The following is a 288,358-nucleotide window of genomic DNA, read 5'->3' as shown; positions in this document are numbered from 1 at the left end:
CTAATCATCCCAAATAATAGGTTTTCTCACCATCATTGATCTGGATCATAATACTCATATCACGTAATCCTTGCATTTAAATAGGATAAGCTCAGTAGAACACCCATATTTCAAACTATTCATGACCTAACTTTTCTTTTGCAATTATAATTGGGTTTCAATAGAAAAAAAAAATAGAAATAGGAAAAAAAAAGTTGTATATATATAATTGGACCCGGGATAAATATACTTTAACTGAACAGGCTATCTTTTATTCTGTTAGCTGCTATTCTTTCTATTTTCTGTGTTAAGCTATGACTTGATTCATTTTTTGTTTTAGAGACTCAAAATGTTTATCTTAAAATAGGAATAACAGTATCTGATATATAATTTTATATATAGCTACTGACTTTTTTCTTTGACTTTTACACTAAGCACTGACATTTCAGTTTTGACAGTTTATTTATCACATAATTAGGGCAAGTTTCCCATTAAGATAAAATGAACAGAAAAATATTACCAGAATATATCACATATTTTAATTGTAGGAGTGTTTTCCTGAAATGAAAACATGTTGAATTTAACTAAAATAATATTTATGAATAATTAATATGGATCTTAGAATTATCACCAATAGTTGAAAGCATTCTTTGGTTCCTAAGTAATAATGATATTGCAAACCATGCATCCAAAATGTTACTCAGTGAATTTTAGTTAAAATATTTTTTCTTAGCAATAAATATAAAATACTAATTAAACTGGGCAAAATATAGAAATAAAGTATATGATGGTTATTAGAGGTGGGGGGTGGGGGAAAATGGCTGAAATAGGTGATGGGGATTAAAGAGTACACTCATCATGATAAATAAAAATAAATAAAATAAAATAAAATAAAACAAATAAGGTATAAACTCCCACTTAATTTGTTTATATATACATATATATGTCTGTGGGTTTCATGGATGATAACTTTGACATGATAAAAATCAGCCCTAAAATTATAGCATTTCCAGCATATGTAATATATATATATACATATATAAAAAATATATATAATATGTAATATATATATGTAATATATATACACATATATATGTAATATATATATATACACACATATATAAATATATATATATATATATATATATATATATATATATATATATATATATAAAATTCCAAAAACTCCTTCCTCAAATTTTATGATTCTAACTAAATCTTCCCTGGGGAATGCTTGCATCTCTGACTCAGGTTGACACATTTTAAAGATGAATCAAGTTAGCTTTAATTATACATTTGTCAATAAAAAATGCATAGCAATAGCCAAAAAATACCATGAAGACTGCATAATATACCAAGGTCCTTGTGGATTTCACATACCTTACAACCTTTTTAGTCTTCTCCAAACCTAACCCTTTAACCATGGTTACCACTATATCCCTTTTCCAAGCAAGTACTGTGTAAATGAAACCTAGCATTGCCCAAGACACAGCTGTCATTTTTTGGTGTATGAAGGGATGCAGGAAAACTAGAGTTGCTAGGGGCCCATGTAAGGTAGCTATCTCTCTTTGTCCAAAACAAAATGGCATAGCATGTGATGGGACTTTCGTAATAAAACTGATAAGAGTTCTAGGCAAATGGAGAAAGTGGGAAAATCGGTCTTCCTAAAAGTCTTGGCATATGAATTAACCACTGATATAACTTGCCTACATATGTTTTTCGTCAGTTTGTTAGAATAATAGCTCTCTCCAAAGATATTCATCTTCTAATCTCCAGAACATGTGAATGTGTAACTTTAAAAGGAAAAACGGATTTTGCAGATGAGATTAAGTTGATGATATTGAGATGCAGAGATTATCTAGGCGGGTACAATGTAATCACAAGACTCCTAAAAAAGAGACAAAAAAGTGAGAGCTAGAGAAGTCAATGTGACTATGGAAGCAGAGAGAGATTTTGAAGACACACTGCTGGTGGTTTAAAAGGTGGAGAAAGGAGAATGACAAAGAACCTGGGAAAAAAAGAAAATAGATTGTCCTGTAGAGACTCTAGAAGGTACTAGGTCCACTGACACGATACCCTTAGCCCCATGAGACTGATTTTGGGCTTCTGACCTCCAAAATTATGAGATAATAAATTTGTGGGTTTTTTTTATTTTTTTTAACGTTTATTTATTTTTGAGACAGAGAGAGACAGAGCATGAACAGGGGAGGGGCAGAGAGAGAGGGAGACACAGAATCTGAAACAGGCTGCAGGCTCTGAGCGGTCAGCACAGAGCCCAACGCGGGGCTCGAACTCACGGACCGTGAGATCATGATCTGAGCCGAAGTCGGATGCTTAACCAACCACGCCACCCAGGCGCCCCAAATTTGTGTTGTTTTAAGCCACTAAATGGGTGGTAATTTGTTGCAGCTGCAATAGGAAACAAATAAATTCCTGAGGTTCGTGCTTATTTTTGGATGGTTTTTATGTGTTTGTTTTATCACTGTTTTCATCTTTCATCCATTTTATTAAAAACATATATTTGTTATCAATTTTTAACATCTTAACTTTGTGCCAGGAATTGAGCTTTTTTCTGTGCTTAATTTTAGCATTCTTCCTTTCAGTCAAGAATCTTATGTGTAAATGCGCATTTCCTCTCTTTTTCTCTTTCTTTTTTTTTAATTTATATAAATTACTAACAATATCAATTCAATATCTATTAATCATTTATTAATTAGAAAACACTATAAATATGGTCATGCACTGATATACACATGGTTTCGACCAGAATCCCTTCATGATTAATAAGAGTTATCTGTGGAATTTCTGACCATGGTGAAAAAAGTAATTTGTGGATACAGAGCATGATGATGTTTTCTTGGCTCAAATGTAATTTCCAACTTTTTTCCTAATTCCTATTATGTTCTGACTTTTTATCTAACCTGTCAGAGACACAGGAAATACTGCTTAGACACAATAACACATAGCACCTTGTGGTAAAAGAATTGTATTTAAATTCTTGTTCTAACATTATAGCTTAGGCAATTTACTTAATGCATCTAATCACTATTTTTCCTATATATCTAAATGTAGATCTGTCTATAGGTAATTAGACATTTAAAAAGAATATTTTTCATTCGAATACTATAAAATACTTTTTGGGATGTTTCTATAAATAAATCATTTACAAGTTATACTGGTCTATTAAGCAATAAATTGCTGTTTTGAGAATGCAAAATAATGAAAAATAATACTGTAACACTTAATGAGTCATTAGAACTGAAAACAAATAATAGTACTAATGTTTTTAATAGTTCTGCTAAAGTGCTACTAACAGATGAACATAGGGGAAGGGAAGGAAAATTAAAATAAAGACAGGGAGGCAAACCATAACAGACTCTTAAATACAAAGAACAAACGGAGGGTTGCTGGAGGGGTTGTTGGCTGGGGGAATGGGACAAATGGATGATGAACATTCAGGCCGGCACTTGTTGGGATGAGCCCTGGGTGTTACATGTAAGTGATGAATCACTAAATTCTACTTCTGAAATCATTGGTACACTATATGATAATGACCTTGGATTTAAAAAAAATGCTAAATTAGGGGCACCTGGGTGACTCAGTTCATTAAGCATCTGACTTTGGCCAGGTCATGATTTTGTAATCTGTGGGTTTGAGCCCCCTGTTGGGCTCTGTGCTGACAGCTCAGAGCTTGGAGCCTGCTTCAGATTCTGTGTCGTCCTCTCTCTCTCTGCTCCTCCCCTGCTCATGCTCTGTCCATCTCTCTCTCTCTCAAAAATAAACATTAATTTAAAAAAAATAAAATGAAATAAAAAATTTTAAAAAGGATAAATTAAAGGAAATGTAAACCAAAAACAAGACAAAACAAAACATTGTAATAGTGTTTTATGGTGACAGACAGTGACTACACTTATGGTGGTGAGCATAGTGTAATATAAAGAATTTATGAATCCCTACATTGTACACCTGAAACTAATGTAACATTGGATGTCAACTATATATCAATAAAGAAAAGAAGATAGGAATTTTATAGAATTTTGGAGAAAAAAAATAAAGTGGTATTAAAGTTAAGTGCACACATTAATATTAGCATTTTTAAAGATATTATCTAATAAGATGATGATAGGTCACCAGCGAGAGATTCTTTCTAAATCATCTTTATTATATTAAGAAAACCCTTTCACACTGAAATTTGGAGCTGTTGCCTAATAGATGTCGAAGTATAGGATGATTTGTGTGTGATATTTGAAGGTTGACTGGAATCTCTCCAGAGTACAAAAGATGGTAAGGTTAGTTAGGAAGTCCATTCTCCAGCACTTTCCCAAAGGTATTCATTATATAAAACTGAAGGGTTTTTGTTTGTGTCACCGTAATAATTCCAAACCACCTTGAAGATAAATGCCCTTCAATGACTGAGAAGTCTTTCAATACTAATATCAAGAAATCATGTGTTGACAACAAGTGTATTATCATGTGGTAAAGCCTTAAATAATTTCATGTTTTCTCAAATTCTAGTCAAAGAATCAAAGAAGTTTTTTTTTTTTCCTCTCCTTCCTTTATACAAAATGGTTGAAACAGCTGGCTACCCATAGTTTAGTGAGTCATTTGATTTTGTGATTTGTTCTAAACACAGCAGGGTTCTCTAAAAAATTAAGACAAAGAAAACTAAATTCAAGCTTATGGTGAAATGAAGCTGTGATGCTATGAATATCATTCTTTTGGAAATCTTGGAAAGCTACTTAAGAAATCAACTCCAGTTAGGAAATGCATTAACACTAGGATGAATAAGACAATTTTCTTTGGTTTCATGGAATTACTAAGAGGGAGTTTTAGCTTATTTTCTTCAGTGGTGACAAAAATATACCAAAATATCTGTGCGTATAAACTATATTAACATACAGAGTCACAGCATTTTATAACAGGTAGAAAGTTGGTCCTAGAAAAATAGAGATATTTAAGATTGCTTTAAACAAACTTAAAGATCGCTTTAAGTTTTATTAATGATCAACATATAAAAGAAGTGATATTAGAATGGATAAAACAGTGTCATCCAAACCAGATTTAATGTGTTCTCGTATTTAAATCTTCACCATGACTCTCTATGATTGTTTGCCTATATATTAACTGTGTTCTTAGCATTCATATAAAACTCACTCCTAAATAACTGTGAGAAATGTCCCTTGTGTTTTAACTCAAATGACAGGGGTAGGGCCATAAATGCACAACCCCAAATTATCATGATAAGTGATTATTTTAAGGCCTTTAATCCATTAAGGTCGTTTGGCTGAAATATACTATGCTTCATTAAAAAGTTGTATTTGCCAAGAAATCTAAAAGTAATGGATTCCAGGGTTATCTTAATTACTTAATAATGGTGACATCTTTCAGAGCCACCTTCTGTATTGTTTTCTGACCCTTCTTTTTGATGATGAGAGTGACTTTCAGCCGCTAGTACTCCCAAAATAATGCCCTATAGCAGGAGGAGTATACCTAGTGTCTTTATTTCTTTCATCTCTTAGTTTATCAGAACTTGCAGAAGCTCCCAGCATATTTCATTTAGATTCAATAAGCAAGAATCAGCCTTGATGTCTGACACTAAATTACAATAGAAGAGAGGAATTTAGTCACTGGCCTTCTCTAGCTGCAGAGGAATGGGCTAGGCACTGCTACAAGGAAGACTCAGTTGGGAATTGTTGACGTTTAGGTAACTGGAGGAGTCTGCCATTGACTTGACAGTGAGTCACAGAGAATGAGGCCACTAGAGAAAGACAAGTGGTTAATTTTCATGAGGTTATTAACTAGCAAATGACGTTCATGGTAAACAAAACAATGTAAGCATATTATAAACACACAAGGAATAAACAAAGACAAAGGGAGAGATTACAAAGGGTTGTTAAGTTTTTCTTGCATGGAATCATAAGAAAATGGGCAGTCGTACAAGGTGGACATGATTCTGGCTGTGAGCTTTACAGATGTCTGCGTTATTACCTTTTAGTCACACTGAATAATGATGAATACTTGCAGTCAATTTCCCGGAACCTTGAAGGTGTGATGTATGTGATATATATGATATATGGGTTAAGGTCAAATTTTATTTCATAAATCAAGAGAATGTACCTTTCAGTGACACTAAAGGTTAAAGATTAGGTGCTCTGTCTTTTAGATTATCGGGTCATAACTGTATATTTAGAAAAATATCCCCATATTTTATTCAAAATAATATTTGTTTCTCTTCAAATCTCTTGTTTAAGCGTGCAGAATATATGTTTGTATAATAATCAATATCCAGTATATGCATCAACTTAGATTTTTGAAATTTGAAATTTCTTATTATAAGTCATATTTGGCCTTATGGGTTTCTAATTGTGCACTGTGGACCAGAACCAGCTAGATTTCACAGTACTCCTTTGTTTTATTTGCAAGTATAATTACGACTTGTGAATTTCTCCCGGTTAATTATCTCCAATGTAGAGGTCAGGGTGAGAGCTAGGTTAATAATACCCTATTTTGAAAAGAAATGATCTACATCTTAAAATGCAATATGAGTGCAGATATTAACCCTTTGCAAATATGGAAGGTGAGAAATTAAAAGATGAAACAGTTTGCCTACTGTCATATCACTAGGTCACTACTGAATCATAGCTCAGCTCTTTCCTCAGTGATCATTTTATTGCTTTCATCTCTGTCACCTTTCATCCCAGTGGTATTCTGCCTACACACAGGATTCTTAATCTCAGAAATGAATTCAAGCTGAGATGTTTACAGGTGACAATGGCTTTTGAAAACATCAATATTTTATCAGCAGCTTTCAGTTGTCTATAATGTAGCAACATGACAAAGCCCATGGAAGAGATACATTTTTAAAAATGTGACTCCATTATTGGCATTTACAGAAGAGCAGCATGAACCCCAAATCTGATTCGTGCATCTAGGCAATTCAATGCTGCAGGATTTCACAATGCTACTCTTTACACTTTATATATAGGATCAATTTATATGTCTTATATATATATATATATATAGGGGCACCTGGGTGGCTCAGTCGATTTAGCGTCTGACTCTTGATTTCGACTCAGGTCATGATCTCATGATTCTTCAGTTCAAACCCCACATCAGGCTCTGTGCTGGCATCTCAAAGCCTGGAGCCTACTTTGGATTCTGTGTCTCCCTCTTTCTATGCTCCTACCCTGCTCACACACACACACACTCTCTCTCTGTCTCAAAAATAAATTAACATTAAAAAATTAAAAATTAAACAATGCATGTATTGATTAGTTGACCAGTTATTAATGGTCTTTTTTTAAATATGAAATTTATTGTCAAATTGGTTTCCATACAGCACCCAGTGTTCATCCCAACAGGTGCCCTCCTCAATGCCCATCACCCACTTTCACCTTCCCCTTACCCCCATCAACCCTCAGTTTGTTCTCAGTTTTTAAGAGTCTTTTATGGTTTGCCTCCTTCCCACTCTGTAACTTTTTCCCCCTTCCCCTCCCTGCTGGTCTTCTGTTGAGTTTCTCAGGATCCACATATGAGTGAAAACATATGGTATCAGTCTTTCTTTGCCTGACTTATTTCACTTAACATAACACTCTCCAGTTCCATCCACATTGCTACAAAAGGCCAGATTTCATTCTTTCTCATTGCCAAGTAGTATTCCATTGTATATATAAACCACAACTTCTTTATCCATTCATCAGTTGATGGACATTTAGGCTCTTTCCATAATTTGGCTATTGTTGAAAGTGCTGCTATAAACATTGGGGTACAAGTGCCCCTATTCATCAGCACTCCTATATCCCTTGGGTAAATTCCTAGCAGTACTATTGCTGGGTCATAGGGTAGGTCTATTTTTAATTTTTTGATGAACCTCACACTGTTTTCCAGAGCGGCTGCACTAGTTTGCATTCCCACTAACAGTGCTAGAGGGTTCCCATTTCTCCACACCCTCTCCAGCATCTATAGTCTCCTGATTTGGTCATTTTAGCCACTCTGACCAACGTGAGGTGGTATCTCAGTGTGGTTTTGATTTGTATTTCCCTGATGAGAAGTGACGTTGAGCATCTTTTCATGTGCCTGTTGGCCATCTGGATGTCTTCTTTAGGGAAGTGTCTATTCATGTCTTCTGCCCATTTCTTCACTGGATTATTTGTTTTTTGGGTGTGGAGTTTGGTGAGTTCTTCATAGATTTTGGATACTAGCCCTTTGTCTGATATGTCATTTGCAAATATCTTTTCCCATTCCATTGGTTGCCTTTTAGTTTTGTTAATTGATTCCTTTGCAGTGCAGAGCTTTTTATCTTGATGAGGTCCCAATAGTTCATTTTTGCTTTTAATTCCCTTGCCTTTGGAGATGTGTCAAGTAAGAAATTGCTAAGGCTGAAGTCAGAGAGGTCTTTTCCTGCTTTCTCCTCTAGGGTTTTGATGGTTTCCTGTCTCACATTCAGGTCCTTCATCAATTTTGAGTTTATCTTTGTAAATGGTGTAAGAAAGTGGTCTAGTTTCATTCTTCTGCATGTTGCTGTACAGTTCTCCCAGCATCATTTGTTAAAGAGACTATCTTTTTTTTTTTCCGTTGGATATTCTTTCCTGCTTTGTCAAAGATTTGTTGGCCATATAATCGTGGGTCCAATTCTGGATCTCTATTCTATTCCATTGGTCTATGTGTCTGTTTTCGTGCCAATACCATGCTGTCTTCATGAATACAGCTTTGTAGTAAGGGCTAAAGTCTGGGACTGTGATGCCTCCCGCTTTGGCTTTCTTCTTCAATATTACTTTGACTATTCGGGGCCTTTTGTGGTTCCATACAAATTTGAGGATGCTTCTTCTAGCTTTGAGAAGAATGCTGGTGCAATTTTGATTGGGATTGCATTGAATGTGTAGATAGCTTTGGGTAGTATTGACATTTTAACAGTATTTATTCTTCCAATCCATGAGCACGGAATGCTTTTCCATTTCTTTGTATCTTCTTCAATTTCCTTCATAAGCTTTCTATAGTTTTCAGCATACAGATCCTTTACATCTTTGGTTAGGTTTATTCCTAGGTATTTTATAATTCTTGGTGCTTTTGTGAATTGGATCAGTTTCTTTTTCTTTCTGTTACTTCATTATTAGTGTATAAGAATGCAACTGATTTCTGTACATTGATTTTGTATCCTGCGACTTTGTTGAAATCAGTTATCAGTTCTAGCAGACTGTTGGTGGAGTCTGTCATCTGTGAAAAGTGAAAGCATGACTTCATCTTTGCCAATTTTGATTCCTTTGATTTCCTTTTGTTGTCTGCTTACTGATGCTAGAACTTCCAACACCATGTTAAACAACAGCGGTGAGAATGGACATCCCTGTTGTGTTCCTGATCTCAGAGGGAAAGCTCTCAGTTTTTCCCCATTGAGGATGACATTAGCTGTCGGCTTTTTATAAATGACTTTTATGATGTATAAGTATGTTCCTTCTATCCCGAATTTCTCAAGGTTTTTATTAAGAAAGGATGCTGAATTTTGTCAAATGCTTTTTCTGCATCGATTGACAGGATCATATGGTCCTTATATTTTCTTTTATTAATGTGATGTATCACATTGATTGATTTGCGAATGTTGAACCAGCCCTGTAGCCCAGGAATTAATCCCACTTGATCATGGTGAATAATTCTGTTGAATTATTGCTGTGAAATAATGCTGTTGAATTCGACTTGCTAGTATCTTGTTGAGAATTTTTGTATCCATATTCATCAGGGATATTGGCCTGTAGTTCTATTTTTTTACTGGGTCTCTGTCTGATTTCAGAATCAAAGTAATGCTGGCTTCATAGAATGAGTCTGGAAGTTTTTCTTCCCTTTCTATTTTTTGGAACATATTGAGAAGGATAGGTATTATCTCTGCTTTAAGTGTCTAGTAGAATTCCCCAGGGAAGCCATCTGGTCCTGGACTCTTATTCGTTGGGAGATTTTTGATAACTGATTCAATTTCTTTGCTTGTTATGGGTCTGTTCAAGTTTTCTATTTCTTCCTGTTTGAGTTTTGGAAGCGTGTGGGTGCTTAGGAATTTGTCCACTTCTTCCAGGTTGTCCAGTTTGTTGGCATATGGTTTTTCATAGTATTCCCTGATAATTGCTTGTATTTCTGAGGGATTGGTTGTAGTAATTCCATTTTCATTCACGATTTTATATACTTGGGTCATCTCCCTTTTCTTTTTGAGAAACCTGGCTAAAGGTTTGCCAATCTTGTTTTTTTTTTTTTTTTTTTTTTTTTTTTTTTCAAAAAACCAACTCTTGGTTTCATTGATCTGCTCTACAGCCTTTTTAACTTCTATATTGTTTATTTCTGCTCTGATCTTTATTATTTCTCTTCTTCTGCTGGGTTTAGGCTGCCTTTGCTGTTCTGCTTCTAGTTCCTTTAGGTGTGCTGTTAGATTTTGTATTTGGGATTTTGCTTGTTTCTTGAGATAGGCCTGGATTGCAATGTATTTTCCTCTCAGGACTGCCTTTGCTGCATCCAAAGCATTTGGATTGTTGTCTTCTCATTTTCATTTGTTTCCATATATTTCTTAATTTCTTCTCTAATTGCCTGGTTGACCCATTCATTCTTTAGTAGGGTGTTCTTTAACCTCCATGCTTTTGGAGGTTTTCCAGACTTTTTCCTGTGGTTGATTTCAAGCTTCATAGCATTGTGATCTGAATGTATGCATGGTATGATTTCAATTCTTGTATACTTATGAAGGGCTGTTTTGTGACGCAGTATGTGATCTATCTTGGAGAATGTTCCATGTGCACTCGAGAAGAAAGTATATTCTGTTGCTTTGGGATGCAGAGTTCTAAATATATCTGTCAAGTCCATCTGATCCAATGTATCATTCAGGGCCCTTGTTTCTTTATTGACCGTGTGTCTAGATGATCTGTAAGTGGGGTGTTAAAGTCCCCTGCAATTACCACATTCTTATCAATAAGGTTATGTTTGTGATTATTTTATATATTTGGGGGCTCCCGTATTCGGTGCGTAGACATTTATAATTGTTAGCTCTTCCTGATGGATAGACCCTGTAATTATTATATAATGCCCTTCTTCATCTCTTGTTGCAGCCTTTAATTTAAAAGTCTAGTTGGTCTGATATAAGTATAGCTACTTACTCCAGCTTTCTTTTGACTTCCAGTAGCATGATAGATAGTTCTCCATCCCCTCACTTTCAATCTGACAGTGTCCTCAGGTCTAAAACAAGTCTCTTGTAGACAGCAAATAGATGGGTCTTGTTTTTTTTTTTTTTTTTTTTTTTTTTTATCCATTCTGATACCCTATGTCTTTTGGTTGGAGCGTTTAGTCCATTTACAGTCAGTGTTATTACTGAGAGATACGTGTTTAGAGTCATTGTGAAATCCGTAGGTTTCATGCTTATAATGCTGTGTCTGGTACTTTGTGGTCCTTGCAACATTTCACTCAATGAGTCCCCCTTAGGATCTCTTGTAGGACTGGTTTAGTGGTGATGAATTCCTTAAGTTTTTATTTGTTTGGGAAGACCTTTTTCTCTCCTTCTATTCTGAATGACAGACTTGCTGGATAAAGGATTATTGGCTGCATATTTTTCTGTTCATCACACTAAACATTTCCTGCCATTCCTTTCTGGCCTGCCAAGTTTCAGTAGATAGGTGCTACTATCCTTATATGTCTACCTTTGTATGTTAGGGCCTGTTTATCCCTAGCTGCTTTCAGAATTCTCTCTTTATCCTTGTATTTTGCCAGTTTCACTATGATATGCCGTGCAGAAGATCGATTCAAGTTATGTCTGAAGGGAGTTCTCTGTTCCTCTTGGATTTCAACGCATGTTTCCTTCCCTAGATCAGGGAAGTTCTCAGCTATGATTTGTTCAAGTGCACATTCAGCCCCTTTCTCTATCTCTATCTCTCTTGGAATTCCTATCATATGGATATTGTTCCGTTTGATTGCATCACTTAGTTCTCAAATTCTCCCTCATACTCCTGGATTTTTTATCTGTCTTTTTCTCAGCTTCCTCTTTTTCCATAATTTTATCTTCTAATTCACCTATTCTCTCCTCTGCCTCTTCAATCCGTCCTGTAGCCGCCTCCATTTTATTTTGCACCTCATTTATAGCATTTTTAAATTTATCACGACTATTGTTTAGTCCCTTGGTTTCTGTAGCAATAGATTCTCTGCTGTCCTCTATGCTTTTTTCAAGCCAGTAATTAATTTTATGACTATTATTCTAAATTCTTGTTCCATTATATTGCTTAAATCGGTTTTGATCAATTCATTAGCTGTCGCTACTTCCTGGAATTTCTTTTGAGGAGAATTCTTCTGATTCATCATTTTGGCTAGTTTTCTGTCCCTTATACATTTTAAAAGCTTGTGTGCTCTGCACCTGTGGGCACTGCTATATTAAACACTGTCCAGGATCTGGCCCTTCAGGAGGTGTTTTTTCGGGGATTGTTACTTGCTGTCTGTTGTTGTGAGTTTGGTTATTTTATTACCCTACTCATAGTAATAGTTTGGACCCTCCACTAAATGTGCTTTGATTTGTTCCTTGGAGTAGCCCTTTAAACGAAAACAGACATACAGGAGACAAAAACACGCAAACACAAAAATACCACAAACAAACAAATAAACAAAAACCTAAAGACTAAAAATAAAAAACCCCAAAACCACCATAAAGAAGAGAGTGGAGGCGGTGCTGATGGAAGAGCACATACAAAGCAAGAAATGACAGGGCGGGGAGAAGAAAAAATAAACATTGACTAAGCAGAGAGACTAATAGGCTTAATCCAGAGAGGGAGAAAGGAAAATGAAGAAGGAGGCAGGGAAAACAAAATGAAGATAAAGTTACCTAGACAGAGAAACTATATGGCTTGATTATTCCAGAGGAAGAGAAAGGACTGTAAAGAAGGAGGTGTAGAATGTGTATCAAGACAATGGATTAAATATGTCTGTTTAGACAGACCAATACCTAGAGTAACCAGCCTAGGGGAGGAAAGAGATAAGGAGGAGAAATGGGGGGGGGGGGGGATGAAGAGAATGTATCTCTTGAGTTGAATTGACCTAGAGTTAATCCAGGCAATGCTGCATCCCTTGTAGGTAGTAGCTGTCCGCTGGGTCTGTGCTGCTCCAGTGCATATGCGATTACCCAGTGCAAGCGGATGTGATTCGGCATAATCTGAACCCACCTCCACTATGGGTCCCGGGAGTGATCCCTGGCCTTGGTGGTGGCGGTGGGGGAGGGGGGGGGATGGTGATCCCCCAGTCTTTTCTCCACAGAGCCAGACCAGGTGGACTCTGTTTGAGTCTTCCTCACTGTACCCTGGGCACAGACGGGGTGGTCCTTCTCTCTCCGCCAACTCCCCTGACCCTGCACGTGGCTGGGATTCAAAGTCCTGCTCTGTGAGCTTTGGCCCTGGGGAAGCGCCTCTCAGTGTGCTGATATGTGGTCCCTGCCGGCTTTGTCTGTGTCGCCGCACTTCAGGGAGGACCGACTTCTATTGCGAACTGAGTTGCTGCCCTCACCACGAGCCCCCAGGGTGGCAGACACAGGCAGGCTTTGTCTTTTCCCACAGCACTCCAGGGAAATGGCCGCCTTATCCTCCTGTAGACTGTGCCCTTGGCCCAGTCACTGCACCCCGGGGGTGGCGGACACAGGCAGGTTCTGTACTATCGCACAGCCCTCCAGGGAGGGAACCACTTTCTCCAGCTGTGGACTGAGCCCCTGACCTACACCTGCGCCCAGGCCTGGATCCCCCCCTCCCCAGATACACGAACAGGGAGCTGGCCCCAGTCCGAAGAAAGCCCCACAGTTAGAGATTGGATCCCTCTCAGTTTCAGTCCGAGTCTCAGTCTTTCTCCTGTCCAGATACATTCCTGCACTTCCCTAGCCACTATTTCTCTTCCCTTTGTCTCTCCGCAGAAGGGGGTCCCTCCCCTCCATGCCCACGGGGCCTTTTTTTTTTTTTTATCTCCCCCTGTTCGCAATTACCCACCTATCTTTTTTTCCAGCTTTTCCATTTTATTCCTAGTAGATTCAGTCTCTTTTCCTCCCAGGCTCTGGCGTTCAAAGTCCTTTGGCTTTTACACTTATTTGTTTGAGAGATGAGGGACATATGGATTCCCCCTACTTCTCCGCCGTGTTGACTGGAAAGCCTTATATTTTTATATTTGTGTTAGTTTATTCAGTCAGATTTCTATACAGAAGTGTTTTCAACAAGTTTATGGACTGTTAAGTTAAAGGTAACGTCACATCTGTTCAAATCAGTGGTAAATACAAGTCACAGGCATGATAATTTTAACATTATTCACAAAAACTTAAGAATCAAAGATAGTTTCTTGCTTGCAGAGTCACCTGTAAATTTTCAAGTATATTTTAGTTAAATAAGAGAAAAATGATGAGATGTCATATTTAAGCAACTTGCCAAATACTCATGTATTATGTATAGTGAGGTGCCATAGTAAATGGAAACCTACAAATGGAGTATATAGATACTTCTATTCATATGGTTTATTGTCGTGTTCTGAATTACTAAACTTTTGGATTGTACCCTACTGTCCTATGTGTTACATAGGACATATAAATAAATACTATGTTATCTTTTATGTTTCAAATATAAGTAAATATAATCATATTAAATATTAAATCATATGGTAAATATATATCATAAGTAAATATAATCATATTAAATCAATTAAAATGGGTCATTAAAACCAATATAAATAATTTTCATAATATTATATTAAAAAACATACCATATAAAGCTTCGTATTTCCACATTGGTGTTTACCCATAATAAATAAAAGGTTTTGAAAGTGCTTTGTAGCTTGTTTTCTTATGATGCTCCAGTTTATAAAATGAACTCAGTTTTTAAATAACATTAGGATGTATGGAAAATAAGACACCATTAAAGGATAGTGTATTTAAATAATTAATAAATATATGTTTGCTTATCTTTGTTTTTGTTTTTTGTTGTTTTGTTTTGTTTTTTTGTTTTTTTTTATTTTTTTTTCAACGTTTATTTATTTTTGGGACAGAGAGAGACAGAGCATGAACGGGGGAGGGGCAGAGAGAGAGGGAGACACAGAATCTGAAACAGGCTCCAGGCTCTGAGCCATCAGCCCAGAGCCTGACGCGGGGCTCGAACTCACAGACCGCAAGATCGTGACCTGGCTGAAGTCGGACGCTTAACCGACTGCGCCACCCAGGCGCCCCGTTTTGTTTTGTTTTTACACAAATAAATTTAAGATTCTTAATACCTGAGTTTTAAAAGGCAGAGTGTTTCCCTGGAGACTGGCTTTTAAGTGGCTTCCCAAAGATGTGCATTGAAATGTTCCAAAGGGAGTGTTTTCCCAGTAGGGAAAGGGTTGGGATGCTAGAGGGGTTACTCTTCATAAAATTGACTTTGATTCACAAAATACCAAGTAGCCCCTGTCCACAGAGGTTCAGTTCTGAGTAGAGAAATCACATTTACTAGAATAGAGAATGCTTCCATTCCCACTGACAAAATGTTCTCAGTTGCCCAATTCTCTCTCTCTCTCTCTCTCTCTCTCTCTCCCTCCCTCCCTCCCTCCCTTTAATGTTGTGGGGGTTTTTGTGTAGTTGATGCACAATGCCACAGTAGTTTCAGGTGTACAACATAGTGATTCAGCAAGTTTATATGTGAAGCTATGCTGGCCACAAGTGTAGCAACCACCTGTCCCCTTATTATGCTGTTACAACATCATTGACTATTTTTTACCCTCTGCTTTGTCCTGACCAACCGTTTGCCAGTCTTCTCTCCTCCCTAAGGGTCCCTGATTTCTAACTGCTCCCAAGTTTGAGCAAGAGCTAAAAAAGTGGAACATGTCCTCTTATCCGCTTATCCCAGGAATCCACTGATTGTAGCAAGAAACACCTCCTGTCAGACTGTAATGATCATTTTCCCTTAGTTGTCCGACTTTCTCTTAGAAGATTTTGCTGATATTTGTTACCTGTCCCACCACATAAAGAAAAGCCTTTTTCCTTTTGATTTTGAGACACTTGGTAGGTTTCTAAGATTGAGGCATTCCCCTTTATAATAAACTTTGTTCTGAGTAAAGGATTTCCCCATCTAGGTCTAGATTTGTATTTGTTTCACAGCACCCCGTGGCTAGAGTTAGGATGAAAAGACAGGGGCAGAATGATGCCAGCTGTTTGTTCTGACAAGAAATTAAAACAGATTTCCACTGATGTGGCTCTTTCTGCTTTTATCATCCTTATCCATGATACTTTTTTTTTTTTTTTTTTTTTTTTTAATGATTGGGCTGGTAGAGCTGGGATGGGTGGGAGATTGCTTGGATTCCTCCACATGTTAACAGTCAGAATGAAGACCCATTAAACAGTGAAAAGTTGTAGAAACGTCTCAGCCAAAACTGTGATGTCCTTTTACTGTGGTCTACCTTATCATGGATTGGGAGGGACATAAGCCATCTCTGTCTGTCTGTTGATCTCCATAAACAGAGGTATTTAAGAGTTACAAAAAAACCTACTACAACAAAATAATTTGTATCAAACCTGAATTTATTAATTTGGCAGGAAAGAGATTCCCATCACTCTGGAGAGAGTTCAGTGGTTCACTCCGATAGTGTGATTCCTAGATATAAGGCCAAAATGAACAAAGTTACTTTAAATTATGACAGGCTTCTGAAGACACTTTTTTAATCTTTATTTTTGAAAAAGAGAGAGACAGAGGGTGAGTGGGGAAGGGACAGAGAGAGAAGGAGACACAGAATCCGAAGCAGGCTCCAACTCTGAACTGTCAGCACAGAGCCCGACATGGGGCTCAAACTCACAAGCTGCAAGATCATGACCTGAGCTGAAGTCTGATACCTGACCTACTGAGCCACCCAGACACCCCAACATTTTTGATTGGTTACTAAATGAAATCTAAAAATCTCTCTTTTGACTGATCATTTTTCATCTTGACATTATTTGGGTAGATATTAAAACTGGGGCTCAATTTTTAATAGATTCTGGAATGGTTTAAAGCTCAAGCAGACTATGAACTTGTGAAAACTTAGAGAATTCCTTTACAGAGGCCAATGATATGCTTCTGAGATATTTTTTTATTTTATTTTAGAAAAAATTTTTTTACGTTTATTTATTTTTGAGACAGAGAGAGACAGAGCATGAACAGGGGAGGGGCAGAGAGAGAGGGAGACACAGAATCTGAAACAGGCTCCAGGCTCTGAGCTGTCAGCACAGAGCCCGACGCACGGACCGTGGGATCATGACCTGAGCCAAAGTCGAACGCTTAACCGATCAAGCCACCCAGGCGCCCCCTGAGATATTAATCTTTAACACAGTAGGTGAAACGCGTAATGCTATCAGATATGTGTTAAATAATGGTAAAATGTGTATTCGGGAAGTATTATGTTCCTAAAGTTCACACATATCAGAATCCTATTATTGACATTTCCCACTCCCATGAAAAATTACAGGGAAATGTGTATTTAGGATAAAGTAGGCAGATTTTTAATAGAAGTCTAACAACCTGGGATTAAGGTTTTTAGTTTTTTTCCAGTCCTTAAATTCAAACCCTAGTCTAAACATATGATTAGTTTGCCAAGGCTACCATAACAAAGTGTCACTAACTGGTTGGTTTAAATAACAGAGATGCACTGTGTTAAGATTCCAGAGGCTCGAAATACAAAATCAAAGCATTGGTAGTGTTCCTTTCTTCTGAGGGCTGTTAAGTTATTTGGGAGATATAATTAAAAACAAAATTATATCCTATCCCAGAGACCTTCCATAAAAGTAGCAGAGAAAGAAAATAATGTTATTAGGTTCCTGGGTGGCTCAGGTGGTTAAACTTCTGACTTCGTCTCAGGGCATGATCTTGCAGTTTGGGAGTTCAAGCCCCACGTTGGGCTCTGTGCTCACAGCACCAGACTGCTTAGGGTTTTCTGCCTCTCTCTCTCTCTCTGTCTCTCTCTCTCTCTCTCTGTCTCTGCCCCTCCCCTGATTGCACTCTCTCTCAAAAATAAGTAAGCATTAAAAGTAATTTTTTTATTGAATAAGCATGAAATCAGAATGTGATGCTCTACCAGGCAATCCACGAAGAGGTTGCAAAGATAGAAAGGAATCTCAGCCTTTTATATAGTTGAACAGTTACAACACATTGCAAACGTATTCTCAAGATGAACAGTAATTAGTTTTGAAGTAAGAGCAGTTGGCAGCACCATTTTTCACACATAGTTCATGCCAGATCCACGTTGTAAGCGGGGTGACCACCTCTGTTAGCGAATTGGCTTCACGAGAAGAAAAACTTCTTATGTCTTTATGACACAGGTGATGATTTTGGAATTTGGAATGGGTGCTCACAGTAGTTAGGCTCCTATCCATCCACAGAAATAGGGGGACCCAGGTGCTATCTCTCTTGATATTTAGATTTCAAATCTAGATTTAGATTTTGAAATCAGCATTTAGGTAAAGCTATGACTACAGTGGTAAGACAAAGAAAGCACTCAGAACAAAGGTCAGAAAAGTTGATAAATTAGAGGAAACACCAGTACTAAGTACAGTGTTGAAATATAGAAACCAGTGAATAAGAACAGAAACTAGCAAGTCAAGAACAAACCAAAAAATATTCCCAGATGTGGTTATTTTGGTCAAAGTTCAAATGAAAAGAAATGCATATGTCTGAGGTGTTTGTTTGTTTGTTTGCTTATTTATTTATTTATTTATTAAAAAGCAATTATTTGCCAACTGCTATGTTGCATGTGGGTAGATGACTAAATGTAAGGAATCTGGAGTAGAACATTAAAATATTTTATTTTAGAATGAGTTGAATGAATTAAAATCATATACTAGTTTTATGGAAAAATACTTTTGTTACCAGTTATAGAGTCTCCATTGTGTGAATGGAGGTCTCAGTCCTTGGATTCCCCACGAGAAGGTTTACATATGGACCCACGCTCAAATCAAGACAGCCAGAAGGAAAGTAGCAAGCACAAAGCAGTTTATTAAAGCGACAATACAGTGCCAAGGTGGGAGAACATCAGGTTCCAGGAGGTGCAAATGACCCTAGGTTGTTTTGGGATTGGATATTATTGGGTGTCTCTGGTCTGTGAGGAGCTGTGATGTGCTGTGAGGTGGCCTCTAATGAGGCTTTTTCGAATCATTTAGGGACTCTTCTCACAGGTTGGGAGGGGGAGTTTTTGACCCTACAAGGTTTCCACCAAAAATGTCACGGCAGCCTTTCTCCAAGGGAGGCCTGTGCCCACAATGCAAATGCATTAAAGTGAGTCTGGGGTTAAGGTGGAGCAGAGATGGGAGAGAAGAGCCAACAGTCATACCTATGGCTCTTTGGTCTGTCAGCCCCAAAGCGTTGGGAGCCACAAGGTCAGGATGTTTTGCCCCAAGGCTTCTAATGTTTAGTTTATTTATCACCATCCTTGCCTCCAGCTCATGCCTCTGTCATTCCCCTTCAAGGACTTGGAACTAGGCCTCCAGATGTTCCTTCCACTGTTCATGTCTAGCACCTACCTAACACTTTAAATCTAAATAATTAACTATAACTTTTCAATATCTCACATAAAGAATAAAATTAACAATATTAACATAATGCAATGTACTTTGGAATATGCTGTTTTATAAAAGGTATATATTATACTAAAGCAGACTGTCTGTTGCTTCAGATTCTGTATTCTGGTATACACCACAAGTATAAAATGGCACAATATATTAGAAAAACTCAAATTCAGAAAAACTTTATAAATAGTGAAGGCATGACAAGTTCCATTATTATGGTTAATTTTAATAAAATGGTGGATCAGCAGAACTCAGCAATTTGATTACATGTAGTATACAAAAATATGTTGAATACAAAAATCTGTTACCTAATTTTACTTGCTCCAAGTGTATACTTTAAAGAAAAAAAAAGTTATGTAAAGAGTAATTATTTAAAAGAGTAAGTGATATGTTGAGTAATAAATTTTAATGGGTATCCATGATTCATGACAGCCTGGCAAGAGTATGTCAGAGGACAATTTTACTAAATGATACATGCTCTGACTTTGTACAATGTGTATGTAGATGCATGCATATGTACATATGTGTACCTACATATATACACATAACATGTAATTTATTTCTGACTTGCAATATAAAATTAATTTAATTTTTTAAATAAAAATTTAATTTTTAAGAAAATCTAATACATTGAAAGATGAAATATGTTCCAGTTCTAAATAGATGAGATGGTAATTTTTGTTGGCCTTCACTTCCCTGCAGAGAATTTTCTTTTAATGGTCTCTAAGGAAAGATAATGATGCAGTATCCCTGAGTGAGTATCTCATCTTGAGAGAGTGCAAGATTATAGTTTTTAAATGATAATGAGTTTGAATTAAATTTTGGCACAGTAATGAGTTTACACCATTTCATTCTTTGTCCTTGCTTCAAACTCTGTTTTGAAAAGGAAGTATAAGACTATTAACAGCTGATACTGTCAGAGCAAATAATGGTAATATAGACATCTTTTCTGAGGGATTTTGACAGAATCTGTACCATGGAAACAATCTCTCAGCAACAAAATTGTCCAAATTGGGAAATAATCCCCAGGTCTATGGATCCTTTTTACTTATACTTTTGTGATTTTCTTTAAGCTACTTTAATTTCCCCATTAAAGAAACTCCAGGGATAAAAATCTATGACTACATTAATACTGTATTCTATTTGAATTAGAAAAATCAAACCACAGAATCATGGCTTTGAATGTTCCCTTAGAAATAATCAAGACTAGCACATCCATTTGAGACAGGGAGAGAGCAAGATCCAGAATGCCAGTGTGCATTGCCCAAGGCCAAGTAGTTAGTGCGAGGAGAGCCTCCAGGGAAATACAAATCTTCCTTTTCCTTTTCAGGGACTATTTTACTTAAGCTGTTACAAACACAAAATATAAATTGAAGTAGTTATCCATAAAATTATGAATTAATGATACTTTTACACAGTATGTATTTATTTTAATATTTTTCATTTGAATATAGTTGACAAATAAAGTTCCATTAGTTTCAGGTGTACAACATAGTGAATCAACTTCTGTATACATTATGTTATGCTCACCATAAGCGTAGCAGCTATCTGTCACCATTGAACACTATCACAATATCAGTGACTTTATTCCCTATTCTGTGCCTTTTATTCCTATGACTTACTCATTCCATAACTGGAAGCCTGTGCCTCCCATTTCCCCTCACCCATTGGCTCATCCTGTAACCCTCCTCCCCTCTAGCATGCATTTATTTTTTAAAAAAGACTTGATTCTAGAGAATAACTCCCTTGTGAAAATTTCCATTAATATTAAAATTCATGTTGATTAGAATCATGATTCTTAATTTTAAAATTCTAGTGAATAAACTTTAATATGTGTTAAATCGGGTTTGTTAAATAATACCTTTATATTTTTTTTTCTTGTAAAACAAAACAGAATAATTACATAGAAGAAATTCCTCATCTTGGGGCACCTGTGTGGCTCAGTTGGTTAAGCATCCAACTCCTGATTTCAGCTCAGGTCAGGATCCCAGGGTAGTGGGATCAAGCCCTGTGTTGGGCTCTGTGCTGAGTGGGAACCTGCTTGGGATTCTCTTTCTCCCTCTACCCCTCTCCCCAGGTCTCCCTGTATCTTTCTAAAATTAAAGAAAAAAATCCTCTTCTTATTATCAATTGAAAAAGGAACTCAATTCAAATTAGCCCAAGAAAATGAAAAACTTGACTAATAATTTATAAGCAATCATTTGAAGAATAAACGTTTTCTCTGTAGGTAGATATATCATCTACCTAAATATGTTTTTTTGTTATTTGACTTTAGTTCATTTCTTTTTCTTTTTTCTTTTCTTTTTTTTTAAATATATATAACATGCATTTTGTTATAGGAGTAACTGCCATCTGAACAAACCAAGAAACAAAGATGTTTCCAGAATCCTCTTTTAGCTTATGCATTTCTGAGTAATTGGTTCCAGAATTGCCTCTGGCACTTTACTTCTAAAAAGGAAAACCAAATTAAACCAAACCAAACAAACAAACAAACAAACAACCATGATTAAGTTAGTTTAAAACCAGAATGCTTCTAGTAAGCTTCTAATCGCTCTATCTTTGGAAAATTATTATATGATTCTCCTGAGCACTATTGTTCTATATCAGAGTGTCTGTGTATCTTATTCAGTTTTTCCCTCAACTAGTATTTAATGAGGATGTGTTCAGTTCAAAGTGAAGCACACAGGGTTCTTAACCTTGTGGAGTCTCAATCTAATGGAATAGATTGTAATCAAGCAAATAATCACAAAAATACACAAATATATGTAAACTACCATAGCTCTGGTGAAACAGTACATGTAACCTTGAATAAATATAAAATAAATAACCTTGACATGGTGTAAGAGGAGGAGTTAGTCATTTGATAGACCAGAAAAATATTTTCCAAGGATGTGATCTTTAATTTAAAAATTTTTTTAATGTTTATTTATTTTTGAGAGAGAGAGAGAGAGAGAGAGAGAGAGAGAGAGAGAGAGAGAAACAGAGTGCAAGCAACGGAGGGGCAGAGAGAGAGGGAGACACAGAATCTGAAGCAGGTTCCAGGCTCTGAGCTGTCAGTACAGAACCTGATACGAGGCTGGAACTCACAAACCCTGAGATCATGACCTGAAGTCAGATGCTTAACCGACTGAGCCACCCAGGCACCCCTGAGATCTTTAATTTGAAATTGGAGGGAAGATTATGATTTCACAAAGTGAGAGGATGTGTGAGATCCAGTTAATATTGTCCCAAGCAATTGAAGGAACAACTGACAGTGACTTTGAGCAGAAGCATGTCCCGTTTGCAGAAATGTGAGAAGGACAAAATGGCTAATATCTAAAGAGAATGGGGAGTGTATTTGAGGCAAAGCTAAAGAGGCATATAGGAGACAGATCTATGTCACATTAAATAGTTTAAGAGCAATAGAAATGCCCTGATTATTGTTTCTAATTTTTATTTTTAAGGATATGGAGCAACATAAATAAAATTTTAACTCTATGAGAATATTCCTGAGTACAGCATAAATAAAATGGTTTAAAAGTGCTAAAGGCACTTGGTGTCAAATTAAAAGGCTGTTGCTGACTCCAGGAGTTATATGGAAATATCTTGGAGTAAGAAGGGAGTTTTGCAGGTGGAAAACAAGTAGACACAGTGTTTGAACAGTGTTTAGGAGGAAAAAAATGGCCTGGAATGTGTTGATGGATTAGATAATGAAGAGTGTGGGAGAGTGTGATAGTGTGTTTTCTGACTTATATAGTTGGGTGGAATCAGTTGTCATTTACTAAGATAGTGAAGGCTAGAAGATAATCACTTTTGAGAGTAGAAAAATCATGACCTCAGTTTGGTCTTGTTGAGTTTAATTTGTCTTTGAGTCAGCCAGGGAGTGATTCAAGTAGGTATATGGGTTGTAGGTCTGGAGCTGAGAGTATTTTATGATAAAGTGTTTTGTATATGGAGGCAGATCTGGATAGAAGTAACTTTTATTTAAAAAAAAATAGTACTTTTGGCTGAAGATATAGAACAGTTATTAAAACTGTTATGTGTGTTATATGTGTTCATCCCAACTCAATTTAGTGTAATATCACATCCAAAAATCCACTCTCAAATATGACTGTTATGCAAATGAGTAAATACCGCCTCTATTGTGAAATTAATGCTGGTCTTTAAATTACTATTTAAGATCGTATTGAAATTCCAAGTAAGAATTACAATCTAATTGAAGGAAAACAAATAGTGATATCTGAATGGAATACTTTCATAATGCTTACAGATTCAAATATATGCTAAAATAAAGTTCAGCAGCCAAGACAAGGGCATCTGATTATTAGTGAAGATTTAGGCTTCAGAAGCACCGATAAACATTTTAATTACTTCAAGTGGATTGTCAGACTTTAGTGCTTGTACGCTACGTTTCTGGGACCATGTAAATAGTGTAGTTGGGAATATTCCTCAGTTATGAGGCTGTGGTAATTGTGTATAAAGCTTATAATGAGGGCTTCAAAGTGAATCTCTTAACTAAGACTTCATCATTGTATGAATTACCATTTATTCTTTCAACAAAATATTAGTAAGAAAGTATTGTGTAAAAATCACTTGGAATGCCCTAGACCATAAGCCAGGAATTCTTTGTGGTACTTAACGTCTCTCAGAGTGAGACCACTAGAAAGCTAAAGCGCCAGAGAGTATTATCAGAGGAGAAGAGTATTCAGGGTCAAGTAGTAACCCAAAGAAATTGTAGTCCATTGTACTTATAGGTGAGGGTTAGAGTCTTAAAGGGGTGAAAAGGACTAAGTGTTCCTTGCTTCAGACAGAATTAAATTTAAGTGCAGTTGATGGCAGAGTTGCACTCTCTTAGATGCCTATGTCACATCTTCTCCTCCCTCCTAAATCACTTAAGACTTCCTTTTCCTGCCTTGATCCAAGATATCTTTAGCATTTTTTCACAGAGAAATAGAAGCAATCAGAAGAGAATGCCCACATATATCTACCAGTACATTTATCAAATCTGTCTGAATCCATGTTCTTGTCTTTCTTTCCATCACAGTGGATATGCTCCTTGGGTTTCTTAGAAATACCCACTTGTGATTTTTATGTCTTACTTTCTTCACCATCACTTTAGAAATTGTTCCCTCTTTTGACTTTCTCTAACAGTATGTTTTTTTTTTCTATTAAATCATTTCATTAACATCTATCTTGGCTTATATATCTCACAATATTAAAAATTCTCTTTTGACTCTGAAGCCCTTCCAAGTAACATAAACTTTTCCATTTTTAAATCTTCTGGTTTACTTCTTTCTCCTTTGGAAACACTTACGGCATGATTCATTTCTCATGACTCCACTGACACAGCTTTTCTCAGGGTAACTAATAGACCTTGGATGCCAAGTTCAATGGACAGTTAGAAAACTTCATCTTTCTCAACTGTCAGCAGCATTTGACAAAACTAAGTGATCTTATACAATCTTTTAACTTTTTAAATGTTCTCTATATAGATCAGCTGCAATTCATATCTTCTACCAAGATCTTATTCCTAACTCCAGAAAAGTATTTGCACTTTGTTGTCTACAAGGCATTTTAAATTTAATGTGTGTTAAGTGAAACTATAATTCCCCTATCAAACCTACACTTTCTGCAGTACTCCAATTTTAATGAAGAGATACCTCGATTCTTCTACTTGCTCAAGCCAAATCTATGCAATCATCTTTGGGCTTTGCCCATAATATATCACACTCAATACACCAACAATACTATAGGTTGTTCCACTGAAATATACCTTGTCTCACCAATTCTCACCACCTCACTTCAGCCATCGTTGTCCACAATACCAAATGTGATGCCGTAAAAATATGTCTCATCATATTGCTCAAATTCTCCAGGGTTTTCCACTCCTACTCAGACTACAATCCGAATTCCATATGAATGGTCTTCCAAGATGTATGTGACCTGAACCACTTATATTTATAACCTATCTCTAACCTCATTCCTTCATTCTCATTCATATTTTCTCTCATTTTGCTTTTTGTTGTCCCAAAAATCATGCCAAGCACATTTCTGGCTTGGTGACTTAGGTTCCTTTTCGTTTGTTTTGTTTTTGGGGTTGTTTTTTTTTCTGCCTGGGAAGTATCTCCCAGAATTTTCAAGCACTTTTGTCCTTTATTTTCCTTCTAGTGTCTGCTCAAATATTATCATATCAAGGAATCTTTACCTAATACCCTTTTATAAAATACTATATAACCACTTAAGAATCTTGGTCTCGCTTAACCTGCTTTATTTTCTTCCTAGCACCTAGTCAACCCTCCTTTACACTATATTTATGTATTTCTCTTGTCTACTTTCTCCACTAGAATATAAATTATATCAGTAAGCTATGACTACAGTCAAGTTGTCTGTTTTACTTACAACTATATTAATGATGCACAAGACTGCGTTTAACAATATTAATCTCATAATAGAATTTGCTGAAAGAACAATGGACTGACAGAATAAATAAATGAAAGGAACAATGTGAAAGGCTTTAGATATTATAGAGACCCAAGTATGCCTAAAAACATGCAACTTTAACACGACTTCAATTATAGCTATAATTTTTGTATGAGAAAAATTAACATGGCTAATTATTGTTTTTTTATTTGTATCATTTTATTTTATTTCATTTTTTAGTTTTATTTTTTGAATTTACATGCCAAATTAGTCCGTATATAGTGCAACAATAATTTCAGGAATAGATTCCTTAGTGCTCCTTACCCATTTAGCCCATCCTCCCTCCCACAACCCCTCCAGTAACCCTCAGTTTGTTCTCCATATTTAAGAGTCTCTTATGTTATGTCCCCCTCCTGTTTTCATATTATTTATGCTTCCCTTCCCCTATGTTCATCTGTTCTGTGTCTTAAAGTCTTCATATGAGTGAAGTCCTATAACAGTTGTCTTTCTCTGACTAATTTTACTTAGCACAATACCCTCTAGTTCCATCCACGTAGCTGCAAATGGCAAGATTTCATTCTTTTTGATTGCTGAGTAATGCTCCACTGGAGATATATATACCACATCTTCTTTATCCATTCATCCATCGATGGACATTTGGGCTCTTTCCATACTTTGGCTATTGTTGATAGTGCTGCTTTAAATATTGGGATGCATGTGTCCCCTCAAAACATCATCCCTGTATCTCATGGATAAATGCCTAGTACTGCAATTGCTGGGTCGTAGGGTAGTTCTATTTTTAATTTTTGAGGAACCTCCATAATGTTTTCCAGAGTGGCTGCACCAGCTTGCATTCCCACCAACAACGCAAAAGAGAACCTCTTTCTCTGCATCCTCCCCAACATCTGTTGTTGCCTGAGTTGTTAACCTTAGCCATTCTGACAGGTGTAAGGTGGTATCTCATTGTGGTTTTGATTTGTATTTCCCTGGTGATGAGTAATGTTGAGCATTTTTTCATGTGTTGGTTGGCCATCTGGATGTCTTCTTTGGAGAAGTGTCTATTCATGTCATTTGCCCATTTCTTCACTGGATTATTTGTTTTTTGGGTGTTGAGTTTAGTAAATTCTTTATAGATTTTGGATACTAACCCTTTATCTGACATGTCGTTTACAAATATCTTCTCCCATTCCATCGGTTGCCTTTAGTTTTACTGTTTGTTTCCTTCGTTGTGCAGAAGCTTCTTATTTTGATGAGGTCCCAGCAGTTCATTTTTGCTTTTCTTTCCCTTGCTTCCAGAGATGTGTTGAGTAAGAAGTTGCTGCGGCCAAGATCAAAGAGGTTTTTGCCTGCTTTCTCCTCAAGGATTTTGATGGCTTCCTGTCTTACATTGAGGTCTTTCATCCATTTTGAGTTTATTTTTGTGTATGGTGTAAGAAAGTGGTCCAAGTTCATTCTTCTGCATGTCGCTGTCCAGTTTTTCCAGCACCACTTGCTGAAGAGACTGTCTTTATTCCACTGGATATTCTTTCCTTCTTTGTCAAAGATTAGTTGGCCATACATTTGTGGGTCCATTTCTGGGTTCTCTGTTCTGTTCCATTGATCTGAGTGTCTGTTCTTGTGCCGTACCATACTGTCTTGATGATTACTGCTTTGTAGTACAGCTTAAAGTCTGGGATTGTGATGTCTCCTGCTTTGCTTATCTTTTTCAAGATTGCTTTGGCTATTCAGGGTCTTTTCTGGTTCCATACAAATTTTAGGAATGTTTGTTCCAGTTCTGTGAAGAATGCTGGTGTTACTTTGATAGGGATTCGTTGAATATGTAGATTGTTTTGGGTAGTATAGACATTTTAACACTATTTGTTCTTCCTATCCAGGAGCATGGAATCTGTTTCCATTTTTTATGTGTGTCTTCTTCAATTTCTTTCATAAGCTTTCTGTAGTTTTCAGTGTATAGATTTTTCACCTCTTTGGTTAGATTTATTCCTAGCTATTTTATGGATTTTGGTGCAATTGTAATTGGATCGATTCCTTGATTTCTCTTTCTGTTGCTTCATTGTTGGTGTATGGGAATGCAACCGATTTCTCTGAACTGATTTTATATCCTGCCACTTTGCTGAATTCATGAATCAGTTCTAGCAGTTTTTTGGTGGAACCTTTTTGGGTTTTCTATGTAGAGTGTCATGTCATCTGCGAAGAGTGAAAGTCTGACCTCCTCCTGGCCGATTTGGATGCCTTTTATTTCTTTTTTGTTGTCTGATTGCTGAGGCTAAGACTTCCAATACTACGTTGAATAACAGTGGTGAGAGTGGACATCCCTGTCTTGTTCCTGACCTTAGGGGGAAAGCTCTCAGTTTTTCCTCATTGAGAATGATATTAGCTTTGGGTCTTTCATATATGGCTTTTATGATCTTGAAGTATGATCCTTCTATCACTACTTTCTTAAGGGTTTTTATTAAGAAAGGATGCTGTATTTTGTCAAATGCTTTCTCTGCATCTATTGAGAGGATCATATAGTTCTTGTTCTTTCTTTTATTGATGTGATGAATCACGTTAATTATTTTGCAGATATTGAACCAGCCTTGCATCCCAGGTATAAATCCCACATGGTCGTGGTGAATAATTTTTGTAATGTATTGTTGGATCCAGTTGGCTAATATCCTGTTGAGGATTTTTGCATCCATGTTCATTAGGGAAACTGGTCGATAGTTCTCCTTTTTAGGGGAGTCTCCGTTTGGTTTTGGAATCAGGGTAATGCTGGCTTCATAGAAAGAGTTTGGAACTTTTTCTTCCATTTCTATTTTTTGGAACAGCTTCAAGAGAATAAGTGTTAACTCTTCCTTAAGTGGTAGAATTCCCCTGGAAAGCCATCTTGCCCTGGACTCTTGTTTTTTGGCAGATTTTTTATTACTAATTCAATTTCCTTACTGGTTATGGGTCCGTTCAAATTTTCTATTTCTTCCTGTTTCAGTTTTGGTAGTGTATATGTTTCTAGGAATTTGTCCATTTCTTCCAGATTGTCCATTTTATTGGCATATATTTGCTCATAATATGCTATTATTATTGTTTTTATTTCTGTTATGTTGGTTGTGATTTTTCCTCTTTCATTCTTGATTTTACTTATTTGGGTCCTTTAATTTTTCTTCTTGATCAAACTGGCTAATGGTTTATCAATTTTGTTAATTCTTTAAAAAAACCAGCTTCTGGTTTCATTGATCTCTTCTACTGTTTTTTTTTGGGGGGGTGGGGGTTGTAGCATTAATTTCTGCTCTAATCTTTATTATTTCTTGTCTTCTGCTGGTTTTGGGTTTTATTTGCTATCCTTTTTCCAGCTCCTTAAGGCATAAGGTTAGGTTGTGTATCTGAGATCTTTCTTCCTTGTTTAGGAAGGCCTGGATTGCTATATACTTTCTTCTTATGACCGCTCTTGCTGCATACCAGAGGTTTTGGGTTGTGGTGCTATCATTTTATTGACTTCCATGTGCTTTTCAATTTCTTCTTAACTGCTTGGTTAGCCCATTCATTCTTTAGTAGGATGTTCTTCAGTCTCCAAGTATTTGTTACCTTTCCAAATATTTTCCTGTGGTTGATTTTGAATTTGATGGTATTCTGGTCTGAAAATATGCACGGTATGATATTGATCTTTTTGTACTTACTTAGGGCTGATTTGTGTCCAAGTATATGGTCTATTCTGGAGAACGTTCCATGTTCACTGGAGAAGAATGTATATTCTGCTGCTTTAGGATGAAATGTTCTGGATATATCTGTTAAGTCCAACTGGTCCAATGTGTCATTCAAAGCCATTGTTTCCTTGTTGATTTTTTGATTAGATGATCTGTCCATTGCTGTGAGTGGGGTGTTGAAGTCTCCTACTATTATGGTGTTACTATCGATGAGTTTCTTTAATGTTTGTAATCAATTGATTTATATATTTGGGTGTTACCACATTTGGTGCATAAATGTTTACAATTGTTAGGTCTTCTTGGTCTATAGACCCCTTGATTATGATATGATGCCCTTCTGCATCTCTTGATACAGTCTTTATTTTAACGTCTAGATTGTCTGATATAATATAGCTAGTCGGGCTTTCTTTTGTTGACCATTAGCATGATAGATGGTTCTCCATCCCCTTATTTTCAACCTGTATGTGTCTTTAGATCTAAAGTGGGTCTCTTGTAAACAGAGTATAGATGGGTCTTGTTTTCTTATCCATTCTGTTACCCTATGTCTTTTGATTGGAGTATTGAGTCCATTGACATTTAGAGTGAGTACTGAACGATATGAATTTATTGCCATTATGATGCTTGTAGAGTTGGAGTTTCTGGTGTTTTTTTTTTTTTTTTTTTCATCTTTTCTGCCCCTTTTCTGCCCTCATCTTGTCTTCCTTTGTAGGTTAGGGACTTTTTTTTCCCTTGCTGCTTTCATGATTCTCTCCTTGCCTGAGTATTTTGTGAATTTGACTATGCTATGCCTTGTTGATGGTCGGTTTTCTGTTGAATCTAATGGGAGTCCTCTGTGCTTCCTGGATTTTGATGTCTGTGTCTTTCCCCAGGTTAGGAAAGTTTTCCGCTATGATTTGCTCACATAACCCTTCTACCCTTATTTCTCTCTCTTCCTCCTCAGGGACCCTTATGATTCTGATGTTGTTCCTTTTTAATGAGTCACTGATTTTTTAAATCATGCTCTTTTGCCTTAATCTCCCTCTTTTTTTTCTGCTTCGTTATTCTCTATAAGTTTGTCCTCTATATCGCTGATTCTCTCTTCTGCCTCATCCATCCTTGTCGCTGCTGCATCCATCCGTGATTGCAGCTCAGTTATAACATTTTTAATTTCATTTTGGCTATTTTTTACTTCTTTTATCTCTGCAGAAAGGAATTCTAATCTATTTTTGACTCCAGCTAGTAGTCTTATTATTGTGATTCTAAATTCTGGTTCAGACATCTTGCTTGTGTCTGTGTTGGTTAAATCCTTGGCTGTTGTTTCTTCCTGCTCGTTCTTTTGGGATGAATTCCTTCGTTTTGTCATTTTGAAGGGAGAAAAGGAATTAATAAGGTAGAAAAATTAAAATTAAAAAAAATAAAATTAAAAAAATATTAAAATTAAAAATAAACACACACACACAAAAATTGAATAGAGGATGCTAGATCCTAGGTGTGTTTTGGTCTGGGTATAGAAAGTGGTTTGACAGATTAGAGAAACAAAAACAAAACAAAACAAAAAGGAGTGGGGGAGAGAAGACAAAAAAAGGAAATCGTTCTAGAATTTGAAAAAATGAATACATACACTAAAGTAGAATATAACACACAAAAGTAGAGAATATAGTAGAAAAGAATTTTAGAAAAATATTTTTAATAAAAATTAAAAAGAAATACGAATTTTTTTGTTTTCTGTATTTAAGAAAAAAGAAAAGAAACAAAAACAAGAAAAAAGATAAAAAAAGAAAAAAGAAAAGACAAAAAAAGAAATCATTTAAAAATTTGAAAAAGTGAATACACTGTAGTAGACTGAAATAAAATGATGGGAGTAAGATAGAATTTGAAAAATTTACATAAAAGCAAAAAATATAGTAATAAAAATTAAATGAAGATTTTTAAAAAGAAATTGAAAGAAATAATGAAGTTTTTCTCTTTCTGCATTTAGAAAAAGAAAAGAAATGAAAAAGAAAAAAGAAAGAAAAAAGAAATTGTTTGAAAATTTGAAAAGGTGAGTACACTGAAGTAGACCAAAATAAAATGATGGAAGTAAAGTAGAATTTGCAAAAATTTACACAAAAGCAAAAAATGTGGTAATAAAAATTAAAGACAGATATTTTTAATAAAAATTGAAAATACAAATGAGTTTTTTCTCTTTCTGTATTCAAGAAAAAGAAAAGAATTGTAAAAGAAAAAGGAAAAAGAGAGAGGGGAAAAAACATTGAATAGATGAACCTGCTAACAGATTGAAGTAGGACTGAAATTGCTTCGTTTTCCCCTAGAGGTCAGTCCATGTAGCTCTTTATAGTCCATAAATTAAGCCGGCGGTGAGGTTTGTGTTGTTGAAGAACGAAGTTGGCCCGGGTGGGCAGGGCTTGGTGTAACAGCTTCGTTCTCCACTAGATGGCGCTGCTAGCCTACTGGGGTGGATTGTTGCAGTGCTTCTTGGTGCGCATGCCTGGGAGCAGTTAAAAATGGAGCCTCCCAGCCACCCAGTCTGTTGTCCTAGATTGGCAATCACACACCGGTCCTCCGACTTCAGCTCTTGTCCACTCTCTGTGACCAGGCCCCAGGCAGTACCTCCCTCCCACGTTTTGTCTCAGATGCGGCTGTTTTCCCCGGCCCCTCACTTCGGAAGGACTGTGGCTTTACCCGCTCCGCCTCTCTGCGGGAGGGTCTCACTGAGCAATGGCTGAATGTCGGCTGCGCCCAGGTACACCTGCTAGACCCTGCTGTTACCGGTGCCCAGAGACTATGGCCAGGTGCCAGCCTGTCCCCGAAAAAGATCACGGGACAGTGTAGCCTCAGAGTTTCAGGGACCATGGAAAATCACAACACACATCTGGCACCAGGCTTCACCCTCAGCAACCTTCCCCCAGCACCAGTGAATGTGGCTGCCTTCCCGGGTCTGCTGGGACTAGGTGGCTTCAACAGTCTCTACCAAATGTCCTTCCAGCAGTGGAACCGCTTTTCCCTGTGTGGCCCGAGAACCTCCCGGACCCCACTCCGTTCCTGGGGATTCACCTTTCCCACCAGAGCACCGCCAGGTATGGAGCTGCGGAGTTGCAGCCTTTGCGCTCCCCTTGTTTACAGTCTTCACGGATTTAGACCCTCTCCTTTCTCCTTTCTCCTTTCTCCCTTTTTAGTTTAGTCCCTGCAGCTGTTTCCAATTTTCCACTTTCTCTCCAGCTGCTTTTGGTGAGGGGTGCTTTTCTCATAATCTCCCCACTGTTTCCGTCCTCTGTCTCTATGCAAAAGCACCTCCCTGCCCTCCACGGCTTCTCTCTCCCCAAGTTTACCTCTCTGTGCTGCATACCTGCTGAATTCTGTGGTTCAGGTTGTGCAGATTGTTGTGTTAATTCTCCGATCAGTTTTCTAGATGTGTAGGATGGTTTAGAGTTGGTCTGGCTCCATTTCATGGATGCGAGACACACAAAAAACTTCCATGCTGTTCTGCCATCTTGGCTCCTCCCCCTGGCTAATTATTGTTTTACCAGATAAATAATTAATTATTATTTTTCTAGGTTTATCTATAAAAACTTAGGACCCTATTTCATTTAGGGTTTCCTGATATAAACAAATAGTTTTGAGAATCTTTCATGTGTTTGGCATCACATTAAGTAATTGGTATATAAAATGAATGAAGAAAACTAAATCTCATTGACCAGGGAGAACAATCATCATGCATTTTCTATAGAGAAGAATGAGTGCTATGATTGGAGAGCATAGTGTTAAAGTATGCTTAGCAGAGGCATTTCACATGGCCTTTATTCTAGGATTTACAGACTTAACTATCAGGTAAACTAAACACATGCTTAAAACAGCACCAGCCCACCAAAGATGCCACTTACAAAAATGAATGTATTAAGTTTTTTGATCCAGGCCTTCCAGAAGTTTTAAAATTGCCTCTATTGTCTTGTTTCTCAAAGTGACACGATCACAAAGGGCTTCAGCTACATTTATCTAGGGATAAGCCTGTATCTTTAATTTTATTACCATACATTCAGTACAAATGCCTTTTATCTAATGCTTATGAGTACATTTATCTAAAAACTGGAAAGAACACTACTGAATGCTGATCAGTAGAGACATCTGCCAATGCAGATCTGAGATTATGTTGTACCATTTAAATCTACACGTGATGGGCTATAAAATGTTAAAAGTGAAAGTGTTCTGATTCCATTTCCTACTTTCCTTGACTCTAATGGTTTCTTTGATCTTGCTCAGAAGCTATAATTGGGACACTTCAGAGTGAGATAACCAGAAGTTTCATTGACAGGAGGGTAATTTTGTTTCCTGAGGGTATGATCATCCTTCTGGTATTTTGCCAAGAATCATTTTTTAAATTCAAATATGATTAAGGAATCCTTAAGAAAAAAATATATAATGTTCTTAGTGTGCAAAAGAGGTAAAATAACTATCCTTCAAATGTGAAGTTTTAAAGGAATCACAGTACATAATGGAATATCTAGTTTGCATTGATATATTATAAGAAGCGAAATTGAGGTGCAGGAAGAGAAAAGAGACACAATAAGTGACACAAGCAGAATCTTCAAAGAGGAAAATGAAAGCATTAAAGAAAAGGGGAGCAAAGGATACGGAAAGCTTATAAATTTTCGTGCTGAGTACAATGGAAGTTTAATGGAATTAATCCTTTTTACACATTGGATCATTTCAGAGAGAGGCATTGCAGAGAGCCTTTTCGGATGATCAGAAAAATGGCAAAAGAGAGTAGAGAAACAGAAGACAATTAGAATGAACATGGATCAAATAATTAGAAAGAAATTTATAAAATTCATGCCTAAATAAGTCTTACCAGCTATCTAGCTTGACACAAAATTAAATGTCTACACTTTTAACATACTGCCGTGATAACTGTGTCTTTATTGTTTTGTTTGTTTGTTGGTCTTGTGATGTGGGCTTTTAAGATCTATTGGCAACTTCCAGATATGCAATACAGTATTAACTGTAGGCACTATGCTATGTTACATCCTCATAGCTTATTTTATAACTGAAGTTTGTACTTTCTGACCACACCCTTATTTTTTATTTATACAAAATATATAATATTTAATGTAACGACTATAAATTTAATTATAAATTCTATCATAAATTAATTTCTTTGCCCCGCATTTTATATTGGGTAGATCATACAACACATTTTGGTTGGCTTAAAGTGGGGACACATGTTATATCTATGGAATTGAGTTAAACTGAGAAAATTACCTTAAATAGTCCTATTTTTCTGCTGCCCAAACCATGATGAATAACAGCTTTGTTTGGTTTTTGAAGCATTTTTTTCAACCTTGGAATTGTTGATTAGTTAGATTGATATACAATTCTCCTATTTATTCTGTAAAATGTAAGCTATTATTTCTAAATAATTGTCAGGTTGGCATCTAGAAAGACAAATGTGGAATTTTATTGTAAACTTGAATTAATAAATTATACAGTATCATTTGAGATAGCACATAGTTCTCAGAATTTAGAAGAAAATGAGAATTTCAGATTAAATTACCCAGAGAAATATTACAGATCCCCACAATCCCTTTTATGGGGATAATTGCCTTAAGTGATTATTATGCAAATTAATCTGTGGGCTTATGCAAAAAGATTGAATGTACATGTGACTATAAATGATTCCATTAAGTAGACCTATGCAGTTACTTTTAAATCCTTTGAGGAAACATTTTCTTTCAGCTGGTTGTAAAGTATTTTTTGTCTTCTTGAATGAATACGTTAAGAACCTTTACTTCAATGAATAGTCATAAAATCATGTAAGCCCCAAGGGGTTCTACCTTTGGTCTCCTTTTTCTTTTTCACTTTGAAATGTAATGGGCCAATCATTTCACCAAGGGCCTCTGATAAACTAAACACATGGGAAAATTGTGAATTTGTTCCAGTCAGATCTAGGAAAAAAATGTTCAGAAGCAAACATATATCTCCTAGATGTTGGAAAACAGGCTTGCACTTAACATAACCTCTATGTATTTTTTTCTTCTTGCCAGTATGTTCTCACATACTGAAAGTGAGTCAGTCCACAATCATCCACTTTTCCATTCAGCTTGATAGTTTTACAGCTTGAGATAATTTTTGTGTTTGATGTTTATGTGTCTAGAGAGAGAACAAATTGGACACATACAATCTAATTTTTTTAATGTTTGAGAATGTCATAATTGCTAGTTCTTGAGAAAATATGTTAAGGCTGCTTTCCCATGTGGTTTATATGAAATGCTTTCCCATGTGGTTTATATTAAATTCAATGGTATTTAAATAGATACATAGTTGACCACTGAACAACACGGGTTAGGAGTGCTGACCTCCCACATAGTTAAAAATTTCTGTATAGATTATTACTCCTCCAAAACTTAACTACTAGTAGTCTACTATTGACTGGAAACCTTACCAATAACATAAACAATCAATTAACCCACATTTTGTTATATATTTTATATACTGTATTCTTACAATAAAGTAAACCAAAGAAAAGAAAATGTTATTAAGAAAGTCATAAGGAAGAGGCAATGCATTTACCGCACTGAACTGTAAAAAATCCACCTATAAATGAATAAGTTCTTTTCAAATTCATGTTATTCAAGGATCAACTGTGGTCAAAGAAAGTTATAGTTTTAAATATTTTTGATGAATCCGTTGGTTAAACATTAGGTGACATGTTCATTCTCAGAACCAAAATCTGGACCCTATCATATGCCAACATAGTGTGAGAATCTTCATTGACTATGCAAATAATGCTTTCTATATTTAACCACAGAATTTTTTATTTAGAGTGCACCTTGCAAGTTGGATATGCCATGAGTATACTTTGATATAGTCTACAGTCAGCTATTTCAAAGCCTCTCCATTTTCTCTGAATTTCCCATTTCTAACACTCCCTTTCTAATATTCAGTAGAAAGCAGATGCCAATAAATAGAAACTTACCCAAGTTCCTATCAGAAATCCAGCAGAATTATTTATATATGCATCAATTTTTTTCATTCTTTTCCCACCTAAAGAAACACCAACCATGCTCTGAGCTCATTGACTTCCATCTTCTCAGAATTATCCACCAACTCATTTCTTTTCTATGTTTTCAGCCTCTCCAATTTTGCTCACTTTTATTCTTCTCTTCTAAGAATTTACTCTCCCCTAGGATTTTAGAACTGGAGTTCTACCAGAGGCACGATTGTATGATATCAGTCTCAAGTACAGATTGTCAAAATTCTTGCAAATTCTTTGGCATGAGTCTAGAATCCCTCAGAGATTCCAAATCAAACCTGAAGTAATAAAATCACCAAAACAAACAAAAGCAAAAAAAAACACACACACACACACACAGATATTATAGCAAGGACTTTTCTGGAGATATATTTGGAGTACTCTATTCAAGATCTTTTCAAAATCTTCCTCACAAATGAAGAAGGATGGAAAATGCTCTTTTCCAGTGCAGGTCTAGAGAGAAAAACTTCAGTGGGACCAGTGGAAGGGAGTAATAGGTATCACTAAAGTTAGGGAGCCACAGTGGTCTGGGGGAGGAGTATGCTATTATTCTGACTACCAGTTCACCCAAATCATGTCTCTTTCTTCCTGAAACTATATCTAAGTCATAGTTCCCATCTTCTCATACATGTGGCTGTGTGTTTTCCATTCTGGCCACTGCAGTGTGGAAGAGAATTAGATATAATACTTCCAAGCCTTTCATAAAAGGCCCTAATTTCTCTCCTTTTCTTTTTCTTTCTTTCTTTCTTTCTTTCTTTCTTTCTTTCTTTCTTTCTTCCTTCCTTCCTTCCTTCCTTCCTTCCTTCCTTCCTTCCTTCCTTCCTTTTTCTTTCTTTCTTTCTTTTTCTTTCTTTCTTCTTTTTCTTTCTTTCTTATATTTATTTATTTTTGAGAAAGAGAGAGCGAGCAGGGGAGGGGCAGAGAGAGAGGGATACATAGAATCCGAAGCAGGCTGCAGGCTCCAAACTGTCAGTATAGAGCCCGATGCAAGACTCGAACTCAGGAACCATGAGATCATGACCCGAGCCAAAGTCGGACACTTAACTGACTGAGCCACTCAGGCACCTGAATCTCTTCCTCTCCTTCTGTCTCTCTCGCTCTCTCTGTCTCTTTCTGCTATCTAGCGAAGACAGCAGATGCAAATGCAAATGCAAAGAATAGTGGAATTGCAAAATGGAAGGGCCCAGTTGAGTTCTTGAATGGCTGGCTGTTCAGAAAATCAACTTCAGTACAACTCCTTCAAATGATTGAATGAATATAAAATAAACTTTGTTTATACTGAATTAAGCCATTAGGATATGAAGGTTGTTTTTTTTTTCCATATTAACTTCTAGAAGGTAATTTTTGCCTAAGACATTTGGAGATAACAAGAGTTACACTGATCAGATGCTTTGAGAGAGATATAATGGAGAAACATCCTATCAAATCAAAAAGAAAACACTTGCTACCAAAGTTTCAAGTGTACTAGTGTGTTTATAGGAGATGTAGACCACGCAGAGCAGAGAAAGATATTAGCTATTTTATAACAACTGTCTTATCTCTCCTTTCCTTATTTCTTCTGTGATTCAAAGCTAGAAAGGTCAAAAATATTAGCTACCAGGTTGAGGGAGGAAATGCCCAAAGAGATAGGATGGACTAAGCTTCATAGCAAGTGATTAATCCACAAGAGTCTGGCTTGGGTGGTTGAGGGTATTTGATATCAAAAAAAGTTGAGAGTTTGATAATTTTGAGGAACTGAACATTCCAAAACCTATAACTAAATATAGATTATGTTTTTAACGCTAACCTTTGGAAAACTTCTTACCTATGCATCCATGTGCAAGATAGAAATTTAACTCTTTATTATATAAGTCTGAGTAGTATATTGGCTGTGCTTCATCTATTTATTACAGCATTTTTTCTAGTAATTTACCCTTATACATGTGTTTCCATCTTTATGTATTTCATTAGAGGTGATGGAATAGGCAAAGAGTACCATTTTAGTGGTGAAGCACATGAATCTTGCTCATATTCTAAAAGTTGATGTCAATGATATGGCCACACTAGCAGCAAGAGGCTTTAGGATTAGGTGTTTATTATGTATGACCATTGGCTAGGCCAAAGATGTTACTACTCTGAAGGAAAGCAGTAATATTAGATTAAAATTAGCAGTCTGGTCCATATTCTACTAAATTAATTATAAAGAAGCAATTGCATTTTTATTATGTCCAGTAGGTCACCTGCCTTTAATATACTAATAGATACTAAGAAACAACTTAAAAAAAAGTCAACTCAATAAATACAACAAAAGACCTTTACTAAAATTATTTCCCAAGTTTCTTGATTGAATCTTCAACCTGTGTTGTTTTTCCTTCTTCATCTTCTTTTCTTATTTAATTCACAGTGGTATGGTCCTACTGACACTATTTTACTGATATTACACTCATGAAAACAAAACAAAAATCTCTTGTTTCCACCTCGTGTTCCATCTAATCTTCTCTGTTACAGCTGTATTGAGGATAGTTGTCACTAGTGATAAAGATAAAATAAATATAAGCCATGAACTTGTTTTTGGCTAGTCACTGTGTATCTGGGCGTGTGTACACGAAGGAAAGGTTGGGAGAAAATCCAATCCATGTAGTTGTTTCCAATTTTGCTGTGACCCTAAAACTGCTCTAAAAATAGTCTTTAATAAAATAAAAAGAAAAACCAAAAACTAACAAAAATCTTTGCATGCTCAAGAAATAAAGCATATTCACACACAAAAACTTGTATGCAAATGTACATAGCAGTATTATTCATAATAGTCAACAAGTGGAAATGAATTAATTGGCAAATGGATGAACATATTTTGATATATCCAAACAATGAAATAATATTTGGCAATAAAAAGAAATGAGTGCTGATAACATGCTATAACATGGATAAACTTTGAAAACATTGTGCTAAGTGATATCAACAAGTGTTAAGAGGCCACATATTGTATGATTCCATTTATATGGAAGGTACAGAGTAGGCAGATTTATAGAGACAGAAAGTATGGTAGTGTTTGCCTAGTGTTGGGAGGAAAACATTACCTGTGTAACTTTGTGCAAGATAGAGTTTTCTTTTTTTTATCACATAAAGGTCTGAGCTAGTATACTGGCTCTGGTTCATCTATTTCTTGTATCATTGTCCCTAGTAATTTACCCTCATGCATGTATTTCCACCTTTACTACATTAGAGGCAGTGGAATAATAAAGGAATACCATTTTAGTGGTTAAACAACACATGATAGACAGGAAATAGAAGGGTAATGGCTAAGGGGAGTGGGGTTTTGAGGGAGATAATAAAAATGTCCTAAAATTTCTTGGACATGTGGTACTAGATGCAAAATGTAGTAATGGATACACAGTTTGGTGAAAATACTAAAAAACATTGAGTAATACAGTCTAAATGGGTGAATTTTATGGTTATGAAATATGTCTTTATTTCAAGATGCAAAATATCATTTAAATTTTTTTTATAGAAGTAGGGACCCACAGAGGCAAAACTTCCTGTGGCTCATGAAAACCACAATACAGCCTTGACTCTATGCTATCAGAAGCTTAGAATACATGTGCCCTACATCTGCTGTTTTTGCCCCTACTTCTATTTCTGACCTCAAAATTCAGAAGCAATGGCAAGCCAATACCAATAATGTTTGCCTTTCAGAGTCTTCAGTCCCATTTTATGTAATTTTGAAAACATACACGTAGTTCATGAGATATTTATGGTTAAAAATACCTATGGTTCTGAAAAATACAAAAGATCTGACTCTGGGTAGCAAGTACACAGCTTGAACTCAGCCCTTTTCTAGCATGGCAGATTTCCTGAATGACCTCAGTCTGGATCAAAATCAGAACAGAACTAATGTATCATTTTCGTAAATGCAGCATATATTAAAAGAGAAAAAAATGTTCTAAGAAAAATTCAGTAGAAATGCTGGTCCCTGTTCTGATATTTAAATAAAAAATACAGACTGGGAAATAGCACACTGAATAGGACACTAAAGCCTTGGCTGGATTTTCAGATAGAATTTACTAAGTATGGGACGTTTCATCTAAGTGGTATTAGGATTCCAGTTCCCCTAAGGATAACATTTGGTGAGTGTTCACAAATCTAAAATTGCTCCTATCCTAAATTTGGAGGACAGCTAATACATAAGCTAAATTCAGTTTTTTTCTTCCAAATACATGGTTTCTTTGGTAGTTAATTATATCCTTTTATGATGAGGAAGCTTAAATTAAATTATTTAATAATCATCTTTTTTTGGGGTTGTGGTAAAGTTAGGCTGTAACAGAGATACAACAATAATTTAGCTACTTAAAAGGGATAGGAATATCTTTCTCTTTGACATAGTAAATCACGGACAGTATTAGGGTTAGCTGAACAACTCTGCTCCACAGGAGCATGGCTCTGTTCTCCATGGTCTCCAGCTCCACAAATTCTGGCTGATGTCTGAAGCTTGTTTATCTTTCCATTATAGACTATTATATTTAACTTTTTAGAAACTTTTTTCATCTTTAGAGTTCATTATTTAATCCATCCTTAAGGAAGCAGATTTTAAGGTGGACTAAAGTGAGTAGTTTAGAAACTGTCAGAGCCTTCTGATAAAATACTCCTGGATTATTTTATAATAGTCACGTCTGTAGAATCTAGAGGCAGGCTACCTTAGGGATAGTTTCAGCTTTATTACTTATTAACTGTGAGAACTCATACATGAAGCATGTGATTTAATGGCGCTGTGTCTGTTTACTCATACAGAGATGTATGTTATAATAATCATACCTCAATGATATATTAAATCAATTAATAGATTTAAGGAGCCTAGAGAAGTAGCAAAGCCATAGTAAATGCTCAATAAGGAATACTGAGTACTGTCTACTAAAATATTAAGTAATTTAAAGTAAGGTAAGATATTGTTGGGTTTTGTTATTTGTTTGTTTACTGTTTTATCGCCAATGCCCAAAGGGCCTGGTAAATAGTAAGCACTGAAATGTTAGAGTTAATAAACACTGAGGCATACCACAAAATATTCTTACATCTATTTATTTGTTAATACAAAGAATCTAACACTCAAAATATGGTTTAATGTAATTGATATAGCATAACATTTGTGAACTAACATATTGGGATGCATCTGTCTAATTTGAATGCTGGATCTTCAACCCCCTAAAGGTTTGTTTAAATTCTGAGTCACATTTGCCTTCTCAATAAAATAGGATTACTAAAAGCATACCTCTCAAATGTTATTTAAGGATCAAGTAATATGGTATAACTAAAGTGCTTAAGATTATGGTTAGAAAAATTATAAATGTATGACTGGTATTATTTTTACTACTATTATTACTTCCCATTTGGATAATCATTAAAAGTGTAGGGGTTCTCTTTATGCTGTAATTACATTAACATTCACTAAGCCTACTTTATACCCTTGTTATTTTGTCTTTCATTAACTTTTAAAATGCTTGTTTTCTCAGTAGACATGTTTCATACCATTTTATATTCCATCTGCTCTCACTGGTATATGACTGCAATGAATGCCAACTGGTGATTCATCCTAGTGATTTAGGGAAAGTGTTCTTTAGGTATAAAGTCAAGCAAGCCACTTTCTCTGTGATCAATTACTCATGTCTTTCTTTCTGAAAAGAGATCTTGTTTAACAGGGCTGCCACTCAGTAACCTCTCAGAAACGTGGCTTCCTCCAGACAGCCTCTTCATTTAAATGAATTATTTTTTGCCATCATGTCACACAATAGTAGTACTTCTCTTAGGCAGGGGTTCATTGTTTCTGTAGGCACTGTTGCTAAGAAAGATCTTCACAGATTCTTTGACACTTATTGTCCTTTTGTTATTTTTCTCACTGACAAAGGACAAGAAAATGAGCTTTGACCTTATCATTATTATTCAGTGAGTCTTTGGTGGAGACAGTCCCTTTGGAAAAACTGTTGTCATCCATTTACTTTTCTTCCTACAGAATACTTTTGAATACCCTCTGACTTTTATGAGGTAAGGTTTTCCTAGTCCGCTCTCCTCTTTGAAGGCAAAGAACATTCATCCCAAATATTTTCATTTGGGTAACCAACAAATTTATGTATTACTAATTCCAGAGTCTTGGCATACGCTGTGTTAAGGATAAGTAGGATTTAGTCTCTGTATGTATGTTGCTAGTGTATTAAGAGATCAAATTTATTAAATTTTGAAAAATGAAAAGGTATACATTCGTCCAGCATATTATTTGGGTTGACTCTTGAACTTTGAATGTCCTTATTTTACTTCCAGTCACTGTATTTTCAAAGACAGTATGTTACCAAGAAATCAGAATCTTTTCTTTTAGACATAAAAAATCCTTCTTTCTCATAGTTTTTTACTGAAACAGTGCCAAGATTAATAAACTACAAAAGCCTACTAAATCATCAAAATGATCACATTTCATGAGACTTTATTAACTTTCAGACTTTAGGAATCCAGAAGCCTTTGCATATCTACAGGTTTATTAACATTAGAATGTTATTGCCATAATGCTAATAAGGTCTAATACTACCCAAAATGATCTTTTGTTTTTAGTATAGTTTGTTTATTTTTTTTTTGCTATGCGGAATAATTGTGTAATTGTAGTTTGACCTTCACAATGTTTTATAAAAATAGTCGTCTATAGATATAAGTTAGCAAACATGTTTGATTAGTCAGAATGTTATTTTAAATTATATAGGAGTTTGTAATTCTAAATATTGATGTCCCTCTCTGTTTGCCATGGGTGTGGCATTGGACAGATTTCTCTACCCACAGGGACCCTATTCCAAACTTTTTTCCTGTCACACTGCTTGTCTCCTTATTCATTTTGAACTACACGTGAAAAGTCTTCATCCTCATTCGGTCTTGATGGTTCTCTTAACTCTGTCCACTCTTTTGCGTATAATCTTTTTCTTCAGTTAAACACATTGAACACGTTGACATCTCTCTTTTTTGATTAATTAAATATAAGACGAGGACAAAAGTGTGTCATTAAATACTTCTTTGAGGTTTACAAATGGACCCATGAAATATCTCTGCCTTCCAATTACCAAACACATACTATTCACCTGATTTTATGTACCTAGAATTACAGAGAAGCAGAGGGATAGTCATGAGGTGCCAAAAGTTATAAAAGATCTTGTTGGTGGAAAACTGGCATTTGGTTTCCTTCCTCAATGTACAGGGGATGAAATTGTTCTTTCCCAATGCTTCTGTTATTTGTTGCTATATACCAAGCTACCCCAAAACTTATGGGCATAAAACAAAAACATTTCACTTAACTCATCATTCCATGCGTTGGCAATTTGGTCAAGGCTCAGGTTGGTGGTCCTCATATTGGCCTGGATATTATTTTCTGGGTTTGTTCACAGTTCTGGGGGATTAGCTGGAGTAGCTAGAGGCTCTCTTTATATGAATATTTTCTCTTATTCCCCAGGAGGGTAGCCAGGCTTGTTCATTTGAGGGCAGACTATTTCTCATGGCAAAGGCAGAACTGCAAGCTCAGAACTTGGACAAATCACTTCTGCTGTATTCTATTAGAATAAAGCAAGTAGAAATACCAACAGCCTAAATTCATGGCATGGGGAAAGAAATTATAATTCTTTTTTATTTAAGTTTGTTTTTATATATTTTGAGAGAAAGAGAGAGAGTAAGCGGTGGAGGGGCAGAGAGAAAGGGAGACAGAGGATCCAAAGCAGGCTCTGTGCCTTCAGCACAGAGCTTGATGAACTGTGAGATCATGACCAGAACCGAAATCAAGAGTTGAATGCTTAACTGTGAGAACGTAGGCATGAAGCATGCTGAAGGTGCCCTAAGAAATTGTAATTATTGATGGGAGAAGTTGTAGACAATCTTTGTCCAATTTTTTAAGGTACCATATGCAATCCTACCTCCCGGAGTCAGGTGAAGTGTTGCTCCATAAGAATCAAACAAAATTCACCTGAACATATCAGAGATATATTAACAAAAATATAATCTGGCTTCCCTTCTCTTCTTAATTAGATGCCAACTGAGTTCCTGAATAGGAAAGTTGCTTTATTGTTGTCATCAAAGCAGAACAGAGAGAACAGAACAGGATGCCTTTTTGGGAAAATGCAACATGTGTCTCATAATTTTGAATGTTGGGCAATATTCTGGAGGCTCTTTCCATTACTGTTTAGATGCTTAAAACCTTGATAATAAAATAGCCCATGATAGTGGGCTAAGAGCAGAGTATGGAATAACAGAGTACCCATGGAAAAGATGGAAGCTATTTCCAAGTTCCTCAATTCTGCATCCTTCCCTCGCATTTTCCATGACCTGCAGAAGGCAAAGAATATCTTAGAACTTCTGAAATACCATGTGAATGAGCACAGAAAGCAGAGAAAATGTGCTTATATTAAAGAGACTGATGATCCCTAGAAAAAGAGAAAACTTTGATTTGTGAGTATGAATGCAGTTGGTCAAATCAGTATATGACACTGTGCAAAAACTGACTCAGTGCCGCAACAAGGCAAATAGATAATACTTTCATAGTGAACTAGGACTAAGTAAATTAGTGATTATGGATGCTTGATGATATCAAAAGTGGAAATAGTAAAAATATATATCTATAATTTAAATAAGATAAGTAAGATAGACCAGGAAAACGTGTGTGTGCTTTCTTGTTTACTGTCTCTCTGGCTACGTTTTTTTCTCCTATCGAGATGCATTGTTAGGCTTTGTACTGATAAAGGACATTTATATAATGAAAGATAATGAATGTTGTAGGAGCACATAAGAACTTTCATATGAACATATAATTCCTTAAATCATTGTCATCTTTGTTCTCAGTGGATTAGAGCTTCAGTCATTTCTATGGTTGATTTTGTTCTACTTGGGATTTAATTTTAAATTAAATTTTAATGAGGTGTAATTTCTTTTCCTCATAAATTGAAGAAGAATAAGGATGAAGTTTCTTCTTTTTTCCTCAAAATAGAATTCTACTTAAAAAAATCTTAAAAATGCAACTACCCTTTGAGATTTATAGCATAGTTTTTAGCTTGGGGCTTTTCTTTTTGATCACTTACATTTATGCTTTTCCTCTTGGACCTTTCATAGGAATCTATAAAAAGAGCTTTTCTCTCAAAGATGAGCAGAATTTCCTCTTAATCTTAAGTTCACTTTCTTGGTCCCAATTCACAAAGGTGTTTTTGCTGCATATGTAGAAATTTACCAAAAATATATGCCTAAAATTGTTAAATACACATTAGTTTTCTTGGGAAATGTTATTTTATTTATAGGTTTCTGCTGCCTGGTAGCATGTATATTTATTCTTAAAAGGAAGATGAATATAGTATTTAGAGAATAAATAAAACATATTTTGTTAAGCTGCTGAAGATAAAAACAAATCATGTTAATTAATTTGTCATATATGATCTAACGGCAAGCAGTTTAGCTGTATTAGTTTCAACTGAATTAGATTAGATTTTTAAATAATTTTTTTAGGAATTCAGATCACTCATTTAACAGAGATTTGCATTTAAATATCTTTTAACATTGTTTCTAAATTATTTGTTATTCAGTGAGTAAAACTGATGGTTACTGCATTAAAGTTTTAATGAATAAAGGTGGGGAATATTTAATATAATTTCATGATAATAAGTATGAGAGTAGATTAATAATGAAAAAATGCAAAATACGATCTTTCATTATAGCTGGAAGGTTAAGGAATTAATTTTACAGACCATGAAATGGAAATAACTTCCCCACTATTTTATTAACTGATGCTTAGATCAGTATAATCAACTCTCCTATTCGGAGCATGTCTGTCCTCTGATCTAGTAGCACTAGATCAACATTTCCATCAGTTCATTAGGTTAACATAATTCAATAAATAAATACTCAAGTAAGAACTACATCATATTACATGATTGTTTCTTGATAAGATGCCTTATTTCGCTACGTAAATACATCAACAATTCTAAAACTGAAACAAGTGTGAATTTGTTAGCGACATTTTTTGTAAGTTAGGCAATTTATTAGCATGATGCAATCAATACAGGAAGCCACCATTCATCCAGAACATAGGGGAATATTTAGAATACTGTAAACTTCACAATTAGTTCTTTCTTATTGGGTAAGTTGTAACTCAAAGTATGATTTTTTTCTATAAAAATTAAAATCTGAGTATGTAAACACTCTCGGATGACATATATGAATGACCCTCTACACTTTCAGGAGATATTGTGATATAGATGCTATATTTTAAATATATTATAGATATAAGTATTATATGTGTCTATCTGTCTACCCAGGTTAAATGTATTTGAGTTTTATCCTTGACAATGTCTGAAGTTTTCCATCATTGAGAAGATAAAGGCTTCCAGTTATGGAATGAAAATTTCATGGGAATAAAAGGCAGAGTGTGGAGAATATAGTCAATGGTACTGTAATGCTATTGTATGGTGACAGATGGTAGCTACAATTGTGGTGAATATAGCATAACACATAGAGAAGTTGAATCACAATGTTGTACAACTGAAAATAATGTAATATTGTGTGTCAACTATATTCAAATAATCAAAATATAAAAAATTAAAAGTAAAAAAGTCATGCTTTGGGAACGGGTGGATATATATGTGGAGCAGAGTGGGGAGTCATCAAAATGACTCCCTGGCTCACCTCTGTCATTTGTTTCAAATGAATACACATGGAAAAACAAAGCCATATATTTTATTCAGTGGCCAGAGGAAAAAGTAATCAGACTAGTGTCACCATCGTCCATTCTTCTATTCTTTTATCCTAGTAAGATGTTCCTAATTTCCAAATTGGCCACTTTAGAATGAATGTGGCTAATGATAACTGTGATGTTCAATATTCCTTCTTGACTTTAGACTTAATTGCTGCCAGGCACCATTTTAATTTGCTTGCTTTGCAGATTAATTCAAAAGTGGTCTTTCAAAGGTTTAAAAGTGTGATATGGAAATGCAGGATATAAGGTCTCACTTCTGACCTCAAATCTTTGTTTTTAGTGCTGGTGCTTTCTATTGCTTCCTCTGTCCCAGTCCTATCCGAGGGAATGTGACAAGCTTCCCACTATTACCTGGCTTCAAAGTGTGAATACATATTTGGGCACCTGGGTGGCTCAGTTAGTTAACTGTCCGACTTCAGCTCAAGTCATGATCTTGCAGTCTGTGGGTTTGAGCCCTACATCAGACTCTGTGCTGACAGCTCAGAGCCTGGAACCTGCTTTGGATTCTGTATCTCTCTTTCTCTCTGCCCCTCCCTCACTCACTCTCTGTCTCTCTCTCTCAAAAGTAAATATTTAAACAAATTTAAAGAAGTATGAATACAAATTTACCTATTATTATTAGTATTAACCAAAGAATAAAAATAAACTCAAAATATTTAATTTTTAAGGAAAGTAGACATATCTAATTCTACATATACTCCATATAACTTATTATCCAATGCAATGTATTTAATATACAAGATTTTGTGGGAATTTCTCCTAATCACAGAGTGATTTCCCCATCTAAGCAGAAATAATCAATAGAAATCTCGTCCATATTGTGGCATTTTTTTTAAGTTTATTTATTTTGAGAGAGAGAGGGGGAGACAGTGCACATGAGTGGAGGAGGGGCAGAGAGAGGGAGACAGAGAATCCCAATGAGGCTCCATGCCGTCAGCAAGGAGCCCTACCCAGGCTCGGTCCCACAAACTGTGAGATTGTGAACTGAGCCCAAATCAAGATTTGGACGCTTAACTGACTGAGCCACCAAGGTGTCCCATAGATTATCAATTTTTAATACATCGTTTTATGTGCTGCAGTTTTGTTAGCTTTTGCTATTTATGATTAGATATTATATGTCTTCAGATTCTGGTATTACCCTTATCTAGAACTTGCTTGTGTAATTTCAGATCCTTTCATTTACAAGAAAAATATTTTATATCCTTTAGCTTTTCAAAACCCAAAATTGTTAGTGGACATTTTATTATTATTTTTTAAAGATTTTATTTTTAAGTAATCTCTACACTCAATGCGGGGCTTGAATTTATAATCCCGAGATCAAGAGTCACATGCTCTACTGCCTGAGCCAGCCATTTCATTATATTTTTAATCAAATTGCATATGATTGATATTTTCTGAGACAAATATATGATTAAAAGTTCCTAACTCAATGCTACTACCATGCTTTCCATTTCATAAAATGATGACCTAATATAGGATACTGGTTAAAAAGCTGAGCCTACCATATCGAGTCAGGCTGCCTAGATTTAAAGCTTTTCTTCATATTTTACTAACCTTTAACCTTAAATAAATTTTAGCTCCCTGTTATATATAAAGAGAAGGATAATACTTGTCTCAAAAGATTTTTGAGACTTACGTGAGTAATCCCTGTAAAATGCTGAGTACAGCGCCTAGCACATGGGAGCATAAATACATCGTAATGTAGCTATTCTCTTCTTCTATTTACCAACTTACTTAGTCTATCAATAACCAAGTGTGCATTACCCTATAATTGAAACCACAAATATGCTCTATACTAAATTATTGCATTTAATAAATAAATACAATGATATTTTGAGTAATTTCATGATTAAGAGGACCATTATAAAATATCTGTGAAATATTTAAGAGTATTTTAAATGTTTATAAAATCATATTTTATCTGTTTTTAACCTTATCAAACTACCATTTTTAGATGTCTAAAACTTAATTGTAATTTGTTTCTTGTGGTCTTCTGCACAGGTAGATGGACTCTCACTCAAAGTGGGATTTGAATATAGAGACCAAAGATGCCATGCACACACACCAATAAGGTATGAAAAGCTTTATTATTTATATGATTGACACCTCTTGGGAGAACACTGAAGCCTCTCAAGTAATTCCAAAATGGCTAAGTTTTTATTGTGATTAGAGGGTGGGGCTAGATGAAACTTTGCTCCTGTGGGTAGGACGTATGTGAATTGAATTTCCTGTCTGTGCCCGAAGAAGGAACACCCAGACTTTTATCAGCTTGTCTAGACTTGGGGCTCAAGGAAAAGAGGGAAGGGTAAGGCTTTAAAGCTCTCAGTAGTCAAATATCAAAAAATGGTATCTGTGTCCTCGTTACACTGTGATCTTAAATTTTAATATCAAAATTGACTGAGTTAAATTAAGTAGAAACAGCTCCTTACCGTATTTTATTCAAAGGTGACTTTGATTGATTTTTACTGGATATAATAATTCTTGTTTACCAGTTTTTAAATGATATAATTGTGAAACACATGTGAGGCCAAGAAATACTATTTTACCCTTTTTTTATACCATTTCTAAGCCTTAATCACATACCACTTTATATTTTAGTTACTCATGTTAATGTTTTGTCTATTGAATTGAATTTTGAAGTCTTATAAGAAATGGGTTCTGCGCTGTACTATTTTTGCCTTTTTTTCACCTAGATTCACATAATCCTAGCATTTAATTGGGATTTATAAAATTAATAAGGTAATCATTAACTTACATAAGATTTTATCAGTGAGTTTCTTTGTTGCTATAGCATCCTGAAAAAAGTAAATTATAATTTGAATCAATACTTTCCATTAAAAGCATTACTTTTCTCAGTATACTATTCCTGTAATTAATAGAAAAAGGCACCAATATGTTTCCTATAAAAAAAATAAATTTGAAACTAACAGACCACACAACTGAACCATTCTTACAAAGCTGGTAGTAGAGAGAGGTTATAAATGTGATATACTCTGATGAATATAACATTTGATTCAAATAAATATATAAAGATACTTACTTTATTTGGCTTTAGTTGATATTTTGTGCATATTATTCTAGATCATGTTGTACTTGATTATTAAATCAATGTGTGCATACTGAATTTCCAAGTATGTGAAGGGTTTTAAATGCATTTTTCAGGATTATATACACTGAAAAGTAGACTTGAACTGGCGTAATAAAACCAAACAGACAAGACCATATCTGAATGTTTATACATTCATTTCAAGAATATGACTACCCAGAATGTATTTCCTTGTAATGCATATATGTGAGGCTATTATATATTAGTGTAAGTAATGATCATATACTAAATTTATAATAATTAAAATCAAATAAATAAGATTTATTGATAATAGCATTCATAATTTTTTTTTTTTAGAATTCTGGTCAAGGTTGTATACTAACAATGTTACAAACTCAAATGCCTAATGCCTATGAGGAATAGGCAGATCATATAAACTAATGAAGCTGCTGTGTAAATGTCCTTGGAGAAATTTCTGGTGACCAAGGAGTTGAAATACTTCCTTCAAACTAGTGAAACTTCACGACACCAATACAGTTAGAGCAAAAAGACAAGTGATTACTAAAGCATTTCTGTTTGTGTAAAACACAATGGAACTATAATATTAGACATAAATGTGTAGTAACATCGTTTAAGAGATATGTAGACAAAATTATCCTAAACATGGTGGGGAGACGGAACAAGAAAAAAAGACTCAAAGTGTTTGACATGGGACATAGGACTCTGGACTCCAGTTCTGGAGGAGAGACTCAGGGAATGCCCAGGTAGATGGTGGGAGGAGGTACCAGGATGCATCTGGCTTAGAAGACAGTTAATCTCACTCAGTAGAGCAGTTCAGTGACTGAAGGAAAGATTTCTTCAAGGAGATGAAATTAGCTCTCCACTTTTTTTTGTGCTTCTGAATCTCGAGAGAGAAAATTTACACAACTGACAGAGTTTGGAGCTGAATTAGTAATAAGGATACATAGGAAACCAAGCAAAAAATTGCAGGGAAACCATAAGACACAGTTAATGGTTAACTTCATAGTATACATAATTTTGGTTACATTGAAATTAATTACAGTGAAAATGCAAGCATTTGTGAAAATGCAGTGAAAATGCAAAAATATTTGTGAAAGATATTTATATGTTATTGAAAAATGGCTACTATCAAAATTACATAATTATGTGTTTAGAAACAATAAGAAAATAATAGACATGAACTGGCAGTTGGTGAGATTTACTGAGTGATACATAAATATAGCAGAAAACTACCTAATTTCACTACTAGATTCCACAGGAAAATCCATAGGGAATTATGTATAGGTGAAATACCTTGGTCTTTAAATGTTGCTAATACTATGGTGATTTTTGTTGTACTTTTTAACACTATATTAGGTAATAATATTCCATCAACAACAATAACAACAATAACAAAGACTGCAGGTAAGATAAGGCCCAATGTCTGTACATTGCTAGTTTGAACATAATGACTTAAATAGCTGATTTTTTTTTATATGAACTGTTACTAAGCAATGTTTATTTATTTTAATTTTTTTAATGTTTATTTATTTTTGAAAGAGAGAGACAGGAAGAGTGGGAGAGGGGCAGAGGGAGAGAGACAGAGGGAGACACAGACTGTAAAGCAGGCTCCAAGCTCTAAGCTGTCAGGACAGAGCCCGATGCGGGGCTTGAACTCCTAATGGTGAGATCATGACCTAGGCCAAAGTTGAATGCTTAACCGACCGAGCCACCCAAGCACCCCCAAACAATTGTTTATTTTTAAAAAATAGTCACACATCATTACTGAAATTTGGAAAGTAATTAAACATATTTAAGTAAGAAAACATTTTCATAGGTTGTTCAGCTTGCCTTTATTCACAAAATATTATCCAAATGTGAGAAAAGAGGGCTAAAACCAATCCAATAATTAGGTGATTATGAAGATAATTAAAACTGCACAGAGAAGGCTGTTTCTTTGATTCTTATTTGCGTTGGCCTGTGTTTTGATTCTGGCATTTAGAATTGATGGCCTGAAATCTAGTAAAATCCCATTACCATATACTTTTAGAAGCACGGATCATTGAATACAATTTTAATTTAGGGAGGCTTTTTTAAAAACTGGAAAAAATTTAGTCATGCTTTCTGTAATTTTGAAAAGATCTTTTTAAATAGTGACCTAATCATGATCAACCAGAATTCAGCATATAGTACTTAGATTTAATACTCTAGGCTATAATCAATACTGTGTTGAAGGCATATACTTTGTTATGAATTTGAGTATAATTCTTTTTTGATTACATTTGTTTTATTCAAATGTCCTATGTGTTGATAATATTTTACCAAATTAAGAAAAGTATCGTGTCTATTGAGCATGTCACTTAACTTTTAACAAATATTTGCTGCACGTTAACAAGTTATGATTTGGGAAGAATTCTTGCTGGAAGAGGTCACTGAGAGTGTGTGACCTCAGGTTGACCCCAAAACTAGACCCTGGGCTTTCAGAAGCTCCTCACAACCCTCCCCTGTCCTTACAATGTACATTTTGCCCACCATTCTCACACTAGGAGCTGTTTCAGTGTTGCACCTTTGAGAGAGTCAGGAGCCATCTAGGCTGAGTAGGTGACTGAATCCAGTTAAATCCTTTGACAAACTTTTAAGATTCTGGCTGGCAGGTGCAGAAATGTAACTTGTCCTGTTGCTGCTCAAGACAAGCCTTGTATGCAAGTTCCTTTGCTTATTAAACCTGCCGCTGGCCAGTCTGGAGGGGCCTTCCTCATTCTTCCACCTCCCCTTGCCCTGTGTGTGGAAGGGCCAGTTTGTGAACCAACAATCATTCTAGTAGAATTTGGCAAATGAAACAATTAAGTGATAAACACATTATGCATTGTGTTCAATAGTGATATTTTCTGTGGGAAATATTTATTTTAAAATAAATTGGGAAAGGAGAAATGGGTTTTGGGGGTTGTAGTTTTCAGTGGCGTTTGAAACAGGACTGGAAAGAAGTTCTAATGGTTAACTTCATGAATATCTGGGGAAAACTAATTTCAAGGATAGTGATCAGTCAGTGCAAAGGGAAAATGCTTAGTGTTTTTAAGGAAGAACAAGGAGCCCAGAATAACTGAAGTGAAATGAGTTAAGGAATTAGAGGAGAGTAAGATCAAAGAGATAAAGGGTACTTGATAACTTCGTGAGGACTGACTTTCACTGTAAAGAACAATTGATAGGTTTTGAATAGAGAAATAAGATGTTCATGCTTACCTAATTGAACGGAGGGAAGGGAGGAAGAAGAAGGAAGGAAGGAAGGAAGGAAGGAAGGAAGGAAGGAAGGAAGGAAGGAAGGAAGGAAGGAAGGAAGGAAGAGAAAACAAGAAAAAGAAATGTACACCAGTCTGTATTCTCTCTTCAGTCTTTTCAAATAGATGGTAGGAGCCAAGGTGCGTAAGAAAGAACTCTTAGAAGTATACTGCAATAATCCAGGTGCACAAAATGCCAGGATTGTAGCCGGGGATGTGATGAAAATTTATTATATACCAGACAGATTTTGAGGGTATAGTCAATAGGATTTCCTAAAGTATAGCCTATGAAGGATTATAGAATAACAGAAGTGAAGGATGACTACAAGATTTTTGACCTGGACAGGTAGGAAGATGTTGTGGTCTTTTTTTTTTTTTTTCCATCAACTTGGGCCACTTTGAGAGTAGAACAGATTTTGGGGGCAAAAATTAGAGGTTAATATTTGGACATATCCCACTTCATTAAACTTTCATGTGGAAATTTAGAACAGTTCATTGGAAATATGTTTGGATTATAGGAATGAAGCAAAGCTAGTGGGTTGTAGACCTCCAAAGATGGAGGTCTAAGTTTGAGAATTTTCAATTTATCTCTATATTGATATATCTATATGTTCATATGGATATTGATGTAAAAATGTATAGAAACTGGGAAAGTGGATAGATCATCAAGAGCCAGAATTTAAGTTAAGAAAAGGAAAGGAAAGGAAAGGAAAGGAAAGGAAAGGAAAGGAAAGGAAAGGAAAGGAAAGAAAAGAAAAGAAAAGAAAAGAAAAGAAAAGAAAAGAAAAGAAAAGAAAAGAAAAGAAAAGAAAAGAAAAAAGAGGGCTTGGTCAGAAGAAGCCAGTCAGGGAGGCTGAGTAAAATAAAAAAATACCGAATATAATAAAGGATCCTGGCAGCCAGCTATAGTGGTTACGCCAAAGTGGAAGGAATAATCAACTGAGGTCAGTTCAACCACTGGCTATGGTAGGATTTTTTCCCCTTATTTTTTTACTGCTTTGTGTTGGTAATGCTGTTTTCTTTTCTTTACTAAATTGATTTTTTTAAGTGACTGGAATCTATTTCACGTGTCTAAGAGCAGGATTGAAGATACTACCACCCAGTCCATATCTTAAAGTGTAAATAATGTAGATAGGTTCCTCTCTCTGAAAAAAACTTCAGAGATAAATATAGACATATATTATTTTGAATTTATTGAATATATAAAACAATGATTGTTTTAATTATATTTGGAAAAAAATGTTTACTCAACTAGCTTCAATTTTATCTTAAGTTTAAACAGTCAAAGCTAACTAATTTATTTTGTTTGGAAAGTAAACACACTTTAAGAATTAATTTTCCTCAGATTTTACCAGTGTCTCAGTCCCATGAGAATCAAGTGATGGAAACTAATATTATTGAATGTATTGTGTGTATCTTAATGAAATAAAATTATCCAAATACAATAGAGTAAATATTATCTCTATTTTTTGTGTGGGTATGGGTGGGGAAGTTATATTTTTCTTTTTCTTTTTTTTTTTACTTCTCAATTAGGAATTTTTTTTTTATTTACAAAAAAGCTGATCAGTCTTCTAAATGCATTTTCCTACTACAGGAATTTCATAGATTATTAGAAAATTATGAAAAGCATTAATATTTCATGAAACTGGTAATTTCTTTCACCAAATAGGACTCCTTGATTGATAGCAAAAACAATCATATACTTATTAAGTATGAAATCTATTAGCTCTGTCCTCACAGAGACATCAGTATATCAGTCATTCTCAGATCCAGGAAAGGGAGAACTCAAACCAGTTTTATTAAAGTGCTGCAAAATGGTAATCAAATGAATATTTATTCATAATCAAGCTTACAAATTTAATGTCTTATTCTATGTGGTATTAATATGATTTCCTCATTGCAGTTGTAGGTTTACAACTTACAGGTAGCTTGGTTTGTTGTGATGCGCTTAGTATTTGAAGTGTGGTAAACCCAGGCATGCAATGTAACTACCAATTCCCCTTTTCTGACTCAACATGATTTTTTCTTCATTTCTATACAGCTGTTACACGTACAGTCATTATAGCCTCTTCTTAATTTGTTTACTTCTTGCCACTTATTCTAGTGATTATAGAATAAAGTGATAAGAAGTTTAATAGATATCTAATTCATTTTTGCCGACTGCTTTAAGCCACTCAACGTTATCCTCCTCAAATATTTGTCTGATTCATGCTGGAATAGCTCTAGCAATGGGAAAACTTAATTACTTTCTAAAGTTAAAAAAAACAAAACAAAACAAAAAAAAAACAACTTTCTAAACTAAACCTAAAACTTAAAAACTTTCTGTTTTCTGGAAAATTCCAATGATTAGAAAAATTTCAAATTTTTCTTTAGTGCAAAGTATATTTTATTTTCTCAGCATCAAATTAAATCTGTAATATGTGTCAGCTACTGGTGCTAAAGTTCTTGAATGGTCTTTGAAAATTTTATAACATAGTAACAGAATACACAAATTTGTCTATAATTGGTATTTGCTATTTAAAAAGGCTTGGTAACAGACTAGTCAGTGTTAAATTTCTAAATAAATTCCACATTAAGAATGACCCTGGGTATGATATTTACTCCTTAAAGGATGAATAATAAAAGAGAAAGCAAAAGATAATTCATGGCACAGGAAATGAATAGTATGCAATCTCCTTGTGAAGTTTCCATATTTTAGTTTAGGTTTTATTCTTCAGATTAAACCGAGGCAGGTTTTCTGCATAGCAGTCTCAGAGATTTGCTAATGATTTTTATGCACAATTCTGCCACTCTCTTCCTCTTTCTCATGTCTTAAAGAGTCCAAATTCTGTCCAAAAACAGATTTTTTTTTACAATCCCAATCATTAGTAAAACCACACATTCCCTAATTTTTTTTTAATCTTCAGCCTACATGTCACCAGTTATTTCAAGATTTCCTGAAATACAGTGACTTTGAATCTATGCAATAAAGTTTTAAATTAAAAAAAAACCCTCTAGTTTGTTGATACTCATTTTAAATGTCACCTGGCTTATATTCCATGAATTATCTGATGAGGAGAACAAAATCAGAACTATTCCTTTTCATTCTGAAAACTTCTGTTGAAGGAGAAAGAGTGATTTACATTTTTTTCCCTGATACACATAACATTTCTTACACATACTTCATATACTCTCAAATAAAATTCACTGGCTGATTCTATAGAAAAAATTATATAAAAACCATAATCATTCACAAGTATATTTATAATAGTTTATATTTCAAAGGTCTCATATCCTATTGATGGGTAGATATCAGTGGTTGAATAAGCATTTGTCCATATTCAAGTGGCAGAAACAAAAAATCATATCTTATACTAAAGCTCTTTTATAGTCTTGCTACATTCTAGTTCCAAATCACATGCAGTAACTTAGCTGTTTTTTCCCTGAGTAAATTGTGTTTTGTCTATAAAGATGTAAAAAATTTCTGTTATCAGTGAGATCAGAACTGTTTCTAGGAAGTAAATAAAATGATATTTATTTTTATAAATACTAGTTTATTTCATAAAAATACAAAAATATAAATATACATTTATAAAAATATGAATGAATTAACACAAAGACATTCTTCAACTAAATAAATATGGCAGTAATAGTCATTCCTATTTCTTTAGGGATATATTTTCATATTAATTTACAAAGCAGTTGCACAATGTTTAATAGTAAAGGTGACTATAAGTCAGTTAAGAAAACATTTATAAAGTCTTTATATTTAAGGAAAGGCACAAAAAGCCTTTTATGTAATTTGTATTGATTATTGATGTGATATACTTTCGTTCAGAGATTGCTAGGCAAAGAGAGTGAACTGGTTATTATTACTTTTTTAAAAATCTATATCATTCATAGTCATTCACAGAAACTTACTGATTAAGCAAACCCTTACTAAGACAACACCTACGTATTGTTTGTAATTTCAATTTTTAAAAAATTTCCTCCAAGGAAGAGAATGCAGGCCACTCAATCTAGTAACAAGAAGCGTACTTCCACTAACATGGATCAAGTCATACGATACTCTTAATCTCGGTCACTGTCATCACCCCCATACATATCAGCAAGCTTTTTAAAACGAGGTCCCCAGTCGCTGAGGTAATCATAATCTTGGTTACAATCGGCTGTGAGAGACTCCAAAGAACTGAGTGAATCGGCTATGGAATCATTGCCTTCGTAGGCATATGTTGCCAGTGAATCATAAGGTGGTGCACTTGGGTCTGAGTCATTTTCTTTCAATCTTCGATGGATAAAATCTTGTACATCAATATTTTCCCACAGAGGCACAGTCCTCCTTATCTGAAAAATAGTTTCAGGCATTACATCTCTTCTAAGTTTACTGTCTTCTCTTGCTTCTGGATTCCTTAAGGTGCCAATGTCAAAAGCTTGGGTATCTTCTTCCCCACCACCTTCATCATTATAGGTCACAATGTTGTCACGGACATCATCTTTTGAAATTATCAGAGGTTCCTTTTTTCTCTGCCTCTTCAGTGCAGCAAACAGCACAACTAAAACTATTAATAATAACAACAACAATAACAACAACAAAGAGAAAATAGTGAAAGTCCATGATTCAGGTTTAAATTAAATATAGCACCCTTTGGAACAACAACAACAACAAAGAGAAAATAGTGAGATTCCATGGTTCAGGTTTAAATTAAATATAGCACATTTTGGAAAGGGAAGTTTGTGTAGTATGAGAGATGCTAAGATTTGTTTGGATAAAAAGTGACTATCCTACACAAATATACAGTGCCTTGGGCCAATGACTAAATGTCCTGTATTGATAAAAGAGCAGATATTACAGTCCATTTATTTACTTTCAAGAGTCACTCTCCTGTAGAGCTCTGGCATTGAAAAATCCTTATTCAGTTATGGCTAATTCATTTAGCCAGCTGTTAATTATGTGATATCTCATTCCTTCCAACAGCAAACTTGCTTAAAAATACTAAAATTCGAAAGCTACACTCATTATTAGCTCAAGATAAATTAAGCAATAATTTAATAGTTTCTTAATGACTCAATATATGCAAAACATCACTCATATACATGCATATATACATAAAAGTGCAATATATGTGTGTATATAATATACACAAAAATATATATGTGCTACTGATCTAATCCTTCTAATAGCTCTTATCTATTTAAATTCCTTTTTGGACCTGGTTTTGAAAGCCTACCTAAAATCTGAGCCATCACTCTATAAGCTCTGATATGGAATTCAAATTCTTACTTATCTTTAACCTGTACTCATCTTACAAGATAGTTCAGATTAAAGATAGTTCAGACTAATTATCTTGTTATTGAGGATTTCCTTGACTTATAGAAGTACATTGGAACTTTCTGGCTGACCTGTTATTTGTAATGCCTTATTTGCTGTATCATTTTATTTTTTATATACTTGTGTTATCAAATTAATTGTGAACTCCCCACATGAAATATACTTTCTTATTTTTGTTATGTTACTAAAATGTAACATATGCATATATGTGACAATGAATGTATGCAAAATAAATACATTTTGCGATTTACAAATACATTTAAAAGTAAGAAAAAATACATAATTTCCAAAATATAAATTTTTCATTGAAAATGGAACAAGTTCCTAATTTTGTGTATAAGAAAAGTTAAAAATTAAATGAAGATAAACTTTCCCAGAACACACTTAGACATTGCATGAGAGAAATAAAAAACAGCTTTTCCTTAAGTTAGGCAGCTAAATGTTTTGCTAATACTATTTAGGTTTTATTAAAAAACAAGAACATGTTGGCTCAAAAATCTATCATTTCTTTTCTTGATTTTTGTATTGAAATCACACAAAGCAAACTCATTTACATTGAAACCACACTTCACCATGGCCCTTGAGTTTCTTGTAACTCCATTAAAGTCTGCCCAATGCTATTGTCATATCAGCCAAAACACTTTCCTTAGCTCCTAATAATTGGTAGAAAGAATAAAAAAAATCATTAGTAACATCTTCAGTTAACCTCCATAGAATAGGCTCCGGGTGCTGAGCTATATTCAGAATCATCTTAGAGACAATAAAACAAAAAACTATTCAAAAAAAATGAGACATATCTCTATTTCCCCTATTAAAGGATGACCATAAGTTAATTAACTCAGCATAGATCTGAAATCCACCAATCTAGTGAATCATGAAGTAGAAAAAAGTTTTTGTTTATAAATTTAATATTGAATTAATTTATAAATTCTCTACTTTCCTCAAAATTTTTATAGCTCTGACTATAAAATAAGAACAACATAGTCAAATTATATTAAGTGTTCTTAGTTAATATAATATTTATTAACTCCCACAAATGGACCTTGGAACCTGTTCTGTTTTTTCTCCTTTGTTGGGTCACAATTACCTGCTTCATTTCCCTAGACTGAGGTTATGTGAATGGAATTTAGAAAGGTAAAGATAATGAATAGAAAAATGTATGTCATTATTTTTATTAATCTATTACTGGAATTTAGTATTTCTAATATGAATATCAGAATATACAAGTACTGTAGTGATAGTAACAGTATGTATGACTATTAAACCAACAGAAATCATAGATATTTTATATTGCATTTTAGTTATGATATATCTTAAATAATCATTAGACTTGCACTAGAATAAGGCACATATGACAATAATTAAACACATTTTGCTTTTGTTTCTTATTTAATTTGGATAAACATATTTCCTTTTTTATATATCATATTATTAATTTATTATTCTAAATAGTTCCCATAGTTTGATTCCCAAGGTGTCTAAGGAACTAAAACAGTTAAAAAGTCCTGCATCAGGTTTTAATCCTCGACTTTGCCTTGTAACAAGACAAACTCTAAGAACTATATTTCTTCAAACTGTAAAGGTAGGTCTGAGATATTATTGTCCATGCTATATCACTGTCTTGCAAAGAGGCAATTCTTTTAACTATAGATATTTAGTAACTGTGTGCAAACAACAGGTGTTGGTGAAGATGTGGAGAAAAAGGAACTCTCTTGCACTGTTGGTGGTAATGCAATCTGGTGCAGCCACTCTGGAAAACAGTATGGAGGTTTCTCAAAAAGTTTAAAATAAAAGTACCCTATGATTCAGACATTGCACTACCAGATATTTACCCAAAGAATACAAATATACTAATTCATTACCTACAATAGCCAAATCATGGAAATAGCCCAAATGTACATCCACAGATGAATGGATAAATGGATAAAGAAGATAAATATATATATATATATATACATACATACATATATATATACACATATGTATGTATATATATACATATATATGTATGTGTATATATGTATGTGTATATATGTATGTATATATATGTATATATGTATGTGTATATATGTATGTATGTATATATACATACATATATACACATACATATATACATGCATACATATACATATGTATGTGTATACATATGTATATATGTGTGTGGAGAATATATATATATATACACATACATATGTATATACATATATATACACATACATATGTGTATATATATATATGTATGTGTGTATATATATATATATATATATATATATATATATATCCACACACAATGAATATTACTCAGACATAAAAAGAATGAAATCTTGCCATTTGCAACAATGTGGACAGAGCTAAAGAGTATTATGCTAAGTGAAATAAGTCAGAGAAAGACAAATACCCTATGATTTCACTCATATGTGGAATCAACATGGGAAAAAAGAGAGAGAGGCATAAAACAGACTGTTAACTATAGGGAACAACCTGAGGGTTACTGGAGGGGAACTGTGTGTGTGTGTGGGGGGGGGGGATGGGTTAAATGGGTGATGGGGATTAAGGAGTGCACTTGTGATGAGCACAGTGTGTTGTATGGAAGTGTTGATATTGTACACCTGAAATTAAAACTACAGTGTACATTAACTAAATGGAATTCAAACAAAAACTTTTTAAAAAGATGAAATCACAGAAAAAAATGTTTTAGGAACTTTGATAATGAAGCCTTCTGAATTAGAAACAATTTTAACTAAAATAATAGAAAATCCCTCCATCTTTATGCAATCGGTTGGGAAGGTGGAAAACAAGAAATGTGTGCCTTCTATATTGTATAGGGCAGGAAGGTGGCCGAGTTCTCAAAATAAAGAAACAGCCTTGTAGGATTTCTGCTTCGAAAAAACTGTTAAACAATTTAGTGTCATAAGACATAGTATGTAAGCTTATTAGGGGGCACTTTTGTTTCCTCATGTATGCATGCGTGTCTTTGTGTGTGTATTATCTTAATATAGAAATTTAAAAGTCAAATTTAAAATATGCATATTTCCATGTTGTCCTAAATTAGGAAAGTAGAGCTATGTGACCAAATAAAACAATATAATATCAGTAGCACTTAGCTGAAAGGTAAGCCAAAATTGATACTTCATGGGGATACAAAAATATTTTACAGAAGAGCTGAAATTTCTAGCAGCAGTTCTGAGATGTGGACTGGTGTTGGTGTATGTATGTTCTAAAGCACCCTGAAAAAATGTTTTTCTAAATAGTTGGATCATTTGAACTGAGACAAATGTTTTCCCCTCACTTTTATCAATCCCCCACTGAAGTCGCATAAGGATATCTGGCCAGAGGGATTTCATCCAGATTGCTTGAAAGGATTTGCGGTGAAAAGGAGCCAGCACATATGAGCATTGGAACATAAATTTGGCTGGCTCTCATGCCCTAAGCATAAGCATTTTGGATGAATATTTGATGGAAACAATTTTGGGGGGAATGTTTTACAGTGGAACAACTGTTTAATTGAATTAAATCGTTGTCCTGTTAGGGCATGCTCAAATCAAACATTTGCTATAGCAAGCATGACTTTATTTAGAAAATACTGCAGGACTACGTAGACCACAATGCCATACTGATATTTTTAAAAATGAACTTAAACCTTTAATTTGCACCTATGTTCAAATTGTATCAATAAAATGCTCATCTTATATTGACCATTTAAATGCATTTGCCAACTAGGTGTCTAATATACATAACTTGGTATTTGTTAGTTATATTATTTGTGAAGGTAGTCTTGGACTTTGAGAATAATGGTTTAGAAGGAGAATTCTTAAATAGACTAATATATTGAACGCTATTTAAAAAACTTTCTAAATGACTGAATTTATGTAAGTTACTTAGTCTTCCTTGAGAAGAACCAGAGTATCCATCTTATGGAGTTGATACAAAAAGTAAATCAGTTGTAAAAGTAAATGTCCTGAGAACAGTGACCATGATTAGCTAGTACTAAACAGTCTAATACAAAATAGATTTTAAAATGTGTGTGTATACATGTATATGGCATGAGCTGTTAGCTCTGGTTTTCATCTCTAGAAAGCTAGTCCTATCCTCAGAGACAACTAGATTTTTTTTCAAGTCGAAAGAACAATTTCAATAAAGAGTTAAAAATGTCAATCTTTCACTCTAGAGAAGTGTGCTTTTCAGTAGCCCCATCACTGATTAGTGCAGGAGAGACTTATTTAAGTCAAATGAACATTCAGAGGCAGAGCTTACCAAGGAGTATGATGATGCAGAGAAGGATGGCGATCAGAGCCCCTGTGCTGAGACCCGCCGAGAGGACCAAGGCCTCTGCATTGCAGGACTGCATGTTTCCTTGATTATCACAAGCGCACACACGGATAGTGAGTGTGCCGGTGCTGCTTTGAATTGGATAATCATTGTCAAATATTAAAATCGGTAGTAGATAGGTGCTCATTTTGTTGCGGCTATACCCATCTTTTCGAGTCATGATTCCTGCTGTATTATCTAAAAAAAAAAAAAAAAAGTGGGGGAAACAATTCAGTCCAGTCTTTAATTTTAGAACATAAGGCCTTATAATTTTACTTTTAAAAATATTCTATACCTTTATTATCTACAATGGTGAAGTTCGGATTGAGAGGAAATTCTGGCACTGGTTCAAAGAAAAATTTGTGGCCTCGGGGAGGATCATCTCTGTCCATGACACTGACAGTCTGAATCAGCTGAAACCAAGTCAATAAATGAAATAAAGCACAACAAAAAGCAACTCATGTTGTTTTTATAGGACATTTTAAATCAGTGTTTGGGTTTTAAAAATATCACTGACATTAAAGAAATAAAAAGAGCCCATTTTCAGAAATTATAGCAAAGCTTTTTATGGTTCTGTATAATATAACAATTAGTTAAGGATAAAAAAATGTCCATCAAGTATTACCGTGCAAGGTATCTCTATGAATTATTGTCCAATTCCCAGCCGCTGCAATATCCAACCTTAAAGAAAAATCCAATCACTCCAACATCTCCTCTTTTAACATTGTTAGAATGTCCCAGTGTGTTTTAATAATAATTGGTTACCAATCTGTTGCCTCCACTAAATAACGATTGTGTCAAAGGCAGAGAACATAACAGATGCACTTTTCAAAAACAAAAGTGCTTAGCACAGCCACTCTTACAGATCAAGGACACTATGAATATAGTTTTGAAACAATGAGTAATATGCCACATGATACCAGAAAGCAAAAGATTTTAAAGCTAGGGGGCACCATAACTACAATCACGTTGCACAGTTTATTCAACTTATTTGTTTTTCTTTTAGTGGTATTCACAAAGCTTAGAAAGAGATACAAATAAATGCTTTTAAGGTTTCATAAAATCAGTGTTGACTTTGAGAAATTATGACACCTCTTAGCTGTGCTTGCTGTAAGTTACACATGTGCCCTCGTGTGAAGACGAAGCTGCAAATTACAGGTCACACAAAAAATTCTATTGAACATTTTACAGTAGAAAAAGCACCAAGCTACATATCGGGTGCCTGTTTTCCTAGTCCTGGGTCTGCCATCTGTGTGGCTTGAAATCATAGCCACTTAATTACTCTTACTTTCAAATTTCTTTTCTTTTTTTTTTTTTATAATTTTTTTTCAACGTTTATTTATTTTTGGGACAGAGAGAGACAGAGCATGAACGGGGGAGGGGCAGAGAGAGAGGGAGACACAGAATCGGAAACAGGCTCCAGGCTCTGAGCCATCAGCCCAGAGCCCGACGCGGGGCTCGAACTCACGGACCGCGAGATCGTGACCTGGCTGAAGTCGGACGCTTAACCGACTGCGCCACCCAGGCGCCCCTCAAATTTCTTTTCCACAAAAACAGTTGCGCCACTCACTTAGAGGCATAGTAGTCCGACTTCTGTGATGAACAACTGTTGGAATTTAATAGTGGTTTGGCATATCCACAGTTTTTGTTACTGTGAACCTTCTGTAGCCATACTAACCTGATGACTCACTAGTGAATGTTTTTTCCTCTTTTAATACTAACTAGGATTTCATTCATTTTATTGACAGAGTGGCATGTAGCTTTATGCTTCTTTATATAATTCTTCTGTATGTGTACAATTATTAAGAGAAATTTAATGCACATTTTCTCCTTAGAAGATTGGGTCATGACATAGAAAAAAATACTTTTAAGACTTCAGCACTTTTGCTTAACCTCCTGTTCCATATTGGCAATGGTATATCCAATATTTAGCAATATTTTATTTTATTTTATTTTATTTTATTTTATTATTTTATTTTTTAACGTTTATTTATTGTTGAGAGACAGAGACAGAGCATGAGCATGGGAGGGGCAAATAGAGGAGGAAACACAGAATCCAAAGCATGCTCCAGGCTCTGAGCTGTCAGCACAGAGCCCGACGTGGGACTTGAACCCACAAACCGCGAGATCATGACCTGAGTCGAGGTTGGCGCTTAACGGACTGAGCCACCCAGGCGCCCCATGATATTTAGCAATATTTTAAATCATAAACAATGTAGGTCCTCTGGTTATACAGCAGAGTTCTTGAAGTGATTAGATCAGCCATTGTTTAAGCATATTTTAACAGAGAATACATATCCGTAGCTTAAAATACATTTTTAACCTTGTTACTTTTAACAAGCAAATTGTTATGTGTCAAGTATCGAAACAACGACAGAAATTTTAATACTAATAGTATCTATTAAAATAATTTTTAGTTCAGATCAATTATTTTTATCAAATATTAATTTGTAATACATATCAATTACTCACATGAAAAGCATATTAATAGACAAACGAGTAAAGAATATCTATACACTGTTGTCAATTGACTTCTTTCTCTGCAAGACATATGTTCAAATCCTAATTTCCAGTACCTGTGAATGTGATCTTATTTGGAAACAGGCTCTCATAGATGCAATCAAGTTAAGTTGAAACCGTGGTGGATTAGTGTGGACCCTAATCCAATGACTGGATTTTTCCCATAAGAAGAGGGAAATAGGGATACAGATAGAATGTCACGGGACAGTGTATGCAGAGATTGGGGTAATTCTTATAAACCAAGGGATGCCAATGGTTTCTGGCACTCACAGGGGCTAGGAAATGGCAAGAAAGAGTCTACTCCTAGAGTTCATAGAGAGGGGATGGCCTGCTGACACGTTGATTCCAGACTTTATTCTCCAGAACTGTGTGAGAGCACATTTCTGTTTTAAGCTTTCTAGTTTGTGGTAATTTCTCATGGCAGCCTTAGGTAACTAATACAGCTGTGAAAATGGCCACACATTTATGAAAAATGTTCAGCCCAAATAATGTTGGGAGGATCCGTGTTAAAATTATTATGAGATATTATTTTTTGGTAGACATTTTAAAATCTAGTGTTGCCCAATAAATAGGCAGTCATCCACTAGATATATGACATATTTAGGCAACTATTTGGAGGCATTGATGAACATTTACATATCAAATTTATTCCTACTTTGAAGGTTGTATCAAAGGAAAAGAATACCAGGTAGTATATAAATATAAATGTACTATAAGGCTCATTATAGTGCTGTCTGCTGAGTTAATATTTTGTTTGTAAACCAAATTTCCATTTTAAGTGGGTAGTTGAATAAACTAATGAATGTATAGCTATGCTGTAAAAATTCAGCATCGGTTTAAAAATAATCATTTGCTAAACTGAGAGTATGTCCATTACATGTTGCAAAGTGAAAAAAGAAAAACAATTTTTAATCCAGATAACTATGTAATGATGCTTTTTTGGCAAGTAAGGATAAGAATAAGAATAAGAATACCCCAATTCTATCTTTTGTGTATGCAAGTGGAATATGGTACATATCTCTGTCTTAGTCTACTTGCTTGGGCTGCCTTAAAAATTATGCAGCCTGGATGGCTTCAATGGCAGAAATTTATTTTTCTCACAGTTCTGGAGACTGGAAGTCTGAGATCAAGGTCTGTGAGAGCTTTCTTTCGGGCTTGCAGACAGCTGCCTTCTTGCTAAGTCCTTACAATGCCTTCCCTTTAAGTGTATGCATAAAAAGAGAGAGAGGGAGAGTGATCTTCCCATTGTCTCTTCCTTAAAGGACACTAATCCTTTCAGATCACAGCCCTAACCTTATGATCTCATTTAACTTTATTTGCTTCCTTAAAAGCTCTATCTCCATACTGGAGGTTAGGGTTTCAAATGAACATTTCGTTCATTGCAATCTCTATTGGAATAAAAAGAAGACTGTATTTCACTTTTATTTTCTGTGTTTAAAAAAACATGATGGAGGGGTGCCTGGGTGTCTAAGTTGGTTGGGCATCCGATTTCCACTCAGGTCATGATCTCATAGATCATGAGTTTGAGCCCCGAGTTGGGCTCTGTGCTTACAGCTCAGAGCCTGGAGCCTGCTCAGATTCTGTCTCCCTCTCTCTCTGCCCCTCCCCTGCTCACACTCTGTCTGTCTCTCTCCTTCAAAAATAAATAAATATTAAAAAAATAAGTAAAATAAAATAAAAAACATGATGAAATTATGTATGATTCTTAACACCCACCCACGTTTTCCTTAAAAAATATCTTAATAACTTGTTAAAATTTCCTTCAATGAAATTTGTGTGGTTACTATCATTTGAAAAATACTATATTAGTGTCAAAAATGAACATATTCTGCAGTTGCTTAAAGTTACTTTAAAGATATCTTATATATGAGGGAACTTTGCAAGAGGACTTTGTAACTCTTGTACAAACAATCTCTTTTTAACTCAATAAGATTAAAGTTGAAAAATCACAAAGTATAATTATCAAACCAAAATGTCTTGCCTGAGAGATTAAAAGAGGAAAATGTAATCAACAAGATAATTATTTTGATTCCCTTTATACTAACACAGAACAATTTCATGTTCATACTTAATGTATTTAGTAATGTATTTCCATTCTATTCTTTTTTTTTCAATATATGAAATTTATTGTCAAATTGGTTTCCATACAACACCCAGTGCTCATCCCAAAAGGTGCCCTCCTCAATACCCATCACCCACCCTCCCCTCCCTCCCACCCCCCATCAACCCTCAGTTTGTTCTCAGTTTTTAACAGTCTCTTATGCTTTGGCTCTCTCCCACTCTAACCTCTTTTTTTTTTTTCCTTCCCCTCCCCCATGGGTTCCTGTTAAGTTTCTCAGGATCCACATAAGAGTGAAAACATATGGTATCTGTCTTTCTCTGTATGGCTTATTTCACTTAGCATCACACTCTCCAATTCCATCCACGTTGCTACAAAGGGCCATATTTTGTTTTTTCTCATTGCCATGTAGTACTCCATTGTGTACATAAACCACAGTTTCTTTATCCATTCATCAGTTGATGAACATTTAGGCTCTTTCCATAATTTGGCTATTGTTGAGAGTGCTGCTATAAACATTGGGGTACAAGTGCCCCTATGCATCAGTACTCCTGTATCCCTTGGGTAAATTCCTAGCAGTGCTATTGCTGGGTCATAGGGTAGGTCTATTTTTAATTTTCTGAGGAACCTCCACACTGCTTTCCAGAGCGGCTGCACCAATTTGCATTCCCACCAACAGTGCAAGAGGGTTCCCGTTTCTCCACATCCTCTCCAGCATCTATAGTCTCCTGATTTGTTCATTTTGGCCACTCTGACTGGCGTGAGGTGATACCTGAGTGTGGTTTTGATTTGTATTTCCCTGATAAGGAGCGACGCTGAACATCTTTTCATGTGCCTGTTGGCCATCCGGATGTCTTCTTTAGAGAAGTGTCTATTCATGTTTTCTGCCCATTTCTTCACTGGGTTATTTGTTTTTCGGGTGTGGAGTTTGGTGAGCTTTTTATAGATTTTGGATACTAGCCCTTTGTCTGATATGTCATTTGCAAATATCCATTCTATTCTTGAATATAACTCAGTTTCAACATAATTATGAATCCAGGTAGAAACTATTTCTTATAGATAGATAGATAGATCTATATGTATAGACATTTATTATATACCAGTATATAAATTAAAGCATATATTACAACTTTTTCTATTATATCATGGGTTCCATAATAGAAACCACTTCAAAAGTTACCTTTTTAGATCACTGTGAATGTTCTGGTAAGGGGAGATAAACAGGTGACAAAGAGGAATGGCAATAATTTGCATGAAAAAAAAAAAAAAGATTTGTTCCAGTGAATGAATATAATGGTACCTGCCTTTGGAAACAGGAAAAAACAAATTTAAGTTTATAATGGTTTTATTTACCTGCCCAGGCTTTGCATTTTCACAAACAAATGTTTCATAGTACATGGCAAATTCCGGAGCATGGTCGTTTATATCTAGAATTCTGATGAAGACAGGGATGTGGCTACTTTGTTTTGAGTTATCTGCAACAAGAACATGTGTAAGACTTCAGTCTCATTTACAGAGAAGCGGTGACACCACTCTCCCCATTTGTAACTTAGCAACAGATCATTTATGTGGTATTCACTTTCTCAATTGGATTGCTGATGAATATCTCAGCTTGCTTACATGGTCCAGATGGAAAGCATGATTAAAAAGAGGAGAATATGATTGAGAATGAAGTATTATTATTTGTAAGGCATAATTTTCTTAGATTACTTATTTTTATGAGGTTAGATTACATTTCCATCCTACAGTAAGCTATAAGAGAAAATTAAATTTAAAAAGTGGATATTTGATAATCATTAAATAATATAATATCCAACACACACTCAGGCTGCTAACGATAAAATTGTTTCACTCAAGAAATAGAGTCTACTTATTGCTGTTATTTTACCACTTTGGTGTTCAGATGGATGTATTTCCCACTCACTTATTTCTGTGGCTGTAATGGTGATGTTGTGCCAAGGAGATGATTCCCGGTCCAGGGGTTTCAAAGTGAAAATAGAGCCATTTTCGGAGTGAATACTAAAAATCCGGTCCATATCAGTATGCCGATCAATGGAGTATCTGGCAGAAAAGAGATTCATGAATCTAGGCATTATATTAAGATTATTAGTTCATCTACTATTTCTTAAAAGTTATAGGCAATTCAAACAATGTTCTCATAAAGTCATGACAGTAAAATGCTAATAACTTTCTTGAATTTTTATTTAATGTAACTGTCACTTAGACGATATGATATGTTTGGCCTTTTCCATCATTACTATTCTACGATTGTGTGACTTTAGAGTTATTATTTATACTCAGGAATACTTGCAGCAGCCTTTGAGTGAGTTTTTAATTGTCACTTGATTTACTTATCCTATTATAGACCTATTGCAGTGCTTGAGACATATTAAGTAGTCATATTAAATTTGATGGAGTCAGTTGCATAGATAAATTGAAATTATGTTAAAAAGAAACATAAGAACTTGTCCACAGAGTCCTTATGGCTATAAGTGAATAGAGAAACTGTTGTAAAATACTTTGCTCTTGAATGGCTCTCTTTTAGGGAACATATCAGCTGAATCAAAGGTCATCCTCCAATCTATTCCTCTGACCTATTCCAGATAAAAATGAAATGACATATTACATAGAGTTCCATCACTCTTTCTCATCAGGGTTGGATATGGACACTCTATGATTGGCAAAATAATGCCTCCTCATGTCCCCCAAAGGATGCCTACTTCTTAATCCCTGAAACCTATGGATATGTTACTTTACATGGTAAAAGTAACTTTGTAAATGTGATTAAGGTTAAAGTCATTGAGAAGGAAGACTATTCTTAATTATCTAGATAGGCCTAAATGAATCATGGAAACCATTTAAAGTGGATGAAGAAGGCAGAGATGTGCTCTAGAGAAATGAAACAGGAGGAAAAAAAAAAGAGATTTAAAGTATGGAAAGGAATTGATCTCTTATTGCTGGCTTTGAGGATTGCAGGAAGGGGTATCATGCCAAAGGATGCAGGCCACCTCTAGAAACTCAGAATGAACCTTCAGCTGAAAGACAGCAAGAAAATAAGAATTACAGTCCTGCAACTGCAAGGAACTGAAATCTACTAATGACCTAAACGAGGAAGGAAATGATTGCTCTCCTACCGTGTCCAGACAGGAATATGGCCCTGTCCACAGTAACATCTTTAGCCCAGTGAGATTCATCCCAGATCTCGAACCCATAAAACTTTAAGATAATAAATTTAAGTTACTTTAGGCACTAAGTTTATGGTAATTTGTTATGGCAGCAATAGAAGGCTGTAATGTAATCATAAGAAAGATCTTTTAAAAGGCTAGCTTATAATAAAATACCTTAGGTCAGGCCATGTTAGGCTGTACTAACACATCTCTTTGAGATTTCTGCTGCTGAGTATCTAATTAAGCCATATAGGAAAATAAGTGTTTCTCAAACATTAACATTCATATGAATTACATTGGGATTTATTTATTTATTTATTTATTTATTTATTTATTTATTTATTTATTTTTAATTATTTAAAAAATTGGTTTTTAATGTTTATTCATTTTTAAGAGACAGAGAGTGACAGAGAATGAGTGGGGGAGGAGCAGAGAGAGAAAGGGAGACACAGGATCTGAAGCAGGCTCCAGGCTCTGAGCTGTCAGCACAGAGCCCAGTACAGGGCTCAAACCCATGAACCAGGAAATCATGACCTGAACCAAAGTCGGATGCTTAACTGGCTGAGCCACCCAGGCACCCCTACATTGGGATCTTTTTAAAAACGGATTCTGATTCAGTAGGTCAGGTGTTGGAGCTGGGATTTTGTATTTCTAACAAACATCTTAGGTCAATCCCATGTTATAAGACTTTAGACAAGACTTAATATAGTAAAGCTATATACCATGGGATAAACTGTTCAGAATAAAGATGGAAAAAGGAAGAAAATGACAGACAACAAAGAAACTAATCAACATCTGGTGTAGTTCTCATTTTTCTAAATATCTTATTAAAGTCACTTAACAAATGAACTCCTTTTTGATCTGGTGAATTTGGAAATTACGGCTCCCATTATAAATCTGTAATATATTCACTATCAAACATTGACTTTCATAAACATAAGTAATAGAAATTGAGCAGCCAGTGTTCCTTTTTTTTTTTGCTTCCAAGATTTTATTTAAATTCAAATTAGTTAGCATATAGTGTAATATTGGTTTCAGGAGTAGAATTTAGTGATTCATCAATTACATACAACATCCAGTGCTCATCTCAACAAGTGCCCTCCTTAATTCTCATTGCCCATTTAGCCCAAATCCTCCTGCCTACCTTCCCTCCAGCAGCCCCCAGTTTGTTCTCTACAGTTAAGTAGTTAAGAGTCTTTTATGGTTTACCACCCACACTGATTTTATCTTATTGTTCTAAACATTGTGAAACATTTGTAATTTAAAAAATATTTGATGAAAATACATTTAGGTTTTCTATGTTTTTTTTGTTTGTTTGCTTTGATTGTTTTAAAAAAGAGCCTGTGATTTAGTCTATGGCTATAAGACCTATATTGAACTTAAAGGATCCATTAGTAAACTCAGATTTCCAAAATAATTATAATAATTTAACATCATGGGCCTTGCCTAGTTTATTTTATGCTAAATTTTATAAAATGATTGTCTCAACTGACAGATACTATTTCAAAGTAAGTATTTGAGCATGTGGGAAAAAAATATGTATGTACTGGATTTCATCTCAAAGGTGGAATAGCTAAAAACTTTGCATGGTTGGTTTTAGATTCTTGTCTGTACCTTAGTCTCAAAATATAAAACCAGTCCGTCACCTTCTTGCCCTTTGGAAGAGTTGTGCAATGGGTAGTAGAGCTACATGGAAATGGTAGTATCTTCTCACTTTTTCAATAATCATAATGGTAATTTTTCTACATGGTGTTATGAAAATAATTTGGGAGATTTGAAAAAAACCTTATATAATATATGGTCACTGCCTAATACTAGTGATACTTTTGATGTGGGAACTCCTAAGCAGATCACTAGAACCAAGATATAAAAATCAATATATAAAATACATAATGGCGTATGCATATATCTCCTAGGAACAAAAGTTCTATCAGATTTTAACCAACAATTCAATGTCAGACAAGGATCTGAGATGACTCTTATTTTTCAAATAACTATTAATGTACTAAAATTGAGGACAATGGTCATATTAAATTTTCTCTTTTTAATCTCTATTGCTTAATACATGCCTAAAAAAAATACAGTGTTTTCTATCTCTACAGGTCAAGTCTCCTATATTTTAGTTCCTAACGTGGACTAGGATAGTCATTAGAACATTTTTTAAAATGTTGTATTTTACTTAAATAGTTACACCAAATTCTGCTCATGAATAAAACAAACCTAAAATGAACACAAAGAAAGCACAGTAAAAGAACATAACCACATCCATGTATTGAATGCAATTCAATTTATAATATTTGCCTGAATATATATGTATTTTTTCATTGTTGGAAAAGTCAATAGCAACCATTATCTGCTTATGGCTAAATAGACATTGGATTTCTTCTTACTGTTTGAACTGCAAATCAAAATTAAAAAAAAATCCTTTATGTTTATTATTACTTGCCCTAGAGATTAGCATGGGTGTTTCTATGATTGAGGAATAGCTAACAATTCTAACCTTATGTAAGTCCAGCTTTGACTCACTTGGAACTTATGTGGGACCAACATAAGTCTGGGTTTCTGACTGTTCTACACTTAGATTCAATCTTGAAAGGAACTACTTTTCAGGTTGAGACTTCATGATGGAGAACCACTTTTTTTTTTTAATTTTTTTTTTCAACGTTTATTTATTTTTGGGACAGAGAGAGACAGAGCATGAACGGGGGAGGGGAGAGAGAGAGGGAGACACAGAATCGGAAACAGGCTCCAGGCTCTGAGCCATCAGCCCAGGGCCCGACGCGGGGCTCGAACTCACAGACCGCGAGATCGTGACCTGGCTGAAGTCGGACGCTTAACCGACCGCGCCACCCAGGCCCCCCTAGAACCACTTTGACAATTTAGAAATAGCTCAGTTTAACATGAATACTGCCAACTTCCAGGTCTATATTTGCCCTAGTGCAAATGATGTCTCACAATTTGTCAAAACCCAGAAATATTTTTCTTTTATCCAGCAGCCAGTATTCTATTTTCAACACAGAATGGGGCATTTTTATTTACCTATTAATAATAAATACAGTGGATTACCACAGATGACCAGAAAGAACCTGATAAACACTTAACACAGAACAAAGCTATCTCTATGTTCTAGTAGACAGCCTATTAAAAAAACACTATTTTATTGATCTCCTTACATTTAAGTTTGAGCAATAAGTTTTGTTTTTTTTTTAAAAAGACCACTGGTATAATTTTTTAACTGAACACCTTCTGCAACAACAGGATGTGCAGAAACAGCAAATAAGTAAAAAGCACAAGAGAACTGAGGTGTGGAAGCGAACTCTGGTTTTACTTTGTTTGCTTTTAATTTTTAATGTTCTCCCATTAAGAATCTAACACATACCAGATCCCTGCATTTTCATCTAGCACAATAAAATATGTAAAGTAAATTACAAACACCAGAACAAATCAGTACTATGCAGAAATATGTCAAAGATAGTATTCCTTTTCCTTTCCTGAATTCCAGGTACATCTTTCCCTGACTAAGTCAATATAATTAGGTAATAAGTTTGTTCTTTTCTTTCAATCCACTGCTTTCCAGAAATGTGTTTTCTATCTATGACCTATGGAAGTTTCATTGTCCTTCAAAATGAGAATGTGGCTATATAATGCTTGAATGAATAGTTAAAATCTTTTTGTTGTTGTTGTTTTTTCAAATATTAGTGGCATTATTTTTATTTTTTTATTTTTATTTTTAAAATGTTTTAATGTTTTTTGGTTTTGAGAGACAGAGACAGAGCACAAGTGGGGAAGGGCAGAGAGAGAGGGAGACAAAGAATCTGAAGCAGGCTCCAGGCTCTGATCTGTCAGCACAGAGCCTGACACAGGGTTTGAACCCACCAATCATGAGATCATGACCTGCACCAAAGTCAAACACAACCAACTGAGCCACCCAGGCACCCACCATTATTTTTAAATAATCATAATTTGTAAGTAAATAATAATAATTTTCCTACTCTATAATAAAATCAGACAACTATTAAGGAAACTGTTACACACACACACACACACACACACACACACTTATTTGCCAATTTCAGCTTAGGGTGGAATCATGTACATTTTCCTGAAGCAGCACTAAAAAAGCATTTTTTTTCCTTAAGGTTGTTGTGTACATACTTCTCACTTTGCAGTAAAAAAGATTTCTTCTCAAATTTGTTGAACTTTAAATGTTGAGTATAAAATAGGTGTGAAATGAGACAACATGTTCTTTCAGAACCTGTAAAGCTATAATCAACCCTATAACTTGAGAAATCCATGATTACTAATGGGGTGAAACAGAACTGACAACAGCTGCTAATTGTAATCATAATTTCATGTTGCAAGTGGCAGATGTATTTCAGAAAATATGTTTGATGAACAGATTTACTGGTGAGTGAGAAATAGTTCCTCAGATTTCCCTGGAAAATATTTGTCCATGATGCTTATCATAGCCTATTTTCTGCTCTGGGGATCAGTCATCCTTCTAAATTCTATAAGAGCAAACAAAAGAGTCACATATTACAATGTTGTCTCCTTGTTGAATTATTGCTAGTTTTTCACACTGTAATTTGATACATAAATGTTTTCTTTGCATATATCTTTATGCAAACAGGAATCAGCCTATATGTTAACAGGCTTGGCAATATTTTAGAAATACAATTGAGGATAAATTTGTTTCTTCAATACTTTTCTTCTTTTCATAATTTCTGAGTTTTTATAGGTAAACCTCTGTACATTGTTTCTTTCTTTATACTTGAGTACTCTATAAAACAAATATTTTGGGGACAGATATAAACTTAAAATGTACCAGCCACTTTTATAAACTATGAAGCAAGGTTGCAAGTTTATCAGTCTCTGAGCTAGAAATTTTACTGCTAACATTGTATCCTGAGGAAATTCCAGATATAGAAAAGTATATATTTATATATACACTGAGCATATTATATATCTATATCTATGTCTGTTTACATCTATGTCTAATACATATATATACAGGTTGAAAGACTGTTTGCAACTAAATTTCCATCAACCATGTATCACCTACATGGTAGTGTGTTATTTATACAATAGAAGTTTATTGAGAAGTTTAATGGCATTATCAAATATTCACAATTAATAAAAATGCATACACCTCTATGTATTATAATGATCTCTACTTACTAAAATTAGTGATTGATAAATTGAAAGTTTCAATACTTGATAAAAATAGAATAAAATGCCACTGAAGTATCTATTGAGAATAGAATTATACCTGTCTTCTTTGCTGCAAAATTTCCTGTGTAAGAATGACTAAATATGTTGATCAAAAACATGTTTAAAATGATATTTTGAATGTCCCTTTGTAACAACTATAGAATAACAAGGGTTGGATTTGCCAGCTCCCCCCCCCCCCCACACACACACACAATCCACTAACACTAAATGAAATATATGAAACAATTATTTTTGAAGGATTAGACACCAGAGAACAATGACCATAATCTCAGAGAAAAGAGAAAGATATGAAATGATACATAAGACTTCCCTAGTTTGCCGCCAGGGGGAGGTTCCAGACAGTGAAACAGGAAGTGGGATCCCAGATGGAGTCTGTCAGCCCCCTCAGTTCAGGAGATAATGCTGATAGTCCATGTTGAAACCAAACTGCCTAGAATTTTAAAGATGGAGTAATTCAAGGGAGAGAGTTTCATAGAGAGGAAACTACCGAAATTTGAAGAGAACGCTACTCAACTTTTCAGCGGAGTTCTGATCAGAACTCACGTGGGAACAGATAGAGTGAAGCAACAGAGGTATTCAGTCACAAGGATAAGAAGGAATGAAACTGTGAACTAGCCTGTCACAGGGAAGGGTTCTAGTTTCCACCAGCCAAAGGAAAAAGTTCAAACTCAGGGGGCTTTGGTAGACTACTCAGAAAGGTTTTACTTGATTTTTTTTAAGTTTATTTATTTATTTTGAGAGAGAGAGAGAGAGAGAGAGAGAGAGCAAGAGGGGCAGAGAGAGAGGGAGAGAATCCCAAGCAGGCTCCACACCATCAGCGCAGAGCTGGATGCAGGGCTCAAACCCTTGAACTGTGAGACTATGACCTGGGCCGAGATCAAGAATAGACCACTTAACCGACTGAGACACCCAAGTGCCCCTGAAAGGTTTTGCTTGATTTATTGGGTAAAATTAGGTCTAGAAAAAGGGCACAAAAGCTAGGTCCAAAAAGATTAAGATGTTTCAAGTAACTTAATCACACATCTGAATGGAGCTCAAGAATATTTATGAAAATGCAAAGCTATCTAACACTAACCACAGTGAGAGCACAATGTTTGATATCCAATCAAAACTTACAGGCATGCAAAAAACAAGAAAATATGACTGAAAGAAAATATGATTGAAGAAAATCCTAGCAATTGAAAACACTGAGAAAAACACTTTCAGAGGAGAAACTATAACCTGTAAAATGAAAAATATTCTAGATGAATTAAAGCAGGTTAGATATTGGGGGAAAAAAAAAGCTTGGTAAACTTGAAGATGAAGATGAATGGGAACTATTTAAAATGACTAAGAGGGAAAAGAGAAGATTAAATAAACAGCACCAGTGCACTGTGTTACGTTTTCAAGAGACCTAGTATTATTATAATTAAATGCCCTTAAAAAGAAGAATGTAGGGCAAAAAAATATTAAAGAGATTACAGCTGAAAACTGTTCCAAATTTGAAGAAAGGCATAAAGCTACATATTCAGGAAGCTTTATAAACTTCAAATACAAAATGAATGAAGCATACTATAGACAGGAGCATCATAATCAAATTACTTAAAAGTAGTGACACAATTTAAAAGCATCCTAAGGAACAACTGACAAGTTACAAAGAGAACAATAAAGATTAGGGCAATGCAAAAGTTTTACTGTATTGGTAGAAAAAACAGCTTTGGCCTCTAAAGCTGTAACTAAATAAATAAAAATAAATAAATATAAATAAAAAATTTAGTTAGCACTAAAATGTACATATGAAAATAGGAATGGGTCTCAAATCAATGATCTCAGCTTCTGAATCAAGGAAATAGGCAAGAACAGCAAATGAAACTCAATGTAAGCTGAAGAAAGAATAATCAGAGAAAAAAAAGAGAAAACAAACAATTGAAAAAATCATTTAATCACACAGGTCAGCAAAAAGACAGAAGTAGATACAAATTAACAGTATCATGAAGGACTATTATTATTAGAGGTATCAAAAGGACAATAGGAATATTATGAACAACTTTTTTTCAACTTTGATGAAACTACCAAATTCCCTGAAAGATGAAGGAAAAGGAAAACAAAGCCAAACAGGCTCATGTAAGAGTTAAGATAAACTGAAGTCTTACAACTGGTAAGGAAATAGGATTTGTAGTTGTGACTCATAGAAAAAAGAGAATGTCATCCTTTGCTTTTAAATTGTACTAAACATTTAGGGGAAAATAATGTCATTTCTATGCAAACTCTTCCAAAAAATTAAAAGAGGATCTTATACTTATGACTGCATCCTGTGAGACAGTTTTACGATGACTCTAAATCCAAACAGATGTTACATGAAAACAAAACTGTAAAATAATGTCCCAATGAAAATAAGTGCTGGGGCGCCTGGGTGGCTTAGTCAGTCAAGCATTAATCTTGATTTTGGCTCAGGTCACGATCTGACAGTTCCTGAGATTGAGCCCTGCATCGGACTCTGATTCAGGATCTGTGCTGGAGTATGCTTAAGATTCTCTCTCCCTCTCCCTCTCCCCTTCCCCTTCTAAAAAAAAGTGCAAAATTATTTTTAAACTTTAGTGAATTGAATTCAATAATATATAATAACAATAGCATAATGTGGCTAAGTGACATTTATCCCAATAATGCAGAGCTTGTTCAATATATGAAAAATAAATCAAACATATTTCATATTGAACATATGAAAAAACGCACAACATATCGGCATAGAGATACAATTATACCCCTATTAGAATGGCTAAAGAGGCTCCCAAGTATTGGTGAGGCTATATAGAAACTGAATCCATCATAATTGCTGGTAAAAATGTAAAATTGTATAGCCACTTTAAACTGTATAGCCACTTTAAAATGTAAAATTGTATAGCCATTGTTTAACTTTAAATAATATGCTGTTTTCTTAAGTGTTAAATACATATCTGCCTGATGATCTGATCATAATTCTTCTAGGTATGTTTTCAAGAAAAGTGAAAACATATAACTATACAAATACCAATGGGCAAATATTTGTATATGTACTTATCAACTGATCAGTGAACAGATAAACAAAATGTGGTATTTCTGTACATTGGAATACTTTTCAGCAATTGGAGGGATCAACTACTGATGTACATAACAACATGGAAAAGTCTCAATATGGTTACGCTAAGTGAAACAAGTTAGACGAAAGAGAATAAACACTGTATGATTGCATTGGTATAAATTCAAGAAAACAGAATCCATTCTGACCTATATCAACACAAACCCGATCGTTGTTTGTCTGGGGATCAGGGGTGGGTTTTGGGAAGTTTGGGAGGGAGGCATTAAAAAGACATGAAGAAACTTTTTGGGTAAGATATATCTACATTATCTTGAATTTGATGATGTTTTAATGGGTGTAAGAATATACAAGAGTTTCTCAAATCATACAGATTAAAGTTGTGCAGTTTATTGTTGGTCAATAATATCTTAATACAAGTGTTCAAAAAGAAGAATGAAAAGGTTGTAATTTTCTGGGGTGTCTGGGTGGCTCAGTTGGTTAAATGTCCGACCGGCTCAGGTCATGTTCTCATGGCTTGTGGGTTCGAGCCCCGTGTCGGGCTCTTTGCTGACAGCTCAGAGCCTGGAGCCTGTTTCGGATTCTGTGTCTCCCTCTCTCTCTGCCCCTCCCCTGTTCGGAATCTCTCTCTCTCTCTCTCTCTCTCTCTCTCTCTCTCATAAATAAACATGAAAATAATTTTCTTAAAAAGGCTGTAATTTTCTAAGCTAACATGTCTGTAGCTGGAGCTGATGAAACTCCCTACTGTGGGAAATGGGGAAAATGAAGAGAAACTAGACCAAATTCTGAGGGGCAAAATACATGTTTTGCCTTTTGCATAATTTTGTCCCTGAGGGATCTACCTTGTATAACTGAAGTCAGTCAAATTAGTCTACAAATGCAGCACATTATATTAATTATCTCTAATTAGTAAACAGGTCATTAGGAAAGCAGAGTATGACTGCTAAAGAATTGGCTATGTATTCAGATCAACTGAAGTTTGAATCCTTGGTCTGCTAACTATATTACACTGTGTCCTTAACTCTTGGCATCTCTATTTATTCTTCTATAAAATTTGGGTGATAAGAGTTGTACCTGCCCAATAAAGTTGTAATGAGGCTGAGCTGAGCTAATAAATATATATCTCTTCAGACTCTCTAGTTTATACCAGGTGCTCAATAAACGGTAACCATTATTTTACAGAAGAAGGGATAGGCAACATGTTTGACAGTCTCATGTCATGAATTTAATGCCACAATCAGACACTCATCTTCAGCCACCCATTGTATTCATTCATTAATTTCACAACTATATTTACATTCCCCTTAAGAACCATATAAAACAATCACTTAAGATTCTGGCATATTTGAAATCTTTGAAATGGTCCATACTATATTCAAACTTTGGGAAAGTATTTACGCTATACTACACAATATGATACTAATTTTAATGTTTTATATTTGCGAGTATCATTACTTTCTTTACTAATTCTCTGTTATTAGAAAAGGTTGACATATTGTTTTTTCCAAAAATTTTGATGCCTAGTGACTATTTTTAAAAGATGTTTCCACATTTTCAAATTATCTCTTAATAGCATTCCTAGAACAAATTTTTCTTCTAATTTATTTGTCTAGGTCATTTATTATTTGAACTATGACTTCTCCAAGAGAGGCAATGAGATAAGAATCACTACAGCGGGGGATTAAAATCACAGACTCTTAGAGCCAGATGGCCTGATTCTCAAATCCAGCTTTGCCACTGACTAATTGTTTGGCAAGTTATTTAAATGCTGTGTCTTAATATTATCATCTGCAGTCAGGTATAATAATAGGATCTACCTTGCAAAATGATGAGTCAAATACAAGAATATATTGAGATCACTTAGAAGTTAGTTCAACTAAGAATCGTGCTATGGAAGGATTTAGTCTTATCACTGTACTTGATCATACATAATACCATGTTATTTTTTTCAAACAGCTTGTAAATGGACGATGATTATTTTTCTGCAAACTTAAATTATCACAAAATACTTACTTTATTAAATTGTTCATAGCATCTGGATCATATGCTGTAACCTGTCCAATGATGCTGCCCTCCTTTACATCTTCATCTACTTCTATCAAGTAATAAAGTTTACTAAACACAGGAGGCTCATCTATATCTTCTACAGATATTTTGACCACAGCTGTGTCTTTGAAAGGTCCCAGGTGTAGAAATCGTGGATCAGGGTGAGTGTTACTTGCATCCACTCTTAAAGTGTACAGCATTTTGCTTTCAAAATCTAAATTCTGGAGTTAAATAAGAAAAATTAGTATAATATAGCAGATATGACAAGGGAAGACAATATTAAATTTGAATATCCAGCTCTGTTACTGGTGCCAGGAATTGTGGTTAAAAAACTTCCTCAGTTATTGCTGCATAGGTATATCAAATAAACTAGTAATTTTTTGTTTTGTCTTACACTTATTCATAGGGGGTAACTGAATATAATGGTATGCACATTAAGACTGAATCCCACTTATTAATGCAATTCACATTTTGATGGTCACAGGCAAATGTATTATCTAATGGATATACAGATTATTTGCTATTGTTATTAATGTTATACAAAGTTAAAATCAGAGTAAATATAAAATAAAGTAGAGATTTAGCAAACTGCTCATATAAGTTGCCCCCTTAATTCCAACATTTCTAAAACTGATATTTTAAAAAGAAAAAGCATATTTCATTCATCTTAACACTATGGAAAGCAAGATGTGAATGGAAACAGAAAAATCAGGAAAATAGAACATGATCAATATTTAGCTGGATTATTCTAGATCCAGTGTGTTCTCCCACACTGCATTAAAAATCAAGAAATCCAAAGTAAAACACACATATTCAAGTTTCATCTACTTGAAGAGACAAATTGGAATATTTTGAAAAGTGTGTGAAATAAAGTTATGACTGCATGCCTATTTTTTCAGCCAGGGAGAGTATAAAACAAGGACTTTCGAGGCTATCTGGTCCTACCTTGAGTGTCTGCTATAAGCACAAGCAATTAAGGCTTTGTATCACTTTTTAAGTGTCAGTGGTGAAGATGCGTAACTTGAGATGAAGCCACAACTATACCCCCTTCTACGAAGACTGTAAAGATGGGAAAAATAAATCCTAGGCTTTTCTTCCCTTAACTGAAAAGCAAAAATAAACTATAAGCACTCAATGAAAAAATGAAGACAGCGTAAAGAAACCTGTTTGACAGTTATAATCCCTTCCTGTGTGTCCTTGTCAGTGATGACATCAAACATGTCTGTTCCATCTCCTTCAGCAATGCTGTATTCCATTTCAGCATTCTCCCCCACATCAGGGTCATCGGCTTTTATCCTTCCAACATAGGTTCCAAGAGGTACGGACTCGGGAGAATTAAATTGATACGTACCTGAAAATTCAATCAGAGCTGTTTTGGCATTTCATCTTCAGATAACAAAAACCTTTCTTTTCCTCTGCCTTTTTTACTTCAATAAATTAATTTTAAACTGGGAGAGTTTTTCATCATATTGAATTGTAAGCTGTCAAAAATTATAGATTTATTAAATTGGAAAAATAATTTATAAAGGCAGAGCACTCTCACTTTGTAAATGAGAAATATAAGTTCCAGGAAGATTAAGTGGATGCTCCAAGGTTATTGAGATAACAGATGGTAGGCACGATATTAGAATCCAGAACTTTTACTTAAGAGGGCAAGAAAACCAATTATTTACCGCTTATCTGGAGCTTTCAATATTGTCATTATACATTTTCACAATTTCAAATATTTCAAAAACATGCACTTATTCTTATATTCTAGGTCAGAGATAGAAAAATAAACCCATACACAGGAATTTCCTTCCTTCCTTCCTTCCTTCCTTCCTTCCTTCCTTCCTTCCTTCCTTCCTTCCTTCCTTCCTTCCTTTTTGCTTGTTAATGCCTTTAAGGGATATGAATGTTTCTGTTTCCTTCAGTTCCAGCCAATTATATTGCATTGTGGTGTCCTTGAAAGGATTTTAGTTTGTGACAATTTGTTCAAGAATCAACAGGAAAAAGTTAAAAACAAAAGTTAATGAAAGTTAGAGATGTTTTTAAACATGTAAAATGTGCTGCATTCTGTATAAGGCCAAAGGCCCTCTATATTAATTTATTTAATTCTAATATCCATCCTCATAATACCAAAGTAGGGATAGGGCTCAAGGAAACAATCCTATAAAATTGAGAAAAACAGCATGCAAAACTAAGTCTCTCTGATTCAAAGTCTTCTCTCTCTAATTTGTTTGGTGATTAAGGAGGACTTCTAAATCCAGCTGCCTGGATTTGAATTCTCATCACTGGGCAAGTTAAATTCTCTAACCCTTGATTTCTTCATCTATAAAATTGGGTGATAATGACAGCAATCATCTCATAGTTTTTTTTTTAATGAGAATTACATGAAATTATGTCTTTTATATGTTTAGCCCGGGGATAGTTCTTAAACATTTTTTGTTATTACTACTATTATTGTTCTAAACCTTTTGCTAAGATTATAATGGATCATGGAATTATAGAGTGCCAAGCCGTTTGAGAATTCATCAAGTCATACTGTTTCAGTTTATATTTAAGGAAACTGAATGCAAAGTTTAGATTTATGTTAATTAGGCTTATTGTTCATATTCTTAGCAAACTTTTTAAAATATTTATCAGATACATATGTCAACCATCCAAAGCTGAATCATCAAATAGTTTAATTTTGATTAGCTTGGAAAAATGCTCTAATGTATTAGATTCAATATCATAAATTTAAATTTGAGACCCCCTCAACTGAACATTTCCAAATAGGCCCTTCATATTTGTATTCACTGCAAAATGGAAAGGATTGGAATCTGTTTGTGTGGGAATTCATGGCATGCAAAGCATTCAGGATTTAACATACGTGCCTAAAATGGTGATGACTAAAAGGGTATTGACTGATTTGACCTTTACAAGTAGATAACAGATACTAGCAAACATGTCTCAGATGCCATCAGAAAGAAGGCATACCACAACTCAAAGGGCCATTAAGAAAAACAAGTGCTGCCATTTGAACCCATTTTGTGTTGATTGTAATACTAGTATCTGATATCTGAGACTTTAAAATATCAAGTCTGTGTTTTAGAATCAAATAAGGGAGTATAATTCTTATATACAGATAGGATAACTGTGTATAAGATAATCTCAGATAACTGAGGTCTGACGAGTGACAGACATAGGATTTGAAACCAGGCTGTCAGAACTAAGAGTCCGTGCTCTAAACCGTGAAACAGATAAGAGAAAGAGTGAGATGATCACAGCCAATATTGGGAAGTCAATTTGTGGGAAATTATCATATTTTGTCGGAGGGATAGGTTGTGGATTTGTCTTTGTTCACAACCGAATAGTGAAAACACTGGTACAAATATAAGCCTCTATTCGTAGTGTGTTGGAGAAGGCTTCCTACGCGAGAGAAATAAAACCTTCCTTACTCTGGGGAAATCGTGGAGGATTGTTGTTGACATCTGTCAGAGTGATGTTTACGGTGGTGGTTCCAGAAAGGCCTCCCATCTGGCCGCCCATGTCTTTGGCTTGTATAACCACTTGGTACTGTTCTCTGTTTTCTCTGCTCATGTCTGGTAGTGCAGTTTTTATTATGCCTTTTAGAAAAAGTAGACAAATATTTTACAATTTAATCACTGAGTTCTAAGATTAACCTATGCAAGATCTATTTTGTAGAAGTTCATCATAACAAACAACCAAAAAGCTGGTGTACCTAACTGTATGAAATCCATAACCAATTTAATGTAATGGACAGAACAGACAGAATTCTTCCACTGGCTATTGTACAGGGAATGAGCTTGGCTAAATCAATTTAATTATACTTTTTGATTTAAAAAAAATTAACTTCATTAAAAAATCTTCAGATGAATAAGCTTACTTAATTTGATGATTTTCACATTCTTTCTGTTTTGAGTATTTCCTAGGACACAAAAAGTGCTAAATTTCAAATTTTGTATTTGGTGTCATAAATTTAATCTCTGTAGATAATAGTCTAAAAGGATAACAGTTCAAATAATCTATTTAAATAATATGAAATTTGTTTTTATTTCCATGGAATAACTATGGGGAATAAGTGGAAGCATAATACTGAATCAATAGCTCTTAAAATACAGAAAAATCTATAATTGTGCATCCGGATGTATTACATAATGAGATGAGAAAGAAACCAAGTATGAAAGGCTATTACCTGATTCTGGGTCCACGGAAAAATATGGCTGTCCTTGCAGTATGCTGTAGACCACTTTTGCACTGTTTCCATAGTTGGCATCATCTGCATCTGTTGCGGTCACTTGTATGACAGACGTACCTACACGAATCCCACCCACCCAAACAAAGATACTTAAATACTTCTAACTTTGAAACAGTCTTTCCGAAAAATTATTGCTGGTGGGTCATGTGGTATGTTAGATGATGGTACATGTTCAAAGAAATGTGTTGAAATGATGCTGCCTCAAAAAAACAACAACAACAAAAAACAAAACACTTCTCTTTTTTCATTTTTTTAAAACTTTAAATACCCTGTAATTTTATTGTTTGAGCTATCTGAGAAAAAAATCAGCAACCTATTTTATCACAAAAATGAATATAATGAGACAAATGCACTGCACTTTTAGTTGACCAAAAATATTGTGAGGAACAATTTTTCACTGAATACAATGTGCATGCAATTTTCAATTAATGCATTTCTTGCTTACTGGAAATGTATATTCAAAGATAAAACCAGTATTGGTAACATCCAGGTTGCTTTTTACTCTGATAAATTAAATGTATATTATACATAGAATAAAAAATAGAGGGACTCTGTTTTCATGGGGAAAAAAATGGCATAAAATTGACCTGTAATTTTGTGTGTGTGTAAGATATAAATGATTATTAAGCGTCTGGGCCTCCCTTTAAAATATAGTTAACACAGTCATATATGATTATATCTATTGATATGCTACATATTATTTGCTGCACATAAGTAAATCAGTAGATATTTCCCCCCAAATTAAGAAAGTATAGATTTTATCACATGCAATACTATAATTTAACACTACTCTGTTTAATTTTATTTTCTGAAACTTAAACCACTGTCTTTTAACTTTATCACAATTTTTTATATTTAAAAGATAAAAAGGTTTTAAAGAGGCTAAACATAATGCAGTATATTAATGGGCTTTTCTGATATCTCACTAATCGCTATAAAGATCCAAAGCATGGTTGTAAAACTACTATTGATTAAAGCCTACCATGTATCCCTTGGGCAAAATGAGTTTGTATGACATTTTCTAGTATACTACATAGAATTTTCCTAGTTTGACTCTGATTCTACCTAGATTGTGAAATTCTTTAGGACAGGGCAAATTCCATATTGGCCATATCACTTACTTTAAAACCCCCATACGTTACACACTCAGAACTGGTCTAATTTAGTTGTAATGAATGTTTCTCAAAATTTGCATGTATATGCTTAAAAATTATTAATTGTATGTTAAGATTATACTAACAGCTCATTTCCCATCAATGTATCTGAATACTAACATAGGAATCTAGCAGCATTCGTTTTTATGTTTTGTTTTTTTTTCTAAATTAATTAGCATAGAAAACTTAAGTTCTTTCTCTTGAGGCCTCTGTTTCCTCAGCTGCAACAGAATTGATATGTTCTGCAAGAAGACACAGTACAACTCACTCGTCCATCCCAGGGGTACTCCTTTGTCATTTAAAGAACACTCACTCATGTCCTAGCCAGACCAAGGCAAAAATAATAGTTATATTATAATATAATATGTATAATACAATAGAATACAATAATGTTTATAAGTTCAACTAAAGTGTTTTTCTGACTTATATTGAATTTTTAAATATAATTTTATGTGAACATATATTAGTGAGAATAATAATTATTTTCATACTTGAGGATTATTTGAAACATGAATTATTAAGTGTAATCAGTATTCTAAATGTAAGTAGTGAATTCATCAATTTCATGACCGGTATTTTCCTAACCAGTTTCATTTTTCTTTTACTGTGGGTATAATTTCATAGTGAAAACAGGTAAAAACACTTCTCTATACCTTTTGACACTTTTAATAATGTATTTTGCTGTTAAATTTGTTTTCTATTGTTTGCTTTTTATTGTAGGTATGTGATCTTTGAACATATCCAAAAATACTTGACCTAAAAAAGAAAAAAGTAATTCAATCTAAATAATAAAAATCAATTTTGTAATGTAACTAAAATGTTAAAAACACTCATATAAACTACGATCTGTTCTTGTAGATTCATGGTAATGATTAGGAATGCTGATAAACACTGATAAACACTGACAGCTTAATACTATGATATTTATAACAGCAGAATGAAAAAAGAGAAGTACCTAATGTGTTGGACATTAGGGAATGGAGAGTTGTACTTTTTTTTTTCATAAATGCAATGACTTATTATCAGTTAGTACTATTTAGCAATAAAATTAGAAGGTGGTTTTTATGTTTTTTGTACCAATTTCGTAAATATGTGTTTATAAAGATGAATTAAAAGATTTTGATTTTTATCTCCCTCTGAATTTTCTGAAATACTTATAATTTTCATTTGCTCTCAAATAATCTAAATATTTTACTTTTATATTAAACAAAGATTAAAAAATTACAGTGAAGCTTAAATGACAAATGTATCATATGACATGACATTTGTCGTATCATGATAAATTTATTTACAGGCTTTGTCCTGTATGATGTAATCTCTCCAAAGGCAGGGGCCTGTCTGGTCTTATTCAGATTTTAACTGAAGCCCAGCATGGTTTCCAGCAGAAAGTCATAATGAGAATGTACGTTTATAGACTGTAAGGTAGACGAGGCAGAATACCCAGCCCTTAATTTGTATCATTACTTTATTCTTATGATTAGCATAAGCTATAGGCCTTGAGACATATAGAAGTGGCCCATGGTCACCTGGTAGGTGACAGAGATGGGATGCATCCTAGACAATCTGAGGAAAGAAACACCACTCTAAATTCTTTACTAAGTGGCTTGTCTGGCATTATGGCTGTGATTAGACACGTTATTGAATCCACAGGTAGTGAATGCTAAGAAAGGGCTTGGGTTAAGTCATAGAGGGTTCATTGATGAGTTATATGTGCCAACTGTGAAAACTGCAAAAGGATTTCTTGTTGAAGTGATGGTGTTGGAGAGGAACTGGGTAAGTTTTTGAGAGACCAGTATGGTGAACTACCCAGTCAATGAGAAAAAAGTTGGGCTCTGCTATAAATATTAAAATCAATACATCCCATTTTCCTTCATTATATATCCTTAAATATTGTCCAGATTATGTGTTCTGATCAGAAGATGCTAATGCATTTAAGATTTCAACAATTAATTAGAGTCTTGTAATTTTAACTAAAAAGTGATTCTGAGCAACACAATGGAATGTGGTATATGGTTTTGACAGAAGGAAGTAGGGGCAGAGAGATAGAGCAAGGAGAGGAGTTGGTGTGAGAGAAACAGGAGAGACAATTTGGACAAAAATAAATAGGAAGAAAGGGACAGTATCGAGGAGACCATTAGGGGTTATATTGGGGAGAAGGGTAGGATAATAATAAAGAAATTTCATTTTATTTTAGAAGACTTTATTTACCCCCAAAGTTAATGGTAGTAGTTTTTTAGCTCTGGTTTAAGTGAAAATCACTAATATAAGGAAGATAATATTAGAATTAAATGACTGTGCATTACTTCATTTATAGAAGCACTTTTTGTTGTCTGATTATGCATGGGCTTTAACTATTAGTTTAAGATCATCCTTTAGTTTTTCTCTGCAATTGATTATTTATATCAGTAAAAGCATAGAAATAACATCTACAAAATTATAGTGAGTTAATATTTATTTTCCCTTAAAACAGGATTACTTATGACAAAAGAACCGTATAATTTAAAAATATAAAATTTATGGACTGTATTTAGACATGTTTTATATATTAACAGGTCTAAAATCTTAATGCAAAATGCACTCACTCCCTTTCCTCTTATTTGGATTTAATTTTAATGAGGGGGCATTTGAATTAAGAGATAAAAACTTAAAAAATGTTGCTTTTGAGGAATTACTAAGAATCTAATAAAATTGGAAGTGTTCCAAACTATGTTTTGCATAATAAGCATAACTATTTTACAGTGGGGACAGATAGTAAGGCATTAAAATTATCCAGCTTTCCCTGCATTTATTAAACATTGTTTTTCTGTTTACAATAGTATAGTAATATATTATGTTTTGGGGCAAGCCAGTTTAATTCTTTTGGGCTCATTTTTACTTATTTATTAAAATAAGTGCTTAAATCAAATGTAGTGTCTTCCATGTGTGTGTATAATATGTACATTTATATTTAAAACTAGATATACATACAAAGTCTATCGTTGGGCCAAACAGGAAGCAATTAATACAGTGATGTCAATCTTAGTACTAATAATAACTATCCTCCATAAATAGGATCAAGATCTATCTGTAACTTTTAAATCCTCTTTTATTAATATGAAAAGCTGCAACCAGAGCCATACATCTCTATGCTGTTGTTGTTGTTGTTGTTTTTCTGTTTTGTTGGAATTCTAGGCACAGAGGCAATAAAATTGACAATTACCCAAATTCTCACTTAAAAAAATAATGTTTATTTATTTTTGAGAGAGAAAGAGAGACAGAGCAGGGGAGGGGTAGAGAGTGAGGGAGACACAGAATCTGAAGCAGGCTCCAGGTTGTGATCTGTCAGCACAGAGCCCGACGCAGGGCTGGAACTCACAGACTGTGAGATCATGACCTGAGCCAAAGATAGCTGCTTAACCAACTGAGCCACCCAGGTACCCCACCAAATACGCATTTTTAAGGCTGCAAAAATAAGAAATTGTGCTGCCCATAATTTAAACTTTATATAAATATAGATTGCCTTACAGGAAGGGCTTTTTGCACAAAATAATCTGTAAGCCTTCTTCCATGTATAAACTTATATATTCTGTATTTTATGGTATGGAATGAGCAAAGATTTTTAAAATAAAATATACAAATGCTTACTCTAGTCCTGATATTATTATGTATTTGATAAATATTAATGTAACCTAGATGAGATAGAATATGTTTGAATTAGATACATGATAGAATATACAGAATAAGAGATAATATTCCATTAAATAGCACAAAATAATATGGGAGAAAATGCAGGTATCTGAGTTTAAATATAAATAGTCTCTGATAAATAAGTATTCTGGTTTTTAAAATGAGTTGAGTTAATTCTTTGAAAACTTTAAAAGTTATTCAACTATAAATCAGTTATTATCAAAATGTGTCTTATTCAAATATCTGTCATCCAAATTATACTTTTTATTCCTGTATGTATATCAAATCTATTTCCAGAAGGATAAGTGACAGTTTTTGTACTATTTGTCAAAATACCTGGTAAAATAACATATATGCAGGATAAACAATAATGTGTTCTAAAGGTTAAAGGGTGTTACCAGAAAACCAAACTACTTTAGAATACTCATCAACAGGCAGTTGAAATGGAAAGTATGATTTTTAGATGTATCTTCATCTCAAATATAAGCCCATAAAGACATCATCATATGTATCTACTTTATCCCACTGGTCGACCTATATGGATCAGTCCAGTACTTCCATGGATCTATACCAAGCTAACATATTTTAAAATATTAAAGAAAACACAGCAACTCATATTTCATCCTAGGCTGTATGATTTCCTAGGACTCCTGTCTAATTTGATAACTCTCTTTCATATTATTGGAATGAATACCTAAAAGATAAGAGAACTGCCTCTTTTTTCAGATGGATGAGATTTCATTTGAAGTGAAAAGAAGTAACTTCTTTGCAAACCCCTGGTTCTTCTGTTTAGATGGCACACATAGTTAAGAAACATTTTATATCATTTCACTCAGCAAAGGTGGTTATAATTTTGTTTTCCTCATAAAAAAACTATTTTAGACTGAAACATGTACTAATTGTAATAATGTCAAAGTTAGTCACTGAACAATGATTTTGAAATAATATCCAACTACATAGTATCAAATTTTGAAAATCAGTTGTGCATATTTTGGATACTATAGCAAGTTTATATCACTTCTTTTTAAATATGTAATGACTTAATAGCTCTTATTTTATTAAGACATCTAAACATACACATACAGATAAATTACATAATAACAAATGTTTTTTAAAATTGTAGGCAGCCCTAAAAAAATGAAACAATTATTTTCAGTTTGCATGATAAACTATTATTTGGTAGTAGAACACAACTAAAATAATATTATAAGGCTTGGAATATTGTTATTAGGCTACCAGGTTATTTGATCTTAATTCAGCTGCTTAATCATTCAGAATCCTGGCTCCTAATTAACAGAATGGGGATTTAAAGTTCTATTTCCCATGCTTTCCACATGAAGTTGTTTCAATGATCAAATGAGATGATCAAAAGAAATTTGTCAAATGCAAGTATTAGTTGTTATGCAAAATAATGCAAGCAAAACTGTCCAAAACTGCTGACACTATTTGATATCCCTTTTTTATTTCAAGCAGAAATACATTCATCTTGACTGCTATTTGAATAGCAGTTGAGTAGAGGTAAAGGTGTTGGTAGAAATGCAATGGAATAACTGCTCTCATTAATCATATTGTTAGATCATATTTTTAGATATCATTTTAGGTATAAGGTACACCATAGCAGGAATCATTGAAATATATACAATTGAAAATAATTAGAAGTGAGACAGTTAAAACTAAATAGTAGTTTTCAGTTATAGTTCTCATCTTGAAAGAACCATATATGGTAACTGTATGTCCATAATTATTACCTTAGCAAACAAATAAAAATGTTAGTTTACATGGATTAACATATACCTACCGACTCCAGACATTTCAGGAACACTGGCAGTGTATAAGTCTTTTGTGAATTTTGGTTCATTGTCATTGATATCATGGATTTTAATAATAAATTCAGATTCCGGCTCCACCTGCCGCCCAGTCTTTCTGTCTATAGCCTTGGCACGAAGAATGTATAGGGATTTTTCTTCTCTGTCTAATTTCTTTGCAGCATGAATATCTCCTGTATTTTCATCTATAACGAACAGACTGCCAGCCCCATCTCCTGTTAATATGTATTTTAAATTTCCATCTCCTTTATCTTGGTCAGTGTGAAGCTTCAGAGAGGCAGAAAAGAAAAGTTCTATAAATACATGCATTGCTATTACAGAAAAAAATTAATTTTGGCACATATCAACTCTTCACATAATGTCATTAAAACAACGATCACAGTTGTTATCTTAATTTTCAGGTGAGACTACTAAACATTCCAGTTTTATCATTCTCAAAAATTTTAAATAATTACATCTATACATCATAGGGGACTAAATTTACAATGAAATAAAAATGAATAATATATCTTTTGAAACACAATGTTGAATGATTCAAAGATTTAAACTGTGACACATTAACAAGAAAAAACAAAACATCCATAAACCTAGAGCTTGCGTATAAAATAGTGACATACTCCTGGTTACATTTAATATCACTAAACTAAGAGATGATGTGAGACGTTTTGAACTTTTCATGATAAGTTTAGAATATATACCATAACTGCAAACTGATTTTACCTCTCGTCAGTAAAATATTTGTAGATTCAGAGGCTCTGTCTTCAGAGAAATCAGAGGGATGGAATTTTATTTCAAAGATTCTTCTCTATATGATTTTGGGAGAGGACACTTTCAACCAGGATATCCTTAGTTTTGTTTGTTTGTTTGTTTGTTTGGAAATTGACATGTTTTATAGACTTCTTTAAAATTCAATTGATATAAAAAACACAGGGCTTTTCCACTGGCTGTATACATATTTTTTCGTAAATTATTTTTCTTCTGGTACATAACCAACTAAAAAATAGACTTTTTAATGTAGGAGGCAGTCTACTGAGTACTTAAAACAGACAAACAGATCATGTATTCACAGAAATTTAGATTTGGAAAAAATCTTGACATTTTTTCAAACCTAACACTGTTCTGAAACTTGAGTCTTAACTAGCTTGTCCCCTAGAAGACAACTATGTTGTCTTCTATCATATATCCCAAAATTCTCATTACTTCCTGGCTCCACCTATTTCTGTGTCCCATTCTATCTTTGAATTATTTGACTTTTTAAATAGTTTTTTTATGGTAGCCAAAATAAGAAACTTGGGATGCATATTTTACTCTTCTTTACTTTTAATCTCAGTGCCAAAATAATCATATGCAGTCTTCTCTGAAACCCCTTCCCGACCCATCTATATGTCTCCATCCTCTGGCTATCACCCTGGTTTTGTCCTTCATCGTATCTTATCTGGACCACTGTAGCAATCTCCTAATTAATGTCTGCCACCCCTCGCAGTCTACTCCAAAGAGTTTTCCATTATAAAGGTGATTTTTCTTTTCTTTTTTTAAATAATTTTAAAAAATGTTTATTTATTTTTGCGAGAGAGAAAGCATGATCAGGGGAGGGGCAGAGAGAGAAGGAGACAGAGGATCCAAAGTGGGCTCTGTACTGACAGCCTGATATGGAGCTCGAACTCACTAACCTTGAGATCATGATGAGCTGAAGTTGGACACTTAACCAACTGAGCCATGCAGGTGCCCCAGGGAGGTGATTTTCAATGTCACAAATCTGGTCATGTTACCTCTTAGCTTAAAAATCTTCAACAAGGTACAGGGCAAGAGAAACATAAATCTAAAGTCTTACAAACCTGGGTTATACTCATGCAAATTTTTGTGTTCTATTGGGCAAATGTGTGTGTGTGTGTGTGTATGTGTGCATGTGTGTTTAAGCCTGTTCTATTAAAAAGACATAATATTCTTTACAAAAATAATCTTTACTTTTATTATTCTAATTTTTTGGACTCTATCGCCTTATTTATACATCTTCCATAATCTTATCCTCATCTCCAGATACATCACTGCCACCTGTACCCACTTCGTTACCATTCTGTACCAACCAATTATATTGTTTTGCCTTGTTCTATCTTCTTCATTTCTCAGAGAATACTGTTCCAGTTTTTATTCTTGATGATTGCATATTTTCCTCTTACCCTTTAACACCCTTTCTCTTCTCTGCATGGTCTCCTAATTAAACATTTATCATATCTCATTTAAAATCAGGATGACTTTTCCTACTCTCTAGATTAGAACACATATGCCAGCTCTGTAGTTACAAAGCATATTTCATTGTCCTATCGTGATATTCATCACATTTGGTGAAATTATTTATTGTGCCCACTAAACTGTAAAATTCCAAAGAGAACGATTGATATTATTCTTTTAAATTGCTAGGATTTCATTGAAGGTGACAAAAATGTGGAAGACATTCCATGCTCATGGATTGGAAGAACAAATATCATTGAAATGTCTATACTACCCAAAACAATCTACACATTTAATGCAATCTGTATCAAAATACCAATAGCATTTTTCATAGAGCTAGAAAAAACAATCTAAAAATTTGTATGGAACCACAAAACACCCTGAATAACTAAAGCAACCTTGAATAAGAAAAGCAAATCTGGAGGCATCACAATTCTGGACTTCAAGTTATATTATAAAGGTGTAGTAAAACATTATGGTACTGGCACAAAAATAGACATATAAATCAATGGAACAGAATAGAAAACCCAGAAATGAAGCCACAGCTATATGGTCAGTTAATCTTTAACAAAGCAGGAAAGAATATCCAATGGGTAAAATACAGTCTCTTCAACAAATGGTGTTGGGAAAACTGGACAGCAAAATGCAAAAGGATGAAGCTAGACAACTTTCTTACACCATACATAAAAATATTGAAAATGGATTAAGGCCCTAAATATGAGACCTGAAACCATAAAAATCCTAGAAGAGAACACAGGCAGTAACTTCTTTACATGGGCCATAGAAGTTGCTAGGATACGTCACTAGAGGCAAGGGAAACAAAAGCAAACATGAACTAGTGGAACTTTATCAAGATCAAAAGCTTCTGCACAATTAAGGAAACAATCAACAAAACTAAAAAGCAAACTACAGAATGGGAGAAAAGATATTTGCAAATGACATCTGTGATAAAGGGTTAATATGCAATATATATATAAAACTCTACACCCCCCCAAAATAATCCAATTAAAATCAGCAGAAGACACGAATAGACATCTTCCCAAAGAATACATGCAGATAACTAACAGACACATGAAAAGATGCTCAACATCACTGATCATCAGGGAAATACAAATCAAAACTACAATGAGATATCATCTCACACCTATCAGAATGGCTAAAATCAACAACACAGGAAACAACAGGTGTTGGCGAAGATGCAGAGAAAGGGGAACCCTCTTGCACTGCTGGTGGGAATGAAAACTGGTGCAGTCACTCTGGAAAACAGCATGGAGTTTCCTCAAAAAGCTAAAATAGAGTCATCCTACAATCCAGCAACTGCCTACTAGGTATTTACCCAAAGGATACAAAAATACTAATTTGAGGGAATACATGCACTCTGAAATTTAAAGCAGCATGATCAATAATAGCCAAATTATGGAAAAAGCCCAAATGTTCATGTCTATAGATGAATGGATAAAGAAGTGACATATATAATATATGTGTGTGTGTGTGTGTGTGTGACTACACAATAAAATCTTGCCATTTGCAACAATGTGGATAGAGCTAGAGAGTATTATGCTGAGCAAAATAAGTCAGTTATAGAAAGACAAATACCATATGATTTCACTCATTTGTAGAATTTAAGAAACAAAACAAAAGAACATGGGTGAGGTGTGGGGGAAAGAAAGGAAAGCCAAGGAACAGACTCTTAACTGTAAGGAGCAAAGTGATGGTTACCAGAGGGTAAGTGGGTGGGGGGGATGGATGAAATGGGTGATAGGGATTAAGGAGGGTACTGTGTTGAGAATAGGGTGTTGTATGTAAGAGTTGAATCACTAAATTCTAATCCTGAAGCTAACATTACACTGTATGTTAACTAATTGGAAATTAAATCAAAACTGGAGAAAAACAACGTCAATGGAAATTTTACATATATACATATGAATACAAAGTATTTTTAATTTTTTGTATATCATTCCTTTTTAGTTTTCCATGTATTTAACATAATTCCAATATGTCAACCTAAAAAAAATTGCCAGGTATTTTATTAGAAAAATGAGTTTATTCAGGAAGAGAAGAAGAACTCTAATTCAGGACAAGCAAACTGGGGCAAGCTATAGGCAAATCTGAGAAAAAGTGACGGTCAGCTTTTGTTAGGTTTTAGGAGGAAATTGAGGAAGATTGTTTTTTAAACAAAAGTTCATTGGAGAAGAACAAAATTTTGAGGTTGTGGCTGCTTCTCATTGGCTTCAAGTGCTGATTAGTGTATTGTTGCTGGGGCAGGGAGAGATCTTCCTTCTTTTTGCAGGTTATGTAGGCTGCAACCAGTGGTACATTGGGATATATACTTATATTTATATTCATATTCATATTCATATTCATATCCATGTTTATTTTTTTTGAAACAGAGCGAGAGCACAAACAGGGGAGAGGCAGAGAGAAGGAGAGACAGAATCCCAAGCAGCCTCTGCACCATCAGAGCAGAGCCTGATGTGGGACTTTAACTCATGAACTGTGAGATTATGACTTAAGTAGAGATCAAGAGTAAGATGCTTAACCCACTGGGCCACCCAGCTGCCCCAGGAGTTATATTTTTATATCTTACTTAGATTCAAATACCAATGGAAACCACTCACTTTTTAAACATTTCTCCTCATTTAAAGTATGTTGAAGGCTGAAAAAATATTCAGACAAACATGGTAATTATAATCACTACAATTTTCTCTGAATGATTTTATATTTGATTTTAAAAATTTCAAGAAAACTTCAGTATTAAAATTATGCTGCTTGGACTGAATATGGTGTCCAGAGAGAAATTAAAATAGTAATGGAACTACAGAATTTTCAGAATAAGTTTGTGGTCTGAAAATATTGAATTTTAATTACAAAATGAAATATTTGCAATAGAATTATATTTTAGTCATTCCTATATTGAAATCATAATTTAGATTTACATCCTATTCCTATCCGTTAGAATGTCTGCCATGATATTTTATGTGTACTCTTTATTCTCTTAATTTAAAATGCCATAAGAAAATAAAATAAACTATCATTTTAAAAGAATTATGTCACATAAAATCAAGCACACATTTTAAAGCAGTGTCTTTAATTTACAATTTCATTTTAAGAATGAAAACACAATATTTATTATCTGGTGTAATCTAACAAAAAAAACAAAAGATGCTATATTAAAATATTGGATTTTTCCATCATGTACATTATTAATTTTCAATTACACCCTTAGAGTTGATAGAAATCAATAGCAAAACCTATTATAACGTAAGTATAGTATCTTCTATATGGAATCAACACTCAGCAATTTTATAGGATCAATGAAAATAAAGTAGAAATCTTATGACTATTGCTTATCTCTTATAGAACAAAGCCCACATAAAATTCCTGAGTACCAAAATATAGTTATTTTCTTCAGATCTCAATGTACCAAGTAGTCCTCCCTCCCTGGAAATAACTTATTTGCCTCTTTTAAACTTGAATAAAACCATGATAGCACAATAAATCCTAAATAATGTTTTAAAATGCTAGCTATTATTGTCCAACAGTAGCATGTTTTGTACAAAATCAACAGTATCATAATTTTGCCAGCTACAGTTGTTTTTAGAAATTTGAAAAATTTAAATGTACATGCAAAATAAGCTAAAAATTTAAATTATATAGATGCGTATATAGATAGGAAGAAGTCTACCAAATTCTCCCTTGATCTATAAAAGCAGCAGAGTTCAAGATCAAAAAAACAAAAGACTAACTTGAAGGTAAAAACAAGAGAGTCATGACTCCTCAGTCCATCCCCAGACTTGAGCCAGTTAACAGACCCAGACCCTTTGAATGAAAGGGATGCTCAAGTCTTCTTGAGGAAGGTCCCCAGTACATGCCTGAACATTCATACTATTAGTCTTTCTCCTGGCCTTCCGCAAATGGGCCTATGCCTTTTACCAAGGTAACTGTGTGCTGGATAAAAAGGAAGTAATCAGACACCTGAGGAGTCCTGGACACAAGCTCTGAATTCTCATTGACTCCAGAAAACCAAAATCAGTGTGATCTGCCAACCAGAGTAGAGGTATGAGGAAGTCAGGTGATCAGGTGATTGATGGAGTTTTACCTGACATCTGTCTAATAGTGGGCCCAGTGGGATCCTAAATCCATTCTGTAGTAAAAGATAAATTGCTGTATCTTCCCTATCCTCCAACCAAAACAGAAGCCCAATACCTCGTGGTCTTTGGAGGTAGAGTATTTTTCATTTGGATATGTTATTTCTATCCATTTACTGAAACACCTGAAAAGCTGCTAGTTTTGAGTGGGGCCCAGCACCTGAGAAGATAGGGTGATTTGGTCTGTGTATACAAGTCAATCTCTTTCCTCAGCCAGTTTTGTCGTTTCCTAATGGGCTCATGAACAAAGCGGCCACGGTGGCAGGAGTGGAAGTTATACATGGGTTTAACAACTTGAACATCCACTGACTAAGGACCATCTGGCTACAGTTACTGTTAAATGCCCAATGTGCAAGCAGTAGAGACCAACATTGAGCCTCCAATATGGTGCCATTTCCTTGGGTGATCATCCAGCTTCCTGATAACTAGTCAATTACACGGGAATGCTTCCATCCTGAAAGGTATGATGCTATTGTTTTGTTTTGTTTTGTTTTGTTTTAAGCTTATTTATTTATTTTGAGAGATACAGAGAGCATGAGCAGGAAAGGGGCAAAGAGTGACAGGAATAGAGAGAATTCCAAGCAGGTTCTACGCTGCCAACACAGAGCCCGACATGGGGCACAAACTCACAAGACTGTGAGATCATGACCTGAGCTAAAGCCAAGAGTTGGACATATAACCTACTGAGCTACCCAGGTGTGTTGGGACAATGTTTTTGGGTTTTTTTTAATTATTATTACTATTATTATTACTACTATTATTACTCCTGGAATAGACACTTACACTGGATATGTATTTGCCTTCCCTGAACACAGTGATTCTGCCAAAATTACCATCCATAGACTTACAGCATGTCTTAATGGTATTCCATACAGTATTAGTTCTGATCAAGCAAATCACTTCACAGTGAAACAAATGCAACAATAAGTAAATACTCTTGGGATTCACTGTTCTTACCGTGGTCCATGGTCCACACCATCCTGAAGCAGCTGATTTGGCACAATGATGGAATGACCTTTAGAAGACTCTGTTACTATGACAGCTAGGTGCTGATGCCTTGCAGAGCTGGGGTGAGTTTATCTTGAAGGCTACATATGCTCTGAATCAGCATCCAACAAATGGTGTTGTTTCAGGATTCACAGGTCCAAGAATTAAGGAGTGGAAATGGGAGAGGCATCTTTCACTATTACCCCTAGTAACCCACTAGCAAAATTTTTATTCCCTGTTCCTGAGACCTTATGCTATGCTGGCCTAGAGTTCTTAGTTCTAGAGAGATGGGGAAATTTTCCCACCAGGAGACAAAAAAATAATTTCATTGAATGGTAAGCTAAGATTGTTGGACTCCTCATGCCTCTAAATCAATAGGCAAATAATAGAGTTATTGTATTGCCAAAGTGATTGGTTCTGACTATAATGGGGAAATGGAGGCAAGGAACAGTACTTGAAATACAAGAGATCCCTTAGAGTGTCTCTTAGTATTACTATGCCCTGTGATTAAGATCAATGAAAAACTACAACAACCCAGTCCATAAAAGACTACTAGTGTTCCAGACCCTTCAGGAATCAAGGTTTGAATCACCCCGCCAGAGAAAGAGCCATAACCAGATTAGGTGCTTCCTGAAGGCAAAGGGAATACAGACTGGGTAGTGGAGGAAAGCAGTTACAAATACCAGTTATTTGTTAGTTACAGAATGTATCTAGTTATAGAATGACTCATTGTCATGAGTACTTACTCCTTATTTTGTTATGAATACAGTGTGTTTTTTATAAACAAATTTCTTTGCTTTTTCCCATCTTTTTCCTTTATCATGTAACATAAGATACATGAACTTGTTATCACAGTATTTAAATACTATTAATTTTACATTATTGTATTTATGTTACAAGATACCAAGGAGAAGAATACACATCACTAAAGGACTATACCTCTTCTGGAAAGGGGTTAGTGTAATCCCAGTTGTGTGCAGAATAGTTGTATTCTGTTAGGCAGAATTATGACCTTGTTATTGTCTTTCTTTGAGATTAGCATGACTTAAGGAGATATGTGTGAGTGCCAAGTTAAGAAGAAGTGGCCTTACCATGGTTAATTTTATGTGTCAGATTGTGCCATTGGATGCCCAGATCTTTGGTTAAACATTATTCTGAGTGTATCTGAGGGTGTTTCTGGATGAGATTAATATTGGAATTGATGGGCCAGGTAAAGCAGGTTACTCTCCCCATTTTAGGTATGAATCATCCAATCCATTGAAAACCTGAGAAACAGAATTTGCTTTCTCTGCCTGACTGTGTTTGAGCTGGGACGTTGATCTTCTTCTGCCTTTAGACTCAGACCGGAACGTAACACTTTCAGGTCTTCAGACTCCCAGTGAAACTATGTCATTGATTCTCCTTAATCTCTGGCTTACCAACTGCAGATCTTGGGACTTCCCAGCCTCCATAATCATATAAACCAATTTCTTATAATATATATCTATATATATTACATAAAACATATATATATGTGTATACATATATATGTATCTGTATATGTATGCATATGTACATGTACAGATACATATATATGTATCTGTATATGTATACATATATATGTATGTGTGTGTGTGTGTATATATATATATATATATATATATATATATCCTGTAGATGACTACAATTGAAGGCAAAATTTGCAAAATCCAAGCAAATTTATTCCTAATCCATTTTCTTTTAGGAATGTAAGAGTTTTTTGATTACTTGCTTGTTTTAAATTTTGTTTAAAATGTTTATTTTTATTCATTTATTTTGCACACGCACATGCAAAAGAGAAAAAGAGGAAGGAGAGAGAGAGAGAGAGACGGGGGGGGGGAGAGAGAGAGAGAGAGAGAGAGAGAGAGAGAGAGAGAGAGAATAAGGAGAAGGGGAGAGGGAGAGAGAGAAACTCCACACCCAGCACGGAGCCTGATGCGGGGCTCGATCTCCCAACCAGGATATAATGACCTGAGCAGAGAGCAAGAGTAGGGTGCTGAACCAACTGAGCCACCAGGAGCCCCTGTTTAACATGTTTTTAATTTCAAAAGTATGGTACATCGTCCAACTCTTATTATCAACAATCTTCACATATTCCTAAAAAAATACATATGTGGAATTTTCTAACTGTTCAGTTTTTAAAGAGGAATGATATAAGAGCTATAGCTGACAGGCACTAAAAATAATGATTAATAATACTTCTGATGTCTTAATAATGTTAAAATATATGTCCAATATATTAAAAATAGTGTGTTGTGCAGCAGTCTTCAAGGCAGATTTTTCTTCTTTATTTCAGATAAATTGAATTATCTTTAAATTTACTTGTATTAAGTATTGGGTTTATAACTAATATATTAATACGCAGTTTTGGGTAAATGAAAATTAAATATAAGACCACTGATATGCGATGTAGTTATGCCATAAAGATTTCCAGTTTTGACTAAAGAAGCATTAGCTGGACAGACCCTCTCATAGTAAGCAACTAAAAATCTAGACAAACTACATGAAGTCGCTGTTTTTAGGAATTACACAACAGAAGGGAAGCAACAAAATGAGTTATAAATTCATTCTACCAGTTTGCCTGGGAAAAATTTTACGGTAGGGATGTGGAGTATGTACAGAGAGTGGCAAATCTGCCAGGCAGAGAAAAACAGAGATGGGAATTCAGGGCTGTTACTGTGGCACCGATTTGTTAGACAGGATACAAAGGGGCGAGAGCCACAGAGTGCTCCAGTCAGAGCATCTGTGTAAATATGGTAGAATCATATAGTGTACATGTCCACAGAGGCTTAGCATAGAAAATTTCTGGGGATCTAAAATTTTAATAGAGAATTTCACCGATTACAAAGAATGGGAAGAGAGGAGTTTGGGCACCGCCAGAATGGTTCAGTCTTAACTGAATGTTGTAGGTGTTAAGAATTGAGAAAAGCCATGCCTTGGGAGAAACAACTGTGTCTATGAGTGAAGAATACATCCTAAGAAAAAAAATACGGAGGGTGCCTTGATGGCTCAGTCAGTAGAGCATGTGACTCTTGATCTTGGGGTTGTAAGTTCAAACCCCACATTGGGTATAGAGCTTACTTAAAAAAATCGACAGGATTTAATAAAACTTAAAAAATGAAAATTCTTTAAAAATAGACAAACTAAAATGGACCCATTCAAACAGTTCTTAAAACAATGTTTGACAAGAAGACTGTATCATCTACAATTCCCAGAATATAATAATATAGTAGTATATATCAATTACTAAGTTCTAGGAAAATGTGTTTTTTAAATATATATTTAATATATATATATGTTAATATATATTTAATATATATGTTTACATATACATGTGTGTATATATATACATATATGTGTGTGTGTGTGTGTGTGTGTGTGTGTATATATATATATATATATATATCTCCAATGGAAACAGAAACACAGACAATCCCAATATGTGAGCTACTAACAGACATACATGTAATTGGAATAATGTTCATGCACTTACAGTTGCAAAAGGCAGAAAAGAATATGACAGAGAATATTTTTTAAGAGATAATGGTAAAAAAAATCTTAAAAGCATCCAAGGAATAAACATAAGTTTAGGTTAAAAAATATAACAAGAAAGACAGCTGATTTCATATTAGAAATAATGGAAGCCAGAACTGTTTAGTAAAAATAACCTTCAAAAATTAAGAAATAGTATTTTGAGAGAGAAAAAAAATGCTGAGCGAATTCACTGCAATAAGACTTTCACTTCAAGCAATACTAAATAGATATCTTTAGGCTGAATGGAAATAATGCTAAATTGGATCCTTGACATAAAGAAAGAAATGAGGAGACTTCATGAGAGCAAAACAGCTGGCATAAGAGATTATCTTAGAGTATTTTTAAAAGAAAAATGGCTGTTTAAATCTTGTATAACATCAACATATTATAAAATTTATATAGCATAGTAAACATAACATACATAACAATAATAGCAAAGTAAATGGAATTCTGCTTTCACCAAGTTTTAACACTATGTAGTAATGACATCATATTCCAGTTAGACTTGAATAAGTTAAGGGTGGATATAACCCTTATCCTTATATTCCTTTTATAATCCTCAGGGCAACTGCTAAATAATACAAGGAGATAAAGCTAAAATGGCAACTGTGGAAATAAAATGAAATGCTAATTCGTAGACAAAAAGAAAGTTGAGACAAAGAGAAATATTTTTCCATAAACAAAGGCAAGAAACAAGAGGTAAATGGTGAATAATTAGAGCAAATGTAAAGCAAGAAGGCCAGCAGTATATAAACACAAACATATTAGTGATTACATCAGTATCAGTGGGCTTAAAACCTCAAGTAAGAAGACTATTAGAATCCACTACAAAAAGGTACTTAAGTATATGTAGATTACAAGAGCCAAGCCTTCAACATGATAGTATAAATGAATTTAAAGTAAAAAAATAAAAATGTCATAAATACTAATTATAAGAAAGCATGTAGGGCTATATTAAAATTAAACAAAATAAACTTTAAGAAATAATACAGAAGAAACTTAGTAACACTGAAGGGGACATTATCTCAGAAAGATATGACAATCATTATTGTTCATGGAGCTAAGAATAAATTTCTAAATGAAACACTTGTCATAAAACTAAAAGAAGTAGCAGACAATCCAAATCACAGTTGGATTTTATTATGGAAATGATTAGTTTTTGTTTCTTACAAGAAACTAATACATTGAATACATATAATTGAAATAATGAGATTTTAGAACAGATGATCACAGTGAGTCATAATACTGCCCACATATCATCAAAGCAGCTATACAAGCAGCAATATACAAATGTACAATGTGCAGTAAATGTACAAATAATAGGTATGTTCTTCTAATCCTCTCCATGTATATTAATAATGTTTTTAGAATATTTTTATTTACACAAAAATTACAAAGCTATCTCTATCACTTCCCACATCCTCACACTTAGTTTCAGTTATTAACCTCATATTGTGGTATATTTGTTACAATAATGGACGAATATTGATAAATTATTATTAAAGTGTATATCTTATTCAGAGTCCCTTGCTTTTTACCGCATATCTCTTATCTGCCCCCACATTACATTTAGTCCTCATGCTCCTTAAACTCCTTTGTACTGTGACAGGTTCTCAGACTTTCTGTTTTTTATTATCTCCATAGTTCTGAGAGTGTATGTCATGTATCTAGTGATATATCCCTTTTTTGGACTTTATCTCATGTTCTTTCTCATGATTATTCTAGGATTATGTGTTTTGGGGAGAAAGACCACAGCAGTGGCCTTTTTCATCACGTTTCAAGGATATATTCTGTAATCATGATATATCACCGTTGACGCTAACTTAGTTGACTTTGTGTTTGTCCAGTGTCTGCGCTACACAGTTACGGTCTTTCTCCCTTTTCTTACTGTATTTTTTTTAAGTTTATTTATTTATTTTGAGAGAGAGAGAGAGTGCGTATGCATGAGCAGGTGAGAGGCAGGGAGACAAGGAGAGAGAGAATCCCAAACAGGCTCTGTGCTGTCAGTGCAGAGCCTGATGTGGGGCTCAAACCCACGAGCTGTGAGATCATGACTTGAATTGAAACCAAGAGTCAGATGCTTAACTGACTGAGCCACCCAGGTACCCCTTACCATATTCTTTAAAAGGAAGTCGCTACATTCTGCCAACATTTAAGGAGTAGGGAGTTACACCTCTTTGAAGGGAGACTATCTTCATATATCATTTGAAATTTCTCTACATGGGAGCCTTGTTTATTCTCTCCCCTTTACTTATTTATTGTTATTTAGTTATATCAGTTTGGACTCTTGGATTTTTTTTGCGGTGGGGGGGCTAATACCAGTGTATTTCATTGCTCCAATTTTTTCAGTTTTGCCCACTGGGAGCCCTTACAGTCGATTCTTGTGTCCTTTTGCCATATTCCTATCTTTGTAGTGTGTTTTTGTCTATGTGCATGTCCTTAATTTCTGGCAACACAAGGTACACCACAATCATCTTGTGTATTTCTTATTATATTCCTAGAATCATCCTTTTTTTTTTCAGGAAGACTCAGTTCTCTTTATTGGAGAATGACAGTAGAAATTGAGATCAGAATGCTAGATGTGTTTACTGCTACTAGGTGTTGTTGCTTTTAGAACCTTTCAGCTGACAGAACAATGAAATTTATGGCTGACTACTAGTCTGTGTATATACCTACCTAGATGACACCAGTTGTATCAATATAAAGTTCATTCTGATACCTGTGTTTGGATATTTTAACATATTAATTTGAGTAATTAGAGAAAAAAAAGACAAATAATAGTAAAGGTACAGAATATTTTGGCAGTGCTCCTAGCCAAATCAATCCCAATAATACTTCAATAGCAAACAGCCCAGCATCTTCATAACATGCATTCTTTTCACATACACATGTAAGACTCATCAGATTATGCTATGTATTAAATTGCATTGGAGATGACCAAAATATCTGGCCCATGGCCTATTGATGTAGGCTCTGTATTATGTTTGTTGTTCCCCACATATATATGTATATATGTACATATATAAAATATCATGTATAATATGTAATATATGGAGTTAATACTATCCCTATCAAAATTTCAGTGTTACTTTTTACAACAAATTGATAAGCCGAAACTAAAATTAACATGGGAATGCAAATGACCTAGAGTAGCCTGGACAATTGGAAGAAGAAAAAAGTAGAACTTATATTGTTAAAGTTCAAAACTTATTCTAGAATTACAATAATGAAGAGAGTGAAGTATTAAATAGACAAATGAGAACAAAATAGGAAATCTAGAAATAAACTCACAGATACACTTGAGTTTAGAAAAAGGTGCCAATGAAATTTTGTTGTGGAAGCATTCTCAGCAAATTCTGTAGCAACTCCATTGATATTGATATTTAAAAACAGAAGAAACTTCATTCATACCTCACATAATCCACAAAAATTAATTTGAGATATATTACAAACTTAAATATGATAGCTGGAACAAAAAGATCATCTTGGAAAAAACATGAACTTGACTTCATGATATTGAAATAGGCACATATTCCTTTTGTAAAATCAATAGGTCCAAACAATAAATGCAAATAATATTTGTATTTAATGAAAATTAAAATATACTCATCAACAGACAATGTGTTTTTGATACTCTGCTGTTAAGTACATACACATTAAGGATTGTTGTCTTTTTGGAGGAGTGGCCTTTTTATCATTATGTAATGTTTCTATTTATCTCTGATAAATGCTCTTGTTCTGATATTAGCTGTATCTGAAGTTCATCTAACTACTCCAACTTTCTTTTGATTACTGTTGCCTTAGAATATCTTTTTCCATCTCTGTACTTTTAATCTAACCCACTTTAAATATAAAGTGGTTTCATTTTAGACAACATATCGTGGAGTTTTACATCTTTTATATTTTTTATCCACTCTCTACCAGTGGTGTGTTAGACTCACATTTAAAGAGTTTGATTGGTATAACTGATTTAATATCCTCCATATTTGTAATTATTTTCTATTAATTACTGGTTCTTTATTTCTTTTTTGTTTATTTGTCTGATCTTTTTCTGCATTTTTCTGTTTTTTTGAGCATTTTATATATTCCATTTTCTCTCTACCCTTCACAAATCAATTATAAGTTTAAAAAAAAGACGTGAAGGAGCTTTAAATGCGTATTACATTTAAATGTAAGTGAAAGAAGCTAATCTGAAAAGACTGCACACTGTATAATTCTATGTGATGTTCAGGAAAGCGCAAAACTTTAGAGATAATCAAATTACTAGTGGTTGCCAGGCATTCAGGAGAGGGAGGGAGGGATGAATAGATACAACACAAGGGATTTTTGGGGCAAACTACTCTGTATGACACTATAATGGTGGATACAAGACACAATTCATTTGTCAAAACCCATAGAACTGTGCAACACAAAGAATGAGCCCTAATGTAAACTATGTATTTTAGTTTTAATGTAACAATATGGTTCACATCAGTTGTAACAAATGTACCACACTACTGCATGGTGTTAATGGAGAGGGAACTCTACTCTCTGGTCCGTTTTTCAGTAAACCCAAAACTGCTCTAAAAAATAAACTCTATTAAAAACAAAACACAAATTATAAATTTATGAAAAAAAGTCCATGTAAGATTGAGAATCAAGCCACAGACTGCAGAGAGAGAGTATAAAGTAGCAAAGGACTCATCTCTCTAAATATGAAAATACTACAAATCAATAAACAAAAGACAAATCCAGCCAATACAAAGTGGGTCAAAGGAAAACAGGCTTTTCATTAAAGTTGATACTTGACTAGTCAATAAACATAAAAATGTTCTCAACGGCATTACTCTTCATCAAAACGCTTCAGCTGTGAAAGCTCAGTGGGGAGTACTACACATATTCCAGAAAACCTGAAATTAAAAATTAAACTGAGAAAGATACGTTGTGCAAAACACTGTTCAATTTGGAAGGAAGCTTGTTTCACAGATCTGATACACTCTTTTGCATTTTCTAATAAAATCATTTAGGGGCACCTGGGTGGCTCAGTCAGTTAAGTGTCCAACTTCAGCTCAGGTCATGATCTCAGGGTTCCTGAGTTCGAGTCCCGTGTTAGGCTCTGTGCTGACAGCTCAGAACCTGGAGCCTGCTTCGGATTCTGTGTCTTCCCCTCTCTCTGCTCCTCCCCCACTCACCCTCTGTCTCTGTTTGTCTGTCTCTGTTTCTCAAAAATAAATAAATATTAAAAATTAAAAAAAATCATTTATATACTTTCCCTTAGACCAAGTGCATGTACTTCTTGTTACGTATCCATATGCCAATGCCCACTTCAAACACTTGTATAAATTTGTTGATATAGGTTTTATTTGTAATAGTCTGACACCCAATAGTAGAAACGTGAAATTATGTATATTGATAAAATTCAGTACTGCTCAGCCTTAAATAACAAAATACTGATGCATTCCACAATATGTATGAATCTCAAATACTTTCCAGTGACTACAATCATTTTAAAGAGCCATACAATTTCATTGATATAAAGTTCAAAAGCAAGCAAAACTTATTTGTAAAAATAGAAGTCAGAGTCTTGGTGTATTGATTGGGAAACTGAAAATGACACTTTCAGAAATGCTGGACAGTCTCTATACCTTGATCTGAAAAGTAGTTACTAATGTGTGTGTGTGTGTGTGTGTGTGTGTGTGTGTGTGTGTGCACCTATAAACATATATGATATCATCAAGCTCTTAAGATTAGCTTTACACTTTATTGTATATAGATTATGACTTAAAATTACTATAAAAGGGTGTTCCTTAAATAAACAAACAAAAAAAAAGCAGATGACAGCTCATAAAGGCAATGGAATGCCAAGGCAGGGCCTTAGTCAGATTTCTGGCGCTAGCTATTTGAGTTTATAAAATGAAAGCATGTGTTGGGTCTCAGTCAATCACTGATGTGCTGGGAGATCAGAAATGCCCTTGGCATCCAACAAAATATCCATTGTGTCAAGAAATTCATCCAATATCAACAGAAAAAAAAATTGCTTGAAAATGGCTGTGAGTAAAGTTCCTAAATACTAGGGCATGACATAGTTTAGATCACATGACCTCTATTTGCAGCCTGAGGAGTTACAAATATGTGTTATGGGGGCCTGCCACTGATTCTTAGTTCAGTTTTGTTAATCACATAACAAGTATAACATCAGAGGGTACATTTAAAGGATTAGAACAGCCATGTGGCTTGCATGGGTGTATTTCTTCTACTGAAGTACAAGTTTTTATACAGTTACTACTCTATAGATAGAATCAAGGAAACATTTTATAAGCATATCACAGTACTTGTTACACAGAGAGAAGTGCTCTACTCAACAGGCAATTGAAACACTTGTTATTCAAAACAGGTGACTGGCAAGGGTCTATGGGTTGTCTTAATAGTTTAAAGGAACACATTCTTGAGTATGAGAGGAGGTAAAGTGAGGTCTTCACTAGAATTGTTTATAGCCTCTAGAGAAGGAATGGACACGGAGGGGAATGCAATTACAAAACACTTCATCTTTCCATCTAAGAAAATGTTTCTTCCATTCTTCTTTATCCAGTGATGTCACACCTACTTAAAATTTTTGTCTATGTAAAGAATGCCTAAGACCTAATTTTAATGTCACTGAATTTACCAGTGCATATTTTTAAAGGTATTTTGGAGTAAGTCATAACACCAACCCCCGTGGCCTAATTAGGGCTACCTACAAATGCAATTCCATTATCAAGCAGCAGGTCTTGTCCAATATCCTCTACCTGCAAATCCCAAATATGCCTAGAGATGAGGGCAGGGGTGGATGAAAAGTGTTAGTAAAGCAGTTTTTATTACCAGCTCTGTAGGTAAATAACATTCCTGCTAAGTTTAAAAGTCAACCTTAGGTGGAAAAGTAATAAACAGAAATGGGAAGCAAACCAAATGGAAAAGGCATTCATAAGAAAAGATTAATAAACCAGGTAGGGATGCAACTGTGCCATTTCCAAGTGAGCATCTCAGGGCAAGAGAATAATACTTTTAGTTATCCCTCTCAGATCTAATGTGACCATTGGCGAGTGGAGAAAGAAACCTTAGGACTTGTTATGCACACAGAAGAAAATATTGAACTCTCGCTCATCATGCTCTCGTAAAAATATGTGTGCTGATTTGTAAGCACTGGCCCCATTGTTTTAAATGTTCTGTAGGTACAGTAGGAGTCCACCTGGAGACTCTGAGTAGGATTGAAATAACATTCCTAGAAGGTTGCCAACTTGCTGAAAACATCTTGCTTATCCAAATAGGGACGTCAGAAAATGCTCTTTTCCAGGAGATTGGCAATGGCCAGAAATTGGTCTTGAGAGAAAACAAAGCCCTAATTACATGGATTAATTTAATAATAACTTTAGCAGAGCTGTCAAGAATGGTGGAAAAGAGCTTATTCATTGCAAGGAAAGGCTACCAGACATCATGCGATGGCTTTGTGGTGTAGAAAGGCAAACAAAGGAAGTTCAACTGTGTGGGTCATCACAAAGAAGTATGGCTTTTATCATTGCTTTCTAATGGCCTGAATATCACAGATGAAAGAAGTCCTCGCTATGATACAACCCACTGGCTTTGAATAGAGGAGCAAAGTTGAGTCATCTCTACTGGGTATGGATGGACCGGGCGACACAGTTCTAACACCTGGAAGCCAGTGTCCTAAACCCTTTCCTATGGTAGCTGGGATATTTTTATGTCTACAAATCAAATATAACCCAGAATTCACAGAATAATGGTCTTTGGTCCCCATCTCAATCAGTGGAATGTATAGTATGTAGAGAAATTACTACATTAATCTCTCTGCCAAAGCTATATGATGAACATATGACTTAGAGAATTAAATTAGAGCCAGACTTGTGTAAATAATAATTCTCCAGGCAGAGAAAACATTTTATGATCTAAACTGAAGCCATCACTTAATGAAAGGACTCTGAAAACAGTTTGTCCAGAAAATGAAGTAAGGTTGGCCTTATAAAAATTACACACTCAATAAATGCTTGCATCAATGTATAAAAAGTTCAAATGACTGTCATCCCTGGGGGAATAAGAGTAATTGCGCTGACAAAAGAATATTAAAATAACTCAAAAGGGATATCATCATGTTTAACAAGCTTTGCAAGGAAATACCTATTTAAAATTGCATGAGTCAAATCCCATTCATTGTCATGGTGTTAGTGAGATTAATCTTTGTAGAAAATATAGCACAAACTATAAAACACATAATTAAAATGTGTCTTAGAAATATGACGATATTGACTGAGGACAGAGATCAGACTAGGAAGTTAGTTTACCTTCAAGGTGTTTCCTTTGCATTACTAGAGAGACCCTCCTTAGGTTGAAAGAAGGCATGTGAACATCATCTAACCTCAATGTAAACATGCTAAGTAAGAATAGATGTCCTAAAAAAAAAATAATGGTATTTGATAGGAGAAGAATTCTTCTCTTTTAGATGTGTTAGTGGACTATCTCTGGTTTAGGTTTGCCTTTGGTAATTAAATAAAAAAAAATCCATTATTAATGAGGTATGCTGTCTGGAAAATGTCACATGTGACTACTTCAGTACAAAATGGAGATGATTTGTGACCGAAATTTACCCAGTTTTCTAAAGCAGGTGATTATCCATTTCACATAGAAGCCTATTCTTTAGATATGGGCTGGAGATGCATCCTGTAGGGATCTGGTGAGCTGTACTGAACTCCTCCACCTCTCTTTCCTTTATATATATGTGTGTGTGTGTATATATATATATATATGTATATATATATATACATATACATATATATACATTAATATATATAATTATAAATAAGTAAATATAAATATATATATTCTTTTGTATATATATATTCCTTTATATATATGTGTGTATATATATATTCCTTTATATATATATATTTTTTTTTTTAAGTTTATTTATTTGTTTTGAGAGAGACAGAGAGTGTGAGCAGGGGTGGGGCAGAGGGAGAGGGGGAGAGAGAGAATCCCAAGCAGGTTCTGTGCTGTGAGCTTGGGCTCAATCTCATCAACTGTGAGACCATGACCTGAGCCAAAATCAAAAGTTGAACACTTAACCGACTGAGCCATGCAGGCACCCCTCCTTCATATATTTCTGTAGATTACACGTATCCTTCAAATACATGAAATATCAAAGGCTTGATATTGGGTAATGTGTCTGATCAATGCAAGTCTGATTTGACAATTCTTTATCATTTGTCTTATTATTAGCTCAGAAGGAAAGAACAATTGTTTATCATTTCTTAATCATAGGCATCCTACTGCTGTTCTCACAGATGTATTTTTCCTTGGACTTCAAAAGTCCTCTCAAAACTTTCATCTTCAATGCATAGTTTCAATAAAAAAATAAGAAAGCAAGCAAGAAAGAGAGAAAAAAAATTCCCAAGGAATTTTGTTGTTCTAAGACTAATTCTCATTGTATTAAACCAAAATTCTCCTTTCCCTAAAGAACACACAGTTTGAGGAGAGTACAAAGTTGAATGGTGAAAAAATTTTAAAAACAGTAAAGAAAGGGGCTCCTGGGTGGCTCCGTCAGTTAAGCGTCTGGCTTTGGCTCAGGTCATGATCTCATGGTTCTTGAGTTTGAGCCCCGCGTCGAGCCCTGTGCTGACAGCTTAGAGCCTGGAGCCTGCTTCGGATTCTGTGTGTCCCCTCTCTCTGTGCCCCTCCCCCGCTCATGCTCTGTCTCTCTCTGTCTCGCAAAAGTGAAGAAAGATTAATTTTTTTTTTAAACAGTAAAGAAAGTAATTAAGATGCATGCTATAGAATTGATCTTCTATGCAGTCTTGGCATAGAACATACTGGCTGTAGTGGAAGATCCACATTAACTTCTGTCTAACCTCAATGTTTATAGATGCTTTCATAATTTTGCAATATATTTCCTCATTTTTGTTTGAGAAGATAAAACTTCCCACTTAGTAATATATGAAACATTCTTATTTAAAAACCTAGTAAGTCAGTAACTTGATGTATAAAGATATAATTTAGGTTCAGTTATGACAGAGTGAATTTGAAATTTTAATTATTATTCTATTAAATTTTCTCTATTATACTTAAAAAATGTTATTGAAAATAAAGCTTATACACTAGTGTACTGCCAGTACACTCACAAAGCATTCTCTCCGAGACATTTCCATGGATACCACTTTAATGAATTTATTTTTACACAATAAGAGTCCTTATCCCTGTTTTCTATTTATACTTTCTTCATAAGCAGTTTAGTCAAATGACTTTACATACAAATTATATGTAATGACTCTCACAATGACATCTTCATCCGTAATTTTTCTGGTCTTTTCAAATCTAATATGTAAATGCCTGCCTTTTATACCCATCAATGTGTCAAATAAGCCATTTAAAACTTTATATGGCCAAACAAGTTTCTCTTATTTCTCTCTGAACTAGCCATTACTCATCTCTCCACCTGCTGTTCCCACCGTGGTCAATAGTGCTGCCCTTTGTACGATCGATCACACTGAAGTTGTTTTCTCTCTTTTCTTGAAACCTCTCCATCCAGTCTATCTGTAAATCCCATGGTCTCAAAACTCTTTTGTTAACATCTTAGTTCAACTTAGTGTATCTTAGCCAGCACTGTGGGCCACCTTAATTACTTCAATACCTCTTACTCCATCTCCTTGAATTTCATTTTCCATTAGAATCCATGTTCCACACAACAACCAGACTTTCTTTTCAAAAAACAATCAGTTTATATGAATCACCTGCTTAAAACACATCATCTATGTTTTTTTCATTGTCCTAAGTTACACACACACATCAAAAACCAAAACCAGGCAAATAATCAAAAACCACAAAGAAAACCAACAGATTACCGTGGCTTCCAAGAACCTACCTGACCTTGCCTCTTTCTACCTCTCCAAATTCATATAGTCATTACTTCTCTCCTCACTCACTGAATTACATCTACATTGGCTTTCTTTCTTCACCATGGATTTCCATATAACTGATCATAAACTCTTCAATTTAGAAAGACAAATTAATTACCTTGTTTAAGATCATGTTAGAATTTTATTGTGGATAAATATTTAAACAGATTTCCTGACTTATCATTGTTCATTCTTTTCTATAAATATCTAAACTCCAATTAACAACAACACTCACCACAGCTTCCTTCATTTGTGATTATCAATTATGAATATGAATTCTCTCTCTAACTGGATTTCTGAAAAATTTAGAGCATTTTTGTCTTTTTGGTAATTTTGTCTTTTGCTCAATTTTTCCCATTCTCGAAAAATTATATCTCCACTTTTTGGATCTTAAAAACTCCCTCTGTGGTGAAGATAAAAAGTTGTGACATAAGAGAGAAAAATTAATGATAATTTTTAAATTATAATAATCCTGATGAAACTTCATAAAAGTCAAATGCTGATTAAGTCATGTGTGTCCTCATAAAATTCAACCTAAATAGCAGTTTATATGGGACTGTTAGAATATTTTCATAACAAGCTGTTAAATACTCACTGTAAACTAAAACCAAACATCGCTAATCTATCATTTGTCAGCTGTTCTTTTTCTTTTTAGCTGTTGGCTCTATCTCTCTTTTCAAACATTAGCTCTCACTATCTGAAATATCTCCTCACTTCTTTGCAATGTTAACTTCTGATTGCTGTTAAAAGTTCAGGTTAGATGTTACAATATTAAGAAGCCCTTAACTTCCAAGTGCTGCTCTAACAATTTACTACAATCTTACTTATTTACTTATTTATTTACTTATTTATAAAAGTTTATTTATTTATTTTGAGAGAAAGGAAGAGTGGGGGAGGGACAGCGAAAGAGGGAGAAGAGAGAGCCCAAGCAGGTTTTGCACTGTCAGTGCAGAGCCTGACACAAGGCTTGAACTCATGAACCATGAGATGATGACCTGAGCCAAAATCAAGAGTTGGATGCTTCCCTGACTGAGAGCCACCCACACGCCTCAATTTACCATGATTTTAATGGCCTAAACTAACACAATTTATTATCTTTAGTTTTTACAGTCAGAAATATGACAGGTCTAACCAGGCTAAAATCGAGATATCACCAGGGTCACATTCCCTTCTGGAAACTCTAAGGGAAAATCTATTTCCTCATCTTTTTAAGTTTCTAGAGGCTGCCTGGTTCCATGGCTCATAAGCCCCTCCTTTATCTTTAAAGCCAGTAATAGCAGGTCAAGTGATTTTCACATGGCAGCTCTCTGAGATTTTGTGGTTGTAGCTCAGTCTCTTCTTCTCTTTTCCTCTTCTCTCTCACCCTCCCCTCTTCCCCCACAACCATCTCAGGATCAGCTGATTACCAACCTCAATGCTCTGTTGTCACATAATGTACCAATGTCACAGATTCTAGGCATTAAAAAACATACCTGTACATGAATGTTCATAACAGCACTATACACAATAGCAAAAATGTAGAATTAAAGACCCATTGATGGATGAGGGATAAAGAAAATGTGGTATATTCATACGATGGAATATTACTCAACTATAAGTTGAGTGAGTGCTTAATGGGAATGGGTTTTCTTTTTGGGGTAATGAAAATGTTTTTGATGGTTGTACATTGAAAATGTACTAAATTACACTGAATTATATACTTCAAAATGGTTAATTTTATGTTAGTAATACTTCTCTGAAAAACTTAAAAAAGGGGTGCCTGAGTGGCTCAGTCGGTTAAGCATCTGACTCTTGATTTTGGCTAAGGTCATGAGATCAAGCCCTGTGTTGGGCTTCGTGCTGAGTGGAGCCTGCTTGAAATTCTATTTTCTCCCCCTTTCTGCCCCACCCATGCTCACGCTCTCTCTCTCTCTCAAAACAAAACAAAACAATAAATTTAAAAAAAAGTAATGAAACAAGAAGTTAGCTACTCTTTGATTTTCTTTTTTTTCTGTTATCATGAACTTTTACAACACTACCTAAAGACAAGGCATCCTAAATACTTCCAGTGAAGAGATCAGTTGTTTGGGAATGTGCATTATGTAAACAGTAGAGTTGTCATCAACAGTCTTAGACACTGAAAGCTAAAGGAGTGACCATTGTTGTGAATGTGTATATTCATGTTCAAATTATTTTGAAACTGAATTCCATACTCAGTAAAATTGTTAATTAAATGTAAGGATAAAATCAATATAACTCATGCATGGACACAAAGAGCTTACCACCCATTTGCCATTCATAAAACAACTGACAAGCTTAGACATCATATTAAACTTTCAAAGAATAATATAATTAGTAATATAATTACGATACAAGAGGCTGTTTGTTGAGAATGGTATTTAGAAATTTTCTCAACATAAAAGAAGACAACCAGTGACTTCAAACACACATCTCTGTAAAGTGCTGCCAGCTCAATTAGAAAACAAACTAAAATGTAACATGGTTTTAATAATGGTAGATATGAAGAGAGAGAAGAAAATTGATATGATTTTGAACCTCTGAATATTTTGTCATTTAAATGACATTAATTTTAAATTGTGTATTATAGCTCCAATTATAAACTTGATATCACCTGGTGTATTCAGAACTTGAAAATTTAGATGAAATTGCACAAATCCCCTTTTGCTATATGCTATTATAATGCAAAGCTCTCTACATTCACTGAGCCATTATCAAGAGTATCTATATTCCCTTCCCTCTTCTCTTGCAAATTTTCCAAGTCATCCCAGGTACAATTGTTTAAGTAAAGAAAATAAGAAAAAAATTAACTCACTTAATTTCCAAACAAACTAACCAATGAACCAATCAACATACCTACTAACAATTCCATATGCAATTTTTATTTTATTTGAGGAGATTTTTATGTACTTATTTGTTTGTTTATTAAATCAAAAGCAACAAAGGCAGGCACAGCTAAGTGCAAGATCTGTACCAAGGCACACTGAAGACTAACCCTCTAACTGATTCTAACTAACATAAGACTCTAGAACCCCTCAGGTAACTTTCATTATAGATGTGGACTCAAAAGCCTAATGAGGAAGCGGAACCTTCCTCATCATGTCTTCTGAAAATGTCTCCTTATTTACAGCAACTACCCTCTTCTTTTAGTGTTTTCTGTTTATCTTTCTGTTTATCTCACCCCTAATGGGACAAGGGTTAGTATCATCTCATATGTCAAAGAGATAATAAAGGTACCTCAATGCAGAATATTTCTGGCTTTGGCATAATGATTTTTTTGATTCATATACTTAATTATTTGGGCCATATGAAAATAAAACTTTCAATATTATTAAAGCAAATAAACAGACCCAGGTTTTTGTTGTTGTTGTTTTTAATTCTCAAGCACTATATTTATCAGAAACTTGTCAGTCCCACTTTCTTTTCTTTTTAAAGTCTCTTATTACTTGATTTCAGAAAACTTATACAGCATACTAAATCATTTCATCATTGATAGTTGCTCAAAATCAGATTTATCATAACAGAGTAGAATGTATTATAAAACAAAACTAATTAAAGCTAAGAGGACAATAGATTTTATCTACTATATGACAGTCCAGGCACAGTCACTGTGACCACTACACAGAAATCTAACACTATGTGTTCACTGTGTTAAAGCCTTTTTACTATCAAATCCAAGGTTTTCTTTCTGACTTTTACTGATCCTTCACCACACAGAACAGGTAGCTTCCTGTCGCTAATAATCTCCCTGACCTCTGTCCTCTTTTGTTGGACAACCCATCCATAGACAAAAACCCCAAGCTTTCTCCTTTTATTTTTTTGTTGGTTTAGATTCTCCCCAAAGATCTCACTCTATAATCAGTTTATCACATTTTTTGTAAACAAAAATTATTTTCTTTTTTAAAAAAAAATTTATTTTAAGAGAGAGAGCAGGGAGGGGCAGAGAGAGAGAGAGAGAGAGAGAGAGAGAGAGAGAGAGAGAGAGAGAATCTCAAATCTCAAGCAAGCTCTGCACTACCAGCACAGATCCTGACGTGCGGCTGGAACTCACAAACCAGGAGATCATTACCTGAGACAAAATCAGAGTTGGACGCTTAACCGACTGAACCACCCAGGCGCCCCACCAAAATTATTTTCTTAATAAAAGGAATCTTCCTGCAGCTAAGTCAATATATTTTCCTACCCCGCCCCCAAAAAATCTCTTCTCTTTGAACAAATTAATCTGCACAGTGATATCATGACAATTTAAAAGAAAGTAAACAATCATCTGTGTTACTATTATTTGCAAAAACAATTATTTGCAATCATCTGTTACTATTATTTGCAAAAACAATTACTTTAATAGACAAAAATACTCCATGACAATTGATCAGAACTCTTTAAATCCCATTAGAATTGATCACTTTAGAACTACAGATAGTGATATAATCTTCAATCTATAGCATTTAGATTTTGTCCTTTTTCAAGAATAGTGTTTGCTTTGCTCAGAAGAAAATGTAGAACATAAAATAGTACCAAAGTAATTTACATTCCTTTGTAGTTTAGCAGTGGAACAGCTTCTGGCTCTAATCTCCTGTGAGATGCTATCTGCTGGACTTTTAAGTATGTCACTTTGGATATGTCACTTATATCTTAGACTCTCTCAAAGTATATAAAAAAATAAGGGTAAGCACAAAGACACTGAATGCCAATTCTATGTTTCCTGGTTTATGCTGACAACAACTGTGTGTTGCTGAATTTTGAGCTCAGCCAGAACATTATGAGATAAAATCAGCACTACATAAATAAATTAGATATAGAAACGTAGATCAAATAAATAATAAATAAATAGCCATTACTATTCTCCCAAAAGTTTCTAAACTAGAGAAGCCTGGGAATGTTTATTTAATTATTGTATATATTTTTCTCGAATAATGAGTGCAAATGCAAATTGAATCTTACCATGTATCCATGAACATTAGTGCAGATTGGTGATTAGGTCTTTGTCACTCTTTATAAAATGATACATTATTTCAATGGACATTGTGAAGTTACTCCCAGAGATTAGATAACTCAGTGAATGTTAAATGAATCACAAAATAAGAATAAGGAAAAATGTACCTTTAACTTGAACTTAAAGATAATTAGAAAGAAATGGCACTGATTAAAAGTTTGAAAATCTTTCTGAATAAATACTACTATGATTTTAGAAAAGAATCCATCTCACTAAATTGAAGGCTTTATACCAAATTATATTCAAGGTTCATGGAAGCACTAATATTATAGTTTTCCATTAAAAGGAAAAGAAAAAGTATGAGTGCTCACGCTAAGTGCAATCAAGAAATTGTGAATAGTACTTTCATAAACTTTATAATAGAGCTGTTGTGTTCTGCTTTATTGTTTTGTTCAAGGAAATATTCTCTTCATAAAACTTATGTTCAATATAGAACAAGCCTTTATGATGATTCATACACACACACACACACACACACACACACACACACACCTATTTTAGAACGTGGGGATTGAGAAATATTTTTTTAATTTTATATTTCACTGCAGAAAGACTAGACTAGACTTCCAAGAGCATCACAAGGAGACCGTTGTTCCTACTCCATAGGAATTTGGTCTACTGAGTTATGGCCTATCCTTTCTCAATGAATGCACAGGAATCAAAGTCATAAAATATATAAAACTATAAATGATGGTTATTTTTCTCCATTGATCTTTTTCTCTTCCCAGAAAAATGGTGTGTTGATTGAATAAAATAATTTTGCCTTCATGAATCAAATAGATTTTCTCAATACCATTATATTTAAGTCTTGTAATTATTTTGTAAAATACAAGGATACATCTTCTGATCCAGCAAAATCCAGTCTCTTATTCCCTTGCTAAAAATTTCCAGCTAATAACTAATTCTTGTTGGTCTCCCAGTGATTTTCCTGGGTCAGACAATGAAGAGATTAATCAATGTCTAGAGACTATTATAATATCCTTTACCGATGATATTCCTTTTTAACTGAACAGTTGCAAATCCATCTTAAAAAGAATGGAATCTCTTGTAATTAAAACATCCAGGATACATTGACTTTTAACTAGTTTTCCTTTTAGGTCATTAAAATAGTTTTCCTATTGCATCATTAAAATAAAATATCTCTCTTTTGCAGTTGGCGATACCCTTGTGCGCTTTATGAACAGGAAACAGTAATTGAACAACTAGAAACTGAACCCACTATTTTAGCCTAATTATGTGAACACTTCTGGGCTTGTCCCAAGAAATGTGGACTTCATAGTAATAGAATGAACTAGATTATTTGGTTCATTTTCTCTCATGTTCTATGTAGAGCTGATTCAAAAGCATTGGAACAGCAGTAACAGTAACACCAAAATTAAAGATTTTAAATTAACTCTATGACCATGTAAAATAAAGCAAAACATTTTATATTTCCATAAGCATTTAATATGTTAAATAACCATGTAAATCTTTTTGGTGGGTTTAAACCTATATACTGTACTATACTGTAATATTATAATATTATATACCATTTTTGCCAACTGAATTTAGTGCTATGTATGTTCCGATCAACCTATCTCCTCTTCAGAACTAGGGCACTTTCCCCAGGTCACTGATGAAATTCTCTTGTTACTGCAGCTCAGTGAAAGGGAACCACCTCGCCCAAGTTAAACTCCTTCCCTGAAGCTCCCCACATCCAACACTTGATGCACAGTACAAAGTCCCAGGTTCCTTGTCTCAGTGTTGGGTAGCTCTGAGAGCAATTCCAGATCTAGAACTCTTCATGGGATTGGCTTTTGCCCCATGCCCCAGTTCAACTTCTCTTTCCAGTCTTGAGTCTTTACTTCTTGTGGCTCTGGTTCAGTGTTTCCTGCTACAGCTTCATACCAAGCTCTCAGGATCTGCTGTGGTAGGAAACAATCTAATATGCGATCCGTATTCAGATGATCTTCTAAACACACATCACCTGATTTCTCCCAATTATCCACCCAAAAACAAAATATTTAATTTCTGTGAAGGTACCACTTATTTTTCCTTTTCTTTTGTCGTACAATAAATGAAAGAGCCTCTACTAACTTTCTCCACTTACTCTACTGACATTCCCAAGACAGTTCTTCACAATTTGGCTTCTACCCACAAAATTGGAATGTTCTTTTACAGTTAACAAACCCAGTATTTCTCTTAGCCCAATTACATAAATACATTACTGTGACATCATTTACCATGTAATTATTGCAAGTTATCCTTGTTTGAGCTTTGCAATGTTGAATTTTTCTAATTCTCCCAGAGCTTGTCTTTATCTGTGGTTTTCTGACTCTTTCTGGAATGACTAGCTCTTGGGCTGGAATGTATACATTCCTTAGTTTCTGTCCTGGAGTCCTCTTCTGTTGTCTTATGTTCTTTTCCCTTGTCTTCTTTCCCTGTATGTATTGCCCCAGTAATTTAATTACCGTCAGTATCAGCAAACCCCATACTTACCTGTAAGTTTCTCTAAAGGAGTAGCCTTGCTCATAAGATTCAAGACCCAGTTCTGTTCGAAATTAAAACTGTATCTATCCAAATTTAAATGTATTATAAATTCAAATCCTTAAGAAAGTTATTTAATTACTTTAATTATAAGTTTCCTCAGAAAGAGTACTTATGAATGCAATTACAGTTCTACATCTGTTCTAATGTTCATTTGTTTAGTATCAAAATATATTCCAGGCACGGTTTTAGGCGCTGTGAATACAGCAACGAACACAAGTGAAAATGCCTGCTAACTGGAGCATACATTCTGCTAGGGGGAAATAGTGAGAGGTATTCACATCCTATTTTAAGTGACATCTATATGTATAAAACTCTGTTTTGTGGCACCTGGGTGGCTCAGTTGGTTGAGCGTCAGACTTCAGCTCAGGTCATGATCTCAATGTTCCCAAATTGGAGCCCCCCATCAGGCTCTGTGCCACCAGCTCAGAGCCTGGATCCTGCTTCAGATTCTGTCTCCCTATCTCTCTCTGTCTCTCAAAAATGAATAGACATTAAAAAAAATTTTTTTAATAAAACTTTGGTTTTTATTTCTTATGGTCTTTATTTTACTTTTCATTAGATAAAATTATAGATCCAATGTGAGCCATCAGCTTATGCAATACAGTATCTGTAAGAGATAAAAATAACATTAATTTAATGGATTTACATTTTAGTAGAATGCCAGGCATTCAAACAATGGAAATACAAAATGATATTATTAGAGTATATATAGAAGTATGTTCAGGAAAGAGAAGAAACCTGGGGATATTTAAGAGAATGTTTTCTGGAATTGATGGTATAAGAGATGACTTTTGATAGATGAATAGATATATATCCCAAAGAGGTGGATGGTCTGAACACAGTAACCATTTCAGGATAGTCAGGGTTCTGACTTTTGGCAGGAGTAGTGCCTAGAATTTAGAGAGTGATGGGGCCAAGTCTGGACAGATTTTGATGTCACATGAATTAGCAGTGTTAAGTATATAAACCAAATTAAATATAAAGATCCCATCTGTCCTCCCCTCACTGACCAGAAACACAGTCTATATATATCAGATATTTAAGTATGCAACTATTAACTGATGTTTTTTTTATCCTTCTTAAACCTAAAATCTCTTCCTTTTTTGTTTTTTGCTTTTTGTTTTTTTACTAATTTATCTTAGAGAGCTTCTCATATCATTTTATATAGTTTCATGTACTCGTTTTCCACAGCGAATGAATTGTTTATTCTTATTTAAGTAATCTTAAATGAATGGATATTTAGTTTGGATCCTTTGTTGTTGTCATTGGTTATTATATCAAGTGCTATAATGAATACTCTTGTCCATATGTCTTCATATATTTCTAAGAATATACTACTGGACAAATTTCTAGTGGGGGAATTGCTGCATCAACTATTAACTATTATTTTATTTTTTTGGTAGTTTTGGATACTTATAGCTAAAAGGGACTTCAAAAATCCCTTGCCAAATATCAAGCTTTTTCACTTTTACTAGGCTCATTGAAGAAGAATTGCATTTCACTATTGTTTTGATATTATTTTTGTTTTTGTGGCTAGAGAATCTGTTCTAATGTTAATTGGCCAGAGAGGGGTTTTCAGAGTGATAATCATTTCAAAAAATAGCGTTTTCTTTTGTATGTATGTTCTGATTCCTGTTGCCACTGGATTGTGTGGTTCTTGTAAACATTCACTGTAATCTGAAATATCCTAGCGTAGAGCCTCAAACTAGCAGATGCCAGTATATAGTTGTAGAGTTTAAATAGATTGTTGGATGCTTTAAAGATTCAAAATTTCCTTTGCTTGGTATCTACACTTATCATTTCTATTAATTCTCTTTTCCTTGTTTTTTTTTTTTCTGACAGCAAGAACCCTAGACTTTTATTTTTCTTAGTCTGCTGATTTCACTGATAGATTGAAAAATAAATTACATATATACATATATATTTATACACCTTTTTCAAAGTAAGTCTGATGAGTTTCAAAATTTCTTCAAAACAAAATATAGTAGTAAATTTTGAATTCTGATAATTCAAGAGATTTCAGGTTTTTGTTTCTATGGAAATGTCACAAAACTAAATAGTCATTGTCTTTTTCTTGTTAACACATACAATTTAAATTAATGCTATTGACCTTAAATTACAGGTTTTACTAATCAATTAAACGTTTTCAAATGGCTTAGTGAAGAAATGATTATGAATCTCACTGTTTTTACAGCAAAAAATAATCTTTATCAATTTATTCATGTTTTTTTTCTAACAACTCATGTAACCTGTAATGAGAAATAAACCTCATTAAATTAATATATACATACACATGATATATATGGTCTGTATTCATGTAAAAGTTTTTCCCAATATTTCATTGCTTTGATATTTATGATCAACCTTTGTTCTTCAAGGCACATCACATTTACCAGGCTTATTAATCTAAAGTAAACATAGAAATAACTAAATCATTGCAACTCCAAAGAAGTATGATAGAATAATTGAGTACATCATGAAGTTTTTGCATTAGTAATCAGAACCTTCATTTCTCTGCCTTCACTGAATTTTCTTTCCATATATTTACATAGACTAGACCTTATTTATTTGAGAAAAACCTCATTTTGCAAATTTGACCTTGTCTTCTATACCTGTATACATGTAAGTAAGATTATTTTTTCTCATAAATGTTGCAGGTCCTACAGCGATTCAAATGTCTAGTGTGAATATAATAAATATGGTCCTGAGATTTTTACATATAATTCAAATTGAATACCAACATAAACTTTCATTTCCTTTAAATTTTCTGATCCATAGCGGGGAAAAGAATGTTAGCAGTAAAAACCTCAGAAATGCTTCCGACATAGAAGAGGCCATTCTTATCACAATTCACACATTTCAGCTACCTTTTATTCTATGAAGTTCCTTTTGACATAAATGCAAACTCTGCTTCTTTTCAGCTTTATGCAAAGCTAAAATGGGAGCCTCTATTTCTAGCCTTGACCAGAAAGTCAGAAAAGAGAATGTGTACTGTATGATTCCAGCATTATTCACCATGAAAATGGTCAAGATGAAGCACTTATTACCAGGAGTGAAATGACATGAGAGAAAATTAGGATTCACTCATTGGTCATATTATATCTCATAGAATACAAATGAAGGTTATTGCCTTGAACACATCATTTTCAAGAGGCAATTATTATACTCTGGGGAGTGCTAACTACAGCAATGTATTATCACTCCCACTATTTCATTCCAACTTTAGAGAAGTACCTGTTCAGTAGGAACAACTTTAAATGGTATTATCCATTGTGCCCTCAATGCACAAAATTTATTAAATGTAAGACCTGCAAGTCAAAAAGAAAAGAATTTAGAATGAATCATTTTCATGCAAGTGATTATTTGTACATGTTGCCAGAATCGACTACATGGCTGAAAAGCACTTGACAACAGGATTTTCCTTAGGATATTTGCTCCAGAAATTTAGTCTCTTTACAGAGAAAGCTGTTCTTATTTCTCTAACAAATGTGTGTGTGTTTGTGTGTGTGTGTGTGTGTGCGCGCGCGCGCGCATGTGTGCGTGTGCATGCAAGCACTGAGCTGGGACATTGGAATGTAAAGGGATTAAGTAATTTTTCTTTTCACAGCCTGCACAAAAATCACTCACAACATATGCAGGCACACACACCCATGCTCACCACATACACATATACATGTGTACACATGTGCACACATACACATATACAGATACAGCTGTGTGATAGGAACATACAAAGATACTATAAAACATAGTGTTACAGGACAGGGAAAATAGCAACCACTGGCTGGCAGGTAGATAAACAGCTCGTAAGAATGATATCAAATGTAGACTTTTTAAATTTGAACAGGATTTAATATGCAATGAATAAAATGGAAGGTATAAATAAACAATGGAGATTTCAGGATTAAATGGAAATTAAGTATGGGGTGATTGTGCCAAGAAGGATAGCGAATGCCCTATTCTTAAAGGTTTTAAAATAACAGTAGTCTGAACATATTTGAGCATTTTCTCTGGGCAAGAACCATTAAAGATGTTCAAAGAGGATAAGATAATTTAGAAAAAATACTCTCACAGAGTATATAAAGGCAATTTGAAAGACAAAACAAAAATCAGAGGGAATAGGACCAGTTAAAGATTTAATATAAGAAAGCTGACAAGAGACACCAAGATACTACTTGTGGCAGAAACAAGTATGTCACCACACTTATGAGTCTGGAAGGTAAATTAATGGAACCAGATCAATCACAGAAGAGGAATAAACTCATGCATTCGTTTTTCTTGAACCTATTTTGTATATTAGATACTTTTCTGTGGCCATGTCACACTAAATATTAAAAGCGTCTTTATCACAACTCACAGCATATGGTCAAACATTTTAAAATGTCTTTTGGTTTTGCATTTAGTTGCAGGTGGAGGGCAGGAAGGAACTAAGGAGTGATAATGATGAGTTTTAATTTTAGGATTGCTAACTGCAGCAAAGGAATAGTAACCTTATATTTTTACACAACTTTGAAATGATACCTGTTCATGATTTGGGCTTTAAATTTATTGTTGAATGTGTTCTATATATGACCCCTATATACTATATGGCTTCAGTTAACGGCTTAAAAATTTGGAAAACCTAAGCAACCATGGTCTGTAACCTATAAAATGTTTGCTAAGTTTCTGCATAAATATATCATTTGCTTTTGTTCTTTACCTTGCAATCACTTTTATGGCAACTATTCTTTTACTGAAGAAAGCTCCTTGAAGATTAGCAGTGCAAGCCACATTAACTATTGATATCCAGTAAAGGCTGAATTCAAATTGATCACAAGCATGAATATTATCTATCAATTTCAACTTCTTCATAACTGAAGTTTTTCAAGTGAATCTAACAAGAAGTTTCACCAATTTGAGTGTCTGTCTCTCTACTTAGGGAATGTCAATTAATGAATTATTCTTTGAATTAATTTTCTTTCTTTTTATATTGTGATCTCATTTTTAACATAATGTTATTGATGTTAAGGTCCAAAATACTGCGTTTTTATAATTTAAAATTAAAAAATCAACAAAATAATATCTAATGTTTATAGTATTTAATATGACTCAATTTTACCTAATTATCTTACCCAATATATTTTAAAACTTAATTTATTCTCTCTTCTGGTTCATTTTGTTAAAATCGTGTCTTCATGGTAAGGCCATATTTAGTGAGCAAAATGATGATTTTTATACTTTTGAAGACAAATAAGTAAATAAGCATGATATATAATTTTCCCCTTTGCAAAACTCCTCTAAAACAGTTCAGTGGGTTTGGAAAATATCTGCTTGCTTAGTTTAACTGTGCCTTGTCCTTAATGAGTGCAGTGATAACAACAATGATAATAATATCACTGTCCCATGCTTAAAAAACTGGATTAAAACCAACATTGATTTAGTGTTAATATGTTCCAGGCACTAAAGTAGAAGAAAAAAAATCTATATTTTCAAAGAATAACCAAGTCTGAAAAGATATAATGGAAGTATGTTTATAAAATACGGTAAAACATAATGGCAATGTTGGTTTTTATTTTACATAATTCTGTTATATATAAAGTAGTATGAAAGATTAGATAGTTCAAGAGATGAAGGCTAGTTAGTGACACCTGACTTCTTGCCCCCACGCTCTTACTGAGGTATTGATGGAATGAGTGGAGGTGTTGGAAATTGCCCTGGAAAGAAGGGGCACTAATCATCAACCCCACAGGGCATTCGAGATGTGGCGATGAGAAGAGCAGAGTATAACTCTAAAATAGACTTGCTGGTCCAGACAAGAAATGAATAGCAAATGTTTACAAATGGCCACTGCAGATGTTCATTGGAAGGTCTGAGTTTTTTGCCAGGAAGGAAACAGTGAAGCACCATGTTTCTTAACATGCTAGAGAACCCCCAAAGTACCAACAACTTATCCTTCAGAGTGACATATCACAGTAAGGAATCGACTCACACTATTACCTATGATAAAAAACACTCTGAAAGTTCTACCTAATATGATAAAACAAGAAACAGAAATAATAAGTATATCTTATTTTTATTAGGCACATTGGACAAATATTTAAATCTTAACAATATCACAAGCCTTAGTGGCCTATGAACCCTACATTCACATTATGAAGTGTTTCTCAAAAGCAATCTTGGTATTTAGCTGCACTGGACAAATATACCCGCTGGGAACAATTATAAAACATGATCAAAACAAATAGATATGCAGGCAGACAGACAAAACTGATGACGAATCAAAAGAGGAAGTGCTGCAAAGTATATTCCTTTGAGTTATACCTTTTGTGGCCTATGCTATTACCAGCCTTTTCCCCTGAAGGTACTTTCCAGCTAGGGAGTTAGTGACGATATGTTTAGAGCCCAAACAGAGAGAAGCAGTGTTATTTGGCTGAGAAGACAGTGGTAAGGGTTTGGGTTTGCCAGAGTGGCTAGAAATTGTACAGCACAATCTTAGGGAGGATCACAGAGAGTAGAGCCCCCCTGTCTCTGCTAACATCTCCAAATTGAGATCTAAACTTCATGTACTCGAGATCTGAAATACACAGGGATATCAATAGGATGGCATTTAATCTTTAGATTATTTTTGAGTCTTCTATCATCTAAGCATATTGTATTTTTCCAGATAAGTGCCCTTCAATGTTGCTCGCATTTATAGTTTATCCTGAATCTGTGAGAGTTTCAGTTTGTTCATACCATCACCTCCCCTTGGGATTTTCTTTTTACTTTTAGTCATTCTGTTATTTAAGTGGTTTAAATCTGCATTTCCTAAAAACTTGAACACCTTATCATATGTATCTTATTGGCCACTTGGGTATCATCTTTTGCGAAATAACTGTTCAATCATTTTGCCTGTTCATCATTTTCTTCTTCATTTAGATACTTCTGTAGGTATATGATATTTGTCATATCTATTATGACATGCACTGTATGAATTAAAATTGCTTTTATGGGGCACCTGGGTGGTTCAGTTAGTAAGCATTCGACTTTGGCTCAGGTCATGATCTCGCAGTATGTGAGTTCCAGCCCCGTGTCGGGCTCTGTGCTGACAGCTCAGAGCCTGAAGCCTCCATCAGATTCTGTCTCCCTCTCTCTCTCTCTCTCCTGCCCTTCCCCCACTCATGCTCTGTCTCTGTTTCTCAAAAATAAATGTTAAAAAAATGTTAAAAAAAATAAATGTTAAAATTGCCTTTATCAATTTGTAGACACCTTACCAATTTATACTTCAAAATGAATATTTCAGAACAAGAAAATTGTCTAATATAATCATGATAATAATTATAAAATTAAACAAATTTAATAGTATAATTATATTTAACATTACAACAAAAGTCCCTCTTCAAATATAGCAATTGTTCTAATAAAGAATTTATGATAATATGCCACAAAATCCAGGATTCAATCCAGGGTCACACATTTCCTAAAATAGATATGTCATTTTAGTCTTTTAAAACCGAAACAGTTCCTGAGACTAGTGGAATTTGAACAAGCTAATTTTTAAAAGTTTATGAAAATGCAGAAGACCTCAGAAGCCACAGTGGTTTTAAAGAAGAGGAATACAGTTGGGGAACTTAAATGGCTATATTAAAAACAAACAATAATGCTTCGACAAGAATTTGGTATAAACATAAGGACAAACAAAAAGATTAGCAAACACATGTGCACATAAACAGCCACATGAATTATGCAAAAAGTGGCCATTGGAATTCGATGCAGAAATGATCTCTAAAAAAAATTAATACTGGAAAAAATCTAGGCCTATATTCACTCCTTGATCTCTACTTTACATGTGGCCCATGATGAATTTCAGTTGGCTTATAAACCTAAACTTGGTACAGAAAACAATGAAGCATCCAGAAAAAAAGCAAAGGATATTATCCTAATGATGATAATTCAATCATAGGACACAAAAATTAATAGCCTCAAAGGAAGAGATTGGTATACTGAACCAAACTAAAAGTAAGAAACTTTCTTCATTAAAATACACTATGATGGTAATGAAGAAGTGAGCTGAAATTAGGAGAAAATAATTTCAATATCTCTCAAAAAATGACTTGTATGTATAAAAACCTTTATGACATGGCAAGGTAAAGTTACATAGCATTAGTAATATGTATGGAGTAACATATATGGAACTAAAACCATTAGTAAATACATGGCGTAAATGAACAGTCACAAATTCCTGGAGGGAGTGTAATGTTGGTACAATTTCTTTGAAAATGCTTTATGAGCATCTACTAAAGACAAATCTATGCCCACTCGATGATTCAGCAATCCTACTCTTAAAATATACCCAAAGGAAATAAATCCACATGTGACAATAAAATGTGTAAGATTCTTCATAGCACATTTTATATATAATAATGTCCAGTTAAAAGTGCATCAATAATTTATCAATAGAATAAATTGTGGCATACTTAAGCAATGGCATACTGTGTAGCCATTAAAAAAATTAATTCTACATATAATGTCATGGATGAAGTTATCCTGTATAAAATTGAAATACAGAATCCAGACATACTGTGTAATCCCATGCATATAAAATTCAACTACTTGCAAACTTATCAATAGGGATTGGGGTCAGCAAAGCGGTAACCTATGGGAGGTCATTGATTAGGAAAGGCTAAATGAGAGGGTGTCTTCTTGGATGCCAAACATTTTTTATATTGTGATCTTGGTCATATTAACATAGGCAAATAGAAATATAAAATCTCGTTGAGCTGTACAGTTAAGATGTGCATACATCAGTTTGCACATGTACATCTTAAACAAACCAAGTTGGCAACACATACCCATACAAACACAGGCATTCTTTAAAATGTTTTTCTGTTGTTTCAGAATCATTTATGTTTACAGTCACTATTTTGTGATTTGTAATGGGGTTTCTCATAATACTATTTTTATTTGACATAATGTTACACAGCAATTGAAAACTATTTCTGGAAAATTATTCTGGGACATCAAAATATGTTCACACTTTAATCTTAGGTACACAGCCCAGGTGCCTATGTGGCTCAGTTGGTTAAGCCTCCAACTTTTGATTTTGGCTCAGGTCATGATCTCACAGTTCGTGAGATTGAGTCCCACATTGGGCTCCATGCTGACAGTGTAGATCCTGCTTGGGATTCTCTCTCTCCTCTGTCTCTGCCTGCCTCTCTCTCTCTCTCTCTCTCTCTCTCTCTCTCTCTCAAAAAAAAAATATATATATATAAAATCTTAGGTACATAGGCAGAACACCATTTCTAATTTTCAAATATTTACTATATACAAATTTTATGACAAAAAAAGAATACCAAAAAAAATTATCTCATTATAATCATAATTATCAGTGAGTTTGGGGGTTATATTTTCTTCTTTGCTTTGTTCATCATTTATAAATTTTCCACTCTCAGTGTACATTTATCCTCTCCTTGCACACTTTAAGAGGAGGAGTGTTATCATTTCACAAAGGAGACCAATTTATTAATGGTCTTGTTTTAAAATTATTTACAATTTTCTAATGGCACTTTTACACTCTCATTCCAAATCGTCACATTTTATATTACTGCCTTTGACTTAGAACTTAAAGAGCATCAAAGGACACAGAGATAACGGCTAAATGATCCAAGGCAAAGAGAGTAACGTTAGCAGGCAAAAGTTGAGGGGCAAATATGTAACACCAATTTCCTGGCATCTCTAAGAGTTATTTTTAAATTTGTGTTTATGCCTCACTGACTTTCTTTCAATTCCTCTAAAGCTTCTAAGAAATGGTAAAAAATAATGTCTATGAAATTAATTCTAAATGTTATTAATTCTCATAGTCAAAGAATCACTCTAGCACTGTTGTTTTGAACTTACTGGCACTCTGAATGTCACAGTTTCAGTATATTAAAAAAATATTGAACTATGGTTGACATACAATGTCATATTAGTTTCAGGTATATGACATGGTGATTTGGCAACTCTGTACACTACTCAATAGTCACCATAAGTCAACATACAACATTATTATAATATTATTGACTGTATTCCTATGCTGTACCTTTCACCTCCATGGCTCACTTATTTCATTTTATAACTGGAAAACTGTACCTCTTAATCTCCTTCAACTATTTTGTCCATTCATTCCCATCTCCCTTCTGTATTAAGAGCCTGCTCATTTGTTTTGATTTTTTAGATTTCACATGTAGGTGAATTCATATGGTATTTGTCTTTCTCTGATTTATTTCACTTTGCATAATACCATCTAGGTCTATCCATGTTGCTGCAAATGGCGAGATTTCATTCTTTTTATGGTTGAATAATATTCCATATATGTAGACTACATCTTCTCTATCCATTCATCTATCAATGGCTACTTTTAGAACTAATAAATGAATTCAGTAAAGTTGCAGGATACAAAATTAACATACAGAAATCTGTTGCATTTAAATACACTGATAACAAAGTGTCAGAGAGAGGAATTTCAAATAATGATCCCATTTACAACTGCACCAAAAAGAATAAAATACCTAAGAATAAATTTAACCAAGGAAATGAAAAACCTGTATTCTGAAAACTAAGACACTGATGAAAGAAATTGAACATGGCACAAATACGATATACCATGCTCATGAATTAGAAGAATGAATGTTATTAAAATGTCCATACTACCCAAAGCAATCTACAGTTTCAATGCAATCCCTCTCAAAATACCAATATCATTTTTCACAAAACTAGAATAAATAATCCTAAAATTTGTGTGGAACCACCAAAGACTTCAAATAGCCAAAGCAGTCTTGAGAAAGGACAAGGCTGGAGGTATCACAATCCCAGATTTCAAGATATACTAAAAAGCTATGGTAATCACAACAGTATGGTACAGGAACAAAAGCAGACATATAGATCAGTAGAACAGGATAGACATCCCAGAAATAAATCCATGCTTAAATGGTCAACTATTCTATGACAAGAGACAAAAATAATACAATGGGAAAAAAGAAAAGTCTTTTCAATAAATGGTGTTGGGAAAACTGAAAAGCTACATGCAAAAGAATGAAACTGGGGCACTTTCTTACACCATACACAAAAATAAACTCGAATTGATTAAAGACCTAAATGTGAGACCTGAAACCATAAACAGCACGAGCCAGTAAATACTTGACCTTTGGCCTTAGCAATATATTTATGTATATTTCTCTTTAGGCAAGGGAAACAAAAGCAAAAATAAAGTATTGGGAATACACCAAAAAAATTAATAGGTAAGTACGTAAGTAAGTAAGTAACTTTTTTGACTAAAGCATTTTTTGTGTATTCCTCCCATAAGCACTAACCAGACAAGGCACTTTGTGGAATAGGGGCTAGGCAATGTCTAAGGGCATGTCTACCCTTCTCATCTCTGTCCCTATCTTTCGTCTCTTGGTCAAAGATTTTAACTTTCAATTTAATCTTCCAATTTATCACCAACAAAGCAAGTTCTTTGCTAATATTAGCCTAATAGAACTAGGAAGAAGAAAAATGAAATTTTTCTAGTACCTCAGGTTTATATAATTTGAAGATACTGAAGTTTCCTGACTTACTTTAGAGGAGTTATTATGAGAATTTATGGGAAATAGTAGTGACATAACTTTGTATTTATGATATTTTATATTTCATTGTATTCCTAATATCCATTTTATAATAAATGTTCACCATTGCTTTGTTCACATTAATTTTGAAGTTATATATATATATATGTATATATATATATATATTCATTTATATGAAAAACACTTGCTAAATTTAGCTCATTGTAAATTAGAAATTAAACTTTAAAAAAATCAATATATTTAATGACAAATTTTGGGAAAATGGAATATACTTTATGATTTTGTTGTATATTAGAAAACTGATTTCATAACATGTTTAAACAAATACTTATTTGTCTGTGGTTTGACCAAGACACTTATTTTTTCATATACACATAAAAAATGACTTCACTTACTTGAAGTGAAGATTTTTATTTTGACAGTTTAAGACATGCTTTATTGAGGTAAGCATAGAAAAGTCAATAAAACTTTTTATTCAGAGATTCGTAAAATTTAAAGCTTTTGTCAGTAACCTAGTATTTTGGGCCTTTAAAGATATTGAATGTTGCATTTTTATTGATTATTATTAAAATGAAATATACTACAGCAACTACAAAGAGTGATTTTCTAAGCAAGTAAGAACTTAAAAATGTGTTTTTAAAACATACATTAACATAATTAATGGAAATATTGTTTTTTTTCCCTAAAAGTTTATTATCATTTAATTTATTAAATATAGTAACTGAATTTCAACAGTGGTTGACAGATGAAGAAACAACACACCCAGGGGCACCTGGGTGGCTCAGTCAGTTAAGTGTCCAGCTTCGGCTCAGGTCATGATTTCGTGGTTTCTGAGTTTGAGCCCAGTGGCAGACTCTGTGCTGACAGCTCAGAGCCTGGAACCTGCGTCAGATTCTGTGTCTCCTCCTCTCTCTGCCCCTCCCCTGCTCATGCCCTGTCTCTCTCTGTTTCTCAATAATAAATACATGTTAAATGTTTTTTTTTAAGAAAAATGAAAAGAAAATAAGAGAAAAGAAAAGAAAAGAAAAGAAAAGAAAAGAAAAGAAAAGAAAAGAAAAGAAAAAAGAAACAACACACCCAGAAAAAGTGGTGGATATAAAGAACAGTGGTGGATATAAAGACTTCTGCCTTGTCACTGCCATTATTCCTGTATAGTGTTAGGACTTACTATTACCTAATGACTTAATATTATCTAATGACTTAATGTTCTCTTCAAGCAATTTGCTTCATTCAACTATCTTTCTTAACATATTGACAATACTATTCCAATTAACAATCTTAAAATAGTTATTTACATGGGGCGCCTGGGTGGCTTGGTCGGTTAAGCGTCCGACTTCGGCTCAGGTCATGATCTCGCGGTCCATGAGTTCGAGCCCCGCGTCGGGCTCTGGGCTGACAGCTCAGAGCCTGGAGCCTGTTTCAGATTCTGTGTCTCCCTCTCTCTCTGCCCCTCCCCTGTTCATGCTCTGTCTCTCTCTGTCTCAAAAATAAATAAACGTTAAAAAAAAATAAAAAAAAATAGTTATTTACAGCAGAAAATTAAAATTTATTATGTGATATTCTTAGGGCCTTTTATAAGAATGCCCAGCCCCTTCTTCAGTTCCTTCTACTGTGGAAAAGAAAAATTATTCAAGAAAAGAAAATGAAATAAAATAGTTTTTTTCCTTTTTAAAATGTTTATTTATTTTGAGTGAGAGAGAGAGAGAGAGAGAGAGAGAGAGAGAGTGAAGCAGAGGCAGAAAGAGAGAGAGAATCCTAAGCAGGCTGCATGCTATCATCACAGAACCCAATGCATACTCGATCTCACAAACCATGTTATCATGACCTAAGCCGAAATCAAAAGTTGTACACTTAACTGACTGAGCTACCCAAGTGCCCTAGAATAAAATAATTTTTAATCTATATGCTCTGAATTATATTTTCATCACTGACCTTGTCTCATAGGGCTTCATTTTGTACAAACATTCAATCATAAGACATTTATTTAAAGGAAACACAAGTTTTAAGAAGGGAATAATACATAGAAGTTGATTTTAGTCATGGAACATAACTTGTGTGGGAACAACACTCTTCTTGAAATAATTAACTGTTTACAAATTAGTTAAAAAACAACAACAAAAAAAAACTAAAAATACAAATACTTTATAAAGGTAGTAGATAAGAACCAGGACAAAAATTCAGAGGCTTACTAGCAAATAGGGAATAAAGTGATTTCCACATTAACCCCTTTTTTTCTTGCAAGTATACCACATTTCATATGTCATGAAGAAGACAAGGTTCAAGCAGAAATCAGCAGTCTTTATGATGAGGCATCAGAGGTCAGGATTCAGGGACATCATAATGGCTAAAAATTGAGAGAAGAAATCCAGGAATAGAGGAAGCCACAGAAGAGAGAGCCCTAAACCTTGAATATACATTGCATGTAACATGTAGCTGACTTCTAAACTGACCATGTACAGACTAAGAGTCCAAGGAATCCAGAGAAAAGGAACAGACTGAAGATTAATAACTAAGCAGAGAGGTTAGCCATTCCAGCTACTAGGAATGAAGAGTTTAAGATTAAAGCTCCTTGTAGGTAAATGTGTTTGGTGAACACTTTGAGATTTCCAGTAAAACAGCAGAAAAGTGATAACTTAGGAGCCAGGAAGATGTGCTAGGATTTAGGGTTATACCACAGGGCTAAGGAAATAAACAAAATAGTTTTCCTTGAAAATCCTAAAAGCCTACATACAATCAAAGTAGAATCCCATAATTTCACTTCCTTCTGGGACAAAACTCAACAATCTTCAGAGGAAGAAAACAAAATCCAGAATCTCCACAGTATGTTACCCTTAATACCCAGTATGTAATCTAAATTTTGTAGAGATTTAACAAGCAGAAAAATATAGCAAAACAGAATAGTCAATAGAAATAGATGAAAATAAGACTCAGGTGTTAAAATTTAACAGGCAAAGACTTTAAATATAGCTATCGTAAGTATATTAAAGAATGTTTATGGCATACTAAAATAATGGACATAGTATATTAGGGATTTAATAAATTATATGCAAAATCAAACAGAAAAGAAAACCTAGAACTGGAAATTATAGCTTCTGTAATAAAAATGTGCAACAGTGGTGTGGACACAGAAACAAAAGAAACAATATATTTGATGACACCAAAAATAAATGATCCATATTAAAGCACCAATATAAAAATATATTGACACAGATATAAAAATATATAACACAGTCTCAATGATGTATGGGACAATGTACAATGCTCTAATATACTTGTATTTGGAGTTCTCCTCCTCCAAAGAAGAGAGAGCAGGCCATAAAAATACAAATAAGCATACAATTTAAAAATTGGATGAAAAAGGACACACTGGTCTAAGAAGGCCAGTGAGTCCCAAACAGGTTAAACAAAACACATCTAGGTATCAAAGTACAACCCCTGTTGAAACAGACAGAGAGCTGAGGACACAGACCTTAAAAGCAACCAGAGACAAATACACATGACATACATGCATCACTACCAAAAGTAATGAAATCCACAGTGCAATGTAGCAAAAATTTTAAGTACAAAAAGAAAAAAAACAGGTAAATCTATATTTCTACATTCAATTAAAATATTTTTCTTTTTAGGGGTGCCTGGGTAGCTCAGTTGGTTAAGTGTCCTACCTTTGATTTCAGCTCAGGTCATGATCTCAAGGTTCATGGGATCAAGCCCCATGTTGGACTCCTTGCTGATAGTAAGGAGCCTGCTTGGGATTCTCTCTTCCTCTCTCTCTTCCCCTCCCCTGCTTGCCCTCTCTTTTTCTCTCTCTCTCTCAAAATAAATAAACTTAAAAAAATAAAAAGTAAAACAAGTATTTTTTTTCTTTTTCCTGTTTGTTTCACTTTTTTTTTTTAATTCTACTTATTTAACATCTAGTGTAATATTGGTTTCAGGAGAATTTAGTGACTCATCACTCACATATAATACCCAGTGCTGATCACAAGTGCCTTCCTTAATAGCTATCACCCATGTCTCCCACCTCCCCTTGAGCAACCCTCAGTTTGTTATCTATAGTTAAAAGTCTCTTATAGTTTGTTTCCCTCTCTTTTTTTCCCTTCCCCTATGTTCATATGTTTTCTTTCTTAGATTCCACATATGACTGAAATCATATGGTATTGGTCTTTCCCTGACTGACTTGTTTCACTTAGTACAATATACTCTAGATCCATCCATGTTGTTGCAAATGGCAAGATTTCATTCTTTTTGATGGCTGAATAATATTCCATTGTATATATCTACCACATCTTCTTTATCCATTCATCACTTGTGAAATAATATTTTCAGATTAAAAAAAAAACAAAAAATTTGTTTCCATCAGATACAAACTACAATTAATGTTAAGGGAAATCTTCAGGTTGAAAGAAAATGATAGTACACAGAAATTCAGATCAATATGAAAGATTAAAAAGCACTGACTGGAAATGGTAACTACATAAGTAAATATAACACAACATAATGTAACATAAGATTGTGTTTTTTAAAATTTTTAATAAATAATGGAATGCTTAAATAATAAAATATTAGCAACACAGGGTGCAATTTATAATATATACAGCGAGAAAATATCTGACAAATATAGACTAAAACCCTACAGAGGAAATAAAATCATACTGTTGTAAGATGATTGCCCTGCATGCTAAAAATATATAATATTTATTTGATTTATATTATAGTAGGTTAAGGAGACCAAATTTAGACATTTAAGAAAACACTCAGTTGACCCAAAATATGGTAGGAAAGCAAAAAACAAGGTAGAAAGAATAAATGGAACAAATGAAAACAAGAAAATGATACACTTAGATCCAATTATGTCAATGATTACATTGTTTATGAGCGGACTTAACACTAATTAAATGTTAAGGATTGTCAGATTGGATAGAAAAGCACAAACCACTTCTGAGATGTTTACGAGAGCTGTTTTTTATATTAAATTGTACAGAAGGGCTGAAAGCAAAATGATGTAAGTGATCAACCATACAAATATTATCATAAATGAATTAGTGTGGCAAAGTTTGTACCAGGCAAAGTAAACTTCAAGCAAGTAGTATTATGAAATATACAGGGTGATATTTCATAATAATAGTATCAATTAATCAGAAACCTAAGAGATAATTGGCCATGCATCCGATAATTGCATAAAAACAAATAAAGAATATTTGACAGAGGTAAAGAGAGAAATTAAAATATAGAACTTTTTAATATTCTTCTCACAGTAAGAATTGGAATAAGGAGACACAAAACTTTTAACCATAGAGAACTGAATAATACTATCATCAAGCTTATATAAGATTGCAAAATACTGTACCCAGTAGGTATGCAATAATTCCTTTTAAATATAGAAGACACATTTACGAAAATAGTTTTTAAATTGCATTTTTTAAAACCATTAATATGCAATAGCGATGTATCCTATTGTATTTGTAGAGTAAGATCAATAGAACATAAACTGTGGGGCAATGTTTTAATTTTTCAAGAAAAGCTTTTGTTATAGTAACCATTAAAGGAGCTGAAACTTTCACAAAATGGCCACATACAAATATATCCCTTCCCATTGTAGGAAAAAGAAAGGCCTTTTTCCTCTTAGATTTGCCAATACATTTATTTATTGATCTTGAACTCACTTTTGTGTTTCTGTTAGCGTATAGTTCTGAGTATGATGATTTATTGTAATAGCATGCCTAAAACATTCTGGCTGTGAAACAGGATACTTACTGAGGGAGTTCCACTAAATGTATATTCAGTGGCATATCTAGAGTGGCCTCATTTACTTTATGAAGTCAGTGCAAAAAAGGCTGAACATCTTTTAGAATATTGTCCTAATTCCTTTTCCATGAACAATACCACAATAGCTATAAGACTATTAGTATGAGTCATTAGAATTTACTGTGGACACATTACAAAAAGTTTGCACAAGCAAAGTTTGAATATTTTGTTAAAATCTGGTAAAAAAAAATAGTCAATGTTCATGGGAATAGGGAAATATGGCAGTCCTAAATTAACAAATAAACAAACATGCATACGTTATTAACTTGGAGGGTGATTCTAGTGCTAAATTAGGCTAGGTAGAATTTAGCTACTAGGAATTCAGTCTATTAGATAAGGAAAAAGTATTTTCCTTCATCTAAATTGAGACTTCTATCACGTATTTCTCCAACAGGCCAGCAATAATAGCATTTTGCTTATTATAGATAGAGACTATTTTATTTACAACAAATTATTTCTATCTATTTCTAAGATAGAGACCAGTGCATCTTATTTACTTTTAGTTTTAGGATTCAGTCTTGGTGTCCTGCATTGTAGGTGTTCAGTTTCTAAAACTAATTGAATAATAATACACAGGGTTAAGATCCACATTAACATAGTCATAACTTTACAAATAAATATTTGTAAAATAACTTTGTTATTCTTTTTATTTGTAAAATAAATTTGTAAAAAAACTTTACAAATAAACACACTAATGCCTTACGTTGGCATATTTTTGGAAGATAAGCATCATAAATTTTCTGAAATGCAACTGACTAATGCATACCCAGAGCTTTAAAATCCATTCATATCTATTACTCTTGAAATTCTACTTTCAGTAATAAAGTAATCTAGTAAGTGTAATTTAAAATACACTCAAAGTTATTAGCTACCAAATTTTCATCACAGAAATGTGTGTGTGTGTGTAATACCAGTCTAAATAGAAATTTCAGAAAATACATAAATTTAATTAAAAATTATATGTATGATATTATATGGCAAATACTGAAATTTTAACAATGTGCAGAAACACAGAATTAACTGAGAAAGACAAATTAAAATATATGTAAGTAATATGAAATCAACAGTGCTAAAATATATAACTGGAAATAAGCAGAAATATGTAAACTTTTAACCTTATCTTCATAGTGTGATTATAGTTATCTTTGAGATTTTTTACATTAACTTTTAATTTTATGGACCTAGTTTTTTGTAAGGAACACTAATAACTTTTATTAAAATAATAACACTTATTATTAAATGATGCTTGTGCTTAAATATTTTTTCACAGTCCTCCCTCTAGACCTTCCTAGAGTTTCTACTTCTTAAGTTTCTTTGTTTGTTTGTTTGTTTGTTTTTTAAACACTGATGAATATGTAAGCGTGGATGTGATCTTTTGCAAGTTTGGCAATAGAGGAAGAGACTGTTAAAATATTAGAAATATTTCACAAGCACTGAAGTTGGTGGAAGATGTCAGGGAAAATCACACATAGATTTGGTAATCGTACTAATAAACATTTCTACCATACTCTAATATTTTAAATGGCTTAACAGTTACTATATTCCAGGGGGAAAAAAGTTTAGTTAAATTTTAAATGTAAATTTTTCTAGAAGTAGTTATGTTTCCTTAATCAGTCAGAATTTGTTTCATCTTATCTTTTAATTCTTAATGCCTGTTTGAATTACCTGTATTCAGGGCAAAGAAATTGTTGGAATGCAAATGATTCTAAAGTGTGTGCTGTTTTGGCATAGAGCAAAATGAGAGGGTTGCAGCTGCAATTAGGGGCTTCAAGGATAATGGAAATACAGGAAAGGAATTGACTTTTTGCAAAATGTGCCAGGAAAAATGGGATATATTTATTTTAAACCTTCTCTGCTGTTTCTGTGTTTCAAAGTGCCAGTCTCTCAGGATCCAGAGTAATAAGTGCTTAATAAAGATAGCAACTGAATATTAATTTTGAGTAAATAAATATATTTTGTCAAACATTTTGGGGAAGAAAAAAATGAAATCAAACACAGATTGAAAGCCCAAAGGCCACAGATTCTAGATGGTAAAATATTAGACCAGAATAATTTAAATTATGCCTTGAATAAGATTTTGATAGGTGGTTAAATTTTGATGGGAAATTCTAGCCAAGAAGAATGGGGATGGGCTTTATATAAGAGGATGCCGTTGAGATAGGACTTAAAGCAAGGAGAAGAGATGAAATTATGAAAAAGCAGGTTAGATACTCCCTGTAAAAGTGCCTGTGACCATGATAAAATAGAAGTGAAGCCTATGGAAGAGGAAAAGTTTCACTTTGTCTAGAACTAAAGCCATATTGTACTGTTGTGGGAACACAGAATACGGGCTGGAATGTACAATGATATCGAATACTTTGAATCTACTTAAGTCAATTTTTCTATAGATATTTTGTCCAAGAGGTTGGTATCATTCAAGAAACAGTGTGTAATGGGTTTTTAAGAATTAAAAAAAATAATGAAGTCAAGTAAAAAGTCATTAGGTGTGCTAATGGAGTGGTTCGGGGAAGTGATAATGCAGTGCAAGCGATGAGGGGCTTGACAGTAAGAATTAAATACTAGCATTCTAGTATAAAAGCAGAGTTTTAGAGATCTCAGTGTGAAGTAAGCCATTGTAGACTGTCCAGAGAACCTAGCCTTAATGCTTAATATTTTTCTCATGTGTTTTTAGTTTTAAACAACTAACCTATAAAGAGAATTTTGGGATACAATGTGCCCATAAATCTGAAACAGCTGCTACATGTACTGCACCATAGTAAAGCTTTACAAAGATAATTTATTTAGATGCTGAAAAACACTATAATACACTATAAAAATTTATCAAACATCCTTCAGGAACTTTGAGACTTTATTTCTGTTTCTGTACACATCAAAGTGCCATTTTCTGAAAGCCTAAGAGAAAATTGCCTATCCAAGTACATTATTTTATGTATGCTTTGGGGGGATATCAATATTTAGTGCATATGTCAATATCTGTAAGTGTAAAGGAGAGTCATCCCACAGTTTCATTACTCAGTCTGATATAAACCACACTCCCATCCACTTTCCAGTTGGTACCTGTGTTTTCCACTGTTTTAGTAAGAAGTAAATCAATTGTATCCAGTTGTAACCAAGAGCTTGATAAATGTTAAAATCCCATTCCAATTTGAGATTCTGATTATACTCATGGTAATTTTGGCTATGGTATAGTAAAAGGTTTTGAATTAAAACATAAAAACATATAGAGCTAACTCGGTAAAAATATGTTGTATTTAAATGGTGACTGGTTATAGGCAGTTCCATAGCACAGTATTGATTGCTGTGAGCAAAGCAAATGCTTTGAATTAAAGTGTAATGGTCGGTTAAGCTGATATTTCAATTATTTTATAAATACCAGTGTTTTCTTTCAGAAGGAATAAACACTATACTTGTAAGTTTGGTATCTCTCCAAGTAATAAATGTGTTTCAATCAGATATTAAATATAAATTCTCAATAATAGGCATGTGATCTATTAATTATTAATTCATGACAACTAGGGATTCCTCAGCATCTCGACCTATTGTGTAAGAAAGCAAGTGCATATGAAGTTTCTGTAACAGAGTTGTAGGAGCCTTTGCTATACTTCTTGTTACATTTATTTAAATTCTTCTCTTGAGCAGTATTACTCTTTTGCTTAAGTAATTCAGCCACATGCTTCTATTCAAATTACAGGGAAGCTACATGGCGATTGTCATAACTTTGTAATCCTCTTAAGTAAGAACCAAAAATTTCCCTCATTACAGAAAACAGAATTAATATATCTCTGATAGCATCCATCAAAAATGAGCAACCAAACTTCAGACTGAATTATTGTGGAAAACGAAAATTACTCTTAATTTTATTTTTATTTTTCATTTCTTTTAAAAATTTTAAATCCAGTATAGTTAACATACAAAAACTACTCTTAATTTTAACATTCCTCACTTTTCTGTCCTGTCTTGCAAAAAATAGGAAATGACATACAGAAATACCCCCTTATTTTTCCTTTTAAAAATATCATTGTGATTCCTTTTTTTGCTCCTCCAGTCCATCCTAGCAATGAAAGCAAACCGAGCATCCCAGACTTGTGCTCCACCAATAATGAACTAGTACAAAAGCTTTCAACAGGGTTCAGCTTCCATGCTGTATATAAAACAACTCAGCATGGAATTCTGAGCCTTTGACAGTAGTAGTCTAACTTCATCCTATTAAGCTATTCTGTGTGTGTGTGTGTGTGTGTGTGTGTGTGTGCATGTGCACACAAGTGTTTCACTTGCATATCATGCCATATGCAATCCCACCTCCTTGGATTTATCCACATGCAAATTTTGTTAAATTTTTACTATCCCTTCTTGTACACAAATGCAGTCCCATCCGCAATCCTAGAAAACATCAGAATTTTAAAGTTAAAGAGATCTTAATAACAATTTAACCTAACAAGAATTTGAGGTTTGGAAAGTTTAGTTAATTTCTAAATTGTATGTGATTACTAAATTGCAAAACCAGGACTGACCCTTGTAAATTGCATGTTTATGTGCATGTACATTTTGTTACATTTTACTGCTACTATTTTCTTACTTGTTTTAAAACTTCTTCATTTAAATTCAGGATCAAACCTTGAATTTTTCATCCAAGGATTATATATCCTTCCAACTTTATACAATTTTATGTCACCTATAAATTACAATAGGTCTTAATATTGTCTGCAATGCCAAGCCTCTGGAAAACTAGGAAAAAATATGAAAATTTCTTTCCATTAGAGGCTACATATTCTTTTTGAATCATGGTACATGGTAAATATGGCAGGCCTTTACATCACATGGAGGTTGCCACGGTAGTGGATCCCAGAAGACTAGGCAAACAGAACAATGTGGTCAAAAAGACCATCTGTTTGGTGTTCATGTGTTTGACCAAGTTGAGTCCTAAGTGAAGGACTCAAGTTTGACCAAGTAAAGTCCTAGCTAGGCTCTGCATATGCAAATGAATGATAATGTTGAAAGGCAAGAGAACAGGTTAGGAGTTCACAGACCCTTAAGAAGTTAATGAAAGTAAAGAGTAGTTGGAAGCCTACTTTTATAGTGAACTCCATATATAGTGCATGGCATATCTAAGAAAAGGCCCTATTTCAAAACAGAGAAATCATTTTTTTTCGAAAAAGTAATGAGTGTTTTGTTGAAGCTTCTCTTTCATATACATATTGCTTTCCAAATATAGTATAAAAATAGTTGACATAACCTTTTGGTTTGATTATCTTCATTTGACAAAAATTGTTATTATTATAATCGGTTTTCTACCTTTGGCTCATAATAGGGTTGTCAAGGATAAATAACCAGTAAAAAATTGAACACCTTAACTTGTGTATGGCTTAAAAAAACAGGTTATTGTCCAAAGACAAGTGATCAAACATTTTATGAAAACTAATTAAATAAAACTATGCACACATTTTAGTAACTATTTTTGACAGATTACAGAACTAATTAAAAAAAAGCAGGATGGTACAAAAAGTTCTAAACCATAGTGCATATTTTAAAATGTCGGTGCAGTAATGGTGTCTGTTAATCAATGCACACATAATTTTTAGAAGGAAGCATCTTTGTTTACAGCTAAAAATAAATGCTTGTAGTGGAGTCTTGATTGCCTTACGATTGAGCATCTCTTTTTATCTGTAGCTATTCTTCTGCATCTGTGAATCTCCAAGGATGAAACCCTCTATGTAAGACCTTGTGAACTGAATGTGCCCTTTATACACTGCCTTAGAAAAAGAATCATAAGGCAATTTCAAATCCTTAGACACAAACATTTGTCAGTTGAACTTGAAATATCCTGATGTTAGTTATTAACTATAGTGTGAGAAGTGATGTTAAATGAGGGATGCTGGGGGATGCCCTATGACTAACCTGAGGAGAAATAAGAGGGAAAAAAAAAGAATCAGCAAGTGAACTATATGGGGCAAAATGAGTGTGACCTGTGGAACCAGGGGAGGAGATATCAAAAGAAGAGGAAATAATAGGCTTCTGATAAAAGAAGCTGCAGTTGAAAAAAATACACTGCCACACACACACACACACACACACACACACACACACTGAAAAATTAGAACAAGATTTTGGCAATTTCACAGAATAAATGTGTTTCTAGTTTAAAAGCAATATAGGCATGACTTTTGTGATATTAGATGCTTTTTATGTTTTTATTTTTGGCCCATTCTATCTTATCTGCCTCGTGTTGCTAGTAACTCAAAAAATACTGTGACCATCACAGTCATTTCTAGTATCATGTGCAAAGAATCAAGAAAAAAAAGTATGTGATTTATGAGCAATGTTAGTATTCATCATTGTTTATTTTGTTTTATTCTTAGAATTTGAAAGTATCTCAGCATTAGGCACATATCTGGAATAATCCAATAAACAAAGGATTTGTCTTGCATGTAGAATGGTATGAGTGAGATTGGTAGATATTAGATAAATAGAAAATTCTGGGTGTTGGAACGATCATGTCATCTATTTTGAGGAAGACAGAAAAGAGGAAGAGAAAGTTTATGAGTCTATTTTCTCAAAGTTGAATACAAGAAGGAGAGTTACGTATTCTCTATCGCGGTTTGTTCCAAACTGCTAATGAGCCACTATTGCTGTTAGGATGGTTTTAACCTTCCCGAAGGTACTGCCTTCTTTCTACTTCTGTTTTCTTTCTCCTTCTCCTTGAGCCCTTTGGTCCGGATTACAGGCGAGAAGTCGTTCAGTTTGACTGATAATTAAGAAACAGACTACCGAGAGAGAAGTATTTATACTTATTTACTTCTCATACACAGCAGACTATTCTTAATTATGATAAATTGTTTATTAGTAGTCACCAATATATTTTAGTAATTTTGGTATACTATAATTGCATTTTGTTTTGCCTCATATAGCACACTAAGTTATTCTTTATCCGATGCTTTAAATTAAATTTCAAAGAACGTTTTTAAAACATTTTAGATGCACATCCATAAATATATAAATATAAATCATATATTGATGATTAATAATGCTATGGACACTGACCTACATTTAGCTACCTGAGTAAATCACATTACCCATACTACCCTACTGAAAACATTTGCAATATTATGCCTTCTGCACACCATAATTAGTCAAATATTGTAAAATAATCATTAATAATATGGGAAGTTGCTGTAAAAAGTAAATAAATTGCCATCACTTTCAGCTTCTAGATTTATCACATAAAAATTCTTACCTTGCCAACATACTGTGTGTCTGTACCTGTGTACTCTTCCAACAAGAAGAACTGATTCCACATCCAGCCACGCTTGGTACGATGTAACATTTTACTATCATCTTTTGTCAGATCCACAACCCTTTTGCTTGGCAAATCCCTACTAGCTTTTTCTTCTAATGGAATAGCATCAACTGTATGAAACATATAGGTCCAGATGAATAGTGATAGGCAATAGTATGTCCTCATTATAAGCAGCTTCAGTAGGATATCAAATTCAATGTACTGTCCAATTCCCCTAAGGAGTAGAGAGAGAAAAATGGCTTATTAGGTTGTGTTTCATTTTCACATAACCTGTAAACTATAAAACTTTTCTAAATATTAAGATTTTATAAATAATATATATACATTATTTTTCCATGTTACATCAATGACTTATCATTAAACATATCACATCATATAGCTCACATATCATATAGCGAGGTGAGGAGACGTGTAGCACAGATAAACTAAACAGAAATTTAACAGGTGACTTTAATATCACTATACTGCAGCATATAAATGAGAACATATTTGTAATTTAAAATACCAAGTATTTGAAAAAAATTAAGCTCTACAATATACCAAAGATCATACTGAATGTTCCTGAGTCTTTAAGACTAATAAAAACTAGTGTATTTATTAATATATACATATATATGAGCTTATATACCTTTAGTAACACTGTTTTCAGTGCACAAGCTATCAACTTTTACAATCTGTTTCTTCTTCTCCTCCACCTTTTCCTTTTCCCTCTCCTCTTCCTCCTCTTCGTCTTCTTCCTCCTTGTTCTTCTGTACCATGATAAGGTATTTCCTCAAGGCAAACTAACTTGTACCAAATATACTTTGGATTATGTCCCGCAATACCTAACACCATACTATGTTGATCCTTTATAATTGATAACTGTATTTTTCCTGACAGTCAGTTGAATAACTCACTCAAATTTACTTGAGGCTGAAAAGAGCATACTCTAAATGGACACACTTTACCTGATAACTAAAAACAACAACACATATTTATTTCCTAAAATAATAGGAAAAATGAGTACACAAAACTGATGTGGTAAAATTCGACATGGGCATCTTAGCTATGAGATAACTTGATCGAGAATCTTGCAACACTGTCTCTCTGTTGATATGGTAAGTTGAATTTTCTTGAAGTGAAAAAAACACTAGTTCATTTGGTATTTCAGAATTAATTTTGTTTATTAGCAAAACAAATTGGTTTCATTTGAAAACATTCAGAAGATGTGAAATCCTAATAATGCTGCTGCTGATGGTAATGATATTGGTAAGCAATAGAAACCCATCTCAAACTAATGTAGGCAAAGGAAGAATTCACTGGAATATAAAATCAAACTAAATGGGGAAAGGAAGAAATGAAAGGAGCAAAGAAGCAATTAGGCCTTTCCTGCTCATGAAAACAGGAATTAGGGGCGTGGGTACTTTAATACTATTCTCTCTTGCTCACCCCTCTCTCCTCTCTTGCTTTCAACTAAGCCTCCTCAACCTGATGGCATATAGGAATATATAAAGTTCAGATTCAACATCTTCCAATCCAGAAAGCAACTGACAGTGTTTTCTAATTTGAGTTTGAAAAATTGTGGGAATGGACTCTAATTTACCTGGCTTAGGCCAGATGCCCAACACTGGACCATAAGTCTCTGGAGTCAGTTGTTGTTATCAAGGCATAAAGGTCAAACATGTGCCTCTGACTTGGCTTTTCCATTATTATCTGTGAGATTTGGTGATATTTACTTGGTCTCAACTACTTACTCCTAGAAAGGTAGAATAATTATTACCTGACTCACAAAACATTGTTATTAATTTCATTTTAAACCTTTAGGAATACAAAGTAATACTTATTTGTATCACAAAAATTTTATTTCTACAACAGTGTATACCCATGAGAAAACTGCATGTGAAGAATTTAAGTAATCTGGCAAATGCACAAGTAGTAAGTATTGGAACTAGATACACAGCCTTAAACAATGTTTTACAAAAGATAATATATGTAAAGAAGTTAGCATAGTGCTAGCATACAAATTGTGAACATGTTAATGCCATCATCATCATCATCATCATCATCATCCGTGGTTGCTTCCACTATAGTCATAGTCATATATCAGATAAGGAATGGTGATTGGCAGATAATGGTACGGATGCTTGCTATGGTCCACAGCTGTTGGCTCTGTCCAGCACACATGTACTCTAATTTCCATCCCTATTATTTAAAAAAAACTCCTTATTTAACAAAATACACATATATAATCACAAATCCTCACACTGCAAAATGAGAGAAATTAAAATCACATTACTTTTTGACTCTGAAATCTCAGGTACTTGTCTTTCTTAGTACTTTATGTGGCTATTTGTAATCCTGTAAACTATAGGAAATTGGTAAATTTAACCACAACAGATGTAAAACACTGAAATAAATATCAGAAAAGTACAGAGTCAAAAAGTGCAATGGAAAAGTACCATCTGGTGGCCACTAGCTCAGAACATGCCCCGCATGGTTTGAACAGTGATGGTGAGTAGGAAATGAGCAGCCGAAGGATCTCAAGAACAGCTGGTGTCTCACTTTGATAAAATACAACAAATTCCTTAGTTGACCACACTGGACACCTGTTTTCCCCCCAGTGGGAAATCTCTTTTCACCATCATTTTTACTGACCACTCTTGCAAGAGAAATTAGAGAGCATTCTTCATTTCCTGTGGTCTGTTCTAACTGTGATACCCACTTCAGATGGAAATAAGCGTTTAAGCAGAAAAGCTAAGTTGTATTTGGTGGAGCCAGAGACTTAGGCAGAGGCCAGGATCCCATAGGTCTTTATAAGCTAGAGTAAAAAAAAAAATGCATTCATTTTCAGTGCAATGGAAATCAGTTGGAAGATTTTTAACATGAAATGGTTAGAAAAGATCAATCTGGCTGCAGAGTGGAAAGTAGGTTAGAGGGTAAGCAAGAAATTTGGTTAAGGGGGAGATCAGTTAGAGTCTATCTCTCAAGTTAAGAAAAAGATGGCAGTGGCATATGGAGAAGTGGTTTCCAGTGGACACTGACACTGTGCTCAGGTTCCCTTCATTCTTTAATATGGACACACACACACACACATGCACACGCACACGCACACACACCACATGCACTAAAATTTTTTCAGGCTTTTGCCTCTAATGACCTGCACCTGCAACTCTCTTTGGAGGACTTCCTTTGGCTACTGGAACCACTCTGCTCACACGCACAGGGTGCCTAAAGTGCCTACAAGTTTACAATCATCTCCCGTGAAATCCCTGAGCCATTGTCTAACAGGTGCAAAAATGTGGAAATTCACACTTTATTTACATCCCAGAGTTCCCCTACAGACTCATGGAGACTGAAACTTTGAAATCACACCCTGTTTGGATTCTGTTTTCCCATGCTCTTTCTCACTTTCTGACCTGGAAGCAATTTGTTAACTAATCAATTGTATACTAATCCTTGGTTCAGGATCCAACTCTGGAGAAATGGACCTAAGGCATGAATACAATCCAAGTATTGACACGTCAATAAGAGTAGATGCTACCTGCTTATGCTCCAAATATTGAAGGTGAAAAAAGATACATAAAGTATAGCTTTTAGATTATTAGTTTGTGTGTTGAGTAAATTGTGCCATTTTTGTGGGGTCGCTTATAGCAGGGACACCTCTTATAAAAGATGATCTATTAGGAAAATGAAGAATCAAGTTTTTTTCTTATTTCTGGCCACTTTTATACTGGTACTATTACTAACATATTAATCATAGGAAGTGAAATGATTCGCTGTCCTACTAATTCAATCTATATATTTATGACAACTCTTTAAAATGAGTTCTTCCATAATCCCTTATATTATGATGAGGAAACTGAGGCACAGAGAGGTTAATTGGCTTGCCCAAGTTTATATAAGCAGACCCAGAAGAACTGAGAATTAAATCCAGGTACCCCCTTGCCTTGGGCTGCACTGGTCCAGAAATAGCCTCCTGACATCTGTGAGCCTGGCAACCAACATTATCTTAACGTACATTCTGTGTTCTAGACACTATTCTGAGTCTTTTTTCAAGCATCGTTTCTTTAACTCCCATCACAGAAATATTACCAGGAAGGGATGTCACATTGGACAAAGGGGCAAACTGAGGCTTTGCTTGTTTAAATAACCTGCTGTTATCACAAGGTGGTAGACACCTGTGGGAAAGGTGGAAGGCATTCAGGATTTGAATTCTGTTGGACTGATGTCAGTGCTCCTGGTATGAATTGTACTGTTGCTAGATAATGATGCTCCATGTGCGCGCACCTGGGGCCTCCTTCACCTGCTTTTGCCCTATTCAGGGTCTTTCTTTCCTCCCAGTGTGACCTGGAACGGTCTTACTTGGTTCATCCATAGCCATCTCCGTTTTATTATTTTCAGTTTTTCCATCATATTCTGCTTTCTTGAGGAGTCTTCTATAACAACTTTTTCAAAAACACCCTACCCCACTTCAGTCTTTATTGATTTCTTTCATACCATCCATTTATTTCCTATATAGTATTTACCATGATTTTAATGATCTCTTTCGTTTTAGTGGATTATGTATTTATTGATGGGTTTTTCTAGTTATGATATAACATGTATGGTGGTGAGATACTCTGTAAGTCACTGTATTCTGCATAAAATGGTTATTGATATATAGTAGGTGCTTAATACGTATTTATAAAATTAGTTGACTCACGCCTAAATAGATAATCCTCAATTTGAGTCTGGGATCACAAATGAGATTGACTTAATATTCCATTGCCTAAACAAGCTAATAGAGATAAGGAAAGAGCTCAGCTGGGAGGAAAATATGCTCTTAAAAGAACTCTGTTGGTTTTCTTCCCAACAAATGGACTACAGTCCATTTTTTCAGTAAAATAAGAACAATATGCATAAACATTTGCATAATGTGGGATTAAATATGAACTTTAGAACATGATTCATATAAATTATAGACTGTTTATTTGAACTTGAATCCCTTTCACTAAGTAGATTCTTTTCCTTATAATTCTTAGCATAATTCTTTCACATTTAGGAATAATAGTGTATGCCTCCTGTGGCCAATTTAACACCCGCACATTCCTCTGCTTTTAGACAAAAGGACACATTATAAAACGTTTTTTATTGCACTTTGTTTTAAAGTTAGCAAGCTCTTATCTCATGGGGTTTATTAAAAATTCTTCCTATCCTTTATTCATTCAATAGCAACAAGCTGATTACTAAATTTTCTATGCTTAATTATCTCTATCAGCCTTAAATGTTCTGCATTTTAATCATATTTTTTGTTGATAAATAAATACCATCAGATGCATTATAAAGTACAATATTTTAAATTTGCTTTAACTTTGATTTTGTAATCAGGGAATTCACTTGAATCTTGTTAACTTTAAAAAATGAAAATTGTTTTATTATTATTCCCTTGTTCCCATAATTATATTTCAATTGCATTTGTGAAAAAAGGCTGTTGGCTATTTGTGAATCCAAAAAAAAAAAAAAAAAAAAAACAACTGTGCATTATTGTAATTAAGTAGGATGTTCAGTATATAAAATCCACATCTAAACTAAATTATATCATTATTTCTTATCCCTATAGTGTAAACTCAGATAAAGTATTTTAATAATTCCAATCATGTCTTTCAGGTAATTTCTCAAATGAAATGTAACTATAACACAATTATATACTTATATCTTATTATACTGTTTGTAATCAACAAAGTACTTCCACATAAATTAACCATCTATCTTTTTAGAAAATTTGGATTTGGTCATATAATTTAAATTTTTTTCAGTAAGATATATGAGGATAAGAGAAATGAAGAAAGCTGTTTCTGATTACACAATTATTTTATGGTTTGGGCAAAAGTCATATACATGTTATATGATTCCTTGGCCAGTGATCTTTCCAACATAGCATTGTGTTTTATTTTACATAGATAGATAGATAGATAGATAGATAGATAGATAGAGATATATCGATGTATATATCAGTTGGAGAGACAAGTCTGACAACTCATTTAAGTGACACAAATGTAAATAACAAATTCTATGAATTTAAGTAGACATTAAAATTAGTCTTACATAATCAAGGAACTATTTAGGGCTATATGTTTTAACATGTCTATTTTTCACAGTAATTGATGATTCTTCCATTTATTACCTAAATGTCTGTGGGCATACATATGAATATATATAATTAATTATTGGGTTATCATATTTATTCAATATATATTTAAGATCTCTAAAGTCATTTATTGATTTTTTCAACAACCTCATATTCAATTATTGTCACATTACAATTTGAGATTTTACACTTACCTGAATGATGTTGTACATGATTTCAAGAAAAACAGAAATTGTTGGAAGAAATAAAAGCTGCCAGCTTTGTATAAGGATTTCTGAATAGTTAACATAAGTAAACTCTCAGCTTTAAATATTTAGTTTTAGGTCTTTAGAAAACTGGCAGGATAGACTGATATCAAAGAGAAGCTCTTGAATCAGGTTTTGCCAGTGTCCTATCAAAATAACAATGATAACAAATGTATGGCCAACTAATCTTTGACAAAGCAGGAAAGAATATCCAGTGGAATAAAGGCAGTCTCTTCAGCAAGTGGTGCTGGGAAAACTGGACAGTGACATGCAGAAGAATGAACCTGGACCACTTTCTTACACCATACACAAAAATAAACTCAAAATGGATGAAAGACCTAAATGTAAGACAGGAAGCCATCAAAATCCTAGAGGAGAAAGCAGGCAAGACCTCTTTGACCTTGGCTGCAGCAACTTCTTACTCAACACATCTCTGGAGGCAAGGGAAACAAAAGCAAAAATGAACTACTGGGACCGCATTAAAATAAAAAGCTTCTGCACAGCGAAGGAAACAATCAGCAAAACTAAAAGGCAACTGACGGAATGGGAGAAGATACTTGCAAATGACATATCAGATAAAGGGTTAGTATCTAAAATCTATAAAGGACTTATCAAACTCAACACCCAAAAAACAAATAATCCAGTGAAGAAATGAGCAAAAGACAAGAATAGACGCTTCTCCAAACAAGACATCCAGATGGCCAACCAACACATGAAAAAATGCTCAACATCACTCATCATCAGGGAAATACAAATCAAAACCACAATGAGATACCACCTCACACCTGTCAGAATGGCTAACATTAACAACTCAGGCAACAACAGATGTTGGGGAGGATGCAGAGAAAGAGGATCTCTTTTGCACTGTTGGTGGCAATGCAAACTGGTGCAGCCACTCTGGTAAACAGTATGGAGGTTCCTCGAAAAAGTAGAAATAGAGCTACCCTATGACCCAGCAATTGCACTACTAGGTATTTGTCCAAAGGATACAAGTATGCTGTTTCGAAGGGACACACACATCCCAATGTTTATAGCAGCACTATCAACAATAGCCAAAGTATGGAAAGAGTCCAAATGTCCATTGATGGATGAATGGATAAAGAAGATGTGGTGTATATATATACAATGGAGTATTACTCAGCACTCAAAAAGAATGAAATCTTGCCATTTGCAACTACGTGAATGGAACTAGAGGGTATTATGCTAAGCAAAATTAGTCATAGAAAGACAAATACCATATGACTTCACTCATTTGAGGACTTTAATATACAAAACAGATGAACATAAGGGAAGGGAAGCAAAAATGATATGAAAACAGGGAGGGGGACAAAACATAAGAAACTCTTAAATATGGAAAACAAACTGAGGTTTGCTGGAGGGGTTGTGGGAGGGGGGATGGGCTAATGGGTAAGGGGCATTAAGGAATCTACTCCTGAAATCATTGTTGCACTATATGCTAACTAAATTATGTTAAAAAATAACAATTATAACATTGTACATAATAGAATATAAAGACATATATAAAAATAAATTATATATATATATATATATATATATATATATATATATATATATATAATATAAAGAGATGTAAAGACCATATTTCCAGAATTTTAGAAAGATAATCACAGGGGCGCCTGGGTGGCGCAGTCGGTTAAGCGTCCGACTTCAGCCAGGTCACGATCTCGTGGCCCGTGAGTTCGAGCCCCGCGTCAGGCTCTGGGCTGATGGCTCGGAGCCTGGAGCCTGTTTCCGATTCTGTGTCTCCCTCTCTCTCTGCCCCTCCCCCGTTCATGCTCTGTCTCTCTCTGTCCCAAAACTAAATAAAAACGTTGAAAAAAAAATTAAAAAAAAAAAAGAAAGATAATCACAATCTATAAGGTTAGTGAGACTAGATTAGGAAAATAAATAATGGTTGATAACTCCCTGTTATATATGAAAAAGGCAATGACTTTCAATTAAAAGAATAGGCACTTTTCCCCAGTGTTGGTCCCCTGAATGGGGATCACAAGGATCAAAACTTATGTATAATCCTTTTATACCCCCCTTGAAGTTTGTTCCGATACTATTATATCTATTCGATATATAACAGGGCTGGGAGGGAAAGGAGACAATTTAGGGGGTGTTAGTTTGTATATATTTTAATTTGTAGATATGCCTTATAAGCAACTTAGTGTGAGAGATGGAACAGCTAAGTGAGAGAGGTCCATGTTCAGGACTTGTTTAAAATGTTGGCTAATGAGGTATTATTGGTGTGGGGGGCAGGTAGAATTTGATAGTGTCATAAACAAATGACATTTTCAGTCAATATGTTCTTAAAACACTAGTAACTAGATTAAACATTTCCACGTTGGTATGAGGAAATGACATAGTATACAGCATGAAATTGGGCTATACGAAGGCCCATGGGAATCCACACCATCCTATCACAGGAGCACATGCAATAACACTTTCAGCTGAGGGAAAAACACAAAACAGCACAACACAAAACAAAACAAAACAAAACAAAACAAAAAAACACCTCACCAAGCACAACAGAGAGTCTGTGAACAATGCAGCAAGTCAGATGAAGCGAGGGCTTTATGTGGGAAAGAGCAGTTCAATTTCTGTAGGAGACAGAAGAGCACTTAAGTCTCAACACATCTCACAATCTGGTGAACTTCTTAAATACATGAGAAAAGGAGGGGGAAAAAGACAGCAACAAGCTTTATAGAGAATGAGGCAGTATCATTGATAAATAAAATATTCTTCTCAAAAATAAACTTTAAAAAATAAAAAAAAGTTTAAAGAAATGAAAATATTCTTCAAAACTAGTAACAAAGTAGTGGACTTATGTAAGTATTTAAAAAGAAGCGCCAATGAATTGTGGGCATTTATTCATTCACTGTCTAAGAAAAACTGGTAAAAAATCATGCAAACACTGTTCTAGACACTGATGATACGGTAATGAATTAAAGTACCTTACCTTGTAGAAATGTTAGCAGAGGACAAATAGTCATCAACAACAAACAAATAAAGTGGCACACAATTCCAAAACTTACTATAAATTTACACTGATCAAGGCAGCATGATTTTGGCAAAAGAATAGACACATACATACAATTGAATAGAGTAGAGAATTTGATCCACAAAAATTCAGTAAACTAATATTTGATAACAAGGCAAAGGCAATTCAGGGGAGAAAAGATAGCTTTCTCAACAAACTGCATTCTAGTTAATAAAGTTGCTTCTCCTGAGGATATAGGTTAACAAGTCTCATGCTGCTACACATGTATACTGAAACTGAACAATTAAGTAAATAGATGACAGATATTGGGAGTCCGGCTTCTTACTGTTGTTATGGGAATTTGCAGATAAGCAAAAGGAGGAGAACAGTGAAATTCATGTGGTGATGGATTAGAATTGGAGGCATTAAGAAAAAGTTGTATACTTTGATATAGTTACAGATGGCTACATATTGAAATATTTATAGATGTGTGCATATGTACAATTTTGTATAGAATATTTGTTTGTTTGTTTTTCTGTCAGCCAAGATGGCCTAGCGCATTGCCACCCAGTACCAATAAACCTAGCACCCAGATCTTGGTTTCTAATACAGTTTTCCAATTAAGTGAACCAGATCTCCTTGGGGGAAATAGCTGGCTCTAGGACTAGACCAAGAAACATATAACATGAGCTGGGAGCATCTTGCAAGGTGTGGAAGTAAAGGGCTGCTTAACAAACACACAAACACCAAAAACATACCATTGACAGGGGTATTTCAAAAGCTCACAGAACAAAAAAAAAATGTCTCAATGGCCAAAACTGGATTAATTTGAGCAAGAAACTAAAATATTACATTATAATTACATGGGTAAAATAAATATCCATGCATTCAGATTGATATAAATAAATGATTCAATCAATACATGAGTGAGGAAGAGAAGACAAATCTCCCTTAATATGAGTTCCAAATATTTATATAGAAACTCTGCCCTCAAGCAGGAAGATTCTACATTCCCACTACGTAAGTGTGTGATGTACATAGTAACTTCCTTCCAAAGAGTATAGTATGAAAATTGGAAGAAACAATTGGTCTTTTTAACTTTATTAATTTATTTTGAGGGGGGAGGGGCAGAGAGAGAAGGGGAGCGAGAGTATCCCAAGCAGGCTCTGCACTGCCAGCACGGAACCTGACACAGGGCTCGAACCCATGAACCCTGAGATCATGACCTGAGCTGAAATCAAGAGTAGGACACTTAACCACCTAAGCCACCCAAGTGCCCCAGAAGAAACAAGTACTTTTATTTTATTTTATTTATTATTTATTATTTTTATGCATTTTTTTTGTGTGTAGAAACCTGAGAAACACTATCTCAGCCAGGTATCAAGGTCAATATCAACAATATAAAATCAAGCTGATGTTAAGTACCCTTGACACAATATCAGGAAAATGGCACTTTACCTCCGTGGCCTTCTCCTCCAAGCCAGACTCAGGCTAATTACAGAAGAACATTAGACAGATTCCAATAGAAGGCCTCCCAACACAATACCTGGCCAGTTCTCCCCAAAACCATCTAGGTCATCAAAAGCAAGAGAAGTCTGAGAAACTGTCTTTGCCAAGGGAAGCCTAAGAACACATGACTACTAATGAAATGTAATATCCTAGATGGAATTCTGAAACAGAAAAATTATTAGATACAAAGGAAACCTTAATAAAGTACGGACTTCAATAATAGCAATATATCAAAATAGATCCATTTATTATAAAAAGTTATATATTATACTAACATCATATGTTAATAGTAAATGGAACTAGGTAAAGCATGTATTGGAACATTATGTTCTACATTCTTTATTTTTCAGTGAATCTGAAACTATTCTAAAAATAAAGTTTAAGAAAAATAAAGTGAGTTTAACAGATAGAGGGGATAAATTATGTGTGTTGGGGAAGGTTCTGTTACTTTTGATAATATGATCAAAGAGGGGGATTCTAGATTACAGTGATATTTGAGCATAAAGCTGAAGGGACTTAGGGAGATAGTTATGAGGATTTCAATGGGAACAGTGTTCCAGAGAAAGGAACTAACAAAATGCAAACACTTAGCAGGGAAGGGGTAGGGGAAGAAAGCATGTTCATGTTAGAAGCCTTCATGTCATAGAAAGGACATAAATGTATCTACAGCTGAGTGAACAAGGGGATAATTCTAGGCTATGAGATTCAAGAGGCAACAGACTTCTAGAGTCTTACAAGCCATGATAAGGAGTCTTAACCTTCATAATATTGAAATCACAGGAGGGTTTGTGGCTGCGGAGGATTCTGACATAACTTAATGTTAAATGGGTAACTCTGGCGTATGGGAAAATAGATTTTATAAGGAAAGAAAGGAGACAGAGAAAATGGTGAGGTGATCCAAATAATCCTGATAAGTGAATGTTCTCATTGGGATGAAATGAACAGAAGTGGAGTAGGTAGGAATGAATCCAAGGCTTTGGCTTGAACATCCGATTAGAGCCGCCATTTGCCCATTAGAGGCGCTGGAGAAGTTTAGGTTGTATGAGGAATTAGGGAATCAAGGTTTTGATTTAGAACATGCTTTATTCAATATCCAAGTGGAGATAATCCACAAGCATTTGGACATTCAAGTCTGGAATTTAAGGAATTGTCAGGACTGACTGAGACTATTGAGTTTCACCAGTGCATTCCAGGGTTATTAAAGCCATAAGAGTGGTTGAAATTACACATGCAGTACAAAAATAAGAATACAGTTTCAGTCTCAATGGAAGGTAAGAAAATGCAAATTTTATAATTAAGGTTTAAGGTTACCTGGCTTAATATTTGACAATGAAAGCCAAAATTCTGAAAAAAGCAAGAATAGTCCTGAGTGCTGTTAAGGCATAGCAGGGTGGGCATAGTCCTTGGTATACAAAAAGAAGAATATTATTAATGATGAGAGTAAAATGCATAAAATTTTGTTGAAAGTAATTTGTGAATAAGGATCAAAGCCTTAGAATGGTTTACAGTGTTTAATGAATAAAATTCTAAGAAAGTTTCTTAAGAAATTAGGCATTTGAAAGAGAGGCTTGGGTATAACCATATTTATCAAAGCATTGTTTAGTATGAGATGTACTGGACCTTTTTATGTTTGCACCTTCAGACGCACTCTCAGTTTTTACTTTGCTCAGTGCAGCAGGAGATGAATTTGTAGGAACTGTGTCAGTGGGCTCACTGGTCCTTGGGTGCATTTAGCCAGTGTGAGGCATAGGCAGGAGATGATGGGTAGAAGGAGCTGGAGGTAGTCTTCTCCACACCACACCCTTAATGGGCAGTTGCTTTTCTTTACAATGAGCCACAGCTTCTTTCAGATAGCTGGTGCTCTGTTAGAATAACCGGTACTCTCTCGGAAGTAATGTCTACTCCGGCGCCTTCCTCCTGTAGATCCAGGAGGGGTAACAAGTTTATGCTGCTGTGAATTCTGCCATGCCACCATCCCTAGTTAGTGCCTTTAACACTGCCCTCACTGTCTATTACAACAGTCTCAGTCACTGAGTATGTCATCTGTTGCCTGTAAACATTCTGACAGAAACATTGGAGAAATTTGGAAATGAACTAAATGTCTATGAAAGGGGAAGGGTAAGAAAGTCATGCAACTTACATGCAATATAATGACATGATGAAGTCATCAGAACAATCTACATATTAATTCTTCTACCAAATATATACAAAATGCTTACTCTTTTTCTAGGCATTTTTCTAGGTGAAAAGAATAACAGACTCCTTGAGGAGTTTGCATTCCAGAAATATAGTCTTACATACATAAAAAAAGTTTATTTATGAAACACCCCGAAGAGATCGCTGACATTAGAAGTAATGTTTTCTTTGTTCCCTGTATCTATGAATCTGTTTCTACTGGGCTTTGGTTGTTGTTTTTTTTTTTTTGTTTCCTAGATTCCACATATAAGTGAAATCACACAGCATTTTTCATTTCTCTGTCCGACTTATGTCACTTAGTAAAAATCCCTGTGCGTCCATCACAAATGGCAAGCTTCCATTTTTTTATGGCTTAGTAATGTTCCATTATGTATGAATATACGTGTGTGTGTGCGTGTGTGTGTGTGTGTGTGTGTGTGTGTGTGATATCACATCTTGAATTTCTTCAATAATATGTCATCTATCAGGGAAATTAAAGAGAAACTTATTTTTATATCTCAAATTTTTAATTAGTGGAGAAGGTATAAGTGAATTTCCTGCCTGTGGTTTCACGTCAGCTTCCAGTGACAGAAATGAACATCAGAGTCTGTCAAATGCAAATTAATGAGTGTTTCACATGCCATCAGCCTACACTAAGTATTTCTCATTTAAGAAAGAGTGCACAGTGCTAAAAATTGTCCATATTTAACACTGTATTTGATTTGACAGAGCTTCTTTCTTGAGTTAGGTCTAGAAACCAGTAGTTCAGACAAAACTGTTGGCCTGCTTATGTCTTAGAGTGGGAGGGGTGAAAATGGGGACAAAAGGGTGTAGTGGTAGGATGTGCTTGGCAGTCTGGAGGAGAAGAAGGGAAGTTAAATAGCTGTGGAAGAGCAAATTATAACATAAATGTCCAGACATTTATAATAATTTTCACAGTGGAGACATAGGTAAGTTAATATTTTAACTATTCAATGTTTTAAAATTTTTAATTAAATATTTTAAATATTTCAAATATTCACGGGTATTATGGATTTCATTTTATTTATTATTATTATTTTTTAATGTTGAATGCTTAATGAATTTCTGTGTCCTCCCTGCACAGGAAGCAAGCCAGTCTTCTCTGTATCGTTCGAATTGTACTATCTGTACTGCCAAGGCGAGCACGAGAGAATATTTTAGATTTTAAAGAATAATTTCAGTCTTTTTGTTTCATGAAACTTTTTGTCAATCTGATTACAGGATAATGTTTTTAAATCATTAATTAAGATATGAGACATAAGTATTAAAAAGAAAATCAATCCTATTAAAATACAGCTACCAAAACATTTTAAAAACTGATTTTGGTTAAATAATATATATGCTTCTTGATTAATGCAATAAATTACAAAACCCATCAGCAGATCTATTAGTACCATGGTGTCAAAGAAAAAAATGAACATACGAAGCACTTAGTATGATATTTAATTCCTACTGAGGATAAAATCACAGATACCTCTAATACTTCTGTGTAGTAATACCCATAAACATAATTGGGAGGGATGCTACATTTCAGTTCGAGAATAGTACAAATATTTTTTTTAATTTTTTTTCAACGTTTTTATTTATTTTTGGGACAGAGAGAGACAGAGCATGAACGGGGGAGGGGCAGAGAGAGAGGGAGACACAGAATCAGAAACAGGCTCCAGGCTCCGAGCCATCAGCCCACAGCCCGAAGCGGGACTCGAACTCACGGACCGCCAGATCGTGACCTGGCTGAAGTCGGACGCTTAACCGACTGCGCCACCCAGGCGCCCCGAGAATAGTACAAATATTGATATAATATATTTTCAGTTTAAATATATAAACTCTATGTTAAGATTTCTTAGAACTACTTACAAAATTTGAAAAAAAGACTTAAATTTTGAAGAATATGTAATTTTGTAATAACATTAGGCAGAAGGCTGGAATGAACAGTAAACCTACGGGGAGGACATATGGATTAAAATTCTGAGTTTGTCACTCTCCTAATGAGTTTAGGCAAGTTTATTAACTAGGTTTTATTTTCATTATATCTGGAATGGGAATCATAAGCTTATCTTATACAGAGATAAAATGATTAAATAAAACCATGTGTATAAAAAGAATCTGAAATATAGTAGATTAATAATATATAATTATAGTCTTCCTTTCCTTCAAGCTGAAACTATTGATTAGTTCATTAAATAATTATATTCTATTAATGTGCAGTAAAGCAATATGCATTTGCCTGGGAAACTATAAATGAGATTTGAGAAGGTCATTGTAAACTATTACAGTAACCATTTTAAAGGCATAAGCACATCCATGGTTTATTCAAAGTGTTAATCTGGAGTCTGTGGTAGACACTGTGTGTTCCACACGGATACTGTTTACCAAGCCAGTCTACTTACTGGCCAGCTGTTAGGTATGGCTGCTACCTGCTTATAGCTAACTCCTTCTGAGAAATTTTCTGGACTGATGAGAACCACCAAACTAGGGACTTACTCCACTCACCACTATGATCAGTAACAATGAGGGGCAAATAGATCCTTTGCCTCAAGGTGGGTCAACTGTATTCCAGAGTCTTCTCTCTGTGGATCAGGCAAGGCTATACTCAATCTGAGAATATGTCTCTATGATCTTTCTTTTTCCTGCTTTATTCCCTTTTATTACAGTTGTCTCCTGAGAAGCACATTTTCAATCAATCACCTATATCCAAATCCAAGTCTCAGACTGGATCTAGGGAAGTCCGTAAGATTGTACATATATAGTCTGAATGAACTTCTACTCTGTTAGAAGTGAGCCATTCAGTTATTTTTCAAATATTTATTTGATGCCTACTTTTGCCAGATGCATAGCACACTTTAGATGCTTGAGATGCAAACAAAGACTTCTGCCCTTGTGTAACTTACATTCAAGCACGAAAAGATAAACACTACCCAATAAATGTAATAAATATGAAAACAGTAGAGAGAAAGTATTCAGTGCTATTGAAAAATAGTAGAGCAATATAGGGGAATCTGAATATATGGGTCTGGGGAAGGGAAGAGAAGTGAAATTCCAGGTTGGCCTCATTGGGAAGGTGTTATTTGAATAAAACTTCGAAGTAAGGGGAACTATACAAGTAGATATGCAAGGGAAATATTTTCAGCCAGAGTAAAAGCCTATAGCAATGGAGTGCCCGTCTTGTTTTAGTTGTGTCTGAGAAAGATAAGTGAAGGGGAGAGTATAGGAAGAGAGGACAGAGTGAGAGTAGGAGGGTTTTTTTTTATGCCAGAAACGAAAGTATATTAAGAGGTAGTGGCGTCAAGCCAAGTGATCAAAACTATGGGGACTGGAAATTGACCATTAGATTGAAACTATAACCTTCACTATGTAATTAATATATTGCAATGCTTTTCGAAAAAATATATATTTTCTTTTACCTGGATTATTCAAATGGCCTCTAAATATTCAAATGGTCTAATGTGTAATTCCTAGGACATGCTACAATCTTTGTTAGTGACAAATAAATTTGCAAATATCCTTTTATCTATCTTGATTTCACTTTTCTGCGAAGTTGGCCTGGGAAACTGTTCACATTTTAAGACTCATACTATTACAGGGGCGCCTGGGTGGCGCAGTCGGTTAAGCGTCCGACTTGAGCCAGGTCACGATCTCGCGGTCCGTGAGTTCGAACCCCGCATCAGGCTCTGGGCTGATGGCTCAGAGCCTGGAGGCTGTTTCCGATTCTGTGTCTCCCTCTCTCTTTGCCCCTCCCCCGTTCATGCTCTGTCTCTCTCTGTCCCAAAAATAAATAAACGTTGAAAAAAAATTTATAAAAAAAGACTCATACTATTACAGCTTATTGTTTGAAAGCATTAACCCTGGAACTTGGATGCCTGGTTTCAAATCACAGCTGTCCTAGTCCTACCAGATGCCTTTGAACTTCCTCCACTTACCTTGCTGTGCATGTTGTATTATTGTGGATTTTTAGGGTGCTTTGAGTTAAATTAGCTGATACCCTTAAAATAAATGATATATTTTCTGGATATTCAATTTTGAATGGACTATTTAATGCAATGATAACAGTATATTAAAATAATGTTTCTCACACACACAGCATGTTTATCATAGGTCAGTTAGTGAAGATGGTTCCACCTTATCTCCCCCCCCCCCTCAGGATCTCATTTTCAATTCACTTAGGCCAGAAGTTCTTTTATTTTTAACTTATTTCCAGTATAGTTAACATACAGTGTTGAATTGGTTTCAGGGGTACGTTACAGTGATTCAACAATTCTGTATATTACTTAGTGCTCATCAAGAGATGTGTACTCTTAATCCCCTTCACCTATTTTACCCATTCCCCCACCCTCCTCTCCTCTGGTAACCATCTATTTGTTCTCTATAGTTAAGAGTCTGTTTTTTGGTTTCTCTCTCTTCCCCCCCCCTTTGTTTCTTTCTTTCAATTCCACAAATGAGTGGGGCGCCTGGGTGGCTCAATAGGTCAAGTGTGTGACTTCGGCTCAGGTCATGATCTCCCAGCTTGTGAGTTCAAACCCCATATTGGGCTCTGTGCTGACAGCTCAGAGCCTGGAGACTTCTTCAGATTCTGTGTCTTCCTCTCTCTCTGCCCCTCCCCTGCTCAAATGCTGTCTCTCTCTCTCTCTGTCTCTCTAAACAATAAATAAACAATAAAAAAATTTTTTAAAAATTCACATAGGAGTGAAATCATATGGTATTTGTCTTTCTCTGACTGGTTTATTTTGCTTAGCATTATACTCTCTAGATCCATCCGGTTGTATATACATATATATGTATACATATATATACATGTATATATATGTATCTATCTATCTATCTATATATATATATATATATATATATATAATTATTACTATTATATGCCCATTCATCTGTCGATGGACATTTGGGCTGCTTCCATAATTTGGCTAATGTAAGTAAGTCTGCAGTAAACATAATGGTACACGTGTACTTTCAAATTAGTGTTTTCACACTCTTTGGATAAATACCCATTAGTGTGATTACTGGATCATATGGTAGTTCTATTTTTAATTCTTTGAGAAATCTCCATACTGTTTTCCACAGTGATTGTGCCAGTTTGCCTTCCCACACACAGCACACAAGGGTTCCTTTTTCTCTACATCCTCGCCAGCACTTGTTGTTTCCTGTTTTTTTTTTTTTATTTTAGCCATCTGACAGGTGTGAGATAGTATCTCATTGTGGTTTTGATTTGCATTTGCCTGATGATGAGTAATGTTGAGCATCTTTTCATGTGACTGCTGGTCATCTATATGTCTTCTTGGGAGAAATGGCTATTCAGGTCTTCTGCCCATTTTAATTGGATTATTTGGGGGGGTTGGTGTTGAGTTGTAAAGGCTCTTTATATTTTGGATATTAACCTTTTACAAATACGTCATTTGCAAATATCTTCTCCCATTCGGTAGGCCATCTTTTAGTTTTGCTGATGGTTCCACCTCATCTTTATCAGAATTTCAGGCTAAGGGAGACAGACATGCTTCTCTCTCTGCTTCCACCTTTACCAAGGCAAAAAAAAGTAACTTTGCAAGTGACATTCAGTCATTTAACATCTCCACACACATCAGTTTACACACTTCAATTACACTCCCTTTTCATTGACCAAATCAGGTGAATTTGTCTAACTTCAAAGGTACTGGTGAAATACCTTCCTAGCAAACACTCAGAAGTTAGAAATATCTGGTAAATAACATAGATGATTATGACAATTCAAGCCCTCATTAACCAAATATGAGGCTGATTCTTCCTCCTGGAGAAAAATGTGCAAAGATACCACTCACAAGTTCCATCCAGACTTGTCATCAAGTTCAAATCGAGGGAGTGTGGAAGAAATATAGCATGAAGTAGTTTCTATATCAAATCTACACGAGGCTTCTCATGACCAGAGATTAAAAGATAGCGTGTGACTCAGGAGCAGCATAAGTGCAACAAGTTTTCTCCAGAAAATGATGGCTGTTTTGAAATCCTGTTTGCTTGTCCTACTATTCTGACAGTAGAGTATTAAGCCATAATTAGATCTTATTCTCCAGTTTTGTCTCTTGAGAGGATCTCCCTTATCTAGTAGTCTTTGTGCCTCTTCATTTTCTGGAATTCTTTCTTATTTGTTGACTTCATGGACCACTGCTGAAGAAGGCAGAGTGAATAGTATCACTCTTTGCAAGATGAGCAAATTTCATAGTGAACTTACTGGCCATGCAAGTTGATGGCCCCAGAATCATCTTAACCTCACTCAGACCCAGAGTTTTGGATCTGGCCTGGCAAGACAGTTCTTAAAAACTAAGTCCTCTTTTTCTTTTTGGCTCCAGTTAGTTTCATGTGTCAAGTGTCACTCCATAGAAATATGTTCCATTTAAACATACTTCTTAGATTTTCTATATTTATTTATTTTCTTACCACTGCTCCACAGGTCTTGCTGTGTCTACTTCATTATAGGTTTCTTAGTCTTATTAGGTTTTACTGGACGAAACATAGTTTCAATGTCTTTAACATGAGACAATTTATCTGGTATAAGGATGTATTGAGAACCAAACACTTAACTGGGTCCTTAATTTTGCTGACATAATCTGTTCAGAAGTTTGAAAATAGCCATGATGGCCATTCTTTTGCTTTGCTTTCTGCTACAAAAGTTTCAATCATCCATTTTCAAACCAAACTATTATTTCTTTTTAACAAGGAGCATTGAAAAAGTTGGATCTTTCACTCAACTTGTTGGTCCATTTATGCTATTTGCATTTCTTCAAATTTTTTGCCATCAAACTGACAATAATGCTCTGAATTTATCTGTTTTCTAATAGCATTTTGACAATACAGGCATGGTGACAAATATGCCCTTCAATTACTCTGATTTCCCACATTTTCCCTTAGGGCTACAAGTTCACTGAGCCCGGGATCTGCGTCCCAAGTTATGACAAATATTACGCTCTTTTATGAAGTGAATTTCCACCTTTTGATCCTCTGATTAGGCTTTCTTTATGGCTGGATAGCCAGGAATTAAGTTAATGCTACAAATTTTAGGATTTCTTATTGTTTTCAGGACAGTATATCACCTCTAGTAGATATTTATGCACCTGTCATGCTATAGTAATTGAAAACTTACAAAATTGCAGTAGCTTTAGAAACAAATGCATACTCAGAGTATATGACCACTGTTCTTGTCCTGGGAGACTGTAATAAACCTTATCATCAGGAACCCAAGGCAGGAGAACTTCTATCACCGTACTCCATGACTGCCAAGAGAAGACAGAGGAAACATGGAGAATCCCATGTTGGCCCTTAGGCTTCCCATGCAGAAGAGACACATTTGCACCCACATTTCAATGGGCAAAGCAAAACATAACCATGGTTATGTCTAAATTCAGAGATAGGGGAGTAAAACAATCTTATGATGTGTTTGAAAGAGAGAAATCCAGAAATATTTGGACAAGAGTTCTGATGATTGCTTCAACAGCCTATGAAAATGCTTGTTCTGGGTTGAATTGTTTCTGCCAAAAAGGTATAGTCAACTCCTCACACATGGTACCTAAAAATGTGAACTTATTTGGAAACAGAGTCTTTGAAGATGTAATCAAGTTAAGATGAAGTCATTCTGAATTAGAGTGGACTTTAATCCAATGGGTCCTTATAAGAAGAGATACCAATATAGAGTGAAGAGGGCCATGTGAAGGAGGAGATAGAGACTGGAGTTGTGCTGCCATAAACCAAGCTATCAGAGGCTGGAAGAAATAAGGAATTATTCTCCACTAGAGTCAGTGGACAGAGTACAGACCTGCCAACACCTTTATTTAGATGTCTTGCCTCCATTGCTATAAGATAATACATCTCAATTGTTTGAACCTACCCAGTTGGTTGTATTTTGTTACAGCAGCCCTACAAAACTAACACAGTGCTAATTAGATATAAATGTTTATTATCAATTTGTAATATTTCCTTGAATTTGTCAGGTAAATTTAAAAGATTCTTTTTTCTGTTCTTTAACATCATTAAATCCATAACATTAAGGACAGAGAGTTAACATGAAGGATTTTTAAGACCATAAACTTAGAATTGTTTTGGAAGGCTGTCATGTAACTTTTGGTAAGACACTAACCTTCTCTATGTCTCAGTTACTTACTTTGTAAAGCAGTTATAATAATAATAATAATAATAATAATAATAATACTCATTGATTGCTACTAATTATCTTAAAAGGTTAGAAAAATGTTCAGTTAAGGTTAGATATTTTTAAGTTACTTATGACTATTTTGACTATGATTTTTGATTTTTGACTATGATTTGAAATTGGAATAGGGATTTTTTTCATCCATATATTAAATCATCTTGCTTAATGCAGAGCACAAGATTGAAAAATATGTTTACTGACTAAATAATTTAAGTTAAATACTTAATGTTCAGTATACTGAATTACATATATTTATTTTTTTAATGTTTTATTTATTTTTGAGTGAGAGAGAGGGAGAGACTGAGTGTGAACAGGGGAGAGGCAGAGAGAGAGGGAGACACAGAATCTGAAGCAGGCTCCAGGCTCTGAGCTGTCAGTACAGAGCTCAATGAGGGGCTCAAACTCGTGAACCACGAGATCATGACCTGAGCCAAAGTTGGACGCTCAACAAACTGAGCCACCCAGGCGCCCCAACATATATTATGTTATTTTTGGAATTCCTTCTTAAAAAGTAATGTAATGTGGAAGAAAATTATATGAGGTACTCTAATATTAAAGTATGAAATCACATATAAATGATGACCATATATATATATATATATATATATATATATATATATATATATATATATAATTTGTTTTAATGTTTGTTTATTCTTGCGACAGAGCATGAACAGGGGAGGGGCAGAGAGAGAGGGAGACACAGAATCCGAAGCAGGCTCCAGGCTCTGAGCTGTCAGCACGGAGCCCGACGCAGGGCTCGAACCCCCAAACTGTGAGATCATGACGGAACTGAAGTCAGACACTTAACCGACTGAGCCACGCAGGCACCCTGTGACCATTTATATTTAAGCATTTCTCTAATAATCTATTTTAAACATATATATTTACTTTTAAAATGTGTGTGGTTTTTAAATATATATTTTTTATGTTTAAAACACATATACATATTTTTTTTCTTTTTCCTCAGCCTATATGAATAAAAACACCAGCAAAATTCCATTTATATTCTTGAAATGCACTGTGAAATGAACTCTGTCAGATCGATAGTAAGGATCTTGGCACCGATGCCAATTTAAATGTTACTATAGCAATCGCCATGGTAATGTTTTCAATTAGTGATACACAGTCACAGCATAACATGGATCTAGTGTATCATTTGGTAACTTCAAAATGGATCTACAGATTATTTGATTTTACCAGTCAAATAAGAGCCAGACAAGAAAGAAAGAAAGAAAGAAAGAAAGAAAGAAAGAAAGAAAGAAAGAAAGAAAGAAAGAAAGAAAGAAAGAAAGAAAGAAAGAAAGAAAGAAAGAAAGAAAAAGTGAAACAAGCAACAACCATGGTCTATTCCTAGGTTTCAAATTTCAAATATTCTCTAACTAAAGTTTAAAAGTATTTTAAATCCATTAGCATGTTTATGTTTGCAAATCAGCTATATAAGCACAACACAGTTACAAAAAATTGTACTTAATGAGTCATTGTCAAGATACTGTCATTAAAAAATCCAGGGTTTATATCATCTGAAAAATCTATCTGAAAATAAAGTTACGTATAATAAATAGTTACTATTAAATCTCATGGAGGGAAGGAAAATAGAGATGATAATAATATAATAGTCATTCATTATGGTTCTATCCAGCATTTATTAAGTACATGTCATGGACCAGGCACTCCTCACAGCTTTGGTAATCATTCATTCTGTTTTGAGACAGCCCATGTCTTTCTCTTCCTAGTCCACTGGAATTTTTCCACCTCCATCTTTAAGTTTCCTGGGGCTATTCAGCCAGTGAAATTTGGGTGGGTGTGATGTGTGCTCTATCTGGGAAGAACGTTTATGAACTGCTGCGTGATCTTTTTTCATCTGCCATACCAAGTATGGCAAGATTTCCCAGCCTAGGACCCCAAATAAAGACAAGGGGAGCTTACCCCCACCCCTGCAAGCCAACCTGTGATGGATATATAATGGGAGAGAAAAAGAAAATTTTTGTTTGAAACTTCTTGCACACCCTAGGCCTTTATAACTGATGCATATATCTTAAATCACAGAAATTGCTGAAATCACACTCTCAAAAATCTATTTGATGAAGGCGCTATTGTTCAGATTTTATACATGAAAAATATGAAAGTTCACAATGTTTAAATAAATTGCCCAAGGTAAACATCTATTAGGTGGTGAGGGAGAAAATAAAAATCACGTCTGAGAGCTGACAGCTGGTACCTGGCCTGCTGACTAAGAGCTATGCTATAGTTTCCCCTGCTGAACACCAACTGGACAGAATATCATCATCAGATGAACTCACTCAATAGCTGTGAATGGATAAGGCAAAAGCAGAGACACTAGGTAGCCCCAAAATGACCAAATATCTTTCTTTCTTGGTTATTTTTTCAAAGACAATCTCAAACTGTTTTTCAAGCTTTCTATACAGAAGATAATATACATCTATATAATTGCCCTGATTTCCTGATATGACCTAATCAAATGCTGATCTCTGCTTTCATAAGCACTTCCCAAATATCCTAGCATATTCCCAAATTCTGTAATAAACCTATCCTAACTCTCTCTGACCAAATTACTTCCAACTTCCCCATGATGGGAAGTGTGCCTCATTGCAGGAAGTTAATACACCTAAGTTTGACACAACTGTATTATTCGTGATTTTTTGGACATTGGACTTTTCCAGTGGTAATTGAGACTTATACTAGGGGAGTCTGGCTCTAGTATCCATAACACACCACTGTGCTGAATAAATCTGAATAAAACAGTATGACTATTGATAATTAATAAAGTAATTAACATAGGTTATTTCCTTTCTTTTACTGAACTACTCAAGGGATTTGAATTAAAACAATATGTCAAGGAACATTGTAGTGAAATCAGCACTGATAGGATTTATTGGTGTGTGTCTGTGTGTGTGTGAATTTATAAGGAAATTTTGTTAAGGAATAGGTTTACTTCTCACCCCCCTGCCCGAACCTCACTTGCAGAGGCTTGCATCAATTATACTCCCATCTTATGAGCCATAATTATTGTTTGTTCATACAAGGTTCTCTTATTTCATTGATTTATTTTTATTTTTATTCCCATATTCTACTCTCAGCTACCCCAGTTTTCCTGAGAGTTTCCAATAAATAAGAACCTGTGAATCAAAAGTGTCTTGCATTAAAAATTAATTACCCTTATCATGTACCCAGGGGTTTGTGTAGAATTATGATCTGATTTGATGGAGGAATAATGGATCAAGAGTTCAAATGACTCAATGTGCTTATTTTATGCCTATAAGATGGGATGTAATGGAATACCTAACTGTAGGTACTATTTCAACAATTTGAACATGTTATCTTTCACTTTACACATATTACACACATTGCACATAATTGAATCTATCTTTTTAGGGACTGTAAAGTTACAAATGCTTAAAATTTAGTTAGAAATCCTGCACAAAGAGGTTAATAAAGGGCTGAAATATCTCTATAACCCACTGCATTCCCAAGGGAGAGTATTATTCTCACCTTAAACAATCATACTCTTACTACTAATCTTCATTAGGACATCTTTTCTTTGCTATAAAAGGAAAACTAAGAAGCAAAAATGCATCCAAGTTAATCTAAAATTAGGCCTAGCTGAAGTTCCTTACACCTCTTGCTATGGATCCTTCTCTGTAGGAAACTCATTTAAATCTGTCACATGAGAAGACCAGTTTATTTTTATTTTTTTCATCATATATTTGCCAAAGGAACATATGTTTGCTGCTTAAATAACATCATTAAGCATCAGAGATATGAAGTATATTCATCAAAGCCAAAATCAGATTCTCAAATATGGCCTCTTAGGAAGGAGCCTGTTACTAAATATAAATTCTAGAATGTATGCTTTGGTTACTTGGATATTAATAGTGAGTCACAGAATTATTTAATTATTGTTTTTATTGCATAATACTGTGACCATATACTCTGCCACATACTTGACACAGCTTATCTTTTCTAATAGGATTCTGTTTACTAAGCCTCTAAGAGTCAACTTTGTCAACAACACTGTGACTCAGGATATTCAGTATGTCATAACCTCCTGATAGATAATAACTCAACGAACAATCATTTTTAGTTCGTGATTTTGTCATCCTAATCTAATGAGACCATCATCATCATCATGATTTTCATCATCATCATCATCAGAACTAATGTAGGTAAATAGGCAGAGGAAATGTATAAAGACAGATACAAGATCTACTGATATTTTATATAATTTTTATCAGTCAGCTAATCTATCCTTTAACATTTCTACATTTTACAGATTTTGAGCAATTTATTTTTCCCTTAATTGCATCCATCCTCAGAAATGGATATTGTAGCATCTCAATAAATCTCTAACAGACAGTACCAGCATATGAGTACCTACTATTAGTAAATTTATCTTGTTTTTTTCCCCCAGAACTTTGATGCACTGTCAAGTGTGGGTTTGGGCCATACCTTCACAAGTCAATTCTGCAACACAGTGCTGGAATCAATAGACCGTACAAGGTTGAGGAGAGGGATAAAGTTGACAGAGACTGTCATTTGATGAAAATATACATCACTCGTCACAAAATGCCTCAATGTGAACACAATTATGAGATTTATATATAAAAATTTCAACTACTGTGAATTTTACAGTTGGCCACTGATTCAGAAGGAAGGCTCATTTGGCCAATATACTTAAAAACTTATATGCTATTCATCTTATAAGAATGCTTAAAGTTTAGTAATATGTGAACTTTGAATTTTTCAATGGCTGGATTTAAAAATCTGAGAATTTGGTTACATCCATTTTGGGATGAAATTTAGCATGATGGGCCACATAATTTTCTCTTAAGTAGTAGTTTTAAATTCAAGAGTAGCTTAGATCCAATGTGGAAATTGTCCAGCAAGTGAAATTCTGTTTTCTTTCACCAACAATTAAAAGTGCTTTGAAGAATCAAAAATTTAAGATATGATAACTCTTTATTTATGAAATTTTGGTGAGATTGAGAGAAAGATTAAGGAAGCAGATTGAAAGTTTCAAAGAACACCTTATTTCTTAATCCATAGAGAGGAAACACATATTGTTATTCACTTAAAATAACCCTGATAGTCTTTCTAAAGAGTTGTATTCAGATCACTTGGAGTTCCAAGTGCCAGACTGTTATCAACTTTTATCATTCTTTTCCTTTCTTGTCTTCTCTTTTCCAACACGACAAGCTTCAAGTTTAATAAATATAGGAACCTATCACCCCAAAACTTTTCATATCTTCTATTTCTCCTCAATCTGGCTTTTCTCTGATATCTGACATATATACCTAAAAATACTTTTCTTAAAATACTTTTTGTACATTGTATCTCCTTTATCATCACAAACACATACTTTTCAACTATATTTCATTGAGCCTTACAAATGAACATATTGGGAAAACTATTACGGGTTGCTTATACAAATAAAGAAATTTGGGCTCAGAAGAATCAAATTACCTCCCTAGGATTAGAGTTAGGATATGACAGTGTTGGAATAGGAAACCAGATGATCTCATTTCAGAGCACATGATAGTAAACTGATCTACATTGTTAAAGGAGCCTCTGGTGATGCCGCCTACATCAGGTTCAATCCCTCTGCTCATTTTTTCAGAGATCCATTCTTGAACCCGTGCTACCCTTTCAACTTCAGGCCCCACTGCTTCCTAACACATATGCTCTTTTCCAAGATGGGCTGTGTGTGTTTTAGAGAGGGATTATATTATCTTTAATTTTCATAATAGAAGCTGGCATTAGTTCTAGTAAGGCTGAGAGACATTAATTCTAATTTTTATCCGTGTTTTAAAAAATAAAGTTTAAGACCCATTATCTTTCTCAGAAAATTATTTGGATCAATTTCTATGTTGCAAATGATATGTTTTATGAATAGGGGGCATCCGCCAAATAGAAAGCCATTCAAACTGATATAGGCTTCCATTTATTTAAAGAAGAGCTAAAACTGGGTGTTATATGTAAGTAATGAATCGCTAAATTCTACTCCTAAAACTAAAATTACACTATAAGTTAACTAACTAGAATTCAAGTAAAAACATAAAAAAAGAAGAACTAAAGAAATTTACTTTTTACATAATATATAGAATATTTCTCAGACATATATTGTCTTTCCTTAACCACATATTAAATATATAGAAAATTAAGTATTTTTTATATCTACTTAAAATTAAGAGAGAAAAATAGTACAAAATAGATCTAACCCATGGGTAGTTATTACTGATAAAATATTGACAAAATTAATACCTTTTTTTTAGTTTGGATTCTACTATTAGAAGGTATGATTTGTCTTTGTGAAAGCTCTTTCTGTTCTCAGGGAGTCCTTTAAATCGTAGGTATAGATTAAGTGATGGAAAAATCCAAATGCTCATATGTCATACAGGGGTATTAATTTCCTCTTTAATAATGTAAAATTTTGTTTAAAAGTTCGCATCTCTGAGGGGCACCTGGGTGGCTCAGCTGGTTGGGCGTCCGACTTTGGCCCAGGTCATGATCTCCCGGTTTATGAGTTCAAGCCCTGCATCAGGCTGTGTGCTGACCACTCAGAGCCTGGAGCCTGCTTCTGATTCTGTGTCTCCCTCTCTCTCTGCCCCTCTCCCACTTGCTCTTTCTCTCTTGCTCTCAAAAATAAAAACATTTAAAACAAAAAAAGTTGGCATCTCTGAGATAATGTTATCATTCAATTATTTTCAATTTTTTTAATGTTTATTTGAGAGAAAGTGTGCATGCATGTGAGCAGGGAACGGGCAGAGAAAGAGAATCCCACATAGAATCCCCACTGTCAGCACAGAGCCCTGTGCAAGGCCCAGTCTTGCCAACCATGAGATCATGACCTGAGCTGAAATCAAGAGTCCGATACTTAACCAAATGAGCCACCCAGGCACACATATTTTACATCTTTTGATCCTTTCCCAGAGTCTGAGAGGGACAGAGGATTCTGAACTCCCAAATAACAGTTAGTACCAAGGTAACACATGCTGGAGAAATGTTCTCCAGTCACATGGCAGCAACCTGAGAGCAAAAGATGGAGATGGCCGGTCGTCAAGTCCTGGAAAACCACCTGGACTATGCAATTTAGATTCAGCAGCTATGTGCTACATGTCAGTTTTTCTTTCCAGATGCTTTCCGGTTCCCTAACATTATCTTCACTCCTTTTATCTTTCTGTAAATGGTGTAAAATTCTATTATTATTATTAATTACTGTTCTGTGCTAGTATTAGTAGGGCTAAGGGAAGCAAGAAGGAGCCTAGTTAGGGTTAGGCCTTGAGATCAGCAGAGAAACTTGAAGAGCATTCCTAAGCAGATGGTAACAGGTGACATCCAGAATTTTTACAACACTCCTAGAAATTTTAAAGAAATAATTGGTAGGGTGGATTAGGTTTGCTTTTATCATGCAACTAAAATTAGGTATTTGGGTATGAAAGGAAAGAACAGCTTTGAAGATTGGAAAAATTAGGTACACATCTGACATGACAATTGCTGTGATAGATGACAGTATAGCTTTGGAGAGGCTCATATTGATATTTTGAGAAATTGACATATGTACTATATATGCTCATAGTTTTGTATGGTCAGCTTGAATAATGAGTAGTACTTAAAATACTATTTTAAGTATTTATTATATAAGATTGACCCTTGAACAGTGTGAGGGTTAAGGGCGACAAACCTCCACCCAGTTGAAAATCCATGTGTAAGTTTTGACATCTCAAAAACTTAACTACTAATCACTATTGTTGACCAGAAACCTTACCAATAACATAAACAGTCGATTAACACATATTTTGTATGTTATATGTATTATATACTGTAATCTTATACTAAAGTAAGCTAGAGAAAAAAATGTTATTAAGAAACTCATAAGAGAAAATACATTTACAGTATAACACGGTGTTTACTGAAAAAATTCCATATATAGTGGACCCATGCAGTTCAAATCTGTGTTGTTCAAGGATTAACTGTCCATATATATATTTATATGTGCATATGTATATGCACATATAAATATACACATATGTGTATATAGTTGCATAACACAATATGTTTGCATATGTTTGCAAACTAAGAGTTTGCACAAATTACTTACTTTATATATCTTGATGTGTTACTGTTTATGTCATTAATGAAAGTAGTTAGAATCTTTTAAATAAGAATTCCCCAAATTTATACTATCTGGTCTTCAATACTTTGAAAAGTCTTTCTTGGTTATTACATGTTTTAAGGATAACCAGTACAGTTTATGACACAACTAAGCTCAAATATTTTATTTGGAGAAATAGTACAGAAAATCCTTATAAAGGTAAGTAAACATTAATTGATTTTAAATCATATAAAAACACCGTGTCAAAATACATCTTTAAAATTAAGTGTACATAACATTCAACCAGTAAAAAAAAAAGAAGTATATTTACCTTATTTTTAATAGAAAACTGATTTAAATGATTAATTTTATGCAGTCAAATAATGGAATACATGTTACCTCAAATATAAAATGACAGTAGAAAAGAGGACAGACGAGGGCATTTTCTCATTTTTTTTGTATTGCAGTCTGGGCCATCCAAAAGGGGGAGCTAAAGTATTGTGCTAAATAGCTTGATTTTATGACTATGAGATTTTGAATCTGATTCACATATGAGTTACACACTGTGTCTGCATATAAATTTAGTCTGATGTTGGCTTATTAACATTGACTTATTATGTACTATACTTAGCTTATGGTCCTAAGATTGTACATTCCCCTAGAAGAAAATTATTTTTTCAACCATAATATAATTACAAAAGTAAATTACAGAAGATGGGATGTACATGAAGCAAGATCTCTTAATAGTGAGTATAGAAATTGGAGGAATCACATAAGCCTCAGGTAACTTGAATCACATGATTTATCTCTACATTTATATAAATAGGACTAATAATATTGACATTGTTTCCATGTACATGAAAACACTTAAAAGTAATATAAAATACGATGCATCTATAAAACTTATGCCAGGAATATATTATATTTTACATAACCTCAGCAATACCATTGGCAACAAGATCCTGTATGCTAATTGTATGTGTGGTTTATCTAACACAGCTACTATCAATTTTCCCCATAGACTAGGGCAAGATAACATTATAAATAAAGGTTCAGGGCCAAAGAAAAACAAAATCTGTACTTCCTTATTACAAAATGTTATTTTACAATGAGATTAATTTAATTAATGAATAGATTAATCTCCTTCTTCAGAACATCAGAAAGAAATCTAACTCCAGTAGGAAATTAAAAGGAGAGGAGATAATTTACCTATAAATAATTAATTTTCATGTAAATAGATTGTGAAGGCAAAATGTTTAATTGACTATCAGATATTGGTATTGTTATGTTTTCTCAAGACAATACGTTGAAACAGAGGGTGTTGCTCTTTTGTGATTTGGGAGAAGTTATCTTACACATTCATGCTTTTCTTATTACTCTCATAACACTATAGATAAAACATGGCTAAGGATAGTAATTTCTTGTCGGTTTTACTGAGGGGTCTAAAACCTAAAGTTACCAACAGATTATTTGTTGACATAAATCAATGATATGGTATCCGAGGACAGATTTATTAAAATATTCCAATATATAATGTCTCAAAGAAATAACTGACTTTTAATTTCTTTTTCAAAAAATCTGGTCTTTTACAAATTGAATGTTTTTTAGGGATTCATTTGACATTAGAATTGTTTGTTCTTCAAATGAATCCAATTTTGTCTTTAAAATTGGCAAACTGACATACTTTCTTTTTTTTCCCAAAGACTGAACAGTTGTATTAACAAATTGTTCCATATTGTGCAATCTTTGCTATAATATAGAAATAATTTGTATATGTAAATAATGCAAAAATAGCACAGTTTTATAACTGCAAATATATACCTAAGTTCAATCAAATGAGCAGATTACACTATTTGAATTATCTGAACACAAAAATGGTTTGAAATATGTGACTGAAACTTTAATTTCTTTTAGGCAGCTGATAATTTGAATTCATTATTATAGTTGTGAACAGACAGAATGTTTGAAAGAGACTGGTGCTATAGACATGACCAAGGGATACATTTCTGAATATTTGTGGACAATGATGAAATTACATATCATATTCTTTTTATACATGGAAATGCTGGTATCAGTGGAGGACATTTAGGCAATATGGAGAAGGTCAATTGAACAGATGCAATTAGACCTAACACAGAGGACTCCACATCTCAGAAAATGTCTTCAGGGCACCTGTGTGGCTCAGTTGGTTAAGCATCTGGCTCTTGATTTCCACTCAGGTCATGATCTCACAGTTCGTGGGTTCCAGCCCAGCATTGGGCTCTATCCTGACAGCACGGAGCCTGCTTGGGATTCTCTCCCTCTCTCCCTTGTCTGCCCTTCCCCTGCTTGTGCGCATGCTCTCTGTCTCTCTGTCTCTCTCTGTCTCTCTCTCTCTCTCTCTGTCTCTCTCTCTCTTTCTCTCTCAAAATTAATAAATAAGCTTTAAAAAGACAGAAAGAAAATGTCTTCAAGAGGGCCAGTCATGAGAACATGTTATCCAGGCCTTTGGATACTACCAAGCATTTCCATTATTTCTATTGTTTGCTCTCCCCCCACCCCCACCCCAAGATAGAAGCTGGTTTGATAAACAATTGAAAGTTTAATATGATTAAGCAAAGATCCATTGACTTTGGAACTAATAATGCCCTTAGATGTTTCCTAGTAGATAATTTTTAGAGTGAAGAAATTAAATCCCAGTTTGATAAATGAATGCACATCCCTTATTCTCTGGTCTTTTTATTTCCCATTCATTGTTCTCTTTACCACACCAGCTTGGAGTGGAATCCCACCATGTAAAATTTGGTAAATAATTAATCAACTACACTTTAGTTCTTTTAGCATATCATTTGGCATAAATCTCTTTTTCTTTCTCTACATACAGAGTTTGGTTGTTTCATCTATCCATTCAGCAAGGTTTGTAGAGACAACCAGGCCCAACCACAGTGGTGAATCAAATTGTGGTTATTTTTCACCTTTAGCTACACATGCTCACCAGCATGCCACATTTTACACATAAAAGGTTATAAATCAAAAACAATTTTGTAAAAATATAAGGATTTACAGTGATAAAATAATCTTAATCACATAATCTATTCCTGGAGCCCTGGATTCTACTCTTGGTTTTTCTCTTCTAGGATCACTTTGAACAAACATCTCAGGGTCTTGCTTGTTATCCTTAATCTGTAAAATCAGTCAAACAAAATGTCAGGTTTCTTCTTGTTATAATAATCCTTAATTATATTGAATCATGTTTTTTTTCCATTTAAAATCTCCCTTCCAAGAGAGAGATCACATTTTATAGAATATATTTTTTTTTTCATTTTAAAGTAGCATGTAATATCATTAGAAACCATTATGATAACTTGGCTCTATTTTTATTTATAATGAAAATTGAAGAAATATTTTCCAAGAATCATATTTTTCAAAAATTTTCAAACATATTTTTCATACTCCTATAGTTGGGAGGGTTTTTGTTTGTTTGTTTAATTTTTTTAAATGTTTATTTATTTTTGACAGAGAGAGAGAGACAGAGCATGAGCAGGGGAGGGGCAGAGAGAGAGGGAGACACAGAATCCGAAGCAGGCTCCAGGCTCTGAACTGTCAGCACAGAGCCCAACTCGGGGCTCGAACTCACCGACTGCGAGATCATGACCTGAGCCGCAGTGGGATGCTCAACCAACTGAGCCACCCAGGCTCCCCTGTTTGTTTTGTTTTTAGTGGCCCTTGTCTTTTACAAGTGTGATTGCTTAAATAATTTTTAACAACATTTCTTTAATTTTTCCAATCTGTTCTTATTGTTACTCCTACTCTCTGCATTCATGATTGATCATATGGTACTTTTAAAAGCCAGTGTATATTTCTTTGGAGAAAATATGTTGTCTAATCAAGTAAAGTCTTAGCATGGTCCAAAAGCATCTTTTCGTCAACTATTGGTATAATTATTTTTTTTTTATTTTTTAACTTCTTTTTGCAGTCTAGACAAGGAAAGTCCTACAAACATGTACAGAATATTGTAACTACTTTTCCCAAATACAGTGGTAAAATTCTCTAAAAACAGTACTAGGAACTGAGAGTTTGAGTATATTGTGAATATAATATTACTACTACTAATAATAATAGTAAGCAAAATTAATATATACTAATATATACTAAGTGGCTACTTTGATGTATGCATGATCGTAATCATTGTCAACAACACTAACGAATACAATTATCATTTTCACAGGAGGAAACTGAAATTTAGGAAGATGAAATAAATTAATGAGACCACACTGTAGGCAAGAGGTGGAGCTGGTATTTCTGGTTCAAGAATCTGACATCTTAACCATTACAGTTAATCTTTTTTTTTTTTTTAAACATTTTTTTTTAATTTTTTTTTCAACATTTATTTATTTTTGGGACAGAGAGACAGAGCATGAACGGGGGAGGGGCAGAGAGAGAGGGAGACACAGAATCGGAAACAGGCTCCAGGCTCTGAGCCATCAGCCCAGAGCCTGACGCGGGGCTCGAACTCCCGGACCGCGAGATCGTGACCTGGCTGAAGTCGGACGCTTAACCGACTGCGCCACCCAGGCGCCCCACAGTTAATCTTTAAGTAAATACTTCTCCCTACTCTGTAGAGATTTGTTCCTGCTCTGTAGCTCAAGGGAAGGGCAGGCAGATTTTGGCTAGAAAAGGGAGAAGCAGGGAATTAGTACATACAGAATTAGGCTCAGACAAAACGTTATAAATACCATACCTTCTAATGTGGTATATGAACCAGTTTTATTATTAAGCAATGTAAAAATTACCAAACATAATTCATCCAAAACAAAATTCACCCAAAACACCTTTACTTTTGTATTTCCCCATTGAAAACAACCAATAAACTTTTTGATATGATCTTAAAACTCCAAATTGCCACATTTCCATTTTTATTTTACAACTATTAAATACATTTTAGCCAAGTAAACACTATTAAGTAGGGTGATAAGCATATCATCTACATGTTATCTGGGGAGCAGAATGTTGTCATTATAATTGTCTACTTTGTACAAATGGTGTAGAACTCTCAATATCCATTGAGTACTATGTCCACAGGTCCTTTTAAAGAGTGGTGTCCAACAAGTCTTTGTGAGGATAAAGATCACTTTTCAGTAAATACATTGTTTACCCAAGACCCAAGAGAATATGACTGGGGTCATCTAATTTAGATAAGGTTAGGGAAATATTGAATGCCAACCGAAAGTTTATCTAGAGTTCTGGTACAAAGAAATAAGAGTTCTTTTAATATAATTATCTCCGAAAATTTAACTAGAGATCCTTGAACAGAGGAAATCCGTAAAAAAGAAAGAGAAACCAGGGAAGTGTCAGAAAATAAAGGTAGGCATGACCGAACAAAGTGACAAAAATAGAACTTGCAGAAAATACACCCTTAGAAGTAGAGAATTTCAGTCACATGATTAAATTCTTTTGGAAACTGTATTAGAAGTATGAAAATCATATCCAAGGTAAAATCACATAGAAAGGAATCCACATTTCAAGGCATTTGAGAAAATTCTAGGACAGATTCTGCTCTTTCTAGTGCCTTCAAAAAGGATAGAACCTCCCTCAACATTTAGGATAAAGGTGAATCAATCCTATTATGGATTTCCCTTTGGGGGGTGTTGTGGTAGGGAAGACTTGTAAGACTAACAGTCCCTTTTTATTATAGCTAATAATATAGAAATATACAGAGCTATACACAGGCATATTAGTTTTTGTCACAATGAGATATTCTTCCTTGCCTCAGCTTGAGTCTTCTACTTATAAAAGGAGAAACTAGACAACTTAATAACTTGAACACTCATAGTTAATATTTAAATACTATATAGCAGCTGAAATTCCCACTACTGTAATGAATAGTAACATTTAATGAAAGTTTAACTTTGTATACCTGAAAAATAAATATATTATATTGGAAGTACTTTTTTTTTTTCCAACGTTTATTTGGGGACAGAGAGAGACAGAGCATGAACGGGGGAGGGGCAGAGAGAGAGGGAGACACAGAATCGGAAACAGGCTCCAGGCTCTGAGCCATCAGCCCAGAGCCTGACGCGGGGCTCGAACTCCCGGACCGCGAGATCGTGACCTGGCTGAAGTCGGAGGCTTAACCGACTGCGCCACCCAGGCGCCCCTGGAAGCACTTATTTGATGAAGCAAAAGAAAAGTAAGAATGCAGGTTATTATTAATATAGCATTACTATGAAAACTGGAAAATGTTCAGCTCATGTTCTTATTACTAAATTTATAGGTTATCTAAATAGGCATAATATAACAATGTAGTGTTTATATATTACAATTGGTTGTAATTAGGAGTATATTATAAAATGAGCAAAATTTGTTAACATTGCAGGCTTTTGAGTCTGCCATTTCTTCTACCTAAAATAATGTTTCTCATAGTATTTCCTTCTCTCCATTCAGAATCAATTCAAATATTACCTTCTCAATAAAACTTCCCTCATACAACCTGTTCTATCTACCCCTTCGGTAACTCTCCGCCACACTGCCTATTTTCTTAGCATTTATCAATACCATATTTATCTTTCTTTATTATTTGTATCACTCCTCTAGAGAATACCTTCTTGTGATTAGAATCTCTTCTATCATGTTTACTGCTATAACCTCAGCACCCAGAAAAATGCAACATGCATAGTAAACGTTGATAAATATTTGGCATCCATACCTGATTATAGAACAAATTTATGAAGTAATATAACTTAAAATGGTTTCTGTGTTTCATAAGTAACATTAACTCCATTTTATGCATACTATGGATAAACTATCAAATTGTTAATATTGACCACAAATACAACTTTCAAGTTAATTAATTTTTTTTATGTTTATTTATTTTGAGAGGGAGAGAGAGTGCACGAGAAGGGTATGGACAGACAGAGAGAGAGAGAGAGAGACAGGAAGAGGAAGAGAGAGAATCCCAAGCAGGCTTCTGCTGTCAATACAGAGCCTGACAGAGTGTGAGGTAGAGCCCAATGCAGGGCCTGACACGGGGTCCAACATGGGGCCTGACTCGAGGCCTGATGCAGGGCTTGATCCCATAACTCTGGGATCATGATCTGTGCTGAAATCAACAGTCAGATGCTTGACTAACTGAGCCATGAAGGCCCCCCACTTCCATGGTAATTTTAATCAATGTTATTCACAAGCAATCATTACCACTAATTTTGTTTGAACTTTTTTTTCCCCAAACTGCAGTAAAATTCTTATACAAATAAACCACCTTGATAAGCTCTATTCATTTTAAGGTCAAGAATGTCATTCACTTTATACTCACTAATATAAATCAATGAATAAAAGGGAGAAACCATAAAATGCTAGAAAAGGAAAATTAAATACCTGGCATTAAAATATGTGATGAAAAAAAATATGTGATAATATGAGATACTATGAAATTTTATTACCATTGAAAATTTATCCAATGTTACTTATATTTAAAAGGCTTTTATAACTCATTCTTGTCTCCAAGATCCAAGTGTAATATACTTATTCCAATTCAAGCAATAAAACTTATACTATTTATTTATGATAGCAAATATTCTAAATTAATTTTAATATAATAAATTTACAACACAAAATATTTCATTGTATGTTGGGTCAACTTAAGGAGCCATATGATATATATATATATATATATATATATATATATATATATATATATATATTCGTAATGCTTCTAGATTTATCTCACCTAATTTCAAGAACAAAGAAATTAATTGAATTAAGCTAGGTCCCTTGTGCTTTTCTATATGGAGTACCAATAATTTTTACCTGAATATAATGAACCTGAGCAATAATATTCTTAATAATATAATAGTAATAACAGAAGTTATTCCAAGGACAATCATGTTTCCTCATAATACATTATAATATAGATACTGCTACTATCTTAACACATTAAGCTCCTAGAACTCCGAAGTATTAAAGACTTTCTCCAACTCATGTACTTTGGACGTCTGACCCCAGGACTCTTTCTAAGTTTTTTATTTATTGCATATTATATGTGAGACAATTTGCACCCAGAAGTGAAAATAACCTACCAACAAAACAGAACCAGTAAATGGAGCTGGGAAGAAACTAAGTCTGTTGACATTGCCAGCATACTGTATTTTTACTCTTATTCCAATAAAGTAGTATTATTAAATATTGATATTTTAATTCTATGGATTCAAGTTAAGCAGCCCATATTTTCTTTTGGGGTGATATGAAAATTCCATGAATATCATGAAAGCTTTGGCCTTTTTCCAGGGAGCTCACACTAAATCATAAATACAATATTTCTGTAAAGATTTCAGAATAGTTTTGATCATTTGAAGCCTAAACTTTGAGCTCCTTAAGGCTGTGGCCATATTTCTAAGAGTACTAATTTAGCTCAAAAACTTAAAACATAAAATAAACCAACTGCTGAAGACTTGGATTCAAAGCTGAGGAGTATTGATTTACTTCTAGATGTAATGGGATTATGGGCTGAGGGTAACAGGAGACAGGGTTACTTGACCAAATTCTTAATTGACAAAATTATGCTTTGTAGAATATATCAGTTGTTAAAGAAATTGTAGGTGAGGTGAGCAATTAAAAGGTTATTATAATAATACAACAAAGAGATATTAAGATTCTTGCAGGAGGAGCACCCCAATGACTAGACAGGAAGAGACCAATGTAAGATGTGACAAGGGTTATATCTGTCAGAATTTGGAAACATCTTATAAGAAATAATTATATAAATAATTCTTTTTCTGTGTATGTCATAGGAAGCAGTGAGAAGGGATAAAAACATGGTCTTAGCTTAATTTGAAAAGTAGCTTTTAAAAGGGAGTTTTTAGTCCCAATTATTGTGTGCCCCATATTTCACATTAGGATTTTTTTATTTCAGTTTTAGAGACAGCATCAAGCAAAAGTTCACCTCACACAGGGTAGCTAGAATGGTAGGGCAGTCTGTAAAATGTTACTTATATTAAAAGTGAAATAATAAGGGATATTTATATTGATGACTAAGTATAAGATCGATGCAGTTTTCTTTGAATGAATTTAATGCTATCAGATAGCAGTGGAGTAATGATTCCAAACTATATGGGCAAGGCTAAGACAAAATAAAAAGCTTAGTTACAAGCAGGTAAATTTTGTCGCATATGGAAAGAAGAGACTCTCTAACAACTGAAGTTGTTTGGAAACAACAACCGTGAGAAGTTCTCCCTAGCACATGTTTCACCACAGCACAGAGCATAGGGACTGAGAGCAGGCACTCAATAATGAGTAAGTTCACAAATAAGAAACTGAAATAATCATCCGGTGGATGAATAAATTAATTATTGCCAAGAATCTGAAGGTCTTTTTCCTGATGGTGAATTTAAGGGAAAAGAACAAAGGGTACATACAGGATTCTGAATAGGCTGTACACATTGTGGATACTACATTAATGTACTAATGTTATGAGAAGCATTGCTTCTGCCTATACCTGCAAACTGTAAGACAGACGTCATTTCTACTACATGGACATGGGACAAAGACCAGCTTCTTAATGTGAAAAGTTTGTATGCATCGATTTTGGGTCTCCTGACGCCAACCAGTCAATATCAAAACAGTTTTCCAATTTGTCTCCACATACAACATACCTTATGAAACTTCAGAATGTAAGGATAGCCTTAGGTTTTTGAACCTCAATTTTTCTTACCAATTCTCCAAAATCCTTATGCAGGACTGCATTCCTGGACTTATGGTACTCTTGTCAGTAGGAGTAAGTCTCCTCATTCTACTCTTCTCTTCCTAATGAATTGTGACCTTGGTAATACTTAATCCTTTTAAGACCCATTGGCAGTCAATTAGAAAGTGAAAGTAGGGGAAGGTGGAATGGAGAAGTGTTTCTACAATCACCCATGAATATATCGACCAATATTTATTAGCTCCACATCTAAGGAATTTCTCATGTTGGGAAAGCTACTTTTGTGTTACAGTTTGCTGAATCATCTCCCCACAATGCAGGCCAAGTTAAGGAAGACAGGCCCTGGTAGTTAAATAGTCTGTCTTTGAAGTGGAGGTGTGGTGGGGGTGGGGAATAATGAGAAGGGGATAGAAGCAAAGCAGTAAAACTTGGAAACGGAAGTAGCAGCAAAGCTAAAGTTGCAATAAAGGTAAGAAAGCACGTGTTCATGAAAAACAGCAAGAGAAAGAAATCATCACAGTTCATTGCATGGAACAGACCAATCAGCTTTCTATTAATCATTATGAATTTGTACTCAATTTGACAGAAGGCAGTGGATAAGGCACAGTTTAAGTGAAGTCTGTGTTAGCCACCAAATGATTTAAAATTAAAGCATAAGAGAAAGGATAAAAGATGGATGTAATATCTTTTCTTACATATTATAATTATATTTTAAAGAGAAAACATAAAACGTGTCACCAAACATATTAGAAATAGTAACGTATTAGTGTATCATATATGCATATGTATAGTTATTAGTATATCAGGTGATACATTTTATTAGTATATATGTTGTTTAAAACTTTTTAATCACATCCTAAATACTAAAACCCCTTCTGTAAACTTAACATATGCTTACTTTCCTATATACTAAATTAGTGGAAAATATTCTTGTAGTAGATTGATTAATTAATGCTTTAAAATATTTTGTTTCATAATGGAGATAATTGAAGAGCAGTTTCCATACAAGTTCTAGGTTAGAGAAGCGAAATTCCAAGAATAAGAAAGAGTAACAACATCATTACATCTAGAAAACTTACCTAAAACTGAATTTTTAATAAAATATATATCACTGATAGCTTATAAGAAATCTCTTATTGGTAGAAAGCCATCGTATTGTATTGAATACATATAGAATTTTATAATTTAAAGTTACTTATTTATTAAAATCTGCTTCCAAATCCATATTTTATAGAACAAAATATTGTTTATAAATAGTTAGGGATACGTTTGTCCAAACCCATAATCTGGATCAAATTTTCATTCCAGGTAGAATTTCCTCATATTCTTTTCCTGTGGGCTGTTTACTTACATTTTCTTATAATTTTAGAAGAGTACAATTTATAAATATATTGAATGAAATGAATGCAAGTTATATACAAATGACAGTTTTATTCTGAAATAACATTTTGTTCCTCCCTGAATATATTTACTCAATGTCAACATAAGACTTCCATGACCACAATTTACTCTTGGTATAATGGAGGAGAATCTCCATGCTCATGTTTATTTTATTTATTTTATTTATTTTATTTATTTTTTTAAAAATGTTTATTTATTTTTGAGAGAGAGAGAGAGAGAGAGAGAGGGAGAGACAGAGAGAGAGAGAGAGAGAGAGAAAGCATGAGCTGGGAAGGGGCAGAAAGAGAGGGAGACACAGAATCCGCAGCAGGCTCCAGACTCTGAGCTGTCAGCACAGAGCCCGACGTGGGGCTCGAACCCACGAAGTGTCAGATGGTGACCTGAGCTGAAGTCGGAGGTTTAACCAGCTGAGGTACCCAGCACCCTTCCATGCTCATGTTTAAATAAGGGTTGCAGTGATACCAAAGGCAGTGCTTCATTTGTTTAGCAGCAAGCCTAAAAACAGCATAGGTCTGGGAAGATGTCAGACATCCGCGATGGCCTCATTAGAAAATTCAAATTGTGTGACTCTTCTCTTGAGCATGGCATGAAACCCCACCACTTCCTAGTCTCCTTTCTATCATGTGGTCTCCATCAGTTTCAATATTCATCTTTGGGTATAAGTTATTATATCATATCAAGTAGCTTCCTGATATATACTTATTTTTTAAATAATATCAGAACAATTGTCTTCTTATTTGTCTGAAATCACAAAAAAATTCCAAAGTTGGACATTTCTTATTTTAAGTAGCATTCCATATTCAGCCATTGAAAATGAAATTTTACATGGGTTTCAAGTCCAAAGTAGTGAAGTTGAGACACATCATACATATCTTTATATCTGTTTCGGTATAGAGAGATAAACATATAGATACAGTGCTGATAAAAACTCTTCATTTTAATGTGTAAAATAATATGGCAATATTAAAAAGGATGTTTATTATTGATATTCACTGTATTTTAATAGAACTACCTATTTTAAAGTGACCAAAGTTAATTTTATCATAAAGAAAAATATATTTATTGCAGGTATGACAATAACATTCTTCGTTGTTAATGATTGTATCAGAGGTCTCAATTCTAAGCTAAGCATAAAAATCAGACAAATATGATTTGCATACATAATCATACATATTATTGTAATAGTACATCAATTGTTTCATCTTTCGAAGAGTAAGTACTGTCAGAAATACAAATCTAAACTTTATGTTAAATATAACAGAATTAAATCTACCTATAAAATATCACATCATCTAGATAAACTGGCAAGATCTGGGGGAGAAGGAAAAATATTATCTTTCTTTTAATAGTTAATCTAATTCCTGCTCAGTACATGCACACATAGTTGATTTATAATGTACTAATAGGTTATAACATTAATCTAGAAGGAATGGTAATAATACAAATATTTATCCTTGTTGTATTAAGTATTGTGTTTATCTTATTAGATATAAGGAAATGATATTTAATCTTAGTATTACATTTTTAATATAAAACAATTTTTCAGTTAAGCAAATAATTTACCCAGTAATATAAGTATAAAATGCCTTGATCTAATCCTCAGCTAGGGAAAATGACTAAGTAAATAACTTTAAAATTCTACCATGTAACTGTGCTTTCTTTGTATTATACATAGCAAATGAAAAATAATAAGGATTTTATTTTCTGATAGTAATAATAATCTAATTTTTATCAATATGATTTGAGATAGCATTATAATTCCTACTTTACATGATACTTTACCTCACATGGTAGGAGTGGGTAAAGAGATTATATTTTTATGACGTTTTCAAGAGTTGCGGTCATTCAGTGGAGAAAAATTATTTCTGGTTAGGGTTTTAAAAAGTGAAAGTCTAATTCCCCCTATTCAAAAACTTATCCAGATCAGCCATAACACATGGACTATAATTGAGTTTATTTTTTCCAAAATTAAAAAAATATATAGTATTGCTATGTCATTATTTATTCATAATATAACATCTATAATCACCTGACAAAAGAGCTTTTTAGTGTATAATGAATGTTATACCATTTTAACAATTTAGAACTACAATTGATGTATACATCGATATAATTGTGTTTTCCATATATTTTTTGAGTCTACACACACACATAAACACACATACACACAGAGATACCTACAGATACAAGTATACAGAATTATGAATGGGAACACAGATATAGATGCAGGTATGTATATTTAAGACAGAAAGGTACAGATATATAGGTTACTTTGTAATTTGACCTGTGAGTTTTCTCGGATGTTTCATCTGTGATTTAATTACCACTACAGAGAAAAAGATTTGAATTTCTTGAATTTATGGTATATTCTTTGCATTTTAAAGCATTGATAACACATAGAAGTGAATATTTAAAAAATATTTCTGGCAATTACATTAAATTATTGCAGTAACCTACTTTAGTGGAAAAAAAATAGATGGTGAGAAAGTTACTTGATTATCTGGGGGAAAACTCCCCTTGAAAACTTTCAGGTTCGATGTCCCAGTTTTAGAAAAGCAGAATATTTCACATGTCTTTTGTCACAGGAAGTGGTTATTGGTGTTTATTTGTTAGACTACATATTGTTATACATGTTGTATCTCCCTTGTTATACTGGCTTCCCATGAATATTATTTCTAGATTACTATGACTTTCCTGAAATTGGGTTTCAGTAAAATGGGGAAGAAGTTCTTTATGCATTGGATACTTAATTAATAATAAACAAAGTATAGTAAGCTTAGCATATTCTAATATAAATTCTGTCAGGTATATCTATTTCTTAAATACATTTAGGAACACATTCAACTTTAAACTCAAAAATCAAATAAAAACTATTAGCCACTGCTATTTCCATTAGAAGATGAATAAGTGTTGAGAGTAAAAAAATTAATGAAGTCATCCATGCTCTTCACAACTATAAAGCTAATCTCAAGAAGTGATATGAAAGGCAAGCTTTTTAATTCATACTTACGAAATAATCATACACTCTGGTGTTTCATTGATTAATTAGAAAGACCAAGACTTATCTTGCTCTTGAAGAGAAAAATAATACAAGAGCACTCATTTCTCCTGCAATTGATTTATAATTTGGCAAAGTAATGCAAAAGCACAGAAAAGGAAAAAAAGAAAAGAAAAACTGTCACTTTCAGAAAATATTTAGGTGTTCTCCTTTTCCCCACCTTTCCTCTTGAAAATAAATCTCTTTCCCTCTTTGTGTGTGTGTGTGTGTGTGTGTGTGTGTGTGTGTGTGTGTGTGTGTCTCCCTCTCTGTCTCTGTCTCTCTCTCTCTGTGTCTCTCTCTCCCTGTCTCTTTCTCTCCTACACACTCATGCATGCACACACACCTCACAGCAACAAAAACAATACCTTATGAGGTTACCATTTTCCCTTCCTAAGCAGTAAGATCCATTATCATGACTTTTATGTTTGGGGAGATGTTTCTTGGTAGTGCTAATATAAAATGTCTTGCTTAGGCTCCAGAGATCATGCTTTTATTCAGGCACTTTGCATTCTTAATGTGGCTGTAAGACCATCTCTTACTAGTGCTAAATTTAGGGATAAGAGCATTAACATATTAGGACTGCTATGGAAATGTATAAAAGTGCTATAAAGACACTCACCTCACTGTGCATTTCCTACCATATTTTAATGATAAAGATAATGGTGGTTCCAGGCAGAGGATTTGAAGTGACTCATAAGAGAAAAAAAAAAACTTTTTCAGAATGTTTAAAGCAATCCAGGAGATACTGTTGTCAACTAAACACTGTGTGTATGTGTGTGTGTATACCAAATGATTTTCATGACTCAACATTATTTATTTTCACATAATGTTGCCAATATTAATATACAATTTGACAACATTGGATACATAATCTTATCTTTTTAAACCTCCATTTTCTCATGTAATATCAGAGTTGAAGGTGGTTAAAATCCCTTTTCTAAAGTTCTAGTTTTATTTAAACACCTAAATAGGATAGTATCATGGGTATTAAGAGACTTTGGGGGGATATATTTTAAGACACAACTCATTTTTTAAAACAAATATGCAAGATACAATGAACAAAATTATGTTACCTTAGAAAAGGTGATCTACAATGAAAAATTATTACAAATTAGCATCAGGTAAAGAAAAAGCTAGTTAAAACCAATGCGGTTTTGGTTCTATTTCACATGCTGTCGTCTTTCTTAAGAAAACTTAATTTTAATTAAGTAGATAATTTAAGCAGTAAAATACCAAAGAACTTAACTAGACTTTTGTCTAGTTTTGACAATAGAACAAACTTACTCTACAGTTAATATTACTATTGATTTAATATTTATATTATAATATGGTAATATAAATTATATTTATAACTTTATAATATCGAAAGTATTGATATCGAAGTCATAAGTATAAATATGTACTTTAAATGTATAAATATTTAAAATATCACATTGGACGTTTTGTAAGTTATCACACTGTTTTTTCGAATGTTAGATTTATTTATACTTTAGATTTAAATTTTCATTTGAGAGAACAAAATTAGTCTTAAAGTATATAGCAATCTAATGATCCATTACATTGAAGCATCTGTATTAATGCTAAGTAATTATTCATTTAGACTGTTCACTTTCATAGAGAACAAATTACAGCCAATGTTTATTCATGACATATTCACATGTATTCTTTAAATTAACTTTCATCTAAATTTATACTTTCCTGCATACAATATATTGCCATATTACTCATATATTTTATGTTAAACAATTTGAAGCATTGTCCAAAGCATTCTGATTAACTCCACCTATACATTGTGCAAATATTATAGAAAAGGCGTATCTACTTCAAATCACTATGTCTAAAGAGTGGTAAGCCAGTGGAAGAAATTTTTCCGGTTATTGTTTTTTAAATCCCAGTTGGTGAATGCACCATAGAAAGGACACTTCAGAGACTAAACTTTGTATATACAGGGGTTGTAGGAAAATACCAAATGAAATCTCTTCATGGAAGGTGACATTCAGAAGAGCTTCTGATCCAACATGAAATGTATCAAGTCAAACAACACAAGATTTAAAAAGATCATTTCAAAGCCAACTTTGATATTGTGATCTTGCTACGTATAGGCAATGGTACAATACATTTTTACTTCAAATATGCGATGAAACAACATTGGTGAGTAATTATGCAAGACCATTTCAAAATTATCTTAAAAGCTATCAGCTAATGTAATAAAGGGAAAGACATATTTTTTCATCCCAGAAAATAATGTTATCTTAGATGACTTGTCTTGTTAGTCTTACCAAATCTATCTGACTTAAAGTTAGAGAATTACTTTCAAATTGATACTACTATCTGCTTCCCCTGAAGCATTTTTCTATTCATTATTCTCAGAATTAGATTTGCTTGTACCATGCACTTTACCTTACATTTTCTCATTTTTCAAAACAAGCAACTACAAAGTTGACAGTATTTCAACATCTCAGGATACATCTGTTAAGGGCATATAGTTATTTCGTACTCTTTCTTTGTGAAAACTTCGGTTGAATTCCTGTGTTTGATGCCAAGACCACAAATGCATGCTGCTCCTGTTATGTCTAAGTTCTTTGCTACTATGTGCTGAAACAACGTCCTATTTCATTTTCTTTATCTTTTAAAAGATCTACTGTTCAAACCTGGATTAGCCAGATTCATGGTTACACAAATGTGTTCTACATGTGACATAGCATTGCCTAGGCAATGAAGCAGGCAATGAAAATAGGATTTATTCTCCACTGAATGCAGTAGATTTTAAACACATTTCTTTTCCAGTTAAGAGCACTGAATGATCAAATTCATTTTTAGTCAGCTATGGCTGAAGATGGGTAACTCTTCTTATTCCATAGATAAAGAGCCAAATGAAGATTTCTTCCTGCCACGCAAAAGTTACCACTTTTTCCTGTCATGAAATCATTCATTTTTTTGTGCTACATAGATTTGGAAAACCTTGTGGAAAAATATCTTTATTATTAGTAATCTCGTAGATCTATAACATAAAATATTAAATGACAACAGATCTTCAGAAAAGACCTCCAATTTCTCCTCAGATCTATAGTCCACTACATTCTCATCAAAAGTTGATCATACAAATAAATGTGAACTTAGCTACTTACTACAGGTGATCACCTTTCTTTTAGTGCACCTTTGGTTTTCAAATTAGATTCTGAGAACACACACTGTTACCAGTATCTAAGTGTCAATACTATAGAATGCTGACAACCTTGTAGTTGAAATTCATCATGCTTTTTTTGAAATTAATGTGCTTAAGAATTTAATTGATGTGAATGGTTATCTTGAGTATGCAAAGAAAAATAAAACAATGCTTCATCAAATCATTGCATTTTCCATACCATTTCAAAAAAACATGCCAATTTTGCCTTTGATGCTCTCCCTTCTGTGATTTTCATCCAGTCTTTACTCTATTAAGATACATTTGCCTGTGATAATGGAGAGCAATTATAGCCAACAGAGGTGCACATTCAGAATGTTGACTTGAGTGAGAGCCATAAATATGTGGAGAAATCTTCTTTGCGAGGTATAGTGATCACCTTAATCCTGACAGCCTATGTCTGTCTGTCTCTACATGTGTTATTTGTACTATTTATATATTATTTTAATATTAAAACTAAAGAAATTATTTATTCAATGATGAATAAATATGCCTTTATTTTTGACAGTTCTGACTCAAATTTTGGAACCAAAAGTTATGAGAAAGCCAGGAGACCATTTCAAATTAATATAATAATAGCATACATAAACACATTAATGTGAATAATTCAACACCCCTCCAAATCAACAAACGCAATGTGAAGTTTAGTTTTATTTTTATAATAATGCTCCATGTGCAAATTTTAGCACGATGAAAAGAGCTTAGATAGGTATCTGTTTTGTAAAAGTAAAATATGAAGCAAGCATTGCTAGTTTTTTTCACTGAGCATCTTAATATCTTATTCAAATACTACAAAATAAATTCTTACCTGCTTCCCAACAAATGTTGAGGGAAGGAGAGAGAGAGAGTGCAAAATAAAGCAACTAGGAGAAAAGCAGTGTTTGTACTACTTCAGTATAAGAAAGCAAAAACTGAATAGATTGTATAGTCAGGTAAAGTAAATAGCATTTACCTTGGTTAGTAGCGGAACTGAGTTTAGCCCTGCTCAGCACTGACAATCCCGGTGTTGCTTCTGTCTCGTTCCTACTCTTCTCTTTTTATAGTATCTTCACAGCTGAAGCTTCATGCATCTCAGTGTGCCTCCCTCTCCGAGCATCACTTTTAACTCAGACAGGCAGGAAGCTGAAGCCAAAGAAACTCTCTGTCTGATTGGTTTCCATTCAGCGTTTCTGATTAATAAGAGACGTCCCTCACGTAGGAAGATATTGCCGCTGATGGCGCTGCAGGGCTCAAGGGTTGGGGCTGGGGGAGGAAGACCTGTTCAGGCACAGCGATTTGCAAGCGAATGAAGTCGGAGGGTTCAGAGAGGAGGGCTTTGTCAAAGACCCCCACCGGAGAAAATAACCCAGTGTTTTTAGTCTCGGTTAATCAGCCCTGCTTAATCTGTTTGCAATTTGGAGAGAGGTCACAGCGTGTCTGTAACCTGTAAATCATCTGTGGAAAACATGTATCTCATGGAGAATGCTTCTGCTCAAAAGAAATTTTGGCTACAGTCCCTGCAGAATTCACGACTACCTATTTCAGTTCAGTACCACAATTTCAAGTTTACGAAAATGAAGAGAAAGAATCCAGATCGCATTTATCATTGATCATGAATTGTTATCTGTCACTGAGTTTATAAACTAAAATAACCTTTCAAAAACAGTGATTTAAAAACATCTAATAACTGACGTCCTAATGTGTTCTTTTTAAGCAAGGGAATGATTTCAAATACAATTTCAAATTTCTGCAACCCTGCTTTTTATTTGATAATGCAATGGGGGGGGGGGAGGCTCACCTTGTCCAGAAATGTCAAAATTAATTGTGACCATAGACACATCACAAGAACTTACATGGTCCACCTGTTAGATTCACTGTTATACACCGTACATTATTAGAGAGAGTAAAACATGAGAGAGTCAAACCCTGTTTCAGAAGAGAAGTCTCTTTAGTACTTCTGGAAATGGCACAATAAGAAGGATATTGATTAGTAGATAAATCCTTCTGAAAAGAAGTTCTAGTAATAGTTGTATGAAATGCACGGTGGGAATATGGCTCACTTTATAACGGCTCGTTAAGTCACAATAAGTAAATAGCTTAAGTGCCAAAAAATATCAATATCCTATTTGATGCTTCAAAGGAAAACTGACAATAGAAAATAAAAATAAAATTGCCACCTCCCACCCCAACAGTGACATTTATCTATAAAGTATAGATTATAGAGCCGCCTATTTTTGGCATGTGCACTATGGAAGTTCATTTCTTAAAAGGGAAAACAAATACTTAGAAAATACAGTTTTACATATCCCAAAATAAAACATGGCACTACTAATATATGGTAATTGAACTTGGAGTACAAGGTTTTTAAATAATTGTGAATTTCAAGTGTAGGAAATGGACAAAAAAAAAAAAAACGGACTTCATTTTGCTCATCTACAAATGAAAGAACAGAAAACAGAAATAAAGCTTTATGCATATTATCCAGGGCTAGATGGATCCAAGTGGTTAAGAACAGCTTAGTGAATTCTTCATGGAGGCTAAAAGTGTTTTCTTGAGGCAAAGATATTTAATATAAAATTCACACACTCTTTTATATTCATTTCTTCCAGGTCTACTTGTTACTGTAAATAAAGTGTATATTATAGAAGTCTCTGTTAATTCTGAGATAAAGTAGTATATGTAAAGTGGGAAAAAGAACCAAACAAAATATTTTATCATAGTTTAACATAAATATTCACAAATACAAGCTTTAAATCCTTAAAGTTGAATAGATTTCATTTCAAACCCAACTGTAAGAAAAAACCTGTTTTGTCTGAAACTACAATCCAACAAGCATTCTATTGTTACCTGATTTGAAGTTATTTTTACTACTTCTAGAGAAAGTGGGGGAGGGGGAGCATTTTCACCACATTAAAAAAATGGTTCTGGTTGTGCTATCAGGAATCCCCTGCTCGTTTCTTCTTTTTCATAATGATTACGAAGCATTTGAAAACAGAGGGCCTAAACCATGGAATTTTGGAAAATTATTTTGTATCGTATGTATAGCTACTTGTAAATTTTCATGTAGAAGTAGAAATCTATATTAAATAAAACATTTTAATTCTTAAAATAATATTTATGAATATTTAGCAACAGGTTTGCACAAAAATATTATTCATTCTTATTATTTATAGTAGGAGTATATTTTCCCTTCTGATATACTCACACATCAAAATCATTAACAGTAAATGTAAAATATTATTTGAATTATTCTTTCCAAGATTATTTTAGCATAAGCTAACTTTTCTTAATCGTTTGGTACTGTAAATGTGTCAGAAGAGCCAATTAATGAGGCTAGCAAAGAGCAAGGCATGGCCAGCTATCAGGGAAAGTCCAAGGTCTGTCCTGGCATCAGTCCAAAACAGGACCACAAGAGGCTGGATGAAACCAGACAGGCCCAAGATGCCATGACAGGAAACAGGAAACCCCTAACCAAATAAGGAATAAAAAGTATGGAAACCTCCTTCCAAGGAATCCCAGCCTCAAGTAAGGCAGATTCCACCCTTTGTTAATAACTGTGGATAAAAGATACAAACCTGAATCCCTGGGATGCAGCTCTCTCTCTGTCTCTCTGTCTCTCTCTCAAGCTCACGTACTTTCACATCTAGAAAGTGTACTTTTGCTTTAATAAACTTTCCCGCCCTTGTCACTCTCCCCCATGTTGTGTCTGTCCTTGAATTCTTTCTCCTGACAAGAGCAAGAGTCTCTGGTGACATCCTAGGGATGGCTGGGTTAAGGCCTCAGGGCCCAGGTTCTCCCCATTTCAACCAGCAACAAATGTCCCATATGAAAACAAAACAAACAAAACAAAAAAGAAAACATGTCTTTGAATTTTTTTATTTTCTTTTTATTTGAATGTAATGCATCTCCATACTCAAGGGCTCCACCTATTTAATGCTGTTCAAAGCAACTCTTTATCCTTGTGATATTGTGATTCATTATAAAACATAAATATTTAGTCTTCATCCATATTTCTGGCGCAGAGCTCCTAAAACCTTTGAAATTTCCAAAGTGATGAGAGCATAAAGTTGTCTTTTGTTATGTTAATTAGATGACTTTTCTAACACCAAAAAGGATGGGGGCTGGTTGCCAGGAGAGCCAACCATGTGATTAGAAGGTTAGAACTTTTAGTCCTACACCCTTGATTTCTTGGGAGAGGGGTGGGGTAGAGGTTGAATCAATCGCCAGTGAGCAATGACTTTATCAGTCCTCCCTATGTAAAGAAGTCTCCATAAAACCCAAAAGCACAGGCAGGGTTCAGAGAGCTTCTGGGTTAGGGAACACCTAGAGATTTGGGAGAGTGGCACATTGGGATGGGTCATGGGTTCCATGCCTTCTGTATCTCTTCCATCTGTCTCTTCTTGAGTTATATCCTTTTATAAAAAACTGGTGATCTAGTAAGTAAAATGTTAGTCTCAGTTCCCTGAGCCCTTGAACCTAAGGTGGGGCCTTATTTCTGAACAAGAGGAAGCGGCTTGGTCAGAAATAAAGGTTAGAGCCTGAATTTGTTACTTGCATCTGAAAGGAATGGGGGAGGAAGGAGGCAATCTTGTGGAACTGAACCCTTAACCTGTGGAATATGATGAAACTTTCAGATAGATAGTGTCATAATTAAGTTAAATTATAAGACAACCAACTGGTGTCCCAAGAATTACATGTTGGTGTGGTGAACCTCCCTGCCTCCACATTAGAATTGGTACTGGAACCTATTTATCCTGCCACGTAGACAACTCCAAATATTTTCCTTTTGAATTTTAGTAATTTTAGACTGTTGAGAAAGAAATATTGAAAAGTCAAGTAGTCATAATGCTAGTTTATCTTGCACTGAAATGGAAAACAACAAGATGAAATAATGAATAAAATGAATTTTATGCTAAAGTGAGTTGTTGAGCACACAATTGGCCCTTCAGTGTTCAGAGAGCACCATGAAGTCATGGTATTGAACTGGGACAACTGTGAGAAGTGTCCAGGGCTATGACACCACTCCTAAGACCACCCTAGAATTTAAAACCAACAGCTGAGAACTGCTCACCTCTTCCCAGCTCAAATCTTTGTAGAACACTGTTGCCTGCCACTGTTAAAACTAACCCCCACAAGACCTTGTAACCAAGAATATGCTTCTATAATCTAGAGATTAAACTGTAATCAGGATGGAGCAAAATTTATGAATTATTCCCTCTTTTAGCCTAACACGCTGTCAATATTAGTCCGGTCACTGCTCACGTTCCTCCTTACATCATGTCCTCTCTAAGTTGAAGTTTCCCTGTCATTTCCCCACGATTCTTGTCAAATGTGCTTTGAGATCTCCCCACATCTCATCAAAATTCCCTCAGACCAGTTATACCCACTGGTGAATCTGTTTTAACATCAGAAAATTGTGTCCTGAGCCTTTTCTTTGGACATTCCTTTGGATTCCCAGCTCTAACTCAAAGATGGCTATTGTCTGAAGATTCTTTTCTGTTTCATATTTCTCACATGAGAGATATTACTCCCATAGTCCATGTACCATAGGACCTAGAGTTAGAATGAATTGTCTCCTTGCTTGTCACTGCTAGACCGTTCTTCCTCACCTCTTTACCCATACATGCCATAGATTTTATCATGCCTAACTCTCCTTGTTGAAATCAGTTAAAAGTGAGATGATTATTACTCATTCATTGAAGCTGAGTATAGTACTTGGTTTAGTTTCTCCTTCTCCTACCTGCTCTCCTTCTTCTTTTTCTTTAAAATTTTTTTCATGTGTATTTATTTTTGAGAGAGAGAGAGAGAGAAAGAGAGCATGGGTGGGGGAGAGAAGAGACAGAGAGGGAGATACAGAATCTGAAACAGGCTCCAGGCTCTGAGCTGTCAGCACAGAGCCCGACACGGGACTTGAACTCAGGAATGGTGAGATCATGACTTGAGCCAAGGTCAGATGCTTAACTGACTGGGCCACCCAGGTGCCCCACTTTTTCTTCTTCCTCTTCCTCTCCTTCTTCTCCCATTCCTTTCCTTCTTCCTCCTCCATTATTATGTTGTTGTTGCTGTTGTTTTGATTTTTAGCCACTACTCTCATCATTCTTTTTTTTGTTTGTTTGTTTAGTTACTTATTTGGGAGAGAGAGAGAGAAAGAGAATGAACACAAGTGGAGGAGGAGCAGAGAAAGGAGAGAGAATCCCAAGTAGGTTCAGCACTTTCAGCATAGAATCTGATGTGGTGTGCAATCTCAAGAACTGTGGGATCATGAACTGAGCCAATATCAAGAGTCAGACACTTAACTGCCTGAGAACCCCTCTCATCATTCTTAAATGAAGCAACCACTTACATGATTTACACAACACTTTGACTCCTCTTGATTTTTCCATTTCCAATGATTATTTCCTCCTCTCCTTTTCAGCTGTAGCCTTATCATCATACCCTATCTAGAAGAGAAAAAACCTGTGGAACCCTGATAGCTCTTCTCATTCTGTGCCTCAGGGTAGAATAGCAATGAGTTGACTCAGTAAAACAAAACTGGACCCAGATGAAAGGCTACTAGATTTCTATTTACCTTTTATGATTGGTAAATGGATGTCAGTAGAGGACAAAGTCAGAGGAGAGAGAATGATCTTTTCATCCATGTGGCCTATCTCAACCAGAAAAATCAAAGGACCTGTTGCCCCACAGGCCCCTCGTAGGACATGGATTCTCTTTTGAATGATTACCTAGGGTTCCCAGATCAAACAACCCTCTCTGTGAGATGGAGAAAGCCAAGGCAATAAAAAGATTTGTCCAGTCGCTTTGGATTGTTGCAACAAAATACTATTGTCTCGGTGGTTTATAAACAACATAAATTTGTTTCTTACAGTTCTGGAGGTTGGAAGTTCAAGACTAAGGTGTCAGTAGATTTGGTGTCTGGAGAGAGCTTGCTTTGCATCTTTTTGCTATATCTTCATGTGGTGGAAGGGGTGAGGGATCAATCTCTGTTCTTTTTACAAAGGCACTCTTCTTTTTGATTAGGGCTCCACCTTCATGACCTAATCACTGCCTAAAGGCCCTACGTCCTGACAGCATTATCTTGGGCATTAGGATGTCAACATCTGAATTATGGGAAAACACAAATAGTCAGACCATAGCAAGATTATATTGATTTTTCTCACTGTAAGATTGTTTTTTCCTGGATAAACCTTACCTTGTACCTGGTGTTTGCTCCTAACTTAAAGCCTAATACCTAGACTTGTTACTATCAAAAATGATATGCGTATATTTTTTTTTCCAAAATCCCAATTTTGCTATTCAAACTTGTACTTCCAAGTCACTCTCTCTGTTGCTTTGATGCCAGAAATTCTACCTCCCTTTCAGGACTTCTCATCCATCAGCCCCGCATCGTTTTTAATGTTTGTCTCTCCTCTGAGATTCTTACTTCTCTGCCCATTCATGTTTGATCCTAAGGGCAATTATCAAAACTACTCCATTGCTTACCCTCTGGTTCAGTTCTCACTTGATGACTATATATGCATTGCCTCTAGAAAGTAACACTCTAGTAACAAAGAATGTTGAAAAAATGATAAAGAAAAAGATTTATATTATGTCTGTGGCAACAAAATATGGACCAGGGGTAGACTCTGGGGTCATGGAGTGATCCATATACAGCAAATAATGCAGCTGAAGTAGAATTTGAGAGTCAGAATTACTGTTTTAGTTGCTTTTTGTTCTTTCTTCATAGTTCAGAGAATCTTGACATATTCCACACCTGACTCAGAAGATGAAAGTTTAGGAACTTCACAGTATCCTTGAAGTCTGTCCTTGGATATCTATAAGCCATGCACAACATAGGTGGCTTATACAAGTCCTCCACCATTTTTTTTCAAAAACCCAATTATGGTTAAACTTACTACGTGAATACTATTGTGGCCAACATTACATCTGCTACTGCTATCACTAGTAATAATGATACCACTAATTTTAGGAATAACAACACTATAATTTATTGTATACTTGCATTAACTGCACCCATTTTATAAATGTCTTTAAACAACTCTACCAGATGGATTTTGGTTTTTCTTGATATAGTGCAAGAAAACTGATGGCCAGGAAAGTTATTCCTCAAAATCCATTTGCCTAGGCATTTGTTAGAACCTAGAGTAGAGACCAATTCTATTTAAGTTTCATGCGCATCCTTCTAAGCACTATACTTATTGTACAGCCTCCTTCAATTGCCTGCTGACCACACAGTGCATCACAACTCAGGCACTAATGGACAAAGCTAACTGGAATATTGTGTATCCTCTAGAGGTATTTCTCATCCTCAAAGTTTCTACACAGTATAGAATTCTATCTAAGATGTTTATCCTTGCCAAAGAGATTTTTTAATATAATATGTAAGAAACACGTATCTAGATTTAGCATAAGTTCTAGTAAGGAACTAGGTTAGGAAAAACATTCCAATTTATAAATGATTTATAAGTATTAAACATACTTTAAAGATTATTTTTCTGGCTCATGGGTAAATCTTTGGAAATACAAACGCTTTTCCAGATGATGTTAGTCAGATAACTATTCTAAAAAGAACATGTTATAACAAAAATTACACTGACACCTACATTAAAGGAAGATGTATTTTTAAAAACCCTAGGGTTTTATTCATCTTTGCATCTTTTTAGCACATGGGAAAGCACAGAGTAGTTTGCCAGTAAATGGTATGTTACGTGTCCTATGTAAGTTTCCAACAAAATTAAAGTTTAATAAAAACACTGTCACTTATTTTATTTTTAGTTAAAATAGTTTTGTTATAAACTTGTACATAAACACTATGTTTATCTTAAAAGCCAGAGAATAAAATCTCTCGAATACACACAAATAAAATTTCTATTGTTATCACTTAGCATGCAACTGAAATCACTCACACAATTAATTTTTAATTAACGGGATCATATCTTGTGGATTATTTTTATTATGGATACCTTAAAATTTTCATTTTAATACTTTTTTTCCTCTTTTTTTGTCCCATTCATGTTGCTTTCTGCTTTGACTACCCCTTCTGTCAGTCTAGGTACTGACATTAACAAATTCTTGTAAAATTTTTCATACCTTATGTAATCCTATTTAAAAATCTATTATCTGTACCTATGTATCCATCTTTGTCTCTCTGTATCTGTGTCTTTTTCTCTATATATTTATCGCTCTCTCCCTATGACCTATGTTGTTTATATGTTACCTTTAGTATTATAATTAAAAATAAACAACACATTTGATTCACGTTTCTTCATCTTGCTTTTCTACTTAATAATATATTGTGGGCATTTCTACAAATCTATTGATAAACACTGTTTCAAAGGCTACTAAACACACTTTTCTATTTCATATTTATGGCCATTTTCTTTTTATAAAGTTTATATAAGCTTTTACAATTGAAAATTTTAGATTTGTTTTTCTTGGTAAAACACTTCTTCATCTACTTTCGAGCTTCTGAAATTGATTTACTATCTTCTCCCTGTCTGCGATTCCCTCCCTTGGAATATCTTTGGTTTGTTTGTTTGCTTGTTTTGGTTTTTTTTTTGTTGTAGTTGGGAAGGAGTGAAATAATATATCTGTGCTCAGTTTTCTGAGTAATATAGGTTCTCTGTTTAGGTTTAGTGTATTAACAAATGGAAGAACAAAAAATAACGCCATTTGCATCACAAAATTTCACAAGAAAAATATGAATTGAGAGACTTGGATATTGAAAAGCCTGGTATTTACAATTTAAATCCTAGAAATATCGACCCTTAAATCAAAGAGCTTTGTAATAATCTGCACATGCAAATAGCAGAAATTATGGAATATTAAAGAAAGAAAAATGTTTCCCAATAAGTAAGCTAATAGTTACTTCTCAGTGTGTGCCATGCTTCGATTTAGTAAACAGCAATTTCTAGTAAGTGGTTTATAAATTTTTTTTAACTCTTTATTTTAATTTTTTGAGAGAGAGAGGGAGAAAGAATGTGAGCAGACAGGTGTTTTAAGGGGGCGGGGAAGAGAGGGAGACACAGAATCTGAAGCAGGTTCCAGATGCTGAGCTGTCAACATAGTGCCTGCTTCGGGGCCCAAACTCACGAGCTGTGAGATCATGACCTGAGCCGAAGTCGGACACTTAACCGACTGAGCCACCTAGGCACCTCTGGTAGGTGGTTTATAAAGGGACTTCCATCCATGCCTTAATGTAAATGCCTTGCTAAGCTTCCAGCTAATGATAGTCCTTTTGTTTTTTACCAAGTCTTTTGAAGATAAAAATCTAATTTATATTAAAATCTAAAAATCTAATTTATATAGTCCTTCTATTTTTCATTTGGAGGTTTTAATTTTAAAATATTGTTAAATTGTTCTCTATTTCATCACTGCAAATTGTTACATTGTATGTTTTATAATGTACAATAGATCAACACATTGTATTATAATGTGATTGTAATACACATGAGTTGAACAAATTGCACAAAAATTATAATTAATATATTTAAAAAAGACATATATATATCTTAAGTGCACAGCCAAGACCCAATAAAAGATTGAAAGCTCTGAGTTAAACAGTGACTTTAACATCATCTTCATAAATAAGCAGACTTAAAGAATACCTTCACACACACAGTACTTTGCAAGAAACACTGAAATACCAAAGTAGAATGTCTGAGTTTTTTCTCTTAAGAAACCAAAAGAATACCTTAGAACCCTGAAGACTGAAAAAGGCCTTGAGACACTTTCTTCTTAAACCAATAAACAGGAAAGACTTTTTGACTCTAACGTACCGTCTATTAGCATCTAACCCTTGTTGGAGTAACTAGCTCAGTGGTTCCTGGCCCTGGTCACACATGAGAATCAGATGAGTGTAGACTTCTCTTCCTGAGATTCTGATTCAGTTGTTCTAGGGTAAAGCCCAAACCCTGGCAATTTCAGCAGCTCCCCTTGTGATTCCAATAAGCAGAATGGTCAGATAACAATCACGGGCTCAGGAGCTGATTTGAGAATGGGCTTACAAATTCAGCCCCTGGTTATGTTCAGGAGGTTTAAATGCGTGACGTCTAGAGATCTCATAAGACTTTAGATTCCGGTCCTTCCCACCCCAATATGCAGTACTCAAGGTAAATGGAATTTTCCATACTTTCTTGAGTATACCATGTTTTGTTTGCCTGTTTTTCATATTTCTCATACATTATTCCTTCTGCGAGAAAATCTTTTTGTTCTCTGTTTTGTTTTGTTTTGTTTTTTTCAATTTCACCTCTGTGAAAGTGTCCTTCCTTCAGTGAAGGCCTCCTTCTGGTACACCCCTCTTCAGATATCACTAATGGGCATATATTTATTTCTGTGTTTTGTATTTGCTGTTGACAGGTCCACCTTCAGCCATCAGACTGTAAGTTCCTTAGGCTAAAAACTTTCCTTATTTACACACTGTGACATCACCAACACATATATATTACCTGCCTTGCATATGGTTTGGCTCATGAAGGGTGCTGTCAGATTTTTAATTTAGCCAATCAGTTAATATATAAGACCTCAGTTTTTTTTTTGTTTTTTGTTTTTTGTTTTTTTTTTTTTACTAAAAGAAAGAGCCCTCTGCAATCACTTCATTATCTGTAAAGTATGATTAACTTTATACAGCAGAATAATTTAACAAGCAAAAGTAGATTAACAACTATTATAAACACACCACAAAAGGAAATGTAACATTAGTCAACAATACTGTGTTGTTGAGATTAATATTTTAATACCTATGTATTAATTTTAGGTCTTAAAATGAAAAATATACACAGAAGTACTAGACTGTACTTGTGTTTTAAGTATAATTGGTCTTGTTTTTTAACAGTAAAACTGCCATAGCTTGAAGACCAACTATGATGGTTATTCCATTAGGGACTTCTTAAATTTACCTCATTGGAAGTCCACAGTAATATAAAAAAGCATGCCTGAATTTTCTCATCTTACATGTAGGCTCAGAAATGGTCAAGTATAATGGCCAAATCACATAACCAGCAGGTGGCACAGTTGTGATTGAACCCAAATTTGTTTTTTTCTGATACTTGTTATTTCTAGTGTGCCATACACGAAAACATCAAATTACACGTTCCGAGCACATTTGTCTGATTTTTGCTGTGTCTTCCATCTTTCAGGGGAATGACTTTAATAATTTTGATAATAATTCCAAGTTTTCTGTGTACTAAAGGTGTGAATTTGAGCAAGCTACTCATGTCTCACAGCCTGTTTTCACCCAACAAACGAGGCAATAATCATAGGAGCTCTGTGAGGACCAAAGGAGACAATGACATTGCTATAGAGAACTAGGTTTATGTCGCTGGTGTCAAATTTGGAATTTTTGCTTTTAAAAACACATGGAACCCAACAACGTTGTATCACCCAACAAACGAGGCAATAATCATAGGAGCTCTGTGAGGACCAAAGGAGACAATGACATTGCTATAGAGAACTAGGTTTATGTCGCTGGTGTCAAATTTGGAATTTTTGCTTTTAAAACACATGGAAGTGTTCCGGTCATTTTAGGAATTCTGGTTCCAGTGGCCTACAGGTATCATCCTATTTGACGGTGTCTGTTTGACTTCCGGGCCCACATTAGCATTTGGTTTTTATCTGTTCACTCACAGCTGAAGTCTCAGATGTCTGTTTGGTTTTTTTCACTTTGCGATACTAGACTAACACTGACAGCTAATGTTGACAAAACCTGGTCATGGAATATTAACATGTGAAAACGTGGCAAGGACAAGATGATGGAGAAAAATCACTTTTTTGCATGTAGAGAAAAGAGAATCTACCAACATGTTTATAGAGAAAGACAAAGGAGGAAATATAAATTGTATGTCCTGAACCTATGCAATGTGCCACAGGAGAACACATCTCCTGACTTATGGGTGAGAAAAGAGTGGTAAAACAATTGCATTAGTAATGTCATCAGTGTTAGATTCCTGCTTTGTATATTACACATGCTTAGAGTAGGGAATGACTCTGGATCTGTCAGCTTCATATATAATTAAATACATTAAATGTGTGTATGTCTTTAAAACATTTTGAGTTATCTGTTTTCAAATCCTGTCTCATAATATTTGTGTTTCATTTGTGTTTTATTCTTTTTTACGTTTTATTTATTTTTGAGAGAGAGAGAGAGAGCGCGCGCACACAAGTAGGGGAGAGGCAGAGAGAGAGGGAGACACAGAATCTGAAACAGGCTCCAGGCTCTGAGCTGTCAGCACAGAGCCCAACATGGGGCTCGAACTCACGAACTGTGAGATCATGACCTTAGCCGAAGTCGGACGCTTAACCGACTGAGCCACCCAGGTGCCCCATAATATTTGTGTTTTAATTGGCATGTTTAGATAATTCACTTATAATATGATTGCTCACATAGTTGGGTTTACACCTATAATATGGCTCTTTGTTTTGTTACTTTCTCCCTTTTTTAAGTTTATTTATGTATGTTGAGAGAGATCATGAGTGAGCAGAAGCGGGGCAGAGAGAGAGGGAGAGAGAGAGAATCCCAAGCAGGCTTCGCACTGTCAGTGCAGGGCCTGAGTGGGCCTCGAACTCACCAACTGTGAGATCACCACCTGAGCCGAACCAAGAGTCGGACACTAAACCCACATAGCCACCCAGACATCCCTGTTACTTTCTCCTTTATTCTTCTTTTCTTGTCATTCTTTATATTAGATATTTTGTAAATGTCATTTATTTCATTTTTCTGTCTTCTACTAGTTTTTTGCTGTGTCATGTATCACTATCCTCTGTTGGTTATCTTAGAAGTTGAAAATGTATTGGAGACAATACATGTTTTTATTATGAGAGACAACAAATTAGTATTTCTATAGCATGTGAAACAATACAAAAATAATGATAGTGGAATAACTTTATTTCCTGTGCCTACTTTTTGTGCAGTCATAGTATTTTAATTTTACATGTTTACAAAGCATTAAGACATTGTACAGAATCTGAAGCAGGGTCCAGGCTCCGAGCTGTTAGCACAGACCCCGACTTGGGGATTGAACTCACCAGCCGTGAGATCATGACCTGAGGCAAATTCAGATACAACTGACTGAGCCATTCAGGTTCCCCTCCTGAGACTATTTTTATATCATCTTCATTTTGAAGGATATTTTTGCTGGATATAGAATTACTTGTTAACTGTTCTATTTTCTTTCATCACTTTATAGATAGTATTTCTTTGTCTTCTGCTGAGACAAAGTTTCTATATATTTCTTATTGATTATGAAAGATAATATTTTTTTCTCTGCCTGATTTTATAATTTACTCTTTACATTTCATTCTCTAAATTTGCTTATGACTTTCCAAGTTGTAGTTTTCTCTGTGTTTCTTCTTCTGGTTTATTTATTCACATTTTTGAATGTGTGGTTTGATGTATCTTTTTGCATTTGGAAAATTAATGCCCAATATTTCTTCTAAAAATGACTTCTGGGGGCACCTGGGTGGCTCAGTTGGTTAAGCATTGATTTCAGCTCAGGTCATAATCTAACAGTTCATGAGTTCGAGCCCTGCGTCAGGCTTTGTGCTGACAGATCAGAGCCTGGAGCCAGCTTCAGATTCTCTCTCCCTCTCTCTGCCCCTTCCCCACTTGTGCTCTGTCTCTCTGTCTCTCTCAAAAATAAATAAACATATTTTTTTAAAAAAATTACTTCTGGGGGCGCCTGGGTGGCGCAGTCGGTTAAGCTTCCGACTTCAGCCAGGTCACGATCTCGCGGTCCGTGAGTTCGAGCCCCGCGTCGGGCTCTGGGCTGATGGCTCAGAGCCTGGAGCCTGTTTCCGATTCTGTGTCTCCCTCTCTCTCTCTGCCCCTCCCCCGTTCAAGCTCTGTCTCTCTCTGTCCCAAAAATAAATAAACGTTGAAAAAAAAATTTTTTTTAAAAATTACTTCTGTTCCATTCTCCCACTCTCTTCTTCTTCTATAACCTTGGTTGCATGATGGTTCATTTTTGTTTATCATATGCATTTCTCTTATGCTGTCTCTCTTTCCCATTATTTTTTCCTCTCTATGCTTCAGATAGGATATTTTCTAATAAGTGTTTTCCAATTGTTCTAATCCCATTTTCTGTTTGCTAATACCAGCCTGGTCTTAGCTCATCTTATTGACATGATTTTGTCAACTGTTTTCCCTGTTTCACAAGTTAGTCCTCATTGTTTTGATGCTGTGCTTGCTGTAATATCTGGATTACTTTCAAGCGTTCCTTTATGCTATATTGACAGTGTCACCACCTGAATATCACTAGACTATTTTCTCTCCTAACATGTCTAGAGATTTTTCGTTTATACTGAACATGGTGGATAATATGCCCTGAGAATGTGGATTATGGTGTCTTCTGAAGAGTATTGATATTTGCTCTATTGTGCAGTCTAATTCTCGTGGATCACCTTGATCGTATTGAAACTGGATTATAGGCCCATTAAGGCAGATTTTTTTCTATTTGATCTTTCTCCTAGTGCCTTTCACAATCTCAGCTGAATAGTCAGAATCTTCAGTGTTCTCTCTGGCTGGGTTCATACACCAAAATATTTCAGCACTGTGAAAACACTGACATTTCCATTTGGCTCTTTAGATTCCCAGCATCTGTTCTGTCTTAGGCATCCCAAAGTTTTGCCTTGAATATGTATAGCCAAGGACACCAGGGAAATTTTTTATATAGCTTTCGGAGAATCCTTATATGCAATCTCTACCTTTCTCATATCCTGTCTCCAAAATTCAGTTGCGCTGGCTGTCTTGGTTTCCAATCTCCGTTTCATTTGTGCAGCGATATAGGCACTTCTGCTTGTATTCCATTTTCCTGTGCACCTTTGGAAAACACACCTAGAAAAAAAGCTGAGATAAATGTGGAGTTCACTTTTTATGCTTTCCTTATCTCAAGTTATCATAGCACTGAATTGGTTATTGTCCTAGAGAAAAATTGGTGTCTCAATTAAATTAACCTCAAGTAGGGAAGGGGTGACTCAGTTCTGCTAGTGTTATCTCTTTGCTTTACAGATGGCTTATGTGACTCCTTATGGTATAAAATCTCATCTCTTGCACACATGGCTGAATCTCAGCCATGTGCTCTTATTTTCAGGTAGCTGTATATGTCGGTTTATTTTTTACCTCCATATGCTTATCCCGCTGTCTAGAAAGTTTCCAGTTCATTTTAATCTCTCCCTCCCTGACTATTCTACCCATAAACTCAATTTACCTGAAGAACAAACTTACACGCAACCCTCAAGTCATAGATCAAATATCACCTTCTCTTTAATTCTCTATCCTCCACTGCACAAGCAGAATTAGGAGACCCCTGCTTTATGCTCCGAAAAATATTGAGCATAATTCTACATTGGCATGTTTCTGTTTAACATGTGGCACACTAAACTATATGCTTTTTAAGCAAAACCTCCTTGTTCTGCTATTATTTATGTTCCTTTCTCTCCCACTATAACAGGTACGTAGAAGAGGGTAATAATTAATATTTGTTGGGTAAAAAAATAAATAAATGACCATGTGAATAAAGAGTGTAATACATTAGATTTCTTAAGCAATATTGGTATGATATATTTAGTGCCTTAAATAAAATTTCTCTAATTATCCTAACCACCTTTCAATGCAAGATTAAAAACAAAAAAAGAAACAGAAAGAAAAAAACAACTGAAGGAGAGAAAGTTCCTGTAATAGGCAGTCTTGAATCCAGTAGTTGGAAACTGTTTTTCTAAGACTCCAGAATCCATATTCTTTCCAGTAACCGCAACTGACATATAATTCTCCATTTGGATGGAAATTTTAGCAAAATTATTATTTCAAATTATGCACATGATGTACTAAGAATACAATCTAAGTGGAAAGCTTTTAACTCTGTTATAATCCAGAGGAATAGCATAGAATCATCAAAAGTGAGTACATTTGAATATAAAATCATATTTGGATAGATAGATAGATAGACATATTTTTTTAGAAAATATATACTTCTATGTTAATTTCTTTTTTTAAATTTTTTTAATGTTGATTTATTTTTGAGAGAGACAGAGACAGAGACAGAGACAGAATGTGAGCAGGGGAGGAGCAGAGAGAGAGGGAGACACAGAATCCAAAGCAGGCTCCAGGCTCTGAGCTGTCAGCACAGAGCCCGATGCGGGGCTTGAACTTATGAACTGCGAGATCATGACCTGAGCTGAAGTTGGATGCTTAACTGACTGAGCCACCCACGTGCCCCATATATTAATTTCTTACAATATAAATCATAAAACTCAAGGAAAAGATGTCATTCTGAAAAAGTAAATGATATATTCAGAATTTCCTAGAATTTGAAGACACACATGCAAACTATGTATAATTTGAAGGAATAAGTATGTTACTAATTTAACTGTTACCACTAAACATTTATAAAACTATAAACTACATAACCCAGCAAATGTCTTACAAATCTTTATAAATGTGTATACATAATTCTAATAAAATTTTTAGAGAAAAATTAAGTGTGGATGATTTATATAAACACATAAAGGAATTATTCCATTTGAAATAGCAATTTATACTGTTTAGGTGAAATCATTCTTTTGTTAATCACTAATATAAAAGTAGAAAAAGCACATGTGACAGTGTGTTTAATTATAAGCTGAACAGTGAGACAAATTTAGGTAGAATTATGTATCTCCTAAATAAGGCTCCTCACTGATACTGCATTTGACAATAGAATTAAGTTTTTTGTTTCAAACAGGTTTTATCAATCACATAGGAAGCCAAAACTGTTTCAGATTTCAGCACCCTGAGACTTGTCTCCTACCATTACATAATGATACTGATCAAACCGAAGTTGCAGATATGAACTTCATAATTAGTTATCTAAACTCAAGCTACTAAACACACTGAGACTGGGTTTACATTAAATTGATTTTTCAAGTAATTGACACAAACTTCTTTGTGCAGAAATGTCATTGCCTTTCTCTGTCTCTTTTTTCTTTCTTTTTTTTTCCCCTCTCTTCTTCATTGGAAGTGATTTCTAGTTTGGGACACAATATTGGCAAATAGCAACTAACCATGAACTCATTCCATCTATATTGACAGTTTAATTCTGATGTGCAAATAAAATGGGTTTTCCCAATTCTTTAGACATACAAATATTCATACTAAAGTACAAATGAAACAAAATAGGATTGTATAATTAACTGCTGGTATAACTGGATAAATAAAATTTATTTTTTTTCTTTTTATATATCTTACTAAGAGGCTATAGTATACATAAGATCCCACAGAAGTAGCTTCTAAAAAGATGCAGAGATAAGTGTTTGTACTGTTTTCAGAGTACCTATCTTTTACCTCTTTGGTTAGCTTTATTCCTAGGTATCTTATGTTTTGGGTGCAACTGTAAATGGGATTGATTACTTGATTTCTCTTTCTGCTCTTCATTATTAGTGTATAGAAATGTAACAGATTTTTTTGTAACAGATTAATTTATATCCTGCGACATTACTGTATTTGTGTATCAGATCTAGCAATTTTTTGGTGGAGTCTTTCTATATAGAGTGTCATGTTATCTCCAAATAGTGACAGTTTGATTTTTTTCCTTGCCAATTTAGGTGCTTTTTTATTTCTTTTTGTTGTCTAATTGCTGAGGCTAGGAATTCCAGTACTATGTTAAATAACAGTAGACAGAGTGGGCATCCCTGTCTTGTTCCTGTCTGTAGAGGAAAAAATCTGTTTTTCCCCATTGAGGATGATGTTAGCTGTGGGTCTTTCATATATGGCCTTTATGATGCTGAGGTATGTTCCCTTTATCCCTACTTGTTGAGGGTTTTTATCAAGAATAAATGCTTTACTTTGTCAAATGCTTTTTCTGCATCTGTTGAGAGGATCATATGGTTCTTATCCTTTCTTTTATTAATGTGATGTATCATTATGATTGATTTGTGAATATTGAACCACGTTTGCATCCCAGGAATAAATCCCATTTGATTGTGGTGAATGATTCTTTTAATCTACTATTGGATTCACTTTACTAGCATTTTGTTGAGAGTTTTTGCATCCGTGTCCATCATGGATATTGGCTTGTAATTCTCTTTTTTAGTGGAATCTTTGGTTTTGGAATCAAGGTAATGCTCGCCTCACAGAATGAGTTTTGGAAGTTTTCCTTCCCTTTGTATGTTTTGGAATAGTTTGGGAAGAACAGGTAATAACTCCTTAAATGTTTGGTAGAATTCTCCTGTGAAGCCATCTGGCCCTGGAGATAACACAAAGAAAGGAAAAACATTCTATGTCCCTAGGTTGGAAAAACAAGTATTGTGAAAATGTTGATAGTACCCAAAGCAGTCTACACATTTAATGCAATCCCTGTCATACCACCAGCATTCTTCACAGAGATAGCTAGAACAAATAATCCTAAAATTTGTATGGATTCCCAAACATCCTGAATAACCAAGGAAACCTTGAAAAAGAAAAGCAAAGGTTAAGGCATCACAATTCTGGGATCCATGTTATATTAAAAAGCTATAGTGATTAATACAGTATGGTATTGACATAAAAAAAAAACAGACTGATAGATTAATGGGACAGAATAGAAAATCCAGAAATGGACCCACACCTATAGTCAACTAATCTACAACAAAGAGGAAAAAATATCCAATGGAAAAAATATTCTTCAACAAATAAGTCAGTTGTCTCTTCAACAAATGGTGTTGGGAAAATTTGACAGGCACATGCAAAAGAATGAAACAGGACCACTTTCTTACACTACACACAAAAATGAATTCCAAATGGATGAAAGACCTAAATGTGAGGCAGGAGACCATCAAAATGTCAGAGAATACAGGCAGTAACATTTTTGACATTGGTCATAGCAACTTCTCTCTAGATGTCTCCAGAAGCAAGAGAAACAAAAGCATAAATAATTGGGATTTCATCAAGATAAAAATCGTCTCTATAGTGAAAGAAACAATAAACAAAACTATAAGCAGTGGGAGAAGGTATTTGCAAATGACATATCTGATGAAGGGTTAGTTTCCAAAATCTGTAAAGAACTTATCAAGCTCAGCACCCCCAAAAACAAATAATCTAGGTAAAAAATGGACAGAAGACATGAATAGACATTTTTCAAAGAAGACATGCAGGTGGCTAAGAGACACATGAAAAGATGCTCAACATCACTAATCATCAGGGAAATACAAATCAAAACTACAATGAGATATCACCTCACACCTGTCAGAATGGCTGAAATTAACAATGCAGGAAACAACAGATGTTTGTGAGGATATGGAGAAAGGGGAATCTTCTTATACTGTTGATGAGAATGTAAACTGGTGCAGCCACTCTGGAAAACAGTATGGATTTTCCTCAAAAAGTTAAAAATAGAACTACCCTATGACACAGCAATTGCACTACTAGGTATTTACACAAAGGATACAAAAATATTTATTCAAAGGGATACATGAAACCTGATATTTATACCAGTATTATCAACATGAGCCAAATGTCCATTGACTGATGAATGGATAATGAGGAAGTGGTGTGTGTGTGTGTGTTATATATATATATATATATATATATATATATATATATACATATATATATATATATATACATACATACATGGTGGAATATTACTCAGCCATGAAGAAGAATGAAATCCTGCCATTCACAACAATACGGATGGAGCTAGAGACTAGAGAGTATTAGGATAAGTGAAATAAGTCAGAGAAAGACAAATACCATATGATTTCACTCATATGAGGAATTTGAGAAACAAAACAGAAAAGTAAAGAAAAAAAAAAAAGAGAAGGAGGCACACCAAGATACAGACTCTTAACTATAGAGAACAAACTGAGAGATGCTGAAGGGGAGGTGGGTGGAGAAATGGATTAAATGGGTAATGGGTATTAAGGAGGGCACTTGTGGGGCTCAATTGGTTAAGTGTCCAACTTCAACTCAGGTCATGATCTCCCAGTTCGTGAGTTTGAGCCCCACACAGACTGTCTGCTCTTAGCACAGAGCCCACTTTGGATCCTCTGTACCCTTCTCTCTCTGCCCCCATATCTCAAATATAAGTACACTTAATAAAATTTTTTTTTTATAAAAGGAGGGCACTTGTGATTAACACCGAGTACGATATGCAAGTGATGAATCACTCAATTCTACTCCTGAAACTAATGTTACACTGTATTTTAGCTGACTGGAATTTAAATAAAACTTGAAACTACAAAAAATAGAAAACATAAAAATAAAAAGGTACAGGGAAAGGGTGAAAATCCAATGAAAGTTAGTAGAATTGAAAAGATGAGGTTGTATTAACTCTGCTTAGTCCCTTAAATATCAAAATACCAAAGGGAAGTACTGAACATCTGCTTATCTGTGGGCTTTCTGGTCTTTAAGTAAACAGACAAGATTTTTCTTCCACATTATGTTAAATTATTCCTTTCCAAAATTGTGTCTATTAAATCAGATCAATTTTTGTATGCTATTACTCCTTTTGATTGTCCTAAAATAGTCTTCCAGTCAAGCATTGAACAGTGTCAGCTACCAAAAAAAAGTTTTTAGTTTTGAGTTTTCTTGTAGCAGAAATGAATATTGAACATCAAGATGCTAAAAGCCTGTCAGCAATTGCATTATAAACCTAACTTTGTAATGACTATGAAAATTCAGTTGGAAAACATTTTCATCTGTGGCAACTGTTTTCAACAGTCAAAATTTGACTTTATAATGCTGTAAATTAGAAATGAATAAAAGAATCTAAGAAATGTTTTTTGATCAAGTAAATTTTCAAAGTGAAATTTAAATGTGAGGTTACTTTTGCATATAAACTTCTGTGTTTCTTGAAATCACTAATTTCCCCATGATCTTCCTAAACAATGGTATTGAATGATCTGGTAACAATTTAAGTGTTAAAGGAAAGTTTTGATTTTGTATTTCATGGCTAAGACATATTTTGTAAAAAAGGTTTCACAATGTTTTGAGTTCATAAAGACTTTTTTTTGAGCACAAGTCATTGTTGTCTATCTAAGATATTCAGGAGGAAAACATCACTAAAATTCTTTGTTAATTTATTAAGGTGAATAATAAATCCCTGTGGACAATAAAAAGGCCCCCCAAAAACATGGTTGATGAACTTTCAGAGGCTGAACATGCTAAATGTTGACCATGTACATAATTGTGTGTTAAGGGGGGAAGGAAGAAGTTTCTTTGCTTCTCTTCATCAAATTATATATTTATTTAGTTTATTCTGAAAGTGAGGGAGAGTGGGAGAGGCAGAGAAAGATGAGAGAGCGAATCTGAAGCAGGCTCCATGCCATCAGAACAGAGTCCTGAATGGTGCTCGAACTCAAGAACAGTGAGATCATGACTTGAGCTGACATCAACAGTCTGATACTTAACCTACTGAGCCACCCAGGTGTCCCAATCAAATTCTATATTTAAATGAAGGTTCTTAATACTTGCATTAAGAAATTCATGTGTGTATTTTATTTACAATCCTGTTTTTTGGTTGTTGTTGTTTTTTTTTTTTTAGATTTTGCTTTAAGTATGATTATGGTATTAATTTTTTTAAGAGAGTCTCTTGTCAGTCTCTCAGCCCCTTTGGTAGCTTTGGTAGCTATCTTTTTTTTTTCTTTGATATTTTTTTCAGCTGTCTCCTCTCTTTTCTTCTCTTCCCCCTCTTATATATTTAATCTTGCAACAAGATTTCATACTTAATTATGATGGCTTGACATGGATACATGATATTTCAATTTCACTGGGTGGATATAGAAAAGGTCAACCATTCCCCACTGATGGACATTTAATTTTTTTTCTCATGTTCTCTCACTATAGTTTTACAAGGTATATGCATGGTGTTATCATTTCTATTAGAATCCTAAAATTTGGTTTGATGTGTCAAAGGTAATATACATGTTTGATATTAATTTGTGCTGCCACATATTTTCCCCAAAGTTTGTCACAATTTATATTCACACTGTCCATGACTGAATTGCTTTCCAACACTATTGCTGGTACTAGAAGTTATCATATGTGTGTGTGTTTGAGTGTGTGTGTGTGTGTGTGTGTGTGTGCAAATCTATGATCAATTGTGATCTGCTTCCTAAAAGTAGGATCCAAACTCCATGCATATCTTTATAAGCAATTTAAAGTAGAAAGGCTAGGGCTGCATGGGTGGCTCAGTCAGTTAAACATCTGACTTTGACTCAGGTCATGATTTCAGAGTTCGTGAGTTCAAGTCCTGCATCAGGCTCTCTGCTGTCAGTACAGAGCCTACTTTGGATCCTATGTCCCCCTCTCCTTCTGCCCCCCCCCCCACTCGTGCACAGGAGCTCTCTCTCTCTCTCAAAAGTGAACATTTTTAAAATAATGTAAAGGCTAGAAGGATAGGTCTTAAAATTTGATACTTCTCACTTGCCATAATTTTAGGATGTAGTTACTAGATTCAAAAGGCTGCTTCTCACAAAAGACCCCAGATAGCCAAAGTAATTTTGAAGAAGAAGACCAAAGCAGGTGGCATCACAATCCCAGACTTTAGCCTCTACTACAAAGCTGTAATCATCAAGACAGTATGGCATTGGCACAAAAACAGACACATAGACCAATGGAATAGAATAGAAACCCCAGAACTAGACCCACAAAAGTATGGCCAACTAATCTTTGACAAAGCAGGAAAGAACATCCAATGGAAAAAAGACAGTCTCTTTAACAAATGGCGCTGGGAGAACTGGACAGTAGCATGCAGAAGAATGAAACTAGACCACTTTCTCACACCATTCACAAAAACAAACTCAAAATGGATAAAGGACCTGAATGTGAGACAGGAAACCATCAAAACCCTAGAGGAGGAAGCAGGGAAAAACCTCTCTGACCTCAGACGTAGCAGTTTCTTACTTGACATCCCTAAAGGAAAGGGAATTAAAAGCAAAAATGAACTATTGGGACCTCATGAAGATAAAAAGCTTCTGCACAGCAAAGGAAACAATCAACAAAAAAGGCAACCAATGGAATGGGAAAAGATATTTGCAAATGACATATTGGACAAATGGCTAGTGTCCAAAATCTATAAATAGCTCACCAAACTCCACACCCGAAAAACAAACAACCCAGTGAAGAAATGGGCAGAAAACATGAATAGACACTTCTCTAAAGAAGACATCCGGATGGCCAACAGGCACATGAAAAGATGCTCAACGTCGCTCCTTATCAGGGAAATACAAATCAAAACCACACTGAGATAATCGCCTCACGCCAGTCAGAGTGGCTAAAATGAACAAATCAGGACACTATAGATCACTATAGAATCAGGACACTTGTGAGGATGTGGAGAAACGGGAACCCTCCCACACTGTTGGTGGGAATGCAAACTGGTGCAGCCACTCTGGAAAACAGTGTGGAGGTTCCTCAAAAAATTAAAAATAGATCTACCCTATGGCCCAGCAATAGCACTGCTACGAATTTACCCAAGGGATACAGGAGTACTGATGCATAGGGGCACTTGTACCCCAATGTTTATAGCAGCACTTTCAACAATAGCCAAATTATGGGAAGAGCCTAAATGTCCATCAACTGATGAATGGATAAAGAAATTGTGGTTTATATACACAATGGAATACTACGTGGCAATAAGAAAGAATGAAATATGGACTTTTGTAGCAATGTGGATGGAACTGGAGAGTGTGATGCTAAGTGAAATAAGTCCTACAGAGAAAGACAGATACCATATGTTTTCACTCTTATGTGGATCCTGAGAAACTTAACAGAAGACCATGGGGGAGGGGAAGAAAAAAAAAGTTAGAGAGGGAGGGAGACAAACCATAAGAGACTCTTAAAAACTGAGAATAAACTGAGGGTTGATGGGGGGTGGGAGGGAGAGGAAAGTGGGTGGTGGGCTTTGAGGAGGGCACCCGTTGGGATGAGCACTGGGTGTTGTATGGAAACCAATTTGGCAATAAATTTCATATTTTTTAAAAAAAGGCTGCTTTTATTAGCATTAATAGGAGGAAATAAATATGACTAGGCATTATAATTACCCATAGTATTTTAACAGAAAAAAAGTAGATGCCATTTAGTTAAAAAAAAAACTTTTGATTTATTTATTTATCTCCTTGGTTTGCTATTATAATTAGTAAACTAATGAATTTTCCTATGATATGTGTTATCAAGATATTAAGCCAATTCAGTTAAAAAGAAAATCTTTTTTCTCAGGTTTTGATTTATAAAACCAAGAAATCCATAGGTATTTACTTTTCATCATATTATATTGAAAATGTGTTGTTATCCATCAAGTTACCACTAGTTTTACTTGAAGCCTAATGACACATGCGAATTCCAGGAAACAGAATACAACACGTATGTCGAAAAGGCAAGTGAGCTGAAGTATGCATATTCTGTCTTCCTTCAGTCTTTGGTTAAGCTCTGCTCCTAAGGAATGATGCCAATTCCAGAAGGGTTTTCAGTCTGTTGAATATGTAGCAAATTGTTCTCAGAGAAAGCATTCAGGCTAGCAGTAGAAACTTGGTTAAATGTGAAGTGAAGATTAGATTAGAATGCTGATTAGCACTGGTAACCAAGGATTAGTGAATACTTTATGTGCCTTGTTTGGAAGCACTTATGAAAAAGAGTGAGAAACATAACCTACAAAATCAGAAGCCTATTAGTTCAGTAACATTTTTATGTTTCCAGTGGACCAGGGTAGGTTGAGATTTCCCCTACAATAGTAAGAACCTTCTGCAACTGGCATTTATTTTTCACCAAGAAAGACTTAACATGCTTAGGAGGTTCTTTGTATTCTGGATGAGAAACCAATTTAGGGAGAACATTAGGGAGAACACTCAAAATCCTAAAAATTATACAAATTCTTATGTAATAGATAAGTAATTACATTACCTAAATCAAAGAAAATCAGGTGAATTCAAACTGGTCAATTTTGAAACAAAAAATAAATGGCAAGAAAATTACCCTATATTCTTCATCATTAATAGTATTAATATTTAATCACATCAGTATTTGATAATATTGTTCAATTGGCACATTTCCTTACTCTCTCAATTGTGTACCCATGTCTCTTTCACAGACAGTCCCTTCTACCTTTTCTCCCCAAATATCTGCTTCTTTTCTCTTAAAGCCTCTTGCAGTCTCATCAGCAATGCAATTTTGAGCAAGCTGGCAAAGCTCTCTAAGCCTCAGTTCTTACATCAATCAAGTGATAATTTAAGGATTATAGTTAAAGTCTTATTACTTTTCACTGGATGCCTTCTTTACAAAGAGCTAGAGTCTAGACCCGCAGACAATATTTCAGTGCAGACCACAGGAAAGGTTAAGTTTTTGAAGCATTGATAATTGTTGTTTGGACTTGCCCTGAAGGAAAACTTAACCTTTCTAGACCTATTTATTAAGAGATAGGAATGTTGAGACGTAAAGAAAAATATGATGTCAGTATTAAACCATGCACTTTGAGGCAAGGGCAGCACCTGCAAATGGAAATGCCCTATAAATTGCTCAAGAGATGAAATTAGGACTCAAATGTAAGGTCAGTATTAGAGAGCTGGACAGCGGGGCCACTGCAGTGAATATCGTAACTGGTGATTGTGCATCATGAGAAACTTTTTGTTTAAACATAGGGACATTATAGTTTAATAGACTATATTAAATCTTTGTTTTTACTTTTATCATTTCTTGCCTTTGTTCATTAGTAATATAAGTTTTTAATAAAGCCTTTATTCATTATAGGTCTAAATATGCTACTATGGAAACAAATTCAATAAACATACTGGCTGTTATTAGACCAATTAGTTCACTGTGCTTGAAGAATTTAGTTAAAATAGTGGATCCCTTTTGACACTAATGAAACCCACTAAGATACTTGCTTGGATATTCAATGTCTGCCAGGAATGACCAACAAACCCTGCCCTGAGGCATGAAAGATTACTCTACACTTTGCCAAGAAGGAGAGGAGAAGGCTTGGAGGTCAACGTTCAAAGACGAAGACCCCATTCACCTCACTCCTATTCTCTTTTCCTTCAGTGTCAGGCCAGTCACAAATCTCAGATGGCTTGTGTACAGAGGGCGGACAACATTTCAGGTATAAAAACAAAGGGTGGTTGACTTCAAGGGGAACAATCAAAAGAAACTCATCAAATCAGAGATATATGGCAAGGGTCTCTGTGTCCTATTGTTTTGCTAAACTTTGTATACAAGGTACAGAACGGAGTTCTCCAAGGACTGCAGAAACACCTGAGAGGGCCGGCCCCCAAGCATTCCAATCAGGCTGGTTAGACAGGCATCCCAAGAGACCTAAGGCCCTCCCAGGCTTAACTGCAGCCCACCTGAAATCTCTGAGTTACACTTCAGTTAGCCAAGCATTGTGTATAATCTCATCATCCTAAGTAATAACCCCAACAAATGGCTAAGCAGATTCTCCAATTTTACATCATTTCTTATTACAGATTACCTATACCAATATGCCTCTTGGATCCCACAAGAAAAAAATCCTTATTTCAGATTGCACTCTCAGTGCAAAATGTATTAAAGAATATTTTTCCCATGTGATTTGTTAATGGATGGCAACAGTGAATAATAACAAAGGTTTGCATATTCTGATTAGAATAAGGAATATTAGCAGGCTAGAATTAATATGAATATTAATACTACAATTGACTACTAAAATAGACTGTAATTTACAGAAATAAATATGCTTCTAAATAACTTTTTACAGACATTTTGAAATGCTAAATTAAAACATGAAATAAACTGAGTTTTCAGAAATAATGTCTCACTTCTACAGTGAACTTTACTAAAAAAATGTTATTATATCTTGTGTTTGAATGAGAGTATCTACTTCAGAGTCATGAGAAATTTGCATCTACAATATGTATTTTAGCTAATATAGTTTTTGCATTACAAATATGTATTTTAGCTAAATATATTTTTTCCATTACAATACACAGATCCTTCGGTATTAAAAACGCAGACATTAAGTTTACCTAATGGGAATATTATTTATTTTTTCTTCTTATGTTGTAGACTCCTTATTGACTTGTACAAACTATTATCAGATGTGGATGACTATATTGTATACATTATGCATAGAGTAATAAGCAATAATACTCCTCTCAGTGAGGAATATACATGAACTATTAGCTTCTTATAACCAGAATCCCTTTAATGGAGTTTAAGCTTTGCTGAAAATAGGATATACACTTCTGAATTATAGGTAAAAAACTGAGAGTTTTTTCTCTATGGTCAGGAACAAGACAGAGATGTCCACTCTCACCACTGTTATTTACAAAGTAAATAGCCTCAGCAATCAGACAACAAAAAGAAATAAAAGGCATCCAAATCGGCAAGAAAGATGTCAAACTTCTATTTGCAGATGGCTTGATACTCTATATAGAAAACCTGAAAGACTCCACCAAAAGATTGCTTGAACTGGTACACAAATTCAGCCCCTGTGGAAAACAGTATGGTCATTCCTTAAAAAGTTGAAAATAGAACTACCCTATGATACAGCACTTGCACAACTAGGTATTTACTTAAAGGATAAAAAAATACTGATTCAAAGGGATACATGCACCTCAATGTTTACAGCACCTCAATGTTTATAGCAGCATATAGCCAAATTATGAAAAGAGCCCAAATGTCCATCAACTGATGAATGGATAAAGAAGATGTGGTATACCACTTATGCATATGTAATATATCATATATATGATATCAGATATCATATATATATATATGATATATATTCATATATGTCATATATGTATATCATACACACACTTACACACACACACAGACACACACACCGGAATATTACTTAGCCATAAAAAAAGAATGAAATCTTGCTATTTGCAAGGACCATGAATGGAGCTAGAGAGCATTATGCTGAGTGAAATAAGTCAGTCAGAGAAAGACAGATACCATATGATTTCACTCATATGTGGAATTTAAGAAAGAAAACAGAGGAGCAAAAAAAAAAAAAAAAAGAGAGAGAGAGAGAGAAGGAAGCAAACCAAGAAACAGACACTTAACTATAGAGAACAAACTGATGGTCACCAGAGGAGAGGTGGGTGGGGGAATGGGTAGATGATGGGATTAAGAAGTGCACTTGTGGGGTGCCTGGGTGGCGCAGTCGGTTAAGCATCCGACTTCAGCCAGGTCACGATCTCGCGGTCCGTGAGTTCGAGCCCCGCGTCAGGCTCTGGGCTGATGGCTCAGAGCCTGGAGCCTGTTTCCGATTCTGTGTCTCCCTCTCTCTCTGCCCCTCCCCCGTTCATGCTCTGTCTCTCTCTGTCCCAAAATAAATAAATAAACGTTGAAAAAAAAAAAAAAAAAAAAAAAAAGAAGTGCACTTGTGAGGAGCACGGGGTGGTGTTGAATCACTATATTGTACACCTAAAACTAATATTATACTGTATGTTAACTAACTGGAATTTAAATAAATACCTTAAAAATAAAATATTAATAGATATTTCCAATGGAAAAATATTCTTTGTCTCTTCACCATACACTTATTAAATCCATGATATTTGCTGAGACTTTGTTTGATACCAGTTATAAGGTAGTAGACAAAACAGGTTTAGCACCTGTGACCCAGCATCTGTTTTTGCAAATCGAGATGTATTGTAACATAGCCACTCTAATTCATTTATATTTTGTTTAAGACTGTTTTACTTGAAACAGCAGAGTTGAATAGTTGAGACGATGTTGTGTGCAAGTGTATAACATACAGTGCCTCTTTTATAAAATATTTTCTCAATTATTTCTTTAGAATATGAGATATACTTGCAAGATAATCCTCAGTCTAGATTTTATTAAATTATTTTTCCAACACAAAGAAGAGGAACAAAATCAAAGACCTGAAACTGCTCAAATTCAAGACTTACATAAAACTACAGTATTCCAGACAGTGTGGTATTGGCAAAAAAATAGACAAGTAGATCAATGGAGCAGAATAGAGATCAGAAATAGATTCACATAAATACATTCAACTTATCTTTGACAAAGGAGAAAATACAATACAATGGAGAAAAGATGGTCTTTTCAACAAAAGGTATTGGAACAATAGGTCATCCACAAGCAAAAACATAAATCTAGACACAGACCTTACTACCCTTCACAAAAATTAACTCAAAGTGGATCATAGACCTAAAGATGAAATGGAAAACTATCAAACTCCTAGGAAATACCATAAGAGAAAATCTAGGTGACCTTGGTTATGGTGATGACCTTTTTAGACACTACACCAAAGGTATAATCCATGAAAGAAAAAAATAATAAGCTGGACTTTATTAAAATAATAAATAAAAACCTTTTACTACGTGAAAGATTATGTTAAGAGAAAATGAAGACAAGCCACATACCAGGACAAAATATTCGCAGAAAAAAACATACTTGATTAAAGACTGTTAACCAAAATATATAACTAACTCTTAAAACTCAGAAATAAGAAAATGAGCAATTTAAAAATGAGCAAAAATGGGTCTCCTGCGCTCCTGGGTGGCTCAGTCAGTTAAGCGTTGACTTCGGCTCAGGTCATGATCTTGCAGCTTGTGAATTCAAGCCCCGCGTCAGGCTCTGTGCTGACAGCTCAGAGCTTAGAGCCTGCTTCAGATTCTCTATTGGTCTCTCTCTGCCACTCCCTGACTTGTGCTTGCTCTCTGTTTCTCTCAGATATAAATAAACATTAAGCAAAAAAAATTTAAAAATGTGCAGAAGTCTCAAGCAGACACCTCACCAAAGAGCTATATAGAAAGAAGACAAATAAGCATATGAAAAGACACTCAAGATCATATGTCATTAGGGAATTGTGCATTAAAGCAATGAGATAAGTGCACACCTATTAGGATAATGAAAATCCAAAAAAAAAAAAATGGGCTATGCTGGCAAGGGTGAGGAGCAACAGAAACTCTCCTTCATTGTTGGTGGAAATGCAAAGTGGTGTGGCTACTTTGGTAGACAGTTGGCAGTTTATTACTAAACTAAACATATTCTTACCATATGATCCAGCAATTCTGCTCCTTGGTATTTTTACCCATAGGAGTTGAAAACCTATATCCATAAAAAAAATGTGCACGTGTATGTTTATTGCAGCCTTATCTATAATTGCCAAAACTTGGAAGCAAACATGATGTCCTTTAATAGAAAAGTGGATAAACGTTGGTATGTACAGACAGTGGAATATTATTCAGTGCTAAAAATAAATGTGTTACCAAGACATTAAAAGACATGGCGGAATTTTAAATGCTTATTACCAAGTGAAAGATGTTTATCTGATAAGGATACGTACTGTATGATTCCAACTATATGACAGTTTGGAAGAAGCAAAAACAATGGAGACAGTGAAAAGAGCAGTGGTTGCCAAGGGCTCTGGGGGTGAGAGGGATAAATAGAGCACAGAGGACTGTATGATACTACAACAGAGGATACATGTCATTACACATTTGTCAAAACTCATAAAGTGTACAATGCCCAGAGTGAACCCTAATGTAAATTATGGATTTTAAATAATTAAAATTTTTTAATTGGAGAAAGGTAGTAGAATTTGTATGAAATCCCATATAACAATGACTTCACTATAGGAAAGAATAAATTTCTGTAAATTTGGTTGAATTATTAGTAACATAACACCAATATACTTGTAAAAAATGAAAATAAATTATGGTTTTCTGTGCATTCATTTGACAAACTGTTTGCTATCATCTTGAGCAAGATCACCTATCACAAAGTATATTAGGTTCGCAGAAAAACCCAAGTATAACCCCTAACAAAAACAAAACAAAAAAAACCATGGTGTCACAGGACACATTGTCAATATTAACTACTAACATGTTTATCTCCATTTTGTAAATATGATGTATTTTTTTTCTTTGTATTTAGCTTTCTGTTAGGCTGATACTCACTTGGTTTGTATTAGTCCTTACTTACTGGCAGTTCATACTTGGCATCTGTTTTTATTTGATTATGCCTAATATCTTACCAGTGACAAAAGTTTTAGTATCACCCCATTTCATGATGATTCAGTAATTATTAGATTATCATTAAAAGCTAACTCAATGCTGGAAGTAAGAATATCTTCTCCACTTCAGGAAATGAGAATAAGCAGATGAAAGGCAAATACCTCTATGATAAATCTTCATGATTGTGAATTAGAAACTGATTTCTCTGGACTAGTCAGTTATAATCTCATTAAATCCAGATGATTATCTCATATAAATCTCATAACTTCTTGATATCATTCCAATATCATTATTCTAATTTTAGTGATCAAGAAACAAATAGCAGGACTAAATTACTTGGAAAAACCTGTTTGCTGGTGGTTGATAGGCAAAACTGAAGATATGAATCCAAATCTATGTAGCTCAAAAATCTGTGTTCTTTACTACACTATTCATAGTCTTTTCTATCAGAAATTACTTTAACTATCCAATCATTGGACAGTTTTTTTCTTTGCTTTAAGATTGTTTTTGTAATCCATGTAACACATTTCTAAGTATATACTACTCTCTTGTACTTATTTGGTTATTGTCTGAGTATTACAATATCCATTAGAGATCTCAAATAATTATGTGTTTTCAAGTGGACACAATGAAGTGTGATGTAAATATTCTAGAAGGAATAAAGTGAATTGCAGATCTCCTCAAATCTGTTTGATTTTTGTATTGATATCTTGGAATACAAAGATTAAGAGCTAATTTTATAAGACTCTTCTAAAAGGCTAACAGTTCAGCAAGAATGTATTTATATAGAATGCGTTCATTGAAAGAGCTTTCTTAGTTTAGATATGACAGATTTCTTTTCTTGGAGTCTTTTGAAGCACCATGTAAAGTCCCCAAATCTTTGTATCAACTTTGTCTAAGAGCACCAGAATGAGAATGATAATAATGTGACCTCAAGAGGGTTATTACGAACCCCACACGCTACTGTTTACCCTCCTCACTCAACTATAGAGTAAATTCAATTTTCCAACTTTCTAAATGACCAGCTAGCTACATTTTCTTTTTAACAAATGGCTAGTTTATATAATGGAAAACCATTTTATTACTTTCTAAAGAAACTCTTTAGAGACCCTTGAATAATATTTCTATATGGAAAATGATTACTAGCACTGTTTATATGTCACCAATTTCAGCTTCACATTCCTAGTTCTGATGACATTAAGTTACCTTTTCACTTCAGCAGCTTGGGGATTGGGTCTACTATGTTCATTCAACAGAGAAAATCCTGAAACCAATGTGTAATTTTTCACTGAAAAAGTGAATCCAAACAAATAAAATGAATAAAAATGACTAGCAGAAAGATTCCTACCACGGAAAATTACTTTGACACAAGCCCAAATAGAACCTATTCATAATTTCTAAAGAAAGTGGAGTTTAAAAATATACTACTATATTGAAAGTAATCTATATCCTTCATATGTTCATTATGTAGCCCCCTGAAAATTATACCCTTCCCCTTTTGTTTGGGCAAAAGTTTTATAACTGATATCACTAGTTTCTGAGACATTAAATCTATTTATCTATCTGTATTTTTATGGCTGTTATTTGATTGACATAAGAAAGCTACCTAGAAGAATTCTTGTACTAAGAGGAAAACATGAGTAACTGATTATTTTCAAAATGTTTTATAAATGTAAACCATTATTAAGACATTTTTTTAAAAAAGCATTTTAAAAGATCAACTACTGCTTACTTTACAAGACACTAACAATTTTGTATTACATATTTGGCATCAAACAAAACAAGCTATACTGTAATGTGGACATAAGTAGGCACACAATTTAGCTACAAATTTCATTAAGTAAGCTAAGCAGTGTCCTTTTAGTGCTTGGTCTCTCAAGAGCTGATGTAAACACATTAGGTTATCACATCAGCCATATTAGATATGAGTTATTATTATCTCCCCTTTTTCTAGCTGAGAAATTATTGTACAGAAGTTAACATCCTTCCCAAGATCATACAACTGATGAATGTCAGTACAGAGATTTGAACTCAGGTAGTCTAACTTCATAATAAACCAAAATCACCATCGTATAAGCATTGCCTCCTTCTATACATGGCAAAACCAGAGAAAAAGATATGTCATTTATTTCCCAAATAAAAGCTTACACATCTCAGAGCTAGGAGGACAAAAAACCTTACTATCTCACTTATCAAATATTTGTTGAATACTTAATATGTGATAGGATATAGAAGTGCCAAGGATATGGCCTTGAACATGACAATGCTTCTCCTCATAGATCTTAGGTTTGTGAACATATCTTTAACTTTAATGTTGACCCAAGCCACAATCCTGATTGAACTATTCCAATTCTAATTTTATTTGCCATCAGGACAAGATAGAAAGTGTGACACAATGGTATTTTTATTTATTTTTTTTTTCACAATAGTATTTTTAACAGTAACTATCTATGAAGACAGGGTCACACTTGTGACAAAATTTGCAAGCTAATCAATAGGCATACCTTGAATATAAAAGGAAATGACAATTCAAGGTTACATATAAATTCAAATATTGGGTGGCATCCTTTGTATAAAAGGAAATAATTTCACTTTTTGTTCAATTACACTTGACTCTGTCAGAATACTTTGCTGCAGGAAAAACATATCAAGGAGAAACTGATTTTCAGACAGAATATGACACTGCTTAAACTGAAGGATCTTTCCCCCTCACTTCTGAGCTCTTTGGAAGTTAAAAAAAAATCTTTTATGATATTTTTGTTTAATTTTTAAGTTCTTAAAACTCGATTCTTTATAGAGACAAGCAATTCAGTGGGTACATTAGATTTTTTTAACTGCATAGGATAAATATAGATAGAATAAAAATCTAAGGAATATATTAAATTATATTTTATCCAAATAGGTCTTTTATAATTAGGATTGGTCAAAATGATTACCCTCACTCATTTCACTTTTAACATACTAGTTTGAGAAATTTGTACTGATCTGTATTTTAAATAAGTTTATTTGTTCTGTTTCAATTTGATTGATATACCTCACAGATGTTAAATTTTAGGTAATTATTTCTATATCTTGCTCTCTACTCATCATTGGGAAGATCTAGAAGCCCACTAGTGCTGATGGATCACATTTTTCATGCCCCATGTCTCTGGTGACAGTCATGAGACTAAAATCTGGCCACAGGAATGTAGGGCAAGTTGGTGAATACTGTTTTCAGTCTTAGTCACTAACTCATCTCACACCAACCACACAAAACCTTACAGCCCCAATACAGAGGAATTGTTCAACCAATTATGGCAAATTTATGCATAGCAGGCACAATATATCTTATGCAATAATACTATGAATAATAATATACAAGTAAAGGAATATAGAAGGATAAACACCAAACCCAACATAGGATGAATGAGATCATGATTGTTCTGTATATTCTTTTGTCATATCCATATTTTCTGATTTTCTTATGATGAGTTTGTTCTACTTTCCGAATTAAAAAAAAAGTTGTTAATTTAGGGGGGAAAGAATAAAACAGAATGTAAGTTTTTGTATTGTAGCATGTTTGATGGAATTTTAATTTAATGTTTGGGCAATGATTTCTTGCAAAATAGTAAAAACCACATTATCATAGCTATCGATTTTTATAATTTTTGCGTTCAGTGTATAGGCCTTTTTTTTTAAACCAACTATATTCCATCAACAATTTTCCTATTGTAAGAGATTCATTTCTAATTATTTAATATTATGAGTTTTTTTTTGACAGAACTATTTAACTGGAAACTATACCCAATTTTCAAAACTTAAAAAATGTTACAACTAAGAATGACAGGGACGAATTCTGATGAATAAACATTAAAGACATCAAAATGTCTAAATTTTGTAATGTCATATCCTAACTGAATATATGAAGGATACAAATGAAATTGAGCCATTTGAAGAAAAGCTCTGCATAAGAATGATAAAAACAATCTTAAATCTGATTTTTATAGTATAAATTAATGTAGCTTTATATTAAGTTTCTCTTGAGAATGGAAAAAAAAGCCAAATAATAACATTGGAAATATAGCAAAATCTCTTTAAAATCTTCCTCCTGATTGATGTTCCATTCAGGTTAGTTCTGTTATTCATATCTCATTTTTCCATAACTTCCCAAACCCTTTTCCCAGTCACTTACTATGTCCTAATTCTTTCTCTTCCTTTATCTTTTTCTCTCTCCAAGCACTAGCTATACAAAGCTTACTACCCCTTTTGTTTCTTAATTTTGTTTTTTAATTTCTTCAAATCTGTAACTCCTTGTCCAATACAACACCAGACTGAAATCTGAAGCAATACCAAAAAAGAAGAGAGGAATGGAAAGAAAAATTTTGGCAATATTTATACACTTATACTTTTAATATTTTTAATGTCACCCCAGATAAAAACTCCTAATTAGAGGTGCTTGTTTTTGACCAAATTGAAAGCACAACCAATTTTTTCATTATTTTTGTTCTAAAATTTTTAGCCAAATGAATATTATAAGAAGTGTCACCTACCACAACATACACACATTTTTGAGACTCCAGTAGTTAAATAAAGTGAACAAAAGTAATGTAATTAATTTAACCACAGGTCAAAGAATTCTGTCTTAGATTTCCTCTTTTAGGAATGGATTTATAAAGATTTATTAAAATCAGGAAATCAAAGACCCAAAGTGAGATATTTACCTAAACAAAACTTATTTCTTCCTGCAGATGAATACAGTTTGATGTAAAGTTTTTTTTTCATTGTTCTAGAACTTTACATAGATGTGATAATCCAGAATGTTCCATGTTTGGATCTGACCTCTTCCACATAATGCTTTGTGTGGATCAGTAGTCTGTTCTTTTTTATGGCTTAAGAGTATCTAAGGATACGAAAGATGTGTATAATTCTGTAAAGATTCCTGTTTTTATCTTAAGAGTATATCAAAGTTCAGCACCCTTTTTATTTTCTTGGTAAAGAATCTTTCCCCAATTGAATTATATTGGCACCTTTATAGAGTTTCAGATGATTGTGTATGTGAATGTCTTTGTGGGCCTTCTGTTCTGTTCAGTTGATGTTTATATCTATATTGATGTCACGTTCTCTTGATTGCTATGGCTTTATAGTGTATCTTGAAATCAGGTTAAGTTAGGCCCTCCACCTTTGTTCTTTCTGTCTTTCTTTTTTTAATTCTAGGTTCTTAGACTTAACCCTAAATATTTGTCTTTTATTTAATTGTTGTATATTGAGAGGCGCCTGGGTTAAGCATCCGACTTCGGCTCAGGTCCTGATCTCTTGGTCTGGGAGTTCGAGACCGGTATTGGGCTCTATGCTGACAGCTCAGAGCCTGGAGCCTGCTTCAGATTCTGTGTTTCCCCATCTCTTGGCCTCTCCCATGCTCATGCTCAGTCTCTCTCTGTCTCTTAATAATAAATAAATGTTAAAAAAAATTTTAATTGTTGTATATCGATTTTATGTCCTATGGCCTTGCTAATTTACTTATTTCTAATAGGTTTTTTAGATTTAGGATATTCACTTATATTAAATACATATGATTATTATGATTCAAGAGAGTTTTACATTTTATAATCTGTATGCATTTTCTTCCTTTTCCTTGCCTTAATGTACTGGGTGGAACCTGCAATGAAAAACTAAATGAGAGTATGAGTGGAAATCATTGTTTCATCAGGAGAAAATATTATAGTTTTCACTATTTTTTTTTGTTTTTGTTTTTGGGTTTTTTGACTGTATGATTTGCTTCTATTTTATTTTATTTTATTTTATTTTATTTTATTTTATTTTATTTTATTTTATTTATTTTTTAATATAATTTATTGTCAAACTGGCTAACATACAGTGTGTAAAGTGTGCTCTTGGTTTTTGGGGTAGATCCCCGTGGCTCATCACTTACGTACAACACCGAATGCTCACTATTAACCATGGTGACTGCTGCTGATTTTTCATACTGTCCTTCATCGGGTAGAAGAAATTTTCCTTTATTCCTAGTTTTCTGGGTGTTGAATTTGGTGAAATAATTTTCTACATTCCTTGAAAAGATCACAGTTTTTCCTCTCATGATATTTTTGGTTAGATTTGTGTAACAGTAATTCTGGCTTTATAAAATTAGAGTTTCTTTCTCTTCTTTCATTATTGGTATTAGTAGTTTGTACCATTTATATTTTCTTAGAGATTTATTGATTTTACTGAGGTTTTCAAACAACCATCTTTAATTTCATTGATTTTCTATATTGCTTGTCCATTATATATTTCAATGATTTTTACTTTTTCATTAATGATGAAGAGATAGACTGCTTCAATCTCTTTTGATTAAGTCTTTCATCATGATGAAGTGTTATCTTTATCTATGAAAATATTCTGTTTCTTGTAGTCTACTTTTTTTTTCCTGATATTGTCAGAGTTACTACAGTGTTCCTTATAATTAATACTTGCATGGTATGTCTTTACTTTCTCATTATTTTATGTTCAATCTACCTTTACTTATATGCAGCAAATCATGTGGTATTATCTTTTTTCCCCCAAGTACAATGACTGCTTCCTTTTAATTGTAGATTTGAGTATCAGATATAGATGTGCTTTGGGTAGAAATGGATGGGAAGGGAAGCTATTTCTGTTAAACATGCAAAATTCCCTGCCCTTTTTCATAGTTGTATATTTAAGATGAACTGTGTGGCCTCTTATTCTCAACCAAGTGCTAAATTTAATATTTAATGTGCAAATGTCCAAGAAAAGTACCAATTTTGTAATGCATAAATAATAGAGGTACAATATCAATTAAAAAAATTTTCTAGTTCAGATTTCTGTTTCTCATTTTTTGTAAAGATTTAACCTGTAGAATAATCTGGAAGTATTAAAAATGTCAGCCCCTAATAATTCAGCTATACAAACTCAACATTTCTTACTTCCTTACATAAATGCTCTCACTATTTACTTAAAGTCTAAAACTCATCCCTAAATCATAAATACAGTTTTGGCTATACAGTGTAATAGTTTATAATTTATTACCTATTAGAAAATATTGTTTTCAGTTCTAAATTAAATATTTGAAAATTATAAGTAGAAACATTAATGAAAATACAATTTTTCTTAGTTACAGAGAAAGTATCAAAAATTACTTTTTAGTATAGTATTTGAATCCAATTACATTTAAGGAGAGATTAGTAATACTGCCTTTAATAATTTGTGTAAACTAATATGATTATTGAATATTGATTTTCACAATTTCCATTGTTTTCTGACTTACAAATCTACCAATGATTCATAAATAACTGAAGCATATAAAAGGTCTTAATGTGTGTAATGATAATGTACAATGCTCAGTAGTGCTTAGGGAATACTAGCAAATGGGACTTGATAAAATAGTTTATTTGAGCAAAAATATTCATACTTGGAGACTTTTTATGCACTTTCAGTATGTAGACATCCAACACTTCCTATATGTAATAAGGAAATCCATATTTTCATTCTAACTGTAAGGCTTTCATCCTCACAATGTAGCCTCATTTTGTAAAGCTTTCCATTTTATTTTTAATTTGAGGTAGAATTTTAGCTATATGAATGGCTTTATTCCTCCATCCTTATAAACATACTTGCTATTCTTATGTGGAAAGTTCTTTATTTAGTTTTTTCATTGAAATTAATCTAACAAATTTAACACAATAGATAAGTGATTCTTTGGTGTTTTTTATTTGCAGTATTCTTTACTTTGATATTTTAATTTTAATGACATATTTAGCTAAAAACTAATCAGCCACCATTCTGATAAGAAAACTAGATTTATTTTTCAGAGCTAGAGATGATGGCATAAATTTGAGAATTTAGAATAACCTAGATCATTTTCCCCATATTGGGGCTGGCTTTTCTTTTAGATCTATTTTAGCATTTGAATAACTGTATATTAAGATTAGTTCTATTTTGCTTACGAGATAGAAAGAGAGACAGAGAGTGTGCACATGTACGCAAGCAAGGGAGAGGGACAGAGAGAGAGACAGAGAGAGAATCTTAAGCAGGCTCCACACTCAGTGCAGAGACTGACAAAGGGTTCGATCCCAGGACCCTTGGATCATGACCAGAGGTGAAATCAAGAGCCCAATGCTGTACCAACTGAGCAACCAGTCACCCCCTTAGGATCAGATATATTAATTTGCCCCCAGTCTACTTAAATAATGTCTCAAAAAACTTCAACTTATGAAAAAAAATAGTGGTGATAAATTCATGGTTAAGAGTTTGAGGTATAAGCTTGGATAAGTACTAACAGTTTGGTCTATTGAGAAAACAAAACTGTAAATTCCCCCCAGGCATTGCAGAATTAACACGAGATGTTCCTAAGTCTATCCTGATTAGAAGTCCAGAAAAAGTACAGATATTAATGGTCATGCCCTTACTGTTTATAAGAACTGCTGGCTTTATTGGCATGTTATTGACTGGACTATGGTGTCCCTGGGGCTATTTGATTCTCATAGGACTTTCTGAGTTGACAGGAGGTTAATTTGAATGAATGATATGAGCCAACTTTAGGATGAGGACTATTTTTTTAATTGCATAAACATCACCTTTTTAAAATTTTTTTCAAATACGTGATTTCTTATAAATCTCTGCTCCAAAGTGTAAGGACATGATATGCAGTCATATTACCAGAGTCAAATTAACAAATACCTGGACACTTTGACACCAACTACTAAGTTCCTTTGTGGTTAAAACTGTGTTAGCAGTTACTGGCCTGAAATATTCATGCTTCTTATCTTCATATCCAAAGTCAAATATAAGCTATAGAATAAGAAAGGAATCAAAGTTAAATAAAACACCTTTCTTTCCACAATACAGAAATACTGATGTCTATTTCCAAATAGAAGCCTATTTAGAAATACCTAGAAGTAATACAAAAGGTTTAAAAAGGAATGAAGAAAAAATTTGAGTATTTATTACTTAAAAGTAGAATATTTTATATCCTAAGAAGCATTTTACTAAGCATGAAGGAAAATAATTCTAGTTTCATGACTAGCAGAATACATGCATTTTCATCTAACCTAAAAATGTTCCTTTGTTGTATAGGAAGCTTCAACAATAAAACTTACTTTGCTTTAAATTATGTAAATTAGAACAAATACCAAATCCAGAGCCTGAAATTTCTGAATCTGCCTCCCCCCAAAAGTTAGGGAGTCAGCAAGTAATTATTTAAAATGAAAAGGAAAACTTCAACTCATTTTCCTTATATTGAATTCCTCTTAATACTCCATTGTGAATGCTTGAAAGCCTTCTATTAATATTTGTCTTTGATTTTGACTTGAGTTGGTGCATGTAAAATTTAATCATTAAGTTGATACATGCGAAGGTATTTTAGTGAGAATACTTAAAATAAAAAGACCTTAAAATGATTTTTTTATAGAAAAATAAACCGGTTTCTCTATGAAGGCTTGCAAAAAGTTACCCACAGAGTAAAGCTACCTTCAAAGTAAACATATAGAGATGAGGTGATAGTGGTAGAAGACATCAATGCTCAAAAGATGAGAGACAAACACACTCAGCCTATATTCTAGCTTTCTGTAGTACTCTGGGACCTTGATCAAACGACATAGTGCTTCCAATATCACATTTGTTTTTTAGAATATGGTGATTAGAAAAATTTTAAGAGGGTGAATGAAAATATGTTCATATACTGCTTAGTACAATGTCTTGAACATAATAGTTATTTAATAATCGTAATTTACTTTCACTATCATTATTATATTATTTTTATCATGATACACAGTCATTTCTAAAAAGAGTACTTTTGCTTTAAGAGTCATTATCTAAAAATATACTTCTTTTATCAAATCCTAGGAAAACAGATTTAAAGAATATTATTATACTCGTGCAACAGAGCCAAAGCAGACTCCTCATAATTAATTAGACCAAAAGTTCACTATTTAGACCCTGGCCTGTCCCAGGTCTTTTTTTCTTTCTTTTTTCTGAACTGGCTTGCTTTCCTTAACAGCTTGTCCCTTCTCTATGAATGAGTCTGAAAATATCCTGCTACAAACAGACAAGGAACAAAAGATCCATCTCTACAACCATCATCCATTACATTTCATTTTAAGGAATCACTTGAGTTCTCCTTTCTGCTCTGATTTAGTAACAATAATGTCTGGATTCTTTTCTGACGTGGCCCCTTCAAATTTATGTCACTGTCTCTCATATCAATCTCAGTTCAAGATTTGTAGTTTGGAAGCCCATTCTGTCCTTCATCTCTCAGAAGAATTTCAGATAGACACAAAAACAGTACATGTTCAGTTTCCAATGGAGGTTGTTCAGACACCTCCCATTTACCCCAGAATAGAGTCTCTTCTCTCTCCTTTCAGCTTTAGTACTGGCTGCTAATTCTATTCCGGCTCTCCCACGCTCATATCTGAAAAGACTAAAGAGAATGTACAATGACAGCTAACGTAAAGGAGTAATCACTTTACCTCCTAATGTGAAGCATAATTCACAATGTAGATGTCATCACATTGGATTCTTAAAATGTCAGGAAATGTGGAAAGGAAGAAAAACAAAACAAAACAGTCACCATCAATGACTATAATAGTTGGAATATTTAAATTTTTTTCTTCTGACTATGCCTTCAAAACCAATTCAATAACTGTAATTTACTTTTACCATCATTATTATATTATTTTTATCATGATACACCGTCATTTCTAAACAGAGTACTTTTGTTTTCTGTGACCAAACTGGACACATAACATTTTCCCAATTCAAACATTTTTCTGAGATCTAGCAATTATCATGAACACAGGGAATCACAAGTAGCTAATCCACTTTCCACAATATCCATCTGGTGGGAGAGTATACTTCTTGTAATCAAGACCAAGGGCTTAGTCCAGGCAAATGGTTGATTCAATTACAAGTATTTCCTTCTTGGCTTACTAAAACCCTAATGAATTGTACTTTACCTAATCACTTGTCTACTGATAGCAGTATTGGTTATGTAAGGTCCTGTACCTAGACTGAGATTAGAACCAATTTTGATGCGTGGCAAAACAGTCTAAACAGGTGACAAAGTGATAAGATGTCCCCAGTACTCTTCAAGAAAGTCTGTGTTGTAGACAATGCAGTCTCATTGATCTGCAAGAGATAAGAAGCTACTAAAAATTAGTGCAACAAGCACAATATGAAAGTTAAATGGCCCTTAAACTGTAGAACACACTTTAAATGCAAAATTTATCCCTGCAACCCCCAAACCATTTTTATGAGGATAAGGCAGAAATTCTGTAAGCTATGTAAATTTTCCAAAACTTTAATTATTATAGGCCAAACAAACACTTGTTAAAAGGGTGGAGATTCTTTTCTCCCATTTGTACCTGAATTATTTCTTAGGTACTCTGAGCCTACTAACTAAACCATCTAGAACAATGAGTCAAGTTGACTCAATTAAGAACAAAATAAAAATAAATTTCCATGGAAATAGAGGGCTGCATTCATACAAATGCCAAAATAATGTCTGATGAATAACATTACAGTGAATACAAATGAAATCATAATTTGCCATTTACTTAATTTGCGCTATTAAATGCTTGATAAGAATGTCAGAAGTGTTTTTAAAAATGCTCATTAAAATGATTTATTATAATGATGAAGTAGAATTACTATTAAAGGATTAATATGAATTAGGCATGTAATGGAAAAGGATTGCAAGGGGAAATTGTAAGGAAAGAGGAAATATGATCCCAAATATGGATCATGAAAATGCTTTTTCTAAAAATACCATAGGGTAATCATACAAATCTTAAGAGTGAGATTTTTAACAAAAATAAAATGTATACCATAAGCACTCTTTTTTTTTAAAGTTTTTTTTTGTTTTTAATGTTTATTTACTCATTTTGAGAGAAAGACAGAGAGTGCAAGTGAGGGAGGGGCAGGGAGAGAGGGAGAGGGAATGCCAATCAGGCTCCACACTGACCACACGGGGCTCCATTCCACAAACCCCAAGATCATGACCTGAGCTGAAATCAAGAGTCGGACATTCAACTGACTGAGTCACCCAGGTGTCCCCCTTAAGCACTCTTTCTTAAAATTGTGTCCCTAAACTTAAGGAATAAATACTAATAAATAGTTTAATATTTTCAGAATTTCAAGATTAGATTATACTAAGGTAACTAGAAAATTACTCTATAAACAATCTATTATATATGTTTGAAAATATTATTGGTGTTATGGATTTTTTATGCTTTAACAATTTTAAAACATTTATCATTGCAATATATTAAAAAATATTTTATATTGAAGGCATAGTAAACACTCTCTTTTATAGTTTTCTTTTTTACTTGTGATATCCAATTTCCACACTGCACTTGAATTTTATGAGGAAAGACTTCAGTCTAAAATATTCAGTTCTAGAATTGAATAGTTTTACTTTCAGGAGGAATCTACGCAAGCAAAGTCAAAGGGAGAAATGAAAAATTATCTGCTGAATTTGGCTCATGTGCTTTGAAAAGCAGCTTATGCAAGCCAACCCCAAATTCTTCTATCATCTGCTAGAATAACAACCATGTTTTCACACATTGAATGTTTTAATCCTATTTGTCAGTTTGTTAGCTTGTGTTTCCAAATCTCTGATTTAAACTGGCCCACAGAATCTCTGGTTAACTAAAGTCTAGCAAAAGGAGATGACTCTCTGTCACCAGGCTGTTAAAAGGTCAACAAGAGTGACAGCTTCACCATCTCAATTGCAGATTTCAGCTAAAAAGCCAACTGATGTCAAGATTAAGTCAAAGCTGAAACCTCATCATAATAAACAGATTGTCAAAACAGCAAAGTGCTCCACAGCTTAGAACCAGTAGCTTAGGAGGCTGGCTTTATGTCAGTTTCAGGGTATGACGGGTTGGGGGGGGGGGCGCTTAAAAGCCCAACCTACTGCTTTGTCATTCTAACGTTACTCTTTTGATCTTGAAAGTTTATTGGTCTTCCATACATAATTTTAGAGACACAGAGAGAGAGAGAGACAGAGAAAGGGAGGAAAGAGAGACCGTTTATGTGTCCCTGGCTTTCAGTTCCCTTATTAATTTTGATATCTATGCTAACATAGAAGTACTAGAAACAACTAAATGAAGTAGAAGCAAGTGGTAGAAACAACCATACGTAATGGCAGAATAAGCAAATAGAAAATGACAATGATGATGGTAATGCACACTAAAGATAAAATTGGGTTATTTGCAGTTATTCTTAATTAAAATGATGCCATGGAAGTTAGATCTCCAGATCTACATAAAAACAGAGCTTTAGGGAAAAAAATGAAAAAAAAAGATAAATTAATAGAGGACACTATAGGGAAGGGGCTTTTGGATCAATTTGTAATTATATGAGTATCTTTAAATTACACAATTGCATACAGAAACTTGTAGTAGTATTGTGTAAATGTAAGGATACTGTGCAGTGAGACATCTTTTTTCATCATCTATACGTACAATGAAAGAGAAACAATATATATTGAGTTCATATTATGAACCATGCTCTTTTCTGAAATTTTGAAATAAATTATCAAGCAAAAGACAGAAACTGCCACTAAATAAGCATCTTTATGGTGTTTACATTCTCATAGCAAGTTGGGAAGTGTTAAGGTTTTGTAAAAATGTAGATGGGTGCAATGGGAATTTGGACCCCAAGTGTGTGTGTGTGTGTGTGTGTGTGTGTGTGCATACACCCGCGTGCATATGTGCATGTGTGTTTGTTTTTGTTGGGAGGATTCCAGTTTTAAATAGAATAGTTTAGGGCAGGATTGAATGAGAAAATATTTTTGCAGTAATCTGCATAACTATTGTGAGAATCTTGATTAATAATTTAAAATCATAACATGACTAACATTAAAAACAAAAAAAGAAACGGGTGGAAGAGAGCTGGATTAATGTAAAATATTATAGTAAAATATTAATGGTAATGATGGGTATTCACAGTAAATCATTTCTCCTTTGCAAAATGTTCGAACATTTTAAATAAAATGTTAGAAAACACAGAATTTTCTCTGTACACATATATACTATTCTACACATTTCTTCTTTTTCTTCTTTTCTTACTTCCTCAGACTTTAGGCCTATCCCTCTAAAAATTACATCTGAAAAATTACTTAAACTTTATTCTGTGTTCTACTATTTTCACAATGATTAAGTTCCAAAAATCATGTTTAGTTTTCTCACATGACTTTGTATTCAGAAATTTATATCTAAACATTAACATTTTATGTAACTTTTTTGGTTCAATTTGAAAACTTGGAGAAGCCAGAGGGAAAGCCTTGTATAAAGTCCTACTGGAAGTTACACTAGAATTAAGTTTGTATTAAGAGACAAGAACTTCACTCTAGGAATATACAATGTATCTTTTGGAAAGAGGTACAGTACTATCTACACAACCACTGCCAATTGTTAGCTGACTCCAAGAAATAAAATGATTTCAATAAGGCAAAGACAAAATGTCACTATGCATTCACTCACAAATAGATGTTTTAAATTATAAACTCATAGTTACTTTTTACAGCTTACTGAATGATATCCCTAAAGTTACAGTGCATATATAAAAACTTAGCAATTATCATGAGATTTAAAAAAAAAAAAGCTCCCTTTCTAAAAAAAAAAAAAACAAAAAACAAAAAAACATGTTATTTTACACCAGTGCATTTTTTAAAGATAAAGAGAATCTAATTAAAGAAAGGAATCCCTAATTTCCAGAAGTTGGCTCCCACAAGTGCAAGATACTTTATACAAGTGGCCCTTGAACAACATGGGTTTGAACTGCATGCATCCACGTATACACAGACTTTTCACAATGCAGTATTATAAATGTATTTTCTCTTTCTTATGATCTTATTAATTATATATATTTTTTGCTCTAGCTTCCTTTATTGTAAAAATATAGTATAATACCTATAACATACAAAACAGGTGTTAATCGACTGTTTATGTTATTGGTAAGGATTCCAGCTATTAGTAGTTTAGTGTTTGGGGAGTTAAAAGTTATTCACAGATTTTCAACTGCATGGGGAGTCAGCACTCCTAACCCCTGCATTGTGTAAGGGCCAACAGTATATCTGTCCTTAGTACATAATAGGTGCTTATTTTTGTAGAATTTCTTAACTGAGTAACTATACAACTCAACATATGGGGGCGGGGGGAGCTTCAGTCACCAGATACTTATGTGTTCCTCTAACATTATCATATACGTGTTACAGGATAGGATAAAATCGATTTCACCGATTTTATATGGAAGTTTTCTCAAGAAATTATGAGGGCATAATCATATCTTTGGTAATGCTTTTTTGGCAAATATCATACACAGATTTAACAACATACATATTTATGAGCCATCAACATCAGCAACAGCATAGAAAAATTAACAAATAGCATTTTCATGATTTAAAAGGGATGAAAATTTTCTGATATTTCCCAATCCTTAAGGCACTATTATATATTATTAATTATGAAAACAATGCTAAACTTTAAATAATACGGTGAAGTTTTGAACATGCCTAAGTTCATGCAGAATAGTGTTGGTAGATACAAATTGACAGTATGGTGAAAGCTGAAACCCTCCCCGGGAGTTGTTCTTATGGGGAAGAGAACCACTTTGCCCAAGGCTACGTATTGTTCTCCCCAGAGCCCATATCCAGTGACTAATTCTGCGGGAGTTTAGGGTCCTGGTCTCTTTGTCTCAAGGTCCATTCTAGATCCTAAGCTGAACTTCGTCCAGGTTTAGTCTTCTGTGGCCACAATATCCAAATCCTGTTCCCCAGCCCTGTCCAATCCTTCCCTCCCGTCAACAGGTGACCTTTCTGAGAATGTGTCTACACAGATTACCTTCCTGTTGATTTCAGGTCTTCAGATCCTGTTTTCTGGGGAACCCAGGAGGAAGCGTTCTTAGAGAAAACAAAAATATGACATTTCTAAGGATTAAAAAAACCCACATTATGCTTTATATAACAATCGTAACTACAGCAAATTTGTTTTATCCACAATATCTAGGAGAATGCTTTGGCTGTAATTTTAACTCAGCTACTGCCATAGAGGGGCCTTCTGTGTTACTATAATTTCTCTAATTTCCTTATGTACAGAATGTATTATTCATAGAACAAATTCATGATATAATGAACTAAATAATGTAAGAAAGCACACTTAATGGCTTTTCTAACTTAGATTAAACATTTTGAGTTAGGGCATATTTTCGTAGATTAATGTAGGATACATGCTTATCTTCTAATGACAGCTAGTATTCACAGATGGATTTCTACAAATTGTTTACATTTGAAAATCAATCTCAATTTCAAAACCAGGACAAGATGCAGAGAGGAAAAACAAGTTCCATATATCCACTTACTTATCAAATCAATCTCTTATAAACAGAAGGTGGCTTAAGAAAAAAACAATGCTGCTTACTTTTGACATGCCAGAACTTAAAGTCCATTTAAGAATTTTATTTTTAATACTTGTAAGAATAAATGAGAAAATCTCATTGTTATGCTGTCAGCACTCAATTGTAAACCGTAATGTCAAAGACCACATAGAATTTTACAGTGCTAGGAAATGCAACGCAAAACTAATAAGTGATGGGAACATCAAAAACATGTAATAAACACTACAATCTCATTCGTTGTGAAACCCAATTTTTCTCTGAAGAAGAAACAAAAATTACAGGTGAGCTATGACAGTATTAACTCCTTAACAAAAACCATACTAAATAATAGCTTCTGGAAAACTTTTGATTTTACATTTTTCCTTTCACACTATGTGATTCTGTACTCTATTTCACAGAACAATGCTCTGCTGAACACTGTCACTCTCACCAATGGTATGGTAGCTGTCAGTGGTTTTCAAAGAAAGCTGAATAATATGTACATATCTTATTTTAATGTGTTCGGAACACATGGACCTTTTTGGTGTTAGGAACAAGTAAAGAATGTGACCATAAGGTGAAGCATGGCTCATGCTGTGGGGCCAAACAGCATGAAACCCCATGCTTCATTAGTGATTCTCCTCCTAGCAGCTGGCCAATGGATCATGAAAATGAATCAGAAATATTAGGGCTCTTTTTTTTTCTTTTTCTCACTTTCTGCATTCACAAGCAATTATGAACAGTTGGATTCTACCTTTCAGTGGGTAGTATTTCAGTTCTCTGCTTTTAACTTTATGGGTTTCTATTCTAAAATCATATGCCCTAACTCATGCATTTGTTACAGATAACAAACCCATTTGAAGATCTTAAAATGGGTATCTTCCAGTAAAAGTGGATGTTAGAAAATATGCCTTTCTTTTAAGGGTAAAAAAATCCCTCAATTGTTTTGAAGTCAAACTACCGTTATTAAAGATAAAGTGAGTATATTCATTGTGTGCCTTTCTCAAGACCACAAAGCAAGGGTATAAATCAGAATGATACTTACTCCCATTTTTTGAGAGCTATCCCACAATTGTCTCCCCAGAGCCAACAGGAACAAAAAGAGCAGAAATTCATATTAATTATTTTGATATCTCTAAGAATCATTTGCATCACACTATGTAATGCTGGGGATTTTGGGGTGGATGTATGTTGTCCGTGAATAAGCATCCCTTCAAGACCTTATTTCCTTAACATGCAAAAACTGAATTTGTCTGTCATGGGCGGGGGAGGGGGAGTGTTATTGCATCAAAAATTCAAATTATTCATTAAAACTATCTCCTACGATAAGTTGGAGTTCTATTACAAGGTAAGCTCGAATCATTACAAATAGCCACTTTCTATTTGTTTGTAGTAGTTCAATATCACCTACCCCAGCCAACAGTAATATTTAGTTGCAGAATAAATTTCAATTCCTATTTATTCTTTGAGGGTACCTTTTAGACTTTCTGAATACAATGAAGCAATTTGTATTCTCAAATCAGGATGATGGTTTAAACAAATGAAATAAAGCTAACTTTTTTTTAATGTTTATTTATTTTTGAAAGAGAGAAAGAGAGAGAGAGCAAGTGAGGGAGGGGCAGAGAGAGAGAGAGAAGGAGGCACAAAATCCTAAGCAGGCTCCAGATTCCGAGCTGTCAGCATAGAGCCCGATGCGGGGCTCGGACTCACCGACCGTGAGATCCTGACCTGAGCCTAAGTTGGACGCTTAACTGACTGAGTCGCCCAGGCACCCCATAATAAAGCTATCTTTAATCATGAAAGAACTATGCAATCAGCTACAGAACTGACCTTGGGAGCATCTAGTGCAGGGAAAGTAACTTATTTAAAGGGTAACCTGGAATGGCTAAAAAATATTACCCTGGAGTGAATATTTCTGGAGTGAATTAAGTCTTAGAAATGTGCTTGTCCCAACATCTAGTGATAGCTTTCAAAAAAATAAAATAAATTGAAAAGCAATATCTTTTTAAAATGGATTGAAAAATAAAATCGACATCAAGCAGGACTGTTACCTATTAGTCTACAGTACTGGGTAATTTTACATATCATGTAATCAACCATGTGATGTTGTCTCTAACCAGCAGACTAACTTTGTACATCACTTTTGGGGGCAATTATTTTATACAGTGAAGCAGGACTATTTATTTCACTTGAACAGTTATGATTTAACTTTCATTTCTGCCAGTGTTAACCTTTTTGCCTAGATGAATTTTTCAGGTTAATTATATTAGGTTTTCCTCATTGAAAATGCCATTGAAATTTCTCAAATCATGAAGTTAGTACAAACCAGATGAAACCTATTAACAATCCATCTCAAATGTCTTTCCTTCAGGTGTTTCAATTCTTTCCTATTTGTACAAGCATCATATATAATCTCATATAACATTTCTTCCATCCTTTACTATTAAACTGCTCTTTTCAAGGCTAACAGTGCCTTGCAATAATCCTGAATTATATTCACACATTTTCTCTGTTTGTTATGCTACAATCATTTGAATTTATCATGTTGCATCTTTTGTTTTCACTTTTTAATTACATGTCTCTCATATTAGAATTTAAACTATGTCCCAAAAAAGAACATATCTTATTCTCAACTCCATACTCAGTCCTGGGAAGATACCCGATGAGTAAGATGTGTCCAATAAATATTTGTTTATCAACTGGATAAATAAAGTGCTTTATTATTTCTTTTTTTAATATACCAAAAAATCACCAAACAAGGGCTAACAATCCTACATGTTAATCCCTGTTCCAATCATGACTGACTTTTCTCTCATAAATGTGTGTAAATCACTTCTCTGTGCCCCAGTTTCCCTGAGGGATTTGACTAAATCATATGTAAGCTCCTTTCCAATGATTCTATCTCAATAACTGAAGGAATCTATAAACTCTAATTATTTTTTTTTCATTTTTCTCCCTTAGATTTGAGCTACAGCAAGGAATTTCATCACCTAGGAAAATGTAAAGATACACCTAGTTGAGATAGAAAAGCAGTGCTCATGGCTTTCATTCTCTGTTTTTATTTTTAGATTACTCGTTCAGTTTCTTCAATTTTCTAAACACGCTGATGTTTAAAATCATTCCTGTTATGTTTGTGAAGCTATTTTCATCTTTTCATTCCTTGAAACTTTAATGGTTCTGCCGACTCCCCCATAGCCCTCTTTCTCAACAACTTCAAATACCCTTTCAAGGATTTTGCTTAAAATGGAAATGGAAATGTACTTCAATTGTGGACACAAGAAGAGGAAACTGATGGGATGAGGTGATAGGGAAGTGTCAAGTATGTGAAAGTCTTTCCACTGAGAGCCTTTTTAGTTCTCAAACAATGAACCTACTCCTTTGTAGACCTGGATAATTTCCTATCCTTGTATTATTTATCTTTTCATCCACAACTTTGTTAAAAGACTTATAAAATGAAGGAGGTTTTTTTGTTTATTCAAGCCTGTGCACTTTTTGCATTAGGCTCCGTTTTACTAAATACATTACCAAGTGGGTTCGGCCTCAGGAGAGCCAGTGTTACATTGCTCTACTCCAGACTTCTGATTTGCCAGGCAGAGCTCTCTTACAGCTATTGCTTATTAAAAGAGAATCAGGAAGGGTTTTTGCAGCAAAATATTCTCAGGCCAACTATCATTCGTGAACAATAAGCATTTCACATCATGTTTGCAATCATTATCAAAAGACTGAATTTGGACAAAGGAATGGAAGCTTCGTTTGGTTTTCCAGTTACCGGTTCAGTAGTCTCCACTCCCAGATGTTAATCACCTTCACATAGCATCAAAATAAAAAATGAGAGAAAAAGGAATATATGTAAATTCTACTGGGAATATATGTATACCCTATAGAAATAACTCTGAAAGGGAATATATGCATATTCTACAGAGATAAAAATTGCATACTAATACACTAGGAGAGAAATTTGACTTTATATCCTTCTGGTTCTAAAGCGTATGGATTTCCTTTAAAGTACTTGACTTAGGATTTCTACAAAAGTGTATTACAACATGGGTCTTCATTGTATGCTGTTTGACTTTTTAAAATATTCTCCTACAAATAACAAATGCTAATAGCAACAAAGGAAGTAATAATATATAGAAACACTTATGTATTCATTTCTCCTTCCGGTGCAAACCCTTCAGATTTCCGTTGAACATAGATTTATGCGTACCCTTTACACTTCTCTCTGTGATCATAAACACATATAAAGTCACGTGCATACTCACAGTTTATTTTATTTTAAGAAGTATACTTAAACGTTTACTTATTTACTCTGTTAACTATCTTTGACCTATATCCTTGCCAAAAGTTAGCAACATAAATTTTTAAAATAGATATATCTTATACCCTCTCTGTATTTTCTTTAATGTTTTTATGTTCTCTATTCTCTTTAATTCTCCTATCATGAACATTCAATTTGTTATACACATTTGACAATTACGAACTTCTTTTCTGGGTAGCAATTAACCTGCATCTTTTCATTTAGGAAAATTTTTTGGTTTTTTTATTTCTATGTAAGTAGAGTCCAAAATATTGTACTTCACTTTTTAAAAATGTATATTTTGAATATTAATAGATTCTCCTATATTTTTTCCAAATGAGTTTTAACAATAATCATTAATAGTAGAATGCATGAGGTTACCTGTTGCCCAAAAGATCACCATTCCTGGTGAACACCAAATGACTCCCTGATGTTTTAATTTGCATTCAACAATTAATGTCTGGGCATGGTAAACTTTCCATATATACTAATACCATTAATACCAACACTACTAATTGTATTATCTGTGTTGCTTAAGGCTTCATATGTACTTTCATCTTTTGGAATCAACCTTTTCTCTTTCAGCTATCTATTTGGTTATGTACAAATCCATTCTCTTTTGATTACTGGATGTTTATAGAAAGATCTATCATCTGATGGAAAATGCCTTTCTCATACCCTAGTCCTCTTTTGTGTTTGTTATTTGATATGCATAGTACAAATTAAATTTTATAATACTACTGGTACCATAGTTCTGTAATAGCTAATATTTCTAGTTCAAGAAGGCACATTTTTATATCTGATACTTTCTAATATTAAGTGTTCTTATCACACATGTGATTATAGAATGTGAAACAGATATACATAAAAAAAACCCCGAAACACTCATGATACAAATTGCTTATCAATAACAGTAACAACAATAGTAATAAGCATGGATATAAATGAAATGTTTTAATGTTTTACCAATCTCTTGAAAATTAAATTTTGATTTAAGATATGTAAGGTAATAATGTATAGTAAGATATCTGCTCTTTAAAAATATGTTATAAGGGCACCTGGGTGGCTTAGTCAGTTAAGGTACTGACTTCGGCTCAGGTCATGATCTCATGCTCGGTGAGTTCAAGCCGTGCATCTGACTCTGTGTTGACAGTTGAGAGCCTAGAGCCTGCTTCAGATTCTGTGTCTCCCTCTCTCTCTGCCCCTCCCACATTCATGCTCTCTCTCTCTCAAAAATTAAAAAAATAATAATAATAAATAAAAAAATAAAAATAAGAATATGTTATAAAACATTAAAGACTTTTAGAACTTTTTGAAACTATTTCCAAAAACCTATATGTACCCACCATCCAGTTAAATATATATATATATATATATATATATATATATATATATATATAATATTACCAAGTCAGTTTCAGACACCTGTGCACTCATTGTTTATCTTGAATTTGGTGTTTCTTATTATTATGCATTTCTGTTTATTTTATATTTTACATGGTTAAATATATACATAAATATTACATGGCATTGATTATCGAGTTTTTAAACTTTATGGAAATAATATACTGATTGTATTCTTTTGGAAACTTTTTATCATTCAATACCAGGTTTATGATGTTCATCAATGTAATCTAATTTATATATATATCTATCAATACATAGTATTTAACTGTATGGATATACTCACAATTTATTCATTTTGTTGCTGATGAACATAGTTTGTTTCTAACATATTGCTTATAGAAAAATATATTCTTATGTTTTAAGTGTTCTTTCATAGTTCCTTCAGTGAAAATTTATTTGCATTTTATATCAAAATGGAATTGCAGGGCTGTACGCTATAAAAATCCATTCTACTGCACAATTCAAAATATTTCTCAAGTTCAGTTACTATTTCCAAAGAATATCTTCAGTTCTGAGAATTTATTCTAACCTAACAAATAAATATTATTTTCATATCCTAACATTTTATATTTTGTTAATATATATTAATAAATTGCAATTTGTAATAAATTTCCTTTCAACATTATAATCTCCAGGAATATTAATTGTTCCCTGTATTCTGGATTTTATTATATTTTAAGTATTTTAGTAGTTTTATTAATATATAACTCATCTATTTTTGTGAATTTTATACCTAAGTAATTTTATGGATTTCTGTAACTATTGCAAATAGGGTTTTTAAACCAATTCCATTCTTGGCTAATTATGGCCAGTAGAGTAACAATTTTATATCTTATTTTCAGGAAGTTCATCAAATTCTCTAACATAAATATGAATTAAAACTTTAGTGAACACTTAGTAAATGCACGTATTGCCTTAAATGCTTACTTTCTAAAACATGATTTGTTCTTAATTCAACTATGGTAAAAATTAATGTTATAAAGTAAGATTTGTTTTTAATTAAAATGTGACAGATGCACATTAAAAAACTCTAAAAAGTAAATATTGCAACTAGATTAAAGTGATCTAAGATACTATCCTAGAATGCCTTTGAAGAAAGAATAAGGGCTTTTATGTACAAGATATAGAATTAGAGATAAAAGAAATTCTGAACCATTCCAGGGAGGAAGAAAAAATTAAGTCTTCATACAAATACATGATTCAAATGAAATATAGTTGAAATATATTATGTTAGATCTTTTGAAATAGCATCAATAGCTCAAGAAATGAAGAGAAACCCAACCTTTTACTGAAGGTTCATAAATACAAATGAGTTATGTTTTTACTCTGAGCTATTCTCAGTAAGATGTCATTAATAAATTTATGCTAAGTGTTTAAACTAATTTTTTAATTTATTGAATCCAAAATAATTTTAATGAAATAAAAATTATGCATCATTTGAAGTTTCTCTAAAGTATAGCTCAGTGAGTAAAACAATTTTTTCTGCTAATTTTGAAAGACAGATTTTCAGTAAACTGTACATTTCATATACTTTTTGTCCCATTTAATATTTCACACCAATGTCAATATCACAAGTTTTGCTTACTCATTAAATGTTTTGCTGGCCATTGGCCTGTTTGCTTACAGACACACTCAGCAGCCTTCCTCACTTTGCTCCTCTCTCGGTAAAGCTAACTCCTGGAAAGCGTTTTTCAAGGCTCCCTTCCAACTCGCTGCCATTAGGAGGCAGTGGTGGGGCCAGCTTCATGGGCCTATGGATGGGGCAGTGGCACAAGACTGCCTTAGAAAGACTCTGTGCATAGTTTAATGTCCCACTGTTTCTGTATTGAAATTCTTAATACAAAAATATTTTTACTGGAAAATATTGAGATATTATCTGTATACTTAGTGATTATATATTTCAATGTTATAATTAGTTGTACACCCAACAACTCACTACCATTTCATACCATGTTCTCATATTTCAGGATATATACTGCCCTGACACGATCTTGTGTGATGATATAGTCTTATTCATTTATGGATGCCTCCCCTGACTACATTAAACTCTGTGAAAGGAAAAAGCCTGGCATCTTTTCCCTACTGCTGAATCCCCAGTGCTTAGAATTCTGCTTGACTAATTGAAGATGCCCAATATGGTTTCATTCAATTAGTGAATTAAATATTGCTGGTGCTCATTATCTACTTTCTGTCTATAGGGAAAAAATTTTCAACAAGTTAAAAAGCTTTCTTATATTGTAAGTGTGATAATTCTTTTAATTCTGTTGTTTTTTTAACTGACATTTCATAACACTTAATGTTTTTATATTAGTTATCCTGAATATGTACTCTGTATCTCTCTTTTGCTTTTTACCTGTGGTTTCCATTATTTTTTAAAAGGTGCTGTTTTATGAGCTGTGTCTCAAAGTACTGATTCAAAGTTCAGTAATGATAACTCTTTCAATTCCTCTCTTAATATTCTTAAAGTCTCATATAGAAATACGAACTTTTGTTGGGCCTGAGGTTTATATAATTTAGAGACCCTTCTTCAAGAAGCAAAATACAAACTTATGAAAACAAAATTTCTGGCACACTTGGGAAATCATATGTTTGGCCAGAAACACCCTTTAGTTCTGTATTCATATATCCTTATGAGTTCTTGGTCTAATTCTATGATGTTCCTCCATAGTAGCCTTTCCATTCTGCTTTTTCAGTTTATCTGCTTTTTGTTTGTTTGTTTTCATGACTAGAGACCATTCTCTGGTTGCTAAAGATGGTGTGGTAAAAATTACCCTTACATTTTCAACTTCTTCCTCAGTCAGAGATTCACTGTGAGGGACATGTGGGTTTGGAGAGAGATTTTGCTGGTGGAGATCCATACCTTTTATGAAGGTGTTTAGGAACTGACAGTTTCCCATGGCAGGAACAACAATTCTTTCAAGTGCTATGACTTGAAATGCAGTCCTCTTTTTTTGCTAGAATGAGTCTTCTGGTCAACTCTGCTCAATATTCTTCCGGATGTGGTCAAGGAATAGTGTTTTAAGTACATGTTTTTTATTCATGTATAGTAGACATGTAACATTCCATTTGTTTCAGGCATACAATATAGTGATTGAACAATTCTATACATTATGCTATGCTCATCACGATAAGTACAGTCACCATCTGTCATCATACAATATTATGAAAGTATCATTGACTGTATTCCCTATGCAGTACTTTTTATCCTGATGATTTACTTATTTTATAACTAGTAGTCTGTACCTCTTAATCCTCTTCATCGATTTTGCCCCTCTCCCACCCCTATTCCCTCCAGCAACCATCAGTTCTCTGTATTTATGGTCTCTGTTTGTTTGTTTTTTTGTTTTGTTTTTTAGATTCCACATACAAGTGAAGTCATATGGTATTTGTCTTTCTCTGTATGAATTTTTTCACTTAGCATAATACCCTCTAAGGCTATCCATGTTGTCACAAATGACAGGATCTCATTGTTTTTTTTTATGACTGAGTAATATTCCATTGTACTCTGATACCACATTTTCTTTACCCATTTATCTATCAGAGGACACTTATGTTGCTTCTATATCATGGCTATTGTAAATAATGTTTGAATAGATATAACACTGCACGTATTACTGTGAAGTAATATTTTTATTTTTTCGAGGTAAATACCCAGCAGTAGAATTACTGGATCCTATGGTATTTCTATTTTAATTTTTTTGTGATACTTCAGTACAATTATTGAGAGTGGTTGAATCAATTTATATTTCCATCAACTGTGCATGAGCATTTCCTTTTTACCCTATTCTCACCAGTACTTGTCATTTCTTGTCTTTTGATAGTAGCCATTCTGACAGTTGTAAGGTGATATCTCATTGTAATTTTGATTTGTATTTCCCTGATGGCTAGTAATGTTGAGCATCTTTTCATGTGTTTACTGGCCATCTGTATATGCTCTTTGGAAAAAATGTCTATTCAGGTCCTCTGCCCATTTTTTAAAAAGATTAGTTGTGTTTTTTAGTGTTGAAGTGTATAAGTTCTTAATATATTTTGGATACTAAGTCCTTATCAGGTATCATTTGCAAATATCTTCTCCCATTCAGTAGGCTGCTTTTTCACTTTGTTCATGGATTTCTTCTCTGTGCCAAAGCGTTTTATTTCCATGTAGCCCCAATAGTTTATTTTTTGCTTTTGTTTCCCTTGCTTGAGGAGACATATCCATAAACTTATTGCTAAGACTAATGTCCAAAAATTTACTGCCTATGTTTTCTTGTAAGAATTTTATGATTTCAGATCTCACATTTAGGTCTTCAATCAATTTCTAGTTTATTTATTGTGTGTGGTGTAAGAAAGTGGCCCAATTTCATTCTTTTGCATGTAGCTGTCCACTTTCATCAATACCATTTATTGAAATGACTGTCTTTTCTCTATTGTATATTCCTGCCACTTTTGTCATAGATTAACTAACTACATAACTACATAACTACATAGATTAACTACGTAACTACATAACTACATAATGTTCTCGGCTCTCTAACTTGTTCCTCTGATCAGTGTGTCTATTTTTTGTGCTAGTACCATACTGTTTTGATTATTATAGCTTTTAATTATATCTGGAAGTCTGGAATTGTTATGACTCCAGTTTTTTCCTTCTTTTTCAAAATTCCATTGGCTATTTGAGGTATTTTGTGGTTTCATAAAAATTCTAGAATTATTTCTTCTAGTTTTGTTAAAACATGCTATTGGTATTTTTATAGAGATTACATTGAATTTGTGGATTGCTTTGGATAATACGGAAATCTTGCCATTTGCAACAACGTGAATGGAACTAGACAGTAAATGCTAAGTGAAATGAGTCAATCAGAGAAAGATAAATATATGATTTCACTCATATGTGTGATTTAAGAAATAAAACAGATGAACATAGAGGGAAGGGAAGGAAAAATAAGATAAAAACAGAGAGGAAAGCAAATCATAAGAGACTTAAATACAGAATAAACTGAAGGTTCCTGGAGGGGTGTTGGGTGGGGGATGGGTTAAATGGGTACTGGACATTAAGGAGGGCACTTGTTGAAATGAGCACTGGGTGTTATATGTAAATGATGAATCACTAAATTGTAGTCCTAATACTATATTCCCCATATATTAAATAACTTGAATTTAAATAAATTTTAAAAATATATTAATTCTGGGGCGCCTGGGTGGCGCAGTAGGTTAAGCGTCCGACTTCAGCCAGGTCACCATCTCACGGTCCGTGAGTTCGAGCCCCGTGTCAGGCTCTGGGCTGATGGCTCAGAGCCTGGAGCCTGTTTCCGATTCTGTGTCTCCCTCTCTCTCTGCCCCTCCCCCGTTCATGCTCTGTCTCTCTCTGTCCCAAAAAAATAAATAAACGTTGAAAAAAAATTTTTTTTAAATTAAAAAAATATATATTAATTCTTCCAATTCATAGGCATGTTATATCTTTCCATGTTTTTGTGTTGTCTTCAGTATCTTTCATCCATGTTTTATTATTCTGAGTATAGATCTTTCAACTCTTTGCCTAAATTGATTCATGGGTATTTTATTATTTTTGTTGCAAGTTTAAATAGGATTTTTTTCTTAATATCTCTTTCTGTTTCATTATTAGTGTATAGAAATGCAATAGATCTCTGTATATTAATTTTGTATATCTTACAAATTTACTGAATTCATTTCTCAGTTCTAATAGTTTTTCTTGGTGGAGTCTAGGGTTTTCTATGTCTAGTCATCTGCAAATAATGACAGTTTTCCTTTATCTTTACTAATTTGGAAGTCTTTTTTTTCCTGTTTGATTGCTATGTCTAGGACTTCCAGTATTTTGAATAAAAGTGGTGAAAGTGGACATTCTTGTCTTGTTTCTGGTCTGTTTGATGTTAGCTGAGGGTTTGTTATATATGACCCTTATTATTTTGAAGTATGTTCCCTCTAAACTCACTTTGTTGAGAGTTTTTAATCATGAACAGGTGTTGAATTTTTATCAAATGCTTTTCCTACATGTATTGAGATGATCATGTGGTTTTTTATAAAAAGATTTAATATGATGTTTCAAACTGTGGATATAGAACCAATCTTGCATTCCTAGAATACATCCCCCTTACTTGATTATGGTGACTAATCTTTTTAATGTATTGTTGAATTTGGTTTGCCAATATTTTGTTCAGGTTTTTGCACCTATGTTCAGCAGGGATATTGGCCTTTAGTTTTCTTTTTTGGTAGTGTCTTTGTCTACTTTTGGTATAGAGGTAATGCGAGGCCCATAGAATGAATTTGGAAGCTTCCCTTCCTCTTCTAATTTTTTGGAATAGTTTGAGAAAAATAACTCTTCTTTAAATGTTTGGTAGAATTCACTTGAATCCACCAGGTCCTGAACTTTTGTTTGTTGAGTGTTTTTTTGATTATCAACTCAATAACATTGTTGGTAATCCATCTGTTCAGATATTCTATTTCTTCCTGATTCCGTTTTGGAAGACTGTATGCTTCCAGGAGTGTACCTATTTCTTCTAGGTTGTCCAATTTGTTGACACTTAATTTTTCATAGTAGTCTTTTATAATCCTTTGTATTTGTGTTTTGTCAGTTGTTACTTCTCTTTATTTTCTAATTTTATTAAAGTCCTTTATTTAACTCTTCTTTCTTTCTTCTTTTCTTGAATGAAGTGTTACTCTCACAAATTTTAATAATTCAGTTACAACTCTAGAACCTATCAGTGATTCTTATACCATAATGGTCTCAGAACAATATCATATATTCATATACAGTAATAAAGCCAGTTTCAAAGAAGAAAATATTTTATTTTATTTTTATTTTTTTAACGTTTATTTATTTTTGAGACAGAGAGACAGAGCATGAATGGGGGAGGGTCAGAGAGAGAGGGAGACACAGAATCTGAAACAGGCTCCAGGCTCTGAGCTGTCAGCACAGAGCTGGAAGCGGGACTCAAACTCACGGACCGAGAGATCATGACCTGAGCTGAAGTCGGACGCTTAACCGACTGAGCCACCCAGGCGCCCAGAGAGAAGAAAATATTTTAAAAACTGAGCATATCTCCTATTCTTCAGTTGGCATTCAGATGTACATAGTATGCCTTCCTATGTGACATTTTCTATTTAAGCTCTCAAAATATTGTCTAATTTCTAGTTAATTCTGGAAACAATGTCAATAACATGATCATGATTTTTGATAATATGGTGGAATAGTAATGAGCTTTGGAGCTTTGTAGACCTCAGTTTAAATCCTCTTTTTGACACGTAAAATAATTATAGAAAGCTAACCTATCAAATTCATTTTTGAGCATATTGTAACACATATAATGATAGGCCTAGTATATATCTTATATAACAGGTTTATAATAAAATATACATATATGTGAATTATTTTATTATAACCTTCAAGACATTATAATCTTCCATTTTTGTATATCTTGAATGTGAAAATGGTGTGTACTGTACAATATGGATAAGAATGTTGTTATTGGGGCGCCTGGGTGGCACAGTCGGTTAAGCGTCCGACTTCAGCCAGGTCACGATCTCGCGCTCCGTGAGTTCGAGCCCCGCGTCAGGCTCTGGGCTGATGGCTCGGAGCCTGGAGCCTGTTTCCGATTCTGTGTCTCCCTCTCTCTCTGCCCCTCCCCCGTTCATGCTCTGTCTCTCTCTGTCCCAAAAATAAATAAAAACGCTGAAAAAAAAATTTAAAAAAAATAAAATAAAAAAATAAAAAGAATGTTGTTATTAAAAATACAATGTTCACGTAATTAGGAATAGGTTTCCATATCATGCTGTGTACAATTTTCTTTCAAGTGATTAGAAAAACAAAATGAAAAGGAGAAAGACAGAAAGCTAGATGAAGCAAGGATGGCAAAATGTTAAAAAATAATGAAATGTAGTGAAGATTATACTGATGTCCACTGTAAGCCTTCAAAATTTATTCAAGGAGATCTCTTTCACAATAAGCTGTTGAAAAACAGATGCTATTTCTAGCGTGATGTTTTTACATCATTAGATAACATTAACTTTAGCCTGAAACATGATTTTAGTACTTCAACATATTTCTAATTATTATATAATTTTTCCTGGGCACTATGCTAAACCTATAGAATATAAAAACGTGAAAAATAAGACATGTACATTTCCTTCAGAAAGTGTATCAGTACACATAGTAGGTAAGACATTAAATAATCACACAAGTAAATATTCAATTATAAACAAAAAGGCCATAAAATATTGTTAACAATGCAAAATGGAGGTCGTATTAATATGAAGCTCAGTTAATTATATTTTGGGCAAATCGTATTTGACCTTAAATAAGAAGGATGGGGGCACCTGGGTAGCTCAGCCAATCAAGCCTCTGACTCTTGATTTCAGCTCAGATCATGATTTCACAGTTGTGGGATCAAGCCCCACATCAGGCTCCTTGTTAAGTGTGGAACCTGCATAGGATTCTCTCTCCCTCTCTCTCTGTCCCTCCCCTGCTCAAACGTGCTCTCTCTCTCTCTCTCAAAATAAATAAATATTTAAAAAAAGAAAGATGAATAGATGTAGACAAGGGCTAAGTAAGTTTTTGGTGGCAAACACCTTTCAAGGTAGGACAACATATGCAAAGGCACTGTGGCAGGCATTGGTAAGGTATATTTGAGAAACTTAAAGAAATCTAGAGTGGTTGAACTACAGCAAGGATAAAAATGTTATAAAGTGAAGGAACAGTGGTATAGCAGGCTTTAAATCATTTAACAGCAGTGTGAAGAAATGATTGAAGAGAGACAAGATGATGTCTCTGGATAGTTGTTAGGAGCCCACTGCAGTATCTGGGCAGGTGTGTAAGAGAGGAAGAAGGTGTTCTGCAGTAATCAGTGATGTCACTGGTGATGAGTGAATGTCAATGGATGTAAGACATATCTGTCAGGCAAAGATGACAGGGCCAAGTGATATACTGGATGTAGAAGTGACAACTTCTCAGGGGAGAAGTTGTGAAAAGTGAAAGCTAGGTTCCAGGCATAAGAAATTGGTTTCAAGGTGGCATCATTCATTGAAATAAGTAAAAATTGAAGAAGACAGACTTTTAGTAATTTAGGATTAGGATGTGTTTGCACCATCCAAAAGAATATGTTGAGAAGCCATGCTATGATTTGTAAGTGGACATGATCCTCAGGACATAGGTCTGGGCTAGAGATAATCCTTTGGGACACATGAGCATTGCAGGTTGGTTGCAAATGTTGTGTTGATTCTAATTTGAATTCTGATTCTGAGACTTGGTGGCTATGTGCAATTGTAAGAGTTTAAAATCCCTTCTGATCCAAAGATAACTCATCTCTAAAAGGGGGACTTTTATTTATATATGTGCTAAGCCTGATCAGTTTTACCATCATTGCCTATAAAATAGAGCAGAATGACCCTTAGGGTTTTTTGTTTTTGATTTGCTGGATACAATGATATTTGATAAGCAAAGAACGAATGAAATGTGGAATTGACACCTTAGCAGAATTAGTCAAATTTGATCTTTGTGTGGCTCTCTACTCTAAGGATGAAGTAATAGTCTATCTTCCCAACACACACTAATAGATACAATGAGACCTTCAAAAGTGAGCCATGAACTTTGACAACACATTTCTTGCTCTTTCTAGATTAAACAGAGGAACACACAAAATAAACAAAACAAATAATTTTGTAATTACTGTTTATAGTTCATGAACTTCTTTTATTAGTTGGCTTTTAAAGTGTCAATTCCTAATCTACTTAGACTTGGTTAAATGACATTCTAATACACTTGACTTTCCTGTATTTTTGCATATTAAAGAGTAATTGTTATATAGCAAGAGAGGATTTACAGAAGAAAAGGATATGAAGCATTAAAGAAGCAAGTACTATGTGCTATTTGACCCTGAAGAAACAGAGAAAAACACACTGTAGGACACAGTCTGTATAAGTAGGTATCTGTTTGGGGCCACCCGGTGAAACTATAATAGCCATAAGTGACTTATTGTGCTTGGAATATCACTCTGTAAAACAGGTCTAGCACATGGCCAAATCTGTAATATAACCTACTCTTGTATGGCAAATAGTAAAATAAATGAGTATTTCCTATGGTAAAAAAAATTTGGTTTTCCTGTTTTCATTCTTGTCAAGCACTACATTTCCTTTCACATTTTACACTAAGGCAAACCAGTGTAATTAACATAACATATTTATTCTTACTTCATTAGTGACATTTACACCTGCACTATTAAAAAAATGTGCTAATGTTTTATTTATGATTTTTTACAGCCTTACTTATTGCCTTTCACGTCATTCACATTTAACAAAGACGGAAACTAATAAAAGCCAGGTATTGGGTATTATTTATCCTTGTCCCTGACATGATAACAGCTTTAATGAAAAAATGAATAAAAACTTAGACAGTAGTAATTATTCCACATTTACCTCACAATGCAGATGGAGTATAATGCAGTTAGATTTTGTGCTGTGTCCTTCATGTATTCATATCACATGTGAATACACAGAGCTGTCACTAAGCATAAAAATACACAGAGCTGTCACTAAGCAGAAGTCAAGCTGAACAAATGGGTTTTTAATTTGCACTAGAAAATACAGTCAGCCCACTGTACCTGATCTTACATGGAAGGACATTACAAAGACATATAAGAGGTTAAAGCATTTAAAATAGTAGACTCAAGGAGATTTGGTGGGGGAAAAAGGTACTTAAGGTGAAGCAATATAACAACACATGAACACATCAATCAACAAGAATACTTTGCTATGAAAATTCATGCTGGAAAAGGGCATTCCAAAGAGGTACAAATTGAATGCAGATCAATATGCCTAAAAAGAGGCTTTAATAAATCCTAAAGAGTTTAATGATTTAGATAAAGGGACATCCTGAAATCATAGAATAGTTAAGACCATGTAGTTGAAAATCAGGATGACTGATTATTACAATCATTAATCTGTTCAATCTGATTGAAGGCAGTCAAAAAAAAAATGGCAAGTGCTTTTAACATATGGGCCTATCTTGTTTGTGACAAATGTCTATAAATCAATGATGCATGAAACAGAGTATTACGAAGGACTAAATAGAAATAAAGTCTTTCAATTTGGCTTCTCAAAAATGCTCTCATAATTTTAGGACACATTTAATATATTATGGTCAAATTTATTCTTCACAAAAAATGTGTTGCTTACAAAGGCAAAATGAAAACACTATTTAAATTTCAGCATTTCTATCATATTACCTCCTTAGTCTTAGGATGTACAAAAATGTGTGGTGACATTGATACAATATACATATTCAGTAAATGTATTATGAATATGAATACGGCAATATGGCAGGCTTTCTATATGTGCAAGCATAGAACAATTACCTCGAAATGGGCATTATTATTCTCAAACAATGACAAACTGGGTTTCAGAGATGTTGAATTGCTTATTAAATGGCATGAAACTTTTTTTAATACAGATTTTCTGACTTCAAAGTTAATGCTCTCTGACTTAACCCTTAAATTACTTTCTGAATGGGTTGAGTTATGGGATGAATTTTGCCCCCACCAAATTCGTATGTTGAAGCCCTCAGTCCTTGTACCTCAGAATGTGACCCTGTTTTCAGATATGGCCTGTAAAGAGGTAATTAAGTTAAAATGGCACTTTTAGGGTGGATACTAATCCAATATGATTGGTATCCTAATAAGAAGCATAAATTTATACTCACAGACACTGGAGATGTTCACACAGTGAGGAAAGATCACATGAGGACACCGTGGAAAGGGTCCATCTTCAAACCAAGGAGAGAGGTCACAGAAGGTGAAAAACAACCTGATGACCCCTTGATTTTGGATTTGCAACTTCTAGAACTAAGAGAAAACAAATTTCTGTTGTTTAAGCCCTACAGTCTTTGATATTTTGTTAGGGCAGCCTTAGCAAACTAATACACGTTCTGATTTGGAAAACAGATAAAACATTCTTAAATATTATACCTTACTATATTTAGATAATTTTCATTTTCAGTGTCAGGGTCATAGTAGAGAGAAAAGAAAACGAATTTTGAAATTGCACAGGTACAGAAGGGAAGGGGAGAGAAACCACAACAACTATGACAAAACTTTCTTTAAAAACTGAAAGCTCCTAGTAGAAAAAGTGGAAGGATAACACAGATGAAATGGAATAAACTCAACAATAAAGTCAGGAAAGGAATCATCTGACTCTGCTTATTTAAATACATACATACATACATACATACATACACACACACAAGCATACACACACACACATACATACATAAAACATAACACAGACAGCCTTTCTGAAAGAAGTCAGTTGTTGGATTCACCTCCAGTCAGCTCTGAGATAATGCAGTTTTGTGTTTCCCAAAAGAGAAAGTACACAAAATGAGTTAAGAACACTAAAATCAGTTAAAAAGGTGATGAAAACCAAAATACAATTTTAAACATCCATTACTCCAAATAAAGATATTAGTAGTTTTCATTGCAACTTTTGAGATTCTAACCTCTACCATATTCCTTTAGAACCTTGAAACTCATAAGGTATTTATAGTCTTTGGAAATCAGAGAGGAGATTGAAGAAGGTTTCTGCCAGTTATCTTATTAATCAAATTGTACATATATTTCTGTGAAAATTCAGTGGTTACCTAGTAACTTAATGTTATTAAGACAATGTACATTTTAGAAAATAATCAAAGAGCTAAATTTAAATTAAAAAAATGATAGTTGTCCTTATAGTATTCATGGAAACTTCTAGGCTTAAAGGTCTCTGCATATATTCTGCACAGGGGTGGGGAGGGAATATGTAAAATATTGTTGGAGTTTTCTTGAATAGCAATGAAATCTATGGGAGTTAATTTTTACATAATAAATACTGTAAGTATAGGAAAGACATACATACACGCAAAATATTTTGTGAACTATATTATGAAATAAAACTCTTCCTTAATTATAAGAAAAATAAATACATGGAATGGTGAAATCTCTGGAATATCTTACAAGTCAGTTAAAATTAGGTAACTTGCTAACTTGCTAAATGAAGACAATATCAAGATTATAGAGAACATTTCACAACATTTGACTTGATGACAAAATAAGTTGAAAGCTATATGATTTTTGTAAACTTTTAAACTCTTAAATGCTGGTAAAATAAAGCTTTCCAATTAAAATGTCATCTACTAATAATAAATTAAAAATATGTACTCAATTATAAAACATACACTATTTCTAATGAGGAAGCCTGGATAAAATATTGTTTTAAGGTTTAATAATGCTTCAAATTAAAGCAAAGTTATAGTATATTAATATTGGTGACATCATGGCACTCTCTAACAGAAGAACTCCATGGAAGGTGAAAGGTAACCTAGACTAACAGTTAAGTCCTCGGATCTGGTCCTGGTCTACCATCAGTTAAGTGACAAGGGCATGGTATTTGACAATGACCATCCCGTCATCAGGAATGATAGCAGATAGGTAAGGTATGTTGTAACCCCTGCCTTTTATAGCCCTGCCTACACTTTGTAGAATGTATTATTTATAAAAGTATCACCACTTTTAATATATAAACTGCTGGTTCTTTGTTGATGATTTGAGCTTTTTGAATTTGCTCAGAATTCCAAAGTATTGTATGTGTATAATAAAAATATACTCCTTATAATATATTCTCTTGTTGAACTGGAAACAATACATGGACAGTAAGAGATTATATTTACACAAGAGGAATATATCTTTATAAAGAATAATGACCATATGTGTAGTTGACGATAGTAAGTCTTAATCTTCTCAGGGTTTTGAAATATCCAATATCTCTAAGGTTATGTTTTATAAATACTAAAAATCAAACATTTGCACTGATTTATTAGTGAATATAGCTTTTTAATAGAAATACCTTGCTATAGGCGCACCTGGCTGGCTCAGTCAGTCAAGTGCCCTAGTCTTGATTTTCACTTCGGTCCTGATCTCACGGTTCCTGGGGTTGAACCCCATGTTGGGCTCTGTACTGACCCCATGGATCCTCCTTGGGATTCTCACTCTCTCTCTCTCTCTCTTTCTTTCTCTCTGCCCCTCCCACACTCATGTGCTGTCTTGCACACATGTGCATGTTCTCTCTCTCTCCCTCTCAAAATAAATAACTTTAAAAGAAAAATAACATTTTGCTATAATGGCTTCTAGAAGTTTTTATGATTTTGGCAAAATAAAAAAACCTCTTTTTTTTAATATGTTGGTTGTGTATATAATTAGTTTTTTTCTATGCCTGAAAAATTATTATGATAAAATTTAGTTTTACCTAAATATATATTACAGTATTTGGTTATGGATTGTATAACTAAATTTTACTTGTTAGAATACAGTTTATTTTTCCCTATGTGTACTTGCTTGTGTTGGATAGAAAGCAGCATTTCAGGGCACATTTACATCTTACTTGAACTTTTGCAGAAATCTTTTAAATGTTCTCTTTGTTTATCACAAGCTCTCATTTCTAAACTCTTATATATTACTGACACAGCTACTTCCCTAAACCAGATACCTTAGGAACCATGTTGTTATTCTGCTCACAAATCTCCAATGATTCACTGAGGCCAACATGAGTCCACACTCCTTCCTATGCCTGTGTTATGGCCCCAGCACATCCGTTGAAGTCTCTTGCTCTGTCCTCCTTCTACTTCTCCCATGGCTCTCTACTTTATCAAAAAATGACATCAAAAATTAATATAATGATATTTAAAGCCCTGCTTCCCCAACACACACACATTTATGAACATGCATGCACACACATGTACACACACACACACTCCAGTGGCATGACCACAATCGATTATACCTTCTTTATTTCTCAGGATACTATTCTTTTTATCCTTTGTTCACACCACAGTGATTTCCTGTCAATATGTCAATTTCCAAATATGTCATAAACGTATTCTTCTCTGTCTCTATTTGTTTGACACTCTTACAGTCATGCCTTTACTCACCCATCTCTGTGGTTCAAAATTCCACATATACTTTAAAACAGAGCTTAAGTGCAAGCCTTCCAGTGGCATTTGCTCTAATTATTCCTGCCAGAATTGTGCTTCCATGAGACTTTTTGTTTTTTATAAACCCTTACAATATCTACCACTTATTTTTTATATCATACTGATGAATTCAACTGTCTCCATAATAGATTGTAAACATTGTGAAAGCAGAAATTATTCCATGTATTTTCTCTCCTCTACAGTATAATAACTCAAATTTTCAATGAATAAAAAGGAAATACACATATTAGTCATCTCAATTATTATTAAAATAATATATGACTCCAGAATCCATATGATTTTAACACAACCTATTTTAGGTATCTTTTGGAAATAAGTAAAATTGAAAACAATTATGGAAACTATGTATTTCAGAAGAACTTGTCATATTTAATTTAGAAGTGTTGCCATAACTTTGACATCAAGAATGAATTAAATTTACTAGAAGACTAAAGAGTATACACAAATGCTAGCCGTGGTCGTAATTAATTCACATAAAAATAATCAGCATTGGCTTTTAACTATCTCTCCAGATCTAAAGGCACCCTGAAGGCCAACCATGGAGCATCTCACAGCCAGACCAAATGTTCTGAGACAATGCTTTCAGCTTCCATCTCTGAATCGACTGTCGTAACTCTTCTCTACCTAAATCATACGGCCCCACTAAAGCTCTGGTCTTCAGATCTCTCATAGCCAGTCTGTGTGTCTCCAGATTCATCACTCACTACCTCCCTAAGTGAATTCTTTACTTTAGAAAATTGATTTAATATTTTCCCCGTAAAATATGCCGCAAATCCCTGGCTCTGTTCCATTGCTTACTTCATTCCTACCACCTGGAATGTCTTTGCCTTTTCTCTCCTCTCATTAAAGTTGAATTCTCCATGGAAATTTCACTTAACTGGAGTAATCCACAGTGATGTTTCTCTACCCTGAACTCTTAAGGAATTTATTACCTGAACTACTAATTAGCCAAAAAAAAAAAAAAAAAAAAAAAACATGAGCACTATGTTTCAGTTCAACTTTTTTTTTCATGGATGTGTGTTTTCTGCTCAAATTACCTTTTAGCAATAATTCCTATACTTTTGTATCTCCAATCTTTTTACCACTATGCTTGACCTATAGCTTTAAAGATATAATTGCGGAAATGTAAACACCTAGGTTAAAACATCTGAGAATAAGACTTTTTATTCATTGTATGCTATTTACCATGGATAGCTACTTAAATAATAAGATACGAGTTCTGCTGTACAAAACGTTTTTGTCTAATAGTAAGAACAAATAATAAACTGAAATCAAGTAACAAATACCATAATGGATGTGCATACAAGCTCCACTAAACTTCACAAGGTTGGGAGGGGAGAAATGCATTTGAAATTCTGCAGTGTCTGCAAATGTCGTTTATCATACAAGAAAGATCAGAAAAATATATGGATCAGAAGTGTCAAAAGCAAAAAGAGAAAGGGACAAAGGAAATCAACGGAAATATGGTTGTTTTGTTCCTAGAAATATGCACACCTCTCATTCCAGAGTATTGTCTGGCATATAGTAACTACTCAATAATTGATTCTTGAATGGATAAAATGGTGGGTTACAAAAGGTCTGTACAGGGTTCCATACTCTTGAGCTATATTAAATTGGCTACAACTCATCACCACCTTGTCAGGTATGTATTTCCGTTTTACAAATCAGGACACTGAAGCCCAGGGAAATGATATTTCTCAAGTCATAGGTACGGTGAAGAGCCTGGATTCATCCTCAGATTCATCTAAATCCTAGCCACATCTCCTTATATACACCATTCTACCTCCCAACTTGACACAGAATTGTAAAAGATGACATACAGAGGCAAATGTAAACAGTCGAGTCACTGCTTACATTACGAACAAAGCCCAGGGTTAAGAACAGGTAGTAGGAGCCACGTTGTGAAGGCTGACTGCAAAATTAAGGTATGGATGTTGTTTTATAGGCTGTATCACAACATTGAAGAATTTGAAAGAGGTTTATTTATGTTAAATCTCACTATACACATTGTATGAAAGGGACTAGTGAGGGAAGAGATTGAGAATGTAAAAATGTTAGCAACATACAAAATGTAATAGCTTTGGGGAGAAATAGTAAAGGTTTAACCAACACATTGGAAATAGAAATAAAGAGAAAAAGGGTCATTCTATTTAGGTGGGAGAAAGTATAGAACTATGGGACAGGTTGCCTGTGATGACCAAGTCAGAATGCAAATTTTAGAGCAATGTACAAGATTTAACCTATCTGTGTGGCAATAATGTTTAATTAAATATACTAGATACAGTTAGGTATACTAGATACAATGTGGCAGTAATGTTTAATTTAGGAAAGGACTAGAGGTGGAGGGATAGATTTTAGTCTTATAAGATGTGTTAATTTGGAGAGGATCATGAGATATAAGAGGACATTTCTAGATACACTGGGGAAATTTGGGTCTACATTAAACAAAAATGGAAATACAGAGATTAGATGGGGGAATTAAGAGTATATAAGTGATGCTTAAAGCAGTAGGCTTGGGTGAGTTCATCCAGGGGAGAGTCTATAAGGAAGCCTCATGACCCTCTAGGTTTTACGGGTTCTTAAATAAATTGCTAAGAAACAGTCAAAGAAATAGGCAGAAACAGAGAAGTGATTTCATGGAACAGAAGTAGAGTGTTGCAAGGTGGGAGTCCTCAACAGTGTATGTAATTACAATTTTATTACAATTTTTTTAATGTTTATTTTTGAGAGACAGGGATAGACAAAGTGTGAGCAGGAGAGGGGCTGAGACAGACAGAGACACAGAATCCAAAGTAGGCTCCAGGCCCTGAGCTGTCAGCACAGAGCCTGACGTGGGGCTCAAACTCACAAACTGAGATCATGACCTGAACCGAAGTCGGACGCTTAACAGACTGAGTCACCCAGGCACCCCTATAATTTTATTTTAAATGAATTTAAAATAGAAAAATTTTTAGAAGACATTGGTAACTTCATAAGAGCAATTGCAGTGAAGTTATAGGAAGAGAAGACTGAATGTAGTGGATGGAGTCTAGCATAGGTAAAATGTTCTTTGAAGTAACTTGTAAACAGAGTAAAACAAGAAATTACCCAGATTGGTATTAGAGAAATAAAAAAGAGAATGGAAGCATTGCTTCAAAAGCATCAGTTAGACCTTAGGTTGTCATCTAAAAAAAAATTAAATGTGTATCAAATCCTGATTTAACATCTGAGTTTTCAATAGCATAACTTTCTTGCTAGTTCATTAAGTAAATTTTTACAATGAATAAACGTGCTGTGTTGACAATATCTTTACATTACCTCTTCTATTAATGCATTGTGTTACTACAGTGAACAGTTAATATTCCTTATGACTTCTCAGAATCTGAGCCTTCTTCCTATGCATGGAGAATTCTTAACTTGAACATCTTAGATGAAGGCAGAGTCCCTTAACGACTAGGATAGAAACACTAGACCAAGACTCAGTTCATTGCCTAAATGGTGACAGACTTTCCGTCAGGAGATAGTGACACAAAAAGAAGTCACAGCAGAAAAACCAATGTGTGGGGACTATCTATGGCAACACATTCAAGTTTTCTGGGATTGCACTAAGGCTGATGTTTGTTATAGCAGTCAATGTCCAATGGCGGCTACGGTGGCGGCAGAATGAATAGTATTTTTACTTGCAGATGCTGCAATAATTCTGTAGTATAATTTCCAGTATTTTAAGGTGCCTCAATGCCTATTTCTCCTGAACTTGCAATTCTCTTAAATCCCCATTTTATTTCTGCTAAATTAGCTAAACTGGGCTTATCTCACTTGAATCTAAGAGACTTAACATCCATTTTTTTCTATTTCAAATGAATAGACTACTGTTTGAGCAATTGTAAGTTTATAGAAAATTTGAGCAGAAAGTCTAGAGTTCTCATATCCTCCTGATCCCCACCATCCTCACCAGAGTCAGCCTGGTCATTAACATGTTAAATTAGCATGGTTCATTTGTTACAATTGAGAGACCAATATTGATACAGTGTCACTAACTCAAGTTCATAGGTTACATCAAGGTTTAAGTCTTTGTATTGTACATTCAATGAGTTTTGACAAATGTATGACATGTATCCAACATTATAGTGTCATGCAGAGTAGTTTCACTTCTCTACAAAGTCCTCTCCACTCTGCTTATTCATTCCTCTCTCCCTTCTTTTGAACCAATTGACCGCTGAATTTCTTACTGTCTTCATAGTCTTATCTTTTCCAGATATAGTTGGAATCATATAATATGTAGCACTTTCAGATTGACTTTTTTCATTTAGCATTATGTATTTAAGGTCACTCTGTGTCTTTTCATGGCTTGATAGCTCCTTTCTTTATTTCGTTGAATAATATTCCAGTGTCTGGATGTACCTGTTTATCCATTTAGTATTAAGGGACATCTCAGTTGCTTTCAAGCTTTGACAATTACAGCTAAAGCTTCCATGTGCAGGTTTTCGTGCAGATGTAAATTTCCAACTCATTTAAATAAATACCAAGTATGATTGATAGAACTGAAAAATTTTTATACCAGGCAATAAATTAATATATTTCTATAAATTAAAAATATCAAGGTAGGGAAATATGGCGAGTCTAATTATTCATAGCAGTTGTTTTCTATAAAGTTTAAGAGAATACAGAATTAGTGAATACTGAATCAATGGTCTTAGGGGAAATATAGAGTTAGGTCTTCTGGTCATAACACTTGTGCCAACCAATCAATATATAACCTTTTATTATGTGTGTTTCTGTGTATAGATACTATGTACACACACACACACGGTTGATTCATCAACATTGAACTCACATTCAACAGTATTATAACTCATGTCTAAATGAGGCCTTGCCTGATGCACATATTTTCTCCATAAGGCAAATTGCAGTCTACTTGAGCTTAGGCTCTAGATAGTAGCTCAGGACTAGCTTGGGACCATTGTAAACAGTGAAATCACCATTAAAAAAAAACCACAAAAATGCTAAACTGTGGTACTAGACAGACCACAAAAGGACACTTGTGTACAGTATGAGGGCTGAAACAAGAAGGCAGAGAGACATCTTGTTCAGTCTCAGCTGGAAAGGTGAGCATTCAATGACTCAAGTTTTTCGCTGCCTATGCATGTTTGCAAATGGGCACAAAAGTGCCATGGTATTGATTTTGGGTTACAAATTCCTTTTAGTAAGTTAGTAAATTCACAAATACAGAATCTATGAATATGAGGACCAATGTCCCCGCTGGGAAAGTCCCAGGATTTATGACACATATTGTTCATGATATACCTCCAATGTGGACCTATCTACAGTAAAGTTTTTCCTCTCCATTATGGTAACTGTGGAGAGAATGTTACATTATTTCTTATTAATATGAGCAGAATGAGAGATTGAGTTGCTTCATCAATATTAGGAGTATTCATTTATTTTGCTTTGAATATGTGCATCCAACAGTTATGCAAGGGTATATCACTAATGACTTTGCAATGGTGCAATCCATAAATATAACTTCACTTGCATAAAGTAGTGTGATTTTGTAACTGGAATTTTGAAAACTTGGTTGGTCAAGAGGTGCTATAGGAAAGCTCCATCATAACCTGTTCATATAGATTTAGGCAACAAGTTACCAAATAATTTCTTCCGTATATTTCCCAGTGCAACCACATTATTGATTTTTTTTCCAAAGAACCTTCAGATTTCCCATGAGTACATCAAATATGGAAATATTTAACAACTCAGAATGATACAAGCCTTGTATAGGATTCCTACATGTTATTTTAGATCATATAAATGCATCGCATCCCTAATACAGTTACAACATTAAATTCTCATAACAAATTAAATGAGGAAATTATAACTCAAATATAGTAATTAACTTCCTAAAAGTCATATGGCTAAATAATTGAAAACCAAGCTTTTTAGTTTGTTCTTCTACTCTCTGTATATTGTATCATTTCGCTAGCACTATGCTCATTTATTTAGGCTTTTCAAATTGTACTGATTGGGATTCTTTAGTTCCACATAAAGTCTATGGCTATTAAAACCTTTTTTGGAAGTCGTTAGAAAATTGGAAGATCCAGCCTTCATAAATGGTTCATTGTTGGGACAGTTTACACAGTAAACTTGAATTATGTATCCTTAACATGATCTATATATTCTGAATTTTAGAAATAAAGTATGTCAGATTCAACAAAAAGTATCATAAAGTTAAATAAATTTGGATATCAAAAATTTCTAAAAACAATATACTGTACTGGGCATTATTTATTTACAGTATTCAAATATGCAAATTTTGTGAAATAAGGTTTGTTTTTAAATGAGATATTAATATTTAACCTATTTGATTAAAAATGTGTAAGTGTGTTTTGAAAGAACTTGATGGAGGACTAAATTGAAAACCCTAACTTTTTTGAGTATCTAATGTTTAAAGATGCTCTGATTATCCGTAAAATGACAATGTCTTCAGTCACATTAGCACTTAAAATGTGATTGCTTCTTTCATACTTAGCTTCAGATCTCGTGCTTCCAGAGAGATTAATCCTATAAAGAGTAGAAATATTCTAAACCTTTGACAGTTCTGCTGAACTTGTTGTTTCTCCCCCTAGAGTTTTATAATAATACACTCAATTAGCTTCTTTGTCCCAGATTTCAGAGAATAATTGCTAGAACTTTATCGGGTGCTTATGAGTCAGAAGCGTTTATTCTTTAAAGCATGTTTTCTGAGCATTTTAATACTTTCTATGCAAAGTAAAAAAAAATAAATTTAAATTGAAGTTAACTGATAATTCCAAATTATGAATTACTGTTTTATGTTTAAATTAAACATACAAATGCCTGAGATTTTTTACAATAATATCTCTATTTATATCCCCTTAACACAATCTAACTACCAATTTTCTCCATTATCTATGACCAATATACGTTCCTAATACACTTGTGATTTTTTAGACTGATTTTATTCTTTTCAGAGACACAGTTTTATTAATAAATATTATTCACATTCATTTGCAATACTAGGTTACGTGAATTGAATCTCAATGGAAAAAACAGGTTTAGATGAAACACCTCAATGGATATATACATACATTAACATCAAATTCTATTTGCATTTGTCATTCTTGGGAAAAAAACAAACAAACATCAGCTAGTTGATGTGTAGAAACCCTCTATAAATAAAGATTGATTTTCAAAGCCTCAATAAACATCCTACTCTTTTTGTAAGCAGGATGCCAATTTTATAAGCCATAAAGTTTAATAGAAGGTTTACTTATTAATAAATGAAAAGAACTTAGGGACTAAAATAGCACCTAAAGGAAGGTGAAAACTATGACTCTGTATAAAGGAACATTTATCATTTACAAAATGCTTTTTTTCCCACTCATTTTGAAGCATCAGACAAAAGTGCTACAAGAATGTAAAAACTTCTCTCTTTCATTGGTGGAAAAGGTTATACTAACTTGTAAAGGAAGGATATTTTAAACTTTTATAATTAACATCCATTTTTAATTAGTATCACTGTTGCTGTTAGGAAAAATGAAGACCTAGGGAGAGTTCAGAAAGAGATGAACTATCCCAGTGTAATTACCACATCTCCCAGCAGGGTCTTTTCTCATCTGATTAACACCACAGCAGGATAGTCATTCTAGCGCACAGCTAACTGCCATAATCAGGAGGAAAATAACAAGGGTGAGGAGACTCAAAAAAGAATTTCCCTGGCATTTAAAATTAAGAATCCAAACTTCTTTATATTGTTATGAGTAAACTCATAATTCCAAACATTTCTAGGAAACCCAAACCAATAGTAGCCTCAAACAGTTTTCAAGTAATTTTAAAGACCTGAAGATGACCGTTTCAATAAAATAAAAGAATTTATTCCTCAGATATCAAGGAAGTAGTTTAACTACCAGTTGACTATTCTGTTGTGGTCCATTTGCACCTTTCAGCAAGACATGATGGGAAATCATTTCCTCCATAGTTGGTAGTCATGGGTGTTACAACCTGTTTTGTAGAGAATAGAAGTTTTGTTTTGTTTTGTTTTTTTGCTGATGCACATTTATAAGATTTCACATATATTTAAGTGTATGTCAATAAAAACTCAAATGGCATTTTCTTTTTTTAAAAAAAATATTTTTTAATATTTATTTTTTGAGAGAGAGACACAGACTGTGAGTGGAGGAGGGCAGAGAGAGAGGGAGACACAGAATTCAAAGCAGGCTGCAGGCTCCAAGCTATCAACACAGAGCCCGATGTGGAGCTTGAACTCACAAACTGCGAGATCATGACCTAAGCCAAAGTGGGACACTTAACCTACTGAGCTACCCAGCTGCTTCTCAGATGGCATCCAATATTGATAGTCACATTGCAGTTAATGTTATGCTTCAGGTTAGTCTGGTATTAGTTGACACTCCACTCCAGGAGGTCGTTTTGTAATTTATAGTTTTTTGTTTTTATTTTTGGTTTTGTGAAGCCCATTTTTTTCTTAAGTATTTTACAATCAATTAACTATCTAGCCTTATTCTTAATTTTCAGAAATGAAGATTTGGATGATTTGTTCCAAGAGTACTAGTCAAAATATTAAACACAGGTGTGAGATAAGTGTTGGCCAATTAGAATAATTGTTATGCATAACATACTAGGCATTGCCAAGTCAATTATATTGCTACACATTGGCTGAGTTTTCTACATGTTAATGTAAGTTTTCTTTTTTTTGATTCAAGTAGAGTTAACATGCAGGGTTACATTAGTTTCAGTTGTGCAATATGATTCAAAGTTTCTACACCTTACTCAGTGCTCATCTAGATAAGTGTGTTCTTAATCCCCATCACCTATTTCATCCATCCCCTCACCCACCTCCTTTCTTGCAACCACCAATTTGCTCTGTGTATTTAAGAGTCTGCTTTTTTGTTTGTCTTTTTTGTTGTTGGTTCAGTTTTGTTGTTGTTGTTTAACTCTACACATGAGTAAATCATACAGTATCTGTCTTTGTCTGACTACTATCACATAGTTTTGTACTCTCTAGGTCCATCTATGTTGTTCCAAATGGCAAGATCTCATTTTTTATGGCTGAATAATATTCCATTGTATGTGTACATCACATCTTATTTATCCATAAATAGTTTTTCAAGATTAATGGCTATGAAGGTAAATTTATGTGTTATATTACTAACATATGGTTACGGTATTCCCAAAACAAAAGCAGAAAACAAGTAGGAAAAATGCAATACAAATGTGTTTATGATATATTGGGGGAATGTAGCCCCCCAAACTCCCAGCAAGATGTGACTCAAGCTGGATGGGAAATTATTATTCACTATTGTATCCATTTCCTAGGGCTACTGTAACAAGGCATAACGGTGTGGCCTAAAACAACAGAAAATTTTTTTTCTCCCACTGTTCTGAAGGCTAAAAGTCCCAAATCAAGTTGTTCACAAGGCAGTGTTCTGTTTGAAGTCTCGGAGGGATTGGGGGGTGGGGGGGAGGAATCTGATTGGCTCTTAGTTTCTCATGTGGTGAAATATTTGCTATTCCTTGCCTTACATATGTGCAACTCCAATCTCAGACTCCATTATTGCATGGCATTCTCTTTGTGTCTTTGTCTCTGTCTCTTCTCTTCTTATAAGCACTTCACTTATATTGGATTAAGGGTCCAACATAATTCAAAATGACCTCATCTTAAATAATTACATCTACAATGACTTTAGTTCCAAATCAGATCACATTCTTAGGTATTGATGTTAGAAGTTCATCATATCATTTGGGAGACACAATTAAGTCTGTAACAATTGGCTTATTAATGAAACCTTGCAAGGTTTACGGCTTCCAACCACCATAGACATCTTCAGAAGATTAACAATTCAACCTGTGGAATGTCCAATTAAATATATTATTAAGAAGACAATGCATTTAGATATTAGCAATGATATGAAATTGCAGGCTGGGTAGCATAGGGTATGGATTACTCTTAGGAATATTTTCTTCTTTAACACTTTTAAACTACCCTGTCCAGGTTTTCAACTTTCCCATGCCCACTCAGGCTTTTTTGAATGCCTCCTCTGCACAGAATCATAACTAATTTTTGAATTGTTTGTCAATATACAAGACCCCTGGTAGGCTTGCCTGTCTCTTGTTTACAAATTAATTGAAAGGAAATCTTTCCTAAAGAAACAACCACTTTTTATATGGGATGAGATAATAGATGAAAATAATATTATTCAGAGCCACTACAAGGAAAATTATATACAGATGACAATTGTTAATGAGAAGAGTTCTCATGACAGAAAAGATCGGTGATAAAGATAGATTTTTAGATCATAATCTATTAAAGCTATCTTTCCAGGGGAAGTGATAAAATATATTTTTTCCAAAAGATGCAGAAGTTCCTGAGGATGCTGAGTCAAAATAAATAAAAATAGGAAAACATAGAAAGAAGAATCATTAAGGGGATTTAAAAAAAGATAAAATGTGACATGAAAATGAAATTGAAGACAGGTGGAAAAGAACTTTTATTTTAAAGAAAAGGCGATTTTAGTTTTAAAGATGTTAAATTTTACCTAATTACTTTCTAAGAAAGACTAGATGCCATACTTGTTCCAAGCTATGTGACTAAGCTTTGTGATTACACAGTACACATCAACTGCAATCAGCCATGAAAACTTTAATGAGAACCCTAGTTCAGAAACAAGTAGTTTTTCAGAGGATGATGCAAATTCTAATAGCAGAAGCACAAACTACACAAGCAATCATCTTAGAAACGAAGAATTTTGCAAAACATCAACAGGTGCAAATCATACATGATGATATGGAATCACATTGAAATAATTATCTTCTAGAGAGGAAAAATAACGATTTCTGTAATGATAAATTTTCCATGTATTTTGTTTTGAAACAGATTTTCACTGAAACATTTTCATAATTATGTACAGACTTCGTTTCACTAAAGTCGGTCTTCAGCCACAGCTATGAACTTGGAGAAGCTTTTAAAAATAACAATGCCTAGGGGCACTTGGGTGGCTTGGTTGGTTAAGCGACCCACTGTTGTTTTCAGCCCAGGTCATGATCTTGCAGTTCATGAGATCTGGCCTTACATTAGGGCTCTGTACTGTCAGTGCAATGTCTTCTTGGGATTCTCTCACTCTCCCTTTCTCTCTGCCCTTCCTCCGCTCTACCTCTCTCTCAAAAAAATAAATAAAATAAATACACTTTAAAAATAAGAATGTCTAGGGTGCCTGGGTGGCTCTGTTGGTTAAGTGTCTGACTTGGGCTCAGGTCATAATCTCACAGTTCATGAGTTTGAACCCCACGTCGGGCTCTGTGCTGGCAGCTCAGAGCCTGGAGCCTACTTCGGATTCTGTGCCTCCCTCTCTGAGCCTCCCCCACTCACACTTTGCCTCTGTCTCTCTCAAAAATAAACATTAAAATAAGTAAACAAATAATGCCTAGTCTTTGCCCAAAGGAATTCTGATGTAAAAGGCCAGAGTTCAGCAATTTTAGAGTTTGACATTTATTTTATAATTTATTCATGTATATTACTTCACAAAATCATATCTCAGTTTCTTTTTGTTCATTTGTTTCATTTGTTTCATTTCTTCATTGTTTCATGCTATTTTAATATGAATAATTGTATCGGACAGAACAGATTCAGGTCTGCTGCCACCACAAGATCACATTGCCAATTGTAGAGTAAAACAGTTTCTTTATTTCAAAGTTCAAAGTGAGTCCAAGCAAATCTCTCTTCGAATCTCCTCCATGCAGTGGTTTGGTATTCCAAGAGGCATTGTTCTCTTTGCAGTTCTATCTAAATGTGGAATTTCAAGATTATTGGGGCAGGAGGAAAAGTTATGACAAATCACACACACACACACACACACACACACACACACACACACACACACAATTAAGTGATTTGTTCCTAAGGTCTCCCAAAATACTTCAATGCAAGTCCATTAGAAGGAATAGCATGACATCGTCCCAATATAATAGGACAGGCTACAAATACCATCTGCTTTAATTTCTGGAAATCTTTCTGGATTGTAGTTTGTAATATTAGCTTGGGTCCATTATTTTGATTTTTTTCTTCAGGGAAACCAATACTACAAAAGTTCAACCTCTTTTGCCTGTTTTGCATCTCTACCACTTTTGCTCTGATTCACTGTACATTTTTTAAATCTCACATTTACTATCGTGATTGTTTTCCTGCCCTGACTCAATGTTCTTTGTTAAGCGTTCCTCAATCTGTGCCATCTTGAACGGTTTGTAATGTTTTTCTGCATTTCCAACATCATTTTGTCTCTTACATATATTTCTTTCTCAATTTCAGTCAGCTTTCATTTTTTGAAATCCTTTTATATATCTACCTTAGATTTTGTATTTCTTCTTCTTTTTTTTTTTTTTTTTACTGTTTATTTACTTTTGAGACAGAGAGAGAGAGACCATGAGCATGGGAGAGGCAGAGAAAGAGGGAGACAGAGGATCTGAAGCAGGCTCTGCTGTGAGTGCAGAGCCTGATGTAGGGCTTGAACTCATGAACCATGAGATTACAACCTAAGTCGAAGTCACTTAACTGACTGAGCCACCCAGGCACCCTAAGATTTTGTATTGCTTATTCAAACTGATATTTCATATTTCTAGTTATTTTTTATATATTTAGTTCACTTTGCAATGTTGTGTGAGTTTTCCTCAGCTTCATGGTATATTATTGTTGAGATTTTTCTACCCACAGAAAATCTGTATTTTACAACCTCTGACTATCTACAGTGGTTTTATATTGGTGCTTTCCAAATTTTTCGCTTCTTATTTCAAGTGCAGAGTTCCTGTTGGTGAGTCCCCTCTTTTGTCAGTTCTGCCCAATCCTGTGTATTTTGTTTTATGATTATGAGTAAAAAAAAAATGCTGTTTTCTTTTCTCTTATTTCTGCATGCTAGTCAGTTTCCCCCTCTTTTACTTCGTTTTCTTCACCACTTCATCTCCAAGGCATGCTCTCTCTTCTCTGATTCTTCCCCAAAAGTAGAGCTTCACTAAAGCTATTGCAACCTGATTCCACAACCAGGTCTATGAATACTATGAATTCATAGTTCCCAGCCTGCATTCAGTATGCTTATGTATTATTTCACTTTCTCTTTCTGAGAATGACACTCTATGTCTCCTTTAATGTTTAATGCCCCCTCAGAATGACCATAAATTCCTCCCTAAAATACTAGCCTAGGTCAATCAACTCCCATACTGATGAAGCCACTTGGAGCCAGATTTTGTGTTTACTTGCCTGTAAAATCATCCTGAATGAAACAATATGGTGGAAAAATATAGTTCAATTCTAAACATAAATTATGGACATAAAGCCAAAATATAGCTCAAGAAAATAATTACTTTAGGGAACAAATCAATAAATTTCAAATATTAGGGGTTTTGACATGGCAATCAAAACTCAAAATTATATTCAAGGGACTGTTTTTGAATATAGCCTCTTCTATAATAGTTACCAATTTTAAATAAGTGAATACATGTGAACAAACACAAATGATTAGTAAAACATACAAATGAGAACACAGAAGAAAGTAAACACTTACAGACCAGAACAAAAATCACAAAATACTATGTGATATACAGCTTTGGAGATTTTCTGTCTTAAATACATACATGCATACATATACTAACAGAAATTTGAGTATATAATTTTACTTGTGTTGTTTTGCTGTAGATGAATTTCCAAACCACCTATTTCCTATTAAATCGATTTTTTTTTATCAATCTGTATGGACACATCCAACTGGAATGGTTGAGATCCTGGGTAACTGAAGACATGGAGTTATGGGCTGTTAATTCAGCTACTCATGTTGCTGAGACTGGATCTGGCATCAACCTGGAATCGGCTGCGATAGTTCAGTTGCTATGTAAGAGGTGTCAGAGAGAAAAACTGGTCCAAATAATAGATAAAAATAGTGACCAAACACTTACATAACCTGATGCTAAGGAGACAGAAGAACGAGGATGACACAAAGAACAGTACCCAGAACCAACAACGTCAGAAAAAGAAATCAAATATATTTTATCTTTTTCTTATTTTAGAGTCAATTGTGATATATATAATATTTGGGTACAACTTAAATTTTTTTTCATTGAAAATTATCTTTAGTAATGAAAGTTGTAAACATACCAAATTTCAAAAGGAAAAACTGTCAATTATTCCACATTAACTCAATGAGGCATTTATACAGTCACTAAAATAATACTTATAAAGGCTTTACAGACAAATAAGTTATTATAAAATTTAAAAGGAAAAAAGTGAACTGATAATTGCAAATGCTGTGCGATTGCAATTATGCTAAATATATATACACTAAGTAGAGCAACGGATGGAATGAAATTTTATCATAGTCATGGTTTTAGGTGGTAGGATTATGGCTGTTTTTAATTTTTAAAAATGATCTTTAATGCTATAGCATTTAAAATAAAGACAAGAAAGAAATTTGAGGTTTTTTTTTTTACATCTTGAGAATTTATTATGATGAACAAAAAAAGCAGTTCTCTTTATAAAAGAGCTTACTATATAATTCATGTATTCAACATTTCTTAAATTTTTAGAAGCACCGATTGGTTTTTGTTTGTTTTTTTTTCTTTTTATCCCAGCCATATCTTTTATTTTATTTTATTTTAATTTTTTTTAAATTTACACCCAAATTAGTTAGCATATAGTGCAACAATGATTTCAGGAGTAGATCCCTTAGTGCCCCTTACCCATTTATCCCAAAACCCCTTCCATAACCCCTCCAGCAACCCTCAGTTTGTTCTGCATATTTATGAGTCTCTTCTGTTTTGTCCCCCTCCCTGTTTTTATATTACTTTTGTTTTCCTTCCCTTACGTTCATCTGTTTTGTCTCTTAAAGTCCTCATATGAGTGAAGTCATATGAATTTGTCTTTCTCTGACTGACTGATTTCGCTTAGCATAATACCCTCCAGTTCCATTCATGTAGTCACAAATGGCAAGATTTCATTCTTTTTGATTGCCAAGTAATACTTCATTGTGTGTGTGTGTGTGTGTGTGTGTGTGTGTGTGTGTGTGTATACACCACATATTCTTTATCCATTCATCCATCGATGGACATCTGGGCTCTTTCCATATTTTGGCTATTGTTGATAGTGCTGCTATAAACATAAACATTGGGGTGCACATGTCCCTTTGAAACAGCACACCTGTAACCCTTGGATAAATGCCTAGTAGTGCAATTGTTGGGTCGTAAGGTATTTCTATTTTTAGTTTTTTGAGGAACCTCTATACTGTTTTCCAGAGTGGCTGCACCAGTTTGCATTCCCAGGGTACATCTTAAAATTTTTTTAACTTACTGATTTTTCTATCCTGGAGAAAATATTTCAATAGAAGTTTAGTATCATTATAGCTTTTGTTTGTTTGTTTTTTACATTGATACACTGATGTTTACGAAATTATAGTCAGTTTTTTTGGAAATTATAGTCATTTTAAATTAAGATTCACTTATTTCACAGCATATTCACTCTAGAAATCATTTTAATAAATGATTGAAAACAGGTGTATATAGACTTACCTACACCAATTATTTCACTCTCTTTAGTTTAATTTAAAAATAACTTAAATAACTGGATAATTTTATAGCTTTATTCTTAGACGACTATTTTCAAATAAGAATGTATGAGCAGAAGATATTTTTGGAGGATGTTAAAATTAATCATATGAAGCATTTACTATGGATATCAACATCCATTTCTTCATCTAAATTTTTGAAAGTAAGTATTTAGAGAACTCTAACTAGATCTTATTTACATAGGAAACTTTTTCATTTGAGTCACTATATTTATAAGAATCAAAGAAAAATTCTGGCACAATTGTTCAGTCTGTTCTCCAACAATTGTTTAAACCAACTCATCTATACCTCTGCTTTTATTTTAGTGTCAGTCTTACTGGATTAATGGGAACCATGATAAAAAAAAAGTGGTGTGTTTGTATATTTGCTAATATATCTTTGTTCCATTGTCTAAATTTGTTTAGATAAAAGCAATGAGGGTCAAATTATTTCAGATTCCAACTATGCACAAAAGAGCGTTCAGTGCTGGGAGCAATTAAAAGAACTGCTCTCTTTCCCTGTGCTTTCATCCCACACATTGACAAGCCTTTGAAATAGAAGAATAAAATTCCTCACACATAATTAGCCCGTACAAACTGATGAAAGAATTAAATAAAATGTGTTCTGCTTAAAGACATGATCGTCAATCTATAATCACTCCATCACTACTGATTTGTAAATGTAATGAATTAACCAAATCATCCCATTCTTCCACACCATTCTTAAGGGGCAAAGATGATGTTCTCAAACTCATATGAATCTTTTAAAATATGGTTACTTGAGCTTGATTAGTTCAGTCATAAAGAGAATGCAAAAAAGAGTTTATAAGGACTCAGTGGAATTTACTTAAAATCCTACTTTAAACTTTTAAACCAAATTTCATATGTAGTAGCTTTTTACAACAAAGTTTTAATGTTTGAACAAAATTCAATAATTTAGTGAACAAAGTTCATTATTTATTATTGATTGAGGCTGAATATGAAGAAGATAATTTTTAATAATGGACAGGTATGACTATTGGTCAGTTAGGTATAATGTCTACCATATTCTGAAGACTCCCAGTCCAATTCAGAAAAAATCCTTCTTTAAGTCGAGAGCCAGACAAAGCTATAAATTGTGGTGTATATTATTTTTTGATGTGACTTTATGTAACTAGTCATGCTGATATAATGTATATTATATACCCCTATTCTCTCTCTCTCTCTCTCTCTCTCTCTCTCTCTCAGTGCATAGAAACATATATTTCTATGCACTGGTTTTATAAATATATGTGCTTATGTATATCTGTAACTATAAATCTCAGTATTTGTATCTATCTGTCTTCCTATCATCTACCTAGTAGAGATTTAGCCCGTGCTATTTGTCACAGAAATGATATGCAACACACCAGCCCAAAACTAGCTGCTTAAAGTAAGTAGAATTTATTTTTATGGACCTATAAATTGGTTGACTATGGACACAACTTGATTAGGCTTAGCTAGGAGGTCCACTGATCTTAATTAGGCTTATTGACCCAATGGGGGATGGGTATGATTCTGATCCAAGTGTCTCTTACCACCTTTTGGGTCAAGTGAACTAGCCTTGACATGTCTTTCTCATAGAAAACAGCAGTGACATAAGAAGGAAAGTATTAAAAGTGAGACTGAGGGTCAGGATGGCCTGTCATAATTTCTGTCTTATTCTGTTGACCAAATTAGGCTACCATGGTTGAACCCAAAGTCAAAGGAAGAGAAAGTCACTTCATCACTTAGTGTGAGATACTGTGAGGTCAAAAGGTATAGGTCATAGTTTCAAATGCGTGAAGAATTGAGATATGGAATGCAGTCCAATTGACTTTAAATAATTGATTCCCAGTATTCTGATAAGTTGCTATTATCCTCTTTGCTTCCTCAGTTTTCCTAGAGTTTACTATGTCAACCTGTGTCAATTCAGACATACTTTTCTCAAAATTCCATTAGGTAAGTCCATATTTACAACCAAGGTTAAAAAATAGTTCTATTTTTTAAGAAAAACAGCTTGAGAGAGTGAAATGCACCTGCTTGGGAGAATGTGATTCTAACATCTTAATATTCACAATAATAATTGTTAATAGTGAACACTATGGCAAGAAAGCCTACAAGTGCATTATCTTTTAAAATTTATCATATGTAGACATTATTACTCCATTACCCAATTAATCTACTGGGAAATAAGGCACACAGAAGGGGTTAAACAAAGTTGACTAGGTTACATGATTAAGAATCAGCTCAGGTCATGATCTCATGGCTCCTTGGTTCAAGCCCCATGTCAGGCTTTGTGCTGACGGCTCAGAGCCTGAAACTTGCTTTGGATCCTGTGTCTCCATCTATCTCTGCCCCTTCCCCACTTGTACTCGGTCTCTCTCTCTCTCTCTCTCTCTCTCTCTCTCTCTCTCTCTCTCTCTCAAAAATAAATAAACATTAAAAAAAATGTTAATAATCATTTGACTGAGGAGGCTAGTGGCTTAGTAAGTTAAATGTCCAACTCTGGATTTAGGTTCATGTCATGATCTCAGTTTGTTGAACTGATAGCAGAAAGTCTTCTTGTGATTCTCTCACTCTCTCTCTCTGCCCCTCCCCCCTTCTCTCTGTCAAAATAAATAAATAAATACACTTAAATAAAAAGAATCATATGACTCATTTCAAAATGGACATCAAAGCCCATGCTTTAATTGCCAGTACACACCTGCTCCCATAAACAAAAAACAAGCATCATCATAGGCACACTTTTGGGGAGGGTAAATATATATATATATATATATATATATATATATATATATATATAATTACTTATATATTATTTTATAATAATTATTTATTTATATATTATATAAATTATTTATTTATTATATATTTATATATAATATATATAAGCAAATATATATATATACATATATATATGTGTATATATATATATATATATAAAACACATGAATTTTGAGTCAGGGAGCCTATATTTAAACCTCAGCTGTAATTATTAATAAGAGGTAGCTTTGGAAAATTTCTCTAAATGCCTGGATTTCTTCATGTGCTAATGAGAATAATAATAGTATCTATATCTTTTAAGCATTCCTTAGAATCATATGAGATGCTTATAAAATGTTTACAGAGGTCATGCCAGGTAGTGAGATAAAATAAACTAATGACTATGATTTTTATTGTTACTATTCTAGATTTCAGGAGGCATATTTCAAAACTAAGGAACTCACTGATGAGAAAAGCTAAAAATTAGTAGAATTGACTATTGTATGATGGTTAGTTACCCTTTCCCCTTTTCTCTTCTTTTTAATTTTCCAAGCTGCAACTCCTACTTCATGAAGCTTCTCTTCACCCATGATGAAAGTCATGTTTTCCAAGTGATCTTCCTCTTGCCAGCATCCAGGATAAGGCTGTCTGCACCTTTTTAAGCTTTTTACACAGATTCTAGGGGGAGAAAACATGCAGATCTGGCATTCAACTTGGGAGGAGAAAGTGATCTCAGAGCTGGAGTGGGGGTTGAGTGGAGAGATGCAGTGAGAGTAATCAGGCTACAGAGACTAGAGAAAAAGACAGAGGAAGACAAGGAGAGTGAAGCTGACTTGTTCTACCAGGATCTATCCCTCATTGTGCTTCGCTGTACTTCTATTCTTTCCATGTAAATAAATAAATAAATAAATAAATAAATAAATAAATAAATAAATTTTTCTTTATCAAGGTAGAGTTGAGTTTCAGTTTCATGAGTATAAATAGTTCTAACTGAAATATGTATCATTGCCTGAACCTATAGCCCAGCAAAATTCATAAAGTAAAATATGGAAAGAAAATAAGGACCCAGTAAAGGATACTGAAAAATACCAGGAAATATGTTAGGAGAAAAAGTGAAGATGTCATCAGTCTAGAAGTCAAGTACAGAAGGAGAAGGGAGTGATAAACCATGCTAACTACAGTTAACAGAGCAGGTAGGATGAGGAATAAGAACTGATCTTTAGGTTAAACAACATGACAGTCATTGATGATGAGTATATGTTATCTACTGTTGTATAACAATATTAATGCAGATTTAACAGCTTAAAACAACACATTTCTTTTTCTTTAATCTCATGGATTCTGTAAGTTAGGAGTCTATGATGACCTTCCTAGATTCTCCGCTCTACAACATGATCTAACAGACACAATCAAGGTGCCAGCTGTGTCCCATCTCAACTGTGAACGAATTGTTTTCCAAGTTCATTGGCAGAAGTCAATTCCTCATGGGCCATTAAACTGAGAGCCTCTCCATTTTTCTGTTGGCCAGAGGCTGCCCTCAGCTTCTGTTAGCTGGAAGTTGCCCACCAGTCCCATGACACAGGAACCTCTTTAACATAGTCTATTGTTTTATCAAAGCTATCAAGGAAGAGGGTCTCTCAGCAAGAGGCTCACAAAAGATTAGTACATATTCACTTGAACATAATTACATAAAACCTACCACCTTTGTCACATTGTAAGGATTCAAAGCCATTCACAATTCCTATGCATGCTGAACAGGAGGAGATTGCACAAGACATATTAGGAGACAGGGATCATGAGGCTCCCTTTAATATCCTGTCCAGCACAGTGAGAGTAGTTTCAGTATAGTTAGGTAAAAAGGCCTGATATGAGCAAATTTAAAATAAAATGAGAGAGGAACTGGAAACAATGGGAGTTGTCAATGATGTCAGTGAGTTTTGCTGCAAATACAAATAAAGAAACAGGGTTGTATCTGGCAAGAGAACTGAGTTTAAAATATTATTCCCTTTTTTTGATGAGAGAGTATGTGACAATGAAAATATTGCAATACAGTAGGAAAACTTATTATGTAAATAGGAGAGAGAATTACCAAAATGACACCCTTGAATACATGAAAGGAGGTAACGGTATTGATTTTAGATAGAAGCAAGGCTGTTCAATCTATGGCATTTGTCAATAATGCAGAGTATGCTAATGTAGGTGTTAAGTGAGGGTATTTGTAGAGAGAGCCTGAAAAGGGCTCCTTCTGATATTTTTCTGATGACTTTAATTCTCAGAGTAGTATGAAATGAAGTCATCATCTCACTGACGTCATCATCAGACTGATGATAGGGGATGTGTTATTAATGGCTTAGGAAGACAGGGTGGTGTGAGATAGGAGAATAAGCAGATGAATATTTTAGAGACTGTTAGTTTGCTATGGCTGTCATAGCACAGCACCACAGGCTAGGTTGCTTAAACAACAAGAAATGTATTATCTCAAAGTTTGAGATGCTAGAAGTCCCAGACCAAGGTGTCAAGATAGTCGATTCCTTCTGGGACTGAGTGAAGAATCTATCCCATACTTCCTTACTTGGCTTGTAGATAGCTGTTTTATCCCTGTGTGTCTTCATGTGGCATCTTCCCTCTATGCATGTCTTTATGCCCAAATGTCCCCTTTTTATAAGGGTACCAGTCATACTGTATTAGGGTCACTCTGGTAACCCCATTTTAACATAATTATCTCTGTAAAGATTCTGTCTCCAAATAAGGTCACATTCTGAGATACTAGAGTTTATGACTTCAACATTATGAACTTTGGGAGGACAGACTTAACCCATAACAGATCTATGGTTGTACTTCTTGGCATCATGTATAGGTGCAGATGAAAGTAAGCTGAGGTAGTTGGAACAGGTTAAGTCTACAGTTTTACAAAGTAAGGTTGACTGTTGAGAATGGGAAAAAAGTTTATCAGGCTCTTTGTTGTGTTCCTCATCCTTAAGTATGTTATCCTTTTAATTGTGGCTCCATTATTTAATTGGGTCAATTCCATTTTAGTGGGAGTATCATATTCCACTTAAAAGTAGGAACTTCTAAAGTTTATTTATTTATTTTGAGAGAGAGAGAAGAGGGAGAGAGAGGGAATGCCAAGCAGGCTCTGTGCTTTCAATGCAGATTCCTACGTGGGGCTCGAACTCATGAACTGCAAGATCATGACCTGAGCCGAATCCAAGCATCAGTAGCTTAACTGACTGAGCCATCCAGGCTCCCCAAAATAGGAACTTTTAGAGCCACCACATGCAATATTTCCTCTCTCTCTACTGCAATGGACAAGTTCAAGATATAGCCAATCCTGATTTGATGAAGGAACACCTAAGCCAACTCATAATATACAGTAACAGGATTCATGAATATTTGGGTGTCATTTGTTAACACAGGAAAATTTAGCACAAAATGACTGATATACTAGGATATATGAAAGAGAATGATCATAATTTGAAATTCACGAAAGCAGAAGTATTTTCATCTTAGTTTACTATCTGAAGCACTTAAAATAGTGCCTGGCATATAGGAAATAATCAATGAGTTAATTAATAGTCATGGAATTAAAGCTGAGAAATGAGGAATATAAGATATCAAGTAAAAGAAAAACAATGAAGGGGTGCCTATGTGGCTCAGTCGGTTAATGTCCGACTTCTGCTCAGGTTATGATCTTGTGGATTATGGGTTTGAGGCCTCCTCCACTCATGTTCTGTCTCTCTCTGTCTCTCAAAAATAAATAAACATTAAAAATTAAAAGTATTTGACATTAATTTATGGGGCGCCTGGGTGGCCCAGTTGGTTAAGCATCTGACTTCAACTCAGGTCATGATCTCACGATTTGTGAGTTCTAGCCCCACATCAGGCTCTGTGCTGACATCTCAGGGCCTGGAGCCTGCTTCGGATTCTGTGCCTCCCTCTCTCTCTGCCCTTCCCCCTGCTCATGCTCTGTTTCTCTCTCTTTTTCTCAAAAATAAATAAAACGTAAAAATTTTAAAAAATATTTGATATTAATTTCAAAAAAAAACAAAGGGCTGGTAAGATCAATGGAATGGAGGTTTCAATGGATATGAAGTTTTGTTCAGGTCAAGGTGATAGAGTGAATTAGAAGAGGTGGTGGTTAAAGAATAAGATTCAAAAATCTTCAATCATGGAGTTTTATACTTTCTGGAAATCAAAAGATCTAGACTCTGAGTAAAGTCATGAAAGATTATTGCTGAGATGAAGAAAAAAATTTAGAAATATGGAGTTCAAGGAGCTGAAGTGTCAGCTTTGGAAGGATTATCTATGTATTTATTATAATCACAGATAATTAAGGCAGGAGTAGTGATGGAACCAGTGCTAAAATTTCTATTAGGGGGACTAAAGGAATTAAGCCAGGTGTTTGTAGATGTAAGCAGCAATTGAGGTTAGTGGGTCAAAAGATTTGATAGTATGTGTGAAAATCAAAACCAAAAGTCTTTAGGAAGGAGAAAGGGAGAATGGCCTGAAACAAGGCGTAAAATCTAAAAAAAAATATCCAGGCTCATTGGTATAAGAAGAGTGGGAGCAAAGTAAGATATCATTAAAAATCCAGCAGTGGAGGTTATGTCCTCAGGAGAGATCCATGATTCCATCAGAAAAATAATTTGAAAGGAATGGTCAGATAAGTTTATCTAAGAATATATATATTAAAAAAAAAATTCCATGGGCATAAGACATGTGGGTGGCTCTTCCAGTTGAAGGTCTGCCTCTTGATTCCAGCTCAGGTCATGATCTCATGAGTTCATGAGATCAAGCCCTGAATTGGGCTCTGCACCGACAACTTGGAGCCTGCTTGGGATTCTCTCTCTCTCCCTCTCTCTTTGCTTCTCTTTCTCTCTCTCTCTCTCTCAAAAACAAACAAACAAACATTAAAAAAATTCCCTGCTCACAGTATAAGGGTGTCAGGAACCCAGCTGGAAAAACAAGTGGAAGAATAAATTACAGAGGTTTGAAAAAGATTGGATTTAGGGAGTTGAGGGATGACTGAGACTGGGAGTTCTTGTGGTTACTACAAATAAGGATGAAGGATATAATGGGATTGATTCTATGGATTGAAGGCAGACCATACTGGGGAAGGCCTGGGTTTCAGGGGTGGTTGTCTGGGCCCATCCTAATTCATAGAATGGAAGAATCAGTGTTCAATTGCTCTGACCTTATTCCCAGTGTCCTCTTTCACTCCAGAAATCCGCTAGTAAGGCACCATACTACACGAGGAAAATCAATGAGATGGAAAACAAGTTTTGTTTTTGTTTTTGTTTTGTGTGGGGGTGGTGGTTTGTTTGTTTTTGGCTTGCTTATTTGTTTTTTCATATGGGAAGAAAAGATCTATTTTAAATCTACCTTCAGAGATATGTGTAAGTGGATAAAGTTGGTGGCAATGTGATGTGTTCCCTCATTACATGTCACCACAGGGAGGAGAAAACCTGGCTGAAGACATCTTACATGTTTTTCCCCAACTATGTGGCTTCACAAGCTATGATACTGGTTGTGTCTTCCACCACCTATAATTGAGCATCTAGGAGCAATAGGTAGCTTCCATCATTAAGCAACAAATCTGCTCATTCTCTGGATAAAATGTTGTTGTTGTTGTTGTTGTTTTTAATGTTTATTTATTTTTGAGAGAGACAGAGAGACAGAGACAGAGCGTGAGTGGGGGAGGGGCAGAGAGACAGAGACACAGAATCGGAAGCAGTCAGCACAGAACCCGACACGGGACTTGAACTCACACACCTCAAGATCATGACTTGAGCTGAAGTAGGAGTCCCAACCGACTGAGCTACCCAGGTGCCCCAAATGTTGTCTTTTTTGATGAGGGTTATTGGGCATGGAAGAAAATTCATACATATAGAAGTAAAATACATAACCATTAGGTATTGCTAAATTGTCACAAAGAAACCTATTTCCATTTTTGTAACAAGCTTAGAAACTAACATAGAAAAGATGGAGGCATATAAATACTTGCTAGATTTTGCATATGGGGTGTGTGTGTGTGTGTGTGTGTGTCTGTGTGTCTGTGTGTTTGTGTGATATTTTGGTATTGAATCTTTAGAGAGGTGAGTTTTTGTGAAAATAGAATACAGGACACACAACAAACACTTGTTTTGTTTTGTTTTGTTTTGTTTTGTTTTGTTTTGTTTTGTTTTGTTTTAATACTGCAGAAGCCTGAGGCACCTGGATGGCTCAGTAGGTTGAGTGTCCAACTCTTGATTTTGGCTCAGGTCATGATCTCGCAGTTCTCAGGTTCAAGCCCTGTATTGGGTTCTAAGCTGACAGTGTTGAGCCTGCTCAGCATTCTGTTTCCCTCTCTTTCTGGCCTTCCCTTGCTTGTGTGCTTTCTCTTTCTCACTGTCTCTTTCTGTCTCTCTGCCTCTGTCTCTCTCTCAAAAATAAATAAATAAACATAAAAAAATAAAAAATAAATGCTGCAGAAGCCATAAAGGGGTTTTGCTAGTTTTTCTGCAGCCTCATTGAAAGGGAAATACAGTCATTGATGTTAAGCATAGAAACCTGACCCAGAGAAAATAGATTAGTTGTTTTATCATGTTATCTATATATTTAGAACTAAGAATATAGTTAATATTTAATCTGTGATTGTCTTACTTTGTATGGTATACATATACCTCTGTTGCATTATCCAAACATACACCCAGGAGAACACATCTTTGTGTGAACATGTGCACACACACATATAACTACAGCATTCCTCATAACTAAAAAGTATTTGAAAAGTCTCTGGCCGTGTTTATTTATTAGTCAATTGGTTTTAGTTGCAGTGAACAAAGAAGGAAACAATAGACGTGGAGCACTTAAATCACTGCCTCTGAATTTCTCAGCTGTGAATAACAAGTTCTTACTTTACCCACCTTAAATATACATCATATTACATGGCCAATCCTCTCTTTAATTTTTCAAAATTTGGTTGTATTTATGTTTACATTAATAGACTTCATTTTTGAAAGGTTTTGGATTTATAGAAAATTGAGTACATAATAGACAGTTCTCATATACCTTTTACCCCAACACAAAGTTTATCCTACCATTGATATATTAATGTGATACACTTGTTACAATTAATAAGTCAACATTGATATATTATTAACCAAAGTCCATAGTTTACATTAAGTTTTATTCTTTGTGTTGAATATATTTTTATGAATATTATGAAATGCATAATGCCACGGATCCATTAGGGGTTCATACAGAATAGTACTTGCTGTCCCCCAAATTCCCTGTGCTTCCCCTTGTCATCCTTCAGCCTCCCATCCCAACCCTCCTGGCAAGCGTTGATCATTTCACTCTACCTACAGTTTTGCCTTTCCTTTCCCACACTGTATATAGTTGGAGTCATACACTGCAGAATTTTCAGGTATCTATACAGATTTTTACACTTTGGTTTCCTCCATGACTTTTTGTAGCTCATTTATTTTTATCATCGAATAACATTCCATTATATGGAGTACCATAGTTTGTTTATCGATTCAGCTATTGGACCTCTTGGTTTCTTCCAGTTTTCAATGATTAGATGTAAACGTGCTATAAATATCCCCCTGCAGGTTAAGGAACTGTCACACATCAACTAATTTCTCCTGATCTTGCTATCTTGCTTCTATATCCATAACTTTATAATACAGTCTAATAAAAGAAATCTATGTAGCCAGAAGTCTATAATATAGGAATATAGAATATATATAGAATATATATAGAATATATTATATATATATGAATATATATATATATATATATAATATAGAAATTTGTATTTCTCAACCTGCTTATGCATTTACTTGACTTTTTAAAATATTGGCTGAAAGCCATACTGTGAAAGATTCACTGGACTTCACAAATTGATGAAATTTGATTCACCCCTAGAAATAGTTCTCATTTAATCACAGTATGTGTAAGTAGTTTAAATGTTTATCCTTCCTTTAATATATACACCTAACAGGATATCCTAAAGTAGTCATCTCTATGGGCAAATGTGCATATTCAATAAGCTTTATCATTTTATTTTTGGTCAGTAATAGAAATAGACACAACCCCGAACACTAGGTTCTCAGCTAATATCAAATTATTACTAGATTTAGTTGTCATCTTAGTGCCTTCTGCTATGTCAGTTTTTTTCCCCGGATGAATG

General features: G+C 34.2%; 1 protein-coding gene, 1 long non-coding RNA gene and 1 other non-coding gene across 4 annotated transcripts; 1 reads left to right on the top strand and 2 right to left on the bottom strand.

The window, feature by feature from the left end:
• Positions 1–57,151: 57,151 nt before the first annotated feature.
• On the bottom strand, positions 57,152–194,132 carry CDH9 (cadherin 9). 2 transcript variants are annotated; one of them, XM_019812404.3, is made up of 12 exons: positions 193,816–194,132; positions 146,172–146,448; positions 92,193–92,487; positions 85,512–85,631; positions 84,754–84,921; positions 82,495–82,682; positions 81,299–81,552; positions 69,723–69,895; positions 69,188–69,309; positions 63,551–63,668; positions 63,202–63,453; positions 57,152–58,177 (listed from the first exon to the last, which is right to left on the bottom strand). In XM_019812404.3, the coding sequence occupies exons 2-12, from the start codon at positions 146,397–146,399 to the stop codon at positions 57,690–57,692; spliced, it is 2,406 nt and encodes an 801-aa protein (XP_019667963.1). In that variant the 5' UTR covers positions 146,400–146,448; positions 193,816–194,132; the 3' UTR covers positions 57,152–57,689. The 2 variants fall into 2 exon arrangements, with proteins under 2 accessions (XP_019667963.1, XP_003981576.1); XM_003981527.5 differs by having other exon boundaries at positions 69,759–69,895; positions 193,816–194,131.
• On the bottom strand, positions 160,316–160,422 carry LOC111556933. Its single transcript, XR_002736629.2, has one exon. It is a non-coding gene; the product is annotated as a U6 spliceosomal RNA (small nuclear RNA).
• Positions 168,246–173,303, top strand: LOC123380393. Its single transcript, XR_006586088.1, has 2 exons — positions 168,246–171,635; positions 171,885–173,303. It is a non-coding gene; the product is annotated as an uncharacterized LOC123380393 (long non-coding RNA).
• Positions 194,133–288,358: the final 94,226 nt, after the last annotated feature.

Source organism: Felis catus, chromosome A1 (assembly GCF_018350175.1).
Source record: "Felis catus isolate Fca126 chromosome A1, F.catus_Fca126_mat1.0, whole genome shotgun sequence".
NCBI classification, from domain to species: Eukaryota; Metazoa; Chordata; class Mammalia; order Carnivora; family Felidae; genus Felis; species Felis catus.
Note: the sequence above shows the minus strand (reverse complement) of the source record. Positions and strands in the feature narration are given on the sequence as shown.

Bases quoted from the DNA above. Each gene is read 5' to 3' on its own strand.
- CDH9 (XM_019812404.3), bottom strand. From the start codon at position 146,399: ATGAGGACATACTATTGCCTATCACTATTCATCTGGACCTATATGTTT. The intron at 85,632-92,192 runs GTAGGTATATGT...GGATTCGTGTAG, and splicing joins TCCTGAAATGTCTGGAGTCG to GTACGTCTGTCATACAAGTG. The intron at 63,669-69,187 runs GTAAATAAAACC...ACTTGGTTTCAG, and splicing joins AAAATGCAAAGCCTGGGCAG to CTGATTCAGACTGTCAGTGT.